This window comes from Bos javanicus, chromosome 2, assembly GCF_032452875.1.
Source record: "Bos javanicus breed banteng chromosome 2, ARS-OSU_banteng_1.0, whole genome shotgun sequence".
Lineage (NCBI taxonomy): Eukaryota > Metazoa > Chordata > Mammalia > Artiodactyla > Bovidae > Bos > Bos javanicus.
The window spans coordinates 71,833,676-72,122,033 of NC_083869.1; the positions used below are offsets into that span (position 1 = coordinate 71,833,676).

Below are 288,358 nucleotides of genomic sequence, written 5' to 3' on the forward strand. Positions count from 1 at the left end.
TAGGAATTCCGTAGTGGTCCAGTGGTTAAGACTCAACACTTTTACTTCTGTGGACCTGAGAGTTCAGGAAACTAAGATTCTGCAAACTATACGGTGCAACGCCACTCGGCCCCCACAACCCCTGCCAAAAAAAAAAGACAAGGCTACAGGAAGAGGAGATATTTTCCCCGTTCCCTTTCATTTCTGAAACTCAGAAAGGAGAGCTGGAAACACTGCAGCCCTCCTGTGGTCAGTAGGCTAGAAGCATAAAAACCAGAATCAACATACTAAGGATGGCAGAACAGAAAAAGTAAGAGTTTAGGATTCTATAGGACTGTTGACCTGAAGCACTATAGGTGGCCAACTACCTTTAGATTACTTAGGTTGAAAAAAAAAAACAAAACTCATTTTTTAAAGCTACAGTTAATCATGTTCTCTATTACTTGTAGCCAAGTGTATTTTTACTTAATTCAGTTGTGTTTAAGGAGACCGCATTCTCTGTCTCAGGTAGGAGGCAGTTAGCAGGCTGCTGCTGTTGCTGATGCTAAGTCGCTTCAGTCGTGTCCAACTGTGCGACCCCATAGATGGCAGCCCACCAGGCTCCCCCGTCCCTGGGATTCTCCAGGCAAGAACACTGGAGTGGGTTGCCATTTCTTTCTCCAATGCATGAAAGTGAAAAGTGAAAGTGAAGTTGTTCAGTCGGGTCCGACTCTTAGCAACTCCATGGACTGCAGCCTACCAGGCTCCTCTGCCCATGGGATTTTCCAGGCAAGAGTACTAGAGTGGGTTGCCATTACCTTCAAGTTACCAGGCTAATTCACCACAAAACAGGAATGTCGCAGAGGGTATCTATGATTGAAGAGAGGATTTGGTGAGGGGATGAGTTGTTACAGGGAATAATCTTTCATGATCAGAGCACACCCTCCTATGACTTAGGTCCTTAGGTTTCATCCACCAATATTTCATATTTCTTTCAACCTATAACAATCTTTCTCAGCCTATTTCTCTCACCCCAACACCACCCTTGATGTGCATGCTGTATGCTAAATTGCTTCAGTCATGTCTGATTCTTTGCAGCCCCATGGACTGTAGCCCACCAGGCTCCTCTGTCCATGGGATTCTCCAGGCAAGAATACTGGAGTGGGTTGCCATGCCCTCCTCCAGAGGATCTTCCCGACCCAGCGATCGAACCTGAGTCTCTTATGTCTCCTACATTGGCAGGCAGGTTCTTTACCACTAGCGCCACCTGGGAAGCCCACCACCTTTGACAGGAGGCAGCAAAAAGGATAAAGCGGAATGGGAGAAGAGGACCCTTTCTCTAAACTAGTGTGCTAGGCAACAATTTAGGAAAATGAAGCACGTTTATAAATATTGACAGAAATGTTTCCATTGTTGATCAGTAAACAGAAAAAGTACAATACAGCTTTCACATGTATAAACACTGATAATGCTTGAGTAGAGACAGCCCTGATAGACTGAGTGGATGGCGCTCAAGACCAACAGTTTTCAAACAGTGGAATCTAATTCCTGGGTCTCAGGAAAGCTTTCCATGGGGTACATGGCCCAGATAGTTTTTTATAAAAACTTTTTACTATGGAAAAAAATGTAAACCTGTACATAAAATGACAGAATATTTTAATATTAATATTTTAATGATTATATCACCCAGCTTCATGCCCTGGCCCTTTTTGGTTTCATGAACCACTTCCCTCCCCCCATTGATTTCTGCTGTACAGGGTAGTGACTCAGTTATACATATATATAACTTCTTCTTTCATTTTCTTTTCCATTATGGTTTATCACAGGATGTTGAATATAGTTCCCTGTGCTATGTAGTAGGACCTTGCTGTTTATCCATTCTGTATATTATAGTTGGCCCCTGCTAATACCAAACTTCTAATCCATCCCTCTCCTACCCTCTCCTCCTAGGCAGTCACAAGTTTGCTCTCTGTGTCTGTGAGTTTCTGTTTTGTAGATAAGTTCATTTGTATCATATTTTAGATTTCAAATATAAGTGATATCATATGGTATTTGTCTTTTTGACTTGCTTCACTTAGTATGATAATCTCTAGGTCCACCCAGGACATTATTTCATTCTTTTTAATGGCTACATCATTGCTTTTTTATTGAGCTAAAATTCAAAGATGACTTATTGATGAAGCTATTTTAAAAAGTAGAGAAAGAAAGCTTCTCTACTTTAATACTGTAAATGGAAACAGTGACAGACTTTATTTTCTTGGGCTCCAAAAATCACTGTGGACAGTGACTGCAGCCATGAAATTCAAAGATGCTTGCTCCTTGAAGAAAAGATATGACAAACCTAGATAGCATACTAAAAAGCAGAGACATCACATTGCCAACAAAGGTTCATATAGTCAAAGCTATGGTTTTTCCAGTAGTCACGTACAGATGTGAGAGTTGGACCATCAAGAAGGCTGAGCACCAAAGAATTGATGCTTTCAAATTGTGGTGTTGGAGAAGACTCTTGAGAGTCCCTTGGACAGCAAGGAGATCAAACCAGTTAATCCTAAAGGAAATCAACCTTGAATATTCATTGGAAGGACTGATGCTGAAGCTGAAGCTCCAATACTTTGGCTATCTGATGTGAAGAGCCGACTCATTGGAAAAGACCCTGGTGCTGGGAAAGACCGAGGGCAAGAGGAGAAGGGGTCAACAGAGGATGAGATGGTTAGATGGCATCTCCAACTGGATGGACATGAGTTCCAGCAAACTCTGGGAGATAGTGAAGGAAAGGGAAGCCTGGTGTGCTGCAATTCATGGGGTTGCAAAGAGTTGGACATGACAGAGCAACTGAACAACAACAATAACAACTTTAATACTATTAGAAAAAAAAAAAAAGAGGTGGAATCTTGTTCCTATCCCTGAAACTGACCTTGCTTTCTGACATGCTTCACCCAATAACAGAGAACAGAAGTGACTTTGTGTGATTCTGGGCGTTGTGCTTAGTAGGTCTTGGAGCTTTGGTTTTCACTCTGAGGGGCTTGAGTCATTTCAAATACCCTGCTGGAGATCCCAAGACAACCCAGTTGCTCCTAAGAGCCACCCCAGCTGAGATGCCACACAGATGAGTGAAGCCCTTTGGGCAACTCCAGTTCCTGTTGAATTGCCCCAGCCCACAGCGCAGAGGGCAGAAGCCAGCTGTGCTTACCAAGCCCAGCTGTTCAGACTTGGGGTGGTGCAGGGTCAAACTAGCAGTGCCAAATCCTAGGAAGAGCCCTTCTTCCAGCCAGCAGGTCCTCCCCTGAACTCCTCGGAGCTCTGCCCAAGGTCTGGGGGCCCCTTCAGTTCAGTTCTGTCCTGTCTGACTTGCCTCTGTCCCAGGGCTCTTCCCTCTGCCCCTACCCCTAGCCACCCTGCTTACCGAGCAGGCCATGCAAGGGCGCGCCTTCACCTCCTTCAGGCCCTCTCTCCAAGACTTTCCTCTTTCCCTACCAGTCTGTGTAAGATCACCAGCCGTCCCTCTGTCCCGGCTTCTAGTTTTCTCTGTGTCATTTAGCAATGCCTAACTCTAGTACCTGGGGCTTCCGCGGTGGCGCAGTGCTAAAGAATTTGCCTGCCCATGCAGGAGACACAGGAGACGCAGATTCAATCCCTGGGTTTGGAAGACCACAGGGAGTAGGAAATGGCAATCCCTGGTGGCTCAGAGGTTAAAGCGTCTGCCTGCAATACTGGAGACCGGGGTTTGATCCAAGGGTCGGGAAGATCCCCTGGAGAAGGAAATGGTAACCCACTCCAGTATTCTTGCCTGGAGAATCCCATGGACGGAGAAGCCTGGTGGACTGTATTCTTGTCTGGACAATCCCATGCATGGAGGAGCCTGGTGGGTTACAGTTACAGTCCACGGGGTCGCAAGGAGTCGGACACGACTGAGCGACTTCACTTTTCACTTTCCAGTATTCTTGCCTGGAAAATTCCATGGACTGAGGAGCCTGGCGGGATACAGTCCATGGGGTCGCAAAGAGTCCGACGCGACCGAAGCGACTTAGCACGCACGCACGCATCCCTAGTGCCTAAGGAGAACCACGAATAGTGCTGAATTTTACTATCGGTGACATTCACTTTCTCTTTTTCCTGCCAGCTCTGAAGGCCTACGAGGGCTCTTTATGCCCCGTTTATCCGTGGTATCGCCACTCTCCAGAATACATCCTGGCCCATCTCAGGCACTTCCCTGAATTCTCCGTACACAGAAAGGATGCAACGTTCCCTGTTAAGCAGAAATATCCTGTTTCCTGCCGCTACCTTACTGTTCTTCTCGTCTCCAGAATACAGCCCGGCAAGTAAATATTTGCTGACTGAAATTTAATTTGTTGAAGGGCTGACAGCATGTCCTAGCGGTACCTGACGCCGGACTCCGTCTGCAGGGTAAGCCGCCTCTGTGACAGGACTAACGTGGGGGTGCAGCGAGCCGGACCCTCAGGGGACCCGACTTTGGCAGCGCCCCTTTAAACCTGCGGTCAGCTCTCGAACCAGGTCGGCATCGCCGCTTTAACCCGAGCATCGCCCCGCCCCGCCATTTCCGGGGCGGTGTCATTGCCCATTTAAGAATGGCGTGCCCCGCCTCTGGGGCGGAGCTTAGGGGCTTTAAGGGAGGGGCGGTTGCGGCTGGGGTCCGCCGGGATTAGTGCGGTGGGCTCGCCTCTGGCCGCCATTTCTCAGCGTTTCCCCGGAGCCGCCCCCTCGCCTCCTCGCGAGGCCCTCTACCCTCGAGTGGCTTCGAGTGGTCGCCGCCAGGTAAGCGCGCCACCCGCCTGGCTCCTCACGCCCTCCTCGCCTGCACCGGGTCTGCGGCCTCGCCGGGGACCCTCAGGCCGCCCGGCGCTTCGAGGTCGGCAGCCGAACATGTCCCGCGAGGGGCGGGCGGGCGGCGGCCGAGGGGCCGGCGCGGAGGGAGGGAGGGAGGCCGGACGGGCGTCCACCTGCGGGCGGACGTGGCCGCTCCGGGACGTACCGAGGACTGGTAGCGAGCGCGCTGGGCTGACGCGCACTGGAGGCAGACCAGCAGGTGTCCGGGGTCGGGGGTAGGGGTGTGGGGGCTCCGGGACCCGCTTTCCCCTGCGCCCCGCGGCCGGGCCCAATGCGTGGCTCCTGGGGTCGGCTTCATTAGTACCAGCCTTTGTGGTTCTGCTGTCTGACCAGCAATAGCCGAGTCTTTTACACCTTTTGGCTACGTTTTAATATCAAGTGTGTTTTTCAGAGTTAGGGAAAAGTTTCCTTTCATTCCATTTCTGTCCTGTAATAGGTTGCTGAATCTGACACAGTGGATTGTTTGTACATAAGCTAGTTTGCAGGTTTTCTTCTTTAGGTAAAGTTCACTAGGAAACCATATGTGTGATTAATTGTTGAATTAGTCCCTTGCAGATACTTTCTGTTTTGGGATGACTAGGATGAAGGGTGTTAATATCCTGATGGTGTTCGCTGTAGGTTGGCTTATAGCTTTGTCAGAAAGCAAGTACTGGAGACAGGGTTTTAGAACGACCCAGGGTGTTCTTATGGAGAAGGAAATGGCAACCCACTCCAGTATTCTTGCCTGGAGAATCCCAGGGCCAGAGGAGCCTGGTGGGCTGCCGTCTCTGGAGTCGCACAGAGTCGGACACGACTGAAGCGACTTAGCAGCAGTAGGGTGTTCTTAACTTGATGTTCTTTCCTTGGGGTGGGGGTAGCAATTGTTTATCGAACGTTGCGTCCACCAGTCGCAGGAGAGTGTATACATGTCACGACAAACTTTTGAATTTTAGGTATGTATGAAAAAGTTAATTTAGGTGGTAAATGGATGACTTCGGTTTGCAGTTTCCCACTTAAACTCTTCCTAGTTCATAGCAAGTCAGGCGTAAGAGATTCAATACTATTTAAAAAAATATGTGTGTGTGTGTGTGTGTGTATATACACCTACCATCCAAAAATTCCATTGTGTCATTTCAGGCAAACTCCTTATTGAGCGCCTGATACGCATATTGCAGTGCCTACTGGGTCACCGTGGGGAACGAGTCAGACGAGGTCTCTCCTTGCGTCTTGGTGGGGCAAATACCCAGTAAAATACAAGTTGGTATCTTAAGGGTTACAAAGAGCACGCTAGGGGTACTAAAAGGAGACCCTGATTTAGAAAGCAGGGAATGATTTTCTGAGGAAAGATATTTCAGCCAGAAATCTGAAGATGGCCATGTGAAGTGGGAGGCGGGGGTTAGGGTGGGGGTGGGGGGGTTGGGCAGCGGGGGGGAGTTGAAGGGGAAGGGGCATTCCAGAAAGCTGGAGCAGCTTAGGCGGAAAAAAGGGCCCCAGTTGAAAGACGCTTGGGCTGAGTGGAAGAGTTACTAGAGCGGAGCGAGCTGAGAGGAGTGGGCGCCGGAAGGGTCGGGGCGGAGGAGGAGCTGGAGCCGGGAGCAAGGCAGTTAAAGATTGTTAAGAGGAATCTGATTGGTGATTGCTTAAATCCACTGCTGTGGCTTGGTGAAGGGTGCTGGGAGTGGGGGCGGGGTGGGGAAAAGTGAATGTGGCAAAGCTTTTAAAAACAATAAATTAAAAAAATAAACTTCTAACATATTAATATATTCTTATTATAGAAAAGTTAAATACCTCCACACGACCCTTTCTAGAGATAGCCTCATTTAAGTGTGTCCTAATGCTTTGTTTTGTGTGTGTGTATATATATAAAGTGTCTGTGTCAGCTGTATTTTATAAAAACAGCTGTGTTGTATGCCATTGGATGAACCGTTATTTAACTATTTGCGTGTTGGTAGAGGAATTTAACATTTTCTTAATTATGCCCTGAAAATTCTTGTTTCTGTGGCTTGAAGCGCATATGGGACATTTCTTTTTAGGATATCCTACCAGAAATAGAATTGCTGTGTGAAAGGGTGTGTGTGAACGTCATTGTTTTTCACATATCCTTTTCAATACTGGATATTTGGAGTCTTTTAAATGACAGACAGTGTCTTACATTTTTAATTTGGATTTCCTTGGTTACTGCTGAGGTTGCACGTCTTTGTAAGAGTATTTCTTTATTGCATGTCTTCTTTTAGAGCTTGTTTCTTCATATCGTGTCCATTTTCTCTCTTCTGGGTTGTTTATCTTAACTATGTGCGATAGTTCTTTATTAAACTGCATGTTAATCCTTCAAAAATTTTTTTTGCAGAAAACAATTTAACAGCCCATCACCCTAATATTTGTTTTTTCCTAGTACTTCTTTTACTTCTCTAGCGCATCTGAAATTTGTTTTCATATAAGTGTTTTCATATTTTTTTAATTAAAAAACTTGTTTGTGGCATTGAGTTTCAAAATACATAGATATTAAATAAGAAAGAAGTTGTATTTTTCCTTAGCAAATTAACTCTACTTGTATAATGAATCTTATTTTTAAGATGTAGGATGAGGTGAAATAAAACTGGTCTTATAATTCATTTACTTCCTAGGAACCACAAAGTTGTAGTGCATTTTGAGCATTTGTTCCCTTAAAAAAGCTTTTTTTATTATGGAAAAATTCAACATATACAGAAGTAGTCAGAAGAATATTATTAGTTTCTGTGTACCCATCAGCTTCAACAGTTGATGGCCAGTAATCTGGTCAGTTTGTCTCATCTCTTCCCACTTAACTCCCTTCCTTGTATTATTTTGATGTGAGTCCTGGAAATCATATCATTTCTTCTATAAATGTTTCAGTATGTATTTTTAAAAGAGTAAGATTATTCTTAAAAAATGTATTTTTAATGCCACTATTTTATCCAAAAGAAAATTGGCAGTACTTCCTTGAGTATCATAAACAATCCACTTGGTGTTCAGATGTGTATGTGTATAATTTGTGTCCTTAGAAAGTTCAGATGACAACTGTCATGGTTTTGCAAGATTATCTAATTACATAGGAGTATTCATACTTGTAAACTGAGGTTGTAATTCTCAATTTATAGCTACTGAATTGTTTTTAAAATGTTTTTAATTTAATATTTCAGCTTTTATTTTTATCATGTTTACAAATGCATTTAGTTTAAAATATCAGCTGGTTATGCAAGACTTCTTATAAGTTTTATATATATAATAGTAAATGTATGATTGAAAAAATATTTTAGTTTGAGATAATTTTAGACTTATGTCAAAGTTACAGTAGTACAGAATTCCCATGTATCTTTCACCTAGCTTCTCTCATTGACAACATCTTATAACTTAAGAAGAATCTAATGTAAGTCCACACTTTGTGATTATCTCTGAATCTGTAGTTTCCTTTGTATCTCTCTTTTTTTAAATCCGCTTGCTGTTTATTTCTTGAATATGCTGAATTAAGTTTTAAAAAACAAATTCATCATGTATGTTTTATGATTGTATTTTTACTCAGCATCTTTTTAGCTGTGGTGTTTGATAATTTCTTTCTTATTTCTACAATGTGAGTTTTGCATAAAAGACCAAAATTTGGAGTCAGAAAATCAGAGTTTGAGCCCCTGTCTTCACTACTAAATAATGGACCTGGTCAATGGTTTAATTTCTGTGACTTTTAGTGTGCTTATCAAAATAAGACAATATTTTTAGGGAGTTTTTCTGAGTACCAATGGAGATTGTTTACTCCAATCTCCAAAGTAAACATTTGTTGATTTGATGATGAAATGTACTAAGTGGCTAACTATTCAAAGTAGGAATTGTATCCTTCAGGAGCTTATAGTAAAGGGGACAGGCATGTAAATGAATAATTAAAATGTGATTAGTTAGACAAAAATATTTTCGGGGTTCAGTGAAAGTGTTATGGGACTGACTAACTCTTTAGATGTCAGAGAATGTTGCTCAGGGGAGATACAGGTAGAGTTAAGTTAAAAGGAACAGGTAGGGATCCTCTGACATAAGGGGGTTAGAAGCCTTAGGGTGACAAGTATAGCCTTTTGTAGGCAGCTGAAATAAGACTGGCTAGCAAGGTCCAAAGGGAGCATTGTCCACGGGAAAAGAAGCCTGCGGAGGATGTAAACTGAAACACTATCCGAAGTTTTAGCTATTTCTTTAAGGTATAAACAGATGAATGTACAAATGACAAGTATGGTGGCTTTGCCAGTTCACCTAATTACGCTGGAAGGTGGCTCAGCTGGTAAAGAATCCAACTGCAATGCAGGAGACCTGGGTTCGATCCCTGGGTTGGAGAGATCCTCTGAAGAAGGGGACGGCTACCCACTCCAGCATTCTGGCCTGTAGAATGTCATGGGGTTCATGGGGAGGCAGAGTCGGACATGACTGAATGACTTTCACTTACATCCTTACTTGTAATGTGTGTATAGTAATCTTTATAGATACTTATGTTTTCATGTAATAGCATTTGTTTATTTTTAAATTAGCTTTTATTTTTATCAAGTTTATCTAGTGGTAAGAGTCATCTGATACGAAGTCTTCTTCCAAAAAAGAGCATTTTCCTGAATTTTTCTTCCTCCTTAAGGCAACCACTTTCATATTTTAAATAATAAGCTCATTGCTGCTTCTTGATTTTTAGTTTCACGTAGTTTCATGACCTACCTATTGAATTCCTACCAGGCAAGATGAGGATTAACTCTGTGTTTACTCTTACCTGTATTAGCCACCTCCTCTGAGTTATCGTTACTTTATACTTACGGTTAGATCAGTATTAATGTTAATATATTATGACATAATTATTAGCTGAGTCATAAAGTGCACTGTGATTATTTCCCTCTCTGCACAACTTGTTTTCTCTGTTACTTATTTCTTGGCTTAGTTACATGTACTTATTTTTCTCAAACTCTTCTTAGTTTTGGAAGTTAAACTGTAGATTAGCAAGGTAGTTTTTATGATGTTTTCATTTTATATGTGCTGTATTTAACCTCTTAATTTTGATTAACTTTAATGTTCTTAATGGAGATAAAGTAGCATTAATTTGACATTGTAAAGAATTTTTTATATTATGTAGCAGCTTAAAGTCTGTAAGTAATAGTAGAATATGTGATAAAAACTTCCATTTGAATTATATTTGTATTTTAGCTAAAATAGGTGATCATTTTTGTGTTAGTACTATAAATGGGGAGAGAAGGAATGAAACTTCTTAGGATTGTTGTTACTATCAAAGGGCACCTTAGTGTATGGCATCATATCCTAGTGTTTGTAAAGGTATATGACTGTTGTACACATAATTTATTGACCCGAAAGACCTGATGAACTTAATAAATGTTTACCCCTCTCTTGGCAGATTAGCTCCTTACAACATAGTCCAGAAAGCTTAAAATTGCTGTGAGCTCAGTGCCGTGAGCTCTATTTTTTGTTCAGGTCTTTAAAGTCGCCAGTTTTAATTTTTTTCAAATTTACTTGACCAGGTGTTTTTTTTAATAACATATCTCTAATGGCCACAGAACTTTACTAAACTACGCCATCTGTCTGAGAGCAGACTGCAGGAGAACACTGACCCCTTTTTTCTCTTGGTTCCGCAGTGACAAGATGTTGAGCTTCTTCCGCAGGACGCTCGGGCGCCGCTCGATGCGCAAACAGGCCGAGAAGGACCGGCTCCGTGAGGCCCAGCGCGCGGCCACGCACATCCCTGCGGCTGGGGACGCGCGGGCCGTGATCACCTGCCGGGTGTCCCTTCTGGATGGGACCGACGTCAGCGTGGACTTGCCGGTACAGAGGGCGGGCTGCCTTGTGTGTTCGTCCTGAGGTCACTTGCTTCTTCTGAGCTGGTACCTTCCCGGGGGCCAAGTTCATACCAGCTGGTGCGATCAGGCGCCGAGGTGCACAGGTGCCTGGATCAGGTGGCCTGAGATACCGGGAGGGATAGTAAATGCTTCGCTGGAATTAGTGGCAGCTAACCGGAACTTTCAGATGTCAGGGCAGTGGCTGACTGAGTCCTCTGTGTGTGTTTGTGTGTTCTTTGGGATGGCGTTATACAGTGTGCTTTCTGGGGAGTTCTCACAGTCCTGGTTGAGCAGTTTTATTAAAGCAGTGAGACTGTTTGGGAAGAATAATGATACTTACAGGGGTCCCGTAAGACTCATAGTTCTCTGAACTTTTTTGTAATTTTCAAAACACTTTCCATTCCTTTCCTTTCCTTAGTACTTTCTCCACCCTTGGGTGTGCTTGTAGAAATTTTAATGGAATGAAGTGAGGAAAAGGACTTTGTTGATATCCCTCAGCTCTGACGGCCCATCTCTTTCTTCCTAAAGTAGTTTGCAGGATGTTTTTTCCATACACAGTAATCTTTATTTCAAGATTGGATGTTGTAATTATATTCAGATTTGGGTTTTTTTTTTTTTTTTTTTTTTTTTGCAGTTATGAGTAATCATAACTCAGTGTGAAACAATCCAGTGTATTTGAAAGGACTTCACTTATTCCTAGCAGGTCTTTTTCTGAGGGAGGAGAGGTAGCTGTATGGTTTGGGGAGAAGTAGAGTTTCTTTCTGAGCTGTTTGCTAATACCAAATCTTTTTCTCATGCCTTTGTCCTGTATAAAAAGGTTTACATAATTAAGCTGTAAAATGTGTGATTTGAGGTGTCATTGAATGTTCTAGTATCTTCCCTCCCCATAGATTCTTTTTAGTACACACTCCTTCACCCAGAATGCAATTTTTAAAAAACCCTTTGTACGAGGTGATGGCTTGGGTGCTGCTATAATATATAGTCCAATAAGTTCTGGAAGACCTTCAACTCACAGAGTGAGAGGTTAAGGAATTGGATGACTTGTTTTAATGAATATTCTGATTAATTGAATAATTTAGAATGTACTAGTATATATCTTTTACGTTTTAAAAATAATGACATATGATAAAATTACTCTTAAGACACAGGATATCTTGAAATGTTTTAAAGTCATGTTTATGAGTATTTATTATATTTATACATGGCTCAGTCACTCAGTCATCTCCTGACTTTGCAGCCCCATGAACTGTAGCCCACCAGGCTTCACTTGTCTGGAGTTTTTCAGGCAAGAATACTGGAGTGGGTTGCCATTTCCTACTCCAGGGGATCTTCCCGACCCAGAGATTGAACCCACGTCTTTTATGTCCCCTGCATTGGCAGTATTGTCCAGTATTTCAATATGTGATACTTTGTGAGGATAGTTTGCATATTCATTTATTTGACAAGTATCCTAAGAATTTTATATCCTAGTCTGTTAAAATATTCTTAGGTATGTGGCATAAAACTTGAGATTACTATATAAGAGAGTGGAAAGAAGTCTATTACCCAATGTTTGAAGTAAGTCTCAAGTTTGCTGATGGAGAAAAAGATACTAGGAAAGTAGAATTTGGAAAGGAGTTTTTTAAAAAGGCAGAGTATTGTGGAGGAGAAAACAGCACTAGGTTTTAAAGTGGTGGAATAAGCGGCTAGTGACTGGTATGGAATGGTTTCCTTTGCTTGGCGTGCTCAGTAAGGGCCTGTGATGCTTGATTAAGGCCCAAAATGTTAGCCAGCCTCTCTCATGCAGACAATTGTAGTGAAAGAGCCAAGAGTTTTAGATTTGACTCTTTGTGGAAGTAGAATAGTTGCCTTTTCAGCTCTGCAGTGCAGGTGAAACCCTAGAGTTAGTAAACTCTAGATGCTTGTGTGGATATAAAGTGGACATATTCTCCCTCCCCCTTGCCGCAGCTAAACTGCTTTCCTGAAGAAAAAGGCTAGAGGAATAGTGATTTCTGGGAAGAAGAGTCTTTATCTTTTTCTTAATTTAGCTTTTCAACCATTAATTTTGGAAATTGAATGAAGCACATGCTTATTTCCCATTGGGGTTAGCATCAGTATTGATCGTGATCTATCAGCACGGAACTCAGATAATTGCCCAGGCAATCTATAAGGGATTACCTGTAATTAAGTACAGAAATCTAGGTCTATTCAATTTTCAATTCAATTCAGTCGCTCAGTCATGTCCGACTCTTTGCGATCCCATGAACCGCAGCATGTCAGGCCTCCCTTTCCATCACCAACTCCCAGAGTCCACCCAAACCCATGTCCATTGAGTCAGTGATCTATACTCTTCAAATTAATATATACTGGTAGTAATGGTCATTTTCTTTCTTCAGTTCTCCTTTCCTCTCAGAATTGGAGGAGGGATTTAAATAGCTTCTACTTTTCTTTTTGAAGGAATTAATGCCTTTTAGTAAATGATGAAGGCATCAGGTAGAAATTCCTAATTATCCCTGACTTTTAAACTTTCTCTTTGAAAATGCCACAGTATGTCCTTTGATTTATGAGCTTAGAATTGGTTAGTAAACAGCTTGTCTTGTAAAACTCTGCTTTTCCTGAGTTTTAAATTAATAGGAAATATTTGATTAACCATTACATAATAATTTTTATATATCTCCTGGTACAGATGCTGAAGTCTTTAAATTATATAGACCATTATATCTTAAAATAAATGAAAAACACCCAGTGTTCACTAATTGTTCACTAATGTTAACTAAGACTTAACATTATTAAGATGGCAGTACCCCCAAAACTTTACAGATTCAATATAATCTCCAAAGGAATATCAGCTGATTTATTTGTGGAGATAGACAAGCTGATTTTAAAATTCATGTGCAATTGCACGGGACCGGAATAGCCAAAACAATATTGAAAAAGAACAAAGTAGTAAGACTTATATGTCCCAATTTCAAGATTTACTATAAAGCAGTAGTAATCTAGATGGTGTGGTTTGCTGGTGCAAGGAGCAATGGAACACAATAGACAATCCAGATATAAACCCACACATCTATGGTCAGTTGAATTTTGATAGGCTACCAGAGCCATTCAGTGCAGGGAAAAAGGAAAGTCTTTTCAACAGCCTTTTGTATAAGTAACACACACAAAAGTATGTGTAACACACACAAAAGAATGAAGTAACACACACAAAAGTGTGTGTTACTTTTGAGTAACACACACAAAAGAATGAAGATGGACCCTTAACTCCTACATATACAAAAATTAACTCAGAATGGGTCAAAGTCCTAAACATAAGACTATAAAAGTCTTAGGGGGAAATATAGGAATAAATCTTCATGACCTTGGATTTCATACTAGTTTCTTGGATAATGACACCAAAAACATGAACAATAAGAGTAAATAAATTGAACTTTATCAGAATTATAACCTTTGTGCCTTAAAGGACACCATCAAGAGAGTGAAAAGACTGTTAGATAATGAGAGGAAGTATTTGAAAATTATATATCTAATAAGTAGCTGGAATATGTGGAGAGTTGTTAGAACTCAATAATAAAAAAGACAACCCAATTTAAAAATGGCCAAAGGATCTGAGTAGACCTTCCTCCAAATAGAATATATGCAAATGAACAACAAGCACATGAAATGCTCGACATTAGTTGTCAGAGAAATGCAAATAAAAACCATACTATTTCATACCAACTAGGAACGCTAGAATAAAAATGTCACATAATACCAAGTGTTGGGGAAGTAGAGAAATCTGAACCCTCTTATATGTTTCAATAGGAATGTTAACGTGGTCCAGCTGCTCTGAAAAACACTCTGGCAGTTTCTCAAATGACTAAACGTAGTTACCATGTGATTCAGCAATTTCATTTCTAGGCATATGCCCAAGAGACTTGAAAACATGTTTACATAAAAACTTGTACACAGATATCCATAGCAGCATTATTCTGGATAACCAAAAGGTAGAGACAACCAGCTACCTGTCAGCAGACCAGTGGACTAACAAAATATGTTACATCTGTAAATAGAATACTGCTGGACCACCAAAGAAATAGGACTGATAGCTTCTACATGGTACGTGCTACATAGGTGAACTTTGAAATCACTATGCTGGGTGAAAGAAGCCAGTGACAAAAGATCACACACTATGTGATTCCATTCATGTAAAAGTCCAGAATAGAGAAATCCAAAAGGGGGAAAAATTACATTAGAGGTTTCCTGGGGTAGAAGGGTGAGAGAATGGTGAAAAGGGTAGTTAGGCCCATAGCTGAAGGTTATGAGGTTTCTTTTTGAGGTGATGAAGATTTTCTAAAATTAGTTTGACTGTGTCTTTGAATTGTATACTTAAAAAAATATTTGTTAGGCTATGCCAGGTCTTAATACAGCGTATGGGATCTAGTTCCCTGACCAGGTATTGAACCTGGGCCTCCTGCATTGGGAGCACAGCGTCTTAGCCACTGGACCACCAGGGAAGTCCTGAATTGTATAGTTTTAATGGGTAAATGATGTTGTTCAGTTGCTAAGTCGTGTCTGACTTTTTGTGACGCCATGGATTGCAGCATTTCAGGCTTCCCTGTCCTTCACTCTCTCCCAGAGTTTGCTCAAACTCATTCCATTGAGTCAGTGATGCCATCCACACATCTCATCTTCTGTTGCCCCCTTCTCCGCCTTCCCTCAGTCTTTATCAGCATCAGGATCTTTTCCAGTGAGTTGGCTCTTCACATTAGGTGGCCAAAGTATTGGAACTTCAGTTTCAGCATCAGTCCTTCCAATGAATATATTCAGGGTTGATTTCCTTTAGGATTGACTGGTTTGATCACCTTGCTGTCCAAGGGACTCTGAAGAATCTTCTCCAGCACCATAGTTTGAAAGCATCAATTCTGCAGCACGCAGCCTTTTTTATGGTCCAGCTCTTACATCCGTACATGCCTACTTAGAAAAATCCATAGCTTTGACTATACGGACCTTTGTCAGCAAAGTAATATCTCTGCTTTTTAATACACTGTCTAGGTTTATCATAGCTTGTCTTCTAAGGAGCAAGAGTCTTTGAATTTCATGGCTGTGGTCACCATCCTCAGTGATTTTGGAGCCCAAGAAAATAAGTCTCACTGCTTCCACTTTTTCCTCTCCTGTTTGCCATGAAGTGATGGAACCAGATGCCATGATCTTAGTTTTTTGGATGTTGAGTTTTAAGCCAGCTTTTTCACTCTTCCTCTTTCACATTCATCAAGAGGCTCTTTAGTTCGTATTCACTTTATGCCATTAGGATGGTATCATCTGCGTATCTGAGGTTGTTGATATTTCTCCTGGCAATCTTGCTTCCAGCTTGTGATTCATCCACCACAGCATTTTGCATGATGCACTCTGCATGTAAGTCAAATAAGCGAGTTGACAATATACAGTTTTGTCATAAATGATCTGATATGTGATTTATATCTCAAAGCTGTTTAAGAAAAAGAACACATAGATTTTTTTTTTTGTATACTTATGTTTTATTCCACTTAAGGTTTTTCAATAGTTAAGGAACATGATAAAGATGATACATAGCTTTGATTTAGAAGTGATATGGTTGATTTATTACAGGGAAGAGAAGCAAGAGACTAAAGTGTTAGTCACTCAGTCGTGTCTGACTCTTTGCAACCCCATAGCCTATAGCCTGCCTGACTCCTCTGTCCATGGAATTATCCAGGCAAGAATACTGGAGTGGATAGCCATTCCCTTCTCCAGGGGATCTTCCAGACCCAGGGATTGAACCCGGGTCTCCTGCATTGCAGGCAGATTCTTTACTGTCTGAGCCACCAGAGAAGCCCCTGTACAGTAATAAAGACATAAGATAATGGGGCTGCAGACTAATTGTGGCTGTGAGTTTGCAGTGGAAGAAATGTGTTGTATGTGTATATGGGAGGAGGAGAATGAAGATTAGAAACGAGCAAAATATAATTCGAACTCTGGTGTAGAGGGTAATGTTGATTTGTGTGGAAGATCGTGAAAGGGTAGTCGGGCTGTCCTGGAAATAAGGGGTGAAGTGGGGAAAAGAGCTTCAGTGGGATGTGTTTAGAAGCCATGTTTAGAAGGCTTAAAGGAATTATTGGTGACTGTTTTATTTTTTGGATGTTTTATAGTCCTTTGTACCTATTGGGTGCTTAATAAATAAATATTGTTTGTGTGTGAGGAAATGCATGAAGGGAAAATGAGGGGTTGGAGAATGGGGAAAAACGAGATTTGGGAGTAAAAGGAAGACAGGAAAACAACACAGTAAAAGGAAGACAGAACACAGCAGGTAGAGTATGGCTGCACGGGGAGATCTGGGTTTGTTTATGTGGATTTATATACACAGGTGGAAATAATAGGAGGAGTGTTCTAGGAGACTGATGGGAAGATGCTATCTTGATGCTCTTAGTCTTCATCAAAAAGAGGATGTGAAGTGAGCGCTGGGTCTGAGTGAGGTGATGACCTAGATTAATTTGTTAGGGGAGAAAAGGATATAAGCAATGAGCACTGGTCTAGATTTAACTGAAAAATTGTAGTTTGCCAGAGCTGTGTGGATCTTTGTTTTCACTCTTTGTTTTCTGCTTGGTTCATATTCGGTAGCTGCAAGGTAAGAGAGTATATGAAAATGAACAGGATGTTGACCCTGGGATCAAGTATTTCACATCCATATTCTACACTCTATGGACACTACTGGACCTTCTTACTATTTGCCCAGGCATAGTAGACCACTTTGCAACCCTGTGTCTTTGCACAGGTTTATACTAACTAGCACAGGAAGGAGGATTTAGGGTCTGGCTTTTGAACAGTAACACAGATGTACTGATTCTTGAAATCAGAGTTCATTGGAGACCTAAAGTACATTCTAAGCAGAAAGAACTGCATTTTGCTAAGGCTCAGGTAAGACTTAATGGGGAAATTATAAACAGGTAAAATGCTAAAGTGATAGGAGCGAAGGCTGTAAGAGTAAGCAAGAAACAGTTGTTGTTGTTGTTGTCTAGTTGCTAAATCTTGTCCAACTCTTTTGGACCCCATGGACTGTAGCCTGCTAGGCTCCTCTGTCCATGGGATTTCTGTCTCCAGAGGGATCTTCATGATCCAGGGATCAAACGTGTGTCTCCTGCATTAACAGGCAGATTGTTTACCACTGAGCCACCTGGGTAGCTCAGGGAACAGTTAGGAAAAACTATTGTATGCCCTAGAATTTGCACCTTAATCTGTAGAGAAAGAGGAATAATGAAAGGGTTTTAAAGATGAGAGTGATGTTCTGTTTTGCAGTTTTAGGAAGAATTACATTGGCAGTTTCTGCCTCTTGATCTTCTGACTCTTGCCTGTCTTGAGTGTCTCTGTTCTCAGCCTCACCATAGACTGTCAAGATTCCGTATCTTTCTTCATTTTGTTTCTGCCTAAGATGACAGAGTTGTGTTAACCCTTTACTACTTTTAGGCAGATTTAATTCACCTGCATTTCCTTGGCATTTTGTTTATACTGCAAGGATAACACTCATATTTATTGTGTTTAAACTAGTTGTGAATGATTTTATTCTTACTAAGAACCTTGTGATTGCTTGAGGATGAGAAATACAAACATATTCAGCTATATATCTCTAGCGGTTAGTATGTAATAGATGTCTGTTCAGTAATTGTTAAATAGAATTGAATGATATACTATGTCAAAAATGTTATTTTCTGTAAACTAGTAAGTGCATCATGAAGTGAAAAATCTTTAAGAAAGTAAGGAATGAGAAAGAAACAAAAACACTAATTCAAAAAGATACATGCACCGTAGTGTTGATGGCAGCAATACTTACAGTAATAGGCAGGACATGGATGCAACCTAAATGTCCATTGACAGAGGAATGTATAAAGAAGATGTGGTACATATATACAATGGAGTATTACTCAGCCATAAGAAGGATGAAATTTTGCCGTTTGCAACGACGCAAATAGACTTGGAGTATATTATGCTAAGTAAGTCAGACAGAGAAAATCAAATACTGTATGATATCACTTATATGTGGAATCTAAAAAATAAAACAAACTGGTGAATACAACAAAAAAGAAGCAGACTCACAGATGTATAGAACAAACTGGTGGTTACCAGTGGGGAGAGGAAAGATGGGTGGTGCAGGCTTGGGGAGGGAACTATGAGGTACACATTACTCTGTATAAAATGAATCAGGATGTATTGTATAGCACAGGGCATACAGTCAATAGTTTACAATAAGTGTTAAATATAACCTTTAAAGATTGTGAATCACTGTTTTGTACTTTTGTAACTTATATAATATTGTACATCAACTATACTTCAATAAAAAAATTTTTTTAAAGACACTATGTTAAAAAGAGACACAATGGGATAGATCCAATTGTTTTAGGAACTGTTTCCAGGGTTGATAGTAACAGATTGATAGTTTTAAAAATTATGATTGAGTCAGGTGTTCACCTACCCAGGATATTATCAAGATCACATTTTCTGTCCAACTGCTGCTAAGCCTGGGCAGGAGAAGGTGCAGGGCTTCCCCTGCCTAGAAAAATCCTGTTGGAGGCTATGCTTCTGTGAACCAAAGGAGAAGGGACAGCGGTGAGCTTGTTGGCCCTGAACTGGAAGCCCTTCGTGTACAGAGGCCTGACCACTCTAGCTGAGTTCAGTAAGTTTCCAGTTGATTTAACCAAGACACGGCTCCAGATTCAAGACCAGAAGAATGATGCAAACTTTAAAGAAATCAAGTATTGAGCAGTGTTGAATGTGTTAGTGAGGATAGGCAGAGAGGAAGGCCTGAAAGCACTGTATTTGAGGAGTACCCTTCAGTGGTACACCAGGCTTCCTGTGGCGCCATCAAGATAGGCACCTATCTTGATGTGCTTGAAGTGGCTATTTGTCAAGTGCCCAGAAGATGAAACCCTTCTTATAATGTGGCCTGTGGAATTCTCTCTCGAGTCATATCCTCAACCGTTTCCATTCCAGCTAATGTATTGAAAATTCAGATGGCAGCACAAAACAACACCCTTCAAGGGGGAATAATAGGCAACTTCATTAACATTTACCAGCAAGAGGGAACAAGAGGACTGTGGAAGGGCATGTCCCTTATTGCTCAGAGGGCCACTGATGTTGGCTGCATGGAGCTGTGGGTTTGCAGCCTCACTGAGAAGCATCTGATTTTCTCGCGCCTGATGGGAGACATTGTGTAACCCATTTCCTCTCAAGCTTCAGCTCTGGATTGGCAGGGGCCCTGGCCTCAAACCCTGTCGATGTGGTGAGAACATGTACGATGAATTGGAGTCCTTCACGATGGCAGACACCCTGGTTTCACAGGTACCCTGCATTGCTTATTATAGACATGGAAGAATGAAGGGGTTTTTGGCTCTGTGTAAAGGGTTTTGGTCAAGTTGGTTGAGACTTGGTCCTTGGAATATTATTTTCTTTGTGACGTACAAGCAGTTGAAGGTATTGAATTTGTGACAAGACTGCATGAGACATCCTTCTGAAAATGCTCACTTCTGAAATAGCAAAGCTTCCAGTCTTTCCTACTGCTTTACCCGCCACAGATGCTTAGGTGTGAGCAACAAGTGAGGGCTGTGTTAGTGTGAATTGCTGTGTCTTACTTGGCCTTGGGTGCTCTGCACCAGACATTTAATGGTATAAACTGTAACATCCAGACACTAGTTCTTACCATCCAAGTACCCTTCCACATCAAATATAACATGAAATGCACGTTTCTTGCTAAAGAAAACTTGGATGAAGGTCAAGAACTATGGATCATTTCCTTTGGAGGGAGTAACTCCTGATGCGTCTCAGATTGTAGCCGAGACTCCCAGATGTTCTAAAAAAGCTCATCCGAACCATGGAGTAGAGCCTCTGAGAAAGTGTCATTGTTCTGAACTTCCGGGGGGGCTTTGGCTTTGTGTCTGCTGAAGAAGTTCACACATAGAAACCTGGTATACCTCAGGTATAAACAATGCAGGATATAGATCCCTGAAACATTGCAATGCTTTGCAATTTCTTATTTTGGCAGGGTCTTTCACTTATGGTAAGTGATTTTTAAACCTTTATTACCCCTTGAGGTTTGTGAGGAATTGTTGCGAAGTATTGATTTCTAAACTCAGGATGGTATAATATGTTAGCTTGGAAGGTGGCAAAGTCTGTGTTGGTGGGACATGTTGTTAAGCAAGTTGGGTCCTTAGATAATGTTCCTAATTTTATTTTTATTTTTTTTCCTAATTTTAGATTTTAGCAAGTTTCTGTTTCCCAGTCTGTAAGATGAGGATGATAACCTCTACTGATGCTGAGAATCAAGTGAAGAAAATAGTAGTTGCTACTACTTGACTTGTAGGATAAGTGTGTTTACATCATGCTTTCATGAAGCCATAATCCAAAAATAAATGGTCTGGTGTATTGAAGAGAATTATTTTATCATGAGTTTCTTCTGAATGAGTTCTTTGGTAAAAGCCATGTGAAAGAAAGTGGTTAAGGTTTTATTATGTTTTCCTTAGCAAAAGGTTGCAAGTGAATCTAAGAGTTGGTTTTTCCAGATTTCCCAGGTTTCACTTTAGTTCTCGTCCTGTTTATTAAAGTATTCCTTGTCTTGGACTTCCTAATCGGTTTGGATGGAAAATGATTGCTTGAAATTTGAAAAGCAATTTTTCGTGTACCTAGAGTTTGAGAAGAGGCATGTAGTATCTTCCTTCTTTTTCTGAAAATAGGATATCATTCTTTGCCGTGTTCATCTTACTCTTCAAAATAGTGACTTTGAGCACCCCACGATCTTTACACTTCAAGAATACATCCCCAGGAAAGGAAATATTTAATATTTACTTGGGTACCTTCGGTTCTACTCTTTGAGAGTAACTTAAATACATACTCACTGGGGCTCTAGGACAGACACTTCTGCAGTAAATGCAGGTTCCCAGTTGGTCCAGTCCCTGGGCTGCTTCCTCCCTTGAAGTGATGTGGAAGCCACACAGGTTTTTCTTGGAGATTGGACAGTTTTCCTCCCAATCACCTTGACCTTGTCTTCTTTGTTAATGCTGACTCTGAAAACAAGATTTTTGTGAAGCAGAATTTTAGCTCCAGTGGTAAGATTTAAGGCACGAAAGGAGGTTGGAGGAGCAAGTGGGTGCTGATTGCTTCAAGACTCAGATGGAAATCTAGTTCTCCCTGCTGCTGCTGCTGCTCAGTTGCTTCAGTTGTGTCCGACTCTGTGCAACCCCATAGACAGCAGCCCACCAGGCTCCCCTGTCCCTGGGATTCTCCAGGCAAGAACACTGGAGTGGGTTGCCATGTCCTTCTCCAATACATGAAAGTGAAAAGTGAAAGTGAAGCCCCCAGTCGTGTCCGACTCTTCGTGACCCCATGGACTGCAGCCTACCAGGCTCCTCCGTCCATGGGATTTTTCAGGCAAGAGTACTGGAGTGGGGTGCCATTGCCTTCTCAGCCAGTTTTCCCTGACCAGCTCCAAATGTGATGAGGCCCTTTCAGGCCTCATCCCTTGTAATGAATCATATCTTTACAGAGGAATTTTTTTTTCTTCTTACCAGAACAGTTCCACTGAGGTGTAAGGGTTTCTATAGAAAGGCTTTCACTTTTGCGTTCTTTGAGTTTAAAGGATGACTATTTTATGAGATTTTTTAATGAGCCACTTTTTTTTCTTTTAATGTAGAAGACATTTTAAGTGTACGTATAATCCCTAGGACAGTAGAAGCAAGTTAATTTTGAAGACCATGTAAAGATTGGATACCATGCAATATTCATTATATCAGTGTGTTCAAATATGTACATGTTCGTGTGTGTGTGTGTGTGTGTGTGTGTATGGTCAGTTGGTTCTGACTCTTTGTGACCCCAGGGGTTGTAGCCCGCCAGGTTCCTCTGTCCATGTTTACACCAGAATGAAAAGAAAGCCAAGCCTCACTGTAAAAGCAGATTTTTAAGATAAAAATATAGTATTTCTTTAGCTCAGATTTATTAAATATCTTATGGAACAGTCTTGTTTTGATTTTTTTTCTTTTGCTGCTTCCTGAAAAAGTAATGTAGTTGTGGAAGTTTCTAAGCCAAGAAAGAACTTGAAGAACTGGGAGGCTCAGTCCCCTTGTTTCCAGGGCTGTGACTACAGGTCCCCACCTCCCCCTATTCCCTTGGGTAAATGTGGCCAAGGGATTTTTACCTTTTGTAATCAAAATGAAGAAAGTGGATTTTTTTGTTTGCTTGTGGATTTGTTTAATCATTGATGCTAAGTATTGCCTGATTGAGATATAAAAAAGTTTCTGTTCTCTGTATTTGTTCATGTGTTGGAAATAGTATATGTTATATAAAGACTATAAAACTTTTCATAAGCTTTTATATTTCGAGATCTTCATTTAAACATAATTGCAATATGTGGGATAAACCTCATATCATTATTTAATAAACTGGAATAATATTTAAAAGATCACATTTCTAACTCATCAGTGATACATTTTTTTTCCTGGATTAGAATCAGAACTAGAACTTCTAGAACTGACACCCAAAAAAGATGTCCTTTTCATTATAGGGGACTGGAATGCAAAAGTAGGAAGTCAAGAGATACCTAGAGTAACAGGCAAATTTGACCTTGGAATTCAAAACGATGCAGAGCAAAGGCTAACAGAGTTTTGCCAAGAGAACACTTCTTGATGAAAAAGTTGTCTTAAAACTCAACATTCAGAAAACTAAGATCATAGCATCCGGTCCCATCATTTCATGGCAAATAGTTGCACAAACAATGGAAACAGTGACAGAGTTTATTTTTGGGGGCTCCAAAATCACTACAGATGGTGACTGCAGCCATGAAATTAAAAGACACATGCTCCTTGGAAGAAAAACTATGACCAACCTAGACAGCATATTAAAAAGCAGAGCCTTTACTTTGCCAGCAAAGGTCCGTTTAGTCAGGCTATGGTTTTTCCAGTAGTTGTGTATGGATGTGAGAGTTGGACTGTAAAGAAAGCTGAGCACCGAAGAATTGATGTTTTTGAACTATGGTGTTGGAGAAGACTCTTCAGAGTCCCTTGGACTGGAAGGAGATCCAACCAGTCAATCCTAAAGGAAATCAGTCCTGAATTTTCATTGGAAGGACTGATGCTGAAGCTGAAACTCCAGTACATTGGCCACCTGAAGCAAAGAGCTGACTCATTTGAAAAGACCCTGATCCTGGGAAAGATTGAAAGCTGGAGGAGAAGGGGATGACATAGGATGAGATGATTGGATGGCATCACTGACTTGATGGACATGAGTTTGAGTATGCTCTGGGCGTTGGTGAGGGACAGGGAAGTCTGGCGTGCTGCAGTCATGGGGTCGCAAAGAGTTGGGACACGACTGAGTGACTGAACTGAACTGAGAATCAGAAATCTGAGATCAGCATACTGCAGTTAGCTTATTTACTTCTTGTCTGAGACTTAACTTTCATGAAACATTATGGTTCTTTTTTTAAAAAGTTATTTATTTGGCTGCCTTGGGTCTTAGTTGTGGCGTGTGGAATCTTTTGTTGTGGCGCACAGACTGTCTCGTTGTGGCAAGCGGGCTCGGTAGTTGTGGTGCATGGACTTATGATCTGTGGCATGTGGTATCTTAGTTCCAGTAGTAGCAATTGAGTCCTTGTCCCCTGATTTGCAGAGTATATTCTTAACCAGTGGACCACCAGGGAAGTCCCAACAGTATAGTTCTTTTTCATGCTGACTAGACTGCAGATGAAAGTTTTAAAAATATTCATGCTATCCCTGAATTTCAGATTAAGATGTTTGGGAGGTTTTCATTTTGAGATGATGGATTTCTGTTAGATTAAGTGTTATTAATGTCAGGAAGCTACAAATGCTTTGTGTTGACTATTGGTTGGCCCATAATTAGCCTTTGTTAAGGAGTTAATACATACCCTTGATTTTTATTCTGAGAAGGCAGCCACCCAGCTGGCAGAAGCTCATTCTCTCTTTTCTCAAAACACAACCCCTGTGTTTCATGAGGCTGGCAGGTGATGCTTTGGCAGAATACGAAGAGAGCCAAATAAGGGAGCCTGGCTTCCCTTTGGTCTTTGAAGCAAATAAAGAACGTTGATGGAATATGAAATTGGTTTTAGAAATGCATCTTAAAATGAAGATAAAGAAAGTATGTAAGTTTGGTACCAGATAAGTAAATGCAGTGGGATGTTTCTGTGACTTCCTGATTTAACTTAGAAATACTTTGTATTCCTTTTAGGATCATTGCCATTTGCAAATTTTTTTTTTCATAATTGGTATATTCTATTTAAGTTTGTTAGCACTGCTCCAGGACATAGTGATTGTAAGTATGATTTAAAATCAAAAGCTTTCTTTGTCATTTCCAGTAACAGTTATCGCTTCCCTTCCTTTGTCCATATTTCTCCTTTCCACCATGTTAGTAGAACAAATATGTTCAAATATTTGAATTCATGTCTTAATCTTCACCTCCATTGTTATCTTAATGTTACATCTGCCTCCTGACTGTGTCCTCAAGAATAAATCATGATTAGATCAGATCAGATCAGTCGCTCAGTCGTGTCCGACTCTTTGCGACCCCATGAATCACAGCACGCCAGGCCTCCCTGTCCATTACCAACTCCCGGAGTTCACTCAGACTCAGTCGAGTCAGTGATGCCATCCAGCCATCTCATCCTCTGTCGTCCCCTTCTCCTCCTGCCCCCAATCCCGCCCAGCATCAAGAGTCTTTTCCAATGAGTCAACTCTTTGCATGAGGTGGCCAAAGTACTGGAGTTTCAGCTTTAGCATCATTCCTTCCAAAGAAATCCCAGGGCTGATCTCCTTCAGAATGGACTGGTTGGATCTCCTTGCAGTCCAAGGGACTCTCAAGAGTCTTCTCCAACGCCACAGTTCAAAAGCATCAATTCTTCAGTGCTCAGCCTTCTTCCCAGTCCAACTCTCACATCCATACATGACCACAGGAAAAACCATAGCCTTGACTAGACGGACCTTTGTTGGCAAAGTAATGTCTCTGCTTTTGAATATGCTATCTAGGTTGGTCATAACTTTCCTTCCAAGATAGCACTCCCCAAAGTTCTCTAACTCTGTTAAGTCTTCACCTCTAAAATTTCTTAACCTAAATTCCCTATCCCTCTTCCATCAAACTCTTAGGGAGTGATATATTGTAATGAAAATATATCCTTTTCAGTGTTATATTACCTTTTCCTTTGGAATGGGTGTGAATCACTGATCTGAAAAGTTTTATGTTGAATGGAAAGTGATTGACTCTGGTTTTCTGATTCTTGGAACTTTCCTCTAGAACTCATCTACACCTCTACTAATTTCTCATAGCTAAATGGAGCTGACAGACTAGGGTTGAGCCCGTTCTCTTATTATACATAATCCAGAGAAGTTTATTAATCCTGATGACTATGGCCAAAATAAGGAGACAAATCTAAGATAAAGGACAAATTAGTGAATTGGAAGATCATATTTAGAAACTCTTCTCATAAGAGGAAGGAATATAAGCAAAATAAGAAGCTTAAGAGAGAAGTTAAGAAATGGAAGATAAAAGAAGTTTCTTTTTCCCTAAGACTAGAACAAGGTTACCTGCTTTTAGCACTTTAATTCAGCATAATATTGGAAGTTCTAGCCAAAGCAGCTAGGCTAGGCAGAAAAAAGAAATGATAGGCATCTGAATTCTAAGGGAAGAAGTAAAATTACCTCTGTTCAAGATGACATGATCTTACAAGTGGAAAACCTTAAAGATTCCACAGTAAAACCATTAGAGTTAATAAAAGAATTCAACAATGTTGCAGGATACAAAATCAAGCAACAAAAGTCAAGTGCCCTTCTATACACTAGTAATGAGCAATTCAAAAATAAAATTAAGACAATAATACCTTTACTGTAGCACCAAGGAGAAGAAAATACTTAGGAATAAATTTGACCAAGGAGGCAAAAAACATGTACACTGACAAGTTCAAAACATTACTAAGAGAAATGAAAAGAATATCTAAATACATGGAAAGATAGCCCACGTCTGTGGATTGAAAGATTTAATGTTATTAAGAGGACAGTGCTGTCCAAAGTGATCTGTAGATTCAGTGCAATCCCTATTAAAATTCCAAGAACATTTTTTTAAGACATAGGACAGACTATTCGAAATTTATATGGAATCTCATGGGATTCCAAATATCCAGAAGAGTCTTGAAAAAGAAGGGAAAGATTGCCCTCGCATATCTTGATTTGAAAACTTAGTATCAAGCTGTAGTAATCAAAACAATGTGGTTCTGGGATATGAACAGACATACAGATCAGTGGAGCAAATTACAGGGTCTAGAAATAAACCTTCAAATATATGGCCAAATGATTTTCCACAAAGATGCTAACACCATTCAGTGGGCAAGAGTCTTTTTAGCAAGTGGTGCTGGGAAAATTGAATAACCACATGCAAAAGAGTTAAATTGGATTCTTCTGTTGTTGTTGTTTAGTCCCTAAGTTGTGTCCAACTCTTTTGCAACGCTATGGACTGTGGCCCACCAGGCTCCTCTGTCCGTGGGATTTCCCAGGCAAGAATACTACAGTGGGTTGCCATTTCCTTCTCTGGGGGCTCTTCCTGTCTCAGGGACTGAACCTACGTCCCCTGCATTGGCAGTTGGGTTCTTTACCACTGAGCCACTAGGGAAACCCAAAATATTAACTCCTAATGGATCAAAGACTACTGTAGTATTGTGATTTACAATAAACATATATTTAATCTTCGTCCTGTTTCTGGCACAGAACTCCTAAAACTCTTGGAATTTTCTAAGTGATAAGAGTCCCCAAAGTGTTTTTGATACATTAATGCTGTGACTTGGAAAGCCCTTCAGTAACCAGCTGATGGTGGCTGGCTGCTAGGGGAACTAACCAGGTGATTAGAAGGTTGGAACTTTGGCACCCACTGCTACCCTCAGACCAGCTGGAAGGGAAGAGGGGCCAGAAATTGTATTCAGTCACCAGTGACCAGTGATTTAATCCATCATGCCTAATTAATGAGGCCTTCATAAAAACCCCAAAGGACAAGTTTGGAGAACTTCTGGATTGGTGAACCAGAACACTTCCATGTGCTTGATCTCAAACTCCACTGGGACAGGAGCTCTTGTGTTTGGTACCTTGACCTGTATATCCTCTCATCTGGCTGTTAATTTGTCTCTGCTGATATCCTTTCTTAAATCTAGTGAGTAAACTGATTCCTGAACTCTGTGAACTATTCTAGCAAATTAATTGAAGCCAAGGAGGGGGTCTTGAGAACCCATTTAATAGCCAGTTGGTCAGAAGCACCACTAATAGACTGGACTGTGACTGGCATCTGAAGTAGGGGCAGTCTTGTGGGACTGAGCTTAACCCATGGAGTCTGATGCTGTCTCCAGTAAGTGTCAGAGTTGAGTGTGTCTGACATCCATTCTTCTTAATCTTCTGCTTCTGTTAGGTCCATACCATTTCTGTCCTTTATCGAGCCCATCTTGGCATGAAATGTTCCCTTGGTATCTCTTAATTTTCTTGAAGAGATTTCTAGTCTTTTCATTCTGTTGTTTCCCTCTATTTCTTTGCATTGATCGTTGAGGAAGGCTTTATCTCTTCTTGCTGTTCTTTGGAACTCTGCATTCAGATGCTTGTGTCTTTCCTTTTCTCCTTTGCTTTTCGCTTCTCTTCTTTTCACAGCTATTTGTAAGGCCTCTCCAGACAGCCATTTTGCTTTTTTGCATTTCTTTTCCATAGGGGTGGCCTTGATCCCTGTCTCCTGTACAATGTCATGAACCTCATTCCATAGTTCATCGGGCACTCTATCTATCAGGTCTAGGCCCTTAAATCTATTTCTCACTTCCACTGTATAATCATAAGGGATTTGATTTAGGTCATACCTGAATGGTCTAGTGGTTTTCCCTACTTTCTTCAATTTAAGTCTGAATATGGCAATAAGGAGCTCATGATCTGAGCCACAGTCAGCTCCCAGTCTTGTTTTTGCTGACTTTATAGAGCTTCTCCATCTTTGGCTGCAAAGAATATAATCAGTCTGATTTTGGTGTTGACCATCTGGTGATGTCCATGTGTAGAGTCTTCTCTTGTGTTGTTGGAAGAGGGTGTTTGCTATGACCTGTGCGTTCTGTTGGCAAAATTCTATTAGCCTTTGCCCTGCTTCATTCTGTATTCCAAAGCCAAAGTTGCCTGTTACTGCAGGTGTTTCTTGACTTCCTACTTTTACATTCCAGTCCCCTATAATGAAAAGGACATCTTTTTTGGGTGTTAGTTCTAAAAGGTCTTGTAGATCTTCATAGAACCGTTCAACTTCAGCTTCTTCACCGTTACTGGTTGGGGCATAGACTTGGATTACTGTGATATTGAATGGTTTGCCTTGGAAACGAACAGAGATCATTCTGTCGTTTTTGAGATTGCATCCAAGTACTGCATTTTGGACTCTTTTGTTGACCATGATGGCTACTCCATTTCTTCTAAGGGGTTCCTGCCCACAGTAGTAGATATAATGGTCATCTGATTTAAATTCACCCATTCCAGTCCATTTTAGTTTGCTGATTCCTAGAATGTTGACGTTCACTCTTGCCATCTCCTGTTTGACCACTTCCAATTTGCCTTGATTCATGGACCTAACATTCCAGGTTCCTATGCAATATTGCTCTTTACAGCATTGAACCTTGCTTCTATCACCAGTCATATCCACAGCTGGGTATTGTTTTTGCTTTGGCTCCATCCCTTCATTCTTTCTGGAGTGATTTCTCCATTGATCTCCAGTAGCATATTAGGCACTTACTGACCTGGGGAGTTCATTTTTCAGTATCCTATCATTTTGCCTTTTCATACTGTTCATGGGTTTCTCAAGGCAAGAATACTGAAGTGGTTTGCCACTCCCTTCTCCAGTGGACCAGATTTCTGTCAGACCTCTCCGCCATGACCCGCCCGTTTTGGGTGGCCCCACAGGGCATGGCTTAGTTACATTGAGTCGGACAAGGCTGTGGTCCTAGTGTGACTAGATTGACTAGTTTTATGTGATTATGGTTTCAGTGTGTGTGCCCTCTGATGCCCTCTTGCAACACCTACAGTCTACTTACTTGCGTTTCTCTTACCTTGGACGTGGGATGTCTCTTCACGGCTGCTCCAGCAAAGTGCAGCCGCTGCTCCTTACCTTGGACGAGGGGTATCTCCTCACCGCCACCCCTCCTGACCTTGAACGTGGAGTAGCTTCTCTACTCATACTACTCTGAGGTGGGTCCCTCAACGCTGCTGCCACCATCGAACTTCTGGGCGCAGGGAGGTCGGAGTGCTGGAGAGGCGGAGGGGATGCCTGTATCGCGGTCTGCTCCTGGGCCTGACGCTGGCACCCTGGGAGGCGCCGAACCTCAGGCCCACCTCTGTGCAGTGGAGACAGCACCTCCTCTCGGACCTCCTCAATCGCGTCACCTCCATCCCAACTTAGCGTTCTGGACCTGGCACAAGCTTGGGGAAGAATACACAGAAGAACTGTACAAAAAAAGATCTTCATGACCAAGATAATCACGATGGTGTGATCACTCACCTAGAGCCAGACATCCTGGAATGTAAAGTCAAGTGGGCCTTAGAAAGCATCACTACGAACAAAGTTAGTAGAGGTGATGGCATTCCAGTTGAGCTATTTCAAATCCTGAAAGATGATACTGTGAAAGTGCTGCACTCAATATGCCAGCAAATTTGGAAAACTCAGCAGTGGCCACAAGACTGGAAAAGGTCAGTTTTCATTCCAATCCCAAAGAAAGGCAATGCCAAAGAATGTTCAAACTACCGCACAGTTGCACTTATCTCACACGCTAGTAAAGTAATGCTCAAAATTCTCCAAGCCAGGCTTCAGCAGTATGTGAACTGTGAACTTCCACATGTTCAAGCTGGTTTTAGAAAAGGCAGAGGAACCAGAGATCAAATTGCCAACATCCACTGGATCATGGAAAAAGCAAGAGAGTTCCAGAAAAACATCTATTTCTGCTTTATTGACTATACCAAAGCCTTTGACTCTGTGGATCACAATAAACTGTGGAAAATTCTGAAAGAGATGGGAATACCAGACCACCTGACCTGCCTCTTGAGAAACCTGTATGCAGGTCAGGAAGCAACAGTTAAAACTGGACATGGAACAATAGACTGGTTCCAAATAGGAAAAGGAGTATGTCAAGGCTGTATATTGTCACCATGCTTATTTAACTTATATGCAGAGTCCATCATGAGAAACGCTGGGCTGGAAGAAGCACGGGCTGGAAGAAGCACAAGCTGGAATCAAGATTGCCGGGAGAAATATCAATAACTTCAGATATGCAGATAACACCACCCTTATGGTAGAAAGTGAAGAGGAACTAAAAAGCCTCTTGATGAAAGTGAAAGAGGAGAGTGAAAAAGTTGGCTTAAAGCTCAACATTCAGAAAATGGAGATCATGGCATCTGGTCCCATTACTTCATGGGAAATAGATGAGGAAAGAGTGGAAACAGTGTCAGACTTTATCTTTCTGGGCTCCAAAATCACTGCAGATGGTGACTGCAGCCATGAAATTAAAAGACGCTTACTCCTTGGAAGAAAAGTTATGACCAACCTAGAGAGCATATTGAAAAGCAGAGACATTACTATGCCAACAAAGGTCCGTCTAGTCAAGGCTATGATTTTTCCTGTGGTCATGTATGGATGTGAGAGTTGGACTGTGAAGAAGGCTGAGCACTGAAGAATTGATGCTTTTGAACTGTGGTGTTGGAGAAGACTCTTGAGAGTCCCTTGGACTGCAAGGAGATCCAACCAGTCTATTCTGAAGGAGATCAGCCCTGGGATTTCTTTGGAAGGAATGATGCTAAAGCTGAAACTCCAGTACTTTGGCCACTTCATGCCCAGTTGACTCATTGGAAAAGACTCTGATGCTAGGAGGCATTGGAGGCAGGAGGAAAAGGGGACGACAGAGGATGAGATGGCTGGATGGCATCACCAACTCGATGGACATGAGTTTGAGTGAACTCCGGGAGATTGTGATGGACAGGGAGGCCTGGCGTGCTGCGATTCATGGGGTCGCAAAGAGTTGGACATGACTGAGCGACTGAATTGAACTGACATCCATTCAGTCTTCTTAGAGAACGGAGTTAATTGCTTGGGTGTGATGAAGAAATCCACAGAAATCAGAATAGGTGTAGACCCAGAATGACTTTCAGGTGTGAGGGTTAAAACTGTAAAACTCTCAGAAGGAAACATAGGGGAAAATCTCCATGACATTAGATCTGACAATGATTTTTTGAAATGACGATAAAATACAGGCCGCAGAAAAGAATATAAATAAGTTAGACTTCATCCTGAGAAACCTGTATCCAGGACAAGAAGCAGCAGTTAGAATTGGGTATAGAATATCAGACTGGTTCAGAATTGGGAAAGGAGTACATCAAGGCTGTATATTGTCACCTTGCTTATTTAACGTGTATACAAAGTACATCATGAGAAATGCCAGGCTGGTTGACTCACTAGCTGGAATCAAGATTGCTGGGAGAAATATCAACAACCTAAGATATGCAGATGACACCACACTTACGGAAGAAAGCAAAGAGGAACTAAAGAGCTCCTTGATGAAAGTGAAAGAACAGAGTGAAGAAATTGGCTTAAAATTCAACATTCAGAAAACTAAGATCATGGCATCCAGTCCCATCACTTCATGGCACATAGATGGGGAAACAATGGAAACAGTGACAGACTTTATTTTGGGGGGCTCGAAGATCACTGCAGATGGTGACTGCAGCCGTGAAATTAAAAGACACATGCTCCTTGGAAGAAAAGCTCTGATCAACCTAGACAACATATTAAAAAGCAGAGCCTTTACTTTGCCAGCAAAGGTCCATCTAGTCAAAGCTACGGTTTTTCCAGTAGTCATGTATGGATGTGAGAGTTGGACTATAAAGAAAGCTGAGCACTGAAGCCTTGATGCTCTTGAACTGTGGTGTTGGAGAAGACTCTTGAGAGTCCCTTGGACTGCAAGGAGATCCAATAAGTCCATCCTAAAGGAAATCAGTCCTGAATATTTATTGGAAGGACTGATGTTGAAGCTGAAACTCCAATACTTTGGCCACCTGATGCAAAAAGCTGACTCACTAGAAAAAACACCCTGATGCTGGGAAAGATTGAAGGCGGGAGAAGGGGATGACAGAGGATGAAATGGTTGGATGGCATCACCAACTCAGTGGACATGAGTTTGAGTAAACTCTGGGAGTTGGTGATGGACAGGGAGGGCCTGGCGTGCTGCAGTCCATGGGGTCACAAAGTGTCGGACACGACTGAGCAACTGAACTGAACTGAAGATATGCAGAAAATACCACTTTAATGGCAGAAAGTGAAGAGGAACTAAAGAGCCTTTTGATGAAGGTGAAAGAAGAGAGTGAAAAGGTAGGCTTAAAACTCAGCATTTAAAAAATGAAGGTCATGGCATCTGGTCTTATCACTTCATGGCAAATAGAAGGGGAAAAAGTGAAAACAGCACGAGACTTTATTTTATTGGGCTCAAGAATTGCTACCGACAGTGACTGCAGCCACAAAATTAAAAGATGCTTACTTCTTGGAAGGAAAGCTGTCACAAACCTAGACAGTGTATTAAAAAGCAGAAACATCATTTTGCCCATGAAGTTATAGTCAGAGCTGTAGTTTTTCCAGTAGTTATGCACAGATGTGACAGTTGGACCATTAAGAAGGTGGAGTACTGAAAAATTGATGGTTTTGAACTGTGCTGCTGGATAAAACTCTTGAGAGTCCCTTGGTCACCAAGGAGATCAAACCAGTCAATCCTAAAGGAAATCAGTCCTGAATATTCATTGGGAGGACTAATGCTGAAACTCCAGTAGTTTGGCCACCTGATTCAAAGAGCTGACTCATTGGAAAAGACCCTGGTGCTGGGAAAGGTTGAGGGCAGAAGGAGAAGGTGGCAACAGAGGATGTGATGGTTAGATGGCATCACTGACTCAGTGGACATGATTTTGAGCAAACTCTGGAAGATGGTGAAGGACAGGGAAGCCTTACGTGCTGCAGTCCATGAGGTTGCAAAGTGTGGGATGTGACTTAGCTAAAGAACAGCAACATAAAAAATAAAAGTAGCTTACTTTAAAGGACATTCACTATCAAGTGAGTAAGAAGACAACTCAGAATTGCAGAAAAGATTTGCAAATTGTGTATCTAATACACAAAGATGAATATATAGAATAGATAAATACAACTCAGCAGCAAAAAGCAAGTCAAATAAAAAATGGGCAAAAGACTGGAAGAAATATTTCTCCAAAGAAGATATGCAGATGTCCAGTAAGCACATGAAGCATGCTTAACATGACTAGGCATTAGGGAAATATAAATCAAAATCACAACAGAGAGACTTTCCTGGTGGTCTAATGGTTAAGAATCTGGCTGGCAATGCAGGGGACAGGTTCGATCCCTGATCCAGAAAGATCCCACATGCCATGGGACAGCTAAGCCTCTGCACCACAGATACTGAGCCAATGCCCTGAGGCCATGTTTGCACCCTAGAGCTCGTGCTCCACAACAAGAGAAGCCACTGTAGTGACAAGCCCACATAGTGCAACTAGAGAAAGTCTGAGCACAGGAACAAGACCCAGCACAGTCCCCTTCCCCCCCAAAAAAAATTAATCATGTGAGATACCGTTTTACATCCATTGTGTTGGCTATTACCCACACAGAAAAAGAAAGTGCATAAAATAACAAGTATTATTTAACAAATTGAAAGATAAAAACTATATGATTATGTCAATAGATGCAGAGAAAGCCTTTGACAAAATTCAACATCCATTTATGATTAAAAACTCTACAGAAAGCAGGCATAGAAGGAACATACCTCAACATAATAAAAGCCATATATGATAAACCCACAGCAAACATTATCCTCAATGGTGAAAAATTGAAAGCATTTCCCCTAAAGTCAGGAACAAGACAAGGGTGCCCACTCTCACCACTACTATTCAACATAGTTTTGGAAGTTTTAGCCACAGCAGTCAGAGAAGAAAAAGAAAGAAAAGAAATCCAGATTGGAAAAGAAATAGTAAAACTCTTACTGTTTGCAGATGACATGATCCTCTACATAGAAAACCCTAAAGACTCCACCAGAAAATTACTAGAGCTAGTCAATGAATATAGTAAAGTTGCAGGATATAAAATTAACACACAGAAATCCCTTGCATTCCTATACACTAACAGTGAGAAAACAAAGAGAAATTAAGGAAGTAATTCCATTCACCATTGCAATGAAAAGAATAAAATACTTAGGAATATATCTACCTAAAGAAACAAAAGACCTATATATAGAAAACTATAAAACACTGATGAAAGAAATCAAAGAGGACACAAATAGATGGAGAAATATACCATGTCCATGGATTGGAAGAATCAATATAATGAAAATGAGTATAGTACCCAAAGTAATCTGTAGATTCAGTCCAATCCCTATCAAGCTACCAATGGTGTTTTTCACAGAACTAGAATAAATTTCACAATTTGTATGGAAATACAAAAAACCTCGAATAGCCAAAGCAATCTTGAGAAAGAAGAATGGAACTGGAGGAATCAACCAGCCTGACTTCAACCTCTACTACAAAGCTACAGTCATCAAGACACTATGGTACTGGCACAAAGACAGAAACATAGATCAATGGATCAAAATAGAAAGCCCAGAGATGAATCCACGCACTTATGGACACCTTATCTTTGACAAAGGAGGCAAGAATATACAGTGGAGAAAAGATAATCTCTTTAACAAGTGGTGCTGGGAAAACTGGTCAACCACTTGTAGAAGAATGAAACTAGAACACTTTCTAACACCATGCACAAAAATAAACTCAAAGTGGATTAAAGATCTAAATGTAAGACCAGAAACTATAAAACTCCTGGAGGAAAACATAGGCGAAACACTCTCTGACATAAATCATAGCAGGATCCTCTATGACCTACCTCCCAGAGGAATGGAAATAAAAGCAAAAATAAACAAATGGGACCCAACTAAAAAGCTTTCAATAAAGGGAACTATAAGCAAGGTGAAAAGACAGCCTTCAGAATGGGAGAAAATAATAGAAAATGAAGCAACTGGCAAAGAATCTCAAAAAAATACAAGCAAGTCCTGCAGCTCAATTCCAGAAAATTGAGCATGGTGTTCTGTCTTGATGAAGGGATGGCAGTTTATCAAATAGAAAGGAGATGTTGCAATAGGAAGTGCAGGAAAAGCAGTGGACAAATTGTAAGTCATCAAGTCATCAATTAAAAAGCAGAAACTGATGATTCAATAAAAAAGCCAGCTACATTTTTTTTTAATAGGAAATAGTCTTAAATAATTTAAAGCTATATAAGAGAGGGACATGGATAGGACATATATAAAGATTGAGGATATGTAGGTTATATTTGTGGATAGTTACCAATTAGAAATTACAGCTGAAAAATTGTGGACTGATCTGCTGGTCCAGTGGTTAAGTCTCCATGCTTCCAACGTAGGGGGCACAGGTTCCATCCCTGCTCGGGGAACTATGATCCCACATGCCACATGGTACAGCCAAAAATAAAAACTTTACTGATTAATTTAAAAATAGCAATATATACCTTTTGTAGGTTAACAGAAGTAGCATTTTTATGAAGAGTCTTACTGAACAGCATAGAAATTTAGTGAGAAGAGTGTTTGCAAATTTCTTTAATGCCTGATTTAATAGACTGTACTTAGGTCACTTACCTGCTGTTATAATACACTTTTTGCAATATGTTCTGATTGAGGGTACATGAGGAGAATCCTGGGACCATGTGGATCTTTTGTGTGGGGATCCCTCAGAGGTCCTGAGATCATACTTTACAACCTGCTTTTTCCATGCAAGTTTCTTTATCACCTTGACTCCCTCCAGTTTGGTGACGTCTTGTTGATCTCAGTAGTTTACTGCTGTCTGCGTTCCCTCCCACTTTCCATTTCTGCTTTTGTTATTTCCCACTACATTCAAGTCCAGTTTAAGGCTGATCTTCATGTCTTCACTGACGATTCTAATTTCAGTGACTCTTCTCTTTGGCAAATACAGTTAGTTTCACATGGTTGGTGCTTAAGTGTTCTAAGTTTTCTTGTTTTCTCTTTCCAGCTACATTATAAAGCTCCTTTAAAATAGGGACCCTAAAAATTGAAAAGATAAAGCAAGAGTTTCTCCTTACGTTAAGTGTTAGGTGTAGAAAGTAATACTTATTGGTTGATAGGCAGTAGCACTGTCCAGGAAAGCAAATAATAGATCACAAACTCTTTTCTGGTCTTAAAGGGCTTACTGGAAAACCATAGTGTCTTCCCCATTACCTGCTACATGGTTATGCTTTTGGTGTTGCAGTTAATATTTCTTTTAAGAGCTCTTGTGTAATTAAAACTATCTTCAGTGCAGGCTTGTTGATCTTTTAAGCCACTCACTGATTTATTTTCTTGCCATTTCAGAAAAAAGCCAAAGGACAAGAGCTATTTGATCAGATTATGTACCACTTGGACCTTATTGAAAGCGACTATTTTGGACTGAGATTTATGGATTCGGCACAAGTAGCGGTGAGTATCTGGTTTTTGGAGGTTCTAAAATGGGGACAGAAATGGAAAATGTCAGATGATGTTCTCGGTGCTAGAAGGTTGCATATACTTAAATGTCTTCTTTTTTCCTGTAATTTTCTTGGAATAACCCGAAGTGCTTATTTATTATTTTTTTAAAAAAAGGTCTAACCCTAAGCCATATTCCCAGAGCATGATCTCTGCAAATGAGGCTTGGAAATCTCAACCACTGGATTGGTCTTGAGCAGACTAGAGTGAACGCTGTGTGAGGGCACGGGAGTTTCTTGGGCTCTTGGGTGAATGATAGAAGTTCCTTGTTTGCAATTAAGGTGAATATTGAACTAAAATATTCCTAATATCCCTTCCAGCTCTGTGATTCTCTGTCTATAAATAGATGCTCTTTGATGTGCATTTCAGGTGAGAGAACAGTGTATATAATAGGATAGGAAGTTGGGGGCTTTTCAAAGAATTTGTCCAGTATTTGAAAAAAAGTAGTGATTAAGATTGGAAGATGAATCAGTGGCCGCATCATCCACACTGAGCTGCAGAAGTGTTAATAATAAATTGGCAGTATTCTCTAATAACTGGGATTAGGGGTTTTTCAGTCAGGGAGGTTATATTTTGCTTTACAAAGTTTTACATAGGAATATTTTGTAGCATTGTTTGGAGTGGACAGAGATGAAAGTCAGAGTCAGTGCAAATATTTTGGGGATAAAAGTGATACTAGGGTCTAGAGTAGGGCATTTGCAGGGGTGGGGGGGCAGAAGAGGGATATCAGGACATTGAGCCTTGTTTTCTGGACATCTGTGATGGTGTTTCTGTGTTTAGTGACACAATAACTGCAGTGTTTAGAACCACAGGAGCAATATATATTCTATAAGAATCTCAAGTTCCTTTCAAGTGGGTCTGTGTGTGTGTGTATGTGTGTGAGGGTGATATGGTGTGATTGATAAATTAACTGGAATACCTCTATTAGATACTTCACAAAACCCACATTTCTTGGAGGTGAACTCCTAGACTGGCTTTATAGAGCATCTTCAGTAAATGTACAGCTATTAATAATGTCAGCTTCACTTGTTTTCTCTGATTTCCCCTGCAATTTAAAAAAAGCATGAGCATTTATTTACAGAGAATTGGTTAGGTAAATTTTGATACATCTTTACAATCTGCAGCTCATTAAGTGATTTTTAAGTGTGCTAATTGACATGAATGATGTAAAAATTAAAAGGATTTATAAAATAACTTATAATAAAGCCCACTAGGCTTCTCTCTCTATAGAATTCTCCAGGTAAGAATACCAGAGTGGGTAGCCATTCCCTTCTCCAAGAGATCTTCCCAACCTAGGGACTGAACCTGGGTCTCCTAAATTGCAGGTGGATTCTACCACTTGAGCCACCAGGGAAACATATAAAATAACTGAATTTTTCTATTTTTAAGGAATCCTGGGTTTATGTTCACACATAAACATGAAAAAATTTGAAAAGCTATTTTCTCTAGTTTGAGTTCTGATCTCTGGATGGATGTTGTATAAGAGGCATTTCTCTTATTTCTTATTAATCTTATTTCTTTTCTATTAGACGAAATCCACTAAGGGTAGGAAATGAATCTTAGTTACCTCTGCTATCCAGTATGTATTAAGTAATAAACTAGACTGTTTATTGAATTTAATTCTAATCTGCTACTTAGTTTGATACAGGCTTGGTTGACTATTGAGTTTAATATCATTAAACTCTCATCTCCAGAGAGTTTAAGTCTTACATTCAGATGAAACAACAAATGATTTTGGAGATAGATAGTTTGTGCAGCTTCCTGTTTTTTTGAGGAGTCAATATTAGGTTTTAGGTACTTTCTTTCCGTTTCTTAACATATTTAAGTAATTATGAGAAGAAACAGACATGCAGCTGTTCCTGAATTGCATTATTTGTTCTTTTCTAATATCAGTACTTACTGAATTACTAGATCCTGTAGTTTTTCCTCTCATTTGATTCACATGGTTATAACAAATGTCTGGTAAAGCCAGCATTAGAACTTGTAATCCCTACTCTTTTTAGTTTTAGTTTATGCCTCCTAATGTGCAGAAATCTAGGCATTAAGATTAAATTTAAATAGCGTTACATTTTCCAGTCTCTACTCTTGCCAAAAACTCTGTAAATTAAACTGTAAGAACAATAATTGGGAAATGAAAGCTATTAAAAATCAACTCTAGACAACACTTCAAATACTCTTAAAGTGTTGACTCACTTGATTCCGTAACGGTCTTAGGACATAAGTAAACATAGAGATAGATGATTGTCAGTTGTTTTTAGTGTGGCCAGATTTAACCCCAGAAGTAAACAAAATTTATACTTGACAAACAATTCAGTTTATCAGTGAAGATAGTGAACTTGGTAGATCATGTGGCTTTTTTGGTGAGGATCATCTGTGTAAACTAAGTTAACCTGTGGTTTCCATAACTATTTATCATACTTACTTTGTTGACATAACTATAAAATCTAAAGGGAATGAGGGTGAAAAAGAGCCAAGGAATTACATGCTACAGTTTAACCTTGGATATGTGGCATGTCCATATTTGTAAAATTAATGTGTTAAAATTTAGTTTATGGATCATTTTAGATCAGCCCAAGATATGTATGATTGTAATTATGCATTCATTAAGGAGATAGTCAAAGTAAATTGATGAGGTCATAGTTCACTTTTCTTCCTATGTAATCAGATGAGTTTGCTGTTTTTTAAGTTACTTACTTTTGGTTGCACTAACTCATTTTAGTTGAAACAGTAGTGCATTTACAGAAAAGTTGCAAGAATAATATGAGTAATTATTTTTCAGGAATCATTTGAGAGTTGCAAGTATGATGTCCCATTTCCCTTGAATTTCCTACAGAGAAGCATGTTCTCCTGCACAACTCAATATAGTCATCAAAATCAGGAAGTTATTGTGACATTACCACTATCTAATCTTCAGACCCCATTCAAATTATGCCTGAGAGTGTCATTTATAGCCAGAGGTTCACTGTTACCAGTTGCTCCCCATTCCTCCTCCCCACAGCTCCTGGAAAATGCTAATCTTTCTGTTTGTGTGAATTTGCCCATTTTGAGACTTTCATAGAAATGGAATCATGTAATTTGTGGCCTTTTGAGTCTGAAAATGCACTTGGCATAATGTTTTCAAGGTTTATTCATATTGTAGCATATATCAGTACTTGATTCTTAACAGCTGAATAATATTCCACTGAATGGATATACCACCTTTTTATTCGTTCACTGATACACATTTAGGTTTATTCATTTTTGGCTGTTATAAATAACACTGCTGTGAACATTTGCACACAAGTTTTTGCACTCAACATAACTCTTAAATTCTTTTGGATATGCATCTAGGAGTGGAACTACTGGATTATAAGGTAACTTTATGTAGAAATTTTTGAAGAACTGCGAAATTGTTTTCAGTAGTGACTGTACCATTCTGCCTTCCTATCAGCAGTGTATAAGAGTTCCAATTTCTACATGTCCTCACCAACATGACATTCTCCCTTCTTTTTTTTAAAGATCCCCGCTCTCCCCCCCCCCCACACAAACATGTATTTATTTGGCTGTTTTGGGTCTTATTTGTGTCCTGTGATGTTTGGACTCTGTACTTATGGCATGTGGGCTCCAGAGCTGCTCCATGACTTGTGAGATCCTAGTTCCTTGACCAGAGACTGGACCTGCATCCCCTGCATTGCAAGGCAGAATCTTAACCAGTGAACCACCAGTCAAGTCCCGCCCCTTCTTTGTGATTCTGATCATACCAGCTGGTATAGAGTGGTCTCATTGTAGTACTGATTTGCACTTCTCTGATAGAAAAGTTCTTCTCTGATAGCATCTGTTCATGTGCTTGTTGATCGTGTGTGTATCTTCTTTGGATAAATGTCTGTTCAGATTTTTTATCCACTTGAAATTCAGTTATTTCCTTCTTTTTGAGTTGTAAGAGTTAAACTATTACCTAGTCCATAGTCACCAACATTTATACATATTTTCTTCTTTATCCATTTGGAGTTAATTTTGGTATAAGCTCTAAAGTAGGGGGGGGTCAAACTTCATTCCTTTACATGTGAATGCATGTGGATATCCAGTGATCCTAGAACCACTTGTTGATAAGATGGTTTTTTCCCCATTGAATGGTCTTGGCACACTTATTGAAAGTCAGTTGAGCATAGATATTTGGGTTTTTTCCTGGGTTCTGAGTTCTGTTACATTCATCTATATGTTGCTTCTTATACCAGCACCACATTGCCTTCATGTGGTGAAGTAAGTTTCAAACTTAATTACTTTGTAGTAAGTTTGAAAATTGGGAAATGTGAGTCCTTCAATTTCATTCTTCTGTTTTAAGATTGTTTTGGCTGTTCTGGGTCACTCATACCTCCCATATATATTTTGGATCAGCTTGTCTATTTCTGCAAAGAGGGCAGTTGGGAGTTTTGATGAGAATTGCACTGAATCTGTATATCTGTTTGGGAAGTATTGTCATCTTAACAACGTTAAGTCTCACACATGAATTATGTTTTTATATTTCTAAAGCAGTGTTTTATAGTTTGTTTACACTTCTTTCATCTCCTTGGCTAAACTTACTCATAAACATTTTATTCCTTTGATGTTATTGTAATATGTAATTTTTTTAGTATCATTTTGGATTTAGTTTGGATTCTAGTATATAGAATTCATTTTTGTATATGTTTCTTATATCTTACAACCTTACTGAACTTGTTTATTAGTTTTTTTGTGTTTTATGTATAAGATCATGTTATCTACAAATAAAGGATAGTTTTAACTTCTTCCTTTTTAGTCTGAATGCCTTTTATTCCTTTTTCTTTTCACTTAATCTCTTTTTCTTACCTGAGTGCCCTGGCTTGAACATTTAGTAAAACATTGAATAGAAGTGTTAAGGGTGGTCATTGTTGTCTTATTCTTGATCTTATGGGAAGTGTTCAGTATTTCACCATCAAGTATGATGTTACCTGTGGGATTTTTCTAGATGCCCTTTATCATTTTATCATGAAATTGTGTTGGGTTTTGTTAAATGCTTTTTCTGCTGAGAGGATCATATGATAGATTTCCTGTATTCTGTTAATATGATATATTACTTTGACCATATTTGATGGTATGTTGAATCATTGTTGCATTTCTGGGATAAATCTCACTCGTGGTGTAAAATTCTTTATATATGTTGCTTGCTTTGATTTTGTTGAGGACTTTGATGTCCGTATTCATAAGGATATTGGTCTATAGTTTTTTTGTGTGTTTTTTTTCCCTTGTGATACCTTTGGTTTCAATAAGAGAAGTACTGGCATCAGAATGAGTTGGAAAGTCTTCTTTCTTCTATTTTTTTGAGGCTCTCCTGAAGGATTGGTATTAATTCTTACTTCAACACTCGGTAGAATTCACCAGTGAAGCCCTGGGCTTTTCTAGAGCTTTTTGATTAGTGACTCAGTCTCTTTACTTTTTACAGGTATATTCAGATTTTCTGTTTCTTCAGTTTTTAAACCAGGCAACTTTAGAGAGCCAAAGGTGGACTTAATGGATGAGAGGTTGGGATAATAGGAGTAAACCAGGATTATTCTGGCATACTAGGATTTCTTGTTAAATCACTAAGTCTTGTCCCACTCTTTGTGATCCCATGGACTGTAGCGTGCTGGGTTTCCCTGTCCTTCACTATCTCCCAGAGTTTGCTCAAACTCATGTCCATTGAGTCAGTGATGCCATTCAACCATCTCATCTACTGTTGTCCCCTTCTCCTCCTGCCCTCAGTCTTTCCCAGCATCAGGGTCTTTCCCAGTGAGTCGGCTCTTCACATCAGGTGGCCAAAGTATTGGAGCTTCAGCTTCAGCATCAATTCTTGCAGTGATTATTCTGGGTTGATTTCCTTTAGGATTGGCTGGTTTGATCTCCTTGCTGTCCAAGGGACTCTCAAGAATCTTCTCCAGAACCACAATTTGAAAGCATCAGTTCTTCAGCACTAAGCCTTCTTTAGGGTCCAACCTTCACATCCATACATGACTACTGGAAAAACCATAGCTTTGACTATATGGACCCTTGTCAGCAAAGTAATGTCTCTGCTTTTTAATACACCATCTAGGTTTGTCATAGCTTTCCTTTCAGGGAACAAGCATCTTTGAATTTTGTGGCTGCAGTCACTGTCTGCAGTGATTTTTGAGCCCAAGAAAAAATATGTCACTGTTTACACTTTTCCCCCATCTGTTTGCCATGAAGTGATGGGACCAGATGTCATGATCTTCGTTTTTTGAATGTTGAGTTTTAAGCCAGCCTTTTCACTGTCCTCCTTACCTTCAAGAGGCTTGTTAGTTCCTCTTCACTTTTTGCCATTAGGGTGGTGTCATCTGTGTATCTGAAATTGTTGATATTTCTTCTGGCAATCTTGATTCCAGCTTGTGATTCATCCAGCCCAACATTTCATGTGATGTATTCTGCATATAAACAAGGAAACAATATATATAGCCTCGACCTACTCCTTTCCCAATTTTGAGCCAGTCAGTTGTTCCATATAAGGATCTGTTGCATTTTGACCCCATACCAGTTTCTCAGGAGACAGGTAAGGCAGTCTGGTTGGTATTCCCATCTTTAAGAACTTTCCACAGTTTGTTGTGATGGAAGCACAAGCCAGAATCAAGATTGCCAGGAGAAATATCAATAACCTCAGATATGCAGATGACACCACCCTTATGGCAGAAAGTGAGGAGGAACTAAAGAGCCTCTTGATGAAAGTGAAAGAAGAGAGTGAAAAAGTTGGCTTAAAGCTCAACATTCAGAAAACTAAGATCATGGCATCCGGTCCCATCACTTCATGGCAAATAGATGGGGAAAGAGTGAAAACAGTGTCAGACTTTATCTTTTTGGGCTCCAAAATCACTGCAGATAGTGACTGCAGCCATGAAATTAAAAGACGCTTACTCCTTGGAAGGAAAGTTATGACCAACCTAGATAGCATATTGAAGAGCAGAGACGTTATTTTGTCGACAAAGGTCTGTCTAGTCAAGGCTATGGTTTTTCCAGTAGTCATGTATGGGTGTGAGAGTTGGACTATAAAGAAAGCTGAGCGCTGAAGAATTGATGCTTTTGAACTGTGGTGTTGGAGAAGACTCTTGAGAGTCCCTTGGACTGCAAGGAGATCCAGCCAGTCCATCCTAAAGATCAGTCCTGGGTGTTCATTGGAAGGACTGATGTTGAAGCTGAAACTCCAATACTTAGGGCACCTGATGGGAAGAGCTGACTCATTTGAAAAGACCCTGATGCTGGGAAAGATTGAGGGCAGGAGGAGAAGGAGACGACAGAGGATGAGATGGTTGGATGGCATCACTGACTCAATGGACATGGGTTTGGGTGGACTCCGGCAGTTGGTGATGGATAGGGAGGCCTGGCGTGCTTCGGTTCGAGGTGTCAACAAAGAGTCGGACACAACTGAGTGACTGAACTGAACATAATCAAAGGCATTAGCATAATCAATGAAGCAGAAGTAGATGTTTTTCTGAAATTCTTTTGCTTTCTCTGTGATCCAACAAATGTTCACAATTTGATCTCTGGTTCCTCTACCTTTTCTAAACCTGTCTTGTACACCTGCAAGTTCTTCGTTTATGTACTACTGAACTTAACTTGGAAGAGTTTTAAGCATAACCTTACCAGCATGCGAAATGAATGCCACTGTATTGTAGTTTGAACATTCATGGATCACATCCTTGTTGTGGCGAAAGAGCTTGTGTAACTCAATGAAGCTATGAGCCATTACATGCAGGGCCACCCAAAATGGACATGTCCTAGAGGAGACTTCAGACAAAATGTAGTCCACTGGAAGAGGGAATAGCAAACCACTCCAGTTTTCTTGTCGTGAGAACCCCATGAACAGTATGAAAGGGTAAAAAGACATGACACTGGAAGATGAACTCCCCGAGGTCGAAACATTCCAGTATGCTCCTGGGGAAAAGCAGAGGGCAATTACTAATAGCTCCAGAAAGAATGAAGTGTCTGGGCCAACGAAGAAATGACACTCAGTTGTGGATGTATCTGGTGGTGAAAGTAAAGTCCAATGCTGTAAAGAACAATATTGCATACTAGGATATACGGTTACCCTTGTTTTAGTTGACTGCACAATACTGCCCCATCTTCTGTTTTCAAATGTAAACTTAATTTAGTATCCTTTTATACAGTGTAATGATGATCTTAAACCTTAAGTTATGGTGATGAAGTCTGTGGATGCTTTCCCTAGAAAAAGGCATGTACACATAACCTGATGTGCACATATATAGGTAATTCAGGTATTCCTGAAGCCCGCCTATGGACTCTTGTTTAGTAACTCTTTTTTAGTAAATAAATAACCTGTATTTTAAAGAAAAGCAGATGGTGGTATTCATTTCCATGATTTTTCTTCAAGTCTTTATGATAATAGTGTGTTTGAAAATTTATTATCTTTTTATACTGTTGGTGAAACCTTGTTACAAAATCTCATTGTGTGACTCTACAAGTTTATGGTAATTTAATATTTTTTGATGAACAATTTAGGGAAACTTTCTTCCATGAAAATGACAGGATGTGTAAAGAGTTGCCTTATGACAGCAGAACTGCCAATATTGATGGTTTTTAAAAATAATAATTTGGTAATTTTATTGTACAATAGAACTTTCCAATGTGTAAGTAATATATCTTAAGCCAGGCAAGAAAGTATTATTCTTTTGATACTAAGTGGTTTTAGGTCAGTACAGTCAGAATTTGCCAAATTTGAGAAAAATAACTGTAACAATTAATTGTTAATTAATTCAGTTAGTGGTAACAGTTTGCCAGAGAACATGTATGATTTATTTTGAAGGAATGATATTCAGTCTTGAAATGTCTACAGGAGTCAGAAGAACAAAAGAGAAAGAAGATGTCATGCATGTTAAAGAATGGGAGTTTTATTTACTTCTAACAAGTATAGATTTTCTCTTTTTTAGAATTGTGCTATATGCTTGATATGTTTTCTTTTTTTTTTTTTCATTTAAAAAAATTTTAAAAACTTAACGTATTTTTTAATTGAGGGATAATTGCTTTACAGAATTTTTGTTGTTTTCTGTCAAACATTAACATAAATCAGCCACAGGTGTACCTCTTGAACCTCCCTCCCATCTCCCTCCCCATCCCACTCCTCTAGGTTGATACAGAGACCCTGTTTGAGTTTCCCAAGACATCAAGCAAATTCCCATTGGCTATTTTACATATGATAATGTAAGTTTCCATGATACTCGCTCCATACATCTTACCCTCTCCTGCCTTCTCCGTGTGTCCATAAGTCAGTTCTCTATGTCTGTTTCTCCTTTGCTGCCTTGGAAATTAATTGATCAGTATCATCTTTCTAGATCCCATATATATGCATTAGTATATGATATTTATCTTTCTCTTCTGATTTACTTCACTCTGTATAATAGACTCTAGGTTCATTCACCTCATTCAGTTCAGTTTAGTTCAGTTGCTCAAGTCGTGTCCGACTCTTTGTGACCCCATGGACTGCAGCATGCCAGGCCTCCCTGTCCATTGCCAACTCCCGGAGCTTGCTCAAACTCATGTCCATCGAGTCAGTGATCCCATCCAACCATCTCATCTTCTGTTGTTCCCTTCTCCTCCCACCTTCAATCTTTCCCAGCATCAGGGTCTTTTCCAATGAGTCACTTCTTCCCATCAGGTGGCCAGAGGATTGGAGTTTCAGCTTCAACGTCAGTCCTTCCAGTGAATATTCAGGACTGATTTCCTTTTGAATGGACTGGTTGGATCTCCCTGCAGTCTAAGGGACTCTCAAGAGTCTTCTCCAACACCACAATTCAAAAGCGTCGATACTTCAGTGCTCAACTGTCTTTATGGTCCAAGCTTCAGATCCATATACAACTACTGGAAAAAACCATAGCTTTGACTAGACAGACCTTTGCTGGCAAAGTAATGTCTCTGCTTTTTAATATGCTGTCTAGGTTGGTCATAGCTTTTCTTTCAAGGAGCAAGTGTCTTTTAATTTCATGGCTGCAATTACCATCTGCAGTGATTTTGGAGCCCCCCAAAATAAAGTCTGTCACTGTTTCCATTGTTTCCCCATCTATTTGCCATGAAGTGATGGGACTGGGTGCCAGGATCTTAGTTTTTTGAATGTTGAGTTTTAAGCCAATTTTTTCACTCTCCTTTTTCTTTCATCGAGAGGCTCTTTGGTTCTTCTTCGCTTTCTTCCATAAGGGCAGTGTCATCTGTATATCTGCAGTTATTGATATTTCTCCCAGCAATCTTGATTCCAGCTTGTGCTTCATCCAGCCCAACATTTTGCATGATATATTCTACATACAAGTTAAATAAGCAGGGTGACACTGTATAGCCTTGACATACTCCTTTTCCTACTTGGAACCAGTTTGCTGTTCCGTGTCCAGTTCTAACTGATCATGATGGTCTCATCAGCAACCTAGAGCCAGACATCCTGGAATGTGAAGTCAAGTGGGCCTTAGGAAGCCTCACTATGAACAAAGCTAGTGGAGGTGATGGAATTCCAGTTGAGCTATTTCAGATGCTAAAAGATAATGCTGTGAAAGTGCTGCACTCAGTATGCCAGCAATTTGGAAAACTCAGCAGTGGCCACAGGACTGGAAAAGGTCCGTTTTCATTCCAATCCCAAAGCAAGGCAATGCCAAAGAATGCTCAAACTACCGCGCAATTGCACTCATCTCACACGCTAGTAAAGTAATGCTCAAAATTCTCCAAGCCAGGGTTCAACAGTATGTGAATTGTGAACTTCCAGATGCTCAAGCTGGATTAAGAAAAGGCAGAGGAACCAGAGATCAAATTGCCAACATCTGCTGGATCGTCGAAAAAGCAAGAGAGTTCTAGAAAAACATCTACTTCTGTTTTACTGACTATGCTAAAGCCTTTGACTGTGTAGACCACAACAGATTCTGAAAAATTCTTGAAAGAGCTGGGAATACCAGACCACCTGACCTGCATTGTGAGAAATCTGTATGGAGGTCAAGAAGCAATAGTTAGAACTCGACATGGAACAACTGACTGATTCCATATAGGAAAAGGAATACATCAAGGTTGTATATTGCCCCCCTGCTTATTTAACTTATATGCAGAGTATATCATGTGAAATGCTGGGCTGGGTGAAGCACAAGCTGGAATCAAGATTGTAGGGAGAAATATCAATAGCCTCAGATATGCAGATGACACCACCTTTATGGCCAAGAGCGAAGAAGAACTAAAGAGCCTCTTGATGAAAGTAAAGAGGGGAGTAAAAAAGTTGACTTAAAACTCCACATTCAGAAAACGAAGATCATGGCGGCCAGTCCCATCACTTAATGGCAAATAGACGTGGAAACAATGATAGACTTAATCTTGGGGGGCTCCAAAATCACTGCAGATGGTGACTGAAGCCATGAAATTAAAAGATGCTTGCTCCTTGGACGAAAAGTTATGGCCAACCTAGATAGCATATTAAAAAGCAGAGACATTACTTTGCCAGCAAAGGTCTGCCTAGTCAAAGCTATGATTTTTCCAGTAGTCATGTATGGATGTGATAGTTGGACTATAAAGAAAGCTGAGCACTGAAAAATTGATGCTTTTGAATTGTGGTGTTGGAGAAGACTCTTGAGAGTCCCTTGAAGTGCAGGGAGATCAAAGCAGTCTATCCTAAAGAAAATCAGTCTTGAATATTCATTGGAAAGACTCGTGCTGAAGCTGGAACTCCAATCCTTTGGCCACCTAATGGTTAGAACTGACTCCTTAGAAAAGACCCTGATGCTGGGAAAGATTGAAGGCGAGAAGAGAAGGGGACGACAGAGGATGAGATGGTTGGATGGCATCACCAACTCAACGGATGTGAGTTTGAGTAAATTCTGGGAGCTGGACAGGGAGGCCTGGCATGCTGCAGTCCATGGGACCACAAAGAGTCGAACATGACTGAGGGACTGAACTGAACTGTTGTTCCATGTCCAGTTGTTTCTTGACTTACATACAGATTTCTCAGGAGGCAGTTAAGGTGGGTCTGGTATTCCCATCTCTTGAAGAATTTTCCACAGTTTGTTGTGATCCACATAGTCAAAGGCTTTGGCATCGTCAGTAAAGCAGACGTAGATGTTTTTCTGAAACTTGCTTGCTTTTTCGATGATCCAACGGATGTTGGCAATTCTAATTCACCTCATAAGAACTGACTCAAATATGTTTTCCTTTTTATTGATATGTTTTCTTTTCCCATTTTTTGATAGATTCAGAGACAGAAAAACACCAACATGTTAATAAGTTGTAACTGACAAGTAGCCATCTGTTGATTTGTAGAGCAATTGTGGTGAAGTAGGGAACATACCACTTTTCCCTCAAAAAAGGAATTGAAGGGGCAGTTACCACCTATCTCTAGCCATTTGTTGCCAAATAACTTTGCTGGATCTTCAAGTATTAATATTTTAAGAGAAGTTAGAGATCCATATTTTTAGAGTAAATCTTTCATTTTTAAAAAGCACTGGTTAAATTTTATTTATTTTTTTATCTTTTTTATATATATATATATATTTTTTAAATTTTATTTTATTTTTAAACTTCACAATATTGTATTAGTTTTTCCAAATATCGAAATGAATCCACCACAGGTATACCTGTGTTCCCCATCCTGAACCCTCCTCCCTCCTCCCTCCCCATACCCTCCCTCTGGGTCGTCCCAGTGCACCAGCCCCAAGCATCCAGTATCGTGCATCGAACCTGGACTGGCGACTCGTTTCATACATGATATTATACATGTTTCAATGCCATTCTCCCAAATCTCCCCACCCTCTCCCTCTCCCACAGAGTCCATAAGACTGATCTATACATCAGTGTCTCTTTTGCTGTCTCGTACACAGGGTTATTGTTACCATCTTTCTAAATTCCATATATATGCGTTAGTATACTGTATTAGTGTTTTTCTTTCTGGCTTACTTCACTCTGTATAATAGGTTCCAGTTTCATCCATCTCATTAGAACTGATTCAAATGTGTTCTTTTTAATGGCTGAGTAATACTCCATTGTGTATATGTACCACAGCTTTCTGTGACTGATGAAAGAAATCAAAAGAGGGCTAAATAAATGGAGAGGTATACTGTGTGCATGGCTTAGAAGACTCGGCAAAGTAATCACTTCTTTCCTAGTTGATGTTCAAGTTTAATGCCATTTGTGTCAAAATTTCAGAAAATCCTTTGTAGATACTGACAAAATTATTTGAAAACTTCCTTGAAAAGGCACAGGATCTATAATACCTAAAAAACAATTTTGAAAAAGAAAAATAGTGGGAAGAATTCCTCTATTTAGTTTCAAGACGAATAACTGCTGTAAATAGGATTGTGTGGTATTGGTAGAACCACAGGCACATAGATCAATGAAACAAAATAGGGAGCTCTGCATGAGTATGGCCAGGCAACTGATTTTTAAGATACCCAGTGTAATTCAGTCAAAGGAGGGTAGTCTTAACAATTGTGCTGGAGCAATTGGATATCAAGCAAAAATATGAACCCTGACCTAAACCATATACCTGTATAGAAATTAACTCAAAAATAGTGTACATTAGTATAAGAAGTAAAACTATAAACTTAGAAATATATGAGAACATCTTTGAGACCTGGGGCTTGGAGAAGAGTTACTAGGCATGATACCAAAAACATGACCATTTTTAATCAATGAAATGGATTTTATCAAAATTAAAAGATTTTGCTTTTCCCCAAAGAGGATATATACAGATAGCAAATAAACACACAAAAGGATGTTCCTCATCCCTTGGCATCAGGGAAATGTAAAGAAGACTTTGGTGAGATGTCATTACTATACATCTGTGAGTACAGCTAAAATAAAAAATTATGATAACTCTAAATGCTTATGAAGATATGGAGAAACTGGATCTCTCAAACATTGGTTTTGGGAGTGGTATAGCCAGTATGAAAAATAGTCTGGCAACTTCTTAAAAAGATAAACTTACACTTACATATGACTCAGCAGTTTTATGTGTGGTCACTTATTTCAGAGAATTGAAGACTTATTTCTTCACAAAAACCTGTGCATGATTGTTCATGACAGCTTTATTAGTAATAGCAAAAAACTTGGAAAAGCCAGTGTCCTACAGTAAATTAATGATTAAAGAAACTGTGACACATTCATACCTTGGAATACTACTCAGCAATAGAAAACAAGAAATCTGTTGACACACACAATTTGGATGGATTTCAAGGGCATTATGTGGAGTAAAAACAGTCAATCTCCAGAGGTCACATATCATATACTTCGTGTATGTAACAGTCTCAACAAAATTAGAGATCAGGTTAATGGTTGCTGAGGTTTAGGGATGTTGGAGGTACGAGTGGATGTGTCTGTAGAGTAGAAGTATGAGGGAGCTATTGGTGATAATGGAATATATCTTTATCTTGATTGTGGTATCAGGTCAGGAATTGAGATGTGTGATAAAGTGACATAGAACTGTATAGGCACATTGTGCAGTGCCTGATTTTAGTAACTGATTTACTGTAGTTATGTAAGGTGGAAGCATTGGGGGAGAAAGGGGAGATAGGAGGACCTCTTGTTATTATAATTGCAGCTGTGAACATTTCAGTAAAAGAATGTAAAAAATATAGTGTGAACCAAACAAAACATGTCTCAGCAAAGATTTAAGCCTCTGATCTGTATATATGTTTGTGACCTCTGGTTGATGAAGTTTTTCAAACTTCATATTTGGAGCTTAGAATTTTAACTGGCCCAATCAAGTTTTTAAAGAAGAATGAATTAGGTAGATTTTAGACATTTATGTTCAGGAAAGGGAAACATAGGTAGTATTTCTCCTAAAAACTTGGAAAAAAAGGAAGAACACATCAGTAGTTATTTTTTGCCTTTTTCTTAAATCAGTTTAAGTATTGGTTTATTTATATATATATAACTTCACTTGGTCTCTGTGTAAAAATCCTAAGTAAAATAGCAGCATACTGTGTTTATTATTATGTATTATGTATATGTATTGTTATATTTAATATAACATTTTCCAATGTATTTATATTTAATATACATTATATATATTACTAATATGTATCATGTATTATTTATATTATTAAAAGTTTATACTATTGAATAAAATAAAATATACTATTAAAAGTATGAACAATACATAATGATCAGGTGGAGTGTATTTTCAGAAATGCAAAGATGATTCAGTATTAGTTGATATAATTCATCATGTGTATCATGTATCATGTACATCATATACATCATGTATATCATTGTATATCGTGGGATTGGTTCCTGTGTTTGCTATAAGACGTTGCTACTTTGTTGCTCGGTTGATGCTAGGTTCTGGCCATTGTACTTGCTCTCGGTGATAGACTGTAGTTTGTGTGATGTGTACCACTTCTGAACAGGCACCTGACACTTCATGTATACTCATCTGCCTCTACCATATAGTTAAGTGAAACTGCATTTAAAAAAGATGGACACTCAAATATCAACCACAAAAGAAAGATAAGTAACTCAGTGAGTTGAAGTTAAAGGCATTTTAGTTTACACAACACTCAGTGCAAATGGAAATGGAGGTGTTTGATCCAAAGTTGAGAGCTGCAGAACACTTGACTGGGGAGACATTAGGGAGGGGAGGTGTTCCACAAGTGCACCCTTGTTGGAGGCTGCGGCAGTGGATCCCTCCATGGTGGATCTCAGATCACTGAGCTAAGGGAAGAGGCAGTTCTTGTTCAGGGTTAGAATGCAACTCTTTCGAGCACTGCAGATGTCATGTGGTAAGCTCTGTCTGGCCTGCAGACGCTTGCTCATCTGAGATCAGGCAGATAATACTCTTCCCTCAAATTCTTATCAGATGGTTTTGGTGGCCTGTGAAGCCCCTTCTTCTTGTCACCTCATGGACTTTGACTTATGTGGAATTGACCTTCCTTCTCTTTGTGTTGTGGGGCTAGCCTAGCTTTGGAAGGTGTGCCCATCTCTAGGGATGGTGGTAGATGTTGGGCAGATACGTGTCCCACCTGTGAGAACAGACCCGGTGGTTGCTCGAGGGCTCTACTCTCTTTACAGTTTTGATGATTTAAATACAACAACTTTAGATTAATAGAGAAATAATAGACGCATTCCCACTAAAGACAATGTACCTACATGCTTAGTCCTGTCCAGCTCTTGCAACTCCATGGACTGTAGCCCAGCAGGCTCCTCTGTCCATGAGATTTCCAGGCAAGAATACTGGAGCGAATTGCCATTTCCTTCTCCAGGGGATCTTCCCAACCCAGGAATCAAACCTGTGTCTCCTTTGTTGCAAGTGGATTCTTTCCCCACTGAGCCATCGGGAAAGCCCCTATTAAAGACACACAGGTGACAAAGTGAAAGTGAAGTTGCTCAGTAGTGTCCAGCTCTTTGCGACCTCATGGTCTGTAGCCTACCAGGCTCCTCTGTCCATGGGGTTTTCCAGGCAAGAGTTCTGGAGTGGTTTGCCATTTCCTTCTCCAGGGGATCTTCCCATCCCAGGGATTGAACCCAGGTCTCCTGCATTGTAGGCAGATGCTTTACTGTCTTAGCCACCAAGGAAGATCTTATTACCACTGCTATTAAATTATTTTAATAGAAGTAACAGCAAATGTAGTTGTAAACATTATAAACTTTGGAAAGGAGGAGGTGAAATGTCACTGTTGGCAGCTGATTGGATTGGATTGTTAGAACTTAAACAATAAAATTCAATAAAGTAGTGGGGAGTAAAAAATACATAGAAATAACCTATATGTTAAGTATACATATATATTCTGTATTGTAAGAAACACACACACAGGCACATATATTTGCTAAACAAGGAGGAACTGTTTTTGTTAAAATAAGTATATTTCCAAAATAGATTATGTGCTCTTCTTTCCATAGAGTGAATGTATAATCTGCTTAAGTCATCTACATTTCCATTATAAATTTGACTTTTAAGAATCCTAAGAAGGCATACTAATAATACACAGAAAAGTATTGTGGAAAATATATTTTAATGGCTCCTCTGAGTCTTCATTTGGAATTTCTTATAATCCAGAATTTTAAAAAAATAATTTTATTTATTTTTGGCTGTGCTGGGTCTTCCTTGCTGTGTTGGCTTTTCTTAGTTGCTGTGAGCCAGGCTACTCTATTTTGCAGGCTTCTCATTGCAGTGGCGCCTCTTATTGAGCACAGGTTGTAGGGCATGCGGTCTTCAGTAGTTGCAGCACGAGGCCTCAACAGTTGGCGGTAACCAGGCTCTAGACTACATGTTCAGCAGTTGTGGCATACAGGCTTAGTTGCTGTGTGGCATGTGAGATCTTCCCAGATCAGGGATCAAACCTGTGTCTCTTGTAAAGGCAAGCGGATTCTTTATGACTGAGCTACCAGGAAGCCCAGCACAGACTTTTAACACCGAAAGAGTAATCACGCAGGTAGAATTTATGATGGAATCTAAAGCAAATTGATCTTCTGTTTTCGTGGCATTGATTTTTAACATTTGTTGATTGGTTAAAGTGTTAAAATTTGCTTTTAAACAATAATTTAATGTAGAGCATGAGCCAGGAGAAATATTTTTTGCAGAGGCAGTTGTTTGGAAAGATGGTTTACATTTCTCTACCGCCAGCTCTTTGCCCTTTGAGCAGCAGCAGTGGTGCATCTACTGCTAGCTGTGTAGGTGTCAGAAGTCAGGAGTCGTTCATTTGAAGAGCTGTAGGGCCTGGGGTGAGGGTGTATACATGGTAGTGTTTTGGAAGCTTCTTAGGCAACTCTCTGTTTGGTTTAGCTATGGCTGTTATGTTTGTAATTACATATTATTTATTTTCTAAGATACACAAGTAAATAATTGTTCTTTTGTTCCTAGCTCAATAGGATGGAAATAAATGTAGCTTCCCATAGTCTTTGAATTCTAAGTTTACCTACCACACTTTAGGAAATTAGGAGATTTATTTTGTTTTTAATGTACATGAGGAAGAAGAGCCATATTAGCTTCACTCTGTGCATCCAAAAGTCTATATCTGCATGTTCTCACCTTTATCTTCTGCTGTAGTTTAAACTCAACCCCTAAAGACCCTGATTCAAGGAAAATACTATCAGTGCCTGTCTCTGAGCTCTCAATTTTCCAGTCCCAGGGCTTGGAATGTGGAGGAGATGAAAGAAAACAGACTTGAAAATATGCAAACATGAACTCAGACCTTCCCCAGAGCATCACCAGGAACTCCCCCAGTTCCTGAATTTCACTTTAGAATGTGCTTGATGCTTTATCTGAGTTTTGGGTTGTGTTAAGGGAGTGCAGAGTGTAGAAGCTGTTAGATGCACATAGAAAGACTAAAATGCTTCCTTGGAAGAAAACTCTGATCCTTCGTCTCACCAGGAGAATTGTGTGTTTAATGTGCTTCTTAGACTTAGGGCACAAAGTAGAGACTACAGGTTTGCTTTTGAAACTAGCCATAAATGTTCTTAAACTGAAAAAATTTTGTTACAACCATTCAAGAAAGACTAGGTTGTTCTTAAAATAGTATTGGTCTAGCTTATGTTAATGTTTCCTTCTCAGTATCCCTTAAAATTTATTCTGTCAAAATTTGTATTTAGCCTGTTGATTTTCAATCCATTGTTAATGTCTTGACTCTTTACTAACACACAGGGTTTTTTTTTCCCTTTGAAGAAACTCTAGGGAATCAGAAACCAGTAATCTTGGGAGGTGGGGGGTGCATATGGTGATAGAAATTGGTATTGCAGGGGTTGGAGGGACTGTTGACTGTACACCTTTCAATATTACCAAAAAATTAACCATATAAATATATCATTTATATACAATATTAAAATAAGGGGGGCCTAATTGTTGAGTAAAAATATGCTTGTTGTAGAATAAGTTGAAAATATAAGAAAATACAAAGAAAAATTATAATCAACAATCTCAACGATCTAGATGTAACATCTCATAGATTACTTCAGTCTGAAAGAAAAGTTGTGTTTATATATACAGTGTTGGCTCTGGTGCTCAGTCACTCAATCATGTCCAACTCTTTGTGACCCCATGGACTGTAGCCCGCCAGGCTCCTCTGTCCATGAGATTTTACAGGCAAGAATACTGTTGTGGGTTGCCATTTCCCCCTCCAGGGGATCTTCCCAAGCCAAGGGATCAAACGGGTTCTTTACCACTAAGCCACCTGGGAAGCCCATATACAGTGGACCCATGACCACTGTTAGGGTTTGGGAAGCAGTTGAAAATCAGCGTATAACTTTGATAGTCTTCTTTGTGTCCAGGGTTCTAGATCTGTGAATTCAACCCACCAAGGATTGTATGTATTGTGATTGATTATACTGTGGTGCGAATCTAATGAAAAAAGTCCACATATGAGTGGACCCATGCAAGTCAGCTCCTTGTTTAAGGATTACCTGTACAAATTTGTGCATTTTGACAAAACAATTTATAATGTGTTGTTATTTGAATGAGAACAAAGTAATTAATAAAAACTAAAATTATTCAGTTTTCCAGATTATTAACTATTTTGCTTTCATTCTTTTTCATTGCTGCATAGTTCTACATGTTGAAGTACTTGATTTCACCAGTTCATTATTGTTGAATATACAGATTGTCCTACTTTTCTTTGATTATAATTCCTTGTGAGTTAAACCATCAATAATGATTATTAGATGCAGAATTGCTGAGTCAAAGTCACAGTTTTTTTTTTTTTAACTTTTTAATTTGCACTGGGGTATAGTCAATAACAATGTTGTAATGTTTTCAGGTGAACCATTCATATACATGTATCCATTCTCACCCTAACTCCTCACCCATCCAGGCTGCCACATAACATTGAGCAGAGTTCCATGTGCTATACAGTAGGTCCCTGTTGGTTATCCATTTTGAATATAGTTGTATTTACATGTCTATCCCAGACTCCCTAACTATCCCTTCTCCCCATCCTTGCTCTCTTCCTCACATCACCAGTTAGGTCTCTAAGTCTGTGTTTTGTAAGTTCATTTGTATCTTTTCTGTTTAGGTTCCACATATGAGGGATGTCATATGACATTTCTCTTTCTCTGTCTCTGACTTAACGTCATTCCGTATAACAGTCTCTAGGTCCATCCAGCCACATAGTTATTTTTAAGGCGTAATCAGATTGCCTCCCAGAAGGTGTGTGCTCGTTTGTGCTCATTATGTGTACGAGCATCTCCGTCACTGTGGCTGCATGGCATGCCCAGTTGACCAGCCACTCACTCACAAATTCATTGCAGTATAATAGACGGAACCTGAAGATAGGCAACTCCCAGATTCCTGGTTGTGGGGAGAAAACAATATAGGGCATGTAAGTAAAATTGATCTCATACCCAGTATGTGATTGCTCTTAGGCTGTAGTAGGTATTTTGCACAATTTAAATCTAGAGTATTTGAATATTAGGTTCCTGCACTTAGCCATGATGGGTGAGCTTTTCACTGTCTTAGTTGAACTCTTCTCAGCTGATAGATCAAATTGTATTCTGCCTACTGCTGGCCAAGCATTATAATGGAAGGATGTACAAAATTGAACATTTGCTAGATTAAAATATTCCTAAAAGTGGATGTCCACCTGAATTTATCAAAAGATGAGAGATGGTTGACTAAGTAGCTTGCACACTTGAATCCAGAGAAGATATTGCACCATATTTAACTGTCTCTCGAAATGTTTACTGACCATCTTGTGTTGACATGCAGAGGTACTTTGCTGGCACACTAGCGGTTCTGTGAATTTCACTTTTGGATCTTGGCAGAGAAGGGGGAGAAGAGGCCAGGCAAATAATTGGCAAGAGAAGCAAATAGTTACAAGTCTGTTAACAATGAAGTCTTGTTTGCCCATGCTTGGCCTGTCTGGAGTTCTGAGACTGGATTCCTTAGCTCTGTGAACTGTAGCACAAGAGCACTCCTTTGGTTTAGGGTGCTTGCAACTGTAAGCATGCTGAAGAGAACACAGTCATGTGTATCTTATTGGGATGAGTATATCCTGTCCCTGTTGCTGCTGCTAAGTCACTTCAGTCGTGTCTGACTCTGTGTGACCCCATAGACGGCAGCCCACCAGGCTCTCCTGCCCCTGGCATTCTCCAGGCAAGAACACTGGAGTGGGTTGCCATTTCCTTCTCCAATGCATGAAAGTGAAAAAGTGAAAGTGAAGTCTCTCAGTCGTGTCCGATTCTTAGCGACCCCATAGACTGCAGCCTACCAGGCTCCTCCATCCTTGGGATTTTCCAGGCAAGAGTACTGGAGTGGGGTGCCATTGTCTTCTCCCCTGTCCCTGTTAGGACTTAGTATAAAGGCATTAATTGTAGGAAGTGGGCTAGGAATGGTTTATCAGTGCAAGTCTCTGGAATTGCTTCTTAGATCTGTTTGTGTTTTGTGTGTTTCAGAGTGAAAAGGTTACGGAAATCAAGACTGTTACTTTTTTTTTTTGGTAAAGCAAAGGAGCAAGGGCTGCTTATTTAATAGAGTCTTGGTTGTGAAAAAGATCTAATTTTATAGTGTAAGCTCTTTCAAAGGCTACTACTTAGTGAAATTGTTATTTCACCTAACTTGGGGTTATGATCTGTTAATAAATCTCATAGTTTTATTACAAAATTGAACTAAGAATTAGAATATGATGATACATACTTCTAATTTTACCAGTTTTGAAAGGGTCCTCTTTTTTGGCAACAGTGAGAAAAACTAAGGGCAAAATTTAAAATAGCATGTTTTAGTAGCAGATGAAATGTTTTTAAGAAGTCATGTATCTGGTTGTAGGTCTTTCTTTTGTTCATATGTGTCCTATGTTTCTGTGTTCTGGGTAGATTAGCATTCACCCGCACTCCAGTTTTTAGTCTCACTTCTCTTTTTCTCTTGTGAAATATTTCCTTCAGCAAAAGCATGATGAAAATTAACTTTTAGTAATTAAAATGTTAAATTTTCTCTCTGCTTAACAGCTAACTTTTTGTTTTTGTTTTCAGCATTGGTTGGATGGTACAAAAAGCATCAAAAAGCAAGTAAAAAGTAAGTGATGAAAAAAATTTTGAAAAAAGTTGGAAACTGAATTATATATAATTGCATATTAGAAACTGGTTTCTCATAGTCGGGACATAAATAATGTTTCTGATGAGTTTCTTAGCATCTCCATTTTTCTAAAAATAATTTCAATCCGATATATCGACCCACCCCTTAAATTATAGAGGGTTGATGGTAATTAGATGCATGTAGTTTGTTTGTTTGTAGTTTGTTTCTAGAACAAAGGCTTGTAGTTTGGAAATGAGATTGAGTTCCCATGAGATGCTTAACTTTTGTTTAGTAGTTACTTACACTGGAATTTTTCTGTTTGCTATCTGCCCTGCTTTAGAAAGTATTTTGAGACTTTAAGGCTGTAACTTTATTTTTTTTTGTTAAGACTAATGAAAAGAAGTTATTCCCATAAAATGTCAGTATTATTCCTAGTGATAGGGGAGAATACCAGTGTCCAGTCCATAGTCCGTCATGTTTTTTGTAGTACCAGATTTTAGGGCACCTCAACTTTTTTACAAAATATTGGGATCTCTGATAATATAGAGGTTAGTGAAATGGTGAAGTGAATTGGAAAGGATGTGAGTGAATTTGCCAGGTGCAGTTAACAACAGGTGTTCTTTTTGCTCTCAAGAAATACAGCTCAGCAGCTTTGTAGGGCTGTTAGCATACACAGTCAAGACTTTTTTATTTGACATATTTGGCCAACTTTTGTAAGTCTTCTGGAGCTGTCTGTTCTTGGGAGCACAGATGATGTGATAGTGCTACATGGTGGTTGGGACATTTAAAAAGTCTACTGATTGTGTTAGGCTTAAGCCTACAGTGTAACCTGAATTATTGCTGCAATAATCTGTTCTCTTTTGTCCACTTCAGTAGATGTTTGACAAGTTTACTGACTGAAAATCCTTACTATTTAAATACCTGTATTGAAAAAATTAACGCCCTCCCTTTTCTTTTAATGGCAGTTGGTTCACCCTATTGTCTGCATCTTCGAGTTAAGTTTTATTCCTCAGAACCAAATAACCTTCGTGAAGAGCTGACCCGGTAAGACCACTATCTAGAATTACATACAAGAGTCAAGTTTCAGTTAGACTAGCCAAAGATGTTGGAAGATTACCTCAATAATTCCTTCAGTTTTACAGTTTATGAAATGGATACTTTGTCCTGGTAACAGGATACCTGACAAGGGAATTTCATTTTGAGACAGTGCTTTTTAAGTGTAGGATGTTTTCCTTTATTTACCAATTTTCAAAATAAACAGTTGGTTCTCTAACATCCTGCAAAACTAACTAACTATCGAGTTCTGAAGTATCACTATCAATTCATGAATTTTAAACAGGGCAGTTGTGTTTTAATATATTACGTTTTTATGTTTATTGATATTCAAAATTATCTATTTTTGGCCACCCCTGAGAGTTATTTCAGGTTGGCTCCTGACTTTCTTTTTTGACATACCATTGAGTAATGAAAATATTTAATCCTGATTTCTCTTGAATGGTCTTAAATAACTTTAAATAAGTTACAGAAACTGATTTTTATTTTGTCTTGCCTCCTTAGTATTTATCCATTGAGTCTGTATTGCATTTCTATAACTCATGCACATGTACTACTTTTATTAAGTAAAAAATTGAATTGCTGAATCCCTTTAGAAGGGTTTCCTCTTGAATATTCTCCTGATGGATAAGAGTGTAGCTGTCATTTGTGTGTATGTAGCTGTATCCCTTTACATACGAGGTGGCTGTGTTGTCAGATCACAGAGCTCATTCTCAGAATTTGCTTTAAACCTTGGTCTTTTGAGAGTGTCCTGAACTCCAGTGCATCCTTCTGACGCTGAATGCCCCTTGTTTCATATTCTTTTTCCTTTATAGACTTTATTGTGGGTAAAGTTTTGTAATTAAGAATGTTTTTTCTCAAATTAGAAGGGCAGGATTATTTTTCACGGTAGATTATTCTGTTTAGTTAAATTTGTGCCTTTTGTTTTTCTTAGGTATTTATTTGTTCTTCAGTTAAAACAAGATATTCTCAGTGGAAAGTGAGTATTAGTTTAAGGTAAACCATGTTTTCTTGAGTAGTTGAAAAAATAAGTTTATAGTTAAATATGAAAAAAAAGCAGTTAACATAAAGTATGTCTTATTTCCATTTATCATAAAACAGAGGTTGTGACATTGGCTTATTTAACACATTTATGTTTTGGTCTCAGATTAGAGTGTCCCTTTGATACAGCGGTTCAATTGGCAGCTTATAACTTGCAAGGTAAGCAGTTCTTATGTTCGCTGTTAAGAGTGAAGGGTAATTCTTCTTTGTGTGTGTTTGAAGCCTCTCAGAAGATTCATAGTGACATGCCAGAAGAGAAACACCTGTGTTTCTGTAATCTTGCATTAGTATCCAGCTCTGATTCCCTTGTTTCAGAGCATTGCCTTCTTTTCCTTCCCTTTAACTTTATTTGCTACCTTTCTGTCTAATAGTATTTTCAAGCAGAATTTACAGGCTACTTGATAATTCAATACATGTTATGATTCGACCCTCAGCAAATTTTTTCTTTTTATAAAGAATGCAGGGATGTATGAGTAAATTGTTGCTGTAGCCACCTGGCTTGCTTTCTTTTGTCTTATTCTAAAGAACAAGTCCATGAAAAGAAATACTTAGCATGTATTTAAAAGTTCCTGATGGTTATTTTAAGAATTTTTTAAAAAGTGTTTTCCAGTCAGTGAGATTAATGAAAAACTTACCCTTTTGTACCTTGTTACACTGATCAAATATTTGTTAAACTTAGGCATTTTCTTCTGAAAAAATTGACATTTTAGGAAAATAATAATTTGTCTTTGTTCATAAAATGGAAAGAAACATTTTGGCTGGACTATCTATATATATTAAAATAAAAATAATATTTAATAATTAAGACAATAATTTTATGCTTTTTGGGGGTTATTCTGTATTATCCCCAATCTCTCTAAATCAGTAGTATTTATTTTCCGTTGTATGGGTAATAGACTATACTTTCATGTTTTATGATAAACCTAATCTGCTGATATTGTACTTCTATTTTGGAAATCGTGTTTTTCTGTTGATAGAGTAATTGGTGACTGAAGGAAATTTCTGGACTTCAGAAATTTGCTGCTAATGTAAAATGTAGTCTGTCTACAGACTGAAACTTGTTTTTTCATCTTCTGGAATGTTGAATGGATACTAGTTTGGAAGTGCTGTACCTTTAGAACGTGTAATGATCACACTGTGCATTGATCTGTGTAATGATCACAGTGCATAATTGCACGCATCTCTTCTTGAAAGCGCATTTTTAATGTTCTACTAATTGCTATGTGAGAATTCTGAAACTCTTGGATCTATAGAAAAGCTGTCATTTTCAATATCTGTGTTCCACCACTTATTGCTCTTTCATTCTGTGTCTCATTTTGTAAGTTTCATGACAGCCAAAATTTATACTTCTTGAAAATGGTCCTTGTGCATTTTTGTGTGTTTAACAAAGCCCTTATTTAAAGTAATGATCACTAAATATTTACTGTCTGATTCATGCATATAGCTCTGTTATATTATCTCTTAACCCTACTTATATTTTTTCCTTAAATAAAATCTTTCTTACTTTCTCTTTTATCCATGGTTACCATTTTTTTTTTTGGTGGGGGGATAGGAAAGTAGGATTTACTGGTGGGCACAGGTAAGGAGGGGACAGCGCCAGGGCTCTCATGAGTTCAGGGCCCATCATTCGTCCAGGGAGCCACAATTAGGGATGTATTTGACACACAGCCATCTGGGATGAGCTGTGTTTTTGAATTCGTCCATATTAAACTTAGTAAATCCCCCCTTCTTGGAGAGGTGGATCTTTTAGAAGCCAGGAAACTTGAGCTTGCCTCTCAATAGGGCCTCAATCACAAGCCCCTTGTTCTGCAGCTTGACATTATGACTTAGCCAATGTGGACCCTAGCCTCTGTGCCCTGGGCACGAAGGTGCCCTGCATCCCTGTCTGGAGCTTATCAGCTCCAGTGTAGGACAGCATGGTGCAAGGGATGGAGCCCCACTCAGATGTGAAAACCATCTTTGCCACAGCTTTTCATCATGTACTTATTGGCACAAATATGGGTAGCCCTCAGGGCCTCAGAGTAGAGCTGCTCATCCTCATCTGACACTATGGCTGCAGAGTGGGCGTGGTGCAGTTGTTTTTGTGATTCCTCGAAACTTCATCCTGTGTCTTATGCGTCTCATTGTCCTGTGTCTAAAAGTTTACTAAATCCTACTGATTTATTAAGGTCCTTAAGAGTAAATTAACTGAAGCATTACTCCCTCTTCATAAAATGAGCTCCTTGCTTCTTGTTTATGACTTTTTTTTTTGCCCACACCTTGTGGCATGTGGAACTTTCCCAACCAAGGATTGAACCTGTGCCCCCTGCAGTGCAAGTGTGGAGTCTTTAAGGCCCACCATAGAAGCCCTCATTTATGATTTTCTGTTTTTTCAGAATAATCTTTATCAGTTTTATCACACACTCAAGTTCAGTTTTTCTTCACAATTTTAGTATATATATCCTGAACAACATTATGTAGCAGATTTAGTTTGGGGCTTTTAAAGAACTTGGGTTCTACTTATGGTTGTTAGTGGGGAAAGAATGGGAGGAAGGGATAGTTAGGGAGTTTGGGATCCATATGTACACACTGCTATATTTAAAATGAAAAACCAACAAGGGTCTACTGAACAGCACAGGGACCTCTGCTCAGTGTTATGTGACAGCCTGGAGAGGAGGGGCGTTTAGGGGAGAATGGATACATGTATGTGTATGGCTGAGTCACTCTGCTGTCTACCAGAAACTAGCACAACATTGTTAATTGGCTATACTCCCAATATAAAACAAAAAGTTAAAAAAAGAAAAAACAAACTTATGTTCCAGACAGAAGAGCAGTTTCTTCAAGTGAAGTGGAAGTGAGAATATTTTCCAAGGTTGTTGTGAAGTTACATGTGAAGTATGTCTGCAATATGACTATTGTGTAAAGTAGATTAGATGCTTAGTAAAATGTAAGTTATTACCATTTTTAGGATTATCTCAAAGTAGGACTCGTACTTTTTCTCTCCATGGCCGAATTCTTTATCAAAATGAAAGTGTTTTAATTTAAGTAAAATATTATTAAAGGAAAACGTTCTAAAGAACAGAAAATGAGAATCATCATTTTCCCTCCATTCCCAAACCCAGTACAGAGGTAACCGCAGATGGACACATAAATGTGTGTGCACTATCCAGTAACTTTTCTTTTTTATTTCTTTGGGATTAATAATTTAAAATTCCAGGGGGACAGCAATTATATCTTACAGTGATGTTTAATGTCATGTTCTGTGCATAATAGCTTCTTAGTAGATGCTAGCTAATTGTTTTTTTAAAAGGATTGCTGAATATTTTTGTTTGTACAAAATATACAGTCAAAATACAGTCAATATACAGTCAAAAGCTATTTCTCTGTGTAAGGCTAAAAGATTGTCAGAAGCTAAGCATTGTACAGTATGACTCAATTAGGAGTAAGACATTTAATTGAAAATATACTACTAGCCACAATTATATGATTTGTGCATATAGACAGATAAGTCACAAGTCTAAGCTGGATTTATTTTTGGTAATGGTCTGGGTGTTATGAATGCCTTGTAGTTTAAGAAAGTCTAATCTTCTATTAATAAGTGGGTATTGAAGAAGGATTCAGCAGGAAGTAAACTTATTAAGAAAACATAACCTTGTGAAACTTAACATTTGTAGCTGAACTTGGTGACTACGACCTTGCTGAGCACAGTCCTGAACTTGTGTCTGAGTTCCGGTTTGTGCCTATTCAGACAGAAGAGATGGAGCTCGCTATATTTGAGAAATGGAAAGAATACAGGTACTTTAACATCACCACAACAGTGATTTCACATTTGTTTTCTTCTGTTTCTCTTACTTAGCATAGAATTCATTGTATATTTATAATCATCTTAAAATTTATTATTTTTTACATTTCAGAGGTCAGACCCCAGCACAAGCTGAAACCAATTATCTGAATAAAGCCAAGTGGTTAGAAATGTATGGGGTTGATATGCATGTGGTTAAGGTAAGCACTGTGATGTGATGCTTTTTAAGAAAGTTATTCCTTCAAGACTCAAGGTAACTATGGAATCTCTTAGTATGAAGGAGAGTGTGTAATTTGCAGGGGCTCTACTGGGTAGTTTGGATGTGTGGTTATGAAGATTGAGAGTAAATACTGAATGATGAGAGTCTCACACAAAAACTTGTTATAAGAAAGAAGACAGCCAAAATTTCCAAAAAGGTGTCTGTGGTTTTAAGTTGTCACTGTTGTTTTCTTTTTTTAAGTTTTTGAATCACTTTTTATTCTTTCACTTCATATTCATATCATCTTTTATCATGTAAGCTTGAGTAGGCTCTGTAAAAATGAAAATAATTTAGAATGTAAAGTTGAAGATTTGTAGCTTGAGGGGACTTTGATGCAAGCTGATGATTTTGATGAGGCAAGCTGTGCCTGCGTACATACTAAGTCGATTCAGTCACGTCTGACTCTTTGTGACCCTATTGACTTTTAGCTTGAGGGATCCTCTGTCCATAGGATTCTCCAAGCAAGAATACTGGAGTGGGTTGCCATGCTCTTCTGCATTGATAAGCTCTAGTCTAGTATAACTTACAGAGTGATGAGTTATTTCTAGTTTTAAAAGCTCAGTTTTCCCAGAAATGCAGTTTTTTTTTTCAAAATCTGTGACTAGATTTGGGAAGACTCTGGAAAACTTTCTTCCGTGTGGCAGTATCACTACCTGTATGTCTTCCAGTGAACACATACATTAAAACTATAGTATCTCAATGAACTAAATCTGCATGAGTTTTCCTAAGAATGTTATTTTGGATGTTTTAATTGTTGAAAGCACCTTCCACATTAATATTAGCCTGTATGTAATTAATATAATTCAGTATGAAAAGAAAAACAGTCCTTTGAAAATGTGAACCCTGCTTTATACAGATAAAGCTAACACATATTGCTCCCCTGAAATTAGGCCAGAGATGGGAATGACTACAGCTTGGGACTGACCCCAACAGGAGTCCTTGTTTTTGAAGGAGAGACCAAAATTGGCTTATTTTTTTGGTAAGCAGAGTTAATGTCAAAGATAATTACTGTTGTTTGGTTTTTTTAAATGAATAAAAACACTTATATGAAGTTAGAACATAAAATAGAATTTGGACATAGTTCTGACAAGCTTGTAAGTGAATTGCAACTCTCTCCTGTTATCCTCCTATTTATCTATAATCCTGCTTCTCCAAGCCAGTGTTTAAAACTCTTAATTGCATTTTCTGTTAGTTTCAACATATGCCAAAATACGTACTTAACATAAATATTGTCTAGTTCTGTGTGTTAACTGTTCACATGGACACTCTCCCTGTCATGTGGTTATGTGGCTGTTTGTGTTTCTTGTTCCACAGTCCTTTTACTCCCTGCTCCTCACTGTATGCTGTGCTGTGCTTAGTCACTTAGTCATGTCTGACTCTTTGCGACCCCATGGACTGTAGCTTGCCACGCTTCTCTGTCCACGGGGATGTAGCCCCATGGACTGTAGCCCACTGGGCTCCTCTGTCCAGGCAAGAACACTGGAGTGGGTTGCCTTGCCCTCCTCCAGGGGATCTTCCCAAGCCAGGGATTGAACCCGGCTCTGCCACCGATTCTTTACCGCCTGAGCCACCAGGGAAGCCCAAGAATACTGGAGTGGGTAGCCTATCCTTTCTCCAGGAGAGCTTCCTGACCCAGGAATCAAACCTGGGTCTCCTGCATTGCAGGCAGATTCTTCGCCAGCTGAACTACCAGGAAATCCCACCCCTCACTGTATAGGAAGGAAATGCTAATGCTTTTATCCTTCTTTGGAGCTATGCTTCTCTTTCTGAGTCCCAACTTCTGTCATCCATATGTTTCAATTATATTTGCATATTACTTTTACATCAAGGGTAGATATTACTTGGATTTCATACCATGATTAAGTTCTTCAGGTTTTGTTTGATTGTTTCTAAAAGCTGAAAATCAGAAAATAGTGTTTATATTATAATGTCTTTGTGGAACTGGTGTGAAGCTTAGTAGTAAACTGGGGTTATATGCAGGGGCTGAAGAGGGCTCTTGTATAATGTACTGGTTCATCTGTTCCTCTGTTGTTTCCTCCTTCATAGCACGTCAGGACCCTTCACTTGAAGTCTGCCAGTGCCAAACTCAAATTCTTAAATACCCAGTTGCTTTAAATATAGGCTAGCAAGTAATAGTTTTAGCCTTTCAGAGCCTGCGTGGTTTGCATGTCTCATTGCAAACTGCACTTCACATCTGTTAGCTGGCTATAGATAAGCAAATCCTGTATCTGTAAGAGCCCCCACACTTCTACTGCCCTTTGGAGCTCTGTGGCTCAGAGGCCTCTCCTGGTAGACACAGAAGCCCCCTCCGTGGTCCGCCTCCTTCCTCAGGGTTTCCTTACCCTCTTTTATCCTGCATGGGGGCCTGGGCTGCCTTCTTGGGAAGGTCTGCAGTGTGAAAGGATACTTCTCAGTAGAGCTCATCATGTGATACTGTTGTCTTTGCTCCTGTCTTTTTCTTGATCAGCTCTGAAATCCTTGAACTCAACTGGGAGTATGTTTCCTTTGTTATCCTAGAGCCTTAGCCTTTAGTCATCCCACACATCCCTTTAAGTGACCTGCCTTTGTCTTCTCCAGTTCAGTCCAGTCGCTCAGTCGTGTCCGACTATTTGCGACCCCATGGACTGCAGCACTCCAGGCCTCCCTGTCCATCACCAACTCCCAGAGTTCACTCAGACTCATGTCCATTGAGTCCGTGATGCCATCCAACCATCTTATCTTCTGTTGTCCCCTTCTCCTCCCGTCTTCAGTCTTTCCCAGCATCTTAAATTATTTCAAATTCTCCAGGGTTTCCTGAGATGGCTGTTTTCCAGTTGAAATTGTTGACTCTTCCAAGCTGCTCTCTGTCTTGGGACTTCTTTTTCCTGTTTTCTCAGTTATGAATCTATGTTGTCTTCCACATTTTCCTTTCTTTGCTTTTGTTTTTCTGATATATATCCTTAGGTGATGCTTAAGAAAAGACTATTAGAGGTAAATTATTTGAATCCTTGGATGCCTTAAAATTATTTAGTCTTCTCTTATGCTTTCTTGATAATTGGGCTGAGAATGGACTTTTAGATGTAAAATTATTTTACCTTAAAAAGTTGAAGATAGTATTTCATTTGTTTTTGCATCGCCTAGAGATTCCTTGGGAGATTTGAATGTAACACCTATTTATAATTGTCCCTTGATGGGCTGTGTATCTCCCTAGTTCTTTATGTGTTAACTCTCTGACCTTTCTAGCCTGCCCTGGGGCAGATGGAACATTCTTATGGCCCGAGAAACTCCAGGTCGAGAGATAAGGAGAGCATCTTGTGTACTACCTCATAAAAATCTGTTGAATTAATACACCACATAAAACACGAGAGCACCTGCCACTTACTCGGCATTGTGTAAGAATTTGTTACACCTAAGTGCCAGATTCTCCTATTACATTTCTTTATTCCTTGTTTTAGTACAGGTCTTGTAAATAAGATCTATTGTGCAATTCTATTTTATGTAAGATATATTTAAAAATTGATGAGAGTCATGTTGTTTTCACACTCACAGTTCATAGAAGCACAGAGATAAGTTCAGTGGATTGCTTAGGATTTGTGGGAGATGAAGTTGGAAAGTAGGCCATAAAGTGAGGTTTAAATTTTTTTTTTTTTTTTTTAAATTACAGATGTCTTTGACCATAAAGTGGCTATAGAAAAGAGTTGAAAATCAGTAATCTGGGTTTTTTTAATGCCTTTTAGAAATCTTTTATCTTTTTTCTTGTGTCCAGTTCCTGTGCTGCTATAACATTATTAGCCTTGGAAAATTTCTTCTACCATAGGAACTTGTGACTATATATGATATATATATATATATATTTCTTCATTTCATTTTTTCCTTAACATTTTTAATGTCTTAAATATATGCAGCATAAGTTTTGCCAAAGGTATTGCTTTTTAAATTTTTTTATGTTATCTTAACTATTTTTTAGATTGGAGATGTTTTCACTGAGCATTTCAGGTTATGTTTACCCTTTTACCAGCTTTCAATTCAGAAGTTAGATGATCAATGCACTTGAAGTAACAGCAAATTTTTTAAACTTTGAGAACATTTATTTGAAATCTGGCTGTTATTCTCATATTGTTATAGGCCCAAGATAACCAGATTGGATTTTAAGAAGAATAAACTAACGTTGGTGGTTGTAGAAGATGATGATCAGGTAGGAATTATATTGTATTACATATTTAACAGTGACTGTGTTATATGGTAACTTAATTCTCTAAAAGGAGAAACACACTGTTCTATAGTCATAGAACAGAAACTTAGTAAAATTAATAATGTAATTCCTCGCTTTATGTCACACCATCTTCAAACTGTAGTTTTCTGTCTTTAAGATTAAAGATTAAATAAAAGACTGTTCTTGTTCCTTTGTTGATGAGTGTGTATCTCAAGTGTATAAAAAATTATATCTAAATGGCCTTGTGCCTTTAGTTCATGATCAAAAAAGATTAATCAAAAAGATGTACGTAATATTTTTTAATAAAGCCTTCTATACTAAGGATTATCTGTTTTTCAGTTAAATCTAGTTCCTAATTGATAAACTCATAACAACATGAATGAATCTCAAATGAATTATGCTAAGGGTAAGTAGTCTGATTAAAAGATTATGACTATATGATTCCATTCTGTGACAGTCTAGGAAAGGCAGCCCTTACAGGAATAGGGAATCACTCACTGATCCTTTGGGACTGGGTGTGTTAGGAGGCTTGACTGCAAAGAAACAGCACAAGAAATTTGGGGGTTGAGAGAACTATTCTGTATCCTGATTTTGGTGATGGTTGCATGACTCTGTACATTTTCAAAAACCACGGAATTGTGAGTAATTTTATTGCATGCCAAGTAATAACATTGGAAATATATAGACAGATATAAATAAAAGCAAACAGGTCAAATGTTAAAAAGATGTGTATGCACAGTGAAGTGTGAGTAGGGCTACTTAGCAGAACCTGAAAAAAGGAGATCCTGAAAATTAGATAAAACAATTTCAAGTTTTTGGAAAGTTTTCAGTTGTATTATTGAGATACATGCAAAGCATTACCCTGTCACACAGCTTGGAGGAATATCAGAGACAATAATCGAGCATTTAAAAAAGAAATGTCTTGATGGCACAGATGATCATTATATTATTGACAAATGAGTTGAAAATGCTTCAGAAGAGTCAGGTTTCACATCTAAAGACAATCTGATTTACAAAATGTTTTCCTTTTTATTTAAGCACAGATGTGATTAAATGATATTTGTATCTAAATCTAAAGGAATCACTCAGGAAGAATAAGATACAGTTCTATATGATAAAAAATATGGTCATAGTTTAATTGGTGATACTTATTGGGCCATAACATAATTGTACATCTTAGAATTGATGAAATTTCAGATTTAATCTAACACAGTATTAACTTCTTAGATATATTTTTGAAGGTGTTTTATACATATATACAAGCAAATGTGTATATCATTTCTATGCAGAGGTTGCCACGCTTATGCACTGTTCTCCTGCTTATCCTTTTTAAACTTTATGTTCTAACTTGGAATGTTTTCTATATCAGTATGTAAAGTTGTTCTCCATTCTTATAAAAGCAAACTAAACTGCATAGTGTTCTAGTGTACGCTGCACTCTAATCAGTTATCATTAATTGACATTTATTCACTATTAACTACATATAATTTATACATTGGCAAGTATCTATAGAATAATGTCCTTGAGGGGGATTTGTGGGATTAAATGCTTATGTACATTTGTCCTGGATGTAGAGTGATCCTACCAGCTTGCATAGTTTTCAGTGTTCAGGCTTACCTCTAGGAGGGAATTAATCGCATTTGTATCTGAAAGGTTAAAAAAAAATGGAATTTCATTGTAGGTTTAAATTTTATTTCTGGTTTTGTGAGTGATACTGAACATCTTGTCATACATTTGAATTGCTTGATTTCCTCTTCTTCAAACTGTCTATTCCTTTGCCGATTTTTCTTTGGGTTATTGGCCTTTTTCTTACAGGTTTTGCCCTTTGTCACTGACATTATAAATAGTTTATCTAATAGTTGTTTGTCCTTTAATGGTTCTTATTGTGGGGTTTGTCATGTACTTTAAGACTTTTTAAGTAGGCAAATATATTCATCTTTTATGGATCCTGGGTTTTATGTCACAGAAGGCTTTTCCCTGTCTTGAGAAAGACATTTTTTCATGTTTTGTTTTTTGTTTTATTTTTTCTTTGTGTAGTTTTTGTTGATACATTTCATTGAAATATAACATACATTCAGAAAAGTGTAAGAATAAATGTACAGCTTGAGTTTTTATGTACACTTTTATGACCAGTACCAGGGTGAGAAAATAGAATTCCAGCAGAATAAGGGAATTTCCCTTGTGTGCCCCTCCAGGTCCAGTTGACCAAGGATAACCACTCACCTGACTTTTGACCTTGGTATAAATGTCCCTCACTGAGACTGTTCTCCTTGAGTCTTCCTTCTGTATTTCAGGGCTGTGATTGTGAGCTTTCAGCCCTGCTGTAGGAGGTGGCTGTAGTTGGCTCATTCCTACTGTTGTATAGTGTACAGTTACATGAATAGACCAATATTTATCTATCCTGCTACTAATGGACATTTGAGTTTTTTTTTAGTTTTTGGCTGGTGTTAAGAGTGCTACCCTGAACCCTGGATGTGCGTGTGTTTGGCTTTTATGGAAACAGCTGGACTGTTGGCCAGTGTCTACACAAGTGAACTGCTCTCCCACCTGGAGTGTGTGAGAGTTTAATCTGCTCTTGTTTTGCTCGTGTTCAGTGTTCTTTTTCTCATTTCATCCATTCTGGTTGAGGAATCATTTTAGGGTTTTACTTGATGACAGTTTCAGTATAGCACTTACTTACATTTGTTGGATGTTTGGATATTCTTTTTTAAGAAATGCCTGTTTAAGTTTTTCATTCATTTTTCTGTTGGGTTGTGTATTTTTCATCTCACCAAGGAAGTTCTTTTTATATCTGGGTGTCACTTCTTTGTGAGATACATATGTTGTAACTAGCTTCACCTTGGTTTGCCTTTTGACTCCTTTATTAGTATCTTTTGGATAAAAAAGATTGTAATGGAATGGAATGTAGTTTATACATTTTTTCCTTTGTGACTAGTGTATGTTTTGTGTCTTAAGTATAAGGATCTCTGCCTGTATCAAGGTTATTAAGAAACTATGGATGAAGTTTATGAAGTATTTTAAATGACAAAATATTATTAAAAAATATACTGAGAAGTATAATTGAAACTGTTAACCATTTTACTCACTTTGATTTAACATTTTTGGCATTGCTGCTTCAGATCCCTTTTAGAACTAGATAAATTAATAAAAGTATATTTTATACAGCTAACGTCTAAGCCAAAGCTTGTCCCTTTCTTCTTCATTCTTTCAGGGTATCAGTCTCATATTTTCTAACCTTTTGTAAATATAACCACATCATGACACATGGTAGAATGTTTTAGAAATCTGCATATATATGTATATTACATATATTATATACATTAAGGTGGGGTTTTTTTTTTTTTGGTAACTTGCTCATTTTACCTAAGCATCTGTAGCCATGTAGTTCTAGTTCATTCACTTTAACCTATGTATCACATTCTGCAACTTGAATCACCAGTAGTGCATTAGTTCATTTATCTTTTATTCATTTATCTATTTGTGTACTGTTTAAATAATGTTATTGTTTACTTGATTACATTTCTCATGTTTTGAACATTTAGGGTTTTATGCCAGTTTTTACTTTTATAAATGAGATTGAAGAAAATCTTGGGGTATAAATTTTGGTTGTGAAAGTCTTCCCCTTGAGACACATTATAGCTTAGTTGTTACAAATGTAGGTGCTGGTGTCTCAGTGGTGAGGTTCAAACTCTAGTTTCTTTTCTTACTAACTTTGTGATGTTGGGCTTAATTTCTTGATCCTCAGTTTTCTTATCTGTAAAATGGAGCTACTGATAGTATCTACTCATTGAGACAATTCATGTGAAATTCGTAGAAAAGTGGCTATGGATATTAACTAGTATAATTTGATTCCTGTGAGGATGGTTACTAGGACCAGGAATGTGGCCATTTTTAAGGCTGTTATGTATATTGCCATATCTTCTGTGAACCTTTTAATTATAATTATACATTCATTTATCCTGAAGTATGGCAGAGAAAGGTTCATTTAATATCTCTGAGAAATGAGATCGTGTAACTAGAGGAAACTTGAAGGAATAATTTTATATTGGCTGAGAAAATGGACAGCTTGATTTTAACTCTGCCTTTCTTTGTAGGTAGCTCTAGAGAGTATCAGAGTTTCAGGGAGAAAACCAGATGCTTTATTAGTATTTGTTCCTTGATATTGCTGTGGTTGTATTTGTAGCTGAATTAACAGATGACAGGAGTATCTGAGTTAAAAATTACCTCTGTTAACATCCGTTTCTTTTTCAGGGCAAGGAGCAGGAGCATACGTTTGTCTTTAGACTGGATCATCCCAAAGCATGCAAACATTTATGGAAATGTGCTGTGGAGCATCATGCCTTCTTCCGCCTGCGAGGCCCTGTCCAAAAGAATTCTCATCGATCAGGATTTATTCGATTAGGATCACGGTTTAGATACAGGTGAATGTTTGTGGCTGTTTGCTGTATCTTTCATAATTTCATAGAGGCCAGAAAATGTAGCCCGGTTCCTCATTTGCAGATGTGAAAACTAGAGCATAGAAAGATGAATCAGTTTGCCAGAGTTTTTCTTTGGCCAAAGTAGAAGAAAAAATGGTATATGTTGTTATTGGTTGTAATGTCTTGAAAAGATAAGAGAATATTGTAATGGTGTAATGGATTCCATATCCCTCTTGATGTTTTCTTTTTTTTTAAGGAGTAATTTAACAGAATTTTTCCTGTTAAAAACAGTTTAGTTATATAAAATACTGACCATAGTCCCTGTGTTGTATGCTATATCCTTGTAGCTTGTTTATTTTATGCAAAGTAGTTTGTACCTCTTAATCCTCTACCTGTCTTTTGCCCACCTCCCTTCCCTCTCCCCACTGGTAACCACTAGTTTGTTCTCTGTGTCTGCGAGTCTGTTCTGTTCACTAGTTTACTTTTTAGATTCCATGTATAAGTGCTGTCATAGAGTATCATTCTCTTTCTGACTTATTTCACTTAGCATAATACCCTTCAGGTCCACCCATGTTGCTACAAATGGCATTATTTCATTCTTCTTTATGGCTGAGTAATAGTCTATTGTGTATTTGTACCAATACCACATCTTCCTTATCCTTTCATCTGTTGACGAACATTAATGTTTGCTTTATGTATTAATTAACCCCTAGTTTAAATCCACTTAGTAGGAGTTTTAAGTAGTCTTCATCCAGCAGCTGGATACCATGTAGAAAATGAGTATGGTGTACTAGTGGGATATTAATCTGGATAATATTTCTGGTCCCTATAAACCTGACATTCCATTGTTCTTGCATACTCCATGTTTCTTAGTCATAAGCTAGAAATGTTTTGGTTTACTCAGAGTAGCTTATTGTTGGTGAGTTTTCAGCATGTTTCAGTATGATTTAAAGAAGGAATGGATAATATCAGTAATGTGGCAAGTTGACTGTGCATGGAATTCACGTAAGAGAGCTTCTGTTTTACTTACATTAAAAGGGGGGCATTTTGGAAAAATTTAAATGTCAATAAAGATAAGTATTAAATATTAAAATAGTTTTAATATTTCTGAAAAAGTCTTCCGAAAAGCATATCACAGTTAGAGAAAGTAATGGAAAATCTTGAGTTAATTGTACATCTTGCATTGAGGAGTGTGGGTGGGAAAGAGAGGCGTTCTATAAAAGCACAGATATTTCAAACTTACTTAATATATTATTAGGTGATGTGCATAATTAGGAAAAAACAATATAACTTGTGTTGCATCTTTCACACAAGCCTGAAGAGTGAAAAGAATGGTGTGATAAAGAGAGTCATCAAGACTATTTTGATAAAGTTCAGGAGGGTTCTTTTAAGGAAAACCTCATTTTGTGTATCTGGTTACTGTAAGCCTGAAATTCTCTTGTTCCTGTTAAATGTCTCTTTTATTTTAGTGGGAAAACTGAGTATCAGACCACTAAGACCAATAAAGCAAGAAGATCAACATCCTTTGAAAGAAGGCCAAGCAAGCGGTATTCTCGACGAACTCTGCAAGTGAAAGGTGAAATGCAGCCCTGTCCTGACAGTTTATCTTGTGCTGTATTATTGACTGGAGGGAAAGATGTCTCAGTCTTCTTATCTCTGTTATATCAGGAGTACTAAAGTACTCTTATTTAAATAATTGCATTTGCTTCTGGCATAATCAGTTTTTAAAAATACAAGGGGGAAAACTGCCTATACTGTTGCTGAGGTTAAGCTTGAAGCTAGTCACAGTTCCGGAGAAGGCAGTAGCACCCCACTCCAGTACTTCTGCCTGGAAAATCCCATGGATGGAGGAGCTGGGAAGGCCGGAGTCCATGGGGTCGCTGAGGGTTGGACACGAGTGAGCAACTTCACTTTCACTTTTCACTTTCATGCATTGGAGAAGGAAATGGCAACCCACTCCAGTGTTCTTGCCTGGAGAATCCCAGAGACGGGGGAGCTTGGTGGGCTGCCGTCTATGGGGTCGCACAGAGTCGGACACGACTGAAGGGACTTAGCAGCAGCAGTCACAGTTCAGACACTGTGCTAAGTTTGTGTTCAGTTTTTGTTCTTACTCTTTTAGTTCTTCTGTAGAACAACATCTTCCCTCCCTTTTTGACTTTCAGATCTCCCTTAAGTATTTTTTAAAACATTGGTATATGATGAATAAATTTTAAGTAAAGATTATTTTGTATTGTGTTATAATACTAAAGATTCTGTTAAGTTTAATTTTTATATTTAATCATCAGTGTACATTGTACATAGACATTTCCAAATTCATAAATGTTCCTGGTTGTTTGTTACTTTAATTATATAATACAAAGAGTGGTTTACTTTGACCAGTAAGCTAAAACTTGTGATTGTTTCAAATCAGAGTTGAATTTTTAAAAATTATTTATTTGGCAGTGCTGGGTCTTAGTTGTGGCACTTGGGTCCTCAGTCCCTGTTGCGGCATGTGTGATTTTCAGTTGTGGCATGTGAGTTCTTAGTTGCAGCATGTGGGATCTAGTTCCCTAACTAGGGCTCAAACCCAGGCCCCTGCATTGTGAACGGAGTCCCAGCCACTGGACCACCAGGGAAGTCCCCAGATTGCATTTTAAGTATGTCCAGTGTCAGAGTTATAAATAATTGCCATGATCTGATATTGGCAATATCAGTTTTTTCAGAAAACTGACTTATAGTCATATGTTTTGATGTACCTATAAATTAATATGTAGCTATAAATGAAACCGTTTCAGTTTGTTTAATATCCTTAATTACCTCATAGACTCCACTGATGATTTTTCGCTATCAGCTTATTCTGGAGGCTTGCAGATGATTCTTTTCTTTTCTTAATGTATACTTATTTCATTGCCTTATTTAAAAATTGGAAATAATTGTCATTACTCACTTTAATGGCATGAACCCTAGAACACTTTTGTGAAATGAAGATTTTTAAATATAGTGGAAAATAGCTTACAAAGCAGTTAGGGTTTACTTTTGTAGTCACTTCCCTTGGTGGTCCAGCAGTTAAGACTCCGTGCTTCCAGTGCAGGGGGCACGGGTTCAGTCACTGGTTGAAGAACTAAGATCCTGCATGCTGTGCTGTGGGACAAAAAGTTAAAAAAAAAATGGTAAAGCAGTTTATCATGTTGGAGGGAAACTAATGGGATGTTTTCTTTTTTCTGTCAGCAAGTACAGGAAAACCTGAAGAACTCAGGTGGGTAATGTCTTGCTCTTTAGGGGTTGATACTAGAATGTTTTAACATTTCTGTAGTTGCTGTCATTAATGTAACAAATATTTGTTGAAGGCCCGTCAGAGTGTTTCCTTGTCCCTGAGCATGGCAGACATGGCAGGGAACAAATGAATACATAGTGCCAGGTAAAGTTGGCACAACAAAAATAAAGCTATTTAAAGAAAAAGAGTGGGTTGATTAGCTGTGCTGTTCATATTGAGAATGACATACATTTGTTATTGGTGTGTGACTGAGGATATGCAGATGAATACACTGTCACCCTTGCTCTCAGGGAGCTCGAAGAACAAAGGTTGATTTGTAGATAAGCAGTTCATTTTACTCCTGGGGTAAATCCCACTTGGTCATGGTGTATAGTCTTTCTTTATGTTATATGTTGCTGGATTTGGTTCACTAGTTTTGTTGTGGATTTGTGTGTCTGTATCATCAAAGACACTGGTCTGTAGTTTTCTTGTACTGTCTTTATCTGGGTGGTTCTGGCTTCATAGAATGAGTTGGGGAATATTTCCTTCTAATTTTAGGGCAGAATTTGTAAAGAATTCTTTAAATATATGGTAGAATTCACCATTAAAACCATCTGGCCTGGGCTTTATTTATGTCACATTTTAAAATTTCCAGTTCAGTTTCTTGTTGTAGATATATTCATATTTAATTTTTATCTTGAATCAGTTTAGGAGTTTGTGTTTTTCCGGAATTTTTCCATTTTACCTAAATAATCTAATTTATGGCATACAGTTGTTCATATTTTTCTCTTTTCCATTTTATTTTTGTAAGCTTTGTGGTGATGTCCCCTCATTCAGGACTCCCAGGTGGCACAGTGGTAAAGAACCTGCCTGCTAATGCAGGAGACGCAAGAGACACGGGTTTAATTCCTGGGTGGGGAAGATCTCCTGGAGGAGGAAATGGCAACCTACTCCAGGATTCTTGCCTGAAAAATCCCATGGACAGAAGAGCCTGGCGAGCTACAGTCCATGGGGTCAAAAAGAGCTGAACACGACTGAATGACTGAGCACACACACCCCTCATTAATTTCTGATTTCAGTTCTTTGAGTTTCTTTTTCCCTTGATCACTCTAGATAAAGGTTTCTCAGTTTTGTTGGCCTGTTTGAAGAACCAGCTTTTGGTTTCATTTGGTTTCAGCCAGCTTTTGGTTTTGCTCTATATCCTATTTTGTTAACTTTCTCTCTGGTATATTATTTCATTCCTTCTGCTTGCTTTTTATTTAGTTTTCTTTTTCTGGTGTCTTTAGGTGGAATATCAGTTTATTGGGATTTGAGATCTTTATTGTTTTAATATAACATTTATAGCTGTGAATTTCTCTCCAAGCACTGCTTTAATCATATTTCATAAGTTTTGTTTTGTTGTATTTTCATTTTTATTCCTTCAAATTATTTTCTGATTTCTCTTGTGATAGCTTCTTTGCCCTATTGACTGCTCGGGAGTATCTTGCTTAACATACACATTTGTATGTTAAATTTTCCTCTCTCTCTATTTTGTTCCATTGTGGTTATAGAATGTACTTCACATGATTTTGATCCCTTTACAGTTGTAAAGCCTATTTTATGGCCCAGCATGTAGTTTATCTTGGAAAATGGTTCATGTATGTGTACTTGAGAATACTGTTTATTCTGCTGTTGAGTGTCATGTCCTGTAGATATGTTAGGTCTACTTGATTGTTACTGTTGTTCACTTCCATTTCATCATTGATCTTGGGCTAGTCCTATCCTTTATGAAATGTGGACTGTTAAAGTCTCCAGTTAGTTGTCTGGTTCTTTCTTTGTGCTTCATGTATTTGGAACTTCCTGTGAGGTGCATATGTTGTTTATGATTATTTTATTCTTCCTCTCTTTTTCTAGTAACTGTTTTGTATTAAAGTCTACTTAGTCAGATAAAAGTGTGGTCAGTCCAGTTCCCTTCTGGTTGCTTTTCCATGGCTTAGCTGTTTTTATCAAATTTGGAAAATTTTTACTTATTATTTCTCACATTTTTTCCCCTGCTCTTTCTCCTCTCCTTCCAGGACTCCCATTACATGCATGTTGCTCTCCTGATGGGACCTGCAGACCTCCGAGTCTGTTCATGTTCCCTCATTCTTTTTCTTTCTGTCCCTCAGACTAGATCATCTCATTTGACCTACCTTCAAGCTACTGGTTCTCTTGTCTGCTAAAATCTGCTGTGTGTTCCTCTAGTGAACTTTTTGTTCCAGTTACGGTACATTTCAACTCCAGAATTTTTTTTTTTTTAAAGATAATTTCTCTGTTTAAAATACTCTTTATTTGTGAACACAGTGTTGTCATACTTTTATTTTTTCACATGTGGTTTCTTTACTTCTCAGGTATATTGAAAATAGCTGATTTACATTCTGGATGCAGGGAGCAAATTGTCTTCTTGGCCTCACCCACCTGGAGTAAGGCCCCCACAACACTGAACACAGGAGAACCAGGAGGAGAGAAAACTGAGTTTCAGATTCCAGACTCAGCTTTCAGACTGAGTAGATTGTCTTGAATAAATGTCTCCATTTGATGTATTCTTTTAATGATTTTTTTAAAAACAATTTCACCAGCCAAATGTTTGTTTTGCTGGGAAGAGGATTTGCCCCGTCTTCAGACCATGATTCTTGAAGTCCTGCTTCTGATGACTCAGTTAGTAGTAGTAGTGTAGTTTCATGTAATGCTTCTCAACCATTGGTGTGAAGCAGAGCCTCCTGGAATGCCTGTAAACTATCAGATTCAAGACATACAAATCTAGTTTCGTTCTCATTTAAAAAAAAAAAAAATTGTATAATCTCCTGTGCAGCAGATGTATAACTAGAGCTCCTTCAGAAGGAGTTGTTTTGGGTGCTGAGTAGGATTGGTCTCACCTTGCGATGTCGTATTCAGTTTTGTTTTCATTTAGAAAGCCAGTAAAGCCAGGCTATGATTAGTGACTCATCACAGAAGCACTCTGCTTTTTGAGTAAGGATTCCTCTAAAGTTCCTTTAGCTATCAGTAAGCTGTTAACAATAAATAAATCAGTAGAGTAAGGAGAAAGGTGAGAGATTTTGTCTACTGTAAGTTTTTGAGAGTGAAAGTGTTAAGTTGCTGAGTCGTGTCTGGCTCTTTGCAGTCCCATGGACTGTATCTCACCAGGCTCCTCTGTCCATGGGATTTTCCAGTCAAGAGTACTGGAGTGGGTTGCCATTTCCTTCTCCAGGGATCTTCCCAACCCAAGGATTGAACTCAAGTCTCCTTCATTGCAGGCAGATGCATTACCATCTGAGCCACCAGAGAAGCCCTGTGAATTTTTAGTTAGGTAAAAACATTTTCTGTGTTTTCTGAGCTATGCACTTTAGTTTTTCTTGGGTTTATTTTTAGGCTATGCTTTTAAGAATGGTGGAGAAATGTTAAGAGGTGTTCCGTGTAAAGTATTTTGTCTTTTGTTTGTTTAATTAATCATGTTTTGCTTCCCTGAAAAACAGGCTGGGACAGAATATTAGAACTTAAAGTGAAGAGGTTCTTGCAGAAATGTAAAAGAAAGCGTTCAAGCAGTGATATGTAGTTGAAAAATTAACTTATTTTATTTGCAGGAGTTTGTCCTCCTTTTAATTTTCTGAAATACATATTTCTGACCAAAAAGTGAATATGACTATATAGTCTCTTTTCTAGAATTGAGATTGGTTTAACCTTAGTTAAATTTTACTGTGTCTTCCTGAGCAATGCTTTTGGCTCTGGAAAACAGAGCAAAAATGGGGTATTTAAGCAGATACTTTATTACTTTTTAATTAGAATAAATTTTTAGGAATGAAATGTAGAGGAGGGCCACTCTCCTGAAAGTTACTGAGCTCTGCTCCTGACAGTGCTTGAGAGACCCTGAGCTGGGACTGGCAGGAATGCCCTTTCATTCCTGCCCTTGGGTTTCTGTTTGCATGAGCAGCTTCTCCAGTGAACCATGGAAAACAGTACTGTTTGAAAAAGCACAACTATTTGACCTGAAAAACTGTGCTTGTTTGAATAACAGGTTTTTAAATTGGCTGAGGTTAGTTTCTAACTACTCCCTCATGGGTCTTGACAATGTAAACTATCTTAGGAAGAGGTGACATTTTAAAGGACAGTTCACATTTCATTTATTAGTACTTCTTGCACAGACTTAGTGAACAGACTTGAAGACAGAAAAGAGGAAAAGAAGAAATGGTGTAAGAAGTGATACATAGAGAAGGCATTAGAGCAAAACATTTCTTTAAAAAGGAGCTGCATTGGGTCAGTAACGAAAAGTAATCTGTTACTTTCATACTAGCGGAGTGATGAGAAAACAGTGCTTCCTGTCTTCCATGTTGTTCTAAAATAGGGAGTGAGAGTCCTGTATCACTTATTATAAGTGCTTTTTTTTCTCTCATGGTATTTCTTCATCTTTTACCTATCACCTACTGGAGTTATTCCCAGTTCAAAGAAAAGCTTCAGAGTGTAACCAAAGGGCCACAGAGTAATGTGTCATTTCTGAACCATACAGATTGAGTGGGTTTTCATTAACGTGGAGATTTAAGAGTTCCTTAATATATAATACAGTGTGTTTTGGGAATTACAGCAAGATTAGTAAAAGAAATTCTGCCTGACAGGTGTTTTGTTTCCCAGTGGCTCTGGCAACAGATTCTACACTAAACATATATATTTTAAAAGATTTAATTTGTTTGTTTAGTTGTATTTGTCACTGTTCTTTGTGCTTTGCTAAGAGCTCCATGCAAATAAGGAAACTGCAGTTCAGAGAGCAAAGCTAGTGGTGCTGTTTTGATTTGAATCCAGGCAGTAGAGGTGCTTGTTCTGCTGACTTGACTTGTAATAGAGCTGTGGTTAGTAAAATATGAGATATAAAATGGTTATTCTTCCTCCCCCAGCCTTTTAGCAAGGCCTTTTCATCTTGAGTTCTTTCTTAATTGGTTGTCTTTCATCATCATTTACTTATGTTTTGTTCTCCCTCTCTGAGAAGGCTCCTGGATCCTGTATTCAGAGTTTATTTTGTGTTTGTGAAGCTTTGCCCATTTCCTGTTGCTGGCATGACATCCTGGCTGGGTATGGTATTCTTTGAGGATTGCCATGGAGAACTCTGTGCTAGCCTGATACTGGCAGTGATGTGCTTTTACATCTCCTTAAACTCTTCTCTGAAGTGTTTCCTTGTTCTTGAAGGTCAGCAGTATAACAATAAGGAACTGAATGTATTTAATTCTACATTTCATCTCCTTGGAATACAATGTTCTTGTTAAATCTATAGATTATTTTTCTCACTTTCAGAGAAGTTTTTTTTTTTTTTTTTTTAATGACACTGAATATATTTTCAGTTACCTTAGCTGAATTCCTTTTCTCGGGATACTAGTTATGCTCATTTTAGAAGGTCTGAAGTCAGTAAACTCTTTTATTTACTTTACTCTGTTGTGTTAGTATCTCATCTTTGGGTTCTTGTTGAATATTTGTTCTTTTTTTTGCCAGCTTTGAGGTTTGTTTCTGTTTATTATGTTGTATTATATGCTGAGTTTTTTTAAGTGCTTTTTTGGGGGTAGTGGGAAGGGAATGAGCACAGTCTAAACTAAAGATTTAAATGCATACTTACAAATCATTTGGAGGAGAAGGGTGTATAGAGAAGCTTCTAAGTTTATAGTAAGGTCTATTGAGTTATAAAATGCTGAATGACCTTGGAAAATCTTTAGAGGGTAGGAATATACAGAAGAAGTGACAGGTAAGTTTGTGTGGGTGTTTGTACTTAATGCCTTAAGGAATCATTTGTGCAGCTGTCTTTATTTTGTTGTCTTTGACAGATGTTGTCCAGTGAATAAACAAGATTAATAGTGACGTATATATCTAAAGCACAAGTAGAATACAGGTATATGGGAATATCATATGAGCAGAAAAGTGTTTGCCAGTAAAAGCAGATGTATTCTGGACATCGTCCATTCTTAATTTTGGGTGCTCATGGTAATTTTTTTCTTTATTTTTTTTTCCCCCCATTACAGTGTTCACAACAATGTTTCAGCTCAGAGTAATGGTTCCCAACAGGTAAGAGAGTATTAAGCTTCTAAAACACTAGAACACTATCAATATGATAAACAATAGTATTATTAATTCAGTTTTCATACTGGTGTAACCTCAGAAAAATTTTGTGCATTTTCTTTTTATCTGTAAAATGGCTCAACAGTATGAGACCTGTTACTTTATTCTCTTAAGATGTTAGAAAAGGTTTTAATGTTATAATAAAACATTTTCTGACCTTGTAAATCCTGTAAAATGAAAAAATACCAATATTCAGTTAGATGATTATCTGTCCCAAAGGTGGTATATAACTTTCAAGCATTTGTTTATTGCTATGTTTATTACTGTTGTATCTGCTCACTGTGTAGCTAGTATTTCATGTTAATATTCTACTTACTGGTGAAGAGATCTTTTATAATTTTTGTCCAAAGGCTTGGGGTGTGAGGTCCACTGTGCCTGTGATTCCTTCTGGTCCTGTGGTAGTGGAGGTCGAGAATCTTCCAAAGAGTCCTGGAGCAGACCAGCATGACAAGAAATGGTTTGTTTATTCATTAAACCAAAATAAAGTGTTGCTTGCCTAAGGGTGTTCTGAATCCCCAGCCATAATCTTAGACTACTTGAAATATGATTGAAAGCAAATTATTCATATTTGTAAGGTGACAAAAAAAGCATGTTGTTTTTGGGATGAGTTAGGGATGCAGATGAAGCAGGGTGACAGTGTCACTGAAGCCTGTGAAATGGCTCTCCTGACTGGTTAGTGTGAGCTGGGAGTGGCAGTGGTTTTCTGTTGAAAAAGACTTTAGTGCTACTTGATAGGACCTTTTCCCAGATCCATAAGGATCATGTCTTCATTCCATGTTATTCTATACAACATGATGCTATTGCTTTGGATGTGGTTTCTTTATTAAAGACTGGAGGAGATAAAGCCAAAACAGAACCATAATTATAGTCCAATAGAACAAAGCATGAAATATTCCATGGGGAAGGGGTGGAGAAATAATCTAATGATGGGAAGATACTTCCTTTGTTTAGAGTCCCAGGGTCTGTTTTTTTTGGGTTTTTTTTTAGACTAATAGTGAGTGTACAAATATGGATACTTTGTGGCTTATGGGATTAATCCAGGGGTTTCATCCCTTCCCAAATAAATACATGTGGCCTGGGGGGCTCCTTGGGGATTATTTGATTGAGTGGTCATGTTGGGCATCATCTGTTCAAGTTTTGTCTGTTTATGATATGAACTTTGATAATTGATAGGATTTTTCTCTTTTTCTCTTGCTCTCAGTTTGTTTACCTGAAATCTAATGAGTTTCTGTTGGTGATCTCAAGGTTTGGGTCAGCTTTCTGTGCAACCAGCTCTTCCTTCATGGTGGTGGGTCAACAGTGGTTGGTGATTATTTTCAGTCTTTGCTATGTAATTGTTTTTCACTGTTATTTTGGCTTAACTAACAGCAAGGTGCTTTGCTCTTGATGATTGGGCATATTTTTGCTTCAGTTCCAAATAACTTGAGAAGTTTCTAAGATCAAGGGGTTTTTGCCCTCGTGTTTTCCGATGACCCTCCCCCGCCCTTTCTACTTGAGAATATGATAAGGGTACTTTGTGTGTGTGTGTGCATGTGGGCACACACTTAAAGGATAAACAGCAAGGCTTCTACATGTCAAATTTTAGTCTTTATTTTTTTAAGCCATTAAAAACAGTTTCTTTGGTTTCTTACTGAAAACACAGCTCCAGTAAGAGGCTGTGTTTTGTCTCTTTGTTACCGCCAAGTCTTTGGCAAAGAAACATAGTACTGAGATTTCAACTAAAAAAGAGCTCATTTAATACATGCTTACATTTTATGTTAATATGGAATGAGAGTCTGGTTTGTTTGTATCTGTATAATGTTTAAATCTTTAGCTTCTCAATTTTAATTGGTACATATTTAAATCTATTTGATTTGTTAGGCATTACTCAGTTCCTTTGATGCAGCATTAAAAAAGAGAATGCTGATTCTCTGAGTATTGAATTTCAAGAAAAATAAATTTGGAGCTGTATGTCCTTCTTTATATAACGGTATTGTGACTGCTTTTGTGGAAATGGAGCACAGTGGTGGCCCTCAGGCCCAGCATGCCTCAGTGTGTGTCAGCAAGACCTGGGACTAAGCATAGAGCTGGCCTGTCTTGGAGCTGATGGGTTCCCCAGCCTTAAGATGAATCTACATTTTAATTTCTATTTCTGCATGTTCTGATTCTAATACTTTCACATGAATCTAAAACAGTCCTCCTTTAGAAAGTGATGTTAATAAAATTTGGAAATGCTCCCTGGGTTTGGACGGTTGGGTGGAATAATGGACTATTCTATTTCTGGTAGATAACTTTTAACCAGTTTAATCTAAATGTACTCTCTGTTCAGTTCTGTAGCTTTTTATGGCTGATATCTTCTAAATGACACCATTATTTGAGTGAATGATTTGGTATGTCAGTATAGAATTACCCAATATTTAAACTATCTTTTGAGAATTTATGTATTTAAAGCCCATTATCTACTTATAAACAAAACTGAATACTATGTGGAAAATCTTGCATATGTAGGGGAGAATATAAACCAAATTTTCTAAATTTTTAGAGACCCTAGATTGCGGGCTGTGAGTTTTCTGGGTTAGATCTGATGAACAGCTTGTATTGCAGTTGAAGGAAAGATGATAATTTTATTGTTTAAAAAAAAAAAAAACGAAAAAGGCTTCCAAATTTGTTCTGAAAATCCTTTTAGCTAATTTATTTTCAGTTTCCTTAAGGAAGAAAGGTGAAGATGCATGCCTTAGTTGAATAGAATGTCTGTCCTTAGACATTTTTATAATTGAGGTGATTTTTTCCCTTTGTAGTTACCTTAAATGTGTGCTGCCCTTTTGGTCATGCACAAAACTCTGGCAAATATGTTCTTTCTACTGGAGGACTCTGATCATTTCTAATCAGAAACTGCTTCTTTGCATGTTTCACTCTCTTACTTTCATATGTTGTTTATAGCAATTGTGATAAAAGGCATTAACACTTTCTTGGAGGGGCTTTTTCTCATCACATTATCTGTACCTGTTGAATTTCATTCACTGTAGAAGAAACAGTGTTTCTCCATTGTTAATTGGAAACATTGATGTCCAATTACACAGCCTCTGTGAGGGCAGATTTTTTTTTTAATGTTCTTTCTGAATTTTGTTTCCTGGACTTCAGTTTTATGCCACTTGATTGGTGAAATAAGTTTTCACAATTGCCCTTTGCTGTATGTGGCTTTGTCCTTATGTAAAATTGTCCTTTCTGATACTTGAATGAAATAGATTATAAGCATTTTTTCTTCTCATTAGGACCTCAGGCAACTTTTCTGCCTTTGATTTTGATAACGATATCAGGGACAGATACAAAGTGTCTTGGTCTCTGTGAATTTCCTTCTTTATTTAATTCACCTGATTCTGATTACTTGTGCATATTTCCATATTGCCATTTTCTACTACATGTAACTTTGTGGATTTCCCCATTTGTTGTTCTTGGATGTTCTCATTGCATGGAGTAGATGCTGGTAACTGCTCGTAGCAGTGGTGCATGCTGGTCACATGGCCTTCTTTATTACCTCTTACACCTTCATCTTCTCCTGTTGACTAACTGTGCTCCCCTCCCACCCCAACCATCCAGGCTCTCGGCTGCCGGTGATCGCTCTCAACGTGGTGGAAACCAGTGGGACACAAGGGCCTTGTCCCCACCCCATCCTGCACCTAGAAACTATCCTGCCTTTGTCCATGAGCACAATGTGAAGAATGCAGGAGCCCAGCAGAATGCTCATTTTCCTGGCCCTGCAGCCATGACTGACATATGAGTGTTGAGCCTCTTGGGCACTAGGACTTTGTTGTGCAAGTTGATGGTATACATTTCTAGAGTTTATAGAGGATCAATCATATTAAGAAAATTTGGGAGAAGATATTTTACACTGAATCACTCGTTGGGTAGTGTTGTTTGTAATTGAAATCTTCTGTGAAAGGGAAAAGGATCTGAAGAAGCTATATGCCATCAGTGATAGTGACAAATATTTTTGTGTTGCAAAGGATATTTTGGAAAGATTTTTTCGTGATTTTAACATGTTAACACATCACTTAGAAGATTTTTCAGGAGAAGATTTGTGTTTATGAATAAGCTGCCCATTATCACCCCAGCCTCCATGCAGTACCAGTAGATGGAAGTGAGAAGAATCAGTCCCACTGAAAGTACACACAGAAGGGAGTATGTCCAGGCCAGGTGGATCAGCCTGTGGTGATACTTTTATAGACCAGTCTTACACACTATTTTTAATACTTCTGAAGTGACCTAAGTCTTAATTTCAGTTGAGTGCCTGAGGTTCTATAATTTAATTACTGTAATATTAAATTTAAAACTTACTTTTTAATAAACACAAGTATTTTAAATTAACAGAAGGTCTAGAAATCACTATAATGTGCTTCATGTAAAGAGAGGAGTCTGAATGGTTACTTTTGCATGATTAACTGATTAATGAATGGTGAGCTGAATGGTTATATTACTACTGAATGGTTGTACAAATGGAACATGTATTTACTTTTGCCTTTTCACTTTTCTCTTTTATCTCATGCATCTGATAGATTTCCCAGGTTTGCAAACAGGTTCATAATCTGGCCTTGCACAACCTCTAAAATAAAATTCTGAAGCCAAAACTGTATCACCTTTAATACTTAATGCATATCACTTTTAATCAATTTTTGCATATGTTATTATTTTTGGTCCTTTATGAACTTCAGAATGTAATTGTGCTCTTTGATTTAACTCATAGAGGCAAATTAACTGGAAGAAATATATTTCTGATGTAATGGGAGATGATATAAAGGGAAGAATTTCTTTTGTCTTTTTAGAGTTTAAAAAATTTTAACAAAATTTTTAAACGTTTAACCTGTATATATAGAGAGTCATTTTATTGTCTGAGAATTCATAATACATCAAGATAATGAAGATTTAATTAAAAACAACATAACTTGTGTACTATTCTGCTCACCTCAGTGGTCAGTCTTACTGTCTCTGCTAGATGAAGGTAAAGTTTCAGAGGGCCTTATATTAGTGGGTTCTTGGTTGCAAATACAATACAACTTGTCCGTATAAGACATAAATAATCAGAAGTAAGTAATATTTAGGGAATTTAATTTATAGGCAGGTTTCAATCTGAATTTATTAAGTCATATATAAGTATTCTTTAATGTATCTACATATGAGCAGATACATATCTTAAATAGCCCAGCTGAAAACTCTAGAAGGCTGTCATCATAGCGTGCTTAAACATGGCCACTAATGTGTACCCCTCATGATTCTGCTAGATTTTACATAGCTCAGATTCTTATTGTCAATGGTGATGCTTTTTTTTTTTAAGGGAATTTGAATCATAACATTTTAAACACAGAAACTCTGATTTGTTCCATTTAAGAAAAGATTTCATGGGTATGAATATGATTAAAACCTTACTATATAATAGAAACCAGAAAGAGGCATAATATCAACACAGCTTTCTGGTCTCTTAGAAAGTCCTAAGGCTTGACTTCTCTCACTTTAAAATTAATCTTAAAGTCTGAACTCCTGATATAATGCCTCATATTCATCTTACCCAGAATCTTAACTTGGGGAAGTACAGAAGGATTGTGATTGAAGAATAAACTCTTCTGTTTATAGTAAAAGTGGTCATTTCTGTACTTAGAATTTAAGTTAATACTGTTACATTTAAATAATGGAAGAATCACATGGTTTTCCTTTGTTTGAAAACATTGTTATAAAATAGCTCTTTGCAGCAGTGGGAGGATCATAATTGAAAATTCCTGCTGATAGAGACTGGGTTGGAGGGGTGACAGGGCAAGAAGGTAGCAAAGGGTAGGGGAGTGAAGGGCTAAGGCTGAACGGTCATAGAATCAAACCTTTCTACTTCATACAAGTTCCTGTGCTCCAGGATCTCAGAGTGCAAATGTTGGGAATATTTCCTGCTGGTATTTTCAAGATGGATATATAAATTGTTTCCGAGGTATGAAGAGTTCATTAGCAGCTTAACCTAAATTAAATAAATTGTCACCAACCTTTTTATACTCTGCATTTTATTCTGTCTAAAAGGTCAGTGATCCTACGTCGTTGATTGGGGACCTAATAACACTCCAGAAGCACCTTACTTGGCTGTTTACTCTCCTTTTGATCAGAGGGATCCATCAGCCCAGAACACCAAGATCATGTGATTCAACTTCAGGGCTTTGGCTAATTTTGTTTAACTAATTTTAACATCTTGAATTAAGTTGGTTTTGTGTCAGCTGCATTTTTATAGAAACAGCAAAGATAGCAAAGTGACCTTTACACTTTGATGCATGAAAATACATGAGCTTCTTAAGATCATTATTTCTTTCAATGGTAAAAGCACTTCTGAGGCATTTACCTATCTCTGAGTATAATCTGACATTTCTGATCTTAATAGGGTATTCACACATTTTGATGAATTTACAGAGAAAAACAAACTTTATCCTATTATATATGTGTCTGTAATTTTACAGAGAAAAAAGCAGCCTGTGTACAAATATTGTAATATCAGTATAATTTAGATCATTTTTAAGTGGGGGCTCTTTTATTTAAAGTGTTGACTTGGAAGCTATTGGTATTCATGACATTTGTATCATTCTTTATTGTTAAAATTGCTCAGGATGTAGAAGGTGCCATGTAAACATGTCAGGGTTATACAGCTTATGTTTCTCCTGAATGGAGGACAGGGAGGCAGCTTATTTCATGGGATAAAACCATTAGCTGAGCCTTAATTATGGGAGTTTCTCTTACGTACTAGATTTTTGCATATTTGTTGATTTGCTAAAAAATAATTATGTTTAGTAACCTGGGTTTATAACTTTCATGTGTCTTGATATCCCGTGTTTCATCTTTCTGTCTTGTGAAACAGGAAAATAGACGAAAGGGTAAGGAGCGGAGGGCTCTAGTGTTTGGGGTTTGATGAGGAAGAAGGGTATTATGCAATGACTGGCTTTATAGGCATAAGAAGACACTTTGATCCCCTCTGCTTTGATCCCCTTTCTGTACACATTCACAGACGTAAACTGAGAAGTGGGAAGACGGTTGTCCTGTGTTAAGGCCGTGTGCTCTGATGGTGGAGTGGTCAGCACTTGAACCACAGTGCTCTGTCTTGGTTGGAGCAGACTCTTCACTTGTAAATCATCATTAACTGCTTTGAAAGACCATTATGTTTCGTGTGCTGAGCTTTGAATATTGAGTTTGAAAATATCACATTGCATTAATTTATTTTATATCCATGGTATATAGGACTTATATGGATTTGGAGAAATAAAATCTTGTGCCAATGATATTGAATCTCTTTACCCCCACATACTTCTTAATTTTAATATACATCATACCACATTATCAGTTATACCTTGCTTCCAGAATTGCTGTGAATGCTTGCATGTGAGATGGTCTTATGTAAGGGACCGAATGTGAAGATACGTCTGTGGTGGGGAAGTCCCTCTCTCCATGCGCCTCTGTCTCATGCATAAAATGTGATTTGTCAGATCTTTTCTAGATGTTATGAATCATGTGAATTTAGGTATGGCGTTCTTCCTCAGCTTCTCCTTTTCAAGAACATAAATCTCTTTCCTCCTCTCGTCATATAAATTAACTTTTATTTTAGTCACATGAAATCATTGTGAGAATTCTGTCTTGCTCAGCTGACATTTACCTCGATGGTAAAGATACTAGGGCACAGGCATGTGGAAAATGTGTTATATGACTTCAATTCTTCAATTCTTTTTTTTTTTCAATTCTACAATTTAGTTTTATTTATTTATTTATTTTTAATTTTATTTTATTTTTAAACTTTACAATATTGTATTAGTTTTGCCAAATATCGAAATGTCTTTCTTCAATTCTTGACCCCTGCTAATTTGTAACACACTAGCTCCTTTGAGCTCTTTGCGCTGGTGGGAGGATCATATGAGCCTCAGATAATGAGTGAAATTAGAGAAGAGAAAATTTCAAAAGAGATTGCAGAAAGGAAAAAAAGTTTAATGATGTATTTTATTACTTACACTAAAGTGGAAAATTAAGTGTTCCTCTTTTTCAAGAAGAAATTGTTGTCACAGACTTTTTGTTTTTAGAAGATTACATAAGCCTCTGTTCTCCTAACAGCAAGCCATGGCCTTAATTCTGGGTGATGGTGCTTGAGTGAACTTTTTCTGTTTTGTTCCTGACAGCTGGCCAGCATTTTGTTTACATTGGCATGGGAAGAGATACTTGACTCAGTGAACAACATTCTCTAAGGAGTGTGACTGGAGCCTCCCTTGGTGGTGTAACAAACCTATACTCCTCCTCTTGAAAACAGGTTCAGCAGCTATAGACCTAATTTCTTGTTGTCAAAGGAATTCCTGTTTGTTTGTCTTTAACTAGTTTTAATATGTTAAAAACAAATAAGGTATATACCAGAGTATGATTAGGATTTGTAAGAAGTTGCAGATTTCTTAATAAAGGCTTGATCTACAGACACAACTGATTATTATTAATATATAATGGAAACTATTCAAATTATTAGGGATGGAACAAAAGAAAAGAATGAAAGGTGAGATGATATAGGAAGACAGCTGCTACCTTGGTTTTTCTTGTGGAGCTAGTTAGAGGGGCATCCAGAGAACTGTGGACACATCCAGCATGTGAATACCATCAGAATCTATATTATTACACAGAAGAATTTCCTACAGCAAAGTTACAGTTGAAGCCCAGCCACTAGCTTCAGTGATTATTTAATTGCAGGCTTGCTAGTTTGGACTTCCCTTGTGGCTCAGCTAGTAAAGAAGCTGCCTGCAATATTGGAAACCTGGGTTTGATCCCTGGGTTGGGAAGATTCCCCTGGAGAAGGGAAAGGCTACCCACTACAGTATTCTGGCCTGGAGAATTCCATGGACTATACAGTTAGAACTGGACATGGAACAACAGACTGGTTCCAAATAGAAAAAGGAGTACATCAAGGCTGTATATTGTCACCCTGATTATTTAACTTATATGCACAGTACATCATGAGAAACGCTGGGCTGGAGGAAGCACAAGCTGGAATCAAGATTGTCGGGAGAAATATCAAGAATCTCAGATATGCAGATGACACCACCCTTACGGCAGAAAGTGAAGACGAACTAAAGAGCCTCTTGATGAAAGTCAAAGAGGAGAGTGAAAAAGTTGGCTTAAAGCTCAACGTTCAGAAAATGAAGATCATGGCATCCGGTCCTATCACTTCATGGGAAATAGATGGGGAAACAGTGGAAACAGTGCCTGACTTAATTTTTTGGAGCTCCAAAATCACTGCAGATGGTGACTGCAGCCATGAAATTAAAAGACGCTTACTCCTTGGAAGGAAAGTTATGACCAACCTAGACAGAATATTCAAAAGCAGAGACGTTACTTTGCCAACAAAGGTCCATCTAGTCAAGGCTATGGTTTTTCCTGTGGTCATGTATGGGTGTGAGAGTTGGACTATAAAGAAAGCTGAGTACCAAAGAATTAATGCTTTTGAACTGTGGTATTGGAGAAGACTCTTGAGAGTCCCTTGGACTGCAGGGAGATCCAACCAGTCCATCCTAGAGATCAGTCCTGGGTGTACATTGGTAGGACTGATTTTGAAGCTGAAACTCCAATATTCTGGGCACCTGATGCGAAGAGCTGACTCATTTGAAAAGACCCTGATGCTGGGAAAGACTGAGGGCAGGAGGAGAAGGGGACGACAGAGGATGAGATGGTTGGATGGCATCACGGACTCAATGGACATGGGTTTGGATGGACTCTGGGAGTTGGTGATGGACAGGGAGGCCTGGCATGCTGTGGTTCATCGGGTCACAAAGAGTTGGACACGACTGACTGAACTGATACAGTCCATGGGGTCGCAAAGTCGGACACCACTGAGCGACTCACTTCACTTCTGCTAGTTTAGAGATAAGACCCATTTTTAACAACTTGTGTTAATTCTTTCTGGTTGGGGACCAACTTCTTCCAGCAGAGTCCTGGGAAGCCTTGGTACCAGAGGGTTTGCAGATTGATTCTGTGGCTGAAACGCCCGTTATGCTGGAGCAGTAGCACCAACCAGTGCTTGAATGGGTTGGAAAGACATGGACTGGCAGTTGGAGGAGTTTGGATTTGGTGAAGAGACCTGGGGCTAGTACTGCAAGGTTTTAAGTGAAAGATTTTGGGAATCTCGTATCGCTGTCTTCTTTTCTGATTCACCTCAGCATTTGCTGAATATCTACCAGAACACCACCTCCTTTCTCTTCCTCACACACACAGTCACTTTCCATGATCCTTCCCCTTATGTACTTGTGCTCTTTAGTTGCTTAGTGGTGCCCAACTCTTGTTTGACCCCATGGACTGTGTAGCCTGCCAGACTCCTCTGTCTGGGATTTCTCAGGCAAGAATACTGGAGTGGGTTGTCATTTCCTTCTCCAGGGGATCTTCCCAACCCAGGGATCAAACCCACTATTCCTGCATTGGCAGGTGGATTCTTTACCACTGAGCCACCAGGGAAGCCCCCCTTCCCCCCGCCCCAATTGTACATATCTAGCTAAATTCTGGGGCTGCTGCTGCTGCTGCTGCTGCATCACTTCAGTCGTGTCTGATTCTGTGTGCGACCCCATAGATGGCAGCCCACCAGGCTCCCCCGTCCCTGGGATTCTCCAGGCAAGAACACAAGTGGGTTGCCATTTCCTTCTCCAAATAATCCTGGGTAAATCCATTTCTGTCCTCTGTGCATTTGGATGGGAAATGTGAAATGCCATATCATTAAATAGTCTGACTTTAAATGTTGGCTATTGAGCTCAAGTTTCAGACCTTGAATGCTGCTGAAATCCTGAATCTGTCGATTTTCCCACTTGGTGGCAGTAATGTCTCCTCTTGTAAACCTCCACCATCTCCTTGCTTCTCGTTCACTCAGTCTCAGGTCATGACCTTGCTTCCTGTTCACTGAGAAGACAAGCCATCAGAAGTGATCTCCTGTACATCTTACAATCTGATGGTGGATTAATGTCTCTCTGTCAGATCATCTGTGCTCGGTCTGCCCTCCTGTGTCCAGATGGACTGGCCCCAGTGAGGCCCAGTGCTGTTTCACGTGCTCTCCTGGAGATGCTCCTCACACTGAGGCACAAGAAGCGCTGGCTTAGATCTCAGCACCTTGTCATCGTCTTGGCTCCTCCTCTTTCTCATCAGTCAATAAATTCTGCCAGTTCTGACTTTATATCCAGAGTTTGCTTGTCACTGTTTACTGCTCCTGCCCTGTTTCCATATAATTTGTCTTAACCTCGTCTCCCGTCGCCCTTGGCGCCTGTCTCATGCTCCCCATTAATTATAGTTTAGACTATATCACGTTCTGCTTCTGCTCAGACCTTCCAAGGTCCTCATCTCAGACTAAAACCTAAAATCTACATGTTGACAAAAAAGTAATTTTTCCTACTCCTTGACTTTGCTCACCTTCCTCAAAAGACTTGGTCAGAGACGTACTCTGCGTGTTCCATCTCTGGATTTCTGCACTTTATCTCTGCCTAGATATTCCTTCCTTGAATCTCCTGTGGTTCATTCTGACACCTTCAGGCTTCTTACCAGAGAACATTGCTGAACTCTAAAATAATAATGGGCCCCCAACCTTCTTTGCATTTTGTGTCCCTGTTACCTTGTTCATTTTTTTCTCTTTGTTTCATGTTACATAGATGTTTTCTTTCTTTATTTTTTGGGTATGTTTTCTTTTTTGTCATCTTTACATCCTTTAATAGAATGTCAGCTCTGTCAAGGGAATGCATTTTGTATACTCCCCCATGCCTAGAGCAGTCCTGGGCTCAGCACTCCGTAAACGGTAGTTGATGGTTTGTCACACTTGATGATGAAGGGATAGTCAAAATGATGTCCCTGGCTTCAAGATGTTTACACTCTAGTTATGGAGAAGAGCAGATTTACAAATAACGTACAAGTACAAAGTCATTAAGTGAGGTCATAGAAGGTAGATAAGTTGGAAGCTAAAGAAGGCTTCCTAACATTTACATCAGATTTTGAGGGACACACAGAAGCAGGAACACTTGTGGACCAGAGGACTGTAGCAAAAGAAAATTTCAAGGTAGCATAGGCAAGTTATGGGCTTCCCTGGTGGCTCAGATAGTAAAGAATCTGCCTGCAATGTGGGAGACCTGGTTTCCATCCCTGAGTTGGAGAAGATCCCCTGGAGAGGAGAATGGCTACCCACTCCAGTATTCTTGCCTGGGGAAGTCCATGGACAGAGAATCCTGGCAGGCTATAATCCATTGGGTTGCAAAACGTTGGACATGACTGAGCAACTTTCACTTTCTTTCAGGGCAAGTTACAGTCGAGGAGTGATGAATGGGGTTTGAGTAGTTAGTACAGAATTCGTGAGGATGTTTAGTAATAATGACAAACTGACATTTGAGTGCTTCTGTGCCTGGCCTCATTCTGGAGTTAACGGCAGTTATTATTTAACCCAGCCAGTCACTGAATTCTAATACAAATCTGTATGACATTTAGGCCAGTGAAGAAATCAGGCACAATGAGGGTGTGTAACTTCTCCAAAGCCATGTTGCTAGTAGAGGGTATGGCTGAGCTTCAGACTCAGCTTAGTCTTAGGGCCCAGACTGCTGTCTGCTATGCTGACATGCTCCATCACAGTGAAAAACTGTGAGGCCTGTATTTCTTTAGAAAGTGTACTCTGGAGGCATTGTTAAGAGTCATTGTCAGTTGATGGGAGATTGGGATAATTAAGTCATGCTGTATCCATACTGTAATTGTTAAGAAATGAGGAAAATCTACAGGAGCTGCTTATTGGAGTGTGTCAGTGCTACATTGTTGAGTTAACAAACTCTAGTGAAGTGACTCCTTGAGGTATGTCCCCACTTCTGTAAAAGCCGCCAACCCATGTGTCTATTTGTAAGGTGCACAGAAAATGCACCTGGATAAAGAGTGAATTTTCAGAGAGTGGTGTGAAGGAGACATTGGTTTTCTTAGCTAGCGTGTACTACTTTGAATAAGTAAGTATGGATTAAAATGACATGGGGAACAAGACAGATAGCTTCAATGTATTCAGGTAAGTGTCCATGAAAAGGAAGGCGGTGGACAGACGTGATAATGCCCTTGTATATTCCTTTGTGTATGTTGAAGAATGGCTGTGTACAGCAACGTTGCCAGAAGCTGCAGAGTGAAAGTGTAACATCTCACTTGTCTTTACAGACTTAAGTGTATTCACAGAAGTTTTACAGCCATCACCACTTCGCAAATTCCAGAACATTTTTCATCATCTTCCAAGGAAACCCTCACCTGTTAGCAGTTACTGCCCACTCTCCTCTCCCCCAGGCCTGCAAGCACTAATCTACTGTTTCTGGATTTGCTCATTCTGGGCATTTCCTATAAATAGACTCGTACAATATGTGACCTCTTGTGTCTGGCTTCTTTCACTTAGCACGATGTTTCTAAGACTCATCCATGTGGTAGCCTGTATCGGTATTTGATTCCTTTCAACGGCTCAGTAAATTCCCTTGTATAATATACAGCATTTTGTCCATCATTTGGTGGACATTGGGTTTCTACTTTATGGCAGCCAGGAACTTTAATGTATTTGCTTCTTTTTTTAATAAACATGTATGTGCATTCCTTTCAGGCATGCACATACATAGGAGTGAAATTGCCCAGTCACATGGTAACTGTGTTTAATGTTTTGAACTGCCATATTGTTTTCCAAAGCAAGTGTACCAGTTTACATGACATTTTCATTACAGCCATCCCAGTTGTTGTGAGGGTGTTGTATCTCCTTGTGACTTTGATTTGCATTTTCAGGAGGCTAATGATGTTGGAATTTTTGTAAACATACTGGCCATTTGCATATTTCTTTGAAGATGTGTCTATTCACATCCTTGCCCATTTAAAAAATTGGCTATAACAATCTTACTTACCTATAGCTTCTGAAATTTTGTCTCCTTTTTTGTTTGTGGGTTTTTTTTTTTTTTAATTTCCCTGGAGGGAAATCTGAGTATTAAGTTTTTTCAAAGAACTAACATTTGCTTGAATGTTCTGGTGCATTGTCTATGTTTGTCCCTATCTACGTGAGACAGAATGTATAGAGTGAAAATAATGCACAGTGACATTTACATTAAATAAGTCTTCAATGTATGAACAACTCTTTACCAGGACAATTAGTTGTTTCTCTCTTTTAGAGAGAATAAAAAGTCAGTTTTGTAGTTTACATCTACAGAAAATGGGATGCTCAGGGATGAATTACTCACTTTTATATAATTACATTTAAAAAAATTCTCTGTTGAAACTTGCGTATTTGTAAATGGTAATCCTGTCTATTTGTAAGTTGCAGTGGGACAGTTAAGTTCATCTTTCTGGATGAAGGGCAGTAAGAATATTCTGTTTGAATGACATGTGTATTTCCCTTGAGAAGAGAGACTGCAGTGAGCCTGTTTGGGTGGTTAGGGGTAAGCCCTGTAACAAGTTATCCAAAAATGAGATAAATCCTCACATGGTTTTTGCAGACAGGCTTCAGTCAGGAGAGGTGTTTTATCTGAAGTTACCCATTAAAATCTCAGTAACCCACACAAGCAGCCTTGAGATAAATCACAGCCTGTACTCAGGGGTGTGGTGGTGAGTGAGGAAAGATTGTTTGCTCAGAATCTTTGTGACTCAGGTGTATCAACCACAGTTTTAGTGGAAGATAGGGGGCGGGGAATGAATTCTATTACCTTTTTGGCTTTGTTTTGAGACAAAGTTTGGAAAAGATTGAAAATGTTGCTGATGTCACTCACAATGGGTGTGCTACTTTTAATCCATCTCCCCTTCTTTACACATTCTGTCCCCCTTAACCCCTCTTTTACCTTGAAATGAAATAGATTGGAAGTCAGAGGGGATGTGTGGAGTGTTGTTTTTGTATGTCTCCTGACCTAGTGATGGTGTGTTTATAGAAAGTTGACAGACCTTGTTTTTTCTTTCCTTTTTCCTCCTTAGTACTAACCATTTAAAGTTACACTATTTTATTTTGGACTCTTCTGTTTTGAATGCCTCCTAAATGAACATTTGAGATTTCATGAGGATTTTCATTATCATTAAACTATAGTTTGTGTCTTGGTACACATAGAAGTTAATAACTCAGTTATTCAGTGACTGGTTGTTGAGTACCTGCTGTATACAGTCACTGGCCTGTATTTTAGAAAACAGTAGTGAGCAAGAAAGACATCAATTCCTACTCACGACACTTACATTCTAGTGAAGGAGACTGATAATAGTTATACAAACAGATGAAGGTGCTGGGGTTTCAGTAGTAGTAAATGTTGTGAGGAAAATAAAATGATGTCAGTGTGAGTGACTGTAGGGGGAGGGGCAGGCAGGTGTTCGAGGAGATCCTTCAGTTGACATGTGTAAGGGTCAGCCATCCAGAAGAGAAGGAATAACTCGGGCAGGGTTATTCCTGGCACAGGGGCCTTTGAGTTGCCTTTTGAGGGTAGAAAGGAAAGTGGATGGAGCATAAGTGAGGAAGATGCTGGTTTGATAAAGGTTCTGAGGGTGCTAGGCAGGGGACCAGGCAGGTGGGGCGTTATATATCAGGGATAATAATCCATCAATGGACATGAGTTTGACTAAACTCAGGGAGTTGGTGATGGAGTCTTTTCCAATGAGTCAACTCTTTGCATGAGGTGGCCAAAGTACTGGAGTTTCAGCTTTAGCATCATTCCTTCCAAAGAAATCCCAGGGCTGATCTTCTTCGGAATGGACTGGTTGGATCTCCTTGTAGTCCAAGGGACTCTCAAGAGTCTTCTCCAACACCACAGTTCAAAAGCATCAATTATTTGGCGCTCAGCCTTCTTCACAGTCCAACTCTCACATCCATACTTTGGCCACCTCATGGGAAGAGTTGACTCATTGGAAAAGACTCTGATGCTGGGAGGGATTGGGGGCAGGAGGAGAAGGGGACGGCAGAGGATGAGATGGCTGGATGGCATCACTGACTTGATGGACGTGAGTCTGAGTGAACTCCAGGAGTTGGTGATGGACAGGGAGGCCTGGTATGCTGCAATTCATGGGGTCGCAGAGAGTTGGACACGACTGAGTGACTGAACTGAACTGAGGGAAGCCTGGCGTGCTGCAGTCCATGGGGTCACAAAGAGTTGGACACGAGTGAGCAACTGGACTGAATTTGGATTTTATTCCATGTGCACTGGGGAGCCTGTGGTGGATTTTGAGTACGGGAGGGATGTGTTCTTATATGCTCTTTTTATTTTTCTTTTTTCTTATTTTTATGATACACTCTTAGAAGATGACTTTGTTGTAGGGAAATCTAAGGCAAGGCTAGATTTTTTTCCTGACCAGCCAAGAGTTAATTTCTGTAGATTTTTAGCCTTCCCACCCAAATTCTTCAGCAGTATATTTTTTTAGAGTGATAACATTATTTTCTGTGGTCTGTGTACAAAGCGCTTACCACGTGCATCCAGGGAATTGAATGTAACACCCTGTTGTTAGCTAATACACACGGTCCTCATTCAGGCTTCCTCGGTGTCCTCACACTGTCTTTCAGAGCAACTTCTGTGGTCCGACTCAGGATTCTACATCAGTGTTGTTTTGATTCTTGAGCGTTTTAATCTGCAGCAGTTCCTTGGCCTCTGTTCATCTTTTGTAACATTAGCATTCCTAGTAGTACAAAGTTATTGTTTCATATAATGTCCCTAATTTGGATTTAACTGATTGTTTACTCACTATTCAAGTTAGGCATTTTTGGCAAGGAAATTTTGATGTGTCTGTATATGTCTTTCTCTCAGACACCGTGCCTGTAGTGCATCATGTCACAGGGTACTTGACGTCACTCTGTCCGTTACTAATAGTGTTACTTTACTGAGTTAAAGTATGTCTTTGCACTAAGGAAGTTCTTTTTTTTTTTTTTGATAATTGAAAAGTTATTAAATACCTTGTGTAAGGTTATTTTCCTTTGTAATTGAAAAAATGTCAGATACTTTGTGTAAATATTCTCTTTCCCAACAAACTTGCACCTAATGGTGAAAATGAGTTATTACAGTTGTTAGAAATGGCGACCTGCTAACCATCATTCTAAACCAATTAGTTGGTACTCTACAGGAAGAACTTTTATCTCTCTACTTACACATGGATTCAAGGATACTATTATTTGGTTTTAATTCAGTTATCCATGAACATTGTTATTTCTTTTTTTAATTAATTTTTTTGGAGTAGAAGGCAATGGCACCCCACTCCAGTACTCTTGCCTGGAAAATCCCACGGACAGAGGAGCCTAGTAAGCTGCAGTCCATGGGGTCGCTAAGAGTCGGACACGACTGAGCGAATTCACTTTCACTTTTCACTTTCATGCATTGGAGAAGGAAATGGCAACCCACTCCAGTGTTCTTGCCTGGAGAATCCCAGGGACGGGGGAGCCTGGTGGGCTGCCGTCTATGGGGTCGCACAGAGTCAGACATGATTGAAGTGACTTAGCAGCAGCAGAGTTGCTTTACAGTGCTGTGTTTCTGCTGTACAGCTGAGTAAATCGGCTATGTGTATATATATATTCCCTCTTTTTTGGATTTCCATATAGGTCACCACAGACCATTCAGTAGAGTTCCTTGAGCTATATAGTAGATTCTCATTAGTTATCCATTTTATAAATGCATGCTAAGTGGTTTCAGTCATGTCTGACTTTGTGACCCTGTGACTGTAGCCCGCCAGGCTCCTCTGTGCATGGATTTTCCAGGCAAAAATACTGGAGTGGCTTGCCGTGCCCTCTTCCAGGGGCTCTTCCCCACCCAGGGACTGACACGTCTCTTTTGTCTCCTGCCTTGGCAGGTGAGTTCTTTACCACTAGCGCCACCTAGTGTCTATATGCCACTTACTGTTACTCCTTTTGAGAGTCAGAACTGTCCCAGGGATCTTCCTAACCCAGGGATTGAACCCAGGTCTCCTGCATTGCAGGCAGATTCTTTACCAGCCGAGTCACCAGGGAAGCCTGTGAATACTGGGGTGAGTAGCTTATCATTTCTTCAGGGGATCTTCCCAACTCAGAAATTGAACCAGGGTCTCCTGCATTGCAGGCAGATTCTTTACCAACTGAGCTACCAGGGAAGTCCAAAGAACCGTCCCACATTTGGCCATTGAGACCCTATACACTGCATCCTGTACCTCTTAACATGTCCTCTCACTTTTTAACCACTTTCTTATTTTTCAGCATAAGAATTTCCATATTCATCTTACACTCTCCTTGCCTTAGCCCTGAAATCAGCCATTTATTTAAGAGCCCTGATTCCTTTAAGTTAAAATGGTGTTTAGGAGCCAAGATCTGGGTACTGCTTATGTTTGTTGCTGCTATAAATGTCACTAACCAGTGGACAGTTAAAAAACTAATATGTAGGGCTTCCTAGGTGGCTCAGTGGTAAAGAATCTGCTTGCCAATGCAAGAGATGTGTGTTCAACGCCTGGGTCGGGAAGATCCTCTGGAGAAGGAAAGGGCAACCAACTCCAGTATTTTTGCCTGGGAAGCTACAGTCTGTGGAGTTGCAAAGAGTCAGACACAACTTAGCAACTAAACAACAAACAACAAAATGTTGAAATCACAAATACATTCAGATACTCTTAACCCCAGTCTAGTACCTTGGGTTCTTCTCTCCCACCCAAGTTCCTCATTTCCATCTCCCTTCTCTTCTGGTGAAAAACCTGACTTAGCATGGATACCTCTATGTTCGTCCAGTCATGCTGTAGATGCTACATAGTTTCAGAGTTGCTATATTCGTATCACCATCAAAAGCAAGCCTACTAAGTACAGTTCAGTATTTCTTCACAGTTCTTCCTCCCCAGGCTAAGAGTAAATAGTTCCAAGTATGATGCTTAAAATTCACTTGCATTAATTCCTTTTTTTCCTTTCTCCAATTATGGCATTCTTTCTTGGTAAACACATTTTCATTTTTCTAGATGATGCCATATTCCCCTTCATTGCAGATGAAGTATATATATTTTTTCTTACAGCTTTACTGATGTACTCTGACATACAGTAAAATACATTTATGTAAAGGATGAGATCACTGACTCAATGGACATGAGTTTGGGTAAACTGCAGGAGTTGGTGATGGCCAGGGAGTTCTGGCATGCTGCAGTCTATGGGGTCGCAAAGAGTCAGACACGACTGAGCAACTGAAGTGAACTGAAAGTGTTTGATAAGTTTTGGCACTTACACACCTGTGACACCAACACTATAATCAGGATTAATGATGGATATGGTCAGTGTAGTTTTAATTTAGATTTCTCTTTTTGTGAGCATATTTTTATATGTTTACTAGTCTTGCATATTTTTTTGTTAATTGACTTTTTACCTGTAGTGTCCCTTTTTCTTTTCTATTTTTAACAAGTTTTTGATGAATATTAAGGATATTAACTTTATGTGGACAATGGCAACCTGGAAAATTTCGTGGCCAGAGGAGCGTGGCAGGCTGCAGTCCATGGGGTTGCAAAGAGTCGGATATGCACACTTGCACACACACACACATGATATCTGTAACTAACTCATGTAATACTAATTGCAAGTACATTTTCAATTTGTCATTTGTCTTTTTATTTTGCTTTTAATAAGTTTTAAATTTTTATATAAGCAAATCTGTCTCTCTTTCTTCAGTAGTTTCTGGATTTTAATAGGAAAGTTTTTTCCCCTGCCACATTTTGGAAGAATTCAGCCATTTTTGTTTCTAGCACCTCTATGCTTTCATTTTCTTAAAATATATATTTGAATCTCAGATCCACTTAGAACTGCCTTGTTACTAGGTGTGAATAATGAGTCTGTTTTATTCATTTCCAGATGACTTTGCAGTTATATCAACACTAGTTTTTTAAAAATTCATTATGGTGCTAGGATAACTGGATATCCACATACAAAGAAATGAAATTGGACCCCTGCCTCACATCATACAGACAGTGAACTCCAAATGGATCATAAGCCTAAAGTTAATAGCTAGAACTATGAAAATCCTAGAGGAAAACACGGACCAAATCTTTGTGACCATGGACTCAGCAATGGTATTTTAGGTGTGATACCAAAAGCACATGTGACAAAACAAAAAATAGATAAGTTGAAATTCATCAAACATGAAAACTTTTGTGTCTCAAAGGATGTCATCAGGAAAGTGAAAAACATCCTGAGGTATGAGAGAAAATATTGGTAACTTTTATTGAGTTCTGTGGAGTGATTTGGCTTTTTTCTAGGCTTTCCCTATTCCTAGAGAGGGTTTGCCTTTCTTCAGTCTTTCTAATCAATGAACACTTGTTCATCTGCTCCACTACCTTCAAACTGTTTTCTCTCCCCTCCTGCGCCTTTTTTTTGTTTGTTATGAGTGAATGTGATTTTAAGACCTTATACTGTCATTTTCGAGTGGTTTTATGAGAAAGCAGGAGTAAATCTTGCATGTTCAGTGTGCAGCGCGTAATGTGCGTAATCCCCATGAATGTCTTTTGCAAAGTTCATAGTCATATCTCCTCTACTACTGCCCCTCTTTTGTTATCTCTTTTCCCTTCTGAAAGGTGCATTAAATGTATATTGCAACTTTCAGTCTATGTTCGTTTATTTCCTGCCTCGTGTTTACCATGTCTTTTTATCTAGTGCCTTCTTGGTGGTTTTCTTAATTTTTATCTTTTAATTTAATAATTTAACTCTGTTTAGTCTACTGTGTCCTGTCTATTGAATGTCGAATGACTCATTTAATTTCTCATTTCTCAGAATCTACTGTTAAAGTTTTATAAGCTCCTTCCTTGTTTTATTGATTCTTTCCTTGCTTTCTGTCTTTCAGCACATTTAATATGCTTACTTTAAACGCTCTTTTAGATCGTGTTATCCTTTCAGCTTCCTCAGCTCTAACTGCTCGCTCTTCTTGGGTCCTTCTGTCTGTCTCAGTATCGCATTTCTTAACTTGCTTTGGAGGCTTTTGTCTGTGAGCTCATAGACTTGCCTTGTATTCTTTCAGTGTTGTGTTTTTTTCCCCCCTTCTTCCCATGCTTATCCTCTCCTCTAAGGCACTTCTGAAATTGCCCAGCCTGACATTTTATATCCTCAGCTCCGAAGAAGTCTTACAATAGCATCTTTCAGGGAAATTGCCTTCAGTCCCAAGTGAGCATACAGAGGTTTGATTGTCATTTGCACAGATACTTCTAATTCTTCCCTTGGTCGCAGGTAGGTACTTTCTGTTCATTTGAAACTGGACTAGAGCTTGTTCACCTCTGTTCCTGTCCAGAAGATGCAGTCCCCTGACTCTTTGGGTGAGTCTGATTCTTGTTCTCTGCCTCACAGGAGCTGTCACAGGTTTTGTTCCTCCAAGGAGTTGGGTTTTTGACCCCAGTGCTTGTTTCCGCTCTCAGCTCCCTGAGTTCCTCCTGGCTCCAGCACCAGTTCATTACTGGGAGTTTATCACTGTTGTATCTGGAAAGGACTGAATCCTCTGCTTTATTTGTGTGATTTTAATTACTGTGTTTACCTATTTTTCCAAAGTCAACTCCTCTCTTCTCTTTCTAGCCCATCATTTGTACATACAAAGACTATCTTATTTTCAATAACTGATGTATACTTTAAGCTACAGAAAGTTCAGTTCTAATCTTAAACCTAATTTAAATATTTCTCCTTTCCCCATACATAGGGTAGTGGTGGTTTGTTCTTTTAGTCTTCACATTCTCCCACTTATTCTTGGTGGCACATGCTTTCAGCGTTGAGGAAGAAGAAAGAGAAAAGGAGCAGGGTCTAATGTGGGTGATGCTGTTGTAATCCAGCCAGGTGTTGTGGTATGAACATAACCATGCTTTTGTGTGCTGCATTTCAGTGTTCTCTCAGAGGCCCTTATAGAACCCACCATCACTTCCCCAAGGAGGCAGTTTTCTTCATACTTCACTTTTTGCCACACTCTCTCCCCCGTGTTGCTGGCTTTGGCTCTTAACTGGGAATACACTTCTTCTGCTTGGATCATCTTACTCTGAGACACCTGTCCCATAGGTAGAGTTCCAGTGAATGTGCTTCAAACTAGACTCACACGTGGCACAAGGGAAGCATACGTTTTTTCTTTTCTCCTAAGTTTTTATTTTGGAAGACTTCAAGCCCACAGAAAAGTTGAAAGAATAGTAAATGGAATAGTTATATGCCCTTCCCCCTAAATTTTCTACCTGTTAATATTTTGCCTATTTGCTGACACTGAGTTTTTCTAAACTGAAATAATTGAGGAGCACAACACAGACATTACTGTATCCATTACTACTTTTTTTGCATGGTGGTGGTGTAGTCACTAAGTCGTGTCCAACTCTTGCGACCCCATGGACTATAGCCTGCAGACTCCTCCATCCATGGGATTTTCCAGGCAAGAATCCTGGAGTGGGTTGTGATTTCTTTCTTCAAGGGATCCTCCCTGACCCAGGGATCAAACCCACATCTTCTGCATTGGCAGGCAGATCCTTTACTTCTGAGCCACAAGGGAAGCCCTTCATTTCCAAAAATCAAGGATAGTCTTATATATAATGTATTTATCACACAGAATTATTTTTTCCCCGCTGTGCTGGGTCTTCGTTGCAGCACGTGGCCTTTTTCTGGTTACAGTGTGCAGGCTCAAAAGTTGTGGTGATCTTAAGTTCCCTGACCAGAAATCAAACCCATGTTCCCTACATTGGAAGGTGGATTCTTAACCATTGGACCACCAAGGAAGTGCCTACACCCACAGGTTTTAACATTATTGTGACTATTAAAGTCCATACTAAGGTTTTTCCAGAAATTTTGATAAATGCCCTTCATAGTTGTTTTTCTGCCTGACTCAGGATCCAGTGAGAATTTCAGTTAGTTTCTCATGTTTCATTGCTCATGAAATCTTCCTCAGCCTGCTTTGCATTTCATGACATTAACATTTTTTTCAAACTTTTTGTTTTGTATTGGATTATTGCCAACAAAGGTCCGTCTAGTCAAGGCTATGGTTTTTCCAGTGGTCATATATGGATGTGAGAGTTAGACTGTGAAGAAAGCTGAGTGCTGAAGAATTGATGCTTTTGAACTGTGGTGTTGGAGAAGACTCTTGAGAGTCCCTTGGACTGCAAGGAGATCCAACCAGTCCATTCTAAAGGAGATCAGTCCTGGGTGTTCATTGGAAGGACTGATGCTAAAGCTGAAACTCCAGTGCTTTGGCTACCTCATGCGAAGAGTTGACTCGTTGGAAAAGACCCTAATGCTGGGAGGGATTGAGGGCAGGAGGAGAAGGGGACGACAGAGGATGAGATGGCTAGATGGCATCACCGACTCAATGGACATGAGTCTGAGTGAACTCCGGGAGTTGGTGATGGACAGGGAGGCCTGGCGTGCTGCGATTCATGGGGTCGCAAAGAGTCGGACACGACTGAGCGACTGAACTGATAACCAATTAACAAATAACATTGATAACTTTTTTAAAGAACCTATGCAGGTTTCTTTGTGGAATACCTTGCAACTTAGATTTGTGAGATTATCTTAGATTCAGGTTAAACATTTTTACTGATATTTCGATTAAGGCGATGTCCACCAGATTTCTCTATAAAAGTACCTTTTCCCCCTTTAATCTGTGGAGTGTCATTTTAAAACTGAGAGTAGATATCCTATTCCCTGAAGTCTTTTATCTGGTGGCTTTGCATCCATTGATAATTTTTACCTGAATCAATTATTGTTTTGGTATTTATGATATGTTGATTTTCAAGTTCTGTCCTTCTTTCTACAAGTACAAGATGGCATTCCTCTGTAAAAGAGGGCTTCCTCTTTCCTCTCACCTTTAAAGGAAATAATGTTACTCATAGATTCATGGATTTTTAAGAATGTATTATCATCTACTCCTGTTACTCATTTTGATGTGTGGCTTACTGTAAATTTGGCCTCTGGGAATCTATACATTCTTGCCCTCGCCAGCACTGTAAATGTAGCTTGTCCAGCCGCTGGCCTTTCCCCCAGGTTATTAAGGTAAACTTCAGTCAGCTCGTGGAGCTAGATCTCTCCATGCTAAGAGATGCACTTCCCTACATAGGAGATACGTTTTTGTATACTCTCAAACTTAGAGATTCATGCATCATATTTCCTAAGAGCTCTCTCAGCACCACACATGATGTGGGGCTGCTGCTGCTGCTGCTAAGTCGTTTCAGTCGTGTCCAACTCTGTGCAACCCCATAGATGGCAGCCGGAGAAGGCAATGGCACCCCACTCCAGTACTCTTGCTTGGAAAGTCCCATGGATGGAGGAGCCTGGTAGGCTGAAGTCCACGGGGTCGCTAAGAGTCAGACACGACTGAGCGAATTCACTTTCACTTTTCACTTTCGTGCATTGGAGAAGGAAAAGGCAACCCACTCCAGTGTTCTTGTCTGGAGAATCCCAGGGACGGGGGAACCTGGTGGGCTGCCATCTATGGGGTCGCACAGAGTCGGACACGACTGAAGCGACTTAGCAGCAGCATAGATGGCAGCTCACCAGGCTCCCCTGTCCCTGGGATTCTCCAGGCAAGAACACTGGAGTGGGTTGCCATTTCCTTCCCCAATGCATGAAAGTGAAAGTGAAGTCGCTCAGTTGTGTCCGACTCTTAGCGACCCCGTGGACTGCAGCCTACCAGGCTCCTCTGCCCATGGGATTTTCCAGGCAAGAGTACTGGAGTGGGTTGCCATTGCCTTCTCTGTGATGTGGGACTAGTAGTTGCTAATGCTTAGCGATCCCCTTTCCCCCTTGAAGTAAAATGGAATCGTCTGCTTTCACAGGTTCTTTCAGAGCCTCCATTTACTTCATGTGACTTTTCTCTGCCCTGATGTCCTGCCCTTGCAGAATGTCGCTTTGGAAGTCTTGTCTTTTCTTTTATGATGTGGATAGTGCAGTGTGCTCAGACTCTTTTTATAAGGTCTGCTCAAATCTTTGGAATGTGACATGTATTAAGTTTCCTAGGACTGCTGTTATAGCTGGATGACCACAGAATTTTGTCTCGTGATTCTAGAGGCCAGAAGTTCAAGAGATGAAGATGCAGGCCAGATGCTTCCTTCTGAGAATGGTGAGAAGATCTGTTCCAGCCTCTTTCCTGGCTGTTGGTGGTTTGCTGGCAGGGTGGATTGCAGAAATACCACCTAGTCTCTGCCTTCATCATCACATGGCCTTCTTGGGTGTATATCTGTGTCCATACTTGCCCCTTCATAAGGATGTCTTTTCAAATGGGCTGAACTGAAGGATATCAGTCATGGTGCATGAAGTGCCTGCCCTCCCCTCCAGTATGATCTCAGTTCAGTTCAGTCACTCAGTCACGTTCAACTCTTTGTGACCCCATGGACTGCAGCATACCAGGCTTTTCCCTGTCCATCACCAACTCCTAGAGCTTGCTCAAACTCATGTCCATTGAGTCAGTGATGCCATTCAACCATCTCGTCCTCTATTGTCCCCTTCTCCTCCTGCCTTCATTCTTTCCTAGCATCAGGGTCTTTTCAGGTGAGTCAGTTCTTCGCATCAGTCAGCCAAAGGATTGGAATTTCAGCTTCAGCATCAGTCCTTTCAGTGAATATTCAGGACTGATTTCCTTTAGGATTGACTGGTTGGATCTCCTTGCAGTCCATGGGACTCTGAAGAGTCTTCTCCAACACCACAGTTCAAAAGCATCAATTCTTTGGCACTCAGCTTTCTTTATAGTCCAACTCTCACATACATACATGAATACTGGCTTTGACTAGACGGACCTTTGTTGGCAAAATAATGTCTCTGCTTTTTAATATGCTGTCTAGGTTGACCATAGCTTTTCTTCCAAGGAGCAAGCATCTTTTAATTTCATGGCTGCAGTCACCATCTGCAGTGATTTTGGAGCCCCCCCAAAAGAGTCTGGCACTGTTTCCATTGTTTTTCCATCTTTTTGCCATGAAGTGACATGACTTGATGCCATGATCTTAGTTTTGTGAATGTTGAGTTTTAAGCCAACTTTTTCACTCTCTTCTTTGACTTTCATCAAGAGATTCTTTAGTTCTTGTTCACTTTTTGCCATAAGGATGGTGTCATCTGTGTATCTGAGGTTATTGATTTTTTTCCCAGAAGTCTTAATTCCAGCTTATGCTTCATCCAGCCTGGCATTTCACATGATGTACTCTGTATATATAAAGCTGAAACTCCAATACTTTGGCCACCTGATGCAAAGAGCTGACTCATTTGAAAAGACGCTGATGCTGAGAAAGATTGAAGGCAGGAGGAGAAGGGGACAACAGAGGATGAGATGGTTAGATGGCTTCACCGACTCAATAGACATGAGTTTGAGTAAACTCTGGAAGTTGGTGATGGACAGGGAGGCCTGGCATGCTGCAGTCTGTAGGGTCGCAAAGAGTTGGACACAGCTGAACGATTGAACTGAACTGAACTCTGTATATAAGTTAAATAAGCAGGGTTACAACACAGAGCCTTGAGGTACTCCTTTCCCGATTTGGAACCAGTCTGTTGTTCGATGTCTATTTCTAACTGTTGCTTCTTGACCTATATATGGATTTCTCAGGAGGCAGATAAGGTGGTCTGGTATTCCCATCTCTCAAAGAATTTTCCACAGTTTGTTGTGATCCACACAGTCAAAGGCTTTGGCATAGTCAATAAAGCAGAAGTAGATGTTTTTCTGGAAGTCCCTTGCTTTTTCAGTGATGCAGCAGATGTTGGCAATTTGATCTCTGCTTCCTTTGCCTTTTCTAAATCCAGCTTGAATATCTGGAATTTCACGGTTCACGTACTGTTGAAGCCTGTCTTGGAGAATTTTGAGCATTACTTTGCTAGCATGTGAGATGAGTGCAATTGTGTGGTAGTTTGAACATTCTTTGGCATTGCTTTTCTTTGGAATTAGAATGAAATCTGACCTTTTCCAGTCCTGTGGCCACTGCTGAGTTTTCCAAATTTGCTGACATATTGAGTGCAGCACTTTTACAGCATCACCTTTTAGGATTTGAAATAGCTCAGCTGGAATTCCATCACTTCCATTAGCTTTTTTCATAATGATGCTTCCTAAGGCCCACTTGACTTGAGTATGATCTCATCTTGACCTAAGCAATGTATACCTGGAAATGTATTTCCAAGTAAAATCCCAATCCAAGATCATGAGCATGAGGACTTATGCATATGAATTTGGGGTGGGGCACAGTTTAACCCATAACATGCGTACTTTTAAACCATTGTTCTTCAGAAATTCCAAAATAATTCAACATTCTTTTAGATATGAACTTCTATTTCATTTCTGATTCATGAAGCTTTTAATCTTACTTTTGAGTACTGTGGACTATTTGTGTCCCTCCAAAATTCATACGTTGAGATCTAGTCCCCAGTCTGATGGTATTTGGAGGTAAGACCTTTGGAAAGTGATTTGATGAAGGTGGACTTAAGCCCTGGTGAATGGGATTAGTGCCCTTGTAAAAGAGACCCCAGAGTGCTCCCTCATTTCTTTCTGCCACATGAGGACGCAGCAAACAGATAGTCTCTAAACTAAAAAGAGGGCCCTCACCAAATACTGTATGTGCTGGTAAGACTTGGCAACAAGTCTAGAACTAGACTAGAACTGGGAGAAATAAAGTTCTGTTGTTAATAAGCTACCCAGTCTATGGTATTTCTGTTAATGTAGCCTGAACAGGCTAAGACATATGGGTGTAGTTAAAATAAAAAATTTCTATCATATGTCCATCTTAGGACCACAGGAAATGAACTACCAATTCTTATATTATTTTGTCCAAAAATATTTGTATCCATATTTTTTAAAATTTATGGTGAAAATTTCAAGATTATATATAGGTCCAACATATGGTGAACCACGGCATTCTCATCAGTCAGCTTCAACAAACTCCTGTATTCTATCATTTTTGTTTCATCTCTTCCTCGTCACCACCATCATCTCTTCTCTTGATGTTGTTAACCTTATTTAAAAAGAAAAAAGCCTCTCAAGTTGCACTGATTCACATTTAGAAAGGATAACCATTGGAGAAGTACAAAAAGACTTGAAAATGAGCTGAATAGATGGTTTTACACTAATAGATTTTTACAACTGTTGAAAAGTGCCTGAAGTACCTTTACTCCCATGGTTTCCAAGTGAGTTCCAAGTGAGAAACCCTTCTAATTAAATTTATCTGGGAATTCCAAATAAAATCTCATTAAAAAGTTACCAGGGGAAACCAAAACTCTACCATCTGCTCCACTTTCTGTGTAGCTCATTTGAGTCTGAAATCCTTTGGGCTCTGTAGAACACATGTTGATGACCACAGTGAAGGAAGCTGTTTGAAAGTGTACAGCCACGTGGTTGCAGAGATAGGACTGGGACACAGCGGTCTTGACTTGCAAAGAAGCTCTCTTTGTTCTTACTGTCTCTCTCATCAATTTTTGAAAGTTTTTTTTTTTTTTTTCTTATTTGTGTCCCAGACCCAGAGTGATTAAAGCACGGCCTTCATTCCTCTAGGAAGGCAGGCAGCAGTGGCAGTTTGTTTCCTTCCGCCTCACTCAGTATTAGGTCAAGAAAATAAAAATGTCTACATTGACCTTTGAACTTTGCCACAGCAGATAAATTGAAAATCTTGTTCTTTAAAAAACTGTTGGAGGGCTTCCCTGATGGCTCAGTGGTAAAGAATCCATCTTCCAATGCAGGAGACATGGATTCGATCCCTGGTCTGGGAGGATCCCACATGCCATGGAGCAACTAAGCCCGTGTTCCCCATCTGTGGAGGCTGTGCTCTAGAGCCTAGGAACCACAGCTACTGAAGCCCGCTCGCCCTAGAGCCCACGCTCCACAATAAGAGAAGCCACCACAAGGAGAAGCCTCTGCACTGCAACTAGAGGGTAGCCCCCACTCGCCATTATTAGAGAAAAGCCTGCACAGCAGCGAAGACCCAGCACAGCCAAATAAATAAATAAAATTATAAAAAACATAACTGTTAGAATACTTGCTCTAGATGATTTTTTTTTTTTTTTTTACCGTTTGGCTGTACTTCGCAGCATGCAGGATTTTAGTTCCCTGACCAGGGATCGAACCTACACCCCTTTAAGTGGAGTCTTAACTGCTGGACTGCCAGGGAAGTCCATGAATTGTTTTCGTATTTCATTTTCCTGTTGTTCATTTCATGAATAAAGATACATAGTTGATTTTTGTATATTGATGTTGTATCCTGCAACTTTGTTGTTTCAAATTGAACTAGATTATTTTTAGTTTTGAAATCCTAAATTTGACTAAGGTTTTTACATATTTAAAAATGTTTGTACACATTATAAAATTCATTTATTGGGACTTCCCTGGTGGTCCAGTGATTAAGGATCTGCCTGCCAAGGCAAGGAATACAAGTTTCAATTTCTGGTCCTCGAAGGTTCCACATGCCGTGAAGCTACTAAGCTCATGCACCACAACTATTGAATCCGTGCCCTAGGGCTTGTGAACCGCAGCTATTCAAGCCTGAGCACAGCAGAGCCTGTACTCCACAACGTAAGCCGCCGCAATGAGGAGCCCATGTACCTTAGCTAGAGAGTGACGCTCGCTTTCTGTGATTAGAGAAAGGTCGAGAGCAGCCACAAAGACCCAGCTTGGCCAAAAAGTAAATAAAATTTAAAAGTTCATTTATGGTAAATGTACAAGTCCATGATTTTTAGAAATGTATAAAATTGTACAATCACTACAGTCTAGTTTTAGAACATTTTCATGATCTCCAAAAGTTCAGTCTTTATAAATTTTACTTTCCTAGACATTTTGTATGAATGAAATTATACAGTATACAAGGTTTTATGTCTGGTTTTCTAGAATAATTTTCAGATTTATCCATGTATTCTAATGTGCTCCTTTCAGTTGCTGATTAATAATGCATTTTATGGATATACAGTGTTTTGTTTATACATTCACCAGTTGTTGGAAATTTGTATTTTTTCCATGTTCTGGCTGTCAATAATGTTATAAGCATTCCTGTACATATCTTAGTGTGGACATAAAATGTCATTTCTCTTGAATAGACTCCGAGGAGGGAAATTGCTGGGTTGTATGGTGAATTTATATTTTAACTTTTAAAGGAATTGACAACGTTTTTCCGGAGAGGAAATGCTTGAATGTTCCAGGTCTTCACATCCTAGCCAACATTTGTGATTTTCTGTCTTTTTGATTACAGCTGTTTAAGAGAGTGAATAGTGGCATTTCCTTGTTTTGAGTTGCATTTTCCAGAGGGCTACTGATGTTGAGCATCTTTTCATGTGCTTGTCAGCCATTAATCGATTGATTGTCTTTGCAGGAATGTCTGTTTGAAACTTTTGCTCATTTTTATATGAGTTATTTATCTTTTTGATATTAAGAGTTCTTTGTATATGTTGGATACCAGTTCCTTATGAGAGACTGATTTGCAAAATTTTTCATTTCATCTGTGACTTCTCTCTTCATTTCAATCAACAGTGTTTTTTTGAAGCTCAAGCATTACATTGTGATGAAGTCCAATTTCCCATTTTTTTTTTTTATGGGTGGTACCTTTGGTATCATATCTGAGAACATTTTGCCAAACCCAAATCACAAAGATCTTTTCCTCCTGTGTTTTTTTCAGATATTTATTGTTTCAGCTCTTAACATTTCAGTGTGTTATCCATGTTGATTTAACTTTTGTGTCGTGTGAGGTAAGGGTCTAAATTCACATTTTTGCATGTATTTTTAGTTGTTTTGACACCAGTTGTTGAATGCCTATTCTTTTATGCATTGATTTGTCTTGGCAAAAATCAACCATAAGCATTATGAATTCCGAACTCTCAATTTCATTCTGTTGATTTACATATCTATTAAAAAATTTATTTATTTATTTATTTTTGGCTGTGCTGGGTCTTCATTGCTGCACAGGCTTTCACTAGTTGTGGTGAGCTAGTTGTATTCTTTATTATGGTGCTTGGGTTTCTCATTATGGTGGCTTCTTTTGTTGTGGAGCATGGGTTCTAGGCACGTGGGCTTCAGTAGTTGAGTACATGGGCCCAGTAGTTGTGGTTCCCGGGCTCTAGAACACAGGCTCAGTAGTTGTGGTGCAGGGGCTGAGTTGCTCTGTGGCATATGGGATCTTCTCAGACCAAGGATCAAACCCATGTCTCCTGTCTTGGCAGGCGGATTCTTCACCACTGAGCCACTAGGGAACCCCCTACATACCTATTTTTGTGCCAATACCACACTGTCTTAATAACTGTGGTTTTATAGCAAGTTGCAGTATATATCCTCCAACTTTCTTCTTTTCCAGAGTGCACTTGGTTGTTCTAGCTTCTGAATTTTCACATTTTTTTTCATCTAATTCATGAACATAAAGTATAAAGTGTCTTTCTGTTTATTTAGATATCCTTTATTTATTATAGTTTTAAGTGTATAAGCTCTGCATGTGTGCTCAATCACTTCAGTCATGTCCAGCTTTTTCGACCTTATGGACTCTAACCTGCCAGGTTCCTCTGTCTATGGAGTTCTCCAGGCAAGAATACTGGAGTGGGTTGCCATGCTTTTCTCCAGGGGATCTTTCCTACCCAGGGATTGAATCCAAGTCTCTTGTGTTTGCTGCATTGGCACGAGGGTTCTTTACCACAAGTGCCATGTGGGAAGCCCAACAAGCTCTGCATATCCTTTATTAAATTTATTCCTGTTTTTATTCTTTTGATGGTAACAATTATTTTAATAATAGTAACAGAATTATTGTAATCTCAGTTTTCTATTGTTCATTGCTAGTGTATAGGCATAATTGAATTTTGTGTGTTGATCTTGTGTCCTGCCTCCTTGCTGAACTTGTTTATTACTTTCCAGGAGCGTTTTGTGGATTCCATTGACTTTTCTACATACAGGATTCTGTCATCTGCACATAAAAACCTCTTCCTTTGTATCTCTTTCTTTCTAGTTTGGGCCCTTAATTTACTCTGCCTTTTTTTCTTACTGCACCTTTTAAAACCTTCTGTGTATTGTTGAATAGAAGTGATAAGAGTGGAATCTTTGTCTTGTTTCTGACTTACAAGAGAAATAATTTGGTCATTCATCATTCAGTGTAATGTTGTACTATGCTGTGCTTAGTTGTGACCCCATAAACCCACCAGGCTTCTCTGTCCATGGAACTCTGCAGGCAAGAACACTGGGGTGGGTTGTCATGCCCTCATCCAGGGGATCTTCCCAACCCAGGGATCGAACCCAGGCCTCCCACATTGCAGGTGGATTCTTTACCGTCTGAGCCACCAGGGAAGCCCCAATGTAATGTTAGCTGTTGATTTTTTTGTGTGTGTATTTCCTTTATCAGTTTGAAGATATTCTTATCTATTCTTAGTTTGTTGAGAGTTTTACCATTAGTGTTGTTGGATTTTGTCACATGCTTTTTCTGTATCTATTGAGATGATCATGTGGTTTGTTTCTATTAATATGTAGTATTACATTAATTGATTTTGGAATGTTAAACTAACTTTGCATTCCTGTGAAAAGTCCCAGTTGATCATGGTAGACAGTCCTTTTTCTTCCTTGCTTGATTTCTTGTTGTATGTTTGGTATTGCTCCACTGTCAGGATAATCATGGGCTCATAGAATGACTTGGAGAATGTTGCCTTTCCTCTATTTGTAAAATAGTTTGTTGATGGTTAGAATTATTTCTTCTTTTAAATATTTGATAGAATTTTTCAGGAGGTTCTCTGGGTCTGAGCTTCTCTTTGTGAGAAGATTTTTAATTACCAGTTAATGTCTATACTTTTCTGCATCTATTCAGACTTTCTGTTTTCCTGGAGTGAGCTGTGGTGGTTTGTGGCTTTCAAGGAATTTTTGCATATCGTCTAAGTTGTTGAGTTTATTGGTGTACAATTCATAATATTCCCTTCTATCTTGTTAATGTTTGTAGTGTCTGTAGTGATGTCACTCTTCCCATTCCTGATATTGTATATACATATTCTTATTTTTCTTTTTATCAGTCTAGCTACAAATTATTAATACATAAATCAATTATTACATTGAGCTCAAAGAACTAGTTCTCAGTTTAATTCATTTTCTCTATTATTTTTCCTTTTATCTTTATTATTTCTTGCCTTCCTCTTCCTTTGCATTTAATATGCTCTTTTTGTAATTTATCAAGGTATAAACTGAGGTCATTGATTTGAAAACTTTGTTCTAATGTAGATGTTTAATATTATAAGTATTCCTCTAATTATTATTTTAGTAGAATCCTACAAATACAGATGTGTTATGCGCTTTTTTTTTTGATGTGTTATGCTTTTGCTTTCATTAGTTTAAAATTCTTTTCTAATTTTCCTTTTCATATCTTTTTTGATCCAGTGGTTATTTAGAAGTACATTATATAGTTTCCAAATATTTGGCGATTTTCCAAGGAACTTTTTGTTTTGATTTATAATTTATGTTCCAGTCAAAGAACATACATACTTTGTATGATTTGAGTCCTTTTGAATTTAACTCTTGTTTTATGGCCCAGAGTATGACCTGTCTTAGTGATTATTCTGTATGCCCTTAAGATCATGTGTTTTGATGTTTTGGGTAGAGTATTTTCTAAATGTCAGTCAAGTAAAGTTGGTGGTTAGTGATGTTCACATCCACTATATCCTTGCTGATTTTCTGTTCTATCACTTATTGAAAGAAGGGTGTTGAAATCTCCAACCATAATTGATTTGTTTGTTACTCTTTGCAGTTCTTTCAGTTTTCGCTCCATGCATTTTATTTTATTTTATTTTTTTTCATGCATTTTAAAATGCCGCCATTAAGTTAATAAATATTTAGGATTTTTATGTTCTCTTGATTAAATGACCCCTTTATCCTTATGAAGTGATCATCTTCATTTTAAGTACTATTCTTTGCTCTTAACTCTACTTTGATATCAATATGTTCACTGTAGCTTTCTTTTGACTAGTGTTAGCATAGTGTATCTTTTTCTGTCCTTTTATTTTTTATCTTTGTTAATTTGTTTCTTCATAGTTAAATTGTTTCATGTAGGCACCACATAACTGGGTTTTGCTTTTTAAATTTTAACTGATAGTCTCTGCATTTGAAAATTGTTATGTTTCATCTTTGCACAGTGGCAGTATAGTCAATGAGGTTTATCCATGGCACAGTTATTGTTAATTGAAAACTTTTCCCAATCCTCTGCAGTGATGACTTGAAATAGAGTTGACATTGGCAATTTTTTTAAAGTATCAAATTATTGACTATACTGGGTCTTCGCTGAGGCATGTTGGCTCTTTAATGGGCACGTGGGATCTTAGTTGTGGCATGTGGCATCTTAGGTCCCTGATCAGGGGTTGAGCCCAGCTACCCTGCCTTGGAAACTCAGAGTCTTAGCCACTGGACCACTTAGGAAAGTCCTGACATTGGCAATTTTTGACAGTCTCTGCAGAGATTGATTTTTTTTAATGGTATGTTTATACTGTTTCCTTTTAATATGATTATTGGTATGATTGAGTCTGTCATCCTGCTGTTTGTTGTCTGTCCCATATGTTTCTTGTTTCCATCTTCTTCTTTTTTCATTAATTTTTAAAAAATTTCCTTTATGTCCTTTTCTTATTCCTTAGCTATAACTCTTTGGTGTGTTTTTTTTTTTAACTTTAATGGTTACTTTAGCATTTATCAGTCAATGTTCAAGGAATATTATACTGTTTCATGTGTAGTATAACAACTTTACAGTAGCGTGCTTCTATTTCTCCTCTCCTAGCCTTTTTACCGTCATTTGCCAAACATTTTTCTTCTATGTGTGTTTTAGACCCTATAATACATTGTTCATTTTACTTCTGCCTGTATGTTTCCCTTTAATATTTTTTTAGTGCTGGTCTTTTGGTCATGAATTCCTATTGTCTGTCTTCTTTTTTAAGATTTAATTCATACTGTTTACCCATTCACAGCCAACAATTCAGTGTTTTTAGCACTTTCATAGAATTGCGCAACCTTTATTACAGTTTTACTTTAGAATATTTTGCCCCTCACTAAAAAAACCCAAAAAAAACCCACTTAGTATTCTTGCCTGGGAAATCCTATGGATAGAGGAACCTGGCAGCCTACAGTCCACAGGGTTGCAAAAGAGTCGAACACAACTTGTTGACTAACCAACAAAAAAGAAACCCCATATCCACTATCAGTTGTTCTTCTCCACACTCACTCACCCTTTTGGTAAGGGAGGGATCCTCTACCCTAAATACTGTTAAATGGCCCAACATACAATGCCCAGCCCTGACAGCAGTTTACTAAACATATATACTCATGGCTCTAAGGAGGACAAAACCTCACAACAATGGGGATGCATCATGTCTCTCTTGGGAGCAAAGTGAACAAACATGGGCTTTTTTGGGAGGCAGGCTTTATAGGAATGTGAGAATGAGTTAACCCCTTGTTTCCCACCAGGGGATATGATTGGCTTGTCTGAATAATTTCACAGGCTGGCAGAGAAATGAAACTTACTGATTAAGAATCTGGTAGGATGCAGCTGGTACAGTTTTGGAACCTTTTTCACTGGGAGGGCATATCTATCTGATGAGAGTTGGGAAGCTCATGGTTGGGCCTTGGGGGCCCATGAGGCTCAGGGACATCAAGACAGCCTTTTTATGGAATCCTAATTTCAGACCTTAAACCACAGCAGTTAATCTCCATTCCTCTCTAGCTTCTGACAACCACTAATCTACTTTCTGTGTTTGTGAACTTGTTTTTTCTAGACATTTCATATAAATGGCCTCATATGATATGTGGTATTTTGTGTCTGACTTTTTTCCCTTAACGTTGTATTTTCAAGGGTCATAGCGTGTTTCAGTACATGACTCCTTTTCTTGCTGATTATTATGCCATTCAGTGTTCTTGCCTGGAGAATCCCAGGGACGGGAAAGCCTGGTGGGCTGCTGTCTATGGGGTCACACAGAGTTGGACACCACTGAAGCGACTTAGCAGCAGCAGCAGCAGAGGAGGCTAGGAGAAGGCAATGGCAACCCACTCCAGTGCTCTTGCCTGGAGAATCCCATGGATGGAGGAGCCTGGTGGGCTGCAGTCCATGGGGTCGCTAGGAGTCAGATACGACTGAGCGTCTTCACTTTCACTTTTCACTTTCGTGCATTGGAGAAGGAAATGGCAACCCACTCCAGTGTTCTTGCCTGGAGAATCCCAGGGATGGCAGAGCGTGGTGGACTGCCATCTATGGGATCGCACAGAGTCGGACACAACTGAAGCGACTTAGTTGAAACTTACTTGGAAACACTTTGATCCTTTCAGCTCTTTCTTTTATGATGTGTTAAGTGGATTTGTCACAAGGCTGTCTGGATAAATTATTCTCTACTCCTGAGGCAGGATCTTTTTCATACTCAGTACCCTTGTTATGTGTTTTTATAGTGTGTAAAGAAGGACACTGTGGCCCAGCATGAGTGCCACTAATTCTTTCCGAAGCCACACAGAAGGAGGAAATCTTTTTGGATGGTTCTTTTCCCAGTCTCAGGAGTTTCCTTCCACATGTTCCCTGATCAGTACCCTACTGCATCTTGAGGGGAGCCTTCTGCAGACCTCCAGGATTCTCTCCTGCCTGGTACCCTGTCCAGTGAACTTCAGCTGTCCTGGTCTCCCTGGACTGTCAGCCACAGGACGTCTCTGTGCCCCACCTCACTGTAATCTCTGTATTATAACATGGAGATTCTCTTAAAACAAGGACTCCTCATTGTTTTCTGAATCTCAGAATTTCTGCCTTTTTGTTGTCTGATGTCTAATATCTTGAGAATTGTTTATTTTCCCCTTAGGTTATTTCAGTTGGGAAGCTAAATTCAGCCCCTTCTTCTCCAATTTGGAAGGAAGAGAATCTGCCCAAAGGTTTTGACAGATGAATAAACCACTTGGCATATGAACTCTTACATGATTTTTTTTTTCCTTAAATGACTTTTTTTCCAACAGATTTTTATTAGTGTTTTAAATTCTTTTCATGATAAATGTCTTGATCTAAGTATATTTTCTGTTACCTTTACAGCTTGCCTCTGAAGCTTGATTTGCTAGATAGTCCAGACTTACTGGAAACAACCATTAATGAGGTAGCTGGGGCACCTGACACCATGGACACCTCCCAAGCCCCAGGTGAAGTGAGCACAGCCACCAGGCAGGCTGGGTTAGAGGGACCTGAAGGTGAGTGCAGGAGTGAGTAAATGTTCTGTGTGATATCAGTGACAGTAGTCTATGTCTTTTGAAATGAGCTGTTTGTCAGTCACTTCAAGAGTATTTTATGCAGCAGCAGTTGAATTTGAAATTTTAATGTAGAATAGACATTAAACATAATTTAAACATAAAACAATTTAATTTAAACATTAAACATAATTTAAATATTAAACATAATTTAGTGTTATGCCTTCTTGCCTTTTTGGCTTAAGCGTCCATTGAAATGTTTAAGATCACATAACTGATACCATTAAACATTTGTGTCATTTATAAGTCATTAAACATTTTTTAATTTTCAAATTTTCTTTTTGTTTCTTGAGTGAAAATCAAGAGAAAAATGTTTCCTTAGAGATTATCTAGGGCACAGGATTGAACAAATGTTTGGACATTCCTTTAGTGCATAGGAAATATTTTGTTATTAATGAGAGCTGTTGTTGCCCAGACCCACAAAAATAAATAATCAAGAAAGAATGCTGCTCTCCTTAACTTTTTAAAAGGTTAAAAGGAAATAAGAAATTGCACATATTTCTATCTATTTGTGAGTTTGGTTTGATATTAAACATAACTGTCTTTAAACAAAAGCTTTCTGTTGAATTTCAGTGTAAGTGTGATCATTTAAAAGCAGCTTATGTTTACATGGCTCTTGGCAATTTTGATTTCTTTTTCTAAAATTAAGCACCGTCTTTTAAACAACTTATAGAAAATTGCCAGTGAGTATGCTGTTCTCTCTGAAGAGTGTAAAATACAGCAATAGGATTTAGTAATTTAGAAAGATGTGATGAAAAATTTCACAGTGCTTCTGGTTCATAGAACATGCTGAATTACTGCTGGTAGTGGGCTTTCCTGGTGGCTCAGAGGTTAAAGCATCTGCCAGCAATGCGGGAGACCTGGGTTCTATCCCTGGGTCAGGAAGATCCCCTGGAGAAGGAAATGGCAACCCACTCCAGTATTCTTGCCTGGAGAATCCCATGGATGGAGGAGCCTGGTGGGCTACAGTCCACGGGGTCACAAAAGAGTTGGACACGACTCAGCAGCTTGACTTTCACTTTCAGTTGGTTTAAAAAATCTGTTCTTTTGTTCCTGAAGTAACTACTACAAATGCACTGTTAAATGTTTTGGCATGTTATATATTATGTTTTTATTGACAGCTACCATATTTAAATTGTTTTTCTGAGTCTGAGGTCTGGGAAACATAAATTCAGTTCAGTTCAGTTCAGTTGCTCAATCATGTCCAACTCTTTGTGACCCCATGAATTGCAGCACGCCAGGCCTCCCTGTCCATCACCAACTCCCGGAGTTCACTCAAACTCACGTCCATCGAGTCGGTGATGCCATCCAGCCATCTCATCCTGTGTCGTCCCCTTCTCCTCCTGCCCCCAATCCCTCCCAGCATCAGAATCTTTTCCAGTGAGTCAACTCTTCGCATGAGGTGGCCAAAGTACTGGAGTTTCAGCTTTAGCATCATTCCTTCCAAAGAACACCCAGGACTGATCTCCTTTAGAATGGACTGGTTGGATCTCCTTGCAGTCCAAGGGACTCTCAAGAGTCTTCTCCAATACCATAGTTCAAAAACATCAGTTCTTTGGCGCTCAGCTTTCTTTACAGTCCAACTCTCACATCCATACATGACCACTGGAAAAAAACCATAGCCTTGACTAGACGGACCTTTGTTGGCAAAGTAATGTCTCTGCTTTTGAATATGCTGCCTAGGTTGGTCATAACTTTCCTTCCAAGGAGTAAGCGTCTTTTAATTTCATGGCTGCAGTCACCATCTGCATAGATTTTGGAGCCCCCAAAAATAAAGTCTGACACTGTTTCCACTGTTTCCCCATCTATTTCCCATGAAGTGATGGGACCAGATGCCATGATCTTAGTTTTCTGAATGTTCAGCTTTAAGCCAACTTTTTCACTCTCCACTTTTACTTTCATCAAGAGACTTTTTAGTTCCTCCTCACTTTCTGCCATAAGGGTGGTGTCAAACATAAATTAGCTTTGATTTATTCATAATTTCAGAATGATGTTCTAATTTGATTTTTTAAAAGTAAGAGTTATCGGGTTAAGAAAACATCTCTGTTACTCAGAGCACCTTGTTTTATTTTACTTTGCAAATATTGTGCTTTTTTGCAAAATGACAGTTTGTGGCAACCGTATATTGTCAGGTAATGGGTAGCATTTTTTAGCAATAAAGTATTTTTTAACTAAAGTATGCACATTATTTTTTTAAACATAATGCTATTGCATGTTTAATAAGTAGACTACAATATAGTACAAACATAACTTACATGCACTGGGAAACCAGGCAATTCACATGACTCACTTCACTGTGGTGATCCAGAGCTGAACCCACAGTATCTCCAACGAATGCCAATATTTCTCATGTACTTTTTTTGCAGCAATTGTTTTTGGTTATTTTCCAGTTTTCACAGCCTTGCTCTGGACTCTGTCTCTTGTTAGAAATAGTCACTCTTTGTCACTAGAAAGATGTGATATGTAACAGATAGAGGCCATCAGTGTTTAGATCCAGCCAGAAGCAAGACTAGCTTAATGTGAAGTATTTTCGGGATTAAAATAAAAAGTCTCCTTTATAGAATGGCAACATTGATTCTATTTTCATTTTATGTCTGTCCATTGTATGTATTAAAAGATGCTTAAATTAAAATTTTAATTTAATTAATTAATTTGGAAGAAAATCTGTGACAAACTGAGATAGCATATTAAAAAACTGAGACATTACTTTGCCGACAAAGGTCTGTCTAGTCAAAGCTATGAATTTTCCAGTAGTCATGTATAGATGCAAGAGTTGGACCGTAAAGAAGACTGAACACCAGAAAATTGATGCTTTTGAGCTGTGGTGTTGGAGAAGACTCTTGAGAGTCCCTAGGACTGTAGGTAGATCAAATCAGTCAATCCTAAAGGAAATCAATCCTGACCATTCATTGGAAGGACTGATGCTGAAGTTGAAGCTCCAACACTTTGGCCACCTGATGCAAAGAGTCAACTCATTAGAAAAGACTCTCATGCTGGGAAAGATTGAAGGCGGGAGGAGAAGGGGACAATAGAGGATGAGATGGTTCGATGGCAACACTGAGTCAATGAACATGAGTTTGAGCAAGCTCCAGAAGATGGTGAAGGACAGGGAAGCCTAGTGTGCTGCAGTCCATGGGGTTGCAAAGAGTTGGACACCACAAAGCAACTGAATAACAACAACAGTTATCTGGATTTGAAAAGTGTTTAAAATTCTTTCAGCACTGCAGTAGTGTTGTATGAACAATCAACGTTTATTTAATACATACTTTCTAGGAGATTATATTGATTTTGAGGAATTTGGTAGAACAAACTAAGGATGCTTAGAAAGGACAAGACCAAATGAGACTTAATAGTTTCAAATACTCAGAAGCCTTTTATATCAGGGAATTTATGTCACTTTCTTACTGAATCTTCAATCAGCAGTTTGAAAATATAGCAAAGCCAAATTGAAATGAGTTTAGGGAAGAATCTTTTAAACTGTTCTTGCCATATATCAGACATAGATATCTTACAGTGAGTGGGCTCCATTACAGAAACTATTCAGGCAGCGCTTAAATACTGTTGGAAGTTATGACAGAAGAAATTCTTGAATCATGTAGGGGTTTCATTAGTAAGACTTATCCAGTTGAGACTCAGAACATTTGCTCAGTGTCAATCAATGAAGCTAGAGCATTTTGATATTAAGAATTAAGGTCTTATACCAAGATATGAATCTTGGTGTCCAATTTATTCTATATTTTCTTTTGGTGATGATGTCAAAACCCTGATTGACTTAGGTAAATAGTTAATAAATAGTAACATAAGAAAGAAAAGCATTTAGCCTACAGTCTCAGGATATTTCTCAGCCAAACAGAAATAGTAGAATAAGCTTTATTTTAACCAGTTCTCCCTCACCAGCACAAGCCAGCAGTATTAATTTAACAGCATAAGCTGAAGTGTTGTGGTCCCAGCATCATCATGTTAAAATTTAGTGTCAAATCATTTGAAGCATAAGAAAAGCAAGAGGTGGCAATTAAGTAAGAAAATGAATATGGAAGACTTTGTGATTAATGTTGAATTAGTGATTCTGTTTTGATTGTACATTAAAATCACCTAGAGGGTTTTAAAAACTACAAGTGCCACTCAAAGCTGGTGCACTGGGACAACCCTGAGGGATGGGATGGGGAGGGAAATGTAAGGAGGGGTTCAGGGTGGGGGACACATGTACACACCCATGGCTGATTCATGTCAATGTATGGCAAAAAACACTACAGTATTGTGAAATAATTAGCCTTCAATTAAAATAAATTAAAAAAAAAAAAAACTCCTAGTGCCATAAAACTGCCTTCAGAAATCTGATATTGTTATTCTAGGGTCAGCTCTGGGGATCAGTGTATCTTAAAAGTTCCCAACCTGATTCTAATGTGTAGCCAAGGGCCAGATTTACAGAGTTAATTGATGAACACTTTAGAAGATCTCTCTGACTGAGAGGAAATGACTTCATAGTTTTCCCTCCTTTCTTCTCCTTGATTGCTTAGAAATTATTTAGCATTCAGTAGCTTTTTTGGTTATTTGGACAATGTATAAATTCAAATTCCTACCAAATTGATTCCTGCACAATAAGAACACCTAACAGTTGTTAGTTGAAATAGAATTCATTGTATTTAATGTATCATCTTTTCAGTGGTTGGAGGATTTTACTTGTATTGTACAGCCTGGTTGCAGGTAGTGAAGATAAGATGCTTGTCCTGCATCACACCTGACTGGTGTCACCAGTATGTGATAGGTTGAGTCAGTGAGTTAATAAATGTGTGTTCTTCATCAGTTTAGTTTTAGGCCCCATACAGTCAGGAAACAAGGAGAAGAAACAGCTAGGTGCTAAGGTTTTGCAGGAGGAGCTTGGGTTGTACTTAGGAAGGAAGGGTGGTGTCACAGGTGCTCTGTGCCTTTTCTTTGAGTCTTTTAGCTGGTGAGCTAGCTTAACCCCTCGTGCCATGGAGAGTCTACATCGAGTGGCATTTTAGGAGCAGAGCAGATACAGGAAATGTTCCTGTTTAGGTTAACTCTTACTCAAATCAATGGTGAGTTTCCTGGTTATAGAAGGAATGTCTGGTCCAAGGTGATACGGATTATTACCTTTTATTGATGGTAACTGGTATTGAGGGGAGGCAGTGAAGAAAGCCTGAGTCTGTACACTTACAAGCTGTGACAGCATGGCAGACTAAGTGGCTATTTTCCTTTTTTGTTTTCCTCCAGCATTCATAGATGCCTCAGAGAAGCTCAAACACCTTGAAATGGAAAACAGTCCTGTGCCAGCTCCTCACCCTAACGTGGATGTTAATATTAACAACCAGGTATTCAGAGATCTCCTTTGCATGCCTGTCGTACAGCCCCAGACTTCCCAGAAATGTTTTCCATCCAAAGCTAATACTTTTTCTTTTCTTTCACTGGGAAATCTATCTGTGCTGAAGTCTTAAAACTTGTTATATAATTTTAAAAGGTGAAATTTGTAGATATTTAGGAGGAAACTTTGGAGAAGGAAATGGCAACCCACTCCAGTATTCTTGCCTGGAAAAGTCCATGGATGGAGGAGCTTGGTGGGCTGCAATCCATGGAATCGCAAAGAATCGGACACGGCTGAGCGACTTCACTTTCACTTTCACTATGAAGGCAATGGCACCCCACTCCCATACTCTTGCCTGGAAAATCCCATGGGCAGAGGAGCCTGGTGGGCTGCAGTCCATGGGGTCGCTAGGAGTCGGGCACGACTGAGCGACTTCCCTTTCACTTTTCACTTTCACACATTGGAGAAGGAAATGGCAACCCACTCCAGTGTTCTTGCCTGGAGAATCCCAGGAATGGGGGAGCCTGGTGGGCTGCCGTCTATGGGGTCGCACAGAGTCGGACACGACTGAAGTGACTTAGCAGTAGCAGGAGAAAACTTGGACAGCAATGTTAAGAATTATAAGGTCATCTCATGTTTTTTCTTTAGATTCAGCCCATCCCTTCTCTAATTATGTTCAGTGAGTCTTGATTTAGTTGAAAAAATTAATTGAAAGCCTTTTAAATTGTAAACAGATTTGTTTGGAAGGGAACTGCTCTGTAATAACTGAGGATGAGATGCTAAAGCATCATCCCTCATACCATTCACCATCCTGTCCTCTTGGAATCTTTAGGCATGTTGTGGGGTGACATACCAGTTAAACCAATTAAACCTCAGTTAACTATTTGTAATTAAATTTTTTTATTATTTCTACATTAAATAACTTATAGCAGTAACTATAGTGGGAATAGGATAAAAATAATTGTCCCCAATAATGGAAGAGTGAATTTTAGGTAATAATCTGGAGACAGCGTTTTATTTTTTTCCTATATCTAGGCAATAGATAACAAAGACCTGCTGAATGAATTTTGTTTTGGCTTGATTTTAAAGAGGAAAAAGGAACATCTGACTTGCAGTTCTCTTTCATCCTTGGATAACTAGCTGGACTTCTTCAGAGACCAGTATGGAGCACAGAGTGACTTTCTTCTTTCCTTCATAGTCATTGTATAACTATGTCCTTTATAATGTGTCTCTTTTTTTTCCCATCCTATTACATTTTTCATTGAAATGTCTTTTAGAAGCTGATTCAATTTCAGAAAGCCTTTCCGTTTTTGACCCCTCAGTAATTCTCAATTATATGGTCTCTTTCCTTCACATTGTCAGTTTTTCTACTGTCTTTGCAAGGTAGGGGAATGCAGGGTCAAAGTCAGAGGGTTAACTGAAAGCTTTCAATGAAAGCTTAGGTGGTTGACAGTTTGATAAAAATTTAGTGGAGGCCTGGAGTGATCCTGAAGAAGATTAAGGCCCAGTAAATCCTGACAGGGAGTTGAAGGGTAATTGTTGCCCAGGAAATTCATTGAGCGGCTGCTTGTTTTTTGGCAATATTCACTGCATATTTACCAGAGGATCTATTAGATTAGTTATGAAACCTTGGAAGAGTAAGTATAAGTGTGGGTTCAAGACAGGAAAGGGAATATGAGAGAGGGTTAGGTGAAGGATGGTGTGCCATGAAGAAGTTTTTGGGGCTCACATAGCTAGGAAGATAATAGCTAATATTTGGTGAGGGCTTACTCTATGTCAGGCAGAAATAATAAGAAAGAATTCATTGCTATACTGACAAATAAGAGATGTCAGACTACCCTACCTCAGCTCTTCAACTAGTGCTGTGTACAGGTTTGTCGACTGGAAAAAAAAAAAAAAAAGCACAACCTAAAAGTTGAGAGTTATGTGTTATCTGACAGACATTCTTAGGACTTCAAGCTTGGGAGACAATATCTCAAATAACCCTGAGAGACTGCTTCAAAGAGGGGAGGAGGAGCCCGGATTCATAGGAGTTTTTGCAACAAAGACCTGGTCATAATCATCAAAAGATTAGTGTTAATAAAAGAAAACCAGCTATCTCACATTAAGGAATTTAGTACTTTTCTATGTATTGATGTTCAGTCTCTTAAGTCATGTCTAACTCTTTGTCACCCCATGAATTGCAGCACACCAGTCTTCCTTGTTCTTCAGTGCCTCCTGGAGTTTACTCAAACTAATGTCCATTGAGTTGGTGATGCCATCCAACCATCTCATCCTCTGTCGCCCGCTTCTCCTCTTGCCCTCAGGATCTTCTTTAGTGACTCAGCTCTTCACATCACATGGCCAAAGTATTGGAGCTTCATCTTCATCAGTCCTTCCAATAGTATTCAGGGTTGATTTCCTTTAGGATTAACTGGTTTAATCTCCTTGCAGTCCAAGGGACTGTCAAGAGTCTTCTCCATCACTCAATTTGAAAGCATCAGTTCTTCAGCACTCAGCCTTCTTTAGGGTCCAACTCTTAGATCCATACATGACTATTGTAAAAACCCCAGCTTTGTCTGTACACACCTTTGTTGGCAAAGTGATGTCTCTGCTTTTTAATATGCTGTCTAGGCTTGTCAGAGCTTTTCTTCTAGGGAGCAAGTGTCTTTTAATTTTGTGGCTGCAGTTAACATCCATAGTGATTTTGGAGCTCAAGAAAATAAAATTTGTCACTCCTTACACTTTTCCCCATCTATTTGGCATGAAGTGATAGTACTGGATGCCATGATCTTCGTTTTTTCAATGTTGAATTTTAAGCCAGGTTTTTCACTCTTCTCTTTCACTTTCATCAAGAGGCTCTTTAGTTTCTCTTTGCTTTCTGCCATTAGAGTGGTATCATCTGCATATCTGAGGTTGTTGATATGATCCAGGCAATCTTAATTCCAGCTTGTGAGTCATACATCCCAGCATTTCGCATGATGTACTCTGCATATAAGTTAAATAAACAGGGTTACTATACACAGCCTTGATGTACTCCTTTCCCAGTTTTGAACCAATCCATTGACCCTATAGACTGTAGCCTGCCAGGCTTCTCTGTCCATGGAATTCTCAAGGCAAGAATATTGGAGTGGGTTACATTCCCTTCTCCAGGGGAATCTTCCCAACCCAGGGATCAAACCTGGATCTCCTGCATTGCAGGCCAGGGAAGCCCTTGGTTTACTGTGTATAGGAAGAGGTGAGAGTCTGGGCTCACTGCAGTCATTCCTGTGATACGCACTTCAGCTGTCTGGGGCTAGCATCGTGAGTGTTCTCAGAAGCACCACCAGGGTGGCTGCAGAGGCTGACTACTACGTGGGCTTCACAGTGGGCTGGTTGGTTGTCTCCATCCTGAGTTCCTTTAGGGCTCACTGTCCAGTGGCTGAAATGTACTGGCTTGATGGCTGCAGCATCCTTTGTTTACCGATACAGCAGCAGTCTCAAGTTGATTCATGTGTTTTCTTATATCTCATGGTGCTGGATCTTAGTTGCAGCACATGGGATCTTTTAGTTACAGCTTGTGGGATCTTTTTCCCTGACCAGGGATTGAACCAGGGCCCTCTGTATTGGGAGTAAGGAGTCTTAGCCCCTGGACCAGCATGGAAGTTCCCTTGATTCATGTTTTATTTATATGACACACTTTTAATCCACTCTGATTTCTCTACCTCTGCCACTAACTGTTAATGTTTGCTTAAGGAATGCAAATTAATCTTAATATCAGCTTTACTAAGTATAGTAATTTTAGGATGAAAAGCCTATTGTAAATAAAATATACTCTAAAGCAAAGTGTCAGATGTTGGATGTTTAGCTCTAAAAATTGGGTAACTGAGAAGCTCTTAGGTTAATGGAATTTTCAGATGGCAGTAAGTGGAAAGTACAGTGTGAAAGGCAAAATCAGGATCTATGAATACTTTGAAAGGCTGGAATCATGGGTTGGATTTAAGACTGTATATCATGACAAGTCTGACACAAATGTAGGGGTTAGGATCAAGAGGTAGAATGTAATAGGTATGTGTAAAAAAAGTTTGTAAACAGTATGAAGTGTAACTGCTGAAACATATCCGTTGTATTAACTGAAAGGGCTTAAAAGGGGAGCTCCAACCATAGTATTAAAAAGGAAGAGAGATAAACATGATTTCGGAAAACTAAAGTGGTTTGAGAAGAGGAGTACAGTGAAGAATCTTGAAGCACAGTTGTAATGAGGCTCAGCAGTCTCAGGAAAGAACACTTCAGTTATCTGAGGAGCTATGATATAACAGGAAGTAAAGTATTGATAACTGGTTTTTTAACAGTCTTGGAGAAGAGCTAAGGTCAGTGAGTGATGAAATTAGGCAGATTTCACCTCAGTGTAAGAAAACACATCCTAACACACCTGGGAATTGAACAGATAGCTAAGAAAGCAGCAGATTCCCTAATGTGGGAAGTTCCTCAGGCTAAGACTGAGGTCAGCCTTTGGATATTTTGGAGGTTGGATGTACTTGGAGGTTGGAGCATTCTTGCCACCTTGGGACACCCTGAATCTTGGGTTCATTGTTGGGATTCTTTCCCTTTCTGGGTGCCTCCTGGTATGGGGAATGTGTTCACAGTGTCTGCCTGATCTGTGTCTTTGGAGTCCTTTAGGGCTTATGCTGTGTCAAGACTTGAAGACTTTTCAGTTACCTTCCTCCTCTTAATTACTTGAGACAATTCCAGAATTTTCTTTATCTTCAAATTTGAAGAATAATTTTTTTTCTTGGTCCTTGATCAGAAAATTTTTAAAATGCTTAAAGTAACAAAATATAAGCTGCATTTGTTAGTGAGGATGGGGACGTGATTAAGGCATGACCTTTAGCAGCTTGTCTTTTTAGTGTAAAGGTTTAAAAGAAAGGCGTGATGACTATGTTCTCTTGACCACAAGTTGGCAGCCTCTTTCATTAAAGGTCAGTAAATATTTCAGTCATAGTAGCCATACAGTCTCTGTCATTGTACTCAACTGTGCCACCATGGCATGACCATGGCCATAGCCATGTGGGCCTGGGCGTAGCCGTGTTCCAGTAGAGTTTACTTACTAAAACAGATGGCGGGCCAGTTGTGACCTGTAGGTTGTCTTTCTCTTTTTGTTGGGAATGTAATACTACAGCAGATTGCTGCCACATGTGACTTGGAATAATCTTTGTCACTTTTAATCTTTTTTTTTTGTACCCAAACCTTAAGAAGGTATAACCAAAAAGTATATCAAAAATAAAAATCTGCACTCTGAAGAAAACAAAGGAGAAAGATGCATTTATTACCTGGATTTTGACCCACGAACCTTAGAACTCAAGACTGTGAACGTAGTAAGTTCTGAGTTGCTGACAAATTTAAGTGTTTTTCATGGGATAAATACAGGAGTTATTTGTTGTTGTTGGCTGATTAGTTGCCGGGTGGTCTTCTTTCTTACTTAGATCAGAGCAGCTGAGTCAGGGGAACAAGGAAGCATAGAGCTGCCATGAACAGACTTGCATGGGGGCTTGGCTGGTGTCCTGTGCCAACCTTTGGGAAGAGTTGTACATCCCCATGAGGTTAGGTTAAGTGTCCTCTGTGTGCCTACATTGGCTGTCTTCATTCTGTCCCTGAAATAAGTGACTCCAAATGTTTCAGTTTGGTTCTATAAGTAGTTAACTTTCTTTCCCTCTACCCTCAATTTGGACACAAAAGTGTGGCAGTTGGTCTGACCCCCCTTTGGGAAATTGAGTCAGTCTTCAGATGTTAGCCACACAAAGGCCACACTTCTCCAGGGATCAGTGAGCTATTGCATATTATGTAAGTAGAAATGATAACTTTTACAAACACAAAGGCTAATACTCTCTAACAGTAATTGCTGTAGGGGGAAAAATAATTTTTCCCTCTACTCCTCTGAGTTGTTGGCTGAGACCTCTGTAACAAAAGAAAGATTAACAAGAGAAAAATAGAAGTTTACTGTTATGTGTACCTCCTGTACAGATGGGAGATACCAGGGGAGAATGAGTAACTCTCAGGCTTAGAATTCCAGCTAAATACCATCTTCAGCTAAAGTCAAACGAAAGAAAAGTGTAGGGGAGGGTTCAAGGAAAAGCAGGGTAAACAGAAGTAAGGCTTCTTATGCAGCTTTGAGTCCTTGCTATTCAACGATAAGAGTTTGAGTTGTTTGCAGGGATGAATGTTGGTCTTTCCTAGTATAAAGGAAGGAGGGACTCCTTTGTAAATTTCTGTGCTGCTTTTAGATAGATAGGAGAAGGACAAAGCTTTTCTTATATCTTGTGCTTCTCAGTTGCCTTCAGCTCAAAATAACATGCCACAAGGTGACATATTTGGGGATGATACATTCTGCTACCCTCACTGCCATGACTTTTTCAGCTGGAACAATAGTTGCTTGCTAAGTGGAACCAGAGATCAAATTGCCAACATCTGCTGGATCATGGAAAAGGCAAGAGAGTTCCAGAAAAACATCTATTTCTGCTTTATTGACTATGCCAAAGCCTTTGACTGTGTGGATCACAATAAACTGTGGGAAATTCTGAAAGAGATGGGAATACCAGACCACCTGACCTGCCTCTTGAGAAATCTATATGCAGGTCAGGAAGCAACAGTTAGAACTGGACATGGAACAACAGACTGGTTCCAAATAGGAAAAGGAGTACGTCAAGGCTGTATATTGTCACCCTGCTTATTTAACTTATATGCACAGTACATCATGAGAAACGCTGGGCTGGAGGAAGCACAAGCTGGAATCAAGATTGCCGGGAGAAATATCAATAAGCTCAGATATGCAGATGACACGACCCTTATGGCAGAAAGTGAAGAGGAACTAAAAAAGTCTCTTGATGAAAGTGAAAGAGGAGAGTGAAAAAGTTGGCTTAAAGCTCAGCATTCAGAAAACTAAGATCATGGCATCCGGTCCCATCAGTCATTTCATGGGAAATAGATGGGGAAACAGTGGAAACAGTGTCAGACTTTATTTTTGGGGGCTCCAAAATCTATGCAGATGGTGACTGCAGCCATGAAATTAAAAGACGCTTACTCCTTGGAAGGAAAGTTATGACCAACCTAGATAGCATATTCAAAAGCAGAGACATTACTTTGCCAACAAAGGTCCGTCTTGTCAGGGCTATGGTTTTTCCTGTGGTCATGTATGGATGTGAGAGTTGGACTGTGATGAAGGCTGAGCGCCAAAGAATTGATGCTTTTGAACTGTGGTGTTGGAGAAGACTCTTGAGAGTCCCTTGGACTGCAAGGAGATCCAACCAGTCCATTCTGAAGGAGATCAGCCCTGGGATTTCTTTGGAAGGAATGATGCTAAAGCTGAAACTCCAGTACTTTGGCCACATCATGCAAAGAGTTGACTCATTGGAAAAGACTCATGCTGGGAGGAATTGGGAGCGGGAGGAGAAGGGGACAACAGAGGATGAGATGGCTGGATGGCATCACTGACTCTATGGATGTGAGTCTGAGTGAACTCCGGGGTTGATGATGGACAGGGAGGCCTGGCGTGCTTCGATTTATGGGGTTGCAAAGAGTTGGACACGAATGAGTGACTGAACTGAACTGAAGTCTCTTTGGTTGTGTCCGACTCTTTGGGACCCTAAAGACTGTAGCCCACCAGGCTTCTCTGTCCATGGCATTCTCCAGATGAGAATACTGGAGTGGGTTGCCATGCCCTCCTCCAGGGGATCTTATTGACCCAGGGATTGAACCCACATCTCTTGTGTCCCCTGCATTGGCAGGCAGGTTCTTTACCACTAGTGCCAACTGGAAAGCCTGAAACAATAGTTTCTAATATTATACTAATATTGGTGCAGGTGTTTTAAAAAATAATTTTTAAGTCTGGATATCAGGCTATTTAACTGCTGGTATCTTAGAGTTTATTAGTTTATGTAGTAGGCCAGCCCTAAAAATTCACATCCCCTTTGTCATTATCTCAGGGACTCTTCTGGATTCATGTAAATACATTCAGCAGTTTAAGGGGAAGAAACAGTTTATAAAGTGGTTAAAACCTTTGTGTATATTTAGTAAAAATTCAAGGTAAATTGTATTTATTCTTCTAAAGCAGGATTCTTGCAGATCTCAGATCTACCCAAGAATAATTATAAGTTGTGTCTTAAACTCTATGCCACTGAACACATATTCTTTTTTCTTTTATTTATTTTGGCTGCACTGGGTCTTAGTTGCAGTGAGTGAGGGGCTTCTTTCTGGTTTCAGAGCACAAGCTCTAAAGTGCTCATGTTCAGTAGTTGTGGTGCATGGGCTTAGTTGCTCTGTGGCATGTGGAATCTAGTTCCCTGACCAGGGATCGAACCCACATCTTCTGTATTGGACAAGGTGGATTCTTAATCCCTGGACCACCAAGGAAGCTCCTATTCTTGCTTTAATTCAGTTACATATTTTTTAAGAAAGTGGGTCCAAATTTTATTAAATTCTCAAAAAGAGTAAACCATACCAACCTTAAAATAACTGTTTGCATCTTCCCAAAGTTAGAGCTAAAAAGAACTTCACTTTACTTAAAAGGCTTATATAATTTTTTAAAATTTAATAATTTCAATTTTTCTGAGGCATTTAAAGAAGGAGCTCTCAGAAATAAGATCTCTCTGTGTTTTAAAAAAAGTACCGTTGTTCTTTTGAGTTTTACTGCTTACACCAATTCTTTACCTTATGTGTTTGACTGTATAAATGGCCTACCTATGTTTTCTAGCCAAGATTGTTTCAAGAGTGGTTTTGAGTCTGGATCTAATGGCATTCTGGTTCAGAACTTGAAACCAAGTCCTCCTAAAACTGACTTCCCCTGCTGAGTTTGTGATTAATCTATCTAAAAATTGATTCCCTTCCTAATCTTACCCCTTTTCCCCTCAGAATTGAGAAGCATCAAATAAAAAGGAGAATTGGACCCCAAACAGGACTTGTGGAACCATCCCATGTACAAAAAGCGTCTCCACATCCCTGTTTCCTGTTTGTAGGAAAAAGGCGGTAATCTCCTGGGCCTTCCCCATGTTCCAAAGAGCAGAGTCTAGCAGTTAATGTTTAGGACAAGAGTGTCACAGGACTCTGGTTTATTCTGAAGGGATGTGGATAACTCTCTGTGCCTGTCTTTGAGTTGTTCTGCAAAAACTAAGACCGCCCCACCCAGGGGGGGGATGATGACTACATGATGACCACAGGCAGGTAGTCCCCAGACTGGCTGGAGCCAGGAGATTGAGGTTCTCAAGACATCACCCTGTTACCTCATCACCAACCAATCAGAGGGCTTCCCCATTGGCTCAGACGGTAAAGAATCCGCCTGCAATGTGGGACACCTGGGTTTGATCCTGGGTTGGGAAAATCCCCTGGAGGAGAGCATGGCAACCCATGCCAGTATTCTTGCCTGGAGAATCCCACAGACAGAGGAGACTGGTGGGCTATCATCCGTAGGGTTGCAAACAGTTGGACATGACTAAGCAACTAAGCACAACCAATCAGAAGAACGTCCACAGGCTGATCACACTTCCTGGACCCTATCCCCTCACACCATCTTTAAAGACCTTTGCCAGAAAGCCATTAGGGAGTTCTGGTCTCTTGTACGTGAATTGCGTGTTCTCCTTTCTTGGTGCCCTGCAAATAAACCCCTAGTTTTCTACAAACTCCTGCTGTCAGTTTGGCTTTCTGCGCTGCAGGCACATGAGCCCTGGCTCGTTAACAAACTGAAGTAGACTTTGGATCCACTTTAACCTGACATTAACTCCTAACTAAGCTGATTCTGACAGTGAGGACTGCTCTGCAGGAGAGTTTGAGCATCTGTTCTTGTTAGAACAGGTCTAACTTGGGATGTTTAGGAATCAGGGTGTCTTTTAAATTATTTTGGTCTTCTGTTTGCACATTTTGGCCATCCAAGGCAGATATATCAACAGCATAGTAACTGGATATTGTTGAATTTGCATCCTATAATAAAACTATATGAAAATATTTTATAGCTATTACACTGAACTTGTATTTCAGTAATCTTTCTTTTATATATATGGAAGGTAATTGTACAAAATACAGATTTTATTTATGTTTATTTCTGGGTTTTTTTGGTCATGCCATGCAACTTGCAGGATCTTAGTTCCCCAGTCAAAGATTGAATCTGAGCCCTGGCTGAAAGTGCTGAGTGCTAACCACTGGACTGCCTGGGAATTCCCCACAAAATGTAGATTTTAAAAAGCAAGAAATTATAAAACTTCCATTATCCCAGTCCTAAGAGATAACTACAGTTAACATTTTAAAGATACGTACTTCCGGCCATTGATATGTGATAAATATTTTTAATTAAAAATGCAATAATATTGTTCTGTAGCTAACCAGTTGTAATCTCTTTATTTCAATAACACATTATCATTAATAGTTAAATGGCATGCATAGGTCAACGTTGTGTTTACTCAGTCTCCTATTAGACATTTCACTAATTTTCACTGTCATAATCAGTGTTGTGATAAACAGTCTTATAAATAAATATCCTGCATTATCTTTGATTATTTTCCTAGGAAGTAGAAGTGTTAGGTTCAGGAATTCCCTGGTGGTCCAGTGGTTAGTATTCAGTTCTTTCACTGCTGAGGGCCCATGTTCAATCCCTGATCCGGGAGCTAAGATCCTTCAAAAACCACTCGGCATGACAGAAGTGTTAAGTTAAATTTCAGAAATAATTTTAAAGCCTTTGGTACTTTTGCAAAATTGCCTTCAGAAAGATGGTAACAGTCACAGGTACTTTTGTGATGTGTGCATTGAATCCTTGATTTTTAATATAGGCAGGAAGAGAAATATCTGCCTAGGTCTGTGGCAGGTTGCTTTGAGATGCTGTGACATGCAAATATAAATGTTGAGCAAATAATACAAAATCTGCAATGAAATTCTCTCTGAAAAGAAAATTTCAATGCATTTGAACTAGCCATTCTTGTGGTTCAGTCACTCAGTCATATCCAACTCTGCAACCCCATGGACTACAGCATGCCAGGCTTTCCTGTCCTTCACCATCTCCCAGAGCTTGCTCAGACTCATGTCCATTGAGTCGGTGATGCCATCCAGCCATCTCATCTTTTGTCCTCTGTGGGCTTCCCTGGTGGCTCAGACAGTAAAGAATCCTCCTAGAATGTGGGAGACCTGGGTTTGATATTTGGGATGGGAAGATCCCTGGAGGAGGAAGGGAGGAATCCTCTTGGACAGAGGATCCTGGCAGTATACAGTCCATAGGGTCACAAAGAGTCAGACACAACTGAGTGATTGAACTAGCTACGCTATGCTATTTTTCCTGCTTTCATCAGTCATGTCCAGTTGTTTGCGACCCCATGGACTGTAGCACACCAGTCTTCCCTGTCCACCACCAACTCCCAGAGCTTGCTCAAACTCCTGTCCATTGCGTAGGTGATGCCATCCAACCGTCTCATCCTGTCATCCCTTCTTCTCCTGCCATCAGTCTTTCTCAGCATCAGGGTCTTTTCTAATGAGTCAGTTCTTCTCATCAGGTGACCAAAGTATTGGAGCTTCAGCTTCAGCATCAGTCCTTCCAATGAATATTCAGGACTGATTTCCTTTAGGATTGACTGGTTATATCTCCTTGCAATCCAAGGGACTCTCAAGAGTCTTCTCCAATACCAAAGTTCAAAGCATCAATTCTTCAGCGCTCAGCTTTCTTTATGGTCCAACTCTCACATCCATACATGACTACTAGAAAAACCATAGTTTGAGTATATGGAACTTTGTTGGTACAGTAATGTCTCTGTTTTAATATGCTATCTATGTTGGTCATAGCTTTTCTTCCAAGGAACATGCGTCTTTTAGTTTCATGACTGCAGTCACCGTCTGCAAGGATTTTGGAGCATAAGAAAATAGTCTTTCACTGTTTCCATTGTTTCACCATCTGTTTGCCAAGAAGTGATGGGACCTGATGCCATGATCTTAGTTTTCTGAATGTTGAATTTTAAGCCAGCTTTTTCACTCTCCTCTTCGACTTGCATCAAGAGGCCCTTTAGTTCCTCTTCGCTGTCTGCCATAAGGGTGGTGTCATCTGCATATCTAAGGTTATTAATATTTCTCCCAGCAGTCTTGATTCCAGCTTGTGAGTCATACAGCCCAGCATTTCACAGGATATACTCTGCGTGTTAAGTTAAATAAGCAGGGTGACAATATACAGCCTTCTTGTACTTGTTGCCCAATTTGGAAACAGTCTGTTGTTTCATGTCTGGTTCTAACTGTTGCTTCTTGACCTGCATACAAATTTCTCAGGAGGCAGGTTAAGTGGTCTTGTATTCCCATCTCCTTAACAGTTTTCCACTGTTTGTTGTGATCTACACAGTCAAAGGCTTTAGCATAGTCAGTGAAGCAGAATGTTTCATGTTCCAGATTTTTTTCTGGAATTCTCTTGCTATTTCTGTGATCCAACGGATGTTGGCAATTTGATCTCTGGTTCCTCTTCCTTTCCTAAATCCAGCTTGAAATCTGAAAGTTCTTGGTTCACATACTATTGAAACTTAACTTGGAAAATTTTCAGCGTTACTTTGCTAGCATGTGAAATGAGTGCAGTTGTGCAATAGGGTGAACATTCTTTGGCATTGCCTTTCTTTGGGATTGGAATGAAATCTGACCTTTTCCAGTCCTGTGACCACTGCTGAGTTTTTCAAATTTGCTGGCATGTTGAGTGCAACACTTTCATAGCATCATCTTTTAGGATTTGAAATAGATCAGCTGGAATTCCATCACCTCCACTAGCTTTGTTTTTAGTGATGCTTCCTAAGGTCCACTTGACTTTGCACTCCAGGATGTCTGGCTCTAGGTGAGTGATCACACCATCATGGTTATCTGGATCATTAAGATCTTTTTTGTATAGTTCTGTGTATTCTTGTCACCTTTTCTTAATATCTTCTGCTTCTGTTATGTCCATGGTGTTTCTGTCTTTCTGTGCCCATCTTTGCATGAAATGTTCCCTTGCTATCTCTAATTTTCTTGAAGATATCTCTAGTCTTTCCCATTGTATTGTTTTCCTGTATTTCTTTCCATTGACCATTGAGGAAGGCTTTCTTAGCTCTCCTTGCTATTCTTTGGAATTCTACATTCAGATAGATATATATTTCCTTTTCTCCTTTGCCTTTTGCTTCTCTTCTTTTCTCAGCTATTTTTAGGTCTCCTCAGACAATTATTTTGCCTTTTTGCATTTCTTTTTCTTGGGGATGGTTTTGATCACCACCTCCTGTACCATGTAACAAACCTCCATCCATAGTTCTTCAAGCACTCTGTCAGATACAGTCCCTTGCATCTATTTGTCACTTCCACTGTATCATCATAAGAGATTTGATTTAGGTTTAGTGGTTTTCCCTACTTTCTTCAATAAGTCTGAATTTTGCAATAAGGAGTTCATGATCTGAGCCACAGTCGGCTCCTGGTCTTATTTTTTGCTGACTGTATAGAGCTTCTCCATCTATGACTGCAAAGAATATAATCAATCTGATTTTGGTATTGACTATCTGATGATATCCATTTGTAAAGTCATCTTTTGTGTTGTTAGAAGAGGGCATTTGCTATGACCAGTGCATTCTCTTGGCAAAACTCTGTTAGCCTTTGCCCTGCTTCATTTTGTACTCGACAGCCAAACTTGCCTGTTAGTCCAGGTATCTCTTGACTTCCTACTTTTGCATTTCATTCCCCTGTGATGAAAAGGACATCTTTTTTTGGTGTTAGTTCTAGAAGGTCTTCTAGGTCTACATAGAACCTATCAACTTCAGCTTTTTTGGCATTTGTGGTTGGGGCATAGACTTGGATTACTGTGATACTGAATGGTTTGCCTTGGAAATGAATACAGATCATTCTGTCATTTTTGAAATTGCACCCAAGTACTGCATTTCGGACTCTTGTTGACTATAAAGGCTACTCCATTTCTTCTAAGGGATTCTTGCCCACAGTAGTAGGCAAGTAGTGGTCATCTGAATTAAATTCACCCATTCAGGTCCATTTTAGTTCACTGATTCCTAAAATGTCAGTGTTCACTCTTGCCGTCTCCTGTTTGACCACTTCCAATAAACTTTAATGTGTGGACCTAACATTCCTGGCCCCTTATTGAGGTATAATTGACAAAATTTAAATACATTTAAAATGTGCCATTTAATAAATTGATAGAAGTATACATTGTGAAATGATTCCTACAGTCAGATTGATAGTTAACACATCCTCACCTCACTTTCGGACACAACTGAGCGACTTCACTTTCACTTTTCACTTTCATGCATTGGAGAAGGAAATGGCAACCCACTCCAGTGTTCTTGCCTGGAGAATCCCAGGGACGGGGAGCCTGGTGGGCTGCCATCTGTGGGGTCGCACAGAGTCGGACACGACTGAAGCGACTTAGCAGCAGCAGCAGCACCTCACTTTAGTTAGTTTTCTTTTTGTTTGTTTTTTTGTGAGAACGCTTGAGATCTACTCTCAGCACATTTCAAGTACAAAAAACAGTGTAATTAACTTTAGTCACCATCCTATACATTGGGTCCTCAGGATCAGATAACTTTTACCAGCCTCCCCCTATTTCTCCACCCCTAGTCTCTGGCAACCATTCTACTCTCTGAGTTGGATTTTTTTTAAGAGTCCACATTTAAGTAATACCATGAAGTATTTGTTTTCTCTATCTGACTTAGTTCACTTAGCATAATTCCTTCTAGCTTTGTCTGTGTTGTTGAAAATGGCAGGATTTCCTTCTTTTTAAAGGTGGAACAATATTTCATTGTGTATGTATATTTATGTGTGTGTGTCTGTGCATTTTACATCTTCTGTATCCTTTCATCTGTTGATGGACATTTAGGTTGTTTCCATGTCTTGGCTGCTGTGCATAATGCTGCAGTGAACATGGGGGTGCAGATACCTATTTGGGATCATGAATTTATTTCCTTTGGATGTGTACCCAGAAGTGGCGTTGCTGGGTCATATGGTGTGAACTAGTCATGACTGAAAAAGGATATAGGGTTTTCTTTCAATTACTGGGAACCATTCTGTAGACTTGGAAGATACAGTCTAGTACAAACTAGTGAGTCTCAAACTTTTATATATATCAGAGTCACATGGGAAAGCTTGTTAAACATTCAGATTTGGGGATCCCACCCAGAGGCAGGTATGTGGAGACCACACTAAGAAAAACCAGATTAGAATAAGCACATAGTTAAATTTTTTCAAATCTGAACAAGTGGTGCAATATATAATCCTGTATGTTGGCAGATGGCCAGTTTTACAGAACAAAAGCTATATCTGAGGCTAAGAAATGTTTAGAATGAGTTTGTTATTTAGACCAGTGTTAAATGGTAACCATAGTAAGGACAGGGCTTCTCAGGTGTGACTAGTGGTAAAGAACCTGCCTGCCAGTGCAGGAGATGCAGGAGACACAGGTTCAGTCCCTGGGTTGGGAAGATCCCCCGCAAGAGGAAATGACAACCCACTTCGGTATTCTTACCTGGGAAATCCCACGGAGAGAGGAGCCTGGCAGGCTCTGGAGGATCCTCCTCACAGGATCTCAAGGAATTGGATGTGACTGAAGCGACTTAGCACAGCACATAGTAAGGATGATGGTGATGGTGATTGTTATTATTGATTGTCATTTATTTTTAATTAGGTAAAATATCGGCTGTAGTGTAGATAATTAAAATTATTATTTTCTCCCATTTCTTTTCATAGTAATTTATGTTGTTTTAATTATGATCTTCATTCAGTGGACTTGTGCTTTATTTTATCATTTTAGTAAGTTTTTACCTGAGAGTGGCCTCTTTGTGGCCAAATAACTTAAGTCTCAAGCACAGTCATCTACTCAGTAACAGCACTAGGGATCAGCCTGTGTAGGGCCTGACCTAAAATCCAGTTGAAATTAATTACAGCAGATGGCACACATTCTTCATGTGTGGTTTAATTCAGGCATTTTTCCAGGGTGGTATTTTTAGTTATTCAGTTGGCTTAAAGACAACTTAAAGACAAAAGTTGGCTGGATGATTTTCAGGGATCCCTACCTTATTTGTGATTACTGATCTTAGTTCAAAACCTCAAGTAAGAGGTGACTCCTCCTGGAAAAAGATGGCTGCCTGAAACACATGACTCCCTGGTTGTCTGAATAGGAACTTTCATCAGTCCTTTTCTGTTTCCATTTAGTTGAATCCTCTCAGAGTTGCTTACAGTGTGTTTTTAATATCCAGGAGGAAGTGGTGAAGTTAACCGAGAAATGTCTGAATAATGCCATCGACAGCCCAGCGCTGAATACCAGGAGAGTTCCTCCTGACTTGAAGAGTAATATTTTGAAGGCTCAAGTAGAAGCAGTGCAGAAGGTAAGCTGCCTTCACTAGGGTCCCACTGAAGTGGAAGGAGACCCTATGGAACAAAGAACACACACAGATGGTGGACATGAGTGAGCAGGCCAGAGAGGGTAAAACCAGGAAACATACTCAAGGTAGCAAATGCCTTTCCATCTCTAAATTCTAGTCAGAGTAGATTAAGATGGGGCAGTCATGAAGTAAGAAGAATAAAGTTTTTTAAAAGTCAAATTCCTATAGAAGTGAGTCCCTAATCTTTCGTCACTTTTATAGCTGGAAACCCTAGAGTGATTTTAGGTCTTTATCAGTTCACTTTTCCTCCCACCCATCTATCCCAGTTCAGCAAAATTATTAGCTAAATAGCTCATTCAGCAAAGTTATTAGTCGTGTTATTAGCAACTGAGCGATGGTTGCAAGACGAAGAGTGGGTTGTGACATCCTGTGAAGGACGCAGTGTGTAGAGACCAGCCCCTAAGAAGTTAATGGCATCCATGCTCTCAAAATTGGCTTTTCCTTGGCCCTCCCACCTGTCAGATTTACCCTCTGTGCTGAAATAGCGCAGAAGCCTGTCTTACTGCATCCTGTTGTCAACAAGGATTTCCCAGTACCTTGTTGAGAAGAGGCTCTTCACCCATCCTGTCCCAGGCACAGGCCTTGAAGAGAACTGGAAGAACTTGAGGAATGTTGCTTGTGTGCTTTCTGTACCTTTCACCCAGATGTAAACATAAAACATAATGTTTACATATAAAAATAATTATGAAATAGGTCAGTACAGGCTCTGGAATTAGACAGCTGGAGTTTGAATCCTGTTTCTTATCTACCACCTACTAGCTTTGTGACTTGGCACATTAGTTTATTTCTCTGAGCCTCAGTTAAATTATGTTTAAAAGGGGGTAATGGTAATACATACCCTAAGGTGGATTGTAAGGATGAAATAAAATAATAAATACGAAGGCCATGGAGTGACTCCTGGCAGGCACATAGTGAGTGTTTAGCAAATGTTGATCCCGATGCTGACACTGCCTCTTGTGGCAGCAGAGGTGGTGGCAGCTGTCGTCACCTGATGTTTCAGTTGTATTTCTGAGTCTATCTTGACTCAAACGAGAGAGAAATAACTTCAATAGCTCTGAATGAAAGCGATTTTATTTTATAGTTTAAAATCATCCTACCAGGGCCTTCACTGTCAAGATTACTGAACACTTAAGGAAGAAATAATAACAATTCTTCATAAGCTCTTGCAGGAAATAGAAGAGCAGGGAGCATGTCCCAGCTCACTTACAAGTCTGGTTTTACCCCGATAACAAAGCCAGAGAGAGATTGTACAGAAAAAAGCTGCTACAGACCGAAAGTCCTAAACAAAATAGAAGCAGATCTTACTCAACAATTAATAAGCAGGGTAGTAACCATGGCCAAGAGTTTATCTTGGGGGAAAAGGTGGTTTATCATTCAAAAACCAGTATAGTTCAACATATTAAAAATTAAGGAAAATTGTCTCCATTTATATGGAAAAGACATTCCACAGAATTTAAGACCTGATCATGATAAATGTTCACAACAAAATAGGAATAGAGTGGAACTTCAGCTTAATAAAGGGTGCCTATGCAAATAATGTACAGCTAGCCTCATACTTCATAGCTAAAGTTAACAACTGACCGTCCCTGTGTGGGCAATAATGGACTGCCTGCAATGCACATGGCTGCTAAGAACATAAAATATTACAGGTACTTTAGAAGAGAATTTGGTAATATATTAAGCATATGCTTTTCGTATGACCCAGCAGTCCCACTCCTAGGTATTTATCCAAGAGAACTGAAAACATAGGTTCATACAGATATTGGTACATGAATGCTTCTGGCATCTTTGTTTGTAACAGGTAAAAACTAGAAGCGATCCAGATGTCCATCAGCAAGGAAACAGATAAACGGGCTATATATGTAAAGTGGAAAGCTACTCAGTACATAAAAAGGAATGTGTTGATGCATGCAACACCAGGGGTGAACCTCAAAAACATCATGCCTCTCTAAAGAGGGCAGCACAGAAGACAGGTGTTACAAACCCATCTATATGAAGCTATAGTACTGCAGCTAATGAAGCCCACATACCTAGAGCCTGTGCTCCACAAGAGAAGCCACCACAATGAGAAGTCCATGCAGTGCAGCGAAGAGTAGCCCATGGTCAGCAGCTAGAGAAACCCTGCACGCAGCAACAAAAGCCTGCAGGCCAAAAGAAACCAGTACAGATCACGGCTGGCTACGTGTATGGGTTTTTGATGGGATTGCATTGGAAACCTCAAGGGAACATTTAGGGGCAGGGGACATGTTATGTATGTTGATTGTAGTGTTGATTAGGTACCCCTGTATATTTTTCAGAATTCATCATCATACATTTAAAATGTGTGGCATTTTGCTATATGTAAATGATACCTCAATAAAATTAAGGGAAAAACTGACTTCTTCAGGAAGATTTTTTTAGAATTCTCTTCTGAAATATTCAGGGAAAAATAAAAAGCCAAATACATAGCTTAACATCTATTTCTTCTTTTGATAAATTTGAAAAATTCTGGCATTGAATCTTTTTGGATTCTGTGTATATTGACCAACATACAGGTGGTGTCTTAAATCACGGAGAGCTGTCTAGTAAAGTGTATGGATTTGCATAGCTATGTATTGAAATGGGCACTTGGTGTATGAGTTCAGGTGTGAATAGGACTGCATTGGGTGCAGTTAACTGATATTTCCATGGATGAGGTGTGATTACCCCTTTCTAGAACAGAAGCAAACTGGTATTTCTATTTTTACTACAAAGGAATATAAATTTCTTCTTATTTTAGTATCATCGATAGAGATTTAATTTTTGTGATTTCCTTTTCTTAGGTTACAAGAGAAGATAGCGTATTAAGTCATAAAAATGCCAGTGTTCAGGATGCTTCCACAGACAGGTAGAGTGTTGGGGAGATGGATACTGATACTCTTTTCCTCTTACCTTTCTTTGGGGGGTACTTTTTTTTTTCCCTCTTTTCAAGTCTGTGACTACATGGTTTCAGAATATCTATTTGAAAGATAGTTTGACTCACTCTTCTATCCATTAATACATAGCTTCTTAAGCCCTACTTGTAGATCATTTGAAGATACTCCTAATTAGTCTTTTTTCATTCTCATTCTTCTTCAGCTGATTGAAACCTTTGAAGATACTTTTAATGTTGTAAGGTACCTGGTGAGGAGTATGTGCAATATCTCTCAGGTGTGGCGGTTGTCTTGGTACCATCCTGTCAACACAGTGGGTTGTTTCTATAAACTTTGTTTCTGCAGGCTCTCATGTGATGCATGCATGTGTCTTTACAGCCCCCTCTGAGTTCTTTCTGCCTGTCTTTTCTTGTTGACTATTACACCATTTATTTATCTTACTAAATTTCTGCCCCCTGCTCTATGCCAGTTTGTTTCGTTCATCTCCGTGTATCCAGTGTTGTGTGCTTAGTTAGTGCTAAACATTGTTGAGTGAATATTCTGATTAATGCTGTTCAGTTCCAGGTGCTGTTATCAACATAACACTTAAGTGCATGCTTTGTATAGAGGACTTTACAGTTAGTACTCAGCAAACTTACTCACTGGTGATCAGGGTACAACTGGGATTCCAGCTTAACCTTTTAATTAATTCTAATGAATCAATTTTCCCACATCATTTAAAAGTTATTTATTTATTTAGTTTGCTGCATCGGGTCTTAGTTGCAGCATGAGGGATCTTTGTCTTGTTAGGCGGGGTCTTTCAGTGCAGCACATGGACTCACTAGTTGCGGTCCGTGGGCTTCAGTAGTTGCAGCACATGGGTTCAGTTGCCCTGTGGCATGTGGGGTCTTAGTTCCCTAATCAGTGATCAAACCTGAGTCCCCTTCCTTGCAAGGTGGACTCTTTACCACTGGACCACCAGGGAAGTCCCTTGCCCACAACATTTTTAATACTACTGTTATTACTGAAGCCTTTAAGAGGAACCTCATCATAAACTCATCATGAACTTTTTGCAAAGAGGGGAATAATGAAGATGTAACTACCCAGTTGTTTATCAGAAATTTCACCAAAGCTAGAAAGATGTTAGAATATCCTACTTCCAGACTTATTTTTCTTCATGGCTGTTGGTGTTTTGATCATCTATTTTCCTTCCAGCATTTGAGATGGATCCTTTAAAGCAGAAATCCCCAACCTTTTTGGTTCCAGGGACTGGTTCCATGGAAGACAATTTTTCCATGAATCAGGGGTAGAGGGGATGGTTTCGGGATGATTCAAGCACATTACATTTATTGTTCACTTTATTTCTATTATTATTACATCAGTTCTGCCTCAGATCATCAGGCATTAGATCCCAGAGGTTGGGGACCCCTGCTTTAAAGAATACTCATGTTCTTATATACTTTTATATATACTTGGATCTGTTTCTGGGTCTTTTCCTTTCCAGTTACTCTTTTTCTTCTCCTTGCCATACTAGACTTTTTAAAAATTGCTATACCCCTTTTCTAAAAGGTAATATTTCAGGCATACAGAAAGCTTTAGAGATTGCATAATACGTATCTGTGCACCAGCTGTCAGGCTTTGTCACATTTTCCTATTTTGCTATAGTAGATTTAGATCATTTTTCTTTTATCTTTTTTATAAAGTTATTGTTCCCGTGCATTTATACTTTATAGGTGTGCAATTTAGTGTTTTTAGTACTTTGACAGAGTTGTGCAACCCTTACCACTATTAATTCCATAATACTGTCATCATACCTAAAAGAAGCATTCTCCCCGTATGAGTCACTCTACTTCCTCGTCCAGCACCTGGCTACCACCCATCTGCTTTCTGCCTGTACTCGATTTTCCTGCTTTGGATGGTTCATGTAACTGGAATTGTACAAATATGTACAAATATGTCTGACTTTTTTCATTTAGCATAATGTTTTCAAGGTGTACCCTTGTAGCATGTTTTGGTACTTCATAGCTGAATAATAGTCGATTGTGTAGATATGCCATATTTTGTTTATCCATGTGTTGATGGATATTTCCGTTGTTTGTTGTTTAATCACTAAGTCATGTCCAAGTCTTTTTGCAACCCCATGGACTGTACCTTGCTGGGCTCCTCTGTGCATGGGATTTCCCAGGGTAGAATACTGGAGTGGGTTGCCGTTTCCTTCTCCAGGGGATCTTCCCGACCCAGGGATGGAAGCTGCCTCTCCTGCACTGGCAGGTGAATTCTTTACCACTGAGCCACCTGGGAAGCCCTTGTTATTTCTACTTCGTGGCTATTTTGAATAAGGTGGTTCTTGAACATTTACATACAAAAAATTTGTAGACTTGCTTTTAGTTTTCTTTAATATGTGCCCAGGAGGGTTGTTGCTCAGTCATGTGGTAACTATTTTTAGCTTACTGAAGACCTGCCAAACTATCTTCCAAGGCAGCTGTGGCATTTTCCAGTCCCATCCACAGTGTATGATCATTTCTGTTTCTCAGTATCCTCGCCAGTGTTTATTATTCTCCATTTTAAAAATTATACCCATCCCAGTGAGTATGAACCACAAAACCCTTTGTGGTTTTAATTTTCATTTACCTTAAGAGTAATGATGTTATTGTACGGCAGAAACCAATACAACATCGTAAAGCAATTATCCTCCAATTAAAAAAAAATAATGATATTGAGCATTTTTTCTGCTTTGGAGAAATTTCTGTTCAGATCATTTGTTTTTATAGTAACAGCTTTATTAAGATACAATTCAAATACTATGCAATGCAGGTAACCCATTTACAGTGTACAATTCAGTGGTTTTTGTTTTGATATATCTGAATTTTAAAAAAATTATCATGTTTTTTTATATTCTTTTTTAAAAATTGTATTTATTTTTTATTGAAGGATAATTGCTTTATAATATTGCTTTGGTTTCTGCCATACATCAACATAAATTAGCCATAGATGTACATATGTCTCCTCCCTCTTGACCCTCGCTCCCACCTCCCCTACCCCTCTAGGTTGTTACAGAGCCCTGGTTTGAGTTCCCTGAGTCATACAGCAAATTTCCATTGGCTGTCTATTTTATATGATAGTGTATATGGTTCCATGCTATTGTCTCCATTTGTCTCATACTCTTCTTCCTCCCTGCCACTCATGTCCATAAGTCTGTTATCCATGTCTACATCTCTATTGCTGCCCTGCCAATAGGTTCATTGGTACCGTCTTTCTAGATTCCATATATATGCATTAATATACGATATTTGTTTTTCTCTTTCTGACTTACTTCACTCTGTGTAATAGGCTCTAGGTCCATCCACCTGATTAGAATGGACTCAGATGTGTTCCTTTTTATGGCTGAGTACTATTCCATTGTATTTACGTACCACAGCTTCTTTATCCATTCATCTATTGATGGACATCTGGGTTGCTTCCGTGTCCTGCTATTGTAAATAGTGCTGCAGTGAACATTGGGGGTACACATGTCTTTTTGAATTTTGGTTTCCTCAGGTATATGCCTAGAAGTGGTATTGCTGGGTCATATGGTAGTTTTATTCCTAGTTTTTTAAACACTCTCCATCACTTCATGGGAAATAGATGGGAAACAGTGGAAACAGTGTCAGACTTTATTTTTGGGGGCTCCAAAATCACTGCAGATGGTGACTGCAGCCATGAAATTAAAAGACACTTACTCCTTGGAAGGAAAGTTATGACCAACCTTGATAGCATATTCAAAAGCAGAGACATTACTTTGCCAACAAAGGTCCGTCTAGTCAAGGCTATGATTTTTCCTGTGGTCATGTATGGATGTGAGAGTTGGACTGTGAAGAAAGCTGAGTGCTGAAAAATTCATGCTTTTGAACTGTGGTGTTGGAGAAGACTCTTGAGAGTCCCTTGGACTGCAAGGAGATCCAACCAGTCCATTCTGAAGATCAGCCCTGGGATTTCTTTGGAAGGAATGATGCTAAAGCTGAAACTCCAGTACTTTGGCCACCTCATGCGAAGAGTTGACTCATTGGAAAAGACTCTGATGCTGGGAGGGATTGGGGGCAGGAGGAAAAGGGGACAACAGAGGATCAGATGGCTGGATGGCATCACTGACTCAATGGACGTGAGTCTGGGTGAACTCCGGGAGTTGGTGATGGACAGGGAGGCCTGGTGTGCTGCGATTCATGGGGTCGCAAAGAGTCAGACACGACTGAGCGACTGAATTGAACTGAACTGATACTGTCTTCTGTAGTGGCTGTATCAGTTTACGTTCCCACCGACATTGGAAGATTTATTTATTTATTTTTGGTCTTGTTGGGGGTCTTCATTGCTGCACCTGGGCTCTCTCTAATTGCAGTGAGTGGGGGCTACTCTCTAGTTGTGGTGCACAGACTCCTCACTACATTGGCTTTTTTTGTTGTAGAGCATGGGCTCAGTAGTTGTGACTCTCAGACTCTAGAACATAGGCTCAATGGTTGTGGCACATGGGCTTTGTTGCTCTGTGGCATGTGGGATCTTCCTGGATCAGGGATCAAACTGGTGTTCCCTACATTTCAAGGCAGATTCCTAACCACTGGACCACCAGAGAAGCCCACGGTTTCTTCATTTTAACTGCCACAGTATATTCATTCTTTTACTAAAGGACAAATGCTTGTTACAAATTAACATTGTACATGTTCTTCCATATACACATATGTCGTAAGAATTTTTTCACCTGCTTTCTGTGTTTTGTAGCAGTCTAAACTACATAGGACTAATCTCTCTTTTTTTATTTTTTTGGTTTGGCCTCAGGATTCTTATTCATTGACTTACAATATTATATTTGTTTTAGGTGTACAATGTAATGATTAAATATTTTTATGGATTATATTCTATTTTTACATTTATTATAAATTATTGGTTATATTTATATTCTTGTAACTTATGTATTTTATACATAGTTCAGTTGCTCAGTCATGTCCAAATCTGCAACCCCATGGACCACAGCACACCAGGCCTCCTGTCCATCACCAACTCCCAGAGTTTACCCAAACTCATGTCCATTGAGTTGGTGGTGCCATCCAACGATCTCATCCTCTGTTGTCTCTTTCTCCTCCTGCCTTCAACCTTTCCCAGCATCAGGGTCTTTTCAAATGAGTCAGCTCTTCCCATCAGGTGCCCAAAGTATTGGAGTTTCAGCTTCAACATCAGTCCTTCCAGTGAATACCCAGGACTGATCTCCTTTAGGATGGACTGGTTGGATCTCCTTGCAGTCCAAGGGACTCTCAAGAGTCTTCTCCAGCACTGCAGTTCAAAAGCATCAATTCTTTGGCACTCAGCTTTCTTTATAGCCCAACTCTCACATCCATACATGACTACTGGAAAAACCATAGCCTTGACTAGATGGACCTTTGTTGGCAAAGTAGTGTCTCTGCTTTTTAATATGCTGTCTAGGTTGGTCATAACTTTCCTTCCAAAGAGTAAGCGTCTTTTATACATAGTAGTTTCTGCTTATTGATTTCCTAGCACTATCCACCCCCTCCTCACTTAGCTCATTTCACTGGTAACCTCTAGTTCTCTATATCTGCAAATTTGTTTCTGACTTACTTCACTTATATATTCGTTTATTTTTTTAGATTTCACATGTAAGTGATAAAATACAGTATTAGTCTTTCTCTGACTTATTTCACTAAATGTAATACCCTCTAGGTGCATCCATGTTGTTGCAAATTTTCATTCTTTTTATAGCTGAGTAATATTCCATTACATATATACACACCACATTTTCTTTATCCATTCATCTTGATGAACACTTAGGTCCCTTCTATATCTTAGTTATTGTAAATAACCCTGCTATAAACACTGGGGGGGGGGCACATATCTTGTTAAATTAGTGTGTTTTTCCTTCAGATATACACTCAGAATTGCTGGATCATGTAGTAGTTCCATTTTGGGTTTTTTTTGAGGAGCTGCCATACTGTTTTCCATAGTGGCTGCAACAACTTCCATTCCCACCAACAGGGAATTTCCACCAACAGGGAATTCCACATCCCTGTCAGCGTTTGTTCTTTATGTTCTTTTTGGTGATAGCCATGCTGACAGGTGTGTGGTGACGTCTCATTGTGGTTTTGATTTGCATTTCCCTAATGAGCAGTGATGTTGAGCATCTTTTCATGTACCTGTTGTCTATTTGTATATATCTTATTTGGAAAAATGTCTGTCACATCCTATGCCCACTCCCCCCCCAACCACTCACTTTTAATTGGTTTATTTATTTTTATTAAATATTGAGATGTTTGAACCATTTATGTGTTTTGAGTATTAACCCCATATTGGTCATATCATTTGTAGATATTTTTTTCATTCTGTTATCTTCATTTTGTCAGTGGTTTCCTTTGCACTACAAAAGCTTTTAAGTTTAATTATATCTCATTGTTTATATTGTTGCTTTTGTTTCCTTTGCTTTGAGACAGATCCAAAAAAAATATTGGTATATTTTATGTCAAAGAGCATTCTGCTTGTATTTTCTACTAGTTTTATGGTTTCTGGTCTTACCTTTATTTTTTAAATCTGTTTTGGGTTTATTTTTGTATATGGCATGAGATGTTCTAATTTCATTTTTACATGCAGCTGTCCAGGTTTCCAGCTGTTGTTATTGAAAAGACTGTCTCTTCCCTACTGTATGTTCTTGCTTCCTTTATTTTGGCTTAATTGACCAAAAGTGCATGGCTTTATTTCTGGGCTCTCTATTCTGTTCCATTGATCTATGTGTCTGTTTTTATGCCAATACTATACTATTTTGATTACTGTAGCTTTATGGTATAGCTTGAAGTCAGGGAGTGTGATTCCTCTAGCTGTATTCTTTTTTTCTTGATTACTTTGGCGATTTGGAGTCCTTCATATAAATTTCCATATAAATTTTATGCCCCAACCACTAATGCCAAAGAAGCTGAAGTTGAACAGTTCTGTGAAGACGTACAAGAGCTTCTAGAACTAAAACCAAAAAAAGATGTTCTTTTGATCATAGGGGAATGGAATGCAAAAGTAGGAAGTCAAGAGATTCCTGGAGTAACAGGCAAGTTTGGCCATGGAGTACAAAATGAAGCAGGGTAAAGACAAACAGTTTTGCAAAGTGAACACACTGGTCATAGCAAACACTCTCTTCCAACATCACAAGAGATGCCTGTACACATGGACATCACCAGATGGTCAATACTGAAATCAGATTGATCATATTCTTTGCAGCTGAAGATGGAGAAGCACTATACAGTCAGCAAAAACAAGACTGGGAGCTGACTGTGGCTCAGATCATGAAATCCTTATTGGAAAATTCAGACTTAAATTGAAGAAAGTAGGGAAAACCACTAGACCATGCAGGTATGACCTAAATCAAATCCCTTATGATTATACTGTGGAAGAGACAGATAGATTAAAGGGATTAGATCTGACAGAGTGCCTGATGAACTATGGATGGAGGTTCGTAAGATTGTACAGAAGGCAGTCATCAAAACTATCCCCAAGAAGAAGAAATGCAAAAAGGTAGTCTGAGGAGGCCTTACAAATAGCTAAGAAAAGAAGAGAAGCAAAAGGCAAAGGAGAAAATGAAAGATAAACCCATTTGAATGCAGAGTTCCAAAGAACAGCAAGGAGAGATAAGAAAGCCTTCATCAGTGATCAATGCAAAAAAAATAGAGGAAAACAATAAAATGGAAAAGAGTAGAGATCTCTTCAAGAAAATTATAGATACCAAGGGAACATTTTATGCAAAGATGGGCACAATAAAGGACAGAAACGGTATGGGCATAACAGAAGCAGAAGATATTAAGAAGAGGTGATAAGAATATACAGAAGAACTATACAAAAAAGATCTTAATGACCCAGATAAACACAGTGGTATGATCACTCACCTAGAGCCAGACATCCTGGAGTGCAAAGTCAAGTGGACGTTAGGAAACATGACTGTGAACAAAGCTAGTGGAGGTGATGGAATTCCAGCTGATGTATTTCAAATCCTAGAATATAATGCTGTATAAGTGCTGCACTCAATATGCCAGCAGATTTGGAAAACTCAGCAGTGGCCACAGGACTGGAAAAGGTCAGGTTTCATTCCAATCCCAAAGGCAATGCCAAAGAATGTTCAAACTACCACACAGTTGCACTAATTTCACATTCTTGCAAAGTAGTGCTCAAAATTCTCCAAGCTAGGCTTCAACAGTCCTGAACCAAGAATTTCCAGATATTCAAGCTGAATTTAGAAAAGGCAGAGGAACCAGATCCAATGCCAGTACCCATTGGATCATATAAAAAGCAAAAGAATTTCAGAAAAACATCTACTTCTGCTTCATTGACTATGCTAAAGCCTTTGACTGTGTGGATCACAACAAACTGTGGAAAATTCTTAAAGAGATGGGAATACCAGACCATCTTACCTACCTCCTAAGAAACCTGTATACAGATCAAGAAGCAGCAGAACCAGACATGAAACAATGGACTGATTTCAAATTGGGAAAGGAGTACGTCAAGGCTGTTTATTGTCACCCTGCTTATTTAACTTATATGCAGAGTGCATCATGCCTAATGCCAGACTGAATGAAGCAGAAACTGGAATCAAGATTACTGGGAGAAATACCAATAACCTCAGATATGCAGATGATACCACCTTTTTTAATGGCAGAAAACGAAAAGGAACTAAAAGAGCGTCTTGATGAAAGTGAAAGAGGAGAGTGAAAAAGCTGGCTTAAAACTCAACATTCAAAAAGCTAAGATCACATGAAGTCCCATCACTTCATGGCAGGTATATGGGGAAACAGTGGAAACAGTGAGAAGCTTTATTTTCTTGGGCTCCAAAATCACTGCAGATGGTGACTGCAGCCATGAAATTAAAAGATGCTTGCTTCTTGGAAGAAAAGCTATGACCAATGTAGACAGCATATTAAAAAGCAGAGATATTACTTTACTGACAAGTTCTGTATACTCAAAGCTATGGTTTTTCCAGTAGTCATGTGTGGATGTGAGAGTTGGACCATAAAGAAAGCTGAGTGCCGAAGAATTGATGCTTTTGAACTGTGGTGTTCGAGAAGACTCTTGAGAGTCCCTAGGACTGCAAGGAGATCTAATCAGTCCATCCTAAAAGAGATCAGTCCTGAATATTCATTGGAAAGACTGATGCTGAAGCTGAAGTCACCTGATGAAAACTGACTCATTAGAAAAGACCCTGATTCTGAGAAAGATTGAAGGCAGGAGGAGAAGGGGATGAAAGAGGACGAGATGGTTGGATGGCATCACTGACTTGATGGACCTTAGTTTGAGCAAACTCAGAGAGATGGTGAAGAACAGGGAAGACTGGCATAGTGCTACAGGCCATGGGGTTGCAAAGAGTCACACTGAGCAACTGAACAACAACAACAGTATTTCCATCTATATTTTAGGATTACTTGTCCTAGTTCTGTGAAAAGGCCTGATAGGCATTTTGATAGGAATTGCATTAAATCTGTAGATAGCTTTGGATAGTGTGGACATTTGCCAATATTAATTCTTCTAAGACATGAACATGGGATATCTTTCCATTTCTTTGCATCATCTTCAGATTCTTTCATCAGTTTTCAGAATATAGTTTTCAAAATAAGGGTCTTTTACCTCCTTGATTAGGTATTTATTCCTAGATATTTTATTATTATTAGTGCAATTTTAAATGGGATTGTTTTCTTGATATCTCTTTTTGATAGTTTGTGTGTTGAAAAGCAGGACTAATTTCTAATTGAAGAGTTCGTTTTTCTTCTTCCTGAGGAGGCTGCTTGTGACCCCTGTGTCACCTCTGTCAGTCCTCCATGATGTGAACATACCTTTCTCTTCCTAGTGCTGAATTAAATGAGAACACTGTGCCCGTCCGTGGAGACTCTCTGGCTCTGATGCAAACCACACCTGCAGAAAGTGGGTCTGCTCTAAAGGTAACAATCACTGCCACCTTTTAAGGTTTCTCCTCACATTCCGCTGAGTTGAACCTTGGTTATACAGGACATCTGGTGAGTTCTGATGGACACGAGAACTTAAGCTGTGAAAAAAGCACTGAACCTCACTTCTCTAGGGAGAATCCTATTATCAGATCCAAGAGTAGCTCAGGGTTTCTTCATTTTTGAGTTATTTGTTGTTATTTTGTTTTTTTAGATGATCTCTTATTTTTGGTTTTTGTATGCTGACTCTACTTCCCTAGTGTCTGAAACAGAACACTGCACATAGTAGGCAGCAAATAAGTATTGATTGATCAAAAGTAACATTCTGAAATTGTGTTGTGTTATAACCAGCTTATCTCAAATCCTACCTTTGTTGTATCCACTTGTCACACACCCATTGTTGTTTAGTTGCTAACTTGTGTCCCAGTCTTTTTGCAACTCCATGAACTCTCGCCCACCAGGCTCCTCTGTCGGTGGGATTTTTTAGGCAAGAAAACTGGAGTGGTTTCCCATTTCCTTCTCCAGGGGATCTTTCTGACCCAAGGATCAAAGCTGCATCTCCTGCATTGCAGGCGGATTCTTTACCACTGAGTCACCTGGGAAGCCCCACACACCCTTACCAGTTCAGAAATCATAGAAACCCAGTTCATTGCCCTGGGAATGTTTTAATTTGCAATTTAAACAAGAAGTTATTTTTGTAAATGAACAGTTCCCATTTGTTCTTGTATTGCATAAGCACATTTATCATAGAAATCTACCTAATATTTTATAAAAAGAAAAAAATTAGCAATTACCTGTATTCCCACTAGTCAAAAAAACTTTGGTGTTTTAAAAAAGGAACCTAAAATATTTTCAATCTGGAGATTCCTTTCTGCTAATTAAAATCCTAAAATGATATATTGACATATTTGATCATTGAAATCATTAGGTGGAACCTCAGATGTGTTTTAGAACAGAGAAGGACATTTGTCCCCCAAATTTATTGCATATTGTGTACCAGGATAGCATGCTAGGCTTTGAAAATTAAAAAATGACTGAAACATGGCCTCTTCTTTCAAACTGCTTTATAGTACACTTGGAGAGAGGATTTTAATATGTTGTGGTAGAGATATGCACAGGCTCTTTCAGGGCTCACCAGGTCACACAGGGTAAGGAGTGGGATAGGAGGAGGGAGCTATGAGAAGGGAGAGGACAGTTACTTCATATGTGGGATTAAAATTCAGTTAACACTCAACTGGCGATGTACCATGGCCTGAGGACAGACAGACAGAAATGTATAAATAAAGGGTACACCTTGGGTACTTACTGCTCTTATTTCCAGACTGGAGTTTCATCTTTTATCCTTTTAACATTCTTCCTATGCATCCCCCCAACACATACACACACATTGCTGTACAGAACTCTGTATAAGGTGCTTCAAATATTGATTAGACAAAAATATCAGTGTTTATGGGGGAAATTTGCATTATACTCCTTTGTGAACATTAGAGCACCCACACGTGTGAATAAAGAAGCACTGGGAGTTCAGGCCTCTCCTAACTTGCTGGCTCCTTGCTGGCTGAACCTTTTACCTCTGTTCTCTAGTTCAAGAGCTGAGAGCCAGGACAGTCCTAAACCCTACCAAGTCTTGTCTTACCAGAAGGAATAACTGTATGAAAATTCACAAAACCCTTGAGTGTTTTAAAGTTCTGACTATAGGCTAGGTTCTCTCCAACACATGTGAAATCACTGATAACTATGGCTCCTGAATGTCCCCATTTGTTTCAAGATTAACACCAACCAGGCATGGGTCCAAATTATACACTGCAAGGATATGGAAAAAACTGTTTGGTGATTAATGGGTCATTTGACATCTGTGTATCTTGTCTTCCACAGGATGCTACAGATGAACTGGATGCCTTGCTGTTGTCTCTAACTGAGAATCTCCTTGACCACACAACCATACCTCAGGTAAAGATGCTTTAAAACAGGAAGATGGAAAGGTATTTCTGTTTGAAATTGTCCCTGCTAGATTCCAATTTTTACCTTGTCTATAATTTAGTAAGACTTTTCATTTCATGAATTTATATTTCAGTAACCACGTAGCATTGCTTTTCTATACTAAGTTCTGCCAACTTGAATCTGTGTGTCATTACATAACCATATGTTAACTATGAACCTATTTATAACTAAACTGAAAGTCCCTCAGTTGTGTCTGACTCTTAGCAACCCCATGGACTGTAACCTGCCAGGCTCCTCTATCCATGGAATTCTCCAGGCAAGAATACTGGAATAGGTAGCCATTCCCTTCTCCAGGGGATCTTCCCAACCCAGGGATTGAACCCAGGTCTCCCACATTGCAGGTGGATTCTTTACCATCTGAGCCACTAGTGAAGCCCAAGAATACTGAAGTGGGTAGCCTATCCCTCCTCCAGGGGATCCTGCCAACCCAGGGGTTAAACTGGGGTTTCCTACATTACAGAAGGGTTCTTTACCAGCCGAGCTACCAGGGAAACTCTTTTTGTAACATCATCCTATTAAACAGCATGAGAGGAACATGTGAGGGTAAACCAGCTTCTAAAGAGTTCAGACAATAAAGAATTTTAATTTAAAAATAAAACACTTACAGAAAGATGGAATCATAAGAATGGTTGACATTAAACACATTGCTCTTTATTTGAGTTTGGGAGATACTGTGTTAAGTACTGTGTGTGCATGCTAAGTCATGTCCAACTGTGAGCATGGTACAAATAAAACACAGTCCCTTCCCTCCAGAGACATGGAGACTAGTTGGGATGGAAGGTACGCAGAAGCCTCATTTAGTACTTAATGACTCATGTACTGGGACTGCTGTGACATCACCTGAAGGCTTGGGAGTTCAGGTGGTACTCAAGTGTGTGTGTGCATCACTGGAGAGCGTAAGAAAGCACAGACCACTGGTCTCCACCCTTGGAGTTTCTGACATGGTATGTGTGGGGTGGAGCCTGAGAAGCTGCATTTCTGACCATTCCCGGGGGTTCAGATGTGGGCCAGGAACCACCAGCTGATATCAGTAAACACAGAGACTTTACCAGATGCACAAACAGAAAATACAAGGGATGTTGGCGCTATCGGGCCACAATAATCCTTTAACCAGATAAAAGAGGTAACTTCTAAGACTAATGAAAAAATAGCCTGAAGCTGAAGAAGGAATCCTTGGGGCCCAGCTCAGAACACTTACTGTGTGTCTATGCTTTCTCGCAGGTGGGTGGGTGATAGAGTGATGAAAATGAATTTCATTAAAAGCATTTTCTATCACTAGTATATTTTTACTTACCTGCAAATTTAAATGTTCTATTTTAAATAAAAATGTTGAATATGATACATTTTAGATTCTGCATATAAGCTTTCCTACTAATTTATAGTTATTAGAACTGTAATACTCGTCTAATAAATTGAGCTTTCTAAGTGATTTTGATATGTGATGAGGCCAGTCCAGCACCATTATGCTGATATTTTGCTGTTTTTGATTGTTAGTTCTTTCAGATGGTTTTTGGAATAACTTTGTCAAGTTTCACTCCCTTGAAAGCCTTTGAAGTTTTAATTGTGATTGTATTAAATCCATAAATTAACTTGAGGAAAGAACTGATATATTTGTGATTATCTTCTTGGCCAAGAGTATAATGTTTTTCTCATCCAAGATTTCCTGTTTCTCCTAAAAGTTATGTAGTTATAGTCTCCCCAATATAAATTTTTTGTTTTCCTATTTTTGTTATTTCCAGACCCTTAATGGTTTTTTTGCTAGTAAGATTTTTTACCCATTAAAGAATTTAGGACTTAACAGAGAATAGTCTGAAATGTCCTCTGCAAGTCTTCTCTGTTCTATGTTAGGTTAAATCCTAAATGCTTAATAGTTTTGTTGATGTTGTGAATGGTATTTAATTTTTTACTATTGAATTCGTAAGTTGATTTTGTGTTCAGGAAACTTGCTGACGCTGATTCTCTCAAATATTCTATCAGTTTCTGGGGTGTGTTTAGTATCTCTGTCTGCAATTATTGGTTAATCCATTTCTTAACCTATTGTTGGATCTTTCAATTTTGTGTATATTTTGAAGATAGATGCATGTTTGTTGATTGTAATTATACTTTCTTGAGCTCCTTTTGACACTTTAAAGTGTCCTTCTTTGCCCCTTTTTTCCTCTCTTCATTTCTCTTTTGATTGATAAAAATTTGATAATGTAACTGTAAGTTTGAATTGCCTTAAATAGAATTTTCTATTAATTTATTTTCAGTTATTTTGGATCTGTTTGTTTTAAGTGGACCTGTTGTGAACAGCATTTTGTTGGATCTTGTTTTTTATTTAGATCTTATTCGAAAGTCTGTATGTTTTGATTGAGTTTAAATCCACTTATATTTACTGTAATTATTGTTAATATAGGACGTCTTTCTGCCAAACCATTTTTTGTTTACTTTTACTGTACTGCTTTTCTCTCTGTTTTATTTTCTATGGTTAAAAGTTCATTTCTTAATATTGGTGGGAAAGTTATATTTTATATATTTTAAAAGTATTTATTTTTTATTAATTTGGCTGTGCCTTGTCTTAGTTGTGGCGTGTGGGATCTAGTTTCCTGACCAGGGATAGAACCTGGGTCCCTTGCATTGGAAGCATGGAGTCTTAGCCACTGGACCACCAAGGGAAGTCCCTTTATTTTGTATTTTTATTCTTTTGGTAGTTACCTAGATTACTAAGACCTGGACTTATATTAATTTTTTCTTATCAGAAAAAATCACCAGTGCAAGGGCTAGTCTGAGTTTCCATGAACAGGGAGAGTTGGGAGTTCATTAGATGACTGTTATACACATAAAAGTGAGATCTAGAAAATCAAACATTAAAAAGACTGTAACAAAGGCCCTATGAGTCAGTAGTAGTGTGGGTGTTTTTATTCTGTTTGCTGCATGCATAATTAGAAAATGAACTGTATAGAGACAGATTTTTTTTCTGTGTACTTTCTTTTTTTGCTGTTCCATTTGAATTAGTCACAGTCCCCTGTTCAAGAAGGCTGTGATTATTTGTAATGAACTGAAATGAAATTTCAGAAAATAAATGTTAAATTGAACGCTGGGGATTGGGGAAATCCCTAGTGAATGACCTGAAAGTAGTAGTAGCATTCAGATTCCACCCCCCACCCATGCATTTGATCGCAGAAGAAAGCATTATAATTATAAAAATTCAGTCTTCCCTAAAAATAAATACATGTCTATATAAATTTTTTTCAGGTATCTTCAACATCAGTGATCATGCCCCGTTGGATTGTGCCAGTAAGTTAATGATATTTAGAATTTTTCTTTCTGTTCCCCTTACAGAATGAGGCCTGAAGGAGTACCAGGTTCTTACTTTTCTTTGAAAACCTGGGGTCATCATCAAACTTCTTTTAATTAAAGTTACCGGCTTCAAACTAGTGATTTAACTTTTCTGTTCGTAAATGTGTAAGAGTGGTAATAAAAATAAAAATCTGATGTGAAGGATGGTAAAAGGAAACCAAAAAAAAAAGCAACTGTGACCATAAACATCCTCCCCATTACCATAATTATTGGAGAAGATGGCTTGGAGCTGAAGTGCTGGTTGTCAGGGAGGTGTGATCACCTCCTCTCAGACGTGTTGTATGTCTTTCTCAGCAGAGCACTGTCCTTCCTAATGGGCTTGCAGGAAATGGGTTTTCCCTGACTGGGAAGGAAGGGCTGGGCAGCAGAGAGCTCATCTCTCCCCCAGCGCCATTCTTGGTGGACGCCGTGACCAGGTGAGGAATTATTTCTCAGTAGCACTTCTTAGGCATCTGTTAGGAGGAAAGAAATAATAAAATTATTGTATTTAAAGCAATAATGTCCATTCTTTACCTGAACTTAATTGAAACTGAATAAATCTCTTCCTCTGTTAATTAGAGTAGTGTTTTTTCTTTTTTCTTGTCAGTAGCAATTTTCTACAAAATTATGAAGTAGACCTTATTTTTTTTAATTGGAAGTCTTTGTTAGATAAAGATGTTAAAAGGGCTATCTTTAAAATTTTATATTTCTTTGAAAATTGATTTATGTCTTTTCCTATCATGCTTTACTGTTAGGTTGTCCATCAATACAGAGGAAGAGGTGCAGATAAGGGTAGGGCAGGGGATTCCCAAGGTGAGGGCTCTGGTGTAGCTTTCACTGAAGCCTGCTTGTTGCAAGCTCATTCTAGCATATTGCTTGCCACAAACAGAAACTGAACTCAGAGAGCTTTTATTCAGCACGTAATTCTTCAGCTTTTGTTAGGACCAAGAGTGTGCCTGTTTTGCAAAAGATTTTGCCTTTATTTCTTACCTCTGACTTTTTCATGGGTGTGTTTGCTGTTTCTCACATCTTCCTGGTGTTGAGAATACAGATCAGTTGTAGTAGATGCTTTAGAGAAAAAAAAAAATTTCTCAGAATAAAAGAAAAGTTACTAGAGATGGTTAACTTGAGAGAAATTCATAGTTCATTTTAAAATTGTTGTCTTACCTCTGTAGTCTTTAATATAATTGTTTACTCAACAAATACTGATTGAATATTAGGTACCAGGCATTACTTCTAACTGGCATTGAAGAGAGCTGTGAACAGGATGGATGTGGGACCTGTTTCCCTAAACATTTGTATGACTAGTAGTACCCACTGTTAAAGTAGAGATTACCTGCAGAGAGCCAGGTAATAATTCTCTGTAATTGAGTTTACACAGTAAAATGTGAGTGCTTATAGATTTCCAGATGTTAAGTCACAGATAACATCAGGGCTTGTCTCCATTCCTTCCCAAAGCAAATAATCATAAAGGAATTAGATTAAAAGTAACAGATAGTACACCTGAAGCTAGTATAATATGTTAGGATCTTAATGAGGAAAACATGACAGTAAATCAGTGAAACACTAGAGTCCAGAAGCAAACCCACACAAATACAGTTCCCTGATTTATGAAAAATGATGGTGCAGTGCTGAAGGGAAAGAGTGGTCTCTCAGTCAGTCAGCCTGACAAGTTAAATATCCTTGTGGGAAAAAATTAATCTTGACCGAGCCTCATACTGCACACCAAAATCTATTGTAAGTGCACTGAAAATCTGAAATGTCCATAAATAAAGGTTTTAGCAAAAAAATATAAGTACACATCCTTGTGGCCTTGAAATAAGCAAAGATTTTTTAAACAAGTCATAAAATGCTGTACTCATTCAGGAAAAAATTGACAACTTGGATTGTATCAAAAAAGCTTCTATTTATCAACAGATACAATTTCAAGCACTCAAAAAAGAAGCCACACAGTAGAGAAGACAGCTGCCCCTTCCCCCTCTCTCTGACTCTGTCTCTCTCACAAAGGACTGATCCAGAATATATAAAGAGCTCTTGTGAATCAACGAGAAAAATGCAGCTCAATAGAAAAATTGGCAAAAGAGTTGAAAAGCAGTTCACAAGAAGGATATCCAGATGGCCAATAAACCATTAGATGATGTACATCTTGACAAGTCATTGAGAAATACAAATTCAAGCCACTGTGATACCACTCCATACATGTAAAATGGCTCAAGTGAAAGAGACACATAGTACCAAGTAGAGATGAAGTCATAGGGCAACAGAAACTCTAAATTTAAATAACTATGTTGCACATAGATTTGACAGTATCTACGAAAGCTGAAAATACTCTTACGTGCATACTCAATAGAAATACAAATATACACCCATTAAAGGTATGTACAAAAATGTTTATAGCAACTGTATTCACCATAGTCAAAATTGAAAACTTAAAAAAAAAAACAACCCATTAGCAGTCAACTAGATAAATACTAGACTAGAGCAATGAAAACTAACGAACCAACTGTGGCAGAGAATCACTGGTGAGTTGCTTATACTGAGTTATATTAAGTGTTTATTGCTGTGTAACAGATTACCACGCATTTAGCAGCTTAAAACAGCACAGGTTTCTGTAACCTCATCCCTGTGGGTCAGGAGTCTGGATACAACTTAGCTGTGTCCTCTGCTGTAGAGACTCTTCCAGGTTCCAGTCGGGGAGTTGACCAGAGCTGGGCTCTCGGCTGAAGGATCAGGTGGAGGAGGCTCTGCTGACAGGATTCAGTTCCTGAGGGGCTGCAGGCCAAGGGCCTCCATTTTTAGCTGACTTGAAGCCAAAGGCTGCCCTCAGGACTTGCTGTGGAGCCTTTATTTCCGCAGAGCCAGCAAACCAGGCAGGCACTGGGACACTTGCCCGCCACCTGCGAGTCCCCATCTGTACTGTAATCCCAGGGCTGAGAACCGGTTACTTTTGCTCCAGTCTGTTGATTAAAGCAAATCACAGGGCCTGCAACGCTCAGGGGAGGAAGTCACATAAGAGTGCTGGGAAGTTTGGTCTTATAGTGTCTGTACCACAATAATGGTGAGCAAAGTCAAGTTCAGAAAGAGGCCCAGCTCTCGAGGAACCAAGCAATGATTCCTCTCAAGGTAGCTAGTTTCAGAGCCCTAGTGACATTCTGTTTCCTGATCTGTGTGCTGATGATACAGGTGTGGCTAGTGTGTGATGGTTCCTCATTCTACGAACTCCTGCTGCTTTGTGCACTTCAGCATGTGAATGTAATAATCAGTAACGTGTTTAAAAGAATGGTGCTGGTGTTGCATCTTGCACTATGTAAATCTTATTTTAAAGGCTTAAAACAGGAGAGGAGACAATGGCAGTGGAGAGAACGAATAAGTTTGGGGAGTAGTGAAATGACAGAGTAGTGGTAAATAGATGGACAGGAGAAAACTGAGATCTAAGCCTGAAATGGGGAGGGAACGGAAACTGGAAAAGTAAGAAGCACATTCTCACTGTAGCTCTGAGGAAAGTCTCAGGAGGTAGAGGGACCAAATATCATGAAGATGGTTCAGGCGGAGCTGAGAACCTGAGACTTGGTTGAAAACATCTAGACCCATTTAGAACTTCCCCTCCCCACACTGCTGACACTGCCCTGATTCTGGAGGCTCACCTCTGGAGGAGCTGAGCAGGCAAGGCCCTGGATTTGGGGACCCTGTTGGGAGGAAGGCCCTAAAGAGCTGAATACAGAGGTTAACTAAGTGCCTGCATGCCAAGGTATGAAACCCCCAACTGTCGTTCAGTTTTCAGCTTCCAGAATGCTGTGGGTCACATGTAAAAGTCTCAGATGAGAACTTACTTCAGAGGCTTATACTCTAGAAAACCTGACTGACTCAGAGAGACTGATACTTGTGGATCCCAGGAAATCTGCCTAATAACTCATCTTGGAAGCCTGTAGTTAATGGATTTTGTCCACACATACAGTTTCCAGACAGCATTCCAGTGCTTCATGCTCAAGTGTGAACAGACTGCTTCCCTCTTAAATATGAAGAGAGCCAAAGATTATCAGGTATGTGAGGAAAGACCAAATCAGTTCAGCTTGAAAAGGCAACAAGGAGGAAATAAAGGAATGTGAGTATCAAAAATTTTGTAAAATGATAGTGTGAGAAAGAAGATACTGTATTCATTCAACAATAGCAGGAGATTAAAAAACAAGAGGAACAGAAAAGAAGAAAGTATTCCCAGAAATTATTAACCAAGTTAAAAATAAGATCCAAAGAATGCATGGTAGATAAGATTCAGGAAATCTCCAAAAAAGTAGAATAAAAAGTTGGAAATTGGGACAGAAGAGAAAATTCGAGGACTGGTCTAGGAAGTCCAATATGTGAATCACTGGAGAGCCAGAAGAAAGAAAAGAGTAAATAAAAGTGACAAAAATATAAAAAAAAGGAATCAAGATTTTTCCAGAACATAAGTACTTGAGTTTTAGATTAAAGGAGCTCAGTGGGTATCCAGTAACACAATTAAAATAGATGACACCATGGAACATTATGAGATTTCAGAATATCAAATTTAAGAGAGGATGTAGGTCTTCAGAAAGGGCAGGAGAAGAGTACTTAAAAAGGACTGATAATCAGATGATAGCAGACTTTACTGAAGCTAGGAGATAATAAATAGAGCAGTGCTTGCAGAATCTGGAGAAGAATCGTTTCCACCTCGTATTTTATACCCAAACTATCAATGCAGCGTGAGATTGAAATGACATTTTCAGGAGTTCCCTGGTGGTTCAGTGGTTAGGCCTCAGTGCTTTCACTGCCGGGGCCTGAGTTCAGTCCCTGGTCAGGGAACTAAGCTTTCCCACATGCCACATGACATAGCCAAAAAAAAAAAAAAAAGAAGAAGAAATTTTAAAACATAGAATTCTTCTAAAATATATGCTTCTAAGGTGGCTTTTGTCAGGAAGCTACTTAACTGAAGGATGTGTTCCATCAAAGTAGAGTGATTATAATTCCTATACCCCAATACAAAATAAAAAGTTTAAAATTTGAAAATAAATAGAAGGTTTAAAAAAAAACCAGGATGACTATCCCAGAAAGAAACCATGGGACCCAGGAAGCAGGTGCAGGAATTTACCAGGAGGAAAGTGAAGCAAGCCTAGAAGGGATCCTGTGCAGATTTGAACAGGACGTAGCATTCCAGGAAGGATATTGCCAAGAGAAAATGACAAAACACAGAATTACCCACCCCTAAATTAAAGAAAAATTATATGAGAGCAGAACCATGGTGTGTTTGCAAGGTTAAGGATAAATTGTTAGAAACTAAGTATTGGACACTGAGCAAGCAGTTACGGTGAAAAAACACGGCAGTTACTCAGTCCAGGGAAAACAGATTACGTAAGGGAGGAAATACAATACACTTAGACTGAGTTGTGAAAATATTTATGTAATTATAGCAAGCATTGAATGTCAACATGATCATAATTGTTCCAAAACTGTGTTGAAAAGATAGGAAGGGAGGACCATGGGGCAGGGTGTCATTGTGGAACCGCATGCCTTAGGTGCTGTAGGTAGCAGCACCAGAGGGCAGCTTAGAGCACAGGCCCTGGGCTGCCCTGAGTCTCTGGTTCAGGGAGCCTGAAGCAGGGCCTGAGAACTTGCATTTATGACAAGTTCCAGGGACCACACTTTATGAAGCCGAGATCCAAAACATGAAGGGAAACACGAGGAGAAACCAGTTGGCATTGTTGTCTCTGTCAGGTAGAAATGGAGAAGGGAAATCCGCACAGGATCACTTCTAGGCCTGCTTCACTCTGCTGACTGCTTTTTCATTTATATGTCTTGCTAGTGCTTCTGACATTAATCTCTGTCCTTGGTACTTTGATATTGTTTTCAGTTTTTGTGAAACCGAAGTAGGTGCTGTTATGTCTCTGCACCTCCATCCATGATCTTCACCTCAGGCAGAGCCCACGCACTTTTAAAAAAATATTTGTTGGCTGTACCGCATAGCAGGAAGGATCTTAGTTCCCCAGCCAGGAGTCAAACCCTCACCCCTTGCATTGGAAGTGCAGAGTTTTAATCACTGGACCCCCAGGGAAGTCCCAAAGACCAAGTACTTTTACTCTTCTTTAGCTCCAATAAGCAGAGGAGGTGGTCCCTGAGCTCAGACCGGGCTGCGGGCACCAGGCCATGAGTACAGGACCCCCTACCCTGCTGCTTCCTGAGCATGTGGCCATTCTGCTCACCACATTGTCCATGTCGTCCGTGTTCTAGTAACAGCCCTGACTCAGCAAGAAACTAGATGTCTGTTCAGTGTATTTTATTCAAGGAAGTAGGGGAAATCAGTGTCTTTTAGAGTCCATTTCAGGATGAAAAAAGCATTGGTTATCTAGAAAATGACCTTGTGTGAAATTGCTGAATTAGGTTTACAAGGTAGTCCCCCTTGCTCTATGGGGCACTGGTGGGGAGATGCATGTTGCTTTCTTGTGGGAGGGTTGTCTTTTCATTTTCCAGAAACTGAGTAACACATTCTTTCTTCCTGTCAGCTCTGCTCCAGCTTCAGCTGGAGAAGCCACCTTGAAGCAGAAGTGTTTGCTGACGACTGAGCTCTGAGGGATGGTCGCTCTGTGCCTGTGACCCAAGGCCGGGCCCCCAGCCGTCCATCCCAGAGTCCACTTCTGCTGGAGCCAGTTCTGCACTAGTGGGTAAAAAGCTCACCTGGTTTAGAGTTCAGTTCCGTGAAAAAGCAAGCAGCTACATTTCCGTCCACCTGGAAGGGCTAATTACACTACACTTTTGCCCAAGTAACGCAATACAGTCTTTTACTTGCCCTGATTCTGTTGAAGTTGTGAATTCCTAACAGTGGGAATGCCTTTCCCTGTGGGTTCCTCCAAGCTTGTGGCTCCACCTAGTGGTTGTGACTATTCACAACGCCCCCTTGGGTGGGCTGTCCCTGGTGGTCATCATCAGCCTGGCAAAGGTTACTTCTCTCACTGGTATCAGGGTGAGTGTCCTTGAATGACTGCTAGAGAAATTGTACCTTTCTGTGCATTGCCTGGAAATCGGGGATTTAGATAGATTAATGACTACTAAAGAGAAGTTTTTAGAATACCGAGGATTTTCAGATGCTTCCCATACTTTTGACTTTTTGCTGGACTGGCTGTCTTAACACTTCAAGTTTACATAGACCTTGAGAAGAACTACAGAAAAGTTAGTTGCCTGGCATGTGTTTTCAGCCCAGCCTCCCTTCAGGAAGTATGTCTATGTGGCCCTCACACACCTGTCACTTTCGGGTCTGGAAGGGGTGGGGAGGGTTGCAGAGACCCCAAGGCATTTCCTCTAGGCACCCAGACTTCTTCCTGGGCCGTGTAGGGCTGAAGGCCATGTTGACTCGGGGACTGAAGGAGAGCACAGTAGTTTCTGGGCACCTCTTTGGATGAAGGCTCCATTTCGTTTTAATGTAAGCTGAATAAACTTAGGTTTTGTAAACTGAAGGAAAAAATACAAGGATAGAAATAGGGAATCAGGTTAGGGGGATTCACATCTGAACCTAAATGCAGGTATTGAGAGAATGTTAGGGTTTTGTGTTAGTCTAATTTCCTCATTACTTTCCATCTGTACAGAAAGTTCTGGATGTTAAGGTGGTATATGCTCATTATAGAAAATAGAGAAAAGAATTTCAACACCCAGAAAAATACTATTTTAGCTTTTAAACTTTGGAATGTGTAAAGAAAACCTCAGTTGCTGTGGGGAATGAGGGTGATCTGGAAACCGTGTTGGGAAGTTATTAATCCCTGTTATCAAGGGCTGATGTTAAAGTATACCTCTTGGAATTTGGTTTTGGTTTCCTGCCCCGCAGAAACCAGAACTTAATTGAGTGTTAATGTCTGTTCTCCATAAAAAAAAAAATGAAGTTTTAAGATCTTTAAAACTCCTTGGTCTAGACTGTCGTGGGTTCCCTGTAACACAGTCAGCTCAGGCAGTCACACACTTGTGTCTGCCTGGAGAGGGTTTTCTTCCTGTGCTGTTCCCGGGACCTGTAGAGGCTGGAAACTACTTCGCACCAAACAGTTTTGCTGAAGCAAAGGGAGTTGCCCTTCTGGTTGGCTACCTCCTGTAGCCCTTAGGCTGAGATTGTGGACTTGACCCAGGACGTGCCAGACTGGATATTGTGTTTTCAGCACACTGACGACCCTGCAGGTAGAACGTTAAGGTTGTATTTCTGGTCACTGAGACGTTTTCTAGATTTTGGAACTAGTTTGTTGAAAATATTCCATTACCTTTGTGTCTTCTGGTACTGAGGAGACTTTCTTAAAATGCATTTGAATCTCAAGCTAAAAGGAAATTTTGTTTCAGGTTCTGACAAAGAGTGGTAAATATGGAAATTGATATGAATTAGCCCTGACAGAAAAGATGCCTGTCGAGTATACATCTCCTTTCCTGTCTGCCATCCCCAGGCAACTGTAAGGCTCACCCTGCTCTGCTCACCTGAGCCTGGGGCATGGGGCAGGGGGGTAAGGGGAGGAGCAGCAGGTGTGAGTCATTGAGGATGCTGGCAGAGAGCCGAGTGTGTGGGGAGTCTGGATAGACCAGTGGGCAGGTGGTTGCATTGAAGTGGGCAGTGGGCAGTGGGGGTCCTGCTGAGGTGGCCCTGCTGACTGCTGGCCCTCAGGAACAGTTCCTGATGATGGAAGATCTTAGCATCCTTCTGTGCATTGGAACCAGCCCATCAACTGAGTGCAGCTCTGAAGTGATATGCTACTGACTGGTCAGGTGGGAAGCTTTGCTATATCTAGAGTCTCCTCTGCATTAGTACTGTGTAGCTGCAAAGAGTACTGGCTGTGTCTACTCCCGTCAGGAGTTAAGGAGCATGTGTCTGGAAAGAGCAGGAATGACAGTGTGTGGGAGCACTGTTGGCATCCCTGCGTTGGAGGGTGCTTGGAGAGGGTTCATAGCTGAGCTGATAGACCTGTTTGGTGGAAGTAACAGAAGCCTGCTTGAACCAGAGGCTCAGTTCTATGTCACTTTTCCCCGTTTTCACTCTGGTGACTCCCTAGGAGCGAGGATGATGGTGCTTGTGGCTGTGAGCAGGTTTAGGGGCTCAGGGTGGGTTAGGGTAGGAGCTACTTTTGTCCTCTTGCCATTGCCTGGTTGGTCTGTGAGGATCTTCAATTTCTGGTGATTTGCAGAGTTCAGTTAGTGCTGAGCCCCTCGTCTCCTACCACCTGAGGGTGGCGGTTGTCAGTGTTAAGAGCTAAGATGCAGATCGGCTCACGTCCTGGCCCTCAGAGAAGGTAGGGGAATGGAGAGCTGGCCTGGGTGTGCGGGTGGGATTTAAAGTCAGGTAGGTGGGTTTCAGTTTTCTCCCCTAGACTCTTCTTGAGAACTTGTGAAGTAGCACACGAAATCCTGTTTCTCAGGACCTTAAAAGGTCATAGCATCTGTGTGCACAGGAAGGGCTCATTGTTCTTGCATTCCTGCCCTTGTGGAAACCCTGCTGAACAAAGGAATGATTAGATTCCTTTGATCTTGATAAATTTAGAAATACCCTTAGGTGCTTTCCTAAAATGTTGATGTTGTTTTGAGAAATTTTTTATTAAACATGTCTTGTAGTCTCCTAAGGACTTCCTTGGTGGCTCAGATGGTAAAGCGTCTGTCTACAATGTGGGAGACCTGTGTTCGATCCCTGGGTTGGGAAGATCCCCTGGAGAAGGTCTTTACCTATATCTATTTGTGCGGTCACAGATGTTCTGTGGACACTGGAGGGTGAAGCCCCAGGGTGCCCCCCTGCTTCCTGACTGCTTGTTCCTCACGCGTCTCATTTCTGGCCAACCCTGCCTCTGTCTCCTCTTGGACAAGCCCCTGCAGACTTAGACAAGTCACACCAGAAACCCACTCAGAGCAGATTATTTGGCAGTCATTTGCACAGAGGGAAGTTCTCTTATTTTTCTGTAAGTCGGGCTCTTGAGAAGCCAAATTCTCAGCTTCTCATTGAGGGCAGGGACAGCAGGCAGAAAGTGAGGAGTGGACGTGGTGAAGACTCGGCTGCCCCCTGCCGCCCAAGTGTGCGCGGTGTAGATGGAGGTGAGTGCCCCGGCTTGGCTGCAGGCAGGGACCTCTTCCTGGCAGTTTCCGGCAGATGGCTCCCGGGAGCCAGCGGGTGTTCAGACGGGCTCCGCAGGTGCTCTGTCCCTGGAGGCCCTGGCGTTTCTCCATTGGCATCCTCACTCCCACGTGGACAAGACAGTCCTGGGCTCCCATCCCTGAGAGGCTGGGAGAGCTCCCAGTTCTGATCCATCTGCCCTCAGCGTTTTGGTTGCTTAGAAACCTTTAATCTTCTAATGCATAATACACATTCCATATTATTTGTTCTTCTTCCTCTCACAAATGTAAACCTATGGTTCCTGAATGTTCAGAAGAACGTTGGGAGCTTTTCCTGTCTGTTAGCCTGCAGGATAAGGAAGTTTGTTTGGTTCACTGAAATTTGCCCTGAACTCTGCTGAATTCACATGCTGGCAGAGCTGTGATTGTCTCCAGCTCTGAGAGGTGGGATCTGCATGTCACTTTATCACATTGATGGAGACAATGATTCAGTCCCTTTCCAGGGTTTTTATTCATCAGAGAAGTGTTTGGGCGCGGACCTCTGCTCTTTAATCTTCCTGTGTGGATATGATAGACGGTTACGAGGACCTCACTAACTATTTTGTGTTTACTTTTTATATGTATAAAGCTTTGAAGTAGCTTTTAAAGTGTAATTTATTTTTTTTATCAAGTGCACTATTCCTGCAATGTGTCCCACAGTTTTATATGACTTGTACTAGAAGCACTGCACTCACCTGTGAGTTGTTTGTACAATGAGATGACTGCTGTAGACCTGACCACCAATAAAGCTTTCGTGAAACACTTAGTTTTGTGAGCTATTCCGGTTTCTTGGACATGTGATGCACACCTACTGAGCTCTGCTCTTGTCAGCAGAGCTGTTGGCAAGAGTCGAGCAGGAGCAGCACCACAGTGTGCAGTGTTCATGGTGTCAGTGGCGTAAATCTGGATGTCAAGGCATTTTGAAAGTTAAGAAACCCCATTGTCCATCCCCAGCACATCCTGGGAAGAGCAGCATGGTGCAGGAAGAACCCGCTCACTACCCGTCAGACCTGGTGGCAGCCATCCCGGTGCCACTGCCCCTGCACCCTCTCCCCTGCCCTACAGGCCACACCAGGCCCAGGAAGGACACCTTTGAACTGAGAATTGGCTCAAACCCAGCCAGCTGGGTTGTCCCACGTGCCCCAAGCTGCAGGCCTTCCCACAAACCAAAGGCAGAAAGAAGTGGGCAGCTGGGGGAGACTGGACCTCCCAGGACTCTATCCAGGAGGGCACATCCACCCCCAGGTTCCAGGGTAGGAGGGGCGGGGAGTGAAGCCACGTCCCCAGAGACCTGGATGGTCTGCTGTTTCAGCAGCCCTGGTTTATCTGCCAGAGTCCCAGATTTCCCTCTTTCCCCTAGCCCGAGAGTAAAGCCCATTCTGCCTAACCCAAGAGGCAGACAGGCAGGGCTTTGTTTTTCAAGCCCAACATGCTTGGGTGGATGGACAGCACCCAGTGACTGACCATCTCCGAGGTGTCAGGCTATCTGTGCAAGGGTGTCACGTCCCCACCAGTAACAGCAAACCTCCCGCCACCCACTGACACAGGGAAGCCCTTTCAAACCTGCCAGTGGTGACCAGCACACACCATTGCTGCAGAACACACAGCAAGTAGCGGGGTCCAGGCATCAGACCCTGAGCCCTAAGTCTGGGACATCCGGTATCCTGGGAGCAGGAAGCCTTTAAGAGCTGAGTGGGAAAGCTGGGTTTGGGGACCACTGTGCAGAAACCACAGGGCTGCTGGGTTGTTCTGGCATGTGTCCTGCTCATCACCAAGTTACGGCAGCAGGGGTCTCGGAGGGCTTTTGCCCTCTCCACCTTGGACCCAGGGGTGCCAAGTGGCATGCCAAGCTGTCCCTCTATCCTGCCCCGCTGAGGGTGGGGACCAGGAAAGGTTCATGAGATACATTTTCTCTCCTCCCATTTGGCCACAGACCCAGAGGAGACTTGCAGGCCGGCTGCTGCCCCAGGCTTGGGCTGCAGTTGAGGGCGCAGAGCAGGGCCTAGGAGGCCTTGGAGGCAGGCAGTGTCTAAGCCGAGATGACCGAGGGCCCCAGGCAGGGAGAGGCCTGTCAGGTGGTGACGCAGAGAGAAACTGTTCTGTGGTCACCCTTCTGAGAGGCAACCCAGCCTGTGGGTCAGCAGCATCCACGGGCAGTCAGGCCAGAGGCCCAGGTGGACCAGCATTGGAAAGAAGCTACAGGAGGCCCCCACCCCATCTCCCACCAGGGATGATGGAGCCGTTGACACCATATGCCCCAGGAGATACAGATGGGGTGTGGGTTTGGACAGATTGAGCTCTCTGCAAGGACTGGATGTGCCCACAGATGTTCTTGCAACAGGAAGAGTTTCACAACAGCTCACGCTCGGTGTGGCCAGCAAAGGCTCACTGGCTGTGAACAGGAGGGCTGCATGGACTCGTACTTTCAGAACCACAGGGGACCCAGAACTCGTCCCATCCATCCTGAAGGAGCCATCCTTACACCGCTTCCAAAGGTACACTCCAAAGGTGAGAGCATTCGTGCCCTCACCTGCCACTGAGGATGCCTGGCCTGCGCAGCATCCCCACCAGCCGCCCTCCTGCATCTGTTTTCAGTTGAAGTCCTGCCTCCCTGATGGTAGAAGTTTCTAGAGATTTAGTCATCCCCCTGTTCCTGGTACAGGGAGGAAGATGCCTTACAAATGGAGATTTCCCTTAGAAATGTCCATATTCCTTACCAGAAGGTGACTCCTACTTGGTTTTCAGAGTTTCCCAAATGTCTGCTGTGTCTTATAAAATAACCAAATAATTAATATGCCCAAAAGATGTATGTTGGGGTGGAAAATCCTGCTCTCCTACACCTTTTGCTATGGTGAATAACACTGCTGTGAACACTCATGTATGAGTGTCTGTTCAAGTCCATGCTTTCAAATCTCTGGACAATAAACCGAGAAGTAGAATTGCAGAACCATAATGTCATTCTTTTTGAGGAACCACTAAACTCATTTCCACAGCAGCTGCGTCATTTTACGTTCCCATCAGCAATACACAAGTGTTCCAGTTTCTCCACATCCTTACTGATACTATTCTCTGTTTTAGTTTGTTAGTTTTTTATAATAGCTGCCGTAATGGGTATAATGGAGAAGGAGATGGCAACCCACTCCAGTGTTCTTATCTGGAGAATCCCATGGACACAGGAGCCTGGTGGGCTACAGTCCATGGGGTTGCAAAGAGACACAAAAGTGATATCTGATTATAATTCTAATTTTTATTTCCCTGTTTATTAGTGAGGCTGAGTATCTTTTCATATATTTGTTGAGCATTTGTGTGTATTCTTTGGAGAAATCTCTATTCAGATTCTTTGTCCATTATTAAATTGAATTGTTTTTGTTGAATTTTAGGAGTTCCTTATATATCCTGGATTTTAATCTCTTACCAGATACATGACTACAAATATTTTCTGTCATTCTGTGAAATGCATTTTTGCTGTGTTGAGAATGTCCTACTATGTACAGATTTTTTAATTTTGGTGGTCTGATTTATCTTATTTTTTTCTTGTGTTGCCTGTGCTTTTTGAATGTCATATCCAAGAAATCATTGTCAAATCCAGTGTCATGAAGATTTGCCCCTGTATTTTCTCGTAAGAGTTTCATAGTTTTTAGCTCTTTTATGTCTTGATTCATTTATGTTACACATTGTATACAGTAACGATCCAACTTCATTCTTTTGCTGCGAATATCCAGAGATAATTTTACTTCTGCCCTTTGATTTTGGATGTCATTTTTTTTTCTTGGCTAATTTCTTTGGCTAGAACTTCCAGTATTCAGTGGAAGTGGCCCCCCAGAAAGGGCATCTTTGTTTTTTTATGATCTGATTAGGTTTAGATGAAGTCATGCAAGTGGAGCCCCCATGATGCGACAGATGCGGTTATAGAGAGAGGTAGAAACACAGACACCTATCTCTGCACATGTGCGCTGAGGAAGGAGGCCCTGGAGGCCCTTGCCTAGCATTCGGCTAGGCTGGAACACTGCTCCCAGCCTCCAGAACTGCAGGAAAGAAATGCTTGCTGTTTATGCTGCCCAAGTTATGATCATTTGTTACAGCAGTCTTAGGTGACAAGACAAAAAGCCTTCAGGTTTTCATTGAGCATCATGTCAGCTGTGGGCTTTATGTATATGGCCTTTATCACGTTGAAGCAGTTTCTTTCCATTCCTACTTTGCTGAATGTTTTTATCATGAAAGGGTATATTTTTTGTCAGATGCTTTTTCTGCATCGATTGAGATGACCACGTTTTTATTTTCTTTCATTTTGTTAATGTGGTGTCTTACATTCACTGATTTTCATATGTTGAATGTACGCCTAAATCCCACTTGGTCATGATGTGTAATCCTTCCAGTATGCTGCTGAATTCAGTTTGCTGGTGTTTTTAGTGGGATTTTTATATCAATATCCATAAAAGATATTTATCTGTAATTTTCTTTACTTGTAGTGTCTTTGTCTGGCCTTAGGGTCCTGAGTTCTTAACTTCAACTTCCAAATCCGAGCTCCTTCATTCATGTGCTAATCCCTGAAACTCACATCATGGAGATGCCAGCCTCTGAGCCAGCCCTCACTCACTGCAATTTGGGGGCCCCAGCCCATGGGGGCTCACAAGATAGGAAGATACTGAGAAAATAATTCAGTCTAGAGGTTTTCAAAGTTGAATTCAGGAAACCTGGGGTTTGGGAAGTCAAAGCTACTTGTATAATAATGTTGAAATACATTTTCCCTCTACTGTGTTGATGTTTGCACTGATGGTGGTAAAACCAGGCACCTTGGGAAGATCAAGGTTAATGACACCAAAGAGTATGAGAATTCCACTGCTACTTGGTGGGGATTTGGGGGAGCCTGAAGTGAGGATTTGGGAACTGACATGGCTCTGAAAGACCATGGAATTTAAGTCCAAAGGAGTCAAGATAGCTGCTAGAAGAACTGTGTATAGTTTTCATCCTGTTCTCATGTTGCTTAAATGGCAAACAAAAGAGATTTCCGTGGCTTAACAAGCATCCTCATTCATCAGTTATTTCTTAGGGGATGTGGGCTTGGTGTGACAAGCACCACCCACTCCCCTGGGGGGAATGAGTCTTTCCCTGGCTTGTGAGGTGTGTGCATGCCTGCCTGTGCGTGAGTACGGGTGTGGGGAGGGCAGGTGGGGTCTGACCCCTTGGAAGCCTGGTGCCTTGTGAAGAGAGCAGACGTGATCATGGTGGCGGAGGACAGTCTGTAAAGCAGCTGAGGATCCTGGGGGGCCAGAGGAAAAAACAATCTGGGCTAGGGAGGCACCACTTGGTTTTATTGTAGCGGCAAGGTAACTGCCAAATGGTGGAAGCCGCTCAGTTGTCCATCGGTGAATGAATGGATATACAAAATGTCTGTCTCTACAGCAGAAAAGCATTTACTCATAGAAAGAAATTGTTTGCTGCAACATGGATAAACCTTGAAAACATCATGCTGTGTGAAAGAAACCAGGCACAAGTAGTCACATGCTATACGATTCCATCAATATGAAAGGTACAGTTCAGGCAAATCCATACAGATAGAAAAGCCGATCAGTGGTTTCCAGGAGTGGGATGTTGAGGGGAATGTGCTTAATAGGTGTGGTGTCTCCTTTTGATACCCAAAGCTTGGCCTCTGCCAAACTGAATCTCGAAGACAGAGTTTGGAGTGAAGTACAAAAAAATATACCTTTATTGTTTTACTAGGCAAAGGGAGTCACGGCAGCCTCATGCCCTCAAAACTGTGTGTTCCAACCTGAGGGGATTTGGTGAGGAGTTTTATAGCAGTAGTTCAAGGGCAGGATTGCTGATAAGGATCAGGGTGTGCCGGGGCCTGCAGTCCTTTAATCTGGCCTCATGTGGTCTCCTGATGAGCTTCTGTGATTCTTGAGGTTATCGAACTGTGACTTCTCTTTGGAATGAAGAATGCTTCATTAGGTAGCTTCATTAGGTAGCATCTTCCATCTGTTGGGGGTTTTAGTTCTGCAGAAGAGCTGAGATATTACATGTAGCTCTTGAGATGAAAGCAGGATCCTGTCCCAGGTCTGCCCTGTTGTCTCTTGGCCACTCCTCCCTTATCTCTGTATTTCCTCCCTTCCCTGATTAGCAACTGTTTGGACCTGCCCTTTGGAACTCAGGGAGTTCTTCAATGGAGGCTGGAACCTGTTCCCTAAAAGCAACAAACAGGGACACAGAAAGGCTTCCATACCCGGGAACCCCACAGGGTCCGACTCGGTTTCACTTTGGACTCTGAAAATGCTGGCACTGGATAGAGGAGACAGCGGCACTGCCTTGCACATGTACTAGATTCTGATGAACTGTGCACTTTAAAATGGCTTATTTTATACTATGTGAGTTTCGTAAAACAAGAAGCACTAAAACAAGGAACACCACCAGGAATAAAGGCAGATAATACATAATGATAAAAGAGTAAAACTTCACCAAGGAAACTTAAGAATCTTAAATGACTATGCACTAAACAACAGAGCCTCAGAATACGTGAAGCAAAACTAATAGATGTGCAAAGAGAAATATATAAATCCTCAATTATATCCAGAGATTTTAATACTTCTCTAATGTAAGTGCCTTACAATTCACTTTGTAAAATTTTAAGTGTCTGACATGAACTTTTTCACTGCCATGGCATCCATTTCAAAGACACATTGCCAGCGACACAGATAAAGAACCAGGCCACCCCACCCATGGGGTTACCCTTCAGAAAGCCCTGGGTGATTCAGATAACTGGCCTTTGGGTGACACTCCTTTTCCCTTTTCATACTTTTATTCTTGCTCTTAAGTTTTAAATTCATCAGTAAGAATAAACGCATAAAACCCTAGCCCCTGCTCCCAACCTCAAATCTAAATGAATTTTAAAAGATTCAAATCATACAAAGAATATTGTCTGACTATAATGGGATTAAGAGGGTTCCAGGGTGGCTCAATGGTAAAGAATCCACCTGCCAGTGTAGGAGATGTCGGTTTGATCCCTGGGTCAGGAAGATCCCCTGGAGAAGGAATGGCAACCCACTTCAGTACCCTTGCCTGGAAAAACCATGGACAGAGGAGCCTGGCAGGCTACAGTCCATAGGGTTGCAAAGCACACACACACACAATGTAAGCAGCTGAGCACACACATGTAATGGGATCAAACTAGAAACCAATGGCAGAAAGGTATCTAGAATATCCTCAGATATTTAGGAACTAAACAGCCCACTTCCTAGTAACTTAGTGGTGAAAAGAAATCAAAAGGGAAATTAAGTGTTTTTAACTGAATGAAAATAAAAACCTCAAAGCCTGCTGGCTACAGCTAAATTAGTAAAAGAAAATTTATACCACTTAATGCTTATACCAGAAAAGTTCTCAAATCAGTGACCCCAGATTACACCTTAAAAAAGAGTAAGAGAAAGTAATTGAGTCCAAACTAAGCAGAAGAAAGAGCATAATAAAAAGCAGTAATCAATGAAAATGAGAACCAAAAAATACAACAAGAGGAAATAAAAGTAACCAAAAAGTGGTTCCTTGAGAAGACCAATAAAATTAATCCCTAATGAGTAAAACTAAGGGGAAAAGGGAGAAATAAAAAATTACAAGTAGAGAGGTTGAAACAGAGCAGGACCCTGTGGAGCTCCCAGTACAAACCCTTTCTGTGTCCCCTGTTTCTTATTTATGCTTAGTCGCTCATTTGTGTCTGACTCTTTGCAACCCCATGGACTATATATAGCCCACCAGGCTTCTCTGTCCATGGGGATTCTCCAGGCAAAAATACTGGAGTGGGTTTCCATGCCATCCTCCAGGGGAATCTTCCCAACCCAGGGATCAAACCCAGCTCTCCCGTACTGCAGGTGGATTCTTTTTTTTTTTTTTTTTTGCGTTTTAGCTTTTATTTATTTATTTATTTTTACCAACAACTTTCAGAGAAGGCAATGGCACCCCACTCCAATACTCTTGCCTGGAAAATCCCATGGACGGAGGAGCCTGGTAGGCTGCAGTCCGTGGGGTCGCTAGGAGTCAGATACGACTGAGCGACTTCACTTTCCCTTTTCACTTTCATGCATTGGAGAAGGAAATGGCAACCCACTCCAGTATTCTTGCCTGGAGAATCCCAGAGACAGGGGAGCCTGGTGAGCTGCCGTCTCTGGGGTGGCATGGAGTTGGACACGATTGAAGTGACTTTGCAGCACGAACGACTTTATCCCAGTAAAGTTGACAATTTAGAAGAAATGGACAAATTCTCTCAAAGACAAACTACCAAATTCATTCAAGACGTGAGTAGTCATATAGTTATAAAAGAAATTTCAGGGGGAAAAAAAAACAAAATAAATCTACAGTAATGTATGGTAATAATCTTAGGCTTGAGGTGAAATAAGCCTTATATAAGTTGACTGCTGGTATTTCTCATTAACAGATAAGAAAATTAAGACCCATTAGTGCTGTGTCACATTCTCTGAGATTTCAGTTAGGGAGTAAAATATCTAAAATTCACATGTAGCTTTGTCAGTCAGCTCTTAAGCTCAGGCTTCATTGTCTTAAGCACAGGAATCAGCAGCCTTTTTTCTGAAAAGAGCCAGATATATATATTTTAAGCTTTGCCACCCATATTGCCTCTTGCAACTACGGTCAGTATAGGACAAAAGAGCTGTAGACAACATGTAAATGAACAAACAAAAGCAATTGCAGCTGTAGTTAAATATCTTCCCACATAGAAAATCAGACCCAGATGGTCTCACTGGACAGTGTTAACTAACATTTAAGGAAGGTGTAACTCTCATTGTATACAGCTTTGCAACAAATGGGAAAGGGAATACCCCCGAATTATTCTTTAAGACCAGCATTTCCCTGTTATTAAAACTAGACAAAGACTTAACAAAAAGGAAACTACAAATCAACATCTTTTATAAGCATTGATACAAAAATTCCTAACAAAACTTGTGCAAATTGAATCCAATAATACATTTAAAAGAATATGACATAATGACTAAGTAGGATTTATCCAGGAATGAAAATCCATCAGTGTAGTTCACCATTCACCCAGTTCAGGCCAATGAGATGGGCGAAGTCTGCTGGAGGGCTCCTCAGAAGGGTTCCCTTGTTCCCAGCTGAGAGCTGGTGAGGAGATGCTGTTTCTCCGACCCGTGTCTGAAACAGTGGCGGCCTCTGGGGATGAAGCTGAGGATGAAGCTACCACAGAGGCAGCAGCAGACACACAGCCTTGATGAAGTCATCAAGCTGCTGAATCAATGGGCCGAGAAGTCAGTCCTACCCCAGGACTTAGTCACTTTAGATAAGACACTTCGTATTGTTCTTGTTTGAAGGCAAGACAAACACTGGAGACGTATAACAAAAAGCTTGAAAATCCCAGTCTTTTCTGAGCTCAACAGAGACTTCTCAAAAAGACCTGGAAGATGAGGAATCTATGTACTCAGATACGTCAGGCTGAGGCTCACCAGAAAGATTGAGAAAATGGATGGAATCACATCCTATTTCAAGTAACTGTGACCAAAGCATCCTTCAGAAATCCATCAAAGAAAGAACAGTTGTAGACAACACTGGAAGATGCTTTGAAGGACAGTCCCATCTTGAGGGAAGAACGGAGAGGAGGGGGCAGCTTGGGGTGGGATGTTAGGACAGAGACCTCCTAGAAGAGGAGCCCTTGTTCAAGTTCAACGTTTGTTTGAAAACTGTTGTGAAAAAGAAACAGGAAGACTTCCCTGGTGGTCCTGGTGGTCCACGGGTAAAGAATCTGCCTGCCAATGCACGGTACACTGGTTTGATCCCTGGTCTGGGAAGATGCCACACAGCATGGGACAACTGAGCCCATGCGCCATGACTAGAGAGTAGCCCCCACTCGCCACAACTAGAGAAAGCCCACGCATAGCGATGAAGACCCCGTGTGGCCAAAAATAATAATTTAAAAAAAAACCGAATAACTCATTTTTTTTTAAATGAGAAAAGAAACAGGAAATGGAAGGCACACTAAATTACCTGAAAAAGATAGAATAACTTATCACATCAAGATCATAGTAGAGATGTCCAAACTGAGAAACCCCTGCTGCAGTCGGAAAAGTCACAGTTAGAAAGAGGAGGCAGAAACCACGCCAGCAGAAACTTCGAGTCCTTCCTAGGCAAAGAGAAAAAGAGGCATTTTCACCAAGTAGCCAATCTTTCCAAAAGCAGCTCTGTTTCTGCCCTCCCAGGGCACCTTCAGGGGAGCCAGGAATTGCACAAGTCATGATGATAAATGTGGGGGGTCTTTCAGAAGGGAGCTGTCCCAAGGAGGCTGGGGGGGACCTGCAGGCTCAGAACTGAGGGGTGAGATGGGGCTTCGTGCCGTTTTGCACTTCCCGCCAGCTCATCAGTTCATTACGGAGACCCAGACACAGTTCGAGAGGCCCTGTGGTTGGTCTTGTTTCTCAGGTCTGTAGGAAAACCTCCCAGGAGGGGCTAACCTGTTCCCCAGCTGGAGAGGAGGGCAGGGCAGCCGGTGCCTGAGTGACAGGAGACCCATCCAGCCCTGAGTCCCAGCAGCAGCCAGAGTGGCTCGCTGCTTCTGCAGGACTTCCCGCCTGGGCTTGTCTGCCCAGTGGTGTGGTCCCTTCATCTGCCTTGAGGTCCCCAACTTTCCCACACTGTGCGGGCTTTTGACCTGAGGCTGTCTGGCACATCAAAACAGCAGGATGGTGCCTGAGCCAGAGAGGTGCTGTGGTCGGGAGGACACCGGGGCTGGTCTGGATCCATGCCCCACCCCTGCACTGAAGCTCTGTGGTCCTGGCCTCACTGCTGGTGCTGCGGGTGCTCTCTGAACCTGTGACGGTGCCACTGGGGTTGCTCCTAGGGGGTGGGGGGCACCAGGGCTTGGCCATGGCCAACAAGTGAATGGTCCCCCTGGGGGAGTGGCTGCTGTGTCTGGTCCAGTTCACTGGCCTTCGGCAGGCTGACACTGCAGTCAGACCACAGCCCCCCACACACTCCCCCTACCCTGCCCCTCCAACATCTCCCTTTGGCTGAGGGGCCCTGTGTCCCTCCAGCAGAGGCTGCTCTGTCTAGGGAGATGGAAGGTCCAGGTCATGCCAAGAGGGCCCTGGGCTTAGCTCCACCACTGGAGCCTCGAAAAGACTTTCAGACCCTGATTGGTCTCTTGGGAGTTGAGATGATGAGGCCCAAAGATCTAGAAGCACGTCTGCATGAGGTCAGTGCTGCCCTGTGACTCCATGGTTAAACACACGGTGAGGCTCCCAGGCTGTGCCTCGCATGGATGTGTCATGGCTCCAGCTGGCCTTGATCCATCTCTTCCTGAGGTTTTGGGACCTTTGCTCTGCCCGCTCCAGCTGCTGAGCAACTTCTCTGCAAGGGGTGCTGGGTGTTTCTCACTACCCTTGATCACCTCCTCCCCACCTCTCTTATCTGATTCTGCTTCTCACTTCTCATCCCCTCTGGGCAGTCCAGGAGGTGACGGCTCAGGAGCTGGCGCCAGTGCCCTGGTTCACTCATCCGCTTATCCTTCAACTGGCAGTGTGCCAGGCCCATCAGCGATCTGGGACAACTGGCCAGCCCTCAAGGAGGCCCCGCCCCCACCCTTGAAGGGATCAGGTGTAGAAACAGATCCTGTTAATACAGCAAGATGAGCGCTATGAAATGGGGAAGCCAGAGATATTCATCCATCCCAAGTGGGCAGGGGGCATCAAGGAGAGCTTCCTGGAGGAGGTGGTGCTGACTGGTGCTGACTTTTACCATTAGCTGCAGACCAGTTTGTTGTTCAGTTGCTAAGTTGTGTGTGACTCTTTGTGACCCTGTGGACTGTGGCACATCAGGCTCCTCTGTCCTCCACTATCTCCTGGAGTTTGCTCAAATTCAAGTCCATTGAGTCAGTGATGTTATCTAACCATAGTATCCTCCGCCTCCCCCTTCTCCTTTTGCCCTCAATCTTTCCCAGCATCAGGATCTTCCAAGCAAGTATACCGGAGTGGGCTGCCACTTCTCCAGGGGCTCTTACCACCCCAGGGATTGAACCTATGTCTCCTGCTTGGCAGGCAGGTTCTTTACCAGGGGAATTTTTGCGGACCAACAGCTAGACCCAAAACAAGAGAGTGTCCTGCTGTGAGGCCTCTAGGTTTCTGGGCCTCAAGGGCATGGCCAGATTCTAGAAGCTGCCAGCTTTAGCAAAAGATGAGGTGCTTTGGTCTACCCTCCTGGCTGTCTGAGAGGAGCAGTGGTATGGGGGCTGTACTGCTCCCTCTGGGACCTCCCTGAGCTTCTGCAGACAAGCCAACCTGTCACCTGCCCACTTTCCCTGGTCCCACCGTGAGCCCTGCCTTTCCACTGCTCCAGCCTGGTAACCGGGCTGAACTTACCTGGGTGGGATTTGAAGCAGGATCTGCTGACCCAAAATAGATCCTCTGGAGGGCAGGGCTGGGGCCTGAAGTTCCCGTCATAGCCATGTTCTGCAAGTCTCACCTGCAGGGCCCTCAGGTAAAGCATGGCCTCTCTGTGAAGGGGACCCTTGTTGTTTGGAGCCACCTGGGAATTCCTCCCCCTCCTCCGGGGATGTGAGCAGATACTGCTTGGATTTACAGGGAGAGCAGCTCTGCCCCTAACCTGGCTCCCACCCCCAGGCCAGAGAGAGAGGGAAGCTCCCCGACAGGTGAGGGAGAAGGTGGATCTTGTAGTTGAGGAAAGTCTCCCCAAACTGACAGAAATCTTGCCTCTTACAACTTAGACTCATGAGTTCCTGGAGGCGGGACTGCTCACTATGACCTTCCTGTTGGTGGAGTCGTGCCCTCCTGAAAGATCTGGTCAAGTCCTAACCCCTGGTACCTGCAATTGTGACCTTACTTGGGAGCAGGGTCCAGGTCTGTGAGGGTCCCTGGTGAAGGCACTTCTGTTCCTGAGGAATTTGGGAGCATCACCCACCTGGTTCCTCTATCTGGGAGCTCTCCAACCACATACCATTGGGGTTTGATGGAGGCTACCTCATGTGGATATGATCCTCATTGACTCCATCCCCAGCCCCTCTTCTCTCTCCAGTGGATGGGGATGGGCCTAAAAATTCCAAGCATGTAATCGTTTTGTCTTTCTGGTGACCAGCTCCACCCAGGAGCTAACCAGAGTAGCAAAAGATGCTAGAGCAAACAACGATGCTCTTAGTACTGCTTTACTTGGTAATGGTCTTTACTGCTTAGGAACTTACAAGAGTCAGGAGCCCTGTATCAGGGACTGGGGACAGAGACCAGAGTGTATGTTTTCTGTGATCTCATATCACTGCACTTGGTAGACAGAAGGTACTCAGTAAGGTGCTCAGACCACTGTCTTTGGGCCTGTCGTGTTTAGTGGGTGTCTGGGACTGAACTGTCCCCCGCAGCCTCATGCCCCACCGGCCCAAATTCATAAATTGAAGCCCTACCTCCCAGTGTGATTACATTCAGAAATGGGGCCTCTGGGAGATGATTCAGTTTAGTTGAGGTCATGAGGGTGGGGCCACATGATGGTATTAGTGCCCTTGTAAGAAGAAACACCAGAGATCTTGTTTCCTCTGCCTTGTCCACATGAGGTCACAGCGAGGTCACTGTGGGAAGAGGGCCATCTGCCAGCCAAGGGGAGCCTTCATCAGCATCTGACAGAGCAGGACCTGATCTTAGATGTCCAGCCTCCAGAATTGTGAGAAAATAGATTCAGTTCAGTCGCTCAGTCGTGTCCGACTCTTTGCGACCCCATGAATTGCAGCAGGCCAGGCCTCCCTGTCCATCACCAACTCCCGGAGTTCACCCAAACTCATGTCCATCAAGTCGGTGATGCCATCCAGCCATCTCATCCTCTGTCGTCCCCTTCTCCTCCTGCCCCCAATCCCTCCTGCCCCACCATCAGTCTTTTCCAATGAGTCAACTCTTCGCATGAGGTGGCCAAAGTACTGGAGTTTCAGCTTTAGCATCATTCCTTCCAAAGAACACCCAGGACTGATCTCCTTTAGAATGGACTGGTTGGATCTCCTTGCAGTCCAAGGGACTCTCAAGAGTCTTCCTCCAACACCACAGTTCAAAATCGTCAATTCTTCGGCACTCAGCTTTCTTCACAGTCCAACCCTCACATCCATACATGACTACTGGAAAAACCATAGCCTTGACTAGATGGACCTTTGTTGGCAAAGTAATGTCTCTGCTTTTGAATATGCTGCCTAGGTTGGTCATAACTTTCCTTCCAAGGAGTAAGCGTCTTTTAATTTCATGGCTGCAGTCACCATCTGCAATGATTTTGGAGCCCCAAAAAATAAAGTCTGACACTGTTTTAGTGTTGTGTAAGTCACCCAGTTTATAGTCTTCTTTCATGGTAGCCTGAGCTTAGACTGTATATTGGGCACATGGCTGTTGCTTGACCTTGTGTGCAGGGGCTGCTGTCCTTGTGATGGAGGGGCCTGTGCCTTTTTCCCTTCTGGGTCTTCCCCTCCCACAGACCCCCAGGGCTGGTCCAGGTACTAGTGGAGTGCTGGGAGGCCTGCTGGGCCTGTTTTCATCTGCCAGGGGTCCTTAAGCAGGTCTATGGGTGGCAGGGTCTTGGGGACGTCCCAGGTAGGGCCCCCCCGCAACCTGTGACTTCCGCCCAAAGCCTCTGGGAAGGAAGGTGGCCATTCAGAGACTGCCCTGCCTGGGTGTTCTGGCCCTCTTAACCTCCCTTGGCTAGGGCTTGGGTCTAGGTGGCTGTGGCCCTGGTCTCCCAGCTTTTAGGGGTGTTTTTGATGCTTCACAGTCCTGTGATTATAGCATACAACCCTGGCCTGGGGCTGAGACTGGCCTGGTCCTCAGGGTCAGCGGGAAGACCAGGCCCAGGTTTCCTGTCCAAGGGGACAAGAGCCAGGCAGGGACCAAGGAGAGGGACAAGTCAGGCCTTGAGTAGACAAGGGGCCATAAGTGATGCTCAGAATATTTAACCACCAGGACAGCAGCCCCCCATGCCCCCCAACATAAACCCAGACAGAGTCCTGTCATTAAACAAGCTGGGTAGTGGGAAGTGGGGTGGGTGGGCCACAAGGGGTGGGACTTCAGCCACATCTGACTGGTCATATTTCCACTCCAGAGAGTTGCTCAGGTCAAGATGTGAGAGGGTTGTGCTGTGGAGCAGAGGAAGGAGGGCAGGAGGCACTTGTGGGGGTGGGAGGCCCTTGCCCAGGAGGGACAGCACCTGTGGCCAGGCTACTGGGAGCAGCAGGGGTTGGCAGGGGACGATGGGATGGACCAAGTGGACCTACACTCTGCATACAGGGTGGTGGCAGGTGACGCACACAAGGGAAGGGCACCAGTGGGTGGAGTAGGGGACCTGGGGAGCCCGCAGCCCCCGAGGTAGAGGGAGGTGTTGAAACCCACTTCCCCTCTCAGGCCCTTCAGTGAACAACAGGACATCCTGAGAACACAGAGGTGGCCCATGAGCTCCAGGGGATGACTGTCCATCACTGCTTCCTCCTGGTGGTCAAGGTCACCCTCCTGCAGCCAACACAGCCACCCTTGCAGTGGGGTGGAGGTGGGGAACTCTGGGGATAAGTGTGGCTGCCACAAAAAGGGAAGAGAATTATGGCCTGTTTCCAGGTATTCCCTCAGGACCCTCATAGTTTTAGGTGAAATTATTAATAAATGAAAACCCAGCAAGACCAGCAAAGGGCTCAGGCCCCCCAGAACGAAGGTATGAGTCACCCCGCTGGGTTACATAACCCAGCCACCTGAGGTGCTGGCAGAGGCCAATGAGGCCGTGGAGGGTAGCAGAGGAGGGAGCATCCTGTAAGCTGGGGGGCAGACCAGTGCCTTTTACTGTCCCTTCCCCGCCATGGAATGGATTTTAATGTATCTCATCCAGTTTTCATTTTCCTTCCTCTCTCTTCTGCTCATAGGAATACAGGGCAGCAGTTCTCAAAAGTTTTTGGTCATGGGACCCCTTTAACACCCTTACACATTGTTGAGGACCCCAAGGTGCTTTTATGTGAATAGTAGTAACATTTACCATGATAGGAAAAACAATGACTTTAGAAAATATTATTTTTTTAAAAATAAAAAGCCCGTTACATGTTAACTTTTTTAAAATGAAAAATAACAAGACATCTGGTGAGTAGTAGAGTGGCATTGTTTTTGCAGTTTTGCGAACCTTTAGTATCTGGCTTAGTGGAAGGCGCTGCGTCTCAGGTCTGTGTCCGCCTCTCACCTGCTGTGGTGTGTCGTCTCGGCTGAAGCATGAAGAGAATCTGCATCCCCAAGAAGTGTTGTGAGGAGGGGAGATGCTTGCAGGCCCCTGGGATCCTCAGACTGCATTTGGAGGCCTGCTCTGGTAGTCACTTTAATCCACACATTCTAGAATATACAGAGAACATGACAGGAAAGGAAGAGACGTCTCTAAACACCGTGGATTAAGAGGTGGATGAAGGAATTAACGCAGCAGCTCTGCGTCGTCTCCCTTCTCCTTTGGGGAGGGGTGATCCCTGCTTGGTCTTGAGGCCACCTGTGTCCTGCTAGATGGGAGCCATTTTTTTGAAGCATAAGCTCATAAGAAGGACACATGACTGATTTGGTTATTAGCTTTGGTCACCCAGTGTCTGAACACCCTTCTCTTCTGGCCAGATCCTCTACTGAGCATGTTTTGGCTGAGTATGGCCAGCCTCCTCCTCCCAGCTCCACAGGAACCAGGTCACCTCCCCTCTCAGTTCTAGAGCCTGAAGGGCAAATGCACACGTGAGGATTGCCCATCACACCCGCCCTCCGGTACTGGAGTCTTGAGTCTTGAGCTTTTGGCAGACGGTTGAGGAGGTACTCATAGCAGCAGGGGCCACACGGGTGGCATTTGTCATTCTGGTGGCAGCATCTTGTGACAGATGGTGGGGTCACCAGCTGCAGCATCCTCACCAGATGGTCCCTGAGGTACAGACTTGCTGGGGTTTCTGGCAGCACAACTTCCCTTGATCCACACATGCCTGCTGAGTTTGGTCCCAGACTTCCTGCCAGCGTGTGAGCTTCCTGGATGCTCCTATGGCTTCCTCCACCAGTCAGAGGCCTGGACAGGAGGGTCCACTCTGACCCTCACCTGCTGCCGAGGCCCACCTAGACTCCACTTCTTCCTTGTTTCCCAGCACCTCCTACCTGGCTGGTCCCCCTGTGCTCAGGCTGGACCTTCCAGAACACCCTGCAGGGTCCCCAGGGAAACTCTCTTGAGTCCAGCACTGTTATAAACCCATTGTGTGTGGAGCCCCTAGAACCCTTCACACTAGAGGAGTCTTCATGCAGGGTCTTTCTCATCTCACCTCAAATCCCCTCCTCCCTCCCAAGATTCCCTTCTATTATTACAATAGTAAACAGTGAACTTTAAAACATGACAGAATGTTTGTAAAACATTAGGGGGGAAATAACTCTACCACAAATTATGTGATTCCAGCCTTCAAAACTATCTCACAACATTGGTGCAGACTGTCATCGTTCCTTCGGCTTGAACTGGCCACCCTGAGGTTGGGCTTTAGCCTTGTGTTTGGAACAACAGAACAGTATGTCATACACCATGTGTGAGTAGGGATTACGGGTCTGCTTGTGGGATTGGCTTGGCCTCTTGTGCTTCTGCCATGAGAAAGGACATCTCCCAGGGACTGCTAATCCTGCTGCGGGACCTGGAATAGAATCAGGGATGTGGGATGCTTCATGGGACAGACCCTGGACCATACTCACAGCCTGGAGTGTAAGGCCCCAGGGAGAAAACATGTAATTGGTAGGGTACTGAGATTTTTGAGGATGTTTCACAGTAAAAACTGACTAAGCATCTTACAGAACAAACTAGTTACAGAATTTAACACATGCTACATACTGCGGATAGTCAGAGTCGCACTGGCAATTAGGTAAATCCCCAGGCAGAGCTGAGACTGTATTCACTTTTACAGATGAAACAACTTTTCTACAACTGTCATTACCACTGTTTTTACTTAATATGGTCTTGAGGCGGGAAAGTGGTTTGACAGGGGAAGACCCAATGGGTGAGCAAGCGTGTCATCACATCTAGGCACTGGCTTTCCAACTCCAGGCCACCCTGGGATAGTGAGGAGATGGGTAGGGTGTGGGGGGTGACCCCCCCAGGTTAGGAGGGATTGTTTCAGGTGTCAACACGTCCCTGGCCTCAAACTGTAACCAGGAGGGATGGGTTATCCCAATGCTGCCACTGAACCTGCCCTTTGATTCCTCAGGTAACCTTCTCCTTTCCTCCCAGGTCTTCCCAAAGTGTAAGCTAAGCCGTTTGAGGTATTATTTGGGAGTGGAAGGGCCTTCAGGGCAGGGCTCCAGAAAGAAATATGGGCTTGAGGTTCCAAGTGCAGTTCACCCTGAGCCAGCGGCATCCTCCCGTGTGTGCTGGCCTAGCTTTTCCCATAGGCAAGCTACGGTGGTGAGTAGGCTGGGGCCACCTTTGAACTGCTCTCCAATGGATCTGCACATACATGTCTGGCTCAGAGTAGGTCCTCAATACATATTTGTTGAGAAAGCGAATGAATCCTCGCTTAGGAAACATTACACCCACTGTTGCTCAGGCCACCTCCCACATCCTGATAGCTGGCAGGAGCCAACTGTGTATGGCTCTGACCTCAGTTCAGCCCTAGGTGACTAAACTGAGCTATGGCGCCCTTAGGCTACCAGGGACCCAGGTTCCAAAGCGCTGGCTTTTGCTGCAAGCTTGTCCTCTCACCAGGTAGACTGTTTACTTAAGTTCATATGGAGCCTGGTAATAATATCAGTACTCCTTTTACTTTTAACCTCTTTTTTTTTTTTTAAAGGGTAACCTCCTTTTGAAAGTATTTATTTGTTCTTAGTCAGACGAACATTACTCTCCTAGGATATGCTTTTTGCCCTTCTGATTCCCTGGTACCACCAGTACCTAGAAAAACTACTTATTTAAAAAATAACCTGAGCTATTATTTCCCTGTCACTGCCCGATCAAGAAGGTTGGGCCTTAAAATAATATTTGAATCTGTTGGCCATTTCAGGTTACGGTCAATTTCTCTGGCTTTCCAATGACAAGTACAAACACCATTGTATCACAGCCAACTAAGAATCTATGATTCTTAGAAATAGATAAACCATCTGCTTCTTTTGATTGTTCCTGAAGAGATGTTCTTGCCTGTGTGGAAGAATTCAAGGTGCTAAATAACAGTGTCACTTTAGGGTCTGATACCACATTGGGGCATGTCACCTGTTCCCAAAGGACAGTGGTCCCTTCCAAGAGAAACCTCCCAACTGTTAGAATCATCTAACACCTGACTAGTAAGATCCTCAGGATCTTCAATCCCTGTATTCATGCCTAGAACTGATAAGATCCCACACCAGGTACATATTCATGTTTTAAGCAATTTTTAACAACATCTGCAGAAGACATATATATCTTCACAAACTTAAAAAAAAAAAAACTTTAACATAATACACTGCACAGAACTAGAATTCTACATAATATATATTACATTGCTAAAATAGTCATATAAATATGGGTGGACTCACTGCATTAGAAAAATTCACCAATTAGGCTATTAAAGACCAGTATCAGTAAAGCCGAAAGAAAAACCATTTCAACAGCGGAAACACTGAAAATAACAACTATGAGGTTTATATGCAAGTGGTGGGAAAGAGAATTCTTTACATTTGCTATTATGTCACAGCAGGCACAATCTGAAATACAATTTTACGTTAGCAGTGTATAAAAATACTTTTCTAAATACTTTCCATTGGTATAGTACCACTTTAAAAACCCCCAGGTAGTTATTCCATTTGAGGACCTACCAGAACAACTCAATTTACTGCTCTCAGCTAGCTCTGCAAGCATGAGCCTAGAAAACAAGTTCCTCACACATGGAGGCACACTGCACGTGTGCACACACACACACCTACACACTAAAAGAACCTCCTGCATCTCTGGTGAATACTGATGAGTCACTGATAGGCAGCAATTTCAAAGCATGAAATGGTGTTTTGAAGCCTGTTTTCAGTTCCAGATTTGGCATGGATGGGCAAAGAGGCCAAAGTAATGTGGATTTTGTGTATATATGACTTCTCTTCCACTTGTGAGCACTCCCCAGAAGAGAGGTTTAATCAGGCATGTCAATATTTAACTTGGGGGGTGGGGGGGCATATTTCCCAGGGCTCTGTGTTATCACCACCCTGGCCTTCTTTCCAAACATTGGAGCGATTTTAGGAGCTTCTGGAGCCGATGTTTCTTCAGCATCTTCACTATCTTCATGATGTAGATCATAGGAAATGTTCCCATATTCTCTTAAAAATGGGAAAATTTCAAGCAGAAACTGACAGAAATCTCTGCGAATACCAAACCACCAATGGTTGCCACCTTTTCGCCTAAACGTTGTGGCCATTAATGTGATTAATGAGAGCCAAAGGGGGACGAATATAGAGATGTAGGAGAACATGTTGTGTCCATCCAGCCTGTGCACCAGCAGAACCTCGAAAATGAGCAGCGGCACCACGATCGTTATCCAGCAGATGGCCATGGTCACGTGGGTTCTTCGCTGCTCAGCAACCACATCCAGGGAGCGCAAGAACAGGAGGGACCAGACGATGTAATAGAGGACTACCAGGCAAAGGAATGACATGAGGATCCACAGTGGCACAAACACCACCAGCCACGGCCAGTGGATGATCCGGTCCAGCCTCAGGGCGATGAAGATGAACTGCAGGATGTTGACGGAGCACAGGATCTCCAGCTCCAGGGACCGGTCGTGTCGGAAGCCCCAAACGCAGGCGGCCACGGACACGGGGGACACAAAGAAGAGCGGCATGAAGACCAGCAGCCAGAAGTGGGTCCCGCGCTCCACCCGATCGCAGACCAGGACCTCGAACATGAGCAGCAGCAGGTGGATGCCCACGGCGATCAGCATGGCCTTGAACTCCACACAGGCCTCTCCCTCTGTGCGGTAGCGCGGGTTTCGCGCCCAAACGCCCGCGCCAACAGAGGCGCCCGCGAGGACCAGAAGCTTCCACAACCAGATGGGGGCGAACACGGCCCAGTAGCTCCATTGGATGACGCCGTCCAGTCGGAGGGGCAGCAGCACTGAGAAGAGCAGCAGGCAAGCGTAGATGAGGAACTTACTCGGGTTGAAGTCCTGGAATAGGCCCCTGGGGTTCATGGCCAGGCCGCTGCCTGCCTTCCGGCGGGTGCCGCCTCTGCGCCGTTCCCGGACCCGCCGCCTCGCCGGCTAGCCCAAGCCGACTCTTGGTGGACAGCGGCCGGGCGCCGGCCGGGACCGGCTTCCGGCCCGCGGCACCTAGAGGCCGAAACACGTGCGCGCGCGGTCACGTGGCCTGGCCGGAAGGGCGGTGGGCGGGGCGTCCGCGCTGGCGCTCTCCCCGCTACCCGAGAGGCCGGGCGGCGCGGGGCGTCTGCGAGCGGGAGCGGCGCCAGCCCTGCCGCCCTCCTTCACTCTGTACCCATTTGGAAAGCAGCTACTGCGTGTGGCGCGGGAAGGGTAGGGACAGAGGATTCTGGCCGGGTTCCTGGCGCGCTGGTGGCTCCCTGGCCGGTCCGTTGCTAGCGAGCTGGCGGCGACCTCAGGCGGCCGCTTCCTGGCGGCGTCGGGAGTAGGGAGGCAGGAGTGAGCTCACATCCTCCGGCCGGGCCGGGGGCGGGGCCGAGGAGCGGTAGGGGGTGGGGCTCAGCCCTGGGGGCGGGACCGAAGAGTGGTAGGCGCGGCCTGCCGCGGGTGCCCCACCTTCACCCGCAGACTACCGGGGGGCTCAGACGACCACCGGGCTCAGGCGCCGGCGGTGAGGCTTGGGCGCCCGCTGCGCTGATGGCGGACGGCGTGGGAGCGAGCTGGGTGGGGGCCGGGGGAGTGTGGGAGTTTGTGAGCGAGGGCTTGGGTGCTGCTGACTGAATGCATAGGGCGGGTGTGTGCGCGCGCGGGAGGCGGTGGGCTTGTGCTGTGCGGAGAGGCGCTCGTGTGTGCGGTCAGCGCCCGGGTTGTGCCTGGAACGGGCGGCTTCCGGGGCTGGACCCCACCGGCCGTTCTCCGGCCGTCTGTGAAGTGGCCGAGGCAGAGCGCCGGGGTGTCTCAACCCCGAGGTGGAGGGTGGGCGCTGGAAGGGCATTAGATCCCCCAGGGTCCGTTGGCGAAGTTGCGACAACCAGGTGCTTCCTGCCGCTGGTCATCCGGCAACTTAGAGCAGAATGGAGATTCTGATTGAGTCCCTAGTTCTCGTTTGACTTGTCTGGTCCTGCCTTAGTCTGATTCGCACACATTGTTGGGGCCAGGGGCTGGAGCCAGAGGCAAGAAATCTGGCTTCCAGTTCAAGTCCTGCCACCCAGCCGCTCAGAAGCCTGGGCAGGACGTGTGCTCCCTTGGCCTCAGGGGTCCTGGGCTGTAAGTTGGGGGCCGCCCGTGGTGGTATCCAGGAGCCCCTCTTGCCAGCTGCGCTGACGCTGGAGGCCCCTCCCTGCCTTCTCCAGGCTTTCTCTTCAGAGCCCGGGCTGCTCTCCCTTCCTGCCCTCCATCTCCCATAGAATCTGCCACACTCAAGTGCTGGGCTCTGAGCCCGTCAACGAGGCTCTGCTGGTGTGGGGTCTCCCAAGGAAGGGGTTCTGGAGATAAAAGTGGGGGCCATGGTCCAAACTCAGGAGCCAGCCTTCCCCAGTCCACCTCGAAGTTGGTGAAGCCTGGTGAAGGGTGGACAGTCCCATGTCTCAAAGCTCTCCAACAGCTTCACTGCCCTCCCCTCAGCCAGGCCAGTTGGGTGGTCCTCAGGAAAGGGACTCCAGCTGAGTGAGCCTTGATCTCAGACTCCAGTCTTCAGGGCCGCTTGTTTGTTAGGACCCCTTGGGAGGCACTGTGGGGAGACTGTTGACTATATGGGACACCACGTTCACCCTCCACCCCTTCCTCCCAGGCTCCAATCCATCTGTTTTGCATCCTGGTTTTTCTTTTACTGTTTCCTTTCAAGGAGGGATTTGTCAGCTAAAACAAAATTTAAAATTCAAAACCCCTCTGCCAGTCCAACTACAAAATGGGCTAATAATAGCACTTAGGACCATTTTGAGGTTGAGATGAATCCATACATGGAAAAAACTTTGCGTTTAGAGAAATGCGAGCCACTAATATTTACCACACTGGGGCAAGTAAATCCTTTAGGGGTGGGACTGACTGGCAGCCCCCCAGGGAGGCGGTGGCCAGGCCAGGTCTTCTTGGCCCTGTTGGAATGGGCAGAAATCCTGTAGCCAGATGACCTCAGGGTCATCTGTCTTTACAATCTTTGTGGCAGAGGTTAGAGTTTGGAATATGTTGTCCCATACTTTACTGTCTTTGTGGCAGAGGTTGAAGTTTGGAGTATGTTGTCCCATCTCTGCAGTTCCTCAGGACAGGGACCTGGTTCTCTCCCTCTAGGAAAGGGGAATCATACGAGGGCCGGTCACCATCCAATGAGTCCTTGCATCGTCCTGAGGGACTCAGAGCCTGCTTATGGGTTTGAGGTGGAGCCACAGGGAGAGACTACTGTCTGCTGCCCCTGCAGCTGGCTTTCCTGTGCCCCTGGGCCCGGACCCTCAGTTCTGTACAAGACTCCTCTCCTTTGCTACTTTCCCTGATGTGGCTAGGGTCTCAAGGACCTACCCCTGTCTTTACATTGACCTTTCAAGCTAACAGAGGTTGTTTGTTCTGTGCCAGGTGCTGACCACCCAGCCACCTTGAGGCTGGCATACACCCCAGAGCTAAGTGCCCTGGTCCCCCAGTGCAGGCCTGTCATGCTGATTCTGGGCAGCAGCCTGCAGTGTGTGTATGTCACATGATCTCACCCCTGCTCAGCATCCTCAGCTGGCCTGGGAGGCCCCCCAAGCTTGCCCTGGCCCACCTGTGGTTCCTTGCCAGTCTCCCGCCCTCCCTCAGAACTTGCTGTGCTGATCTCTGCATTTTCTGTTCAGGGCCGGCCCCCCACCCCAGCCTCCCTCCCTCCTGAACTACCAAGACCCCAGACAAGGCTTCAGTCCCAGGAAAACATTCTCGACTCCTGGTGGATTGATGACCCTTCTCTGACCTCCCTTCACTTCAGGGGCTTTGTTCCTGGGGGACTTCTTTCACTGGGTTGAGTCTGTTTGGCCATCTTTTTCTCCGTGGGATTGGAGCTTGGACCCCTGGGCAGCATTTATGTTGCAGCTAGTGCTTGAGGGAAGTCGGTTGAGTGAATGAGTCCATTTGCACCTGCTCGGGATGGTGCTTCCCTGCCCCCTCGCTCTGAGCATGTGGGGTCAGCATCATGGGCCCTGTACTGTCCCTTCCCACTCCCCCTGTCCCTTCTTTCCAACTTGGCATAACCGTAGCAACTCACAACAGTGGTCAGGAGCCTGGGCACGGGGTGCTCAGCGGGTTCTTTGTTCAAGTCTCACAGGCCAGAATCGAGGGCTTCATTCCCTTCTGAAAGGCCCTGATGAGAATCAGCTTCTGGGTTCATTTAGCTTCTTTGCATTCAGTTCCCTGGAGCTGTGGGACTGAGGCTCCCCTTTCCGTGCCAGCTGTCAGCCAGGGATGGCTCTTGGCCACCCGTTCCTGGTCAGTTGCCCCCTTCACGGCCACCAGCATTGGGTTGCATCATTCTTCCACTTTGAATTGCTGTGGCTCATTCTCCTACTGCATCTATGCCGCCTTTTCTGTTTTTAAGGACTCGTGATCGCACTGGACCCTGCTGGACGGTCAGTTCCCCTGAGCAGCTGGACCAGGGCAGGAGTCTGGCCCCAGGAGACAGGGTCCCTGTCTGAATGTCCTCCTAGTAGTGACTTGGGCCAGAGAATGATCTGTACAGAAGGCCCAGGGACATTTTCCCTTTCAGACCCATTTGGGTTTGCTCACCTCAGCTTCTTCACAAGGAAGCCACAGCCCACGTGGCCCTTTGTGTCACCCTTGGCGCCCCGGTGCTCTGTGGTCCCCTCCATCTCCCAGGCGACTTGTGAACCCTGGTGCTGTTGTCCCCAAGCTCCGTGGCCTTGGCAAGTATTCCCACCTCCAGTCCCCTCAGTGAGATGGAGATGAACTCATAGAATTGTAAGTGTAAAGTGAAACAATGTATAAAAACTCAGAACACACTCACTTATCCTGTCCTGTTGGTGACCTTGGTCTCTGTTTTGGCCTTAGAGGAGGCATGCCTCCTTCGAGAAGCCTGTCCTCCCTGCCAGGTGGTCAGTCTTGGAGCTCACACCACCAGGCATTGGGGCCCTATCCTTGCTTGCCTGGCTGTTCCTGGCGCCCTGAGGGCAGGGCCCCACTTTCATCTTTGTGTCCGCAGTTGCTAGCTCAGGCCTATATGCAGTAGACGTGTCCAGGAAAGCACAGGAAGGCAAGCAGGACGCCGCTGATGTGGCAGCTTTCCCGTGTGCTGAGCGATGGAGCAGAGCAGCTTGTCTAAAGCTCAAATGCTGCATCTACAGGGAGGAGTCTGGCCTCCCAGGAGTACACCCTGGAGCACCCCAGCCCTTCAGGTGCACTGGGCTCAACATTTCAAAGCTCTGTATCATCTGAAGTTCATGGGATGGCAGAGGCAGGACCCTCATTTCACAGATGGGGAAACTAGACACAACTATAGTTCTCAGCCGCAGACTTTCCTGGGTCATGCTGTTGGCCCAGCTGGTAGCCTGGCCCTGTGCAGCAGTTCAGTCCAGTGAGAATGGGCCCACTGAAGAGCCAGACTCTGATTGAGGCCCCTGGAGACTTAGGCTCATGTTTTAGCAGATTTTCCTCAACTTGTGTATTCATTTAACAAATACATATCCAGCATCTGCCCCATAACCTGGGCCCCAACCTGATGTGGGATGAAGCTGCACAGCTCTGACTACTCCTTTGCTGCCCCCCTTCCCAGTTCAGGAATCACCTCCAAGAAGCCCTCCCCGATCACTCGCTCCCTATGTACATCACCCTGTTTTATTTCTCCTGTTTCCTCTATGGTCACTAAATACATGCTTGCTTTAGGAAAATCTAGAAAATGAGTTGTTTAGAGAGAGAGGGGGAAAGCTCTCCTCTTACTACCTACACAAAATCACTATTAACACTTTAGTTCATTGCACATGGTCACCTCTGCAAGACATTTCATTATCCAAGTACCATTTTAGTCTGCATTTTTGCTTAACGTTAATCCTGCAACTCACTTATTTTCACATCTCTGAGTCATGAATTGACTGCCCAATTGATGGTGTCTTACAAGCACTGTCGGCCTGTTTTGAAATCCAGCTCTTCCAAAAGGGGGTTCTGTTGGCTTCTGATGGTCGCCTGGGGGGCACTGTCAACTTGAGAGCACTTTGCATTAAATTTCACGTACATTAAGTTGCAACCCGCGGTGTTTTTAGGCCGTGGTGTTTTTAGGCCATGGCGTTAGTGCAAACTCAGACTCCAGCCTGCCTGAGTCCTGGCTTGTTCATGTTCTCAGGGCTAATTTTGTTCCCTCCCTACATCTGGCAGGGAATAGCCCTTGCGGGGGTGGGGGGAGGGGGAGGGTGTCCCAATTTTACTTAGATGCCTCTTACTAGCTGCCCCAGCCTGAGATTCTTTTTCTTTCATGATACATGAAACAGTTGTATGTCTTATAATCAATGATGTCTCCAAGGTGATGAAATAACATAAAGGGAACCATCTTGGGTTCCCATAAATTCATCGTGAGCGTCTTTTTAGTGGCCCCACGGGGTTGTCCCTAGCTTTCCTCACCTGTTCCCTTGCTGCATCTTGGGGTTCTTCCTGTTCTTTTCTAAGATAAGAGGCGCTGTTGTCTTTCTTACTCCACGTAGCTTCTTCTGCACTCAGTTTCTTAGGGGTAATTCCCCAAAATCTAATTGCTGGATTGAAGGAATGAATATTCCTAAGGCTCTTGACATATAAAGTCTAATGTTTTTAGAGGTTGAGTCTTCTTTCTTCTGGTTGTCTTTGCAGAAACAGAATCAGTACGAACCTGCCACTACCGAGAGCAGCTGGTCGAGTGCTTTCCATCTGTAAAACTCCACAAAGGTGAAGGATAACGTTAATAAGGTAAAAAGTCCCCAGTCAAATGTAGACTCAGGTGTCGGGCTGCAGAAGATTGAAAGTCAACTAAAAACCAGGACTGGTTTTGACGTGTGTGTGGGATCATTGGTTTAATTTGGGGGTCAATCACAGTAACCTCCAAATATTAGGAACCCATAAACCGAGCCCTGGGATTATTTAATTTGTTGTTGTTATTGTTGAGTTACTAAGTCATGTCTGACTCTTTGTTACCCCATGGACTGCAGCATGCCAGGCTTCCCTGTCTTTCACCATCTCCCAGAGTTTGCTCAAACTCATGTTTATTGAGTTGATAATGCCATCCAACCATCTCCTCCTCTGTCACTGCCTTCTCCTCCTGCCCTAAATCTTTCCAGCATCAGGGTCTTTTCCAAATTCCAGTTTATTTTGAGGCATCCAAATATAGCTAAACTTCATTAATTCAAACCTTTTTTTGTAGTTGTGGGCAAGAAGCTTCCTGAATGATGGGATATTGTTCAAAAAATGGTAGGCCACTCAAAATCCATTGTTTGTACTTAAATCGGCACTACCAGAATATTTTCAACAGTTCACATGTGAAATCTAAATCTTCTTCTCCCCGTCTCATGTACAGTTAATTTACTCCCCCAAAAGTCTTCTACGGCATAGGGTTAATCCTCACTCCTCTTCTCTCCTGGCTTTGTCATAAATTGTGGAAGCATGTGTCATGAGTGATGTGTTTACTGGGGCAGAAGCAAGACATTTGTCAGCTTTAACTCATGATTTCACTCTGGAGTACCTCTCATTCTTCTTCTAACTGGTGCAAAGTAGCAAATGATAATAAACAAACCAACAAGTACAAGAAATGCCTCTGCCTATCACTCAGTGACCCCAGGAACTGTATGAGGTTCTTGCCTTTAGGGGCCCATCAGTCTGGCCTGCCCGGTACATGGAGACAGTGGGTCACAGGGTGGAGTCTCCCTGCCACAAAGCTTTGGCAGCTTCTCATTTCTCAGGACTGAAGCCAAGCGCCTTCCCATGCCCTTTGAGGCCTGGTTGACCAGCCTCCCTCCTCCCATCTCTCTGGCCTCATTTGACTGCTGGCCCCATGGCTGCCTCAGGGACATCATGGGTTTGTGTGTCTGCGCATACCCCTCTGGGAGCAGCTGGGACTGAGCCTGGCTCTGCACTTGGGCTTCAGGCCATCCACCGTCACTCGCCATGGGCACCTCCCAGGACGGTTGTGTGCTGGGCCCTATGGCCTTGACCCCAAGGACTGCTCACTTAGCCGTACAGTCACATGGCACAGACATGACACACAGAGCAACCCTGGAAGAGCCAGAGAGTGGACCAGAGGTCCCTGGGCTGAAGCTAATTAAATGGCAGCTGAAAATGAGAGAAAAGAGAAGCGTTGGGAATAAGCTGTCGGGTGAAGATTGGGCTGGCTGAGAGATGAGGGAGGAGGAGGCTGGAACAGAACCCTGAACTAGATGGATGCCGGAGGCCCCCAGTGGATTTAAGCATGAACCGCAGAAGGGACCATCTGGATTCAAAGCTCAGTTCTGTCATTTATGCAGATATGTGTCCTTGACCAGACGACCCAGCGTCTGTGAAATGGGGATGATGACTTTGCCCCTCATAGGATAAAGGTGGGCTGATAGAGATGCAGGGCTGGCACATTCGGGCAACAACCACCATGTGTGCGTACCCGCTGCTTGCCCCCTCTCACCTGTGCTGAGGCTCAGAGAAGGATGTCTTCGCAGGAAGCGAAGACAGAGTCACACTTGGGGAGGGGGTCACGCTTGCGGGGGGCACAGGTAACAACTAAAGGGGAACTTCTGTAGTGTAAATAAGCCCAGGTGACTGTACCTAATTCATTTCTCCACCTGGACCCAGGTCTGTTTTATCAGTTAAAGGGACCAGGACAGGGCGGGGGTCTCCCAATGCAGCGCTGCTGGCTAAACAAGCAAATCCCTCAACTCAACCCCAACACCCCAAATCAGAGTCCTTGCAGGTTGGGTTCGGAATCCAAAGTTTTTAAAGCTCCCTTGATTCCAGTGTGCGGCAAGCTTTCAGAACCCCCGGCCAGCTGACCTCTGACAGGTTGTCTTAGTCCTTGGTGGTAGGTTTAGTGCTGAGTCGTGTCTGACTCTGCGACCCCGTGGACTGTAGCCCACCAGGTTCCTCCGTCCATGGGAGTTTCCAGGTAAGGATACTCGAGTGGGTTGCCATTTCCTTCTCCAGGGGATCTTCCCCTCCCAGGGGTTGAACCTGGGTCTCCTGCATTGCAGGCAGATTCTTTACCAACTGAGCCACCAGGGGTTGCTCCTTAGAGTCTGTGTTTCTGTCCCCATCAAGTGCCCTGTGCTGCCATGGGAGCACCTGGTCCAGAACTCACCTGCTGTCATCAGAGATGGGGCGGGTCCCCTGGTCTGACTCAGGTAATGGAACAACAAGGCGGGGGGCCACTCAGTCTAGAACTAAGTCTCTAGACGCCGCCCAGTGCCCTGCCCTGGCGGTCATCTTTGAGGAGAGGAGAACAGCAAACGTCAGACCTGGGCTGCTTTCTCACCATGAATCAGCTGAATGTAAATGGAAAATGTGTTTTTGAGGCTGGGGATACATTACAGTAGCAGTCCCCCAAACTTTTTGGTGCAAGGGACTGGTTTCGCAGAAGACAATTTTTCCGCGGATAGCTGGGGGTAGGGCGAGATGGTTATAGAAGAATTCTCACACAGCTGTGGGGAGCAGCTGAAAATACAGGAGAAGCTTGGCTCGCTCGCCCACCATTCACCTGCTGTGAGGCTCAGGTCCTAACAGGCCATGGATTGGTACTGGGGTTGGGGATCCCTGCATTACAGGATGAAAACCAAGACCAAGCAATCCCTCCTTCTTTTATAGCAAAGAAGATGAAATTCTGCAGAGTTCCTGTTGGTTTTGGCTTTTTGTCTTGTAAGAACATAAAAATTATTTACCATCATTGAGGTTCTTTCTGAATTGCCAGAAATATCTATAAACTTTCCAGGGTTATCCAGGGAGCCCTCAGGGCGGTGAGTTACTGCTCACATGATGAATTCCTATTGCAAATCAGCACTTGCAGATTTCCCCCATGAAGATAGATAATTTCTTGAACCCCAAGTGCTTTTACAGAGCAGAGGTTGGAGAAAAGAGGTTTTACTTTACAGTTTCTAAGTGGGTGATTTTTAAAACTCAGTGAAATGGTTTTCCTGATTGTCAGGCCCGTCACAACGATGTATCAGCAAAAGGGAACATCACCAAGTACATGGTTGGGAGCTGGGGTGTGTGGGGGCAGAGGTATGAAGAAGACCTAGGATTTTTTTTTTTTTTTAATGAAAAACACATACACATTTAGAAGTAAATAGCAGGCGTTTCAGGCTGAGAGGGTCTCTGGAAGCAAGAGGCCAGAAAACAGTTTTCACTTTCACATATAATGACAGTGACCATGGCAGTGATAACAGTAAGAAGAACTTGCTTTATTCACGTGGGGGAGGGGGAGGTTTGCCCACATTCCAAGGAGGACACTGACGCTCAGAGAGACCAAGTGCCTGACCAAGGTCACGGCCGGCTTGTACACCCTGGGGTCGCTGCACAGCGCTGCCTTATCTGCACAAAGTTCTGGGAGGAGACAGAACGTCATTCTGGCTTGCGCTAAGTCGGATGTTGCTGTTGCTAAGTCACTTCAGTGGTGTCCGACTCTGTGTAACCCCATAGACGGCAGCCCACCAGGCTCCCCCGTCCCTGGGATTCTCCAGGCAAGAACACTGGAGTGGGTTGCCGTTTCCTTCAATGCATGAAAATGAAAAGTGAAAGGGAAGTCGCTCAGTCATGTCTGACTCCTAGCGACCCCATGGACTGCAGCCTACCAGGCTCCTCTGTCCACGGGATTTTCCAGGCAAGAGTACTGTGGTGGGGTGCCATCGCCTTCTCCAAAGTCAATGTACTCCTAGGAAAAATCCTGGAGGGATTCTGCCAAACAGCTGGTGAGAAGTTGTTTTTAAAGAATCATTTCCTGCATGACCATGTCTCACCATTAAGAAAAAAAAGTGTGTATTGACCTTGGGAGAACAGAGAGGAGTGGATAGGAACCCTTTTTCTGAAATAATAACACAGACGGTGCTTCTGGGTGGGATTTTGAGAAGATGCTGGGAAGGGTCTTTGTCCCTCCCGCAAGGCCCGGGTTGCTGGGAGTCCTGCTCACCCATCTGGGTCACAGCTGCCAGGGAAGGGGAAGGGTGACACTCCTCCTTTGCTTGTGAGTTGACGTTCCTGTTTCTATCCCAGGGAGCGCAGGTCCAGCCAGCAGACTGCCTGCTTCCCGTGAGCAAAGCTCTGACCTCGGGTGACGTCCTCACCTTTCAGTGGAGAGGTCTGCATGGATCACTCCTGCATTTCCACCTGAACACAGGGACCAGGGGAGATGCGGTGGGGGCAGCAGGGCTCAGACCCAGGCTGGGTTTGGCTTCTCAGCACACACAGCAGGCACTGACGTCAGGCTGTTCCCTCAGCAGAGCCGGTGAGGGGCATGGTCTGGGGCCCTGCTGCTTCCAGCTCCATGGCCCACTGTCTTGTGGCCCATCAGCTTATCCTACCCCCGTCTCCTGGCCAAGCTGCTTCCTGGCCTTGTGCCCCTGGGGCAGCTTCTCTGTCTGGTTGGTGATAGCGCTGTGAGCTCAAGGCTGAGTTTCTCTGGGGCAGCCCTGGTCCAGATCCCACCTTTGCTGCTTACTGGGCACACAGCTCAGTCATGGTACCTCTTTTCTCTTTACTGTAAGATGAGGTGATGCAGGGACTCAGGAGGGCAGCCGTGGGACTGGCTGAAGGCAGGCTTGGGAAGCCCTGGGACAGTCCTGACGTGTGGGGAAGCCGTCCCTAGCTGTTAGCCACCCTCCTGTGTGGAAAGCAGTCTTGCTTCCTGTTATCTTCACGCAGTGAGTCCTTGCAACAGAGCCCGGGCAGGCCGCTGCCGGCTGCAGTGTTTCCTCGCCAACCTGGTCCTTGTCTCTCTTTTTTGCAGCTTTGGAGAAGGGAGTAGGGTTTCACTGCCGCTTTGCTAGGACAGTTACTATTTGTGTCTGTGTACTTAGCTGTGTTCAACTCACTGCTGCCCCAAGGGCTGTAGCCCGCCAGGCTCCTCTGTCCGTGGAATTTTCCAGGCAGGAATACTGGGGTGGGTTGCCATTTCCCCCTCCAGGGAATCTTATTTTTTGGGTCTGTGATAAGAACCTGATGACCATGAATGACAGGGGGGCTTGCTGTAGCAGTCGGTCCACGAGGGAGGTGGCAGGGCTCACACAGGAAACTGCTGCTCCTCAGAGCCGGGGCCTGTCTCTAGGCGGCAAAGGAGAGGGTGGAGACCCATGGTACCAATGTCCACACACCTTGGGCTGGATTCAAGCTTTTTTTTTTTTTTTTTTTATTGAAGTATAGTCGATTTACAATGTCATGTTAATTTCTACGGTACGGCAAAGTGACTCAGTTATGCACGTATGTACTTTATTTTCCATATTCTTTTCCATTATGGCTCATCACAGGATACTGAATATAGTTCCCTGTAGGAGCTATGCGGCCCACGGCTCTATGGTGGAGCCTTGTTGTTTGTCCATTCTGTAGATAATAGTTTGCATCTGCTCACCCCGAAGTCCCAGTCCATCCCTCCCCACCCCCTCTCCCTGGGCACCCAGAAGTCTGTTCTCTATGACTGTGATTCTGTGTATGTCTTATAGATAAGTTCATTTGTGTTATATTTTACATTTCACATACAAGCGATATCATATGATATCTGTCTTTCTCTGACTTACTTTACTCGATAGGACAATCTCTGTGTCCATACGTGCTGCTGCAAGTGGCATTATTTTATCCTTTTCTATGGCTGAGTAGGATTCTCAAACTTTTAGTTTGCACTAATCTCTCATTTGGACACAGCTGGACTCCTCTCTTAAGATAAATCATAGCAGACACTTACATGGCCTGTGCCAGTCCAGGCACATCGCACAGGTGGGCACAGGTATCTGACAGTTTCAGCTTTGGGGTCACGGCCTCCCCATCTAAGCCCTTATAGGACACTCAGGAGTGCTGACTCAGCAGTTGGGTTGTGGAATCCAAAGCCCAACTGATGTGGGGCTTGAGGGGAAGTCGTCTTCCCAGCGGTATGGCCAGACCTTTGTGCTCTTGTGAGATGGAAGGTGCAGGGTGTATGCTGTGCCTATTGCTTGGGATCGGCTGCTGCCAAGCGGGCCGGGCCCCCCACCCCCGAGATGCCTTACCCCCCACCCAGAGCAGCAGGGCTGAATCCAGGCGAGGAGCTCTCCAGGCAACTGTGCCTCCTGTGTACTTTCCCCCAGACCACATTTCCTGTGCCCCAAGCAACAGGCGCATCAGCCCGGGCAGTTCCAGGGCTGCTGTATCACGTGGTCAAGGTGAGGGCTGAGGTATCAGCTAAGGTTAGAGCCAGGTTCCCTGGGGAGCCTTCCCGGCAGAGGCAGCGGTGTGCTGGCTGCCCGGCCTCCGTGCAGACTCAGTGTCTGGGGCTGCCCTCTGATGGCTCTGGGACAAGTGCAGGGAGCATGACTTGGGACGCCCCCCAAATTGTCTATGGGGGGCCTAGACAGGCCTCCTCTGTCTATGGTCATTTCCTTTGGGTGGGTTTGGCAACCATTTCAAGACAGGTGTCCTTCCTTGGTCACTGGGCTGACGGTCACTCTCCACATGCAGAGAGGTAGGGGTGCAGGGACTTCTGCTGCAACCAGTCAGGGGGCTGAGCTTGTTGAAGCCAGAGCTGGGTACAGATGGTGGGTGGGCCTCAGCGAAAGAGTCCACCAGGCCCACCCTGGCTCATGCCTGTGTACAGATAGGTACACTCCCCCACCCCCACCCCCAACATACACCCCTCATAGGAGCTCTGACTGCAGTCACAGAGACCAGGGCCGAAGATGAGAGAAGCTGAGTCAGAGGTTACTGAGCGTGGGAGGACTCCTGGGGGAGGCAGAGATGGGCTGTGGAAGGGTGGTGATAGTGGCTTTGCCTTCCAGAGCCATCTCTGGAGGCTGGGATGTTCGGGTTTCTCCTGCTGGCCCCGCAGCCCCCTGGGCAGGGCTTTCCATGTGGGGTTGTCAGCAAGAGCTCCCCAACTCTGAAACACCACCTCCCACTGCCCCCACATTGCCCTGTGTCCACAGCGTGCCGTCATTGCCCTGCTGGACTTGATAAAGCCATTCCAATTTCTCTGAGACAGCCCTGTTCAGCCTTGCCCGCCCCTTCCTGGGCTTCCCCACCCCCAGCCTTTGTTTCTCTTAGCACCCCGGCCTCCAGTGCCTTCCTCCTCCTCTCCCACCCTTGTGTTTGGCAGGATCCTCTTTGCTTTTTCTAGCCTGGTTCTGCAAAGCTCCACCTGCCATGGGACACACCTGGCCGCCTGCTTCATTCTGCTGCATTTCCACTTCGCCCTGAAGTTCTCTGAAACCTGCTCCTCATTCAAGACCTTGGTTTCCTGCTCTGTAAGATGGGACAGTACCATGTCGGGAATCAAGTATGAAGATTGTTTGCCGTGACCTTCGTGGAAGCACCAGCACACAATAGGTGCTAAATAAAGCCATCAGTCTTTCCTGCTCTACACCAGGCGTGAGGCCACTCAGGTGGAAGACACTGGAGGAGGGGGCACCTCACCTCTCCCAGGACTGAGGAGTAGATAATGGGGAGCTCCAGGGGAGGGAAGGGAGGCGGAGGGGGGTGAATGACAGGGGTGCCCCTCCGGGTGCTGGGTGCTATCAGGGAGCAGGAGGAGGCTGGGATCTGGGACTTGCCTGGGAGACAAGGAGGTCTTGGAAGTTGTTGAGGGGACAAGGCCAGGCCTTGATTGTGGAGGGGCAGGAGGGAGTGGAAGGAGGGGAAAGGGGAAGAGACTGGAGGCTTTGGGAGAGACTCTGGTCCAGGCCTTCCTGCCCCTGTCACCCATCCTGGGATGAAAAGGGGAGCATTTGGAGCCCTTTCCAGAGATGTTTTGTACTCAGACTAGGGAAGGAAGATGGAAGGACCCCAGCTTCCCTTCCCCTGTGCCTGCCCACTTGCTTGGGTTGAATTCCAGTCCTACCCCAACACCCTCTGTGTCTGTCTACTGGGTGCCGGCTGCTTTCTGGACTTCACTTTTCTGCCTGCTTTCCCTGCTGTCTCAGCTCCAGTGGGCAGAGCTTTGAGCACCAGTCACATGGGGAAAGGGGAAGGGGCAGAGCAGGTGGCGCCTTCTCTGGGTCCCTATCCCTAGGCTCCCCCCGGCCCCAGGGGCCTGAATTCCCGGCACAGTGCCCAGCCACTGGCATGTGGTTGGCATAGCATCATGAAATGACTGCTTATTGGATGCTGGAGTCTCCGGTTGTTCAGTGAGTGCCCGATCATGTCTACCCCTGCCCCTCATATGTTTGGGGTCCAGGATTTGGTGGGGGCAGGAGCAACAAGCCTGGTGGGGGTGACTGTCTCCACTCCCATCACGTTATCTTTGGGCATCTCAGCACATTCCGGGAGGCCACGTGCTAATGGGTGTGTGGCCCAGGTGACGTGTGTCTAAAGGTGGAGGGGCTGAGGGGGTGACCACAGGGGCAGCCGTGTCTGTTCCATGTCTGAAATGTGCTGGCCTCCTCCAGGAAATGGTTTACTTTTCTTCTCACCGAGTTTGGCAGCCTTTGGGGAATTTTGGGAGGGAGGGGGGACCCTGGAAGGAAACCACCGTGGGACCCTTTGTTTCCTTAGAAGCCCGAACACAAAGAAAGGATGAAGTGGAGGTGGGGCTGCAGAGGGCTTGTTTTTTCCCCTTTGGAACCGGCCAGCCCAAGTCAGAGGAGGAGGGTGTTATCCTTCCAGTCTAGCGCTTTGCTCCTTCTGATGGTCTGAACGTGGAGGAGGATTTCGGCAGCTGGTGGTAAGAGTGGGCAGAGGGCAGTTTCTGTGTGAAACAGAGGCAGGCGGGTGGGTGCAGCGAGTGCCAGGCTGCGTGGTGCCCCTGGGATTTAGGTGTTGGCCTTCTCACAGGGAGAAGCCCAGAGAGATGAAGGGGCTTTCGTGGCGTCACACAGCAGGTATTGGTAGGGCTGGGATTTGAACCCAGGTCTCCGTGGCTCCAAAGTCCTGCTGAAGCATCCCCCTTAATGTAAAGAACAGCAGGATACACACAGGCCCCCTTCCCAATCTTGTTCTGGATCATTCCAGGCCCTTCCCTCCAGTAGTGTTTACCTTGACCACATGCCAGCCATGGTCGTGCCTTCTGCCCTGTGTGCTGCTGGGTTAGTGAGGGGGTGGCTTCCAGGCATTGAGTGTGAGTGCTGGGGACTTGGGGAAATGGTGTCCTTATGGTGGGACTTCCAGCTGCTACTCCGACTGCTTTTGGGTGGGACAGTGAGGGCTTAGCTCCAAGGGGAGCGAGAAGATCCCTCTGGGGAACTAGGAGCAAAGTCAGTGGTCCTCGCAGGGAGAGAGAAAGTCTGTTTGCCTCCCAGGGACCCAGAGTACCAGGGGAGGAAGCTCAGGACAGATTGACAGGACTAACAACCACAACTTCCTGCTGGGAGCAGGTCCAGAAATAGGGGGAACTGGCTCCCCTCAAGCCCCTAGGATAACGACTATGAAAAAGCAGAAAGTAAGGGTGGGCGAGGCTGTGGAGAGAGTGGAACCCTTCCACACTTATGCAGGAATGTAAATGGTGCACCCACTGTGGAAAAGAGCATGAGGTCCCTCAAGAAGTTAAAAAGTACCGTATGATTGCAATTCCACTTCTGGGTGTGAAACCTAAAGATTTGGAAGCAGGGTCTCAAAGAGATATTTGAAAGCTGTGTCCACAGCAGCAGCATCCATAATAACCAAAAGGCGGAAGCGCCCCCAAGTGTCCACTGTTGGATGAATGAAATAACTATATACATATATATGTATATGGTTATTATATGTATGTAATAGAATACTACTCAGTCTTAGAAAGGAAATTCTGACACATGCTACTACATGGATGAACCTTGAGGATGTTAAAGGAAGTGAAAGGAGCCAGTTACAAAAGACTGACACTGTGTGATTCCATTTACACAAGACCCCTTATAGGAGTCAGATCCATAGAGGCATAGCTCCCCCTGGAGCTAAGCCCTAAGAGGGGTGGGAGCCAGGGGCTGGTGGGGAGGAGGGTCCTGGGAGTTACTGTTTAATGGGAAGAGTTCTGGAGATGGATGGTGGTGATGACTGTACAAGAATGTAAATGTGCTTAGTGCCACTGAACTGTGCATTTAAAAATGGTTGATGGTTGAGATGGTGAATTTTATAGTGTGTATTTTGTTTTTTTTATGTTTTTTTTTTTTTTTGGCTGTGTGGCATGTGAGATCTTAGTTCCCCAACCAGAGAGCAAACCCATACCTGCTTCATGGGAAGGCAGAGACTTAACCACTGGGCCACTAGGAAAGTCCCCTATAGTGTGTATTTTACCACAGTTAAAAAATAATAAATTAATTCAAAACAAAATATAGGAAATGGATGTGAACCAAGGCCTCCTACAGGCCAGATTGGCAGCAAGCTCTCTGCATTGTGTTATTTAACTCTCCCCTCTACCCCATATCTTGTGTTACTTGTGTTAGCTGACTCTCCTGCAGACAGGAAAACTGAGGCTCAGAGCCCTGACATGCTTTGCTTGAGGTCCCTCTGCTGCAGGCCAGGATATAAGTCAGCCTTATGTTCTGACTGAGAGCTGGCTTCAGCGCATCACTCTGGGCTGTAGCATCAGGCACTCAGTCTTCTGGGGTCTAATGATTTCAGTTGGGGCTTCTCCAACCTAAAGGACAGCAGAAGAGTACAAGGAGCCATGCAATTGGTGGTGAAAATGTGTGCACAGATCAGAGAGGCCTGAATCCAGGAGAGTTAGTCTTAGAGGAGGGGCTGGGATTGGATAAGACCTGGAGGGTGCCTCCCTGCATCCACCTTCCTGAGGGGTAGGGCTGCCGCACACCATCTCACTGAACCCTGCTATCCTTGCTGGGGGGGATTCTTGCATGCCCTGGGAGGGAGTCACTCTGTCCAGGCCTGCCTTCTCAGCAAACCTTGCAGCCGGGGCTTTGACAACATTGGTGGGTGTGGACCATTGAGATCTGCCCACCCAGAGACCCCTGGGCTTGGGTAGCATTGTCGCATTTTGCAAGTGAAAATACAAGATGCGTAGCTGATTTTGAATTTCACCAATGAATAATTTGTAGTATAGATATGCCCCCAATATTGCATCTCTAGTTGATGTTGCAGCCTTAGTAGTCTTGGGACTTTGTCCACTGAGGGAGGGGCAAGTGAACGGATGCTCTGGGTGTTCCAGATCAGGGGCCTGCTGCCATTGGTCATCAAAGCCTGGGCCCAGCCTGTCACAGCTCTGCTGAGACATATGTGGTGGCCTTGGGTCAAGCCACCACCCCATGTGAGTTGACAAGGCCGACAGCAGGGGCCCTAATCACTAGGTATGAGTAAGATGGGCCGCAGGCCGTGCTGCTGTGTGTGCCACGCAGGATCTGCAGTGGAGGACTGCCACTGTTGAAACGTTGGGGGTCTGTGTTCCCGATCTGGCATGCTGGTCGCTGCATGTGCCTTCTCTGTCATGTGTCTTCTCTGTCTCCTGCCTGTAATCTCAACACCTCCAGACAACCCTCTGGCTGCCCTTCTCTTGTGTCCACCACCTCACACCTGCCTCATCCCAGTTCAGTGAATGGCACTCTCTCATCGTGGAGCCTCCTAATCGTATTCCTCCAATTCCTCCATTCCCTCATCCACACACCCAGCCATCTGCCCACCTGTCCATCCACCCAATCAACTGTTTGTTCATCCATCCATCTACCCATCCACCCATCCATCCATCCTCCTACCCATCTATCCACCTATCCATCCACCCAGCCACCCAGCCACCCATTCATTCACCCATCCTCCCATCCATCCACTCACCCATCCATCTGTCCACCCACTCATCTACACATCCCTCCATCCACCCAACCATCCTCCCATCCATCCATCCATCCATCTGCTCATCTACCCACACATCTATCTATCCATCCATCTACCCATCCACCCGTTCATCCACCCATCCTCCCATCCATCCACCCATCCTCCCATCCATCCACCCACCCACACACCCAGCCATCTGCCCATTTGTCCATCCACCCAATCAATTATCTGTTCATCCATCCATCTACCCATCCATCCACTCATCCATCCATCCTCCCACCCATCTAGCCACCTATCCATCCACTCAGCCACCCATTCATTCATCCATCTTCCCATCCGTCCACTCACCCATCCATCTGTCCACTCACTCATCTATCCATCCTTCCATCCACCCATCCATTCTTGCGTCCATCCATCCATCTACTCATCTACCCATCCATCTACTCAACTACCTGCCCATCTATCCCCACCCATCTACCCATCCACCCATTCATCCACCCATCCTCCCATCCATCCACCCACCCACACACCCAGCCATCTGCCCACCTGTCCATCCACTCAACTGTCTGTTCATCCATCCATCTACCCATCCACCCATTCATCCACTCATCCATCCATCTGCTTATCCATTCATCTACCCATCCACCCATCCATCCATCTATTCACCATCCAGCCATCTACTCATCTACCCATCCATCTATCCATCCACCCATCCTCCCATCCATCTACCCACCCACACATCCATCCATCTTCCTATCCATCCATTCATTAGTTAACGAGCATTTCATTGTAGCAGGCACTTTGATGTTTAACATCTCAGCTGTAGGAGGGACTAAAGGAATTAATATTTAAATGTGAGTGGCTGACAACAGCCATCAGACCTCCAGTGAACCAAAGGACCTGATCTCCCGTGTTTCAGCACCAGGTCATATGGGGAGAGATTGTCTAGCCTTGCGTTTAGATGGCAGCCACTCCTCTAACAAAGCTCCTAGAGAAGACTTCAGGCTGTGATGAGATGGGAGCAGAACATTGCGGGGCCAGGAGTCTTGGGAGGCCTCAGCAGCAGGGAGCTGAGCTGGCTCTGCCAAAGGAGTGGTGTCCACCTTGTGTGGGCACCCCCGCGGGAGGGGTGAGAGCAGAGGACGTGAGAGACACTGTTCCCTGACAGCTGGTGTCTGGCAGAGCTCTGGCCCATAGCAGGTGCTCGGCAGACTTGAGACTGTCACCAGACAGAGGAAACCAAGATCCAGAGAGGGGAGGTGACTTGGCCAAGGTCACAGAGCCTTGCTGCCATGGGACTGGGATAAAGAGTGTGTGGACTTGTGAGGCACAGCTAGTTTGAACTCTGAACCTCACTGACCTACCTGTGAATAGGAAATTTCACCTCCCCCTTGGAGTGTGCTCCATGAAAGACGCCAAAGGGTGTTGTGAACCAGTCAGCCCCGGACCTGGTGATGTGCTCGCCTGAAGAGCTGAGGGGCAGGGCAGGCCCCAGTCTCAGTTGAGAGGCTCCCCATGGCCTCAAATCCACCCCTGTGGCTTCCTGAGCTCTGGGCCTCATCTCCTGCCTGTCTAAGGTGAGGGCAGTGGCCCAAGGGGCAGAAGGCAGGAATCTGGCCTCAGGCTGCTTGGCCCTTCCTGTGTGCAGGGGGTCTGCACAGCCCCCTAGGTTACTTCCTACGGATTCTGGCCCGAGTGTCACCCACTGTGGCTGGATTTGCCTCCTGCGTGGGTTTTGGAAGGAGGTCCTGGGAGTGTGACTCTTGCCATCTTCTTCTCACCGTCCCACTGGGGGCCCAGCCTCCCTGGGAGCCTGCAGCTTTACAGCCCTGGGGCCATACTCACCTCATTGCCGCTTTAATTGTGATCCTGTCTACCCAGTTTCTTCTTGGCCATTGTAAAGAATTAAAACTCCCCAGAAAAATGGATGCTAGAAAAGGGACTTGTTCCCCAAGCCCCAGCCCAGAGATGTTGTTTTTTTGGCCATGCTGAGACCAGGGCCCACACCCAGGTTCCCTGCAGCAGACATTGTAATATTTTGATGGTCTTGCTTCTGGAGGAGAGACTCGGGGCTGGGGGTGATTCTGCTGATAATAGTCAGCTTTCTTTCAAAAGCAAGAGTCTCCCGGCTCAGGGGTCCCTTATCCCCTGCCAGTCACCCCACATCCCTCAGACCTCTGACCTGGTAGCCTTGTCCTGCTTTCTGGAACAGCTGCAGGGAAGAGATGGGGCTATCCATAAAAAAGAAAAACATGTTAAAAAAGTCTTGTTCCATGAAAAAGTCATGGCGGGGGAGGGGTGGGGGATTGGCATTTATGGGTGGGAGGGGCAGAGTGACAGTGGCTGCAAGAGCAGGTTGACTGTGGGGCCCCTCCCCAGCTGCTGGGGCAGGGGCTGAAGTGCAGTTCCGCCCCTCTCCCAGGAGCAGGCAGGTGGTAACGAAAAGGCCTGGGGTTCCCTGGATCACACTGCTGGGGCAGCGGTTGGGGGGTGGGAGTAGAGAGGAGGGGGGCCCCTCACCAGGATTGCTGTGATTGCACTAGGGCAAGAACAGAGCCAGTCAAGGCCAAGCACCAAGCCTGGCTCTTCTCTTTGGTCCTGTGGGCTCCTGAGGCCCAAGGTCCTCATCTATAAAGTGAGGAATAGCAGCCCCATAGGCCACAGCAAAGGGCATGAGAGAGCAAAGGACAGGCTCCGCAGCGCAGGCCCCTGGAAGGCATTGAGCTGCTAGGGAGGAAAGACTTTCCTTGGCCCTTCTAGGTTCTGGTTGGTCTAAGAGTTAACTAGACATGGGAGAGATTAGCAAGAGAAATGAAATTTAATTACATACATTCAGGGCCTCTCTAAGCACGTGGAGCCCCAGAACAAGTTAGGTAGTTGAGGGTTAGCCTTTCTAGAGGAGAAGGGGTAGGGTGGGGACTTCAGAGAGGAGGAAGGTATAGTTTCTAGGAAGATGAAACGAGCAAATGTTTGGTAAACAAATGTCTGCTGAGCTGTGCAGTGACATAGGGATGCAGAAGTCCTCTGTTCTGTGTTTTTCTATAGCGGTGGGTCATCCTGCAACAGGTCCTCCTCCATCTGAGTTGTTTTTTTTTTTTTTGGCCATGCTGAGCTTCATTGTTGCAGGTGGGCTTTCTTTAGTTGTGGTGCCTTGAGGCTATTCTCGAGTTGCGGTGCACAGGCTGTGTGCACTGTGGTGGTTCACAGGCTCTAGGACACGTGGGGTTCAGTAGTTGCACCATGTAGTGGGCGCTCAGTAGTTGCGGCTCAGTAGTTGCGGTTCACGGGCTCTAGAGCACAGGCTTGGTAATTGTGGTGCACGGGCTTAGTTGCCCAGTAGCATGTGGGATCTTCCTGGGCCAGGGATCGAACCACTGTCCCCTGCATTGCAAGGCAGATTCTTAACCCCTGAACCGCCAGGGAAGCCCTATCTAAGTTCTTTTAAGCAGTTAGGGGGAGGGTCAGAGTCTTTGGCCTTGACTGTTTTTAGCTCAAAATAATCTTCAAGCCAAAGAGACACATTTTGGGTTGGCAAAGTTTGCTCCCCTACACAGCTGACATCACTTATTTCCTCATCCCTCTTCCTAACTCAGGTTTTGGTGTCCTCGTGTCCTTGTCTGCATGCCTAGCTGCCCAGAGCTGGCTAGCTCCATGGGTCTCATGCAGATCAGGAGAATGTCTGGGCTGGGAGAGAGGCAGGGCATGTTCATCCTGTGAGAGGGGGCTGGCTTCCTGGGAGACCGTGGCGGATCGAGCTCAGCACAGGATGCAGGCACTTGGATCTCATTTTCTCCTCACCCTTGTGGGCCTAGCAGCACTCACTCTCCAGGGGTTTTTCTCTGGTTACCTGGAGGTCAGTACTGGATCTTGGCAGTGGTTTTCTGTGCAGTTTCAGAAGCACAGAGCACGTGTCCACAAAGTTGGAAGCGGAGAGCGTGAGCTGGCATGTGGTGGGGTTTAGTCATAATGATGAAGACATTACTTAATGACAAGACAAACTTGTCTTCATTTCTAGGGAGCTAGCTCATGGTAAGCTGTGATGGCAGAAAGATAAGTGCAACTGATTCAACTATTCAAAATAGCAAGGAATCAGTTTTTTCTAACATGTTTCCCATGTGGATTAATTTCTCCTGGAAGATGAAAACATCTCCCCTAGCTAATTCCCTGCAGAGCAATTCCTGGGACACCTGGTTAGTTCCTGCAACTGGGCTGGAGCTGTAGAGACCACATAGGAAAGTGGTAATGGGGAAAGAGAGGTTCTAGATAAAATACTTGGCAAAAGTGGTAGAGATCACACCTGAGAAGTCTTTTTCAATGACAGGAACTAAATTGAACGCGCAAGTCAAGATTTTGAATACATTTAGGAACAAGCAAGCGCCAGGGACTTTTGTTGGTAGCTGCCAGCAGAAGGCTACAAGGGCAAGAAGGCTTGGGACTACTCCCCAGGCTTTGGAAAAGGATCCCAAAAATGCATTACTGGCACCTTGAATGAGAACCCAGGAGCTTAAATCTTTTCCCAGGGAGGGGTAAGTCACTCCATCCTTGTTGTGTAAACTAAAGATCTCTGGTCCTCCCCTAAGACTAAGACTTCAGCTTTTGGTTTTAGACTATGCAAACCCCCAGGAAGGAGTGGGTACCCGCGGAGCAGTCTTTGGTCATTTATTCCTGCATGCAAATGAGCCCCTGAGACCTGTTCCTGAGAAGAGGATGAGGTAGCAGGAAGCACAGGGCATTGAGAGCTGAGGAAACAGAGAGAGGAAAGATGATGTGAATGCTGGAGATGAACCCTTGTTTGGTTTTGCTTTTACAGTAGATTCTTCCTGTAACCTTCAGTAGGTGAGAATGGCTCCTCACCATCTACAGCTCAGCAGTTCCACTCTTTTTCTAGTGGAAGTGGTCACCAAGTATCCAGGGCCCACCAGGATGCTGTCAGACTCTTTCTAATACCATCTATTTATGTAACACGGCAGCTCATGGCAGAACATAAGCTCTGCTGGCTTATGTTCTAGGAAATAGGCCAGCTGCTCGATCCATAGCCTCCCTCCTTCTGCCTGGCTTTTGAGCACCCGTCTCCCTGGGGTCAACCTCTGGGGGTCCCAACTTCCAGCCTTGCCTCTGCTTTTTCTGGGAGTTGGCAGGAGGATCTTCTTTTTAGTCTTCAGTGCTTTTGCTCCCTTCCTCCTTCGGTCTCCCCAAGTTTCCTGAGGGCAGATTTCTCTTCCCACCTCTGGGCCCGTGGACCTCACTTTGTTTGGACCCCTGTAACAGCCTTCTAACCCCCATGCCCACATCTGCTCCTTATAGCCCATCCTCTACACAGCAGTGAGAGTGGTCTTTCCAGAATCTAAATCAAAGCATGTCACCCTCTGGCTTGAAACTCCTCAGTGGCTTCGTGTCACAGTTGGAATAAATTCAGTCTCCGTATAACCTGGACGCCCCTGCCTCCCTCTGCCCTCTCGTGGTCTCACTTCCCTCCTGGCCCACAGCTTTCTCTCCACCCTCCCGTCTGTTATCAAAAGGACCACACTTTTTTCTGCCTTAGGAGTTTGTGTAGCTTATTATTCTCAAAACAGTTTCTCCTTCCCCTCACTCCCAACCTTTCCTGGGATTGATTCCTTTGCATCCTTCAGGTCCTAGCTAAAATGTCACCTCCTGAGAGGAACTTTTCTTGATCACTCACTCTAAATTAGAGTTATTTAATTATCTAACTTAGTTTATTATTTGGTTATCTAATTTAAATTAGAATTATCTGGGATTCTCCAGTCGCTTGTCTGTTCACTGGTTCTCTCATCTGAGTCGTCCGCCAGTACACCCCTAGCTTGGTACACATCAAGGCCTGGCATCAGTCAGAGGAGGCTAAGCTTTGCAGCCAACAAACACCCAGCAGCTCTCAGTGCCTTCAAGCCACAAAGGTTTATTTCTCAGCCACGCTAAATGTTCATTGCAGGTTGGGGTTGGGGGTCAGGGGGTGGGGCAGGGGCTGCTCTCATTGCAGGGGCCTGGGCTGATGGAGCAGCCACACTCCCAGACATTCCCAAGGCCATAGAGATGGGTCTCTCACTGAGAAATTCTCCAACCCAAAATGATCTGTGTGTCACTTTCACTTCCAAATCACTGTGGAGAACTCGGGACATAGTGTCACTCAAGCACAGGGAGTTGGAAGGTCAAGGCTCCCCAGCACCTGGGAAGGAGAAGTGCAAATATACGTCAGACGGTGCTCAAGACTCACACAACACTCAACTGATGCTTTTGGGCGGGGGGTGTGGGGGTGGGAGAGCATCTAGAATGTTCTTTCTGTAGCTGAGAGTGACCTTTAGGGTCCTGCTGGGGATCTTGTATCCCTGCTGTTCAGGCCCCTGGCATGTGGGGAGTCAGGGTTCCCTCCGGAGAAGCTCAGCAGATAAGGGAATCCCCTGAGACCTGACAGGAACAGTCTCAGAGCTTCCAAGGCAGGTTACCTCTCAGAGCTCATCCCCGGTAGGATGTGTTCCCCGGCTGTGTCCTCTATGAGACAGCTCTTCCTAAAGGGTCCTATAATAGCCTTGAGTGTACATCTTGGGGGAGAAGGCAATGGCAACCCACTCCAGTACTCTTGCCTGGCAAATCCCATGGATGGAGGAGCCTGGTAGGCTGCAGTCCATGGGGTCAATAGGAGTTGGACACTACTGAGCGACTTCACTTTCATTTTTCACTTTCATGCATTGGAGAAGGAAATGGCAACCCACTCCAGTGTTCTTGCCTGGAGAATCCCAGGGACGGGGGAGACTGGTGGGCTGCAGTCTATGGGGTCGCACAGAGTCGGACACGACTGAAATGACTTAGTAGTAGTACGTCTTGGCCTTTGGTGGCCATCACGGTTGAAGCTAATGTTTGTTAAGCACTCATCAAGTCCCTGGCACTGTACTGAGAGCTGTACAAGTAATCACATTTATATCCTCACGTCTGCAGGGTCCAGAGGCTAACTTCCTAATTACGTCACTGCTAGTTCTGTGATAGAGCTTTCCTCTGAATCTATGCTTCCTGATTCTAAACCTGTGCGCTTAGTCATTACTTTATAGGAAAAGTTTGCATCTGATTCCCCTTCTAGGTTATAAATACTAGACAGCTTCTGTTTTTAAAAATTTTTTATTTTAAAATTTATTTTATTGAAGAATAGTTGATTTACAACATTGTTTTAATTTCTACTGTACAGCAAACTGACTCATTTATGCAGGTGTATACATTTTTTTTCGTATTCTTTTCCATTATGGTTTATCACACGATATTGACTATAGCTCCCTTGCTATACAGCAGGACCTTTGCTGTTTATCCATTCTGTATATAATTCTTTGCATCTGCTAACCCCAAACTCCCACTCCATCCCCTTGGCAACCACAAATCTGTTCTCTATGTCTGTTTCTGTTCAATTGTGTCACAAATTTAGATTCCACATATAAAAGTGATATCATATGGCATTTGTCTTTGACTAACTTCACTTAGTATTATTATCTTTATCCTTTTTGTGAAGTCTCCTACCTTATCCCTCATAGCATCCAGCAGAATTTCTGTCATATAATGAGCAGGCAAAATAAGACTTTATGGAGAAGGAAATGGCAACCCACTCCAGTATTCTTGCCTGGAGAATTCCATGGACAGAGGAGCCTGGTGGGCTACAGTCCATGAGGGTCACAAAGAGTCGGACATGACTGAGCAACACACACACACACATATAAGACTAATGTGTATGAGAAGGACAAAACAGACTACTTAAGATAGTAGGGTAACACTAGGATAGTCTCATGACATTTTGTTGTTGTTAAGCCCCTTAAAGACTAAGTAAAAGCTTCTGTGCTTTTTGCTTCAGCTCTTGATAGACTGCCTGAATCTGTTTGTTGCTTATACATAGCAATTTAATCACAGCACAAAGCCTCTCATAATACACACAGCACCCTGATGTATAATTATCAGTAAGGAAAGAATTAATTATACCGATGCTAGCTACTGTGGATATAAAATTGAACAAGAGATAGTTTCCATCCCTAGAGATTATGGATCAGATCAGTCGCTCAGTCGTATCCGACTCTTTGCAACCCCATGAATCGCAGCACGCCAGGCCTCCCTGTCCATCACCAACTCCCGGAGTTCACTCAGACTCACGTCCATCGAGTCAGTGATGCCATCCAGCCATCTCATCCTCTGTCTTCCCCTTCTCCTCCTGCCCTCAATCCCTCCCAGCATCAGAGTCTTTTCCAATGAGTCAACTCTTCGCACGAGGTGGCCAAAGTACTGGAGTTTCAGCTTTAGCATCATTCCTTCCAAAGAAACCCCAGGGGCTGATCTCCTTCAGAATGGACTGGTTGGATCTCCTTGCAGTCCAAGAGACTCTCAAGAGTCTTCTCCAACACCACAGTTCAAAAGCATCAATTCTTCGGCGCTCAGCCTTCTTCACAGTCCATACATGACCACAGGAAAAACCATAGCCTTGACTAGACGAACCTTTAAGCGGCCATTTAAACAAGTAATTGCTTTAGGGTGTGTGATGGACATGCCGTGAGGTTTTTGTGGGACCAGTGGGGCCAAAAATCCTACGGAGGCAAGTGGAGTGAGGGTAGGACTCAGCTCTAGGAATGGGCGGTTAGGAAAATCAACCCAAACCCTATTTGGATGCAAAGAACAAGTTCCCCGGCTTTGGAGGACCTTAACGGGGACATACTGTGGGTGTAAAACCTATCGGCCCACTGAACTTGCTGCATCAAGGCTACGGCTGGGGTGAGAATTCCAGCCCCTGTACGTCACCTGGGCCAAGTTATTCTGGCACCGACAGCCGCATTACTGCTAATGGGGTGTTATCAGCCTGGCGAGTCCCGGCGGCAGGCGGAGGTCCCGCCTCGGGATGCCCTGGTCCGCGCGTCCCGCGCCGCCGCATCGTGATTTACTTTGGTTTCTCTATATCAGGCCTGACCCTCCCTTATGCTTTCCAGGGCTCTGGCCTCGCCCTGACCTAAACCCACGGCGGGAACACCCTGGCCACCACACCCAGCGTCCCCAGACCGGCTGGGATTCCTTCACCTCAGCAGCGGTCACGTGCAGCGCGTCCGCCCTGTACAGGAAGAAGCGGAGGTGGGCGGGGCCAGGGTGTCGAGCCCGCCCTTCCCGCCCTAGGCTTGGAAGTTCCGCTTCAGATTGGCTACTACGCTCGCGAGGGGCGCGGCCTCCGGGGGGGTCGGGCAGGAGCGGAAGGCAGGACGCGCTCTGGAGGGGCGGGGTTGCCTAGGCGACGCCGGGCGCGCGCTCAGGGGTGGGGAAGCCGGCAGGCTGCTCAATGACAAATCGGCGGGGCCCGGCTGGGGTCCGGCCCCCAGAGGAGGCGAAGAAGCGGGCGGAGCCGGTTTAAGGGCAGGGGCGGGTGCGGACGGCCAGGCGGCGCGGGAAGGGTCCCAGGTAAGGGTGTCCGCGCTCCAGGGGGCCCCCCTCAGGCTAAGTGGGGCGCGCGCGGGGAGCGGGTGCGCGTCCCGGGCCAGTGGCCTCTACTCCCAGTTCCGCGCAGGTCTGTGGCCCAAGGGCGACCTGGCGGTGGCGGCCCTACTCGGACGAGGATTGGGGTGGGTATCGTCCCAGACCCGCTTGGGGCGGAGGAAAAAGGGGCGGCGCCCCGCCTTTCCCCCCTCCCCCCAACCCCCGAGCCTGCCACTTCTTCCCTTTTCCTGCAAGTGGCCTCTGCCTCCATTTCCTGCCCTTCGGGCCTCCTGCCAAGGATGGTCCACTTCCTCAGGCCCTTAGTCGCTGCTGTGGTCTGGGCGAGTCTGTGAATGTTGCAAAAACTTGTTAGTGCTTTCGGAACTTGGCCGTAGACTGACCCGGGGCCGCTCTTCGGAAGTCGTGTGGTCTCTTTGCGGACTTGGTTTGGTCCTGTGTTGCAGACGAGCTTGAGTTTGCCCCTACCCGTGGCTCCTTCCCGAGAGGGCCCGGCGTTGGGCGGCTTCTCCTCGGGCGCACCTGAACCTGCCCGTGCTTCTCTTCTCGCCCCCGGTAGGTCTAGGAGGTCATCCGTGGTGGATTCAGACGGCTAGTGGCAGCAACAGCTGCACCCAGGCTCGTATCCGTGTTCTTTTTCAGGTAAATCTAGAAACGATGAACTTCGTTGCTTTCAGGTGATTCTTGTGGAGGGAAGCTCTCCTGTCTGGCGGACTCATTTAGAATTGCCAGTGAGGGAGACTTGGCTGATTGCTCTCATTGGAGTTATCTGTGACTTGGTCTCAACCTTCGTAGAACAGTGAACTTTCTACTTTGTCCTGGTCTCCTAACCTCATTTGGGGCGGGGTGGGGGGAGGATTAGGTTTTGAGGATGGATAGTGGGTACTAATGATCGGAGGGGATAGGGTATCTTTTCACTGGGTGAATGACCCATGTTATAAGCACGACAGTAAGATTCTTGGATGTAAGAATTCAAACAATTTAAGGCAATGGTCCTTCAACCTGGAGCAGTATCATTGGAATATCAGATATGGGCTGAGCATGAAAGGTAGCATTGAAAATTGGGAAGAACAGGAGGGTCCAGATTCTGAAACTTGATTTGCTGTGTGATCTTGAGCAGGGCTTTGCCCTTCTCTGTGCTGCAGAGTCCACAGCTGTGAAAAGGTGATAATAGCTGACCTACTTGTTAGTATTAAACAAAGTAAGGAATGTTTGAGGTGCTGTTTGTGGTAGTGGGGGTAGATGGTTGTTGGGGTGGGAAAAAGGCCACGGACACACATCTCTTCTGTGTGGTTTCAGTTGGGACAGCTAGTCTGTCTTCTGACCCCATCTGGGTCTTTCCTTCCTTTCTATTCATGTTATTTTCCCCTGGAAACAGTGGGTATTCTGATCTGAGATATGAGCAAGATTTCCCAACTATGCCAAAGGAGTAGAACCTTTCCCAAGATTTAGTGTGAAAAAGAGTGGAGGGATAAGTTAATTAGACACTTTATTGTGTGTGTGTGTGTGTGTGTGGTGGGAGATATAGGACTGGACATCTAAAGATAGGAAAAGAGAATTAGAGCTGTAAATTTGGTTTCAGTGAGTCTTGGTAGAAGGTGGAAGAAGTGTAAAAGTTCTGATTTCTTGCCTTAATTCAAGGTTCTTGCCTTGGCCCAAGATTAGCTTGAGATGCTGGAAATTTTTAAATCACCCAGTTGAGACAATTCTTTGTGCTACATCACCCCATCCCACAATACTTCTTTGCATTCAGTTACTAAATTCTTATCCACTTAGTGGATTTGTGGATGTTAGAAACATAATTGGAGCTGTTTTCTGAAAGCTAAATGTGGAGACAGTGTAACAACCTAGAAGGACAGTACTAAGTAGCCCCAGGAGTTGTAACTTGTCTCAGGGTGATAGCAAGAGGCCCACTTTTCACTGGCTCCAATTACAGATCGCCCTTGGTTTAGGGTGAGGTATGTCCTGGTAAACGCATCATAGGTTACAAATATCATAAGTCAAAGATACATTTAATACACTTCTGAACCTCATCGCTTATTCTGGTCCACCTTAGACCTGCTCAGAGCACTCCTCAGCCTCCATTTGGAAAAAAATAACCTAACACAAAGCCTGTCTTGTAGTGTTGAATATCTAATGTAACCTATTGAATTCTGTATTCAGAGTGGAAGGCAGACTGGCTTTGTGGGTTTGGAGGGTATGGACTGTTCTGTATCAGTTGTTCACCCTCATGATCCTATGTTGAATGGGGCTGTGGCCCATCATCACAGGAGAGGGTCTTTCTTTTTAATTGCAGTATAGATGGTTTACAATGTTGTGTTGGTTTCAGGTGTACAGCACAGTGATACATATATATATACACACACATAAAAAATATATACACATATATACATGCATATATGGAGAAGGGAATGGCTACCCACTCCAGTATTCTTGCCTAAGAATTCTATGGACAGAGGAGCCTAGTAGGCTACAGACTGTGGGATTGCAAGAGTTGGACACAACTGAGCGACTAACACACACATATACTTACATATATATATTCATCTTCAGATTTTTCCCATTAAAAGTTACTGCAAGATATTGGATATATAAGTACCCTATGCTATACAGTAGGAGCTTGTTGTTTATCTGCTTTACATGTAGTCGCGTATATATGTTAATCCCAACCTCCTAATTTGTCTCCCCTTCCCCTCCCTCCCCTACCTCACCCTCCCTTTTGGTAACCGTAAGTTTGTTTTCTATGTCTGTGGGTCTGTTTTGAATATAAGTTCATTTGTATTATTCTTTAAGATCCCCCCATAACTGATATCATGTGGTATTTGTCTTTTTCTGTCTGTCTTACTTCACTTAGTATGATAATCTCTAGGTTTGTCCATGTTGCTGCAAATGAGGTTATTTCATTCTTTTTATGGCAGAGTAGTATTCCCCTGTATATATGTGCCACATCTGCTGTATCCATTCATTTTCCCATGGACATATAGCTTGTTTCCGTGCCTTGGCTATTGTTAATAGTGCTGCTGTGAACATAGGAGTGCCTGTATCTTTTTGAATTAGTTTTCTCTGGATATATGTCCAGGAGTGGGATTGCTGGATCATATGGTAGTTCTATTTTTAGCTTTTTAAAGAACCTCCATACAGTTTTCCATAGTGACTGCACCAATGTATGTATAATCTCACCAACAGTGTAAGAGGGTTCCCTTTTCTCCACACCCTCTCTGGCATTTTATTATTTGTAGACTTTTAAATGATGGCCATTCTGACTGGTGTGAGATGATTGTAGCTTTGATTTGCATTTCTATAATAATTAGCAATGTTGAGCATCTTTTCATGTGCTGGTTGGCCATCTGTATATCTTTTGGGGAGATATGTCTATATAGGTTGTCTTCACACAAGAGAGTATCTTACTGTATATTGCTAGCCCAGAAAAAGATCAAAATTCAAAATTTGAAGTATGGTTTCTACTGAACATATATTGCTTTTATACTATCATAAAGTTGAGAAATCGTAGGTTACCTCCTAAGTTGGGGGCTGCCTGTACCTCTCAACAAACAGCCCATTGGATGTTTTTCTGAAGTGAATGCAAGTTGCTGAGGAGTCTGAATGAAGGAGAACTGAGCAAGTACCAGAGAAAATGAAGCTATTCTCACCATACCGGGAAGCCTGGGGGGAGGTGAGGAGGAGGAAGGAAACTGGTATTCATTGAGCATTAGATGTCTGCTCACACAGACCCCCTGATCTGACTAATGGCAGCTGAGTATCTGGTCTTGGACACTTGACCATGAGCTGTCTCCTTTTGCTCCTCATTTTTTGGTTCCTGTGAATACAAATATGGGTGAGTATGTACATATTCTTGGATGGTCCAAAAAGTAGAGAGGCAAAGAAGGCAAGAGGACGTGGGAGCTTTTGGGTGAGTGAGAGTAGGAAGAATGGAAGAGAATGTGAATGCTGCTTGTCAAAGAGGGTAGGTGCTTGTGGTTACCATAGCAACCACAGAATGCAAGCCCGGTCTCAATTTCATGTTTATGTTACCCTTAAAAAAAAAAAAAGCAAGTGCTTGTCGTTTTCCTGGGTGTTCTCTGTTACTGCTATAGACAAATCTTTGAGTTTTTGCCATTAGAAAAATTGAAACCTAAATGCAGAAACAGGTGTTATTAATTGATAATTGTTAGGGACTTCCTTGGTGGTCCAGTGGTTAAGACTTATCCTTCCAATGCAGCTCCCCTGGTTGGGGAGCTAAGGTCTCACATGCTGCGTGGTCAAAAAGCCAAAACATAAAGTAGAAGCAATCTTGTAATAAATTCAATAAAGACTTTAAAATGGTCCACATTAAAAAAAAAAAAAAACAACTTAAAAAAATAGGTAATTGCTAGTACGTTGTTGTTCTTTGTTGCTTTTGTCAGTACCTTGTGGGCAATTTTAATATAGTATGTTTTAGGCCCACTGGTTGGGAATTGACATACAGAATATTAAGTTCAATCTGATCCAAATTAAAATATTGGTTCTCCAAGCTATGTAATTTTGCTTGGTATATGAGTTGAAGGAAATAGAGTAGTTTGGCTTTGTGTGACTGCCTACCTCTAAAGTTTATCTTTTGAATGAATTTTCTAGTGCTGTGTAATAAATTGCCCCAAATTTAGCAGCTTGAAACAACAGACATTCATAATCATACAGTTTCTGGAATCTGGGAACAGCCTGGCTGGGTGCTTTTGTTCAGCGTCTCTGCCGAGGTTGTGGTCACTGCCCCAGGGTGGGGCACTCACATGGCTGTTGGGTGGAGGCCTCAGTCCTTACCAAGTGGCCGCCCTACAGGACTCTTCACAACTTGGGAGCTCGCTCTCTTTCTCCTGAGAGCAGGTGATCTGAGAGGGAAAGGGAGGATGATCAGGCTGGAAAGTGTGGTAACCTGGTACCTAATCTGGAAGTATACCATCGCTTCTGCCAGCACACAGACCAGCCCGGTGCATTGTGGGAGTGGACTGCCCTTTGGAAGCTTAAGGACCATTAGCATTCTTGGACACTAGCTTCAATGGTTTCTTTCTGAAGGTTTTGTTTCATGTGCTTCCTGAAGTCTGTACCACAGGAGATTAAAATGCAGCTGGATTACTATTCTAGAACTTTTAATGTTATACTTGAAACTTTATGTTCTTTCTTCTTGTCCTTCATAATCAGATGTTAGGATTAATTAGCCAAATATTCAGTAGCTTTGGAAATTGGAAATTAAAATCTTGCTAGTTCCTAAACCAAATGGAACATCTGAAGTTCTTTTTTTTTTTAACCCTAAAACAAATTGGTTAAAAATGATTGCCAAAATGATGATCTTGATGAACAGCATAAAATTAGTCATTAATCATCTGTGTATTTTTTAAACATAAAACTCACTGGCAAAGTAGCTGAAAAAGTCTCAGAGAACCTGGGTGATTGGGTACAAGGCTGTTTATTAAACACTTCTTCCTACCCTTACATATGTGTGAAACTTTCCACAATAAAAAGTTTTTTGTTTTTTTTTTTAAAGGGGGCAGGGAAGAGGCATAATCACAAGAAAAAGTGCTTATAGAGCCCTGACACTAAGACCAGTAAATAAACTATGGCATTCCAGGGTAAAAAAAAAAAAAAAAGCCACTCTTCCAATTACCTTAAATCTTTGGACAGTATTTGCCTAGCAATTCTTCATTTCTCTCTGAAACACTGTGGTTGCTCTGCTCAATTGTGTTCAGCTCATTGTGACCCCAGGGACTGTAGCCAGCTAGGTTCTTCTGTCCATGGAATTTTCCAGGCAAGAATACTGGAGCAGGTTGCCATTTCCTCCTCTGGGGAATTTTTCCCTACCCAGGGATTGAACTCGTGTCTCCTTTGATTCCTGCATTCACAGGTGGATTCTTTACCTACTGAGCCATTTGGAAAGCCTAACACATTTTAATTATCCACCTGGAGAGAAGGGCCTCATTCTTTTAGTTTCTCAGTGAAATCTTTCTGGAGTGTCTGTCTGTGGAGACAAGGATTTAGGGACCCCGAGCCAGAAGCCTGAGTCAATGGTCTGCATATTTTTCCTGTCTTTAAAAATTCTATGATTCTAATGCTTTGATGTGACAAATATCCTTTGACTCAAGCATATTTATAACAAGAAGCTTCATAAATCATGTTAAACTGTAATTTCAGAAAATGAAGTCCTCTGAGAATTGCTTTTGTTCATTCCAACCTAGTTCAAGGCTGTTAAGAGTCACCAGGAGGCAGACTGGAGAAGTCAGCACAATTTGCCTTTCCTTTCTTCCTGTTTTTGGCCCCTTTCCCATCCGCTGCCCTAATTTATGAGCTAGTATCTTCATCTCCTCTTATCCTGCCTCTCCCATCATCCCCCTCCTTCCTCCCACCCCCTTCCGCTAGTAAAAACAGGAAAAGGTCTGTGGCCATTCACTGTGCATGAGTTGATCCCATCGTAGGGATGGATGGATTTCAGCCAGAGGGGTACCTCTGCTCACCCTCGCATATTAAGCCTTTTAAAAATCTCAAGTTATATATATTCGTTCATTAACTGTGCCATTTTTTAACTCCTAAAAGGGTTCTACACCCAATTCCAATGTGGGTTGTGTGTGGGGTCACATCACTGAGGAATTCTCTGACCCCAGCAGGGTGTCCTGCAGATCAACTCACCCGTGACACTCGCTACCCAGAGGCAGCATCAGACACCACAAGTCAAGGACTCAGTCCCACAGGACTGGCCACATTTCATAGTCACAGGTCCAGGCTGTGTATCTGCCCAACCGCCTACAACTTGGAGGTACCCACAACACCCTGACTGGATTTCACATGCCAGTCACAAGCCCAGTCATCATCTGTACGCCTGACCCACTGGCTTTCGACTACAGGGTCTCAAAACCCTCTGCTTGGGTTTGGTTAATTTGCTGAAGTGGCCCACAGAACTCAGCAGACCCGTTTAATCACTAAATTACCACTTTATCACAGAGGATGTTAGCAAGTATGAATCAGTAGCCAAGTGAAGAGGTTCACAGAACAGGGTCCTCGTGGAGTTTGGAGGCTCCCATGGTCACTTGCTCCGCTACCTGGAAATTCTCCTGACCTCACCTTTTGGGTTTTTATCAAGGTCCCGTTCCATAAGCATGGCTCATCACATCATCAGCTGCTGGTGGTAGATTCAGCCTCCAATCCCCACCTCCCCAGAAATCAGGGGGTGGGGCTGAAGGTTCCAACCATCTTTGCAAGGTCAGTTCCCCTGGTGTCCTGAGGTGGAGCCCCAAAATCAGCTTGTAGGTGTGCCCCAGTTGTGGTCCTAAGGGACTTGTTGTGAACAATGAGGTGATCATTTCACCTTTATACCTCTGAGTTGGTTTCAGGAACTGAGGACAGGACCAGACATAACAACAGACGCTCCCCCTGCTCTCGTCACTCAGAAAATTCCAAGAGTCAGAGCGGTGAGCCAGAAACTGTGAACAAAGACCAGCTGCACATGAGCATGGGTTTCCCTGGTGGCTTTTTGGCAAAGAATCTGCCTGCAGTGCAGGAGACCCAGCTTTGATCCTGGGTCAGGGAGATCCTCTGGAGGAGGGAATGGCAACCCACTCCAGTATTCGTCCCTAGAAAAACTCTGCGCCTAGCGAGCTACAATCCATGGGGTCGAAAAGATATCCATGGATATCCATGGATACCACTGAGTGACTAACACTTTCACACATGAGCACTTTAATTAGGTTATCTGAATGACCAAATATATATCCTTTATGCTATGCTAAGTCACTTCAGTCGTGTCCGACTCTGTGTGACCCCATAGACAGTAGCCTACCAGGCTCCCCTGTCCCTGGGATTCTCCAGGCAAGAACTCTGGAGTGGGTTGCCATTTCCTTGTCCAATGCATGAAAGTGAAAAGTGAAAGTGAAGTCGCTCAGTCATGTCCGACTCTTAGCGACCCCATGGACTGCAGCCCACCAGGCTCCTCCGTCCGTGGGATTTTCCAGGCAAGAGTACTGGAGTGGGGTGCCATTGCCTTCTCCGATATCCTTTATAACTCACATATCATAACCTCCTAAGTAGTTCTAAAGTCTGGTCACCTTTCCTGTGTCCACTGTCGTTCCCTCAGGCCAGGCCTTCTGGCCCCACCCTGCCCCTCCTCATCAACTCTGGGCCCCTCTGCTTTTCTACACTATAGCTACAAGGACCTCAACAGGCAAGTCTAATCGTGTCACCCATTCGCTTGTGACACTTGGAAGGCTTTTCTGTGCTCTCGGCAGAAGGTCTAACATCTCTAAACTGCTGAGCCCCTGGTCCCGCTTTCCTCTCCAGCTTCATCTCATGCCGGGCTCCGCCTCTCCCTTTCTGCTCCAGGCAGCCCTGAGGGCCTTTCTTCAATTTCCTGACAGTACTGTGTGTCTTCTTGCTTCTGGTCCCCCTAAAAGCAGGATGAGAAGCGGAGAGTGTGTGAGAGGGATCCTGCAGGGCAGCACTTGGCAGACCCTGCAAACTGGAAGAAGGCACACAGGCCGGAAGGTGCCTCCCGGTCTTGGGGGCCTGGTGGGTGGAGAGTTTGGATTTCATTCACACTGAGCCATTAAAGGGCTGTGGACACACAGCAGGGACTGCATGAAGATGTTGCAGAGGGCTGAAGTGGCGATAAGAGGTCAACTGGGAGGTTGTGACTGGTCAGTAGTTGGTGGGCGGGCCGAGCTGTGGCAGAGGAGGTGGAGGAAGCAGGTGGCTTTGGGTGGAGTCAGTAGAACTGGTCATGAATTCAGTTGGGGAAGGAGCAAGGGGAATCAAAGGTGACTCATGTATTTGGCTTTAATGATATGATTGGATATGGGGAATGGAGGAGGAGTAGGTTTTAACGTGGCAGGGAAGCAAGAGTTGTACTTTGAGAAAGTACTTTGAGAAAGTTTGAGATTCTTGTGAGACACCCTCCCTGAGAGAGGCAGCACAAGGCAGAGGGGAGTGAGTGAGTCTGGAGGTCAGGAGCGCACTCCGGCCCGTGTTCTGAGAGTTTGGGGCTGCCGATGAAGCTGCTGAGACAAATGGGATCCCCGAGGGGAGAGTCTAGAGAGGTGAGGGGGAGCCTGAGCTCTGGGGGCAACTAACACTAGGAAGCCAGGTAGGGAAGGAACGCCTGGTAGGAGCCTCTGCTGGTGCCACTGCTGCCAGAGGAACAGCAGGTGCCGTGAGAGGTGCAGGGTGCAGAGGCCCGAGGGAGACGGAGAGGGGTCTGTGGGTGGTCCACTAGGGGCCTTCCCCTTCTGGGCACGGTTTTGTTCCAGTTGCTACAGCTCATTTTAAAAGAACTGGAGAGGATTGGTGAGGAGGAAGGAATGCTTTGATTGGAGTTTGCAATGTGGAGTTTATTGGTGACCTTGATGGGACGGGTCTCCTTGAAGCTGTGCTGGGATGGATTAGAAGGGATGTCGTACATGAAGGTGTGAGGGAAGAAACACTGGACTCTGCTATTCAGAGTAGGGTCTGGGGCTGGAGCAGCATCTCGGGGGCCGAGCAGTACAGAAGCCTGGGCTCCACCCCAGACCTGCTGCATCCGATGTGCCTTTGAACAAGATTCCCTGGTAATTTGCCTGGGAGGCACCAGTCCAGATGACCAGGCCTGCAGAGAACTTGTGTCACTGCCTAGAGGGACAGATGGGGACCAAGGGGGTGTGTTTAGGATGCAGGTTAAACAGAATGTGTCTGTGTGCTGTTGGAGAGGACCCTGTAGGGATTAAAGGCTGATTAATGATGCAGAAGAAAGAGGATGACGGCAGAATGACGTTCTTGGGCATGGGGGTGGGGCAGCACGGTGTCCAAAATCTGTGCAAGGCTGGCCTCTGCTGAGAGCAGGAGATGAGGAGGGAGCGGGCACAGGTGCTGGTAGATTTGGAGGTGAACAGTGGCCTCTGGGGAGATACGGTAAGGTCACTGGTGGAGAGCTAGCATGGGGAGGGCCTGGGGAGCCTCGAAGGGAGATTTCTGGGAGTGTAGAGTGAACGCTGGCTCCTGGTGTGTAATCATAAACACACTGAAGGTGACGCTTCCTAAGGCTGGCTGAGTGACTTTCTTTCCCGCTCCAGCAACATGTGCACACCAGGCGCAGGTGCTGGGAAGGATCGTGAGCCAGGGGAGGAAGGAGACCGTATTTGCAGGAGGGACTTGGGGCCTCAGGCCCGGCAAAGAGGAGAATGGGCCCATGGCGGGGTGGGGCACCTGGGGAAGCTGCAGGAGTCCAGTGCGCCCGAGTTCAGAGATGGAGGTGGCAGCCGGCAGGCACACGAGCCAGTGAGCTAGTAGGTAGAGGCTGGGGCAGGACGGTTAGAGGAGAGGACACTGACGATGGTGATGCCCGGCCATGGGGTAGCTTTGGCTCCTTGGCTAATTTCTCTCTCAAGATTTTTCTAGGATATCAGAGGGATATTCAGAAAGCAAAGTGCTTACTGAGAGCCAGGTATCATGATAGGTGTTTTCTTGTTTTTTTCATAATGACCCTGAGGATACCGATCTCCTGTGTATTTTATGCATCAGACTAAGGCTGAAAAAGGCAACTTAACCAAGGTCATTAACTCCCTTGGGGCAGGCTTCAGACTTTAAGCTGAGCAGTTTTTTCTCCTGATCCACACTGCAGTTGGTATATAGCTACAACAACAACAAACAACAAAAAGACAATTGTGGTAAAATATACATAAAATTTACCATTTTAATAATTTTTACGTGTATAGTTCAGTGGCATTAAGTACATCATATTGTTGTACAGTCATCAACAGTATTCTGTCTTCTAAAATTTCTGTCATCCCTTTCTGAAACTTCAGTCGCTCAGTCGTGTCCGACTCTTTGCAACCCCACAGACCGCAGCACGCCAGGCCTCCCTGTCCATCACCAACTCCCGGAGTCCACCCAAACTCATGTCCATTGAATCAGTGATGCCATCCAACCACCTCATCCTCTGTCGTCCCCTTCTCCTCCCGCCTTCAATCTTTCCCAGCATCAGGGTCTTTTCCAATGAGTCGGTTCTTCGAATCAGGTAGCCAAAGTATTGGATTTTCAGCTTCACCACCAGTCCTTCTAAGAACACCCAGGACTGATCTCCTTTAGGATGGACTGGTTGGATCTCCTTGCAGTCCAAGGGACTCTCATGAGTCTTCAACACCACAGTTCCAAAGCATCAATTCTTCAGTGCTCAGCTTTCTTTATAGTCCAACTCTCACCTCCATACATGACTACTGGAAAAATCATAGCCTTGACTTGGTGCCCATTAAACACTCACCCCATCCTCCCTGGCCCCCAGTCTGGCCCCCACTAGTCTACTTTTCATTTCTATGAACCTGACTGTCCCAGGGACTGTACATTTCCTCCCAGGTGTTTGTTTCAGAGCTTGTACTCTTGTTGCCTGTGCATTTCTGCCGCTCATTGAGTTTTCTGATCCATCAATTCCAGGATTTCACACCACGTTTGCAGGTCTCTTTTGCCCCACCCCAGTCCACTAAAGGAGCCACACAGTGTCGGGCTCAGAGTGGGGACCCTGAGGCAGGACAGTGGGCAGCTATTCCCAGCCCTGTACTGACCAGTTAAGAGACCTTCCAGGTCACACAGCTCTGCTTGTGTGCGTGTGATGTGCCAGTAGATGATGCAGAAGTGGAAACTCTGGTAGCACACCTCTCAACAGGGTCTTACTGGGATACATCATTCAGGACAGGGCCATGTATGCTAGTTCCGGACTTGACATTCAGCCATCAGGAAGTGAAGTAGCTTTTGTGACTCCCTTGCAGGTAGAAGGAATTTAAGTCTGTCTAAATAGGTGGCCTTCATCAAGGCCTGTGAGATCCCCAGATTCTACTGGGAGTGAGGGTCTTGTAGGAGAGGTCTTTATTTCAGAAGTGATTACACATTCTTTAAAAAAAATCAGAGCTTGAAAATTACCTCCCCTTGTTCCTTGCTTTGCTTGTAGTTCACAAATGTTACCCTTTAAGCAAATTAACTTTTCAGATCTTACTAGTTACCACTTGTCCTTTTGAGGACTCTCAACCCAGAGGGAGAACTTGCTTTTTTTTAATCAAGGACTGAGCGTCTGAGCATCTCCTAAGTGTCAGGCACACGGCAGCTCTCAATGTAGTGGGAGGGACAGACATCCAGGAGGAAAACACTGTTCATCTCAGTGCAGCTATGGGTGGTGGTGGTGCGTATGGGAGCCCACATGGACTGGGAGGGTCAGCTACACTGGGGTGTGGGGCCTGGGGAGGTGGTGGAGGAGATATTCAGGTGGACCTTTCATCAAGAGGAAGGAATAACCTGTGCCCAGAGGTATAGACCAGAGGCTTGCAAGGAGCAACTCAGAGCATTCGGTGGTTTTGTTTTAGTCAATTGAGTTTGTTTTTATTTAGTTTTGTTTGTTTGCCACTCCCCCTCCCCCCGCCTTAGGCAGGAAAAGATTAGAGATATGCTTTAGGCAACAGAAACAACTAAAAGAAATTTCCTTAGGCATAGGGGAGTACTAATTTGTTTTGCAGGCCTAATTTCAGGAAAAAAAAAAAAATTGGAAAGGAACTTTGATCATTTAATTCAGCTTCCGTATTTTCATAGAAATGGAAACTGAGTCTATCTGTATGAGAAGATAAAAATATTCTGTTCCCTGGTGCTGATGGCTGTAGCAGCCACACACAGGGAGGGGACACTCGAGTTTCCTTCTCTGAGTCAGTCCATGTGGGAAAGGCTAAGACTACAGAAAGACTCAGACTTCAGTTGTTTCCTGCCAGGATCATCACTCCTGGAATCCCTGTATCATGAAAAGCAATAAGACAGTACACACTTACCAAATGGAGAGGTCCAGTCTGAGCATCTTCATTTTCTAGAAAGATTTACTGGAGGCTGAGCAGCGGCCCTCATGAATCTGTGGTTGTAGAGACCCTTGGCTGGGTGACCAGCAGCCCCTGGAGCTCAGAGCAACTGTCCTGCTATTCCTGTCACCTGACCACCCAGGTTCAGTTGTCCCCTGCAGGGGCCCTGGCTCCCTTTTAAGAGGCAAAGTCACACAAGAGATGGCCAGTCAGAAAGGCCACTGCCAATCAGAGAGCAATCAAGTGACCATAAATCCTCATTGAAAGCAGTGGGTGAAATGATGAGATTCCTATAAAACCTAGGTGCTCTAATTTTTAGAGTATCTCTGGTATAATTGTAGGGAGTTTGCATATTGGATTGAAACACCCAACCACTGAGGCTACAGTTTTTTTATTTATGTGTAGACTTGTCAAATAAATAAACTTACTTTACCTGGTGATGGTAATCTGTTTTGTGGGTATCTCATCACTAATAACAACAGCCTCAGAATAAGTTCAAAGAAGACTGAAATAACAACCTTAAGAGATTAAAAATTTTTAGTGGCAACTTGTCAAACCTGAGACAATATATTAATATTATTCATTTGTCAACCTTTGTTTTTAAAATAAGGAAGTAGTGGCTTACAGTTTTTAGGCTTTTGACTATAAGTACCAGAAATAATGGTGCTTATAGTCATAATAAATATATGAGTTTGAGTGAACTCCTGGAGTTGGTGATGGACAGGGAGGCCTGGCGTGCTTTGATTCATGGGGTCACAAAGAGTCAGACACAACTGAGCAACTGAACTGAACTGACTGACCAGAAATAAGATGTGGATGCATCCCCAAATGTCATATATATGCCATGTGCTAGATTTCATGAGGAGAAGGCAGTGGCACCCGACTCCAGTTCTCTTGCCTGGGAAGTCCCATGGATAGAGGAGCCTGGTAGGCTGCAGTCCATAGATCGAAGAGTCAGACACAGCTGAGCAACTTCACTTTCACTTTTCGCTTTTATGCACTGGAGAAGGAAATGGCAACCCACTCCAGTATTCTTGCCTGGAGAATCCCAGGGACGAAGGAGCCTGGTGGGCTGCCATCTATGGGGTCACACAGAGTTGGACACAACTGATGTGAATTAGCAGCAGCAGATTTCATGATGACTATAATTATGTAGTGTGAGTTGCTCAGTCATGTTCGACTCTTTGCAGTGCCATGGACTATAACCCACCAGGCTCCTGTGTCCATGGAGATTCTCCAGGCAAGAATACTGGAGTGGGTTGCCATTTCCTTCTCCCATGATGACCGTAGTTTGGGTAAAATTCGTGTTACTTAGGTTGCAGCATGCTTTATTTGATGATAAAGGGAAATATCCCTACAGTGGCAGGATATGAGAGGGAAAAGGCAGCCCTGGGGCCAGCCTCATGGAGTTTCACCTGTAGTGGGATAAACAGCAAAAAACAAGGAAGTAGAAAAAAAAAAAAAAAGGAACTGCAGGCTGCAGTCAGGGCAGGGGATGGGGGATGTGAGGTCCGGGAGGCCTCTCTGAGCACATGAGGTGTCTGTGGAAAACCACAGGAGGAGGCATCGGGTCTGAGCATTGATGGCGAGGGATCTGGGGGTGGGGGCGGGTGCGATGGTTGGGGGGACCAGCAACAGAGAAAGTGTGGATCCCAGAGTTGCTGTCTGGGTCCCTGGAGTGAGCTCTGTTCCTGAACATCAGCTGTGTGAGCCAATCCAGGACTTTTTTGCTTAAGTTGCTTTCATCTGGGGGCATATTTCATCGTGGACAAGAGTCCTGACATACAGAGGCAGAGTGCTGGGATTCCCTGGAAGCTCCTTTAGCAGAATTGATGTTGGAGTTCGTGTTGGAGGAAGTGTTCTTACGTATTTTCCCCTGGCCCTGCCTGGATCTCAGTTTCTGGGCTTGAGTTGTTTGTACACTTCCAAGCTCTGTGTGCTGTCACCTGGAGCCTTGGGCAAGAAGGGACAGAAATGTCAGGTAAGCAGCATCATGCCACAGAGGGTTTTTTTCCCTTCTAATTGAGGTATAATTGATTTACATTGTCATGTTAGTTTCAGGTATACAACGAAGTGATTCAGGGGTATGTGTGTGTGTGTGTTCTTTTGAAGATTCTTTTCCATTATAGATTATTGCAGGATATTGAGTAGAGTTCCCTGTGCTGGAACTTGTTCAGTAGAGTTCCCTTGTGCTGGAACAGTAGGTCCTTGTTCGTTATCTGTCTTATATATAGTAGAGTATATATGTTAACCCCAAACTCCTAACTTACACCTCCCCCGCTTTCCCAAAAGAGGATATACTGGGAGGGTGCAAGTGTATGCCATTGACTCAGAGAGAAAATGAAGCCACAGGAAGGAGCACAGGATGTGCAGGGCTCAGGCATGGCTGGAACCACCACCCCGGATGTTGCTGGGCCTGGCCAGTGTTTTTCGCCATGTGCGGCTCTGTCCCTCTTTCTTGCTGTAGATCAGCTTCTCCTACTTGGCAAAAAGGACAGCTGTCAGTTTGTGAAACTGAGTGGCCTGCAGACATGCTTTGTTTGCTCACAGTGCTTTTAAAAACAGATTTGAGTTACTAACGTTGAAAAAAGGGAGATTGCATATAAAAACCCAGATTTCTGGTGCCTCATAAAAAATCAAATGACTGACATTCCCAAATCCCAGCTGGGAGACTGCCCTCCTTTTGGAAGGAGCAGTGCATGGTTTGAAGGGCCTCAGTGGTTCCTGCTTCTCTCTCAGCTCTGCCCCAGGGCTCCTCTCCCAGCTGCAACCACCGTGGACCCAGCCCTCTCAGCCTCCCACCCAAACTTGGGTCAGGTGCCCTCCTTGGAATCAGCATCCCCCCAGGATGGGGCCAGATACTAACATGGATCTCTCATCTGCCTCAGCCCTGTCCTCCTCCTGTAACAGCCTTGAGGCTGGCGGAGGGGAGCCGTCTCTGGAAAAGGATGCTAGGCAGACAGTACTTTAATTGTGTATGTTGTGTGTTATGTAGTGAAATCTTTTTAAAATTCACTTTACCACATGTACTTTGAAGTACACACATACATATGTACACATATGTGTACATAATAGATACGCACATATTCCTTTTATTCTTTTCCATTATTATCTATCTCAGGAAATGGGATATAGTTCCCTGTGCTATATAGTAGGACTTTATTGTTTTTCCATTTCCTATGTAATAGTCTGCATCTGCTAACCCCGAACTTCCAGTCCCTCTCCCCAGCATGTGGCCACAGTCTGTTCTCTATGTCTGGGAGTCTGTTTCTGCTTCGTAGTTAGGTTCATTTATGCCATATTTTAGATTCCATGTATAAGTGATATTATATGGTATTTGTCTTTTTCATTTAGTATGATAATCTCTACTTGCATCCATGTTGCTGCAAATGGTGTTATTTTGTCTTTTTATGGCTGTGTAGTATTCCATTGTATATATGTACTATCTTCTTTGTCCATTCATCTGCTAGTGCAGGTGAATGGACAACTTCTATGTCTTGGCTATCATGAACAGTGCTGCTATGGACATAGGGGGTGCATGTATTATTTCAAATTAAAGTTTTGTTGGGATATATGTCCAGAACTGGAATTGCTAGATCATATGGTAGTTCTGTTTGTAGCTTTTTAAGGAACCTCCATATTAGCTGCATCTATTTGCATCCCCACCAACAGTACAGGAGACCCGGGTTCGATCCCTGGGTTGGGACGATCCCCTGGGGAAGGAAATGGCTAACTGACTCCAGTATCCTTGCCTGAAAAATCTCATGGACACAGGAGCCCGGTGGGCTGCAGTCCATGGGGTTGCAAAGAGTCGGGCATGACTGAGCGACTACCACTAACAGTACAGGAGGCTTCCCTTTTCTGTACACCCTCTCTAGCATTTATTGTTGATAGGGTTTTTGATGATGGTTGTTTTGACTTGTGTAAGGTAGTATCTCACTGTAGTTTTGATTAGCATTTTTCTAATAATTAGTGACACTGAGCATCTTTTCATGTGCCTTCTGTATGTCTTCTTTGCAGAAATGTCTATTAAGATCTTTTGCGCATTTTTTGATCATGTTGTTATTGTTGAGTTGTATGAGCTGTTTGAATATTTTGGAGATTACGCAAAGGGCCTGTTATTCTTAATGTGTTGTTATTGTAAGCAGTCCTCTGCTTTTTTATTTTGAAGGAGAGTTGGGAGAGCTTTGGAGAAGTTTAGTGATTTATGGCAAGAAATAAAATAGCATGTGAAAGTACACACCCACTGTTTTACTGGGTGATTAAATGTGTGGTTTGACAACATTGCATCTGGAGACAGGCAGTCTTGCCGTAGACACGTTCTCCCACCACACACGTCATATGGAAGATTTGAGTGTGTAAGCAAATCTGTGAAATACTGCCCTGAATTGAATGTCTAGGTTTCACTGAGAGAAGATGAAGCAACTTGTACTTTTTTTCCCCTCAACATAAAGATTGATAAGCAGACCATCATTAAGAAACTAAAGTAGTAATTTAGTCCTGGGAGTGTGTCCATCAAAAATTGAAACATAAATTGGAATTTATGATGTAACATGGCTTATCCATTTGTTTTTATGGATGATTTAAGGTAGGATTCCAAAGTGTTGCTATAAATACACTAACAATGTTCCAAACCTGATTTAGTAAAAATTAAAATTTAGGTATTGATAGAATTTGATACAGTATTAACAGACATGTTTCCTGGTTTGTAGAGTTTCTGTCTGGCGCTTCTTTTTCTGGTTCTGCTGGGTCTTCAGGGACTTCTCCTTTATGGCCTGTGGGCTGTCTAGTTGTGGTGCGTGGGCTTGGTTGTCCCACAGCATGTGAGATCTTAAGTTCCCCAACCAGGGATTAAACCCATGTACCCTGCATTAGAAGGCGGATTCTCAACCACTGGACCACCAGGGAAGTCTCTCCTACTCTATTCTAATTGTGAAAATTCAAGAATGAATTTTCAAATCAGAATCACTTTGTTTCTTTAAATTTATTTCATTCTTTGGAAGTGAGCATTTGTTCTAAACCTTCATGATTTTGCCCTATCCTTGGTAAAATTCTACACTTTCCCAAGACCGTCTTTTAAAAACTTTCTTTCTTATTTACTCAGGGATCCTCTATTTCTATAGGCTTTACAACTGCAGAGTGAATATATGGAGATGATTATAGTACTTGAATTTGAAGAACAGAAGTTCAATAGAAAAGTCTGTGGTGAATAAGATTATCTGGTTAGGTGGTGAATATGAAGAGGAAAAGAATTCATTTGATGGGATGAATGAAAAATAAAGAGATCATCTCTAGGGATGACATCGAAGAGCTAAGTGATGGTATTTCTCATCTCCACCAGGATACTAGAAAAATCAGGAAAATAATTTTGAATCAGTTTGTGAAAAGTGAATCAATTTTCTTAAGATAGCAATGAACTATGGCCCTTGAAAAAACAAAGGTGGTAGCATACTGTTAACTGTGAGGTTGTCGGCTAACAGTTATTAGAAAGCAGGAATTCCAGATTGGTTCCACCCAGGTGAGTATTCTAGCTGTTTCAAAATTTAAGGTGACAAATTGGCTCCAATCTTAGTTCATTCAGTTAATATTTAAATATGCTTTCTGTGATAGGTAATGGGTGACATTGCAGTAAACAAAATACAGACTCTGTTCTCAAAGAACTCAGTCTAATGGGATGATTTTCAATCTACGCGTGAATTGGAATCACCTGGACACAACCTAGGTTTCCATGTGCCTAATTTGGAATCTCTAGGGGAGTGGGACCCAGGCACCTATATTTTTGTCCTCATTATTTTAAAAAGCTGTTTAGTGTGGAAATTTTCAAATTTAAACAAAAGGGCAAAGACTAATAAAACAAACTGCCTTGTGTTTATCAATGAGCTTCAACAGTTTCTGACCAATTTATGGCTAATCTTATTTCCTCTATGTCCCTACTCACTCTCTTCCCCTTGATAACTTTGAAACAAATTCCATATTTCATTTAGCTTCATTCGTAATGAAGTTAAATGTAGTCACTTGAAAAAAAATTTTTAAATCATAATTCCTTAGTATTATCCAATCCAGCCAAATGTTCAGAATTCTCTAGTCTTCTTATGTGTGTGTTTGTGTGTTCAGCTTGGGATCAGAATAAGATCCATATATTTTAATCAGTTGATATGACTCTTAGGTCTCATAATTTACAGGTTCCCTCTTCATCTTTTTTTCTTGAACTTTGTTGACGGAACTGGGTGGCTTATTGCTCAGAGCTTCTGCAGCTTCTGTGTTGCTGACGGTGTGTCTGGTATATTCAGCATATTCCTCTGTGGCCTGCACTTCCAGTAATTCAGTAGTTAGATTTAGAAGTTTTTGTTGTGTGTTTTTTTTTTTGAAAGACTACATCTTTCATGGTTTTGTGTCTTTCTCAAGATGTCAAGTTGTATGTTTTGTAATGTTAGCAGCCACTGATGTTCAACTTCTTTTCCTTTTTTTGGCTGCATCACACAGCCTGTGAGATTTTAATTCCCCTTTCAGGGATCAAACCTGCACTCTTGTCAGTGAAAGCACAGAGTCCTAACCACTGGACCGTCAGGGAATTCCCCCGATACCTTGATTTCTTAACTCATGAGGAGTTGCAAAGTGGTGATATCCCAAATTTTATTGTTCTTGATTAGTTAGACTATTTTGTTAAGGGAATCTTCGCTTCACAGTTGGCATGAGGGAAGCAAGATAAATTTTAATTCTTTTCCTTTACCAGTTTTTAAAATAATGATTTATTAGTCCTCCAAAGGTGATGAATAAGGTGCTTTTTGGTATAATATCATTGTGAACAAGCTAGATATGTTTCAATCTATTGGAGTTATTATCTTTCTGATCTATAATTATTCATCTTTGACTCGTCTCTTCACATTGGCTGCTGAGCATGTTTGTGTACATGTGCACATGTGTGCATTTAAAAATTATGATTTTTGTAGCTAACAGCATTTATTGCTAAACTATAATAAAAACCTCTGGGGAGGGCTGCTGCTTTAATTGCTTACCTTCTAGAATCACTGTTCACAATGTAACATTCGAGCCAATGTTTCCTTGAAGGTAGATGAGAAATGTACTTTTACTACAGAAAATTGTTTAAAATGTGTCCTTATTTTTATTTTTTAGAGCTCTTCTCTCATCGTTCGTTCATTCTTTATTCATTCTCTGGGCATCTCTAGGTCTCTGATTCTCTGTAGGCCCTGGAGACATGCACATGAAGAAGACACTACCTACCTCTCTGTCCAGGGAATGTGTGTGACACTGTTTACAAATCAAAAGTTTGTGTCATATCATTAAAAAGACAGTGATGTAGGGACTCAGTGCTGTCAATTTCTATTCTCACGAATACCCACATACACAGTCATTTTGTCACAATGATGTAATATTTTGTGTTAGATGTAATAATAGGTGTTAGATGCTGAGAAATAGGATTTTCAGTGCTGATGGAAATGATGTTGCCTGCATAGATGGTGGGAGAAGGCAATGGCACCCCACTCCAGTACTCTTGCCTGGAAAATCCCATGGATGGAGGAGCCTGGTAGGCTGCAGTCCATGGGGTCGCTAAGAGTCGGACATGACTGAGCGACTTCACTTTCACTTTTCACTTCATGCATTGGAGAAGGAGATGGCAACCCACTCCAGTGTTCTTGCCTGGAGAATCCCAGGGACAGTGGAGCCTGATGGGCTGCCGTCTATGAGGTCGCACAGAGTTGGATACGACTGAAGCGACTTAGCAGCAGCAGCATAGATGGCATCACTGCGCTCTTCTTTTTTCATATTCAGTGTTTATTGTCCCTGCAATCCATCTGTCTCCTGGGCTCCTTCATATCTGAGAATGCTGTTTTGGGGGGAGGGTCCTTCATGACCTAATTTAGATCGGGTTCTTCCTAGTTTGGATTGTAACAGGAAATGGTTGGAACAGTTGGGGGTTGTCCTGACACTTAGAATAGTGCTGCTTACTCAAGTGCAGAGTCTGATTCATAAGTAATCTGTGGAGACACTTTAAGACCGTGCAAATATCCTGTTCCTCATCTCAATCTCCCCTTTAGATTTAGCATCTACTAACCATTCTTGCCTGAATCAGTCTTTACTCTGATAGCTGCAAAATGTTGATTTTTTTGTTTTTTTCACTTTCCCACCCCTGTGTTTGTTTGCCTGCTGTTGGCATTCTTCCCTAAGGGGAAGCCCTCCTGTCTCCCTTGTTTAATATTTTTTATAGGTATGGATTCGTGAATTCCTCATTTTTTAGTGTCTGCTTTCCTTACTGCCAGTAATTATTTTGGTGCTTAAAGTGTCCCAGGTTTAGGATTCTCTCCCATTTTGATTATCTCAAGGATTAAAAACATGAATAATATTCTGAGAGACTGAAATATTATGATGGCCTGTTAGTAGTATCCAGGTTACTATCTGAAGAAGAAGTGCTAAATGCAGTTCTTGGCGTGTGTAAAGTGTTGGATCACTCCCTGTGTGCGTTTGTGCACTGTCTTACCCAGGACACTTGAATTTTATGAGGACTGAGGAGTAAATTTGTTCCTGAATTTTTAAATTCTCATTTGATTTTTATGACAACCCTATGATACAGACAAGGTACTATATTTTTCATTTTGACTCCACCTACCAATTTGTTTTCTTCCAGCCTAGGAAAGACTCATGACCATGTTAGCCCAGGGGACTGGGGCGCAGTAGAAACCACCCCCTCCTCACAACACACATTTGCATGGTTTACGTTTGCATATCATGATTTATTTTCGGAATTTTACTTCTCAGATAAATATGCATTCTTGTATTTGAATCAACACTAAGTGGTAGGGAGCCCAGTCTAATGCTAGTGAGCCCTATAGAATATTACACAGGACAAGCACCGCCCAGCTCTCTGCTTCCCTGCCAAGCCATCTAAATGAAGCTGGCTTGATTTTCTGTGTGGGAGGGTAGATGTTCATTCTTACTGACCCGAAGCCTTCCAGCAAGGTTGGGTTGGGGGACCCACCCTGCAGTGGCTCCCTGTTTCTGTAGGATATGTTTCTAAAGACAGTGTTTTAGGTTCATTTGTAGATGAACAGGGCTTCGCAGGTGGCACTAGTGGTAGAGAATCTGCCTGCCAATGTAGGAGGCGAAAGAGTTGCAGGTTCGGTCCCTGGGCTGGGAAGATGCCCTGGAGGGGAGCATGGCAACTCCACTCTAGCATTCTTGCCTGGAGAATCCCAAGGACAGAGGAGCCTGACGGGCTACAGTCCATAGGGTCACAAAGAGTCAGACACGACTGAAGCGACAGCAGACACGCATGTAAATGAACAGTCTGGCTTTTGAGACCCAACACCTGGCACTTTCCTGCCTCACACCTGTGCTTCACTGTCACGTGGCATCAGGACCCGCCAAGACGCTTCCTGCCACCATTGCTTGGCACGTGCCCTCTGTTCCAAGTGGAAAGCATCCTTCTCTCACGCCCACTGCTGAATGAACTCAGACTCAATGTTGAACATTTCCCTGCTTCTTTTCCCAGAGTTCATTACACTTTCCATCAGACCTTGGCCCATCTTTATCACTGCATGTGGGCAGTTCTGCTTCCATGCTCTGTTTATATGTCTTTCCTTAGATTGAGTTTTCTAAGGGCAGAGATGCACAACTTAGCACAGAGTCATGTTTACAAGTTTTTCGGACAAAAAATGAAGCCTACTTTAGAGCTTTCCTGTTGGTGGGTAGAGACATAGTAAAGGGTGTCTGCTGGTGTGTTTCTCAAGTCCCCAGTAAAAGACCTCCTACTCTAAGGTGTGAACTTGCTAGGACTTGGTGTTATGGGCCCTGAAGGAAAGTCTGTGTTGTGGCTTTTGGGTATTGGTGACGAACTCAAACAGTTCATGAAAAGAGATTAAGAGTTCTGGGAGAGGTATAATTGCTTTGTAAAAAACAGATGTCTGCTGGTTAGGGATGGCAGGTACTGATGTCTGCAGCTTCCATGGAAACATGTGAGAAAGCCCAGTGGATTGATGGATGGGGAGAGGGATGCCCGGTGACTGGGTCTGCAATAAAGCAAAAGTAGCAACATGTTGACTATAGAATCCAGGTGATAAGAATATGGGTTCCCTATGCAACTCTTTCTACTTTTCTGAAAATTTGGAACTTTTCATAATAAAATGCTGGGGGAAAGGACTGCTGTGTTATTTTTTAAGAACACATTTATTGGTGAAGCTTATCTGTTATAAACATGAAATCATCAATGTGACCTTCCTGAGCCTCACTGCCGTGTTTTATTCCTGGTATTTCTTCTCCTTTGTAGCCACTTTCTTCACGGCTCAGTTCTCCTGCAGGACTGAGGAGATGTCCCCTGACCTTCTGCTCTGGTTTGGAAGTCCCTGCTCTATACTTCTGAAGCCTCTGTGGCCACTTCCTTCAGGGCTCAGTTCTCCTGCAGGACTGAGGGTCATGTCCCCTGACCTTCTTCTCTGGTTTGGAAGTCCCTCCTCTGTACTTTCTGCCGTAGAATCTGTCAGCCAACACTAGAATCATTTACTCAGCTTCCGTAACTAATCACTAGACTTTGAGTTTCTTGAGTGCAAAGAGTCCTTCTGAAATGCTTTCAGTACAAGTAACAATAAAGAGACTCAGAATGACTTAAGCAAATAGGGATTTATCATCTCCAGGGACAGGAGTCTGGAGGGTTGGCATCTGCCATTTCCAGGTCAGGTCCAGGGCCGGGACACGGCTGATCCTCCTGCCCTCTCCTTCTTCATGTCAGCTGCTCACGGGTCATACAGACTGTATAGCCACCATGATTATTTCAGTTCTTGAGCTCTGAACACAGACACTTTGGCAATATCTGTGGATTTGTCAAACCAGTCCTCAGTCCATTTATTATGGTTTCTTCTAGAGAAACTGACTTTGCATTTTGAAAATAACAGCTCAGAATTAGATGTCTACATGTGTTTGAAAGCACCCTTGCCTCTAATCTGGAAAAGGATTTCTCTGTTTTCATACAACTATAATAATTCATGGAAGCAAGGTTCCTTCAGAGAAATAATGTGGCAGGCTGGTGTTCTGGAGTTTGCAGCCTCAGGCACTGGCCTCAGCCCTGTAGTGAGCAATGGTCGTGGCCCAGAAATTCGGTCAAAAGCAGTTTCACCACCTGAGCCTTTGGGGAGGCCTGCTCCTCAACCCACTTACCCTATTTTAGTAACAATTCAAATGTGCTTAATTATCTAGTTAATTGCTTAGAACACTTATTAAAAAGCACATAATTGGAAAGTGAAGAGGAACTAAAAAGCCTCTTGATGAAAGTGAAAGAGGAGAGTGAAAAAGTTGGCTTAAAGCTCAACATTCAGAAAACTAAGATCATGGCATCTGGTCCCATCACTTCATGGGAAATAGTTGGGGAAACAGTGGAAACAGTGTCAGACTTTATTTTTTGGGGCTCCAAAATCACTGCAGATGGTGATGGCAGCCATGAAATTAAAAGACACTTACTCCTTGGAAGGAAAGTTATGACCAACCTAGATAGCATATTCAAAAGCAGAGACATTACTTTGCCAACAAAGGTCTGTCTAGTCAAGGCCATGGTTTTTCCAGTAGTCATGTATGGATGTGAGAGTTGGACTGTGAAGAAAGCAGAGCGCCAAAGAATTGATGCTTTTGAACTGTGGTGTTAGAGAAGACTCTTGAGAGTCCCTTGACTGCAAGGAGATCCAACCAGTCCATTCTAAAGGAGATCACTCCTGGGTGTTCTTTGGAAGGACTGATGCTAAAGCTGAAACTCCAATACTTTGGCCACCTCATGCAAAGAGTTGACTCATTGGAAAAGACTCTGATGCTGGGAGGGATTGGGGGCAGGAGGAGAAGGGGACGACAGAGGATGAGATGGTTGGATGGCAACACCGACTCGATGGCCATGAGTTTGAGTAAACTCCGGGAGTTGGTGATGGACAGGGAGGCCTGGCGTGCTGCGATTCATGGGGTCGCAAAGAGTCAGACGTGACTGAGTGACTGAACTGAACTGAGCTGGCAGTCTGGTGGCTAAGACTCCATGCTCCCAACATTGGGGGCCCAGGTTCGATTCCTGGTCCAGGGAACTAGATTCCCATATGCCACAAGAAGACCTGGAGCAGCCAAATAAATTATATTTTTTTAAAAAAGAAAAGGAGGAGTGGACTGAGGATCCAGCCTGAGGGGAGCAAGTAGACATGTGATCCCACCTGGAGCAGCCCAAGGTTGGTCACACAGCTGGTTTCCATAGAGATGGTGATCTTTAAATCATCCAGAAAAGGTATGATTGTGTTCATTCTTCTCTGTTTAAGAAGACAGGTAGATATTATACATGAAAAATAAAATGAAAACCTACATATATATGTTCTTAGAAAGATTTTAAATATAGGAATTAAAGTATAAGATTATATACGGGTATATGGATTAAAGTATAAGTATATATTGATTAAAATACAAGCAGGAAATAATAATAGCGAATATCTCTGGATGACAGGATGTTTTTCTATTTTAAAGATAGTTTTGTATATTTTCTAAACTTTGTACTGAGCATTGAAGGGGGTGAGGGTATGCCTCCCCCAGAGATGCCACTTTGACATGCTTATTTGAGCTGAAGGCAATTGAAAAGTGACAGACACAAAGAAAAATTCTCTGCCTTCCCCTCTGTACCAGGAAGGGCGGGGTGATTCCTGATCAGCCAGAGATGGCACCACTTAGAGCTGGCACCATGCGTTCGGCCCCCATGTATCTACCTTCCCTCGGTTTCCCACTCCTAGAAGCGCAAGGCCCCTGAGGCTTGTCTTGTCACTTACCTGCAATACTCACTGCTTTTAGGTTCGGATGCTCTGCGAGCCCAAGTTCTAAGTGTCCCCTTGGAGTCACCACCACTGAGCTCTGCTTTGTGTGTGCAAGATGCACCTGTCTGGTTTTTCCTCCTGAATCTGTCTTTCGTCATTCTGATTTTCAGGCCCTAGCCAGTGATCTAAGATGGGTTTGCTTCCCCCCCACTACATTTTTATTACTTTCTGTAGTAAATACTTTTAAAAAATACCGTAGACATTCAGAATGATTCTTTTCAACTCTTGGCCTTTTGATAATGCAGTCCTCCTTACATTTTGGTTTTGTCTTTGTGAAAAATCATCAAATACCTCTCTTTATAATGGCTATCTGCAAAGTCCTGCCTGTCACAGATGCCAGCTCTCCTGGGTGGTTAGTTTCTTAATTGTCTCATAGGATGGAGCTGTGGGCTCCTATCTGGCCTTTGGTTGTAGGAATCCTGAGCTGTCTTCACTGCATGCTGTCCCTGCTCCTCAGGGGTTGTGTTTAGCCCCCTGACCAGCCTGGGGTTACTTATTCTTTTACTTTCTGGCATTGGAGGAGTGCTGTGGTTATTGAGTGTCACGGCACACTTTCCTCGGCCAGGGCTTAGGCAGACACACTTCCTTGTCATCCTCCCCTCTTGGTGCTGTAGAGGAACAGAATTTACTGCCCCCCAGATATGTCTCTTTGGCATACTAATGGTTGTTTTCCAGGAAACAACAGACATGGAAAAAATTCCAAAAACCATATAGGAGCTAAACTTCTGTAGGAAACATTGACGCTTATCAGGTACAGCTCCATTTGTAAGGGCGTCTCTGTCGCTGTACCAGGAAGAGAATGATGATGGAATCTCTAGAATGTCTTATCAGTGAAGCAGGCAGGACTTCAGCCTGCATGACAACCTTACCTTGTTTACTGGGCTTCCCTGGTAACCGCCTGAGCTGACTCTCCCCACCCTCAACATCCTTCTTGGCCATTTGAACAAGTGATTCAGTCTGTGTGGGTCTCTCCTCGGTCTGTGTCTTACTAAACTTTGTTGGACTGTCTCTGTTAATCTGTCTCACATCAGGTTAATTCTCAGACCAGTCAGAAGAACCTAGAAGGGTAGAGGGAACTTCTTCCATTGCTTCAAGGGTCTTGGCATCTCAATTCCCAACTGAGAAGAGTCTCAGTTCCAACTTGCCCCTGGCGTGGGCATCTGGTCTCCATGCCCTGTGTGGTGGTAGTTGTTGTTCAGTCACTACGTTATGTCTGACTCTGCGACCCCATGGACTGCAGCACTCCAGGCTCCCCCATCCTTCACTGTCTCCCAGAGTTTGCGCAAATTCATGGTACATTGAGTTGGTGATGATATCCAACCATCTCGTCCTCTCTTGCCCCCTTCTCCTGCCTTCAGTCTTTCCCAGCATCAGGGTCTTTTCCAGTGAATCAGCTCTTCCCATCAGGTGGCCAAAGTATTAGAACTTTAGCATCAGTCCTTCCAATGAGTATTCAGGGTTGATTTCCATTAGGGCTGACTAATTTGATCCCCTTGCTGTCCAGGCAGCTCTCAAGAATCTTCTCCAGCACCACAGTTCAAAAGCATCAATTCTTCAGGGCTCAGCTTCCTTTATGGTCCAAACTCTCATATCCATACATGACTACTGGAAAAACCATAGCTTTGACTATACAGACAAGAGCAGCGGCCATCCAGAACTGTGGAAATATCAGCTCTTACTGCTCTGATTTTTTTCTCCCCAACTTGGGGATTTCTTACTTTGTACTCAGCTCACCTGTGCATGTAATAGAAGTTCTCAACCTTGGCATCTACTGTCATTGCCTGCGAAGTATTTAGATGTTCCCAGGTAGCCCAGACCAAAATCAGAATGTCCCAGGATGTTTATAAAGCTCCCCAGGGATTCCCTTTTGCCACCGAGGATAGGAACCACCGATTTAACATGATGTTTTATGTTACCCAATGATATGTGTGTTTAAACATATTTTACTTTTCTACTGGGAGTATTTTCAAATTACTTTGTCAGAAGTAGGTTTCCATCATGTCTAATTAGAAAAAAGAACTCTCTTACAATGAGATAGGAAGGAAGCTAGCTGTTAAGTTCCTCTTACATGCTAGGCTCAGTGCTTTGGTCTTTCACATGTTTTATTTCATTTAATACTCAGAAGAATCCTGTAGGGTGGGTGATGGTTTACTTGTGTTTGCAGATAAGAAAACTGGCTTGGAGAAAGTGAGTAACAAGCATCTGGGTACACATCTCACAAATGACAGAACCAGACAGGGGCCCATGACATGCCCAAGCCCACCCTTTCTCCTTATGCCTTGGCAGATGTGAAAGAGATTTTCCATACAGATCTTTCAAAATAAAAATCGGCACTTGGTTTATGTAGATTATATGGCAGCTCTATTTTAGTTTTTAAAGGAGCTTTCATTCGGTTTTCCATAGTGGCTGCCCCTTTTCACCACATCCTCTCCAGCTTTTATTGTTTATAGATTTTCTGATCATGGCCATTCTGACCAGTGTGAGATGGTATCTCATTGTAGTTTTGATTTGCAGTTCTTTAATAATTAGTGATATTGAGCATTTTTTCCTTTGCCTGTTGGCTGTCTGTATGTCTTCTTTGAAGAAATGTCTCTTTAGGTCTTCTGCCCGTTTTTTGGTTGGGTTTTTTTTTAAGATGTATTTATTTTTGGCTGGGCTGGGTCTCTGTTGTTGGATGCAGGCTTCCTCTCGGGCCGGTTGTGGCGAGCAGGGTCTGTTCTCTAGTTGTCCTGTGCAGGCTTCTCATTGCTGTGTCATCTCTGGTTGCGGAGCACAGGCTCTAGGCTCTTGGGTTTCAGTAGTTGTGGCACATGGGCTCAGTTGTCCCACGACATGTGGGATCTTCCCAGACCAGGGATTGAACCTGTGTCCCCTGCCTTAGCAGGCAGATTCTGAACCACTGGACCACCAGGGAAGTCCAGTTGGGTTGTTTTTTGATTTGAGTTCTGTGAGCTGTTTCTATATTTTGGAAATGAATTCCTTGTTGGTTGCATCATTTGCAAATATTTTCTCCTATTCTGCAGGTTGTTTTTTTGTTTATGATTTTCCTCTGCTGTGCAGAAGCTTTTAAGTTTAACTAGATCCCAAGTTTCAGGTATGTGTTAAATGTACTTATTCAGAATACTTTCTCTTCCCACACCACCAAGGTTGTTCTGTTCTACATACTTCATCTCACTTCTGATGAGGCTAAACTCATTTTGAGTAATAGACAGTTGTTTTAGAAAAGTTTAACTCACTTTGGTTCATCAGTGTAAATCAATGTGGAGTAAAAAATTGAGTTTTCCTCCTTTCAACTGTCCTGTATCGTGAAGGGATGCTGATAGTTAAAAGCAGGTTTACTCACCCTTTTCAGAGCCCCTCCTGGTCCCTGGGGCGGGCTGTGTGCATGTGTGTGTTGGAGGTGGGGGCAGGGGCGTGAAGATACAGAGAACAAGGCTGAGGCCCCTGAGCAGTTCCCAGGGCACAGATGGTGTGGGGTCACTGTCTGGCCCCTCCACGGGTCTGATGGTGGCTCTCCTCCCTGCCTCTCTGGTGATGGGGCATCAGATGCGCACACTCGTTTCTCCTCTGTGTCTCGCCTTCACTCTGCTCCTGGTCCATGACTCCGGAGTGGTTGGGGCTTTATCTCTGCCTGGAACCTGAATAAGTGACTTCTCTGTTGGAACATCTGAGTTAGGCTTTTACGGAGCATAGCATTTTCATTTGATTTCCTTCGGGTGGAAACCAAACCACCTCTGAGTCTCTGTTTCTTTCCTTGGCAGCTCTTCCACTGGGTCCTCCAGCCACGTCTCGCAGAAAACCAGCAGGATGGCTGCAAACAAGAGTAAGAGCCAGAGCTCCCTGGCCCTTCACAAGGTGATCATGGTTGGCAGCGGAGGGGTTGGCAAGTCGGCCCTGACTCTGCAGTTCATGTACGATGAGGTAAGACACACCAGCACACGCTGCCTCCCCGTCGGGTCTGCTGTTGCCCTGTCCCTCGTGTGCCTGTTACCCCGTGCGCTTTAGAGTCATGGGGTAAATTATGTTACAGTGGCTTCTGAAGAGCTTTCCAGCAGGTTCTAACCTGGGTAAGCTCTGCACTGCTGATGTTAGGTGATCATTTCAGCTCTGGCACAGGGTGTTTGGGGTGCCTGTGCTCCCATTATTCCCGTGATTGAATTATGGCAGGAACATAGGGGGCACCTTTGCACAGGTGAATCTGAAGAGTGAGCCAGGTGCCTAGCTTTGTGACTGTTGATCTGGGGGACATACTGACAGCGAGAGAGGAGGAGTTGTAAGAAATTCATCTTTTCTCAAGTGACAGACATCACGTGTGCTCTAGTTGTCCCACTGGTCAGGGTAAAGTTCCAAGTTTCCATCACTTTCTGAGTGTAACGGCACTGGCGCAAGTCCAGTGTGACGACACAGGCTCGATTCCTGTGGCAAGTGTCCCTGCTTGACGGCCACTTGCCGGTCCTGCGGCAGAGCCCCCAGGCCAGAGTTTGAGCCTCGAGGCCTCTTGCTGGCAGTGTGTTCACATGACACATGCTTTCCAGAATTTGTAAGAGAAGATATCGTCACCACAGTCAATTAAGATCATCCTCTCTTTTCACTAGACTTTGACCCCCTGTCCAGCCGCCTCCTAGGTAGTGTGGGGTTGGATGGCTATGACGTTTTGGGATATGGCTGAGGGAAGTGAGATTAAGGATACACCTAGCAGGGAACCAGTGATGCACATTTGTGTGGTTTGGAATCACTGGGCATGTGGTTGGGTTATCACCAGCTGTCCCAGTGTCTGCTGCCCACCAGGATTATTCTACCGCCCACCTGACTCAGTCTGGCATGGTGATGGGAGGTGCAGGGCCAGGGGTATGTCCTGGCACGAGTGTGTCCAAGGCAGCAGGCACGGAAAGTGTGTGGGAAGCAGAGGAGGGGTGGGCTCGAAACATGGAGTCAGAAACTGGTCTGGAAGATTCTTCCAGATCTTACAGCCTCTTACAGGGAAGATGGATAGAGGTTGCTGAAATTTGCCAAGAGTCCTCAAACCTTCATTACTAGCAATGTCACGTAGTTGTGAAGTTGTAAACGATCATCAAAGAGAAACTTAGACCAACTAAGCTAGAAGAAAGACTACATGAGTTTTTAATGCTCTATAGGAAATATTTCAGGATCACTGGCATATGACAAGATAGTTCAAGCATATACAGCAAGTGTATACAACATAGGACGGTATTCTAGAGGTGTGCCAGGCAGTTAATTAACAAGACTGTTATTGTGCTGGATTTGGGGAGTCAATGGTATTTGTAGTGTTGCTGTGTAATAAATTACCATACATTCAGCAGCTTCAAACTACACACAGCCGTCACTTCCATTTCCAGGGGTCAGGGGTATAGCCTGGCTGAGCTGAGGGCACTGCCTAGGGTCTCAGGCTGCAGGGAGGGTATCCAGCTTCCTGCCAGCTTGCTGGCTGTTGGCAGATGCAGGATGGCACCCTTGGCTCCTGGAGGTTGCCCCTAGTTCTCTGTCGTATGGTCTGTTCCGCAGACAACTCTTCCCCAGCCAGCAGGCAAATCTCTGGTGGTTTAGACAGATCCTCCTACATAGAAATGTAGTCATGAGGTCATTTCATCACAGCTGCCATATTCTATTGGTTTGAAGCCAGTCGGGGTCCCCTACAGTCAAGGGGAGAATGTCACACAAAGGACTCCCGAGGGTGGGTTCACCAGAGTATTTTTACATTTAATAAAATGTATAATGAATTGTGATTCCTTTTCTCCTTGGAGATAATCATTTTTGTATTTAATATTATATGTGTGATTTTGTATTTGTTTCTTTAAAGAGTGCCCTTCAGTGAATAAGCTTCAGGCCAAAACCTCCATCACCTCCTGAGTCATACTCCCCTGTACCTTATCATGAGAAACTTTTTGTTTGTATGTTTTTGCATGACCAATTTCTTTTCTCTAAATTGAAGTATAGTTTATTTATAATGTTGTGTTGGTTTCTGCGGTACAGCAGAGTGATTCAGTTATACATATATTCTTTTTCATATTATTTTCCATTATGGTTTATCACAGGATATTGAATATAGTTCCCTGTGCTGCTATACAGTAGGACCTTGTTTTTTACCCATCCTATGTAATAGTTTGCATCTGCTAATCCCCAACTCCCAGCCTATCCCTCCCCAAGCCTACCTCCCCCATGAAAACCACAGGTCTGTTCTGTGAGTCTTTCTGTCTCACAGAAGAGTTCATTTGTGTCATAGTTTAGATTCCATGTAAGAGTGATATCATATGGTCTTCATCTTTCTCCTTCTGACTTCACTTAGTGTGATAATTTCTAAGGCCATCCATATTGCTGCAAATGGCATTATTTCATCCTTTTCTATGGCTGAGTAATAGTCCACTCTATATGTGTATCACATCTTCTTTACCTATTCATCAGTTGATGACATTTAGGTTGCTTCCACGTCTGGGCTGTTGTGAATGGTGCTGCTGTGAACATAGGCGTGCATGTGTCTTTTTGAAGTCTTGTCTTGTCTGGATACGTGCCCAGGACTGAGACTGCCTGACCAGTGGCAGTTCTATTTTTAGTTTCCAGAAAAACCTCTATAGTGTTCCCCATAGTGGTTGCAGCAATTTACATTCCCCCCACCAACAGTGTAGGAGGGTTCTCTTTTCTCCACACCCTCTCCAGCATTTGTATACTTTTGTTTCTGACACTTGCTTTTATTTATTATATGCAGCAGCAGAGGCCAAAGTGGGGAAATCTAGCAGAATCTCTTTAATTTACCCACAACATTTTTGCATGAGAGAGGCAAATCTCAGGATCTGCTATGGAAGTCTTTCTTTGTTTTTGCTTAAAAATGTACTTTGCTTCCTAAAGTCTTATTTTTTCTCGTGTAACAGAGGCTAGGGAAGAAGAGATGGTGAGGAGAGGAATTAAGATTCTTTAAGGAGAAGGGGTTAGAGGAGCAGCTATTAATGGAGATGAAGGAGGGGATTCTGTGCCGCCTCCTACTCCGAATAATGGGCGGTGTCTGAAGTTGTTGGCACCCACTGGGTAGAGGGCGGGACTGCTGCCAAACACAAACAGGAGACCCCACTCGAGGAATCATCCAGCCTAAATGGTCAGTCATGCTGCTGTCAGGCGGCCTGGCCAGAGACAGCTCAGTGCGGGGAGGTTCCTTTACCACATGGGTGACTGAAGGGCCCTAGATGCCGGGTTCTTTAGAACTGAGCCACGTTTTAAATCCTCAGCCAAATGTACATGAAGACTTTTAGCTATTTGCTTTGTTGATAAGTGAGGTTGGCAATGGGGAGATTTTGGTGGCAACTGCTTTGAGACTTCTGGCAGTGGCTGGTAGTCAGCTGAGTGGTGGCTCAGGACGAAGGGTCTGTGTGAGGCTGGCCTTAGGCTTGGTGTCTTGGCATCTGAGACAGAACCCCAGCAGCCTGGCAAAACCAGCAGGGTGGCTCCTGTTAACAGAATTGTCAGCGTCAAGGCTCTGAGCTCATATTCTCATAATGAGCGCGTTCCCTGGCACTGAGGCCCCTCCATGCAGCCACACGGGGACATTTGGACTCCAGTGTCAGAGGACTCAGTGGAACTCCTGCTGCATTTATCCTTGAAAGTTCAGAAATAAGCAACTGAGGTGCTTTACGGTGGTGTTGAGTTCACACTGGGTGTTGGGGTGGTTTTTTTGAGGGAGTCATATATTTGTCTCTTTGGAAAGACGTTAACAGGAGGATACTGCTATGAAGCATGGGCAAATTTTCATATTTTCTCTATTTTAAGATTGTTATATGAGTGTAAGAGAAATTAATACTAAAACTTTTAGTATCTTTACTTTTAGAATTAAAATCATTTGAATTAATAGCTGTTGATTGATAACACAAGGCTCTTTTTCAGTGTTCTACAAAGGGGTCCGTAAGTTCATGTTGATACTTTCAATTTCATTTTTTAATTACTTCAGCTGCTTCAGGTCTAAGTTGTGGCACGTGGGCGCTAGAGCTTGGGCTCAGTAGTTGTGGCACACAAGCCTAGTTGCTCTGCGGCATGTAGGGTCTTCCTGGACCAGGGATCGAACCCGTGTCCTCTGCGTTGGCAGGAGGGTTCTTAACCACTTGACCACCAGGGAAGTCCCTCAATTTGATTTTTAAATTTTTAAAAAATTATAGTTTTATGAAGAATTCGTGTACCATGAAACTCACCCTTTTAAACTGAACCATTGAGTGATTTTTAGGGTATTCACACGGGTGTGCAGCCATCACCATGATGTAATTGTGGAACATATTTTTCACCTCAAAAAGCGCCCCCTGCACAGTAGCAGCCATTCCTCATTATCGCCCCCACCTGGAGCCTGGCAGCGACTTTCTGTTCCTATGGAGGTGCTGTTCAGGACGTTCTATATACATGGAATTAGTATGTGACCTTTATGTCTGGTTTCTTTCACTGAGCATCACCTTTCGAAAGTTCATCCAGTGTTACAGTTGTATCAGTGTTTCATTTCTTTTTAAAAAAAATTGCAGTATAATTCACATACCATAAAATTGACCCTTTTAAGTGTACAATTCAGTGGTTTTTTTAGTATATTTACAAAACTGTGCAACCATTACCACTTATGTAATTCCAGAAAGTTCCCATTCCCCTCAAAGAAACCTAATACCCACTGGCAGTCACCTCCACCCCCTCCCACAGCCCTGGCCACCATGAATCTGCTTTCTGTTTCCACAGACTTGTCTGTTCTACTCGTTTCATGTAAATAGACTCATATATGATCTTTTGTGTCTGGCTTCTTTTACCTACCAAAATTTGTCAGGGTTCATCCAGGTTGTAGCATGAATCTGTTTCCTTACTTTTTACAACTGAATAATATTCCATTGTCTGGATATGCCATATTTTGATATTCATTTGTCAGTTGATATTTGGTTATTTCTACCTTTGGCTATTATGGGTAATGCTGCTGTGAACATTAACCTACAGGTGTTTGTGTGGACACCTCACATTCTCTTGGGTGTGTACCTTGGTGTGAAATTTGCTGGATTATATGGTAACTCTGTTTAACTTTTTGGGAACTGCAAAACTGTTCTATATACAGCCACACCATTTTACAATTTATGAGGGTTATAATTTCTCCATGTTCCCACCAATGCTTGTTATTGTCCATCTTTTTGATTACAGCATCTTCAGGTCAGTCGCTCAGTCGTGTCTGACTCTTTGCAACCCCATGAATCGCAGCATGCCAGGCCTCCCTGTCCATCACCAACTCCCAGAGTTCACTCAGACTCACGTCCATCGAGTCAGTGATGCCATCCAGCCATCTCATCCTCTGTCTTCCCCTTCTCCTCCTGCCCTCAATCCCTCCCAGCATCAGAGTCTTTTCCAGTGAGTCAACTCTTCGCATGAGGTGGCCAAAGTATTAGTGGGTATGAAGTAGTAGCTCATGGTTTTGATTTGCATTTTCCTAATGACTAGTCAGGCTGAGCATCTTTTCATGTGCTTTTTGGCTATTTGTATATCTTCTTTGGATAACATCTGTTCAGATCCTTTGTCTATTTTTTTTTTTCATTTCATTTGGTGTTTTCTTCCTTTGCCCATTTAAAAATCGATATTTAACTTTAAAATTGTTTTCTTATTGAGTTTTAAGAGTTATTTATATATTCTGAATACTAGCTCCTTATTAGATACAGTCTTTACAGATATTTTCTGCCATTCTCTGGGTTGTATTTTGACTTTGGTGGTGTCTTTCAAAGCACAAAATTTAAAAATTTTGATAAAGTCCAGTTTATCTATTTTCCCTTTTGCTGCTTGTGCTTTTGGTGTCGTATCTAAGAAGGCATTGCTAAATTCAAGGTTATGAAGATTTCTACTTTCTGTTTTCTTCTAAGAGTTTATAGTTTCAGCTCTTGTATTTAAGTCTTTGCTCCATTTTGAGTTAATTTTTGTATGTGATGTGAAATAAGGGTCCCAAGTTCATTTTTTCACATGTGGATATCCAGTTATACCAGCATGAAGTCAATTTTAATAGTACATTGCTGTCATTAAAATTATCCCCTGAATATCCTGACTTACAACATTAAAATACTTATTTTATGAATGATGCAATATAAAGAAAATAGCTCTGTATCATAATTACTAAATAATGTAACCACTGAGGGAAGTTTAACATTTCTTTGAAATTTTTTTGTCTTTCGTCTCTTTTAGTGGGTTGTATTCTATCCAGATATTCTGTTTTAAAGTCTCTTGAATTAATTCATTTCTCTGCTGGGCTACATTGCCAATTTAAAATTCATTTACATTCGTTTGTTTCAGTTTTCCTGTTTAACAGCTTTTCTTTTGCTTTGTCCTCCCAGGGTGTTTCTTTGTTTTTAGTAGCTGCATAGTATTCCATTATGTAGATCCCTGGCCTGGGCAGTGGGGTGGTTTTTAACCTTCTGTTGTCACGTGTGGTACCACAGTGAATAACCTTGTGTGTTCCTGTGCACGTGTGTCTGTAAATTAGATTCCTAGGAGGAGGACGAACCTTCTCCAACTTGATTAGGTGTTGCCATATTTGTCTCCATACAAACGATATTGTTGTCTCCTCCCACTAGCAATGTGCAAGAGGGCCTTTTCCCCAGAATGTGTTGTCAGACTTTGGGATTTTTTGCCAGTCTGGTAGGTGAAAAATGGTATCTCTGTGTAGTTACCATTTTTATTTTATTAGTGGGTATGAACATCTTTTCCTGTGTTTAGCATCACACATATTTATTTTTGTGTATTATTTGTCTGTTGCCACTTTTCCCCATCAGCTTGGTCTTTTGTCTCTCCCTGTTTCTAGTTAATATATAGCTCTTTGTGATACGGCTTTAAATACTTTTTCCCTGTTTGTCGTTTGTCTTTGTTTATAGTGTGTTGTGCCATACAGAAGTTTAAAAATTTTTTATGTAGTCTAATTTATCAATTTTTTCTTACATGGCTTCTGGATTTTGAGTCATAGTTAAAAAGGCCTTCCCCACTTCAAGGTAATAAAGGGATTTCACCCATGTTTTCTTCTAGTTCTCGAGTGTTTTGTTGTTAACATTTAATCTTGACCCATTTGGAGTTTATCTTGTTGTACAGTTATTTAAGCCTCTTGGTGCCTCTTGACCAATTACTTTTCAGATGAGTTTTATAATTCTGTTGATTATGAATAAGAGCTTCCATTTCTTACCCTCACCAGTGTTTAATTATAATTGTATACTGACAAGAATATTGCCAAGCATTCTGCTCTCTGCTTGGTGTCCTCATCTGTAAAATGGGAATATCTGCTCTTACTGTTTTTAAACAAAAAATTTAAATGGTAGAATTGAAAGGAGCAAAGAACAGAAATACTACGTAAGGGATTATCTTTATTTTATAGTGCCTTACACATGGTGTGATAATTATCCACACTCAGTACTCAGTTGATAATAAGCAAAGTGCCCATATATTGAAATTTATTTCTTTGGCAGCTTTTCTTCTCTCTTAGAACTTTGTTAATTACTGATCGTGTTGTCTGTTTGCTCAGTTCGTGGAGGACTATGAACCTACCAAGGCTGACAGTTACAGGAAGAAAGTGGTCCTCGATGGGGAAGAGGTGCAGATAGACATCCTGGACACGGCGGGACAGGAGGACTATGCGGCCATCCGGGACAACTACTTCCGGAGCGGGGAGGGCTTCCTGCTCGTGTTCTCCATCACCGAGCATGAGTCATTCACAGCAACTGCCGAATTCAGGTGCGTTTGACGAGAAATAGTCTCCAGCAGGCCCTGTGCCCTCGGTCGTGTCTCAGCCTTGGAAGGAGTTTGGGGTTAAGCATACACCTCCAGGGTTGAGCCTTCTTACCAGGAACAAATCTGTCTAAAGAACTTTCTGGGGCTTTATGGATCTTGGCACATTATAGCTCATCGTTTGTTATATTTTCTTTGGGCTTCCTCGGTTTATAATTTCCAAATATAAATGATCTTAATGAAGGATCTGTTGTCCCTAAAGAGGACAAAGCCATTCCATATAGTCAGGAACCTGTTAGTTTTCATGTAAATCCTGAGAGGCAGGGGTTGGTAAGAGTTAACGATCTTTACCTCTTTTCATAATTTTGCTGAAAAGTGAATAGTTCTGCTCTACTTTGAGGTTTCTGAGACCTCCGATGTCAGGAGATGGACGCCAGGGTCAGAGTGACTGTGTGCTGCTCCCATGGGACACGTAACCCATGGAGTGGGAAGCGCCGGCTTTGGGTCACACAGAGCCAGGTCTGAATGCTGCTCCCATGGGACACGTAACCCATGGAGTGGGAAGTGCCGGCTTTCAGTCACACAGAGCCAGGCCTGAGTCCCTGCCCTGTCACAGTCTTGTGACCCAGGGCAAGTGTACTTAGTGTTCTGTTTCCTGTCCTGAAAATCTCTTACTGATGAGATGAAATGCTGTTAGGCTAAATTTCCCAAGTAGAACCATCATTGTGTGGTGGCCTGTATCTTCTCACCATATGGGCACGTGGGGAGTGTTCACTGCCATCACTTATTTGAAATCATGAAATTCATTGTTATAAAGAAATAGTGTGCAGTGTGCGGGCTCAGTGCTCCAGGGATTCTAGCAGGTAAGATCTCTCTCTCTGCCCCATCCCCTTGCCATCTTTTACACACCTTGGTTTTTCATCCCCCCTCCTTGGAAGCAGACCTGTCCAGATGACTGTTCATATTTTTGGTTGCCAGGCATGGTTTGCAGGATATCTTAGTTCCCTGGCCAGGGACTGAACCCACAGTCCCTTGGCAATGAGAGTGCCACGTCCTAATCACTGGATGGCCAGGGGAGTCTCAGATGACTTTTTATTCTAAGAACCAAATCTAGAGGGGAAGAAGAAAACAGTGATTTGTTTTTTTCACTCTTTAGCAAGTTCTGGTCAGAAATGAAGGCCATAAGCCAAAGATGAAACTGAGGAAGCCAAAAATGCCCTCAAGGTGTGGAAGGAACATCAGTGAGCTGGGAGGGAGGCCTTGGGGACCCTTGCAGAGCGAGGGGAAAGGAGGCAGGTAGAGCCTCACTTTGTCATCCTCATGGTCTCTCGTCTCCCGAGGGTGAATATCAACAGTTCTCGGCAACTAGGGTGTGTGTGTTGTGAGCAGTTAAATGGCTAGGATTCCCTGGGAGAAATCCTGTGAATTTGGAGCTCTCTCTGACGTAGCCAGAGGTTTCCGAAAGTAGCCCCTATGTTCACAGCTAGGCCTGCCTCCGCACAGTCCCGCTGGATGCCTCCTTGAGGCAGAGCAGGGCAGCACACATACCAGCTTGTCTCTCGCCCCGTCCTGAGTCTTTGCTTTCCCGTCGGCCCCAAGACTCCCCAGAAGGGGATGTGCTGACAGTAGAGGTCACCTCTGAGAGTAACAGGGCCACCATGTCCTGTCCCCGGGTCACCACAGGCACCTCCTCCTGGGAGAAAGGCTTTGTTTGGAAAGAAGGGAAAGGACAAGTTAGTGCTTGCGGCTTGAACTCTGGGCAGTTAAAAGAAGAGCCCTAGAGCTGCCCAGGTTCCCACGGTGCACAGGATGCGTGTGGGCTATCTGAGCCCTTATGGTTAAACTCAGGCACTTCGCGCCTGTTAGCAGTTTAAAACAGCACTTCTGCATTTATCTTCCAAATGGAAAAGCCCCAACATAAATAAAACATTCATATACTATCTTTTCCTTGAAAGTTTTCCTGGACATAATCCATAAACTAGGGAAGTAGTTTTGTTACATCAGAACTTGGTGCTCGTTTATCAATGAGATCATTAGTCACGCTTCTGTAAACCTAATGAGCCAGAAAGCAGTCAGTTTTTATTGCACATCATATATACTGACCACATAACTTCTAAACACAGCATGCTCTTTGACACCTGTGAAATGCAGGATGTGGCAAAACTACTTAGAGGCAATTTTCAAGCATCTACTTACTGTTTTTTCTTTTTCATTTTTCTTAAAGGGAAGGATATACATATTAGGAGTTTGGAATCCACACTACTGTATATAAATTAAACAACAAGGACCTACTGTATAGCACAGGAAACTATATTTAACATTTTGTAATAACCTGTAAGGGAAAAGAATATGAAAAGGAATATATATACAGCTGAATCACTTGATCATACAACTAAAAGTAACACAACACTAAATCAACTGGTGCTTCAACAAAAAAATGTGATATCTGGTACTTCAATTGACTGTATGGAAAAAATTTAAGTATTTTTATTATTATGAAATGTCACCCTATATTATATAAAAATCAATACAGATCTCCACAAAATGTTTTTGAAGGGGTCTTTTATAGAAGTAGACATGTTCCCCCTGGATCAAAATAATGGAAGTGGAATATTTACTTTTTTTAAATATGTGTTTTTGTTTTAATTTTATTTTTTAACCTTACAATATTGGTTTTGCCATATATCAACATGAATCTGCCACAGGTATACACATGTTCCCCATCCTGAACTCTCCTCCCTCCTCCCTCCCCGTACCATCCCTCTGGGTCGTCCCAGTGCACCAGCCCCAAGCATCCAGTATCTTGCATCGAACCTGGACTGGCGACTCGTTTTCATATATGATATTATACGTGTTTCAATGCCATTCTCCCAAATCATCCCACCCTCTCCTCTCCCACAGAGTCCAAAAGACTGTTCTATACATCAGTGTCTCTTTTGCTGTCTCATATACAGGGTTATTGTTACCATCTTTCTAAATTCCGTATATATGCGTTAGTATACTGTATTGGTGTTTTTCTTTCTGGCTTACTTCACTCTGTATAATAGGCTCCAGTTTCATCCACCTCATTAGAACTGATTCAAATGTATTCTTTTTAATGGTGGAGTAATACTCCATTGTGTATATGTACCACAGCTTTCTTATCCATTCATCTGCTGATGGGCATCTAGGCTGCTTCCATGTCCTGGCTATTATAAACAGTGCTGCGATGAACATTGGGGTACACATGTCTCTTTCAATTCTGGTTTCCTCAGTGTGTATGCCCAGCAGTGGGATTGCTGGGTCTTAAGGCAGTTCTATTTCCAGTTTTTTAAGGAATCTCCACACTGTTCTCCATAGTGGCTGTACTAGTTTGCATTCCCACCAACAGTGTAAGAGGGTTCCCTTTTCTCCACACCCTCTCCAGCATTTATTGCTTGTAGACTTCTGGATCGCAGCCATTCTGACTGGTGTGAAATGGTACCTCATAGTGGTTTTGATTTGCATTTCTCTGATAATGAGTGATGTTGAGCATCTTTTTATGTGTTTGTTAGCTATCTGTGTGTCTTCTTTGGAGAAATCTCTATTTGGTTCTTTGGCCCATATTTTGATTGGGTCATTTCTTTTTCTGGAATTGAGCTGTAGGAGTTGCTTGTATATTTTTGAGATTAGTTGTTTGTTGCTTCATTTGCTATTATTTTCTCCCATTCTGAAGGCTGTCTTTTCACCTTGCTTATAGTTTCCTTTGTTGTGCAGAAGCTTTTAAGTTTAATTAGGTCCCATTTGTTTATTTTTGCTTTTATTTCCAATATTCTGGGAGGTGGGTCATAGAGGATCCTGCTGTGATATATGTTGGAGAGTGTTTTGCCTATGTTCTCCTCTAGGAGTTTTATAATTTGAGGTTTTTTGTATTTCCATACAAATTGTGAAATTATTTGTTCTATCTCTGTGAAGAATACCGTTGGTAGCTTGATAGGGATTGCATTGAATCTGTAAATTGCTTTGGGTAGTATACTCATTTTCACTATATTTATTCTTCCAATCCATGAACATAGTATATTTCTCCATCTATTAGTATCCTCTTTGATTTCTTTCACCAGTGTTTTATAGTTTTCTATATATAGGTCTTTAGTTTCTTTAGGTAGATATATTCCTAAGTATTTTATTCTTTTCGTTGCAATGGTGAATGGAATTGTTTCCTTAATTTCTCTATTTTCTCTAGCAATCAGAATCCAACAACACATTAAAAAGATCATACACCATGACCAAGTGGGCTTTATCCCAGGGATGCAAGGATTCTTCAATATCCGCAAATCAATCAATGTAATACACCACATTAACAAATTGAAAAATAAAAACCATATGATTATCTCAATAGATGCAGAGAAAGCCTTTGACAAAATTCAACATCCATTTATGATAAAAACTCTCCAGAAAGCAGGAATGGAAGGAACATACCTCAACATACTAAAAACTATATATGACAAACCCACAGCAAACATTATACTCAATGGTGAAAAATTGAAAGCATTTCCCCTAAAGTCAGGAACAAGACAAGGATGCTGTTCAACATAGTTTTGGAAGTTTTGGCCACAGCAATCAGAGCAGAAAAAGAAATAAAAGGAATCCAAATTGGAAAAGAAGAAGTAAAACTCTCACTGTTTGCAGACGACATGATCCTCTACATAGAAAACCCTAAAGACTCCACCAGAAAATTACTAGAACTAATCAATGACTATAGTAAAGTTGCAGGATATAAAATCAACACACACAAACATATGATTTTTAAAAAATAATTTTAGAAAGCTGATTATTTTTAGTGGAGGTCAAGTCTGATGTGCTACAGGTAATGGTTACTTTAGAGAAGATGTTTTTGAAGTACTTTTCTGTAGGCCTTGGAGTATTTAATTTTCTCCCACCACTTTGTAGTAGAAAAATTATGCACATTGAAGTAGGGTTCCTGCCTCACAGAACTAGGGGGAAGGGCAGGGGGGCCACACATGCAGATTAGAGTTGAAGCAAGAGTTTTACAAACCATACTTACTGTTACTACTTGAGCATCTCTCTGGTGTTTCTTTGCTTTTTTGTAATATTCTATTTCACTGAGGTAAAAAGAATTACCAGTTGTACTTGCTACACTGATTTCATGGTCTGCTAATAGACTGTTCCTTTCTATATTCCTGTGGCTCAGACAGTAAAGAATCTACCTGCAATGCAGGAGACCCGGGTTTGATCCCTGGGTTGGAATTAAGGGAATTTCAACTGGGTTGGGAAGATCCCCTGGAGAAGGAAATGGCTACCAACTCCAGTATTCTTGCTTGGAGAATCCCATGGACAGAGGAGCCTGGAGAGCAAGAGTCCATGGGATCACAGCGAATCAGACATGACTTTACAACTTACCACTTGAACTTTCTATATTCTTACAAAGAAATGACTTTTTTTCTCCCAACGTAATTATTACGCATTTTGTATATAAAGATATTTCTTTTATCTGATTTCTATTCCAGAGGGTTCCAAGTTTTCCCTTTTTTGGTTTTGTTTTTGCAGAAGCATAAATTGGGGATGCTGTTGAAGTGCAAAATCCTGGGCTCCTACCCAGACATTTACTTATGGGCCCAGGAACCTGCATTTGTAATGCGCACCCCGAGTAACTCTAGTGTGGCAAACTGAAACCAGACTTGAGGAACTCCAGTTAACCACAGGGTGGAGGGGGTGCTTCCTCAGGAGGGGCTGTAAATGGTAGCTCCCTCAGCCATGCCCGCTGTCTTGCCTGGGTTGGCAGAACTGGGCTCTTCATCCAGCCTTCTTAGCTGCTTTCTTCTTGATCCACCACCACAGGGAACAGATCCTCCGCGTTAAAGCTGAAGAAGATAAAATCCCACTGCTCGTTGTGGGGAACAAGTCTGACCTGGAGGAGCGGAGGCAGGTGCTAGTGGAGGAGGCCAGGGCCAAGGCCGAGGAGTGGGGTGTGCAGTACGTGGAGACCTCGGCCAAGACACGGGCCAACGTGGACAAGGTGGGTCGTCCCCCGCCCGCCATCTGCTGCTCGTGGGGGAGCTGCTCTGGGGAGACCGGGGTGGCGGGGTGGGGAACGGATCCTAGCATCAGGACGAGAAGCACAGGGATGGTCCAACCCACACGCCAGCCTTTGTCAGGTGCGTGCCTTTGGCCAAATGGAAGCCCAGCGGGTGAGGCCGTGGCTGTGGAGGCCCTGTCCTTGCACACTCTGGGGGCAGGGCTGGCTGTGTCAGGTGCCCTCTTGGTTTTGCTCTTATTGACGGATTGGGTGGGCTTCCCTGATAGCTCAGTTGGTAAAGAATCCACCTGCAATATAGGAGACCCCGGTTCAATTTCTGGGCTGGGAAGATCTGGAGAAGGGACAGGCTACCCATTCCAGTATTCTTGGGCTTCCCTTGTGGCTCAGCTGATAAATAATCCACCTGCAATGCGGGATACCTGGGTTCAATCCCTGGGTTGGGAAGATCCATTGGAGAAGGGAAAGGCTACCCACTCCAGTATTCTGGCCTGGAGAATTCCATGGACTTTACAGTCCATGGGGTTGCAAAGAGTTGGACACCACTGACTGACTTTCACTTTTCACTTTCACGAATTGGATAGATTTGTCCTTTTCACCTTCCTATCCCCCTGTAGAGCCCAGGAGTCCTGTCTTTATAACTTAGTCCCTGCATCATAGTTTCTCCCAGGAATTGGCTCTTTAGGGAACTCTCTCTTCCTCAGCCCCAGAGTACTTTCTCATTCAAACGCCTGTAGCTAAGGAAAGGATAACCTTGACAGTGATAAATACCAACAGTTGAAAAACCACCTTCCAGCGATGCAAGGCCTTTTAAATGTATTATTGTATTTTTTTGGCCATGCTGGGTCTTCACTGCTGTGTGGGCTTTTCTCTAGATGCAAGGAGTGGGGGTACTCTTCATTGCAGTGCATGGGCTCTATGGTGTGTGGGCTCAGTAGTTGCGGTTCCCAGGCTATAGGGCACAGGCTCAATAGTTGTGGTGCACACAGGCTCAGTTGCTCTTTGGCATATGGGATCTTCCGGGATCAGGGATCAAACCCATGTCTCCTGCATGGGGGGTAGATTCTTTACCACTGAGCCACAAGGGAAGCCCTTTAACACATTATTGACTAGAGACATATTATAGCAACAGGCATTAGTTTCTACAAAGATCTGTTTGTCAATAATGTGTTTTTTGGAAGAAAAAAAAATTTCACAGTGGTTACCCCAGAGCATCTAAAGCTGAGACTTTCTCTCTGCCGTCACCCTGTTCCTCAGCTCTGACATCATAACATGGCTCCCGTAAAACCTACATATATGGCTTTGCAGCCAAGTAGTGGACACATCTGCTCCATCTGCACAGCATCTGAATCCCCCCCACTTCCTTCTCACTTCTCCTTTGCTTCTTTCCTAAAGAGCAAGAAATCTGATACCAAGCGCTATTGTAGCCAGCTGGAAGATTTAGGATGTTGGTGTCAGGAGGGCTTCACTCTGGAAGCCTCTCCAACAACATAAATCGGTTTAATTGTGTCTGGAGTGTGAAGCAGGTTCCTTCGGCAGCTCCTTTTTCTCTGTTAGCTCTTACGTTGATTCTTGTATGTTTCCAAATCTTTCCATTTTTATCAAATAGTTTTCTAGCCATAGAATTACAACACACAGGAAATCCAGTCACATACTTCATTTTTTAAAAATCAAGATGACTTGCTGGGCATGGAACTGTGGACGTGGGGAGCAGGGGCTGTCACAGAGCGGCTTGTCATCTGCCCTTCCTGCCCCGACCTGCTGGACCTGCCAAACAGGAACCAGCAGAAACTGATGACCAACAGGCAGCATTGTATTCACTTGTCAACAGTTCACAGGGAAGGGGATTGTTGATAAGACTGGCCAGTGAACAGCTTGGTCAACATTTGATGCTGGACATACACCCTTCCCCCTTCTGCCTTTTGCTGTTAGAAAATCCAGCAATATTTGAAGCTGTTCTCAGTCACTATTGGGCCTCCCTGGTAAAGAATCCACCTGCAGTGCAGGAGACCTGGGTTTGACCCCTGGGTTGGGAAGATTGCCCTGGAGAAGGAGATGGCTACCTACTTTAGTATTCTTGTCTGGAGAATCCCATGGACAGAGGAGCCTGGCAGGCTACAATCCATGGGGTTACGAAGAGTCAGACAAGACTGAGCAACTGACACTTCAGCCACTATTGGGCGGAGCAAGGGGTGTGCTTTCCTGAGAGACTGAAGGGAAGGAAGGGATACTTAGGTTAGCCTGATCCAGTTTGGGGGATCCTTCACTATACCCTGAGCTGGTGGTGAGTGCCTGTGGAGCCCTCATTCAGAAAGCTTGATCTCACTTTCCCTAGGAAAGTAACAGGAGTCTGTTGTTCTGTGCAAGTGTCCAAAGGTAAAAGCCTACTCTGAGTCTCACATTTGGCATCTTCTCCATGAGAAATCATGAACCTTTCTTTGTAGGAGGTGTATAATCATTACCCAGGCATGGGTGCTGGGAGCAGATGATGACAATCCGTATCGAAGTAACACACTAGCATTCAAATAGGTCTCATCAGCTCCTGAAGAAGCCCCTTTAGCTGACATCAGGGAGTGGAGGCGCAGGTGTGGGAGGAGGGGACAGGTTGCTCTTTCTGCTTCTCCCCAACCCCTGAGAACGTAAGTCTGCTGCTTGGGGCTCGTGATGAGGTTCCTGCCTTTAGGGTTCATTGCTTCAGGAGTGGGTACTCGTGCCTTCCTTCCGTCTCCTGGTGCTTGGGAGGTACTGGGAGGTTTGAGGACTGTTACCACTCTCAGTGTCTGTAAGTTTCACAAACTGCTGTGGCTCAGTCCGGTGATGTTTTATCCCTCATCATACTTACCCCGAGAACAGCTTTTATCATTCTGCAGTAAGCCACTGGATGCAAGAACAGCGTGATGCTTCTGTCCGTGTGATGTGAGCAGAGATATCTCCTTTGTAGAACCAGAAAATGCTTTTAATGTTAATTGTTCTCCTTTGCTTTAAACCTTTTGTTTTTGATGACCCATGGTTTCTAAGAATACATTTGGCTTGATGCTTTAAAATGTGACCACATATCCTGCTTGGTCAAACTGCTTCATTACATCATGAAATGGCTTTTTCCTCCCCACCCCAGGTGTTCTTTGACCTCATGAGAGAGATCAGGACAAAGAAGATGTCAGAAAACAAAGATAAGAATGGCAAGAAAAGCAGCAAGAACAAGAAAAGTTTTAAAGAAAGATGTTGCTTACTGTGAAGGCCCAGGTGCTGGACCAAGTGGGTCGCCACTGAGGACCGAGGGCGGGTTCCTTGAGACAAGACCTCCGTTGACCTCTCAGCCTGTTCCTGTGCTCCCCAACCTCCTTCACACACACTTCTGTAAATGGGGAAAAATATCTGTGACTCGTTGGCTGGCAGAAGAAATAAGTCCTTGACCCTGCCGTGGGATGGCTCCTTTGTCAGGAGGTTGCAGAGATTGATCTCTCTTTTCCTCCCTAAAGTTAACCATGAATGTAGTGCAGGGGTTAGCCAAGTGTAGTTAAAAAGACTGTCCTTGTTTCTTCTTTTTTCCCCCAGTTTGATGACATTAGTATCTCCTGCTTTGAAATAAAAATGTCTTATTAGCTCTTGAGAGGCAAGGAGTGGGGTGAGACTCCCCCTGCTCTTGTCAGCTCCACAGTAGTTCTCAGAAACACCCATTAGGTTCTAATGACGCTGGAAAATTCAGGGACTTTTTGGATAAGTCTTTTGGCCATACCCTGTGGACTGGAAGCAGAGCTAAAAAAAAAAAGAAATTTTTGAGTTGGGCCAAGCAGGTCAATACCAAGCTCAGAAATCCTTCTCAGTATGAAAGTTGCATTCTTCAGAGTTAAGTATCAGCCAGTCACAGGCTGTGCTGGTTCCTCTTCTGTAGCATCCTGATTTTTGTGAAGGAGCTTCTTTTTAATAAAGGAAGATTCAAGATCAGTATACTTTATAATAAATGAAGATACAAGATCAATATACTTTATAAATGATACTTTTCTAATAAGAATTTAAAAAATCCTTTGGCCAAATCCTCTCCTCATTGCCAGTCGTGAGGTCCCACCCCTGCTCCTCTACCTGTAACCAGCACACTCCATCCTGACCATCTCCTTGCTGCAGAGGCTGAGAGGACCTTTTCTCTTGTTTTCTTTCAGTGTATCCTCAGTTCTTCTGAAGTACATGATGAGTTAAAACTGTGTTCTGAACTGAAGCCAGAGCTGTGCCACACACCTGGCTACCTCTCGTACAATTGCTCAGTAAATGCTGAATTTAAAATCAGAAGAAGTGGAACAGGATAAGAAAAGCCAGTGCCCCTTCACATCTGAGAGCTGGTTGCTGTATCTAATATAAATTTGTTTCTGAGACAACCATCTAGTTAAAAAAAAGATTTTTATGGATGACATATCATTCATGTTTTTTGTGTCAATATTCTGAATTCAGCAATCAGAAAGTTTTTCATCAGGAAAAGATGACTGATAGAAACCTAGTACTCAGCATATTTTTCCCCATTTTTCAGAAGTGACATTTCACATAGGTGCCAAAAGTGAATTGGGGCGGGGAGAGTGGGAACCTTTGGAATTTATGGTTATTACAGAAATTGTAGAAATTATGATCTGACTGGAAAACAACCTTGTTATCTCCTCCCAAAGAATCATGGGCTTTTTTCAATTAAAAAAAAGCAGAAATTCAGAGTTTTTCAGAATTGAAGCCTTTTTATTTTATCCTTTTGTCATACATGTGAAATATAAGTATTAAACAAATTGACCACAAATTATTCATTATTGTTCTTATTAGACGTTCTATAAACTTTATTTCAATTATTTTTTTGAATTGTGCTGTGGGAAATAAATTTTTTGATATAAACAGTAATTTTAACTAAATCTTTCCTTTGGGAGAGATGACTCTTCCTAAAATTTAAAAAAGTTGAAGGTAATCACATTGTTGAATTTTTTTAAACCATCTTTTTCTTTTCATCAGTTTGTCACCTTTTGACATCAGTTCCAGTTGAGAGTAGGAAGGTTTGGAACATGTACAAATTAATTAAGTGTGGTATGAATTGTTGCATCCTATGGAAATTATTCTTGGTGTATGCCAATAGTACATTTATGAAATTATGTTTAATGGGACAGCAATCAGAAATGGATCTTCCCAACACAATAATTTTTATAGATGAGATTCTCATAGAAAAATAAGTAATGTTATTTATAAATTTGAAACATAGTTCTTGCTAAATGACTAGATACTGTATCTGTAGCCTAACATCATTTTCCTGAAATCTTCCTTCTAGACATATCTGAACACCTACTTGGTGTCAGGCTCTGTCCCAGGTGCTGAGATACTGTGTTGAACAAGATAGGCCAGAGCTTGATTCTCCTGGAGCTTAAGCTTTAGTGAGGAAGGAGACAAGTGAAACTATCATAGCTCTGATGACCATAAAACTGGGTAAAAGGAAATGTTCCTGGGCCATAGAGCTGATTTCAGTTGGGATGGTCAACAAGTTTGTGCAACGTCACTAACATTCATTAAGAGACCCAAATGAGCCACCTAAGCTCCCAGGCTCGGGTGCAGCTGGTCCAGGAAAAAGCCCTAAAGACCAGCAGATGGCCACAGTGTGATGAGTGGCAGAGTAGCAGAAAAAGGTGTAACAGGCTATAGTTCCATAAAGTGATGTAGAGGAAAAATACCCACACATATCAGTTTCCTACAAGTGTCCTAGTTCATCGAATATCATATACCACTGATTTTAAAACATCACCATAATCTATGTACCACTAAGAAAAAGCCTGCCAATTGTGTGAATCCATCCTGATTTCAGTGACATGAATACATGGGGGAAAAAGGGTGCTTTAGATTAGGTGATAAGGATATGTAAATTTACACTGAGATATAAAATTCACCTCTATTGGTCTAAACACGGTATTATAATACTATAGAAGCTTAACCATGGATAAGTATTAACAGTGCGGAAGCACCCGAAGTTGAGGTGGGACCCAGAACAGCATCAACAACAGTGCACCCTGTGAGCCTGCACAACTCGTGAAAGGGGACACAGGGCACACTCACAGGTGAGCAGCTCCCCTGGAGGAACACTCAGTGGCTCCTCTCCCAGTGGGAGCTCTCCAGTCCTACTTACCTCCCATCACAGCGCAGAAACCAGTCTGGGGGCTTCTATTCCAACAACTAGAGAGTAGAAGCAGATCCTGCCACTGGCAGGGCTATGACAACCACAGAGCAAAGAGAAGGCCCTGCTAACCACGAGCGTCATACCTTCCAAGAGGCGGCAGGCATTCACACTAAACCAGCCCTGGTGCCAAAAATGCTAAACCCACACAAGCTACACAGGTACTTGTGTAGGGCAGATAAATACCCTTCCAAGACCATGGTAACTGCTTCTCCTAAACTTATGGAGTAAGAGAAATGTAAGTGAAATGGGGAAGTAGAGGAAATATTCCTAGTTAAAAGGTCAAGAAAACTCGCCTGAAAAAACAATGAAACATCTCTTCAGTCTATTGGACACTGAGTTCAAAAAAGAGGTAATGAAAATACTGAAGGGATTAAGAAAGGTAATCAATAGAAATGCATATTATTGTAAAAAAAAGAACTAGAAACTATAAGGGGGAGTCAAGAAAAACTAGAAATTTATTGAAATGAAAACTGAGCTAAAGGCTATGAATAGCAGATTGAATAATACAGAAAAAGGAATAAGTGCTCTGAAAGAGTAATGGAAATTACCCGATCATAACAGCAGACAGAAAGCCAATCTTAAAAAATTAATATGAGACCTATGTGCCAATATATGTGTATTATAGATTCCAGAAGGAGAAAAAAAGGGATAGAAATGTTTTTAAAGAAATTAGGCTGAAAACGTCCCAAACCTAAAGAAGGAAACAGATATCCAGGTACAGAAAGCACTGTCTGTCTGTGCTCAGTCACTCAGTTGTGTCCAACTCTTTCTGACCCCATTGACTGTAGTCTGCAGGCTCCTCTGTCAATGGAACTCTCCAGACAAGAATACTGGAGTAAGTTGCCATTCTCTTCTCCAGGGCATCTTCCCAACCCAGGGATTGAATGTGCAAAGCACAGAGGGCCCCAAACAAGATGAACCCAAACATGCCTACACCAAGACGGATTATAATTAAAATGGATTCTAAAGGAAGCAAAAGAAAAACAAACGGTTAATTACCAGGAAGTGCCCATAAGGCTGTCAGCTGATTTCTCTACAGAAATGTTGCAGGCAAAGAGGGAATTGCAAAATATATTCAAAGTCTTGAAACAGAAAAATGTGCAACCTAGGATACTCTACCCAGCAAGATTATCATTTGGAAGAAGAGAGAAAGAACTTCTCAGAAGGCAAAAACTAAAAAGAATACAGTAATATTAAAATATTCCCAAAGGAAATATTGGAAGGTCTTTTTAAATAGAAAAGATGCAAGAGGTTATAGGAAAGAGGAACTCACAATTGAAAAATAAATTACTTAAATAAGCCAGTATACAGATTAAAAGGAAAAAAATCAGAATTCTAGTGAAAGCAATGATAAGCACAATGAATAGTAAAAGAATAAATATGAAGATGTAAGGGAAGACATCAAATCATAAAATGTGGAGGAGGAGAGTAAGAAAATTTGTAGATTAAAAAAAAAATGTTTTAGTCTATACGACTATCAATCTAAATCAAGCAGATATAGGAAGGAGTTAACATGCTAGAAAGACAGCATAACCACAAATGAAAAACATATAATCGATTCATAAACACCAAGAAGAACACAAACATAAAAAAAATCAACAAACATAACATCAAACCACAAAAGGTAAAAAGAAGGAACAAAAGAAATAGAGAATCAATTGGAAAACAAGGTTGAAATGGCAATAAACAATGTATTTATCAATAATTACCTTAAATGTCAATGGATTAAATGCACCAATCAAGAGACACACAGTGGCAGACTGGATAATAAAACAAGAGTCTACAATATGCTGCCTACAAGAGGTTCACTTTAGGGCAAAAGACACACAGACTGAAAGTGAGGGGATGGAAAAAGGATATCTCAGCAAAGGGAAATGACAAGAAAGCAGTGTCACACACTCATATCAGACTAACACAAATGCCGTAAAGAAGGAAACTAATGATAACAAGATCAATACAAGAAGAGGATGTTACGTGTGTCAATGTATACGCGCCCAATATAGGAGCACCCAAAGACATAAATGCTAACAGATAGAAAGGAAGAAACTGACAGGAATACAACAACAGGAGACTTGTACCTCCCACTCATACCAGTGGAGGGATCCTCTAGACAGAATATCGATAAGCAACAGAGATCCAAAATGATACACTAGAACAGTTAGATTTTTTACATTTTTCAGGACATTACATCCAAAAGAAAAATATATACTTTTCAAGTGCACATGGGAAATTGTCTAGACTTGACTACATACTAGGGCACCATGTAGAAATTAGTTCAAGTATACTTTCTGACCACAATGGGGAAACTATAAATCAACCTCAGAAAAAGAAATGAGAAGAAATGACTACAGGAGACTAAACAACATGCTACTAGGAAAACCAGTGCGTTGATGAGAAAATCAAAGAGGAAATTAAAAATACCTTGAGACAATGAAAACAACCATGCAAAATCTACGGGATGCAACAAAAGCAGTTATTAAAAGGGAAGTTTATAGCCAAATAAGCCTTCTCTAAGAAACAAGAAAAACCTCAACCTTACCTCCCACCTAAAAGAATTAGAAAAAGGAGAACAAACAGAACTTAAAGTCAGCAGAAGGAAGGAAATAACCAAGATCAGAGAGGAAATGAATAGAGATTTTGAAAACAAAAGAAAAAACTCAACAAAACAACCAAGAGCTGGTTCTTTGATAGGGTAAACAAAATAGACAAACCTCTGGCCAGGTTCACCAAGAAGAAAAGAGATAGAACCCAAGTGAACAAAATAAGAAATGAAAAATGAGTAATACCAACTGATAGTGTAAATACACAAAAAAACAGAATAATATGAACAACTAAATACCAACAAATTTGACAACCTAGAAGAAATGGACAAGTTTATAGAAACAGCCCACCTAAACTGTATCAAGAAATAGATAATTTGAACAGACTGATCACTAGAAGTGAAATAGAATCTGTAATTACAAAAAAAAAAAAAGGCAACATAAAACCATCTCCTGACAAACAAAAGTCCAGGACAAGATGGCTTCATAGGTGAATTCTACTAAACATACAGAGACTAATTTATACTGATCGTTCTCAAACTCTTCCAAAAGACTGAAGAGGAAGAAATACTCCAAAAGACCTTCTGTGAAGCCACCATCACCCTCAATAACCAAACCAAAGATACCAGCAAAAAAGAAAATTACAGGCCATATATTATCTTTAGTTTATATAGATGCAAAAATTCTTAAGAAAATGTTAGCAAATTCAACAATGCATTGAAAAGACCAAATACCATGACCAAGTAGGATTCATCTCAGGATCATAAGGATGGTTCAACATACGCAAATCAATCAATGTGATACACCACATCAACAAAAGACAAAAACCACAGAATCATCTCAATACATGCAGAAGCAGCACTGGACAAAATTCAACATCCATTCATGATAAAAACTCTAACCAAAGTGGGAATAGAGGGAATATATATCTCAACATAATAAAAGCCAGCTATGACAAACCCACAGTCAGTGTAATACTCAATGGTCAAAAGCCTTCCCAATAAAATCTGGAATATGACAAGGATGTCCACTCTCATCACATCTCTTCAATGTATTACTGGAAGTTCTAGTCACAAACAAGGAAAAGAGATAAAAGGTATCCAAATTGGAAAAGAAGATGTAAAACTGTCACTGTATGCAGATGACATGATACTGTATTTAGAAAACACTAAAGGAACCAGAGATCAAACTGCCAACACCTGTTTGATCATTGAAAAAGCATGGGAGTTCCAAAAAAACATCTACTTTTGCTTTACTGACTACGCCAAAACCTCTGTGTGGATCACAACAAACTATGGAAAATTCTTATAGAGATGGGAATACCAGACCACCTGACCTGCCTCCTGAGAAATCTGTATGCAGGTCAAGAAGCAACAGTTAAAACCGGACAAGGAACAATGGACTGGTTCCAAACGGAAAGGAGTATGTCAAGGCTGTGTATTGTCACTCTGCTTATTTAACTTATATGCAAAGTACATCATGCAGAATGCCAGGCTGGATGAAGCACAAGCTGGAATCAAGATTGCCAGGAGAAATATCAATAACTTCAGATATGCAAATGATACCACCATTATGGCAGAAAGTGAAGAACTGAAGAGCCTCTTGATGAAAGTGAAAGAGGAGAGTGAAAAAGTTGGCTTAAAGCTCAACATTCAGAAAACTAAGATCATGGCATCTGGTCCCATCACTTCATGGCAGATAGATGGGGAAACAATGAAAACAATGAGAGACTTTATTTTTTGGACCTCCAAAACCACTGCAGATGGTGACTGTAGCCATGAAATTAAAAGAGGCTTGCTCCTTGGAAGAAAAGCTATGACCAACCTAGACAGCATATTAAAAAGCAGAGACATTACTTTGCCAACAAAGGTCCATCTAGTCAAGGCTATGGTTTTTCCAATAGTCATGTATGGATGTGAGAGTTGGACTATAAAGAAAGCTGAGCACCGAAGAATTGATGCTTTTGAACTGTGGTGTTGGAGAAGACTCTTGAGAGTCCCTTGGACTGCAAGGGGATCCAACCAGTCCATCCTAAAGGAAATCAGTCCTGAATATTCATTGGGAGGACTGATGCTGAAACTGAAACTCCCAATACTTTGGCTACCTGATGTGAAGAACTGACTTATTTGAAAAGACCCTGATGCTAGGAAAGATTGAAGGAGGGAGGAGAAGGGGACGACAGAGGATGAGATGGTTGGATGGCATCACCAACTAGATGGATATGAGTTTGAGCAAGCTCTGGGAGTTGGTGATGGACAGGGAGGCCTGGCATGCTGCAGTCCATGGGGTCGCAAAGAGTCAGACACGACTGAGCAACTGAACTGAACTGAACTGAATGTGCCCAGTGTGTAGCAGCCATAAAAGGGGAAATCAACAGTAACACAACAATAGTGGGGGACTTTAACATCCCACTTACACCAATGGACAGATCATCCAGACAGAGAATTAATAAGGAAATCTAAGCTTTACACAACACATTAGACCAGACAGATCTAATTGATATTTAGAAGATATTGCATCCAAAAGCAGCAGTATACACTTTCTTCTCAAGTACACATGGAAAATTCTCTAAGATAGATCACATCTTGGGTTACAAATCAAGCCTTGGTAAATGTAAGAAAACTGAAATTGTATCAAGCATCTTTTCCAACCACAACACTATGAGATTAGAAATCAATTACACGAAAAAGCCTGTGAAAGTCACAAACATATGGTGCCTGAACAATATGCTACTAATAACCAAGAGGGGAAGACTTCCCTGGTGGTCTAATGGTTAAAAATCCATCTTCCAATGCAGGGGACACAGATTTGGTCTGTGTTCAGGGAACCAAGATCCCACATACTGTGAAGCAACTAAGCCTGCACACTGCAATTAGGGCCTGCGCACCACAGCTACTGCACCCACATGCTCCAGAGCTCATGCTCCACAACTGCAGAAAGCCAGCACATCACAACAGTCTGCACACTGCAGTGAAGACCTGCCACAGACAAAAAGAATTGATGCTTTTGAACTGTGGTGTTGGAGAAGACTCTTGAGAGTCCCTTGAACTGCAAGGAGATCCAACCAGTCCATTCTGAAGGAGATCAGCCATTCTGAACTGAACTGAACTGAACCGAACCAAGAGATCACTGAAGAAATCAAAGAGGAAGTAAAAGAATACAAAGAAACAAATGACAACAAAAACACAACAGAAAACCTATCAGATCAGATCAGTCGCTCAGTTGTGTCCGACTCTTTGCGACCCCATGAATCGCAGCACGCCAGGCCTCCCTGTCCATCACCAACTCCCGGAGTTCACCCAGACTCAGATCCATCGAGTCAGTGATGCCATCCAGCCATCTCATCCTCTGTCATCCCCTTCTCCTCCTGTCCCCAATCCCTCCCAGCATCAGAGTCTTTTCCAATGAGTCAACTCTTTGCATGAGGTGGCCAAAGTACTGGAGTTTCAGCTTTAGCATCATTCCTTCCAAAGAAATCCCAGGGCTGATCTCCTTCAGAATAGACTGGTTGGACTTCTTTGCAGTCCAAGGGACTCTCAAGAGTCTTCTCCAACACCACAGTTCAAAAGCATCAATTCTTCGGCACTCAGCCTTCTTCACAGTCCAACTCTCACATGCATACATGACCACAGGAAAAACCATAGCCTTGACCAGAAGAACCTTTGTTGGCAAAGTAATGTCTCTGCTTTTGAATATGCTATCTAGGTTGATCATAACTTTCCTTCCAAGGAGTAAGCGTCTTTTAATTTCAAGGCTGCAGTCACCATCTGTAGTGATTTTGGAGCCCAGAAAAATAAAGTCTGACACTGTTTCCACTGTTTCCCCATCTATTTCCCATGAAGTGGTGGGACCGGATGCCATGATCTTCGTTTTCTGAATGTTGAGCTTTAAGCCAACTTTTTCACTCTCCACTTTCACTTTCATCAAGAGGCTTTTGAGTTCCTCTTCACTTTCTGCCATAAGGGTGGTGTCATCTGCATATCTGAGGTTATTGATATTTCTCCCAGAAATCTTGATTCCAGTTTGTGTTTCTTCCAGTCCAGCATTTCTCATGATGTACTCTGCATATAAGTTAAATAAACAGGGTGACAATATATAGCCTTGACGTACTCCTTTTCCTATTTGTAACCAGTCTGTTGTTCCATGTCCAGTTCTAACTGTTGCTTCCTGACCTGCATACAGATTTCTCAAGAGGCAGGTCAGGTGGTCTGGTATTCCCATCTCTTGAAGAATTGTCCACAGTTTATTGTGATCCACACAGTCAAAGGCTTTGGCATAGTCAATCAAGCAGAAATAGATGTTTTTCTGGAACTCTCTTGCTTTTTCTATGATCCAGCAGATGTTGGCAATTTGATCTCTGGTTCCTCTGCCTTTTCTAAAACCAGCTTGAACATCAGGAAGTTCACGGTTCATATATTGCTGAAGCCTGGCTTGGAGAATTTTGAGCATTACTTTACTAGCGTGTGAGATGAGTGCAATTGTGCGGTAGTTTGAGCATTCTTCGGCATTGCCTTTCTTTGGGATTGGAATGAAAACTGACCTTTTCCAGTCCTGTGGCCACTGCTGAGTTTTCCAAATTTGCTGGCATTTTGAGTGCAGCACTTTCACAGCATCATCTTTCAGGATTTGGAATAGCTCAACTGGAATTCCATCACCTCCACTAGCTTTGTTTGTAGTGATGCTTTCTAAGGCCCACTTGACTTCACATTCCAGGATGTCTGGCTCTAGGTCAGTGATCACACCATCGTGATTATCTGGGTCGTGAAGATCTTTTTTGTACAGTTCTTCTGTGTATTCTTGCCATCTCTTCTTAATATCTTCTGCTTCTGTTAGGTCCATGCCATTTCTGTCCTTTATCGAGCTCATCTTTGCATGAAATTTTCCTTTCATATCTCTGATTTTCTTGAAGAGATCCTTAGTCTTTCCCATTCTGTTGTTTTCCTCTATTTCTTTGCATTGATCGCTGAAGAAAGCTTTCTTATCTCTTCTTGCTATTCTTTGGAACTCTGCATTCAGATGTTTATATCTTTCCTTTTCTCCTTTGCTTTTTGCTTGTCTTCTTTTCACAGCTATTTGTAAGGCCTCCCCAGACAGCCATTTTGCTTTTTTGCATTTCTTTTCTATGGGAATGGTCTTGATCCCTGTCTCCTGTACAATGTCAGGGGCAGCGGCCGGGAGGAGCTACCCTACGCCCCTAAGCCCGAGGCCAGGGGCGGCAGCCGGGAGGAGCAACCCATGCCCGAGGCCAGGGGCGTCAACAAGAGGAGTTACCCTGCGTCCAAGGTCAGGGGCGGCGGCCGGGAGGACCAACCCCACGTCCAAGGAGCTGTGGCTGTGCAGGCGCAGGAGGGCCTAGAGGAGCTATCCCACATTGAAGGTCAGGAAGGGCGGCGGTGAGGAGATACCCCTCGTCCTAGGTAAGGATCAATGGCTGCGCTTTGCTGGAGCAGCCGTGAAGAGATACCCCACGCCCAAGGTAAGAGAAACCCAAGTAAGACGGTAGGTGTTGCAAGAGGGCATCAGAGGGCAAACACACTGAAACTATACTCACAGAAAACTAGTCGATCTAATCACACTAGGACCACAGCCTTGTCTAACTCAATAAAACTAAGCCATGCCCGTGGGGCAACCCAAGACGGGGGTGGGGGGGGCCATGGTGGAGAGATTTGACAGGATGTGGTCCACTGGAGAAGGGAATGGCAAACCACTTCAGTATTCTTGCCTTGAGAACCCCATGAACAGTATGAAAACGCAAAATGATAGGATACTGAAAGAGGAACTCCCCAGGTCAGTAGGTGCCCAATATGCTACTGGAGATCAGTGGAGAAATAACTCCAGAAAGAATGAAGGGATGGAGCCAAAGCAGAAACAATACCCAGCTGTGGATGTGATTGGTGATAGAAGCAAGGTCCGATGCTGTAAAGAGTGATATTGCATAGGAACCTGGAATGTCAGGTCCATGAATCAAGGCAAATTGGAAGTGGTCAAACAAGATGGCAAGAGTGAATGTCAACATTCTAGGAATCAGCGAACTGAAATGGACTGGAATGGGTAAATTTAACTCAGATGACCATTATATCTACTACTGCGGGCAGGAATCCCTCAGAAGAAATGGAGTGGCCATCATGGTCAACAAAAGAGTCCAAAATGCAGTACTTGGATGCAATCTCAAAAACGACAGAGTGATCTCTGTTCGTTTCCAAGGCAAACCATTCAGTATCACAGTAATCCAAGTCTATGCCCCAACCAGTAACGCTGAAGAAGCTGAAGTTGAACGGTTCTATGAAGACCTACAAGACCTTTTAGAACTAACACCCAAAAAAAGATGTCCTTTTCATTATAGGGGACTGGAATACAAAAGTAGGAAGTCAAGAAACACCTGGAGTAACAGGCAAATTTGGCCTTGGAATACGGAATGAAGCAGGGCAAAGACTAATAGAGTTTTGCCAAGAAAATGCACTGGTCATAACAAACACCCTCTTCCAACAACACAAGAGAAGACTCTATACATGGACATCACCAGATGGTCAACACTGAAATCAGATTGATTATATTCTTTGCAGCCAAAGATGGAAAAGCTCTATATAGTCAGCAAAAACAAGACCAGGAGCTGACTGTTGCTCAGACCATGAACTCCTTATTGCCAAATTCAGACTTAAATTGAAGAAAGTAGGGAAAACCACTAGACCATTCAGGTATGACCTAAATCAAATCCCTTATGATTATACAGTGGAAGTGAGAAATAAATTTAAGGGCCTAGATCTGATAGATAGAGTGCCTGATGCACTATGGAATGAGGTTTGTGACATTGTACAGGAGACAGAAAACCTATGGGATACAGTAAAAGCAGTTCTAAGAGGGAAGTTTATAGGAATACAACCCTACCTCCAGAAACAAGAAAAATCTCAAATAAACAACCTAACCTTACACCTCAAGCAACTAGAGAAAGAAGAACAAACAAAACCTAAAATTATAAAAGGAAAGAAATCATAAATATCAGAGTAGAAGTAAAGAAAAGAGAAAAGATTGCAAAGATCAATGAAACTAAAAGCTGGTTCTTGAGAAGATAAAATTGATAAACCTTTAGCCAGATTCATCAAGAAAAATGGGAGAGGATTTAGATCAATAAAATTAGAAAGGAGGAGAAATTATAACAGACACCACAGAAATACAGTGGATCATAAGAGATTACCACAAGCAGCTATATGTCAATAAAATGGACAACCTGGAAGAAATGGACAAATTCTTAGAAAAGTACAAATTTCCAAGACTGAACCAGGAAGAAACAGAAAATACAAGCAGACCAATCACAAGTAATGAAATTCAAACTGTGATTAAAAACTTCCAAGAAACGAAAGTCTAGGACCAGATGGCTTCATGGGCAAATTCTATCAAACATTTAGGAAAGACTTAACACCTATCCTTCTCAAACTGTTCCAAAAATTGCAGAGAAAGGAACATTCCAAACTTCATTCTATAAGGCCACTATTACCCTGATACCAAAACTAGACAAAGATATCACACAAAAAAGAAAATTACAGACCAATAATCACTGATGAATACAGAAGCAAAAATCCTCAAGAAAATACTGGCAAGCAGAATCGAACAGTATGTTAAAAGGATCATATACCATGATTGAGTAGGAGTTATCCCAGGGATGCAAGGCTTTTTCAGTATATGCAAATCGATCATATTAACAAATCGAAGAATTAAAAACCATATGGTCATCTAAATAGATGCAGGAAAAGCTTTTGACAGAATTCAACATCATTTATGATAAAACTCTACAGAAAATGGGCATAGAGGGAACTTATGGCAACATAATAAACGCCATCTATGACAAACCCACAGCAAACATCATTCTCAATGGTGAAAAACAGAAAGCATTTCTCTAAGATGAGGAACAAGGTAAGGATATGCCCACTCTTGCCACTATTATTCAACATAGTTTTGGAAGTCCCAGCCATGGCAATCAGAGAAGAAAAAGAAATAAAAGGAATCAAAATTGGAAAAGACGTAAAACTGTCCTGTTTGCAGATGACATGATTCTATACATAGAAAATCCTAAAGATGCTACCAGAACACTACTAGAGCTGATCAATGGATTTGGTAAAATTGCAGGATACAAAATTAATACGCAGAAATCTCTTGCATTCCTATACAGTAACAATGAAAGATCAGAAAGAGAAAAACCCCAGTTACCATCATATCAAAAAGAATAAAATACCTGGGAATAAACCTACCTAAAAAGACAAAAGACCTATATCCTGAAAACCGTAAGACAGTGATGAAAAAAATCAAAGATGACACAAATAGATGGAGAGATATACTATGTTCTTGGATTAAAAAAAATCAATATTTTCAAAATGACTATACTACCCAAGGCAATCTATACATTCAGTGCAATCCCTGTGAAATTACCACTGGAATTTTTCACAGAAATAGAACAAAAGGTTTTAAAATTTGTATGGAGACATAAAAGACCCCAAATAGCCAAAGCAATCTTGAGAAAGAAAAACAGAGCTGGAGGAATCAGGCTCCCTGGCTTCAGACTATACTACACAGCTACAGTGCCAGTATGGTACTGGCACAAAAATAAGAAATATAGACCAATGTAACAAATGAAAGCCCAGAAATAAACCAATGCACCTATAATCAATTAATCTACAACAAAGGAGGCAGGAATATACAATGAAGAAAACACAGTCTTTTCAATAAGTGGGGCAAGGAAAACTGGGCAGCTATCTGTAAAAGACTGAAATTAGAACATTTGGTTACACCACACACAAAAATAAACTCAAAATGGACTAAAGTCCTAAATGTAAGACTGGATACTATAAAACGTCTAGAGAATAACAGAAGCAGGACACTTTGTGACATAAATCACACCAAAGTATTTTTGTATCTGTCTCCTAGAGTAATGTAAACAAAAACAAAAAAACAAATGAGACCCAATTAAACTTAAAAGCGTTTGAACAGCAAAGGAAACCATAATCAAAAGAAAAGACAACCCACAAATGGGAGAAAATATTTGCAAAGAATGTGACTGACAAGGGATTAATCACCAAAATACACAAACAGCATGTACAATGCAATATAAAAAAAACCCAATCAAAAAATGGGCAGATCTAAACAGTTCTCCAAAGAAGACATTCAGATGGCCAACAGGCACGTGAAAAGATGCTCACCATCGCTAATTATTAGAGAAATGCAAATCAAAATCGCAATGAACTATCACCTCATACCAGTCAGAGTACCCATCATCAAAAATGTATAAGTAACAAATGCTGGGAAAGCTGTGGAGAAAAGAGAACCTTCTACACTGTTTGTGGGAATGTTAATTGATACAGCCCCTATGAGGAACAATACAGAGGTTCCTTATAAAACTAAAAACAGAGCTGTGATCCAGCAATCCCACTCCTGGACACATTATCTGCAGTAAATCATGATTCAAAAAGAGACATACATGCCAAGGTTCACTGCAGCACCATTTACATCAGTCAAGACGTGGAAGCCACCTAAATGTCCATTAACAGAAAAATGGGTAAAGAAGATGCAGTAATACTTACACAACAGAACACAATCAGCCATGAAAAGAATGAAATAATGTCATTTGCAGCAACATGGATTGACCTAGACCTTATCACCCAAGTAAGCCAGACTGAGAGAAACAAATACCATATTATATCACTTATATGTGAAACAAATAAAGATACAAATGAATTTATTTCCAAAACAGAAAGAGGCTCAAAGACACAGAAAATGAACCTATGGTTACCAAATGGGAAAGCAGGGGAAAGTTAAATTAGGAGGTTGGGATGAACATATACACACTACAATCAATGCATAGAAAATAAACAAGAAACTACTGTATAGCACAGGGAACTATACCCATTTTGTAACAACCTGTTATAGGAAAATCTGAAAAAGAATATACATGTATATATTTTATATTTCAGTGTGCTGAACCTGAAACTAGCATGATGTTGTAAATCAACTGTTCTTCAATTAAAAAGCAATTAGAGACAGTTTAGACAATTTAAAAAGTTGATTTTTCTTTGGCAGCCTAGCCCTAACATGCCTCCGGTGACCAGGAGAAGTGGACACGGAATGGATTCTATTAATTTTCACACCATTTTACAACTGGACCTATTTTGTAAGCAGTGTCCAAAATGGAGAGAGGTCCCATATGTGCAGGCTTGTATGAGGCTTTATCAAGAATCTGGTCTGAGGGATTCTTGTCATGTGTGTATGTAGCCTCTATTCCTGTGATGCCCCCAAAAGATTCGGAGCTGCACCTCTTATGGACCCCCTCTTTCAACTGCTACTGAGCCTCCTTCTCAGGCCCTCATTTCTTCTGTTTCACCATCTTCTTTAGCCCATGGGCCCCCACCTTACCCTGTCCAATGGAGCTCCGATTAGGTTCAAAGTTAGACTGACTTTTGCCCCACAGGCCTTCACTCACTCTGGAATTAGCTTATGTGACTGGAGGGATTATTAGAATGCATTTCCCCTTCTCAATGGGGGACTTAGGAGTCTGTAAGGAGAGGTTTGGCAGGTTCTTGGAGAACACTGCCAAGTTTAGGGACTAATGGATCAGGCTGGGGTTGGCAGTCTCTCTCACCCGGCAGGACACAATGGTTTTTCTGGCCCACTGTTCCATCCTGGATGAAAAGCAGCATATACCGAGAAAAGCCAGGGACCACATAGATGGCTTACTGGCTACCAACCCACACCACCAAATTTATCAGGCAGGTGGGGATACAATCTCAGAACATAACCCACAACTTCACGACTGGGACTGTGAAGATCATGTAGGCCGGGCTAGGATGTGACATTATATTACTTGTCTATAAGAAGGAATGAAAAGGTGTATGGTGAAGCCTATAAATGATAAGGTCCAAGAAAGATGAGTCTGGCAGTCATCATGAACCGGGTGACAGGCATTCAGGAAGTCCACCAATATAGACCCTGAGTCTGCAGAAGTGAGGCCTCTGTTGGCCCTGTGTTTTCTCATCTAGGCCACCCCTGATACCAGGGAAAAGTTACCAAAGCTCGAGGCTGAGCCCCCAAACCACTGTCAACGTTGGTAGAGGAGGCCTTCAAGGCCTAGAATGCCAACTGAAAATTGTCACTTGCCATCTGCCTCTAGAAGGATGGAGCCACTGCAGCTGCTGATCTTCAACACACCCTGAAAGGAGTTTAGGGTGGAGACCAGGAAAGAGGCACTGTGCTCTGGGAAAAACTGGCAGAAGAAGTCTTCAGATAGTTAAGATATTTTCAGGAGAAGATCTTATAAGCCCAGTTCTTTTATAAAAGTTGTATTTACTTAATTTGGCTGCACTGGGTCTCTGTGGCTGCATGCAGGCTTTCTTCAGTTGTGACAAGTTGGGGCTACTCTCCAGTTGCAGCGCAGGGGCTTCTCTTACTGTGGAGCATGAGCTTTAGGGTGCACGGGCTTCAGTAGTTGTGGCGCACGGGCTTAGTTGCCCCGTGACATGTAGGATCTTCCCAGACCATGGATCGAACCAATGCCCCCTGCATTGCAAGGTTTGCATTCTTAACCACTGGAATACCAGGAAAGCCCAAGCCCAATTCTTGTATCTCCTCATATCTAGAAAAACACCAAAATCATAAATGGTGACACCTGTTCCTTGTGACTAGCAGCAACCTTCTGCAAAAATTGTATGTGCTTGATTGCATGAACTCCCCCTTCACTGAAATCACATATATACTGACCTTCCCCTACCCCTTTGGAGCAGCTTCTCAGAGCTCTCCGAAATGCTATCTCCTGGGCTGTAGTCCTCATTTTGCCCAGAAATAAAACTTAACTCACAACTCTCATATTGTGCTTTTCCCCCTCTGAGTTGATAGTTTTGGTGACCACAAAGGGACCCAGAGCAGACTTGTCTCCTCTGTCTGAACTCTACAAGGATCTGGAGCCTTGGCACCAGCAGAGGCCCCCTGCACTGTCCACCTCCTCAGGGAGTCCAAATGAATTTCAGTAAGACTCTCCTGGTTCTTGGATCTCCCATACTGGTTGATGATCCTGATTTTTATTTGGCAGTGTACAACAGTTACGCAACCTCCCAGTTAAAAGGTAGTGGAGGGCCTGGTTGAAAGATACCAGGGAATACCCAAGCAGTCAAAGGTACTGGGGGAGCCTGCTTGAGAAATACTGGAGTTTGCTCAGTTATAGGAGATGGAGTGGTCTGTGCTGAGTGGTTAGGTTAAGAGGCTGATCTGATGCTTTGCCTCAATTGCCTCAGTAGAATTTGTCAGGATAAAAGTGAAGATAATACCTAAGAACTTCTGCTCCAAAGGAAAGGGACAGAACTCCCAGGATGGAGGAGGAGCCTCCAGCTGTAAGGACTCCTTACAGCTATCTTAGGCAACTAAGAAATTTACAGGAATTGTGGAGGCAGAGTCCTTGCTTATCTGGGGGTCATTATAAGAATCGGTCATTCATGATTCAAGCACCTGCAGTGCTCTTAGACTGCTAAAGGGAGAAACTGAAATAGCTAGAGCACTGGAGAGATTCTAGGGTGATGCCTAGAGGAATTAAGCTCACAAGCTATGGTCTTCCCAGTGGCCATGTCCGGTTGTGAGAGCTGGACCATAAAGAAGGCAGAGTGCCAAAGAATTGATGCCTTCAAACTGGTGCTGGAGAAGACTCCTAAAAATCCTTTGGACAACAAGGAGATCAAACCAGTCAGTCTTAAGGGAGATCAACCCTGAACATTCATTGGAAGGACTGATGCTGGTGCTCCAGTATTTGGGTCATCCAATGCAAACAGATTAACTCACTGGAAAAGTCCCTGATGCTGGGAAAGATAAAGGGCAGGAGAAGAGGGCGTCAGAGGGTGAGATGGCTGGATGGCATCACCGATACACTGAACATGAACTTGGGCAAACTCCAGGAGATGGTGTATAATTTGTTCAAACAAAACCAACCTGAACTTCTTTGCTGGGATGTAGAACATTCTGAAGCCATGCTGCTGCTGCTGCTAAGTCGCTTCAGTCATGTCTGACTCTGTGCGACCCCAGAGACAGCAGCCCACAAGGCTTCCCCGTCCCTGGGATTCTCCAGGCAAGAACACTGGAGTGGATTGCCATTTCCTTCTCCAATGCATGAAAGTGAAAAGTGAAAGTGAAGTCGCTCAGTCGTTCCCGACTCTTAGCGACCCCATGGACTGCAGCCTACCAGGCTCCTCTGTCCATGGATTTTCCAGGCAAGAGTACTGGAGTGGGGTGCCATTGCCAGCCATGGAGACCTTTAAAAAACTTCTGGCCAAGGCCCCAGTCCTGGGGCATCCAAATTATGATCTACCCTTTGCCCTCTTTGTTCCTGAAAAAAGAGGGACTTACTAAGAGGACTAACCCAGCAACATGGTGGTTACTATCGACCAATAGAATATTATAGCCAATGGCTAGAGTTGGTAGCTAGGGGCCTTCCCCCTGCCTCTGGGCTGTCACAGAAGATAGTCAGGAGTCACCCTCTTACTATCGCTGTTCCTCACTCTGTGGAAGCCTTACTAAACTCTCATCACACACACCCATTATTCAGCAAGTTGATTAACTTCCCATGAGATTGTATTGTTCTCACTGAATGTAACTGTTCATGGATACAAGCTTAATCCAGCCACCTTGCTACCAAAGGAATCAGATGTCAATGATGAAAAACATGATTGTATTGTTTTTTAAAAAATATTTATTTGGCTGCTCTGGGTCTTAGTTGCAGCATGGGGATCTTTAGTTATGGCATTTGAACTCTTAGTTACAGCATGTGGGATCTAGTTCCCTGACCAGAGATTGAACCCAGGCCTCCTGCAATGGGAACACAGAGTCTCAGCCACCGGACCACCAGGGAAGTCCCCAATTGTATTGTTTTAACTGACACACTCTTATCTCCCAGGATCCATCTTCAATAAAGCCCTGTGGATAATCCTGCTTTTATAATATTTACTGATGGTTTGTATCTGCAGACATCTCATAGAAAGTAGCAGGATGGTTATGCTGTCATTTCTCCATTATCAGTCCTTGAGAAAGTTCCCTTACCTAATGGCTCTTTTGCCCAACAGGCTGAATTAATAGCACTAACAAGAGCCTGCCAGTGCCAAAAGGGAAATCCACTAAGAGTTATACCCATAGCTGCTGCGCTTTTGGGGAAGCACTTGATTTTGGTGTGCTTTGGAAACAGAGGATTTTTAACATTCTCAGGGCAGCCTGTTAAAAACGGAAGACAAGATGCAGAATTAGTGGATGCGATTCTGCTACCAAGTGCCTTGGCTATTTTTAAGGTATCAGGTCACTGAGACCACAGAAACAAAAGGGAACTCTTTAGCCGATCGCACCACCAAGACAGCAGCTCTGCAGAATGGTAACAGTCAACTAACAGCTGTTTTTTTTCAGTCTCTCAGTAACCTTACTGACAGACACCCTGTTAAATTTTTAGGAAATGGCACCAAATGGAGAAAAAGGTGTGGAAACAAAAAGGAGGAAGATTTGACTCCAACAAAGGGCTCTGGGTAGGCCCAAATGGAAAGCCTATGCTTCCGTTTGGAGCTCAATACCCCCATTTTACAATATATTCATGAGTTAACTCACTGGAACCCAGATAAGATGGTACCATGGGGTAAACAATATTTCTGGAAGCTTTCCTTCATCAAAGCTCAGATAATTTATTCTAAATGCACCACATGTCTAAAATACAACCCAGGAAAGCCATTACATAGTTTTCAGGCCACCCTTTTGAACTTTGGCAGACTGATTTTATCCAAATGCCCCCCACTCAAGGTTACCAGAATGTACTTGTCATGGTCTGCATGTTTTCACATCAGGTTGAGGCACTCCCATGCAGAAGAGCCACTGTGCTAGTCGTTAGGCAAATTAATATTAGAGAGGGTAATTCCCATTTGGAGAGGTCTTACAAAAATGCATAGTGATAGGGGAACCAATTTTACTGGACGAATTGTCAGGAAATTTGCTAAATCTGGCCAATTACGCAGCATTCCTATTCTGCTTACCATCCCCTGTCCTCTGGGCTATTAGAAAGAACAAATGGAACAATTAAAAGTCATTTGGCTATAAAACTATAGATGCTTATTCCTTACCCTGGCCAAAGGCCCTTCCGCTGGTCCTCCTCAACCTAAGAAATATCATTTGTCTCCCAAGCGAGACCAATGAGACTGGATGAAGGACTGTATGAACCTGTATTATTAAAAGGGGACATGTTACAAATGTAAAAGCTCAAACTCTTAAAAGAACATTCTAAGCTTGTTTCTGAAGCTCATAAAAGTAATCTATCTTTGGATGAAGATCATATACTCCATGATCTACAACCTGAAGATTATGTATATCAGAAAAGACGTCAATTAAAGGAGCCAAACAACCCAGGTGGAAAGGCCCTCATCAGGAGCTCTTAACTAGTTCCTGTGCAGCAAAACTAAAGGGACCTGACGCTTAGATTCATATTTCCCACTTAAAAAGGGGCCCTGCACTGGACTGGTTTACAGAAAGACTGCTGACCTCAAACTTACTTTAAAACAACAGTCAAACAGAGGAGAAACTACACACCTGCTGGACAAGAAGATGATGAAATCGGGAGTTGACAACCTGAGATCCTGGATCTGACCGTATGATCGTTAAGTGTTTCCCTGACTTCTTGGACCTTTGCATACAAATAAATTTTTTTTTTTTTAAATCACGAGCAGGATCCTGTTAACTTTAAAAATCAATCCAGCTATTGGATTTGTGGCCAATTACCTATGTCTAGTAACTCTGGGTTACCTTGGTGGATTTCTCCTCTCCCAGGCTCTGATTGGATGGCCCTTAGGAAATTTATTTTAGAAGAAAGAAAATCCAGTCCTGTTCTAGCTACTAATATTACTAGGTGAGATTTCTTCACCTGGTCAATTAATAATATCTGCACTGACTCTGACCATAAGTATGAATTTTCTTTTTTGACCACTCAAGTTCAATCAGAAAAATGACCTAAATCTCAATAAAAAACCATAACCTCCCATTTGTTAGAAGGAAACCTCCCACAATTATGGGATAGATTTATGTGGTTTACACCAGGGTATGGTCTATAAGGCTCCTCTATCTTGGAACAGTTCAATCATACTAAGGATGGTCAGCCTAGTAACATTAGAAAATCAGGGTGGGTGCCTTATGAACAATGCCTACATATTATTATCCTTAGAGATAAGGACTGGTACAGTACAGATTGAGTCAGATGACCAGAGATTCAGTGGGCTGCACCTAAAGAAAGTCAGTAGATTTGTGGTACTAATATGTGGTCTTGGTTTGGACAGGTATCCCAGGATGGATAAGAAGATGTATCCTAGGATCCTCTTTGACTCAAAGTCATAGTGTAACAATTCAGAGGTGGTCCCAGCCAATTTACCATTGGTACGAACCTGATGGGTGAAGAGATCTGTATTCTGCTAATATGATAATTTAACAGCTATTTTTGTGCCTTCAATAGGATTGAAAGATGTGTGTTCAGTCATATCTGACTCTTTGCAACTCCATGGACTAAATAGCCCACCAGGATCCTCTGTCCATGGAATTTTCCAGGCAAGAATACTAGAGCGAATTGCCATTTCCTTCTTCAGGGGATCTTCCCTGACACAGAGATCGAATCCACATCTCTTGCATCTCCTTCATTGGCAGGCAAATTCTTTACTACTAGTGCCACCTGGGAAGCCAAGCAGTCATATGAAAACCTTAACAAAATTTACTCAAGAGGCTTTACATGATAGTAATCAGAGTATTAACCTACTGAATTCTGAGGTCTCCACTGTTTTTCTCCAAACAGTGCTATAAAATCGCATGGCCCTTGACATCCTTACAACATTTCAGGGAGACACCTATGCCATAATTCATACTGAATGCTGTGTTTTCATACCTGATGAATCCTCTAATGTAACATGCTTAATGAACAATATGAAAAATCAGATTTCTGCCTTAACTGACCCACTCCCTAGTCCTGATGACTTCTTCAAAAACTGGTTTGTAAAGGAAGCTCTTGGCTTAAATATTACAACTCTAGTAATGATATTAGATGTATCATTTGTATTTTGACTGTTTTACAAGATTATTGTTTCTTGCATTACCAAATGTGTGATTGAGGCTCCAATAAAAATAATGATGACCAGGTTACTTGAAGCTGTTGACCAGATATACAGTTCTATATGAGATCAATGATTGTAATCTAGTCAAGGCTATGGTTTTTCCAGTGGTCATGTATGGATGTGAGAGTTGGACTGTGAAGAAAGCTGAGCACTGAAGAATTGATGCTTTTGAACTGTGGTGTTGGAGAAGACTCTTGAGAGTCCCTTGGACTGCAAGGAGATCCAACCAGTCCATTCTAAAGGAGATCATCCCTGGGATTTCTTTGGAAGGAATGATGCTAAAGCTGGAACTCCAGTACTTTGGCCACCTCATGTGAAGAGTTGACTCATTGGAAAAGACTCTGATGCTGGGAGGGATTGAGGGCAGGAGGAAAAGGGGAAGACAGAGGATGAGATGGCATCACTGACTTGATGGACATGAGTCTGAGTGAACTCTGGGAGTTAGTGATGGACAGGGAGGCCTGGCGTGCTGCGATTCATGGGGTCGCAAAGAGTCGGACACGACTGAGCGACTGAACTGAACTCTAGATATATAAAGAAGCAACAAGAGGGAATA

At 42.2% G+C, this 288,358-nt stretch overlaps 3 protein-coding genes, 2 non-coding genes and 1 pseudogene across 15 annotated transcripts; 4 read left to right on the forward strand and 2 right to left on the reverse strand.

Annotated features, from left to right (window-relative positions):
• Window positions 1-4,562: 4,562 nt before the first annotated feature.
• EPB41L5 (erythrocyte membrane protein band 4.1 like 5) lies at window positions 4,563-170,948 on the forward strand. 4 transcript variants are annotated; one of them, XM_061439882.1, is made up of 25 exons: window positions 4,563-4,731; window positions 10,398-10,584; window positions 37,009-37,113; window positions 59,062-59,104; window positions 60,070-60,148; window positions 61,092-61,136; window positions 61,305-61,357; window positions 64,852-64,972; window positions 65,092-65,179; window positions 66,129-66,217; window positions 69,343-69,412; window positions 73,682-73,851; window positions 75,318-75,424; window positions 77,056-77,083; window positions 83,092-83,134; window positions 83,539-83,645; window positions 120,053-120,204; window positions 125,497-125,594; window positions 141,757-141,885; window positions 144,744-144,808; window positions 154,663-154,753; window positions 156,632-156,706; window positions 159,992-160,033; window positions 160,391-160,512; window positions 166,588-170,948. In XM_061439882.1, exons 2-25 carry the CDS (start codon window positions 10,405-10,407, stop codon window positions 166,652-166,654), a joined length of 2,169 nt encoding a protein of 722 aa, XP_061295866.1. In that variant the 5' UTR covers window positions 4,563-4,731; window positions 10,398-10,404; the 3' UTR covers window positions 166,655-170,948. The 4 variants fall into 4 exon arrangements, with proteins under 4 accessions (XP_061295866.1, XP_061295869.1, XP_061295871.1 ...); XM_061439885.1 differs by having other exon boundaries at window positions 160,394-160,512; XM_061439887.1 differs by lacking the exon at window positions 10,398-10,584 and having other exon boundaries at window positions 4,564-4,731.
• On the reverse strand, window positions 14,998-15,070 carry TRNAG-CCC (transfer RNA glycine (anticodon CCC)). Its single transcript has one exon. It is a non-coding gene; the product is annotated as a tRNA-Gly (tRNA).
• On the forward strand, window positions 18,733-25,168 carry LOC133235281 (kidney mitochondrial carrier protein 1-like; annotated as a pseudogene).
• On the forward strand, window positions 117,132-117,269 carry LOC133236358 (U4 spliceosomal RNA). Its single transcript, XR_009732853.1, has one exon. It is a non-coding gene; the product is annotated as a U4 spliceosomal RNA (small nuclear RNA).
• An 18,674-nt stretch (window positions 170,949-189,622) lies between the features above and the next one.
• Window positions 189,623-191,417, reverse strand: TMEM185B (transmembrane protein 185B). The gene has a single exon (XM_061439912.1). The coding sequence runs from the start codon at window positions 191,319-191,321 to the stop codon at window positions 190,269-190,271; it is 1,053 nt and encodes a 350-aa protein (XP_061295896.1). The 5' UTR covers window positions 191,322-191,417; the 3' UTR covers window positions 189,623-190,268.
• Window positions 191,418-191,570: 153 nt separating this feature from the next.
• RALB (RAS like proto-oncogene B) lies at window positions 191,571-266,714 on the forward strand. Of its 8 annotated transcripts, XM_061439958.1 has the most exons (7): window positions 191,919-192,011; window positions 197,091-197,186; window positions 204,544-206,085; window positions 247,977-248,136; window positions 255,722-255,930; window positions 261,742-261,919; window positions 265,053-266,714. In XM_061439958.1, the coding sequence occupies exons 4-7, from the start codon at window positions 248,023-248,025 to the stop codon at window positions 265,170-265,172; spliced, it is 621 nt and encodes a 206-aa protein (XP_061295942.1). In that variant the 5' UTR covers window positions 191,919-192,011; window positions 197,091-197,186; window positions 204,544-206,085; window positions 247,977-248,022; the 3' UTR covers window positions 265,173-266,714. The 8 variants fall into 8 exon arrangements, with proteins under 8 accessions (XP_061295907.1, XP_061295914.1, XP_061295920.1 ...); XM_061439923.1 differs by lacking the exons at window positions 191,919-192,011; window positions 204,544-206,085 and adding an exon at window positions 191,571-191,660; XM_061439930.1 differs by lacking the exon at window positions 204,544-206,085 and having other exon boundaries at window positions 191,863-191,958.
• The last annotated feature ends 21,644 nt before the right edge of the window (window positions 266,715-288,358 follow it).

Excerpts from the sequence above, each read along its gene's own strand:
- RALB (XM_061439923.1), top strand. The coding sequence starts at position 248,023 with ATGGCTGCAAACAAGAGTAAGAGCCAGAGCTCCCTGGCCCTTCACAAG. Across the intron at positions 255,931-261,741 it reads ACAGCAACTGCCGAATTCAG|GGAACAGATCCTCCGCGTTA; the intron begins GTGCGTTTGACG and ends CCACCACCACAG. Across the intron at positions 261,920-265,052 it reads CACGGGCCAACGTGGACAAG|GTGTTCTTTGACCTCATGAG; the intron begins GTGGGTCGTCCC and ends TCCCCACCCCAG.
- EPB41L5 (XM_061439882.1), top strand. The coding sequence starts at position 10,405 with ATGTTGAGCTTCTTCCGCAGGACGCTCGGGCGCCGCTCGATGCGCAAA. Across the intron at positions 73,852-75,317 it reads GGATCACGGTTTAGATACAG|TGGGAAAACTGAGTATCAGA; the intron begins GTGAATGTTTGT and ends CTTTTATTTTAG. Across the intron at positions 83,135-83,538 it reads AGAGTAATGGTTCCCAACAG|GCTTGGGGTGTGAGGTCCAC; the intron begins GTAAGAGAGTAT and ends TTTTGTCCAAAG.
- TMEM185B (XM_061439912.1), bottom strand. The coding sequence starts at position 191,321 with ATGAACCCCAGGGGCCTATTCCAGGACTTCAACCCGAGTAAGTTCCTC.